The sequence below is a fragment of the Ornithorhynchus anatinus genome, chromosome 12 (genome assembly GCF_004115215.2).
Source record: "Ornithorhynchus anatinus isolate Pmale09 chromosome 12, mOrnAna1.pri.v4, whole genome shotgun sequence".
Lineage (NCBI taxonomy): Eukaryota > Metazoa > Chordata > Mammalia > Monotremata > Ornithorhynchidae > Ornithorhynchus > Ornithorhynchus anatinus.
The window spans coordinates 6,107,621-6,395,978 of NC_041739.1; the positions used below are offsets into that span (position 1 = coordinate 6,107,621).

Sequence of the window (288,358 nt, forward strand, 5' to 3'; positions counted from 1 at the left end):
ATTTGAGCAAGGCGGACACTTCGAGGCGGCTCCTGTTGCCATGTTGGTTTAGAGACTTCTCTCCCGTAGGCTTCTTGAGGGCAGGGACTTTGTCTCCTTCCACTCAGGGGTCGTGGGAAGCTGGGGGGGAAGGAGGGAGGCAGGCGTGGGTGCCTGGGGAAAGCGCCCAGATCATTCCCAAAGATTGTAAGGTCCTCCTCTAGACTGGAAGCTCTTTGTGGACAAACATTGTGCCTCCCCCTCATTTTATTGCACTCTCCCAACCCCTTTTGTGCAGTGCCCGGCACACAGTAGGGCACTCGGGAAGCACTACTGATGGATCGATTGATTTAACCCCTTATTTCTTCTCATTGTGGACAGGAAACACGTCTATCAACTCTGTTATATTGTTATATTGGGAGACCAAGCACTTGTTACGGTCCTCTGCAAACAGTAAGCACTGGGGCACTTCCACTTATTCATTCCTGTCACGATCAGAGAACGGGTCTATCAGCTCCATTTTATTGTACTCTTCCAAGCACTTTGGACTGCTTGATTTAAGCACTTCTTTATTCTCCTTGTGGCGAGGAAACATGTCTATCAACTCTGTTATATTGTGCTCTCCCAGAGTTTAATACAGTGTTCTGCACACAGTAAGCACTGCCTAAATACGATGGATTCATCTATTCTCCTTGCCACTTTTCTCCTCTTTCGCCTCTCTGTAAACAATTCCCCTGTCTCGTCTCCCTCTATCAATCAATCCGTGGCACTGTTTGATCGTTCCCCGTGTGTAGAGCAGTGTACTAAGCATTTGGGGGTGTTCTCTGCAACTGAGGTGGTAGACAAAATCTCTGCCCGTAAGGAGTATGTTATCAGAGTGATGGTTTCACACAGTGCAGGCACCCTTCTGATCTTAGGCATCTAGTGGAAAATTTGGGTGTTCAAAGAATTTGGCAATCGTGGTGGTTGATGCTGCCCTGCCTGGAGTGTGCTGAACAGTTTAATGATGAACCGAGATCAGAAACAATAATAATTATGGTACTTGTTAAGCATTTACTATGTCCCAGGCACTGGGGTGGATACAAGCAAATCAGGCTGGATACAGTCCCTGTCCCACATGGGGCTCACAGTCTCAATATCCAGTGCCATTTCACTTAAACCACTGTCCATCAAGACCAGCGTGATGTCTCTGATACCTGAGGGAGTGTGTGCTCAGTCAATCAATAATGGTATTTATTGAGCATTTACTGTGTGCAGAGCACTGTACTATGCACTTGGGAGAGCACAATGCGTAAAGTAGGTAACTGTGATCCAAAATGAGTTTGCAGTCTACAATACTGTCTGCTGTCTGCCCTTCCTGAGCAGATATCTTCATATCAGTTGATCCATCAATGGTATTTATTGAGCGCTTGCTGTGTGCAGAACACCGTACTGAGCACTTGGGAAAGGACAATTTAATGAAGTTCTTAGACATGTCCCCTGCTCACATAGCAACAGAATGGCTATCCAAAATGATAATAAGAGCGGTATTTGTTAAGCACTTACTGTCAGCTAAGCACTGGGGTAGATACAAGGTAATCAGTTTGGACACAGTCCCACCTGGAGCTCACAGTCTTCATCCCCATTTTCCAGATGAGGTATCTGAGGCACAAAGAAGTCACTTGCCCGTGATCACACAGCAGACAGTTGGCAGAGCCGGGATTAGAACCCATTTCCTCTGACTCCCGGGCCTGTGCTCTTTCCACTAGGCCTTGCTGCTTCTACAACATCTGCTCCCTCAAAATCCCACCTTTATCCTCTCTTCTGGATGTCATTACAGACTGTCCTTCAGGAATTACTAGTCTTCTGAGATTAATTTTCCTCTCCGGAGTATCCTTCCGGTGAAACGAATGCCTAATAAGCTACAATAACGTTCACCGAGGGGCCGCTCAGCAGCCCGCAAGAGAAATCGATAGAACATGTTAGCCAATTGATCAAAAATTCTGATAGGTTGTTTACCAAGGTTCCTGAAAAATGATTCTCTTAATGAATCGAAACATTTTTTTTTTTTGAAATTTCAGCTGGTGCCAAATAAGTGCTATAGTTGAATTTGATGGATTGATTGCCGGCTAATGGCAGAGCACTGGGAAAATGGTAGTCCAGAAAGGCAATTTCAGTGGGGTAAACAGACACCAATCCCCTCCTTTTTCTCTTTCCTCCCATCTACAGCTTACTTGTGTGGACTGTAAGCTTCTTGTGACCAGGGATCGTGGCTATCAATGTTGTTGTGTTATACTTTCCTAGGCGCTTAGTACAGTGCTCAATACATTTGTCTTGTCTTATGCCGTTGAGTCGTCTTTGACCCAAAGCGACGCCATGGACACATCTCTCCCAGAACGCCCCATTTCCATCTGCGATCGTTCTGGTAGTATTCCATGGAGTTTTCATGGGTAAAATACGGGACTGATTTACCGTCGCCTCCTTCCGTGCAGTAAACTTGAGTCTTTGCCCTTGATTCTCTCCCGTGCCGCTGCTGCCCAGCACGGGGGAGTTTTGATTTGTAGCGGTTGCTTTCCGCTCGCCAGCCACTGCCTAAGCTAAGAATGGAATGGACAGGCCCTCCCATAGTCTCCCTCCCATAGTCGAGACGGGTAGAGGACTGGAAACTCTCCAGGTGTGACCCTGAGGGGGGACTCAATAAATACCATTGATTAATTCAGTGTCTGTCTCCTCTGCAGAGCGAGTGCTTTGAAGCCAAAGATGAGTTGTCGCTTGATGAGGAAAAGGAAACTACGGATATGGACATAAGTGGTGTGGGGCTCGGGGGGGGGTGGATAAAAGGAGCAAATCAAGGCGACAAAGAAGGGAGTGGGAGAAGAGGAAAAAGGTTTAGTCAGGGAAGGCCTCTTGGAGGAGATGGGCCTTCAATCAGGCTTTGAACAGGGGCAGAGCCATTGTGAAGAAAAAATTGTGCTCTCTCGAGTGCTTAGTAAAGTACTCTGGGCATAAAAAAGCACTCAATAAATATGACTGTTCGATTGAAAGGAGGGTCTTTTTGAGCAGAAGGAGGAGCAGCTTGGCCTAGTGGGTAGAGCCTGGGCCCTGGGAGTTGAAAGGACGTGAGTTCCCATCCCAGCTCTGTCACTCCTCTGCCGAGTGACTTCGGGCAAGTCACTACACTTCTCGGTGCCTCAGTTAGCTCATCTGTAAATTGGGGATTAAGACTGCGGATCCACATGGGAGACGGACTGTAGAGCCAAGTGCCAAGCACTAGTCCAAGCGCTGGGGTAGATGCAAGTTAATCAGGTTGTCCCACGTGAGGCTCACAGTCTTCATCCCCATTTTACAGATGAGATAACTGAGGCACCGAGAGGTGAAGCGGCTTGCCCCGGTCACATAGCAGACAAGTGGTGGAGCCGGGAATAGAATGCTTGTAATCTCCCAAGTGCTTAATACAGCGCGGTCCACATAGTAAACGCTCAATAAGTATTATCAAAGGAATGAATGCTAAGAACTGGACTAAGCGTTGGGAAAAGCACAATATAACAAAGTCGATAGACACGACCCTGCCCACGAGGAGCTTATGGTCTAGGTGGGGAGACCGACGTTAAAATAAATTATAGATTGGGGAAGCGGCAGAGAAACCACTTCATTACCTTGGGTTGGCAATGCTCTTACTATTTGATGTTCTCTCAACTCTCTCTGCTTTATCAACCTACCCTTCATCCACAGCAGATTCACTCAAAATCAGCCCCTCCTTCCGTTCTGACATCCCCAAACGTTCCTCGGATGATTTTCTTTCTCTTTGTGTTTGGAAACCGGGAGGGTGAGGGAAAACCGGCCTCTGCGGACGCCCGCTTTCCTCTCGCTTCCCTACGGCCCAGGATTCTGGGGCCCAGACAGGAATCCCGCCTCGCATCTCTGTACGACCTCATTAAACGCAGCTCCCGCCTCATTTGTGTTTGAAGTCTCCGGCTCCAAGGATGAGGGGGCGAGATGTGATCTCCCTCAGAAAGCGTCTTTGTGGAGGCTGTGTCCACCGGTTTCTGAGAACCTTCCGATAGCCGCCTGCTAACTAACTGCCCAAATGCCCGGTGGTCAGAGCTCACTGAGCAGAGGGGCTGAAACAGGTAGCCGACCCATCCCGGATCTTTCCGAAGCGTGGGCCCCGCTAATCATTAAAACATAACGATTATAGGTACTTGTTGGGCACTTACTCTGTGCCAAGCACTGTTCTAAGCACTGGAGTAGATACAAGTTAATCAGGTTAGACACAGTCCCTGTCCCGCGTGAGGCTCACAAGTCTTCATCCCCATTTTGCAGCTGAGGGAAATTATTATCATGTTGGTATTTGTTAAGCCCTTACTATGTGCAGAGCACTGTTCTAAGCGCTGGGGTAGATACAGGGTCATCAGTTTGTCCCACGTGAGGCTCACAGTCTTCATCCCCATTTTGCAGATGTGGGAAATGAGGCCCAGAGAATAATAATGATAATAATGTTGGTATTTGTTAAACGCTTACTATGTGCAGAGCACTGTTCTAAGCGCTGGGGGAGATACAGGGTCATCAGGTTGTCCCACGTGAGGCTCCCAGTTAATCCCCATTTTACAGATGAGGTGACTGAGGCCCAGAGAAGTGAAGTGACTTGCCCACAGTCACACAGTTGACAAGTGGCAGGGCTGGGATTTGCCCCCGTGACCTCTGACTCCGAGGCCCGTGCTCTTTCCACTGAGCTGACTTGCCCAGGGTCATTCGGGGGACAAGCGGCGGAGCTGGGATTAGAACCCACGTCCCCGGACTCCCAGGCCCGGGCTCTAGCCACTAGGCCACGCTGCTTCCCTGCCTCCCTCCCGGCAGTTATGACAGGTGGTCTCACCTCCCATGCCCTGTGCTTGAAATGCCTCGTTATTTTGCTGCCTCCCCTCGGGGGTTTCTTTTGGAAAATGGAGTCACCTTGATCTGGCATTTCTCTGGCAATTATTATTACTACCCTCCAACACTTCTCTCCCTTCTGTTGGCCGTGGGGGGCTATCTAGCCATGCAGCAAAGGGCTGGCGATCACCCACCGACCTTGTCTCTCGCTCTCTCGCTCTCTCACACACACAAACACATAATGACACCTCTTGGATATCGGTGACGTCCTTGAAGTCACCGGGATAGCGGTCCGTCTAATTTAGCGGTGACTGCTCTGTGATGCTCTTTGTCTGGAGAGGAGGCAAGGAAAATGGCTGCCGCTAAAGTGATCTCTGTCCCTGTCGTTCTGTCATTCACATTTATCGAGTGCTTACTGTGTGCAGAGCGCTGTGACAAGCGCTTGAGACAGTAGACTACAACGATAAACGGATACATTCCCTGCCGACGACGAGGAGGAGCTTACAGTCTAGAAGAAGAGCTTCCCGCCCTTCCCCCCCCAGATCTTGAGGAGAGGGATTCCCTGAAGGAAGGGGTTAACTAGCTGACTTACTTTCCAGAATTCCAGATGGTGGAGAAGGGTCCACGGTTCTTTTTTATGGCATTTACTAAACACTTACTATGTGTTAAGCACTGTTCTAAATGCTGGGGTAGTTACAAGTTTGATCAGGTTGGACACAGTCCCTATCCTACATGAGTTTCACAGTCCAAGTAGGAGGGAGTAGGATTTAATCTCCATTTTACAGCTGAGGAAACGGAGGCACAGAGAAGTGAAATAACTTGTCCAAGGTCACACAGCAAGCAGTTGGCAAAGCTGGATTTGAACCCCGGTCCTCTGACTCCCAGGCCTGTACCCTTTCCACTAGGCCATGCTGCGGGCTCCCATTGGTCTCGGTCAACTGGATTCCTTAGGAGGGCAATATCAGCTAATAATAATAACTGTGGTATCTGTTAATCATTTACTATATGCTAAACGCCGAGGAAGACGCGATATAATCGTCATTATCAATGGTATCTGTTGAGCACTTACTGTGTACAGCGTCCAGTTCAACAGTCAGTCAATTGGAGTGAGAGTGCTTACTGTGTGCAGAGCACTATACTAAGCACTTGGGAGAGTGCAAAACGTACCAATATGCCAGATACATTCCCTGACCACAACAAACCTATGATCCCCAATCGTATCGGGCCCCATTTCTGTTCGACATAGGGCGCACATTCTAAGGCGGGGGGAGCAGCCATTTAATCCCCATTTTATAGATGAGGAAACTGAGGCACAGAGCAGTTCAGGGATTGCCGAAGGTCACACAGCAGGCAAGTGGCAGGGCCGGGATTAGAACCCAGGTCCTCTGACTCCCAGGTCCGGGCTCTAGCCTTTAGGCCCGGAGGCTTCTCCAGCGTTTGATTGGGGCTGCTCGAATCGAGGTGGAGGAGACCCGGAACACTCACGGAATCGCCCCCGACAAGTCTTCTAAGGCAGTCGGTCCATGGTATTTACTGAGCGCTTACTGTGTGCAGAGCACTGTACTAAGTGCGGCGGAGCGTCCGATACAACAGTCACATGTCCCAGCCTCCAGAAGACCGGTATAGCTCTCCCCGGGATCTCTGAACTTGGGCGGGTCCGATTTTTGGCTCTTCGGCTCCGACCACCCCCACCCCTCTCAGCCAGGATCGAGTCGTCTGCATCGGAGCATTCTTTACATCCAGCTGCAGCCATTGACGGTTTAATTAAATGGGATGCCGCTCGGTACGAGGAGAAAGATGACTTCATGAGTCTTGAAAACGTTTCTTTTACTGGAGCCATCCCGCATTCTTCATTACCGAGAGCAGTGCCAGAGCGTTCTTCTTGCTGCTTGCCAAATGCTCCTGAGTTGTTGGCTTTTGGATGATTTTTGGAGGGAAAGCGGCATAGAGAGACACATCTGTGCCAGCTGGTTCTCTAATTGGGAAAGGAATTAAGGCGAGATATTCTCTATGGAAATCCTCTTCCTTCTCCAGTGATACGGGAACACAAAGCACCCGTTTTTCCCCAGTCGCGGACACCTCGGGTAAGATCTCAGGGCAGGGACCTTGCCCTTTTACCCTCTCACTCCCCCTTCTTGCTTCCCCCATCCCAGCCCTGGACTCTCCAAGCGCTCAGTACAGTGCTCTGCAAGCTAGAGGTGCTCAAGACATACCGTTGAAAGACTGACCGAATGAAATGGTCGTCGATTTCTTTCCCTCAGCCCCTCCATCCAAACTGAAGATTCCGGTGCCAGTGAGAGCTGTAGGGTTCGGGGATTATAGCGATGGTATGTAATAAATGTCTGTTGATGGGCTTGCACTGTACTGAACGCCTCAAAGGTACAAAACAAGGGAAACAAAGCCACATTGCTTGTGAGAAGCAGCACGGCCTAGTGGATGGAGCACGGGTTCTAGACCTGGGTTCTAATCCTGACCCCGCTACTCGTCTGCTCTGTGACCTTGGGAAAGTCGCTTCACTTCTCCGGGCCTCAGTTACCTCATCTGTAAAATGGGGATTAAGCCTGAGAGCCCCATGTGGGACAGGGACCGTGTCCAACCCGATGAAGTTCTGTCTCTCCCAGCCCTTAAAACAGGGCCTGGCACATTTAGTAAGCTCTTAAATCTAGGCTCATCTTATGCTGTTGAGTCGTCTCCGACCCATAGCGACTCCATGGACACATCTCTCCCAGAACGCCCCGCTCTCCGTCTGCAATCATTGCGGAAGTGGATCCGGAGAGTTTTCTTGGTCAAAATAGGGAAGTGGTTTCCCATTGCCTTCTTCCACGCTGTCAGCTTGATTCTCCGCCCTCGACTCTCTCCCCTGCTGTCGCTGCCCAGCGCAGGTGAGTTTTGACTTATAGCCGATGACCTTCCACTGGCCAGCCACTGGCCAAGCTGGGAATGGAATGGACGGGCCTCTGCTTGACTCTCCCTCCCATAGTCGAGACTGGTAGAGGACTGCAAGCTCTCCAGGTACGACCCTGAGAGGGGGTACCTCAGTTACCGCATCTGTAAAATGGGGACTGTGAATACCATTTTTTTAAAAAAGAAGGAAATTCAAACATTATCTTTTGGAGCCAAAGCCAGCATTTTGTAAATGCTTCCTTGCAGAAGCCATTTCAGCAAATATTTGACCAATTCCAGCCTGGCTGCTTGAAGTTGAAAACCTCTTATTAGGAAAGAGGAGGCGTACGAACATTATATTTTTCAAATCTTTCTCCCTCACGCTTGTCGAGCATTTGTCAAAATGATGAACGCTGATTTTCCAAAGCCCAGTGTCAGAGGGAGACATTCACTCCCTCGCTGTAGAGGATCGAACTAGACTTTAATAGGCCCCAGGGCCTGATTGTAAACAGGGATCATTTATACCCTCTCTTTAGGTCTGATATCCCCCAAGTACTGTGAGCACCGAGTGCTCACCATAAGCACTCAGGATTATCTCTATTTGTTGCTGAATTGTACTTTCCAAGCGCTTAATACAGTGCTCTGCACACAATCAGCGCTCAATAAATACGATTGAATGAATGAATGAATGCCGTTGTTGGATTACCTCTAGACTGTAAGCTCGATATGGGCAGGGAACGTATCTGCTTATTCTATTGTATTGTGCTTAGAACAGTGCTCTGCAAGTAGTAAGTGCTCAGTAAGGGAAGTGCTCAACAGACAAGCAGCATGGTCCAGTGGGTAGAGCACAGGCCTGGGAGTCCGAAAGACCAGGGTTTAATCCCGGCTGCATCGCTTGTCTGCTGTGTGTGACTTGTCGGGAAAGTCACTTCACTTCTCTGAGCCTCAGTTACCTCATCCGGAAAGTGGGGGTTAAGACTGTGAGCCCTATGTGGGACAGGGACTGTGTCCAACCCATTAAATGCCAGTAATACCATTTTAAAAAAAGCACCGTTGATTGATTGAAGTCTAGGGGTCGATTTACCGCGATCAGATCAGACACAGTCACGGCCCCAGCGGAAGCTCACTGCCTAAGGGAAGGCACAGTGGAATCATGTCATTTTTGCCAGACACCTGCAGATGGCTAAATGGGAAAGGGGGAGATCTCGAAATTCCGACCGGACTGCCTGCCCCTTCTGCTTATGATGTCTGTAGTGGAATGAGCAAGGGCTTGGGAGTCAGGGGTCATGAGTTCGAATCCCGACTCTGCACCTTGTCAGCCGTGTGACTGTGGGCAAGTCATTTCACTTCTCTGGGCCTCAGTTCCCTCCTCTGGGAAATGGGGATGAAGACTGTGAGCTTCACGTGGGACAACCTGTTTACCCTGTAGCTACCCCAGCGCTTAGAACAGTGCTCTGCACATAGTGAGCGCTAAACAAATACCAACATTATTATAAATCCTCAGAAGAAGAATAATAAAAACTGTGGTATTCGTTAAGCGCTTGCTATGTGCAAAGCACCGTTCTAAACTCTGGGCTGAAAACATACAAATCGACTTGGACACAGTCTCTAGCGCACACAGGTTCGCAGTCTTAATCCCTTTTTACGGGTGAGGTAACTGAGGCCCGGAGAAGTGAAGTGAGTTGCCCAAGGTCACACAGCAGACAAGTGGCAGAGCCAGAATTAGAATCCAGGTCCCGGGCCTGTGATATCATCCACTAGGCCATGCTGCTGCTCAGCACGTAGAACAGGGGAAGGAAGAGACTGCATGTTGTCTTACCTCTGGTTTCAAATGAGACAATAATCCACGTTAAAGAGATGAATCCTGAGAGTAAAGGAAGAGGCACCGGCGGCGAGAGACATCCCACCCCTTTTCCAAAGGCCGAGCCGATGGCGGCTCCGCGTCCACTGGGACAGAGCTAAAGGAATCCATCAGACTTTGGGTTTCTCACAGTCGATTGATTTATAATTCAAGCAAATCTACTACTAAAAGACTTGTTTCCCCGCGTGTTTCTCCAGGCAATCAGGGAGATGTAATCCTGACTGATAAGGGAGCGGGCTAGTAAGTCCTTTTAAATCCACCTGGCTGCTGGTCACCCCCCACCCCTTTCCGCCCCACCATCTCATACGAGAGGGCAGTGATTAATCAATCACGGGCATTTTTTGAGCGCTTCCTGTATGCGGAACACTGTACTGTGCGCTCAGAAGAGTACAACAGAATGGGTAGACACGGTCCCTGCCCGCGATGAAATTACAGTCTAGAAGATAACGATAATTATAATGATGATGATGGTATTTGTTAAACAGTTACTATGTGCCAAGCACTGTTCTAAGTGCTGGGGTAGATACAAGGTAATCGGGTTGTCCCCCATATGGAGCTCACAATCTTCATCCCCATTTTACAGATGAGGTAACTGAGGCACAGAGAAGTGAAGTGACCTCCCCAAAGTCACATAGCTGCCAAGTGGCGGAGCCGGGATTAGAACTCATGACCTCTGACTCCCAAGTCCGTACTCTCTCCACTAAGCTGTGCTCCTTTGGTCTTCGGTGGGCACTTATCGAGTACTAAACACTGTACTAAGTGCTCGTTAGTACCGCTAGAACACGGGCCCGGGAGTCAGAAGGTCATGGCTTCTAATCCGGGCTCTGCCACTCGTCTACTGGGTGACCTTGGGCGAGTCGCTTCACTTCTCTGGGCCTCAGTTACCTCATCTGTAAAATGAGCATCGAGACCGTGAGGCCCATGTGGGACAGGGACTGTGCCCAACCCGATTTGTCTGTTTCCACCCCAGCGCTTAGTACAGTGCCTGGCACACAGTAAGCGCTTAACAAGCGGTATCTCGTCATCTGGGACTTCTCATCTCTTGTCTCAGCAGGCCGCCGCCTTTTCGGTTAGCTGGCTCTGTGGAGCAGACTCCCGATTACCAAAGGGATCGGGAATCTTCTGGAAAGTGATGTCACCCCGGAGTCTGCCACCCGCCACCCCCGCAACGAGCCCCGGAGAGCGGTTTTTTCTCCAAGGCGGGAGGGGAGGGCTGACGGAGAGTTTACCCGGGGTCTTCAGGATCCCAAAACGGAGCTTTTCCCAGCCTGACTGGCCGGCTCTCTGCTCGCAACAGAGACAGCCTCCCGCTTCCCTTTCCCTCTTCAAAGGCTCCCTTCTCGAGCCCCAGAGCGTGAGGTGTAGCGAACCCTCCCGGGACGGAGGACCGGATTTTCCCTCTCCGTCTCCTTCCCCCAACCCCCCACCACGTGTGGGAAGGTCGATTCAGATCGTGTTCCACGGCCACAAAGGAAAGGAAGGGAAAAATGGATTCGGCCCTAATGAGACAGGCTCGTTAGCGAGCAGGGCGCTGACCGCCTTTTGGTTTCAGAGGAGTGTAAATTTTAGAATTTTGATTTTCACGGGAAGGTTCCACCATCTGTCTACATGTTAATTTACTGCATCATTTGCATCCACTTTCTTTGCGCCTCTTATTTGACACACAAATCATCGCCTTCTTTCTCCGTTAACCCCTTCACTTTCCGGGAATCGTCGCCGGGATCGCGGACGGAAAACACCACCCGGAGTGATCGTGGATAATAACTAGTTTCTCCGTAAGGACACCTCAGAGCAGACACTTGGAAGGGGTTTCCGTCCACGGGGGAAAGCCCCCCGGGCCGGGACGCGGGCCCTCCGTCTCTCACTTGACCGATTGGCTGTGTGACCTTCGGCGAGTTACCTCACCTCTCTGGGCACATTTTCCCCGGCGTCCGATGGGGCTCGTCCCCGCTCCTTCCTCCGTTCTCGCCAGAAGGTTGTAGGGACTCGTGGGGGAAAGCCAAGATGGCTGTCACCTGCGAGAGAGAACGAGAGAGAGAGAGAGAAAGAGAGAGGGGGGGTGGGGGGAAGCGATCTCCTGCAGCAACTGCATGAAGTAACTGAGGGGGAGGAGAGGGAGGATATGGAGTGGAGCAAAGTGATGGAGGAGTTGGCGACCAGCATGGAGAAGGAACAGGAAGAGCAGCAGAGTGGTGGTGCCGTGCCAGAAGCAGAGCCCGTCAAGAGCCCGGACTCGCCCCCCTCGAGAGCCGGCCGGGAAAGGGGTGAGTGCCAGCCCGGACTTAGAGCCACTAGGGCCTGGCGAGACGGAGGAAGGCTCCGCTGCAGGCAGAGCCGGGGATGCCCGGAAAAGGGGGAGGTGGGCCTTTCCCGTCGTGAAGAGATCTCCTGGCCCACGGGGTGTGCCCTGAATCTGCCGAGAGGCCCAGAGCAGAGATCTCAGCACAGAGTCTGGGGCGGGCGAGGGGCAGATTCCCAGAATCCTTTGGAAGGATGGGGATGACGGGGGTGGGGGGTGGAGGGATGGGGGAAGCGGGGAGTGAAGGCACCGGGAATGACTCAGAGAGCCGGCTGGCAGCGCTTCGGGAGAATCCTGGTCGCTTTAATAACGACACCATTGGTGGCATTTGTTAAGCAGCTAATATGTGCCAAGCATCATACCGAGCGCCGGGGAAGATAGGAGTTAAGCGGGCCGGACGCGGTCCCCGCCCCACGTGGGGCTCACGGTCCACGTGAGAGGGAGAACAGGGATTGAACCCCCAGATACAGATGAGGCACCCAGAAGTTACGCGACTTGGCCGAGGTCCCGCAGCCGGCAAGTGGCAGAGCCGGGTTTTTCTGGGTTCCCCAACCCTTGCTGTTGTCGGTAGGCCAAGCTGCTTCGAGTAGAGCCGTGTCGACGGCGATTAAGGAAGAGAGTTGCGGTCGCTCTGAGGCGTCCCCGCTCGCGGCTCCTCTCGGTTTCCCGATCCTTCCCGGGCTCCTCGTCTGTAAAATGGGGGGGGGGGGGGGATTGCCGGTTCTCCCTCCTCCTCGAGCTGTGAACTCTGAGTGGCACAGGGGCCGGGTCCAAACTGAAGACCTTGAGCCTATCCCAATGCTTGTCACATAATCAGCACTTAATAAATGCCATTATTAGTTTTATTGTTACTATTCACCACCCAAAACGGGGTCTAAGGGCTCTGAGGGATTTCGAGGCGCAAGATCTTCAAGGCGGAGGAGCTCGGGGATTAGTCTGGGCTAGATTAACTGGGGTTGGGATTTGGCAGATGGAAGGGAGTCCTTTCCAGCGGCCTGAGATTCCAGACCATTCCCGGGCCTGCCGGGGCTGGGATGGGGGGACTGTGGAAATACCAGCAGGATGGGAAGAAGCCTTCCTCCCCGTCACAGTGCCTCGGGAAGGCTGGCATCGGCCATTATCCAGAATCTCTTGCCCAAGAGCAGGTTGAACTGCAAGGTACTTGCTGTGACGTGGCTCCGTGGGGTCGTCGAGGGTCTCGGGCCCCGAGGGGATCGAGAAAGGCCGCGTGGGCTGGTGGAGAAAGACCCCGCCGGGAAGCCGGGCGGCAAGAGGGGGACTTCCGTCCATACCAGAAGGCCGGGCGGATGGGAAGCGGCTGCAGCAGGGAGAAGCCGAACGGCCTCGTCTGGAGGTTCTGCGGAGAAGGGTTGATGTGTCGAGGGTGGGGAGATGAAAGGGGCGTGAGGAGAGAGAGAGGAGGAATGGCGAAGGGAAGGTTTGGAAGCAAAAGACAAAGAAAGGGAGTGGTCTCCCGAGGGCCGCCAGCTCGTTGGGTGGCAGGGAACGTGTCTGCTGTTCTTTCGTACTCTCCCGAGCGCTTAGGACAGTGAGTGCTCAACAAATACCATCGACTGACAGAAAAAAAAGCACCGTTGGAGCTGAATAATGAAAGGTGCCAAAGCCTTTGATTTCTCCATCGCCTGTGAAACGGAGGGAAACTCAGACTGGGGACAGGAGGAAAAAAATCTGACCGTCTCCTCTGCCCCGGCTCCGAGGCATGGACACTCCTCACCGGCCACATCCGACCCCCTGACCCTTTCCCTCTGGGACCCCCGCAGACGACGGCCCGGATCCGTCGGGAGGAAAGTAGCCAAACAACCGGACGCTCACTCATTCAACCGTTGCAGCTTTAACTTCTGTTGTTTGTGGTTCACCTGCACTGTCTCGGGGTTTAAGTGGCGATGCCAAAGGCGGATTGCCAGGATCGATGCTTATAGGGAAATCGTACCCGCCGGGCACTTGGGAGACTGACCACTTAGTGAGACAAGGATGCCCTGAGGTCTGGTCTTTGAGCACGTTCGATCGAAGCAACCCTCCGAGGTAGCAAATGCCGTGGACCGGAATCTCTGGCTGGTCTGCGCCGTCATCCTCAATGCCATTTATTGATCGTCTGTGGAGTGGAGAGCATTCATTCACTTGTTTTGATTGAGCTCTTACTGTGTGCAAAGCACTGTATACACTATAGCAAGCAGACACGTTCTTAACACGCTACACACAATGAGTTTAACTAGCCTTTTGTTAAAGGTGGTGGGTTCTAATCCCAGCTCTAATCTAATCTCGTCTAATCCCCGATTGGACTGTAAACCCGTCAAACGGCAGGGACCGTCTCTGTCTGTTGCCGACGTGTTCATTCCAAGCGCTTAGTACAGTGCTCTGCACATAGTAAGCGCTCAATAAATACTATTGAATGAATGAGCTCTGGCATTTGTCAGCTGTGTGACCTTGGGTGAGTTTAACAAATACCGAAATTATTATTACGAGAAGCAGCGTGGCTCAGTGGAAAGTGGAGTCAGAGGTCTATGGGTTCAAATCACCGCTCTGCCACTTGTCAGCTGTATGACTGTGGGCAAGTCACTTAGCTTCTCTCTGCCTCAATTCCCTCATCTGTAAAATGGGGATTAATACTGTGAGTCCCACGGGAGACAACCTGATTCCCCTGTATCTACCCCAGCGCTTAGTGCTCTGCACATAGTAAGCGCTTAACAAATGCCAACATTATTATTATTATTATTACTATTGTTTTGGGGCACAGTAGAAGTAATCTTCGTGTTCGTCTCCCCTGCTAGATTGTAAGCTGTTTGAGCACAGCGATTGTGTTTGCTTCCTCTTTTGTACTGCCAAACACCTAGCTCAGTGCTCTGCGCAGAGCAAGAGCTCAGTAATGGATTGGAGGTGGAAGACGTGATAAGGAACAGTTTAGAGCCTTCCTTAGAAGGGAAAGAAGATACCAGGTAGGGTGCACTAGGAGGAGAGCACGGGTGGGTTAGAGGCCGAGTCAAAGAGCAGGGTAGCCTAGTGGATAGAGCATGGGAGTCAGAAGGACTGGGGTTCTAGTCCTGGCTCTGCCACCTGTCTGCTGTGTGACCACGGGCAAGTCGCTTCACTTCTCTAAGCCTCAGTTCCCTCATCTGTAAATTGGGGATTAAGACTGTGAGCCCTATGTGGGACAGGGACCGTGTCCAACCTGATGAGCTTCTATCTATCCCTGCGCTTAGAACAGTGCCTGGTACATAGAAAGCGCTGAACAAGAATCATTAAAAAAGAAAAAAGAGCATCGAAGCCCAAGAGTTAGGAGTAAGCACTGGCATAGATAAAAAGTCATCAGGTCAGACACAGTTCCTGTCATTCAGTCATTCATTCATTCATTCAGTTGTATTTATTGAGCGCTTTCTGTGTGCAGAGCACTGTACTAAGCGCTTGGGAGAGGACAAGGCAACAGACACATTCCCTCCCCACACTGAGCTTATGGAGCATCGTGTAATGGGGAGGGAGAACAGGTATTTCATCCCCATTTTACAGATTAGGAAACGGAGGACGCATGATTTGTCCCAGGTCACACAGCGGGCTTGTTGGCAGAACCAGGATTAGAACCCAGGCCTTCTGATTGTCTGTCCACTGCAGCACACTGTCCCTAGGCATCTGGCTTGAGAAGAGGGACACTGAGGAAGTTTTGGTAGCGTCGGGTGTCTAATCACAAAGACAAGCCGGAACGTAGGCCTCTGGATGCCGGAAAGGAGCCGCGTAACATTTTGGGGTCTGTCGGATTTGTCGGTCACGTCCCCTCCTTTACTGTATCAGCGGAGCCTGAATCCGGCGGACAACCCGGGGCCGGTGGAGTCCCCCGACCCCTCGGACGGCCACGAGGGGTTGTGGGTCTCGAAGCGTTTGAGAACCAGGTCTGACTCCATTTCCGCCAACAAGCCTCTGACCAGAGTTGAACCCTGGCACCTCTTCCGGTCCAGAAAGGTCCCAGCGTTTCCAAATCGTCCAGCTCCGTTTCCTGTCCCTATGGTACTGTCCCTGTGCGTATTTTTCCAGTCAGGATGTTCCCTGTAATTAAGTGCACGGAAGTTTGTTTTCCCTCTAACCGTACCAGCCCTCTGTCGCGCAATAAGGATTTCCCTGGGGGTTGGCTCTTTCTGTTATGCCTCTGTTTTGTTTGGATGAGAACTTTATTTACTTTCTCTTCTGCGGTCGGAGTTTGTTCTGATCATTTTAGGATTCTGCTTGGTCACCGCTTCTGCCCGTCCGCAAGCCTGACCATCAGAGCGGGGCGTGTTTCGTGCTGTTCTTCCTCCTTTGTTCTTGACGGGTTGTGGATCCAGATCCCTCTTGGGTGGGAGGGAGCAGGCTCCTTACCCTGCGGTCGGTTGGTGGCTGCCACAGCGGACCTTTCCCCTCCGTGGGCAGCACTGCGGGCAGAAGTTAGGAAACAGCGATCTTTAATGTGCTGGGAAGGAGGTGCCCGACCTCCTCCCGCTGGGGCTGTAAAAAAATGCGGTCCGCCAGAAGTTTCCATGATGCAATCCCCGGGGAACAGACCCTGACAGTGGTGAGGTATCTGTAATAATAATAATAATGATAATTCTGGTATATGTTAAGCACTTACTATGTGGCGGGCACTGTACTAAGCGCTGGGGTGGATCCGAGCAAATCGCGTTGGACACGGTCTCTTATCCCATGTGGGACTCACGGTCTCAATCCCCATTTTCCAGATGAGGGAACTGAGGCCCAGAGAAGTGACTTACCCAAGGTCACGCAGCAAATGGCCGAGATGGGATTAGAACCCATGACCTTCCGACTCCCGGGCCCGGGGTCTAACCACTGTGCCTAGTGGGTAGAGCCCGGGCCTGGGAGTCGGAAGGACCTGCGTTCTAATACTGCTGTGGGACCTTAGGCAAGTCACTTAGCTTCTCTGTGCCTCAGATACTTCGTCTGTAAAATGGGGATGATTAAGATTGTGAGCCCCATGGGGGATAAGGGACTGCGTGGTGGTATCCGGTGGTATCTGATAGAGTGCTTGGCACATAGTAAGTGCTTCACAAATACCATAAAATTAACACCCGCAAAAAAATACAAAAATTCAGGAGGTCTGACTTCCCTGGGTTGGGGACTGTAGCCCATCTACTAACCTTATTTGAACCCCAGTGCTTAGTACAGTGCTTGACCCAAAGTAGCACCACAGTTATCATTATTATGCTTCTACATCATTCAATCGTATTTCTTGAGCACTTACTATGTGAAATGTACCTTTTTTATGGTATGTATTGAGCATTTCTCTGTGCCAAGCACTGTTCTAAGCACTGGGGTACGTACAAGTTAATCAGGTCAGAAACAGTCCCTGTGCCTTATGGGGCTCACGGACTATGTAGGAGGGAGAAGAGGTATTTCTTTCTAGATCTTTCCAGATCTTTCTAGATGAAGTGCCTCTAATCATCGATTAGACTGTAAGCCCGTCATTGGGCAGGGATTGTCTCTATCTGTTGCCGAATTGCATATTCCAAGCACTTAGTACAGTGCTCTGCACACAGTAAGCACTCAATCAATACTATCGAATAAATCCTCATTTTGAAGTTGAGGAAACAGACGCAGTTACGTGACTTGCGCAAGGTCATCAGCAGGCAGGTGGCGGAACAGGGATTAGAACTCAGGTCCTCTGACTCCCTGGCCCGTGCTTCATCCATTAGGTTACTGAGCTTCAGTTTCTTCCTCCTGTAAAATGGGCTAATGGCCTCTTGCTCTTAAAGGTATTTGTTCAGGGCTTACTCTGTGATAGACACTGTATAAAGCACCTGGGTGGATACAAGATAATCAGGTTAGACACAGTCCCTGTCCCACATAGGGCTCACAGTCTTTATCCCCATTTTCCATGAGGTAAAAGAGGGCCAGAGAAAGTAGGTGACTTGCCCAAGGTAATATAGCAGAAAAGTGGCAGAGAAGGGATTAGAACCCATGCCCTCTGACTCCCAGGCCCGTGCTCTCTCCATGAGGCCACACTGATACTCTGAAAGCACTGAGCTCTCTGTTTCTTTTTTTCTGTCTCCTTTTTATTGCTGTGTTAAACTTTCCCAAGTGCTTAGTACAGTGCTCTGCACACAGTAGGTGCTCAATAAATATGACTGACTGACTGAATGACTGAATGAATTAATAATAATAATAATTATGGTATTTGTTAAGCACTTACTAGAACAGTGCTCTGCACATAGTAAAGGGCTTAACAAATACCAACATTATTACTTACTATGTGCCAAGCACTGTTCTAAGCACTGGGGTAGACACCAGGTATTCAGGTTATCCCACATGGGGCTCACAGCCTTCATCCCCATTTTACAGATGAGGTAACGAGGCACTGAGAAGTGAAGTGACCTGCCCAAAGTCACCCAGCTGACAAGTGGCAGAGCCTGGATTAGAATCCACGACCCCTGACTCCCAAGCCCGGGCTCTTTCCGCTAAGCCGCGCTGCTTCTCCATACTGAATGTTTCCCTCTAGACCGTGAACTCGTCGTGGGCGGGGAACGTGTCTTCCGGTTCTGGCGTATTGCACGTCTCCCAAGCGCTTAGCACAGCGCTCGGCACGCAGTAAGCACTCTATAAAAACGATCGCTCGATTGAGTGATGGATGGACTGACGTGGCGGAGCGGGAGAAGCAGGAGCTGTCGAAAGCCTTGGGCCGGTCTTAGAGCTTGCTTGAAATTGAATGCCCAGATTAGGGGGTGGTCATGAAATAATCAATCCATCCTTCACATGGTGAGACTCCAGAAGGCACCCAACTATTTCACCCGGGAATCCCCGAAGGGCAGCGCCCTATTAGCCCGCTCGTCGTTGGACTGGCTATTTTGTGCAGCCAAGGCTGGGTGTGCGTGGCGGGAGGGAAGCGGACGCCCTCTATTTCAGCGACCGTTCCACCGAGCCCTGCCGGAGCGCTAGGCTGTGCAGACTCCCCAAATTATAGCCTTGGTGTTTTGACAAGCAGTCGGGAAAGAGCTGGAGGCGCCGTGCCAGCTAACAATGGCAAGGAACGGGGGGATGGGAATGGAGGGGGAGAAATCTGTGCGCTTGAGGAAGGCAAGAAGGGAGCCTGACGTGTTCATCGAACGTGTTCGGACGCTGATTAGATTCACCCGCGTCCGGGATCGTGACCCGCGGGAGACTGACGTGTTTTGGGGAGAGACTTCTTTTTTTTTTTTTATCTTTCCATCCCAAACATCCTGTTGGCTGTGTATCGTTCTCGAGGCACACCTGTTAGCTCTATGATGACACTGACATTTCTGGGGAAGACCAAGCCAACACTAGAAGCAGCATAGCCTAGTGAGGGGCAGGGGATCTGGGTTCTACTCCGGGCTCCGCCGCTTGCCTCTTGGGTTCGCTATTTTGGACCTCAGTTTCCTCATCTGTAAAATAATGACTGTGGTGTTTGTTAAGTGCTTACTGTATGCCAGGCACTGTTCTAAGCACTGGGTGGATACAAGCCAATCAGGTTGGACGCGGTCCCTGTCCCACATGGGGCTCACAGTCTTCATCCCCATTTTCCAGATGAGGTAACCGAGGCCCAGAGAAGTGAAGTCCCATTGTTGGGCAGAGATAATAATAATGATGTTGGTATTTATTAAGCGCTTACTATGTGCAGAACACTGTTCTAAGTGCTGGGCTAGATACAGGGTCATCAGGTTGTCCCATGTGAGGCTCACGGTTAATCCCCATTTTACAGATGAGGTAACTGAGGCACCGAGAAGGGAAGTGACTCGCCCACAGTCACACAGCTGACAAGTGGCAGAGCCGAGAGTCGAACCCGTGACCTCTGACTCCGAAGCCCCGGCTCTTTCCACTGAGCCACGCTGCTGGCCTCTGTTGCCGCATTGTACTTTCCAAGCGCTTAGTACAGTGTTCTGCACACAGTAAGTGCTCAATAAATGCGATCCAATTAATAAAGTGACTTGCCCGTGGTCATGCAGCAGGCATGTGGCGGGATTCAATACCTGTTACCTTTTTCCCCCTTAGACTGTGAGCCCCATGTGGGACAGATACTGTGTCAGACCCGACTAGCTTGCATCTACCCCAGTGCTTAGTACAAAGCTTGGCACACAAGAAGCACTTATCACATACCTCAATTATTATCATTATTATTATTATTGTTCTAAGGGGGCTGCAGCATACTAGCCACCTCAAACCCTGAACCATCCAGTAACCCTCCACTTTCATTCATCCGAAATTACTGAACACTTACTCTATGCCGAGCACTGTAATAAGCGCTTGGGAGAGTACAATGTAATAATAGACACATTCCCTGTCCCGATGGAGCTTAAAATTTAGGGGACTACTCCATCTCCATGCATGCTTCCCCGGGCCGGCCCCGCCAAGAACCCGACTTCGGATTGAAGGCGAGGCTCTCGCATTCATTCATTCATTCAATCAATCGTATTTATTGAGCGCTTACTAGGTGCAGAGCACTGTACTAAGCGCTTGGAATGTACAATGCGGCAACACATAGAGACAATCCCTGCCCAACAACGGCCTCTCAGTCTAAACGAAGGAGACAACAAAATAAAACAAGTAGCCTGGCACCTGTCTCACCCCTAAACGGGCAGACCCGATGATGATACCTTGATCCGGAACCACGACAACCAAGTCGAGGAGTCCACTTCACTAGATTAGCTAGGGTTAATCCCTGCTCCTATCTGGCCACGGGCCTGGAAATCAGAAGGTCCTGGGTTCTAATTTCGACTCTACCACCTGTCTTCTGTGTGACTTAGGAAAGCCACTTAACTTCTCTGGTCCTCAGTTACCTCCCCTGGAAAATGGGGATTAAGAATGTGAGCCCCGTGTGGGACAGGGACTGTGTCCAACCTGATTAACTCATCTCTACCCCAGTGCTTAGAACAGTGTTTGATGTATTATTATCATCTCCGGATAAAACATTTAGGAGGGCGGGGTTGGCGGAAGATGAGCTGGTGGGGATAATCCAGCCCCTGCCAAGGAACTGGGGTGACAGGCCCGCTCCGTCTCTGACTGATTGGCCACCGAGCGTGTCCTGATGGCAGATTGGACTCTGAACTGCTTGCCCGGTCGCTGGGAGGTAGGGAACAAAGACAATCCATTACTAAGCAGGCTAATAATAATAATAATAACAATAATGTTGGTATTTGTTAAGTGCTTACTATGTGTCAAGCACTGTTCTAAGATCTGGGGGAGATACAAGGTAATCAGGTTGTCCCACGTGGGGCTCCCAGTCTTCATCCCCCACTGTACAGATGAGGGAACTGTAAGGCTAAGCATTTAAGACAGGCCAAGAGAAGTAAAGGTAGAGAAGCAGCGTGGCTCAGTGGAAAGAGCACGGGCTTTGGAGTCAGAGGTCATGGGTTCAAATCCCGGCTCTGCTACTCGTCAGCTGTGTGACTCTGGGCAAGTCACTTCACTTCTCTGGGCCTCAGTAACCTCATCTATAAAATGGGGATTAAGATTGTGAGCCCCACGTGGGACAACCTGATTCCCCTGTGTCTACCCCCAGTGCTTAGAACAGTGCTCTGCACATAGTAAGCGCTTAACAAATGCCAACATTATTGCCCACTAGGAAGTTGCGGTCTATCTGGTGACAGAAAAAGCGCTTCAAAAACCCCAAAAGGCCTCACCTTCGGTGTTATAATAAAGCTGTGGTGGGACACTGCTGGAGTAGCCTACCGATTGGAGGTGCACATCTCCACTAGAGTGTGCGTGAACTGGTTATAATAGTAATAATAATAATAATGATTGTGGTATGTAAGGACATTTTTAGATGGTTTTTAATGGTATTTGTTAAGTGCTATGGGCCAGGCATTTTACTAAACACTGAGGGAGATACAAACTAATCAGGTTGGACCCAGTCCACATCCCCCGAGGTCACAGTTTTGATTCCGATTTTACAGGTGAGGTATCTGAGGTATAGAAGAGTCCTCTGGCTCTCAGGCCTGTGCTCTTTCCAGTTGCTTCTCCTGCATGAACTCTCTGGGTTATGACTGAATGGATTAGGAAGGCTGCATTCATTTTTTTTTAAATGATTGAGGGCTTATTGTGTGTCAAGTATTGTTCTAAACACTGGGGTAGATATAAGATAATCAGCTCAGACATAATCCCTTTCCTGCCTGAGCCGGGAAGGGTTGAGACTCAAAGCTTGGGTAATAATAATAATAATAAACAATGGTATTTGTTAAGTGCTAATTACGTTCCAGGTGCCGTACTAAGCACTGGCTTGGACAACTAAATCGGGTTGGACATAGTTCCTGTCCCACATGGGGATCACAGTCTTAAGCCCCATTTCTCAGAAGACGGAACTGAGGTACAGAGAAGCGAAGCGACTTGTCCAAGAACACACAACAGGCCGGTGGTGGATCTGGATTAGAACCCGGGTCCTCTGACTCCCAGGCCTGTGTTCTTTTTACCAGGCCATGCTGATCCTCAGATTCAGAGTCTATCTTCTCCTAAGGAAATCTTTCCCCCAAACTCTCGAATGCTGGCCCATATCGCTCTAGCAGTGCATTCATCCCTCTTTCGATCTATCGCGTCCAACCTGATAAACTTGTATCTAGCCCAGTTCTTAATACGGTGCTTGGCACAGAGTAAGTGCTTAATAATAATAATAATAATAATAATAATAATGTTGGTATTTGTTAAGCGCTTACCATGTGCAGAGCACTGTTCTAAGCGCTGGGGTAGATACAGGGTAATCAAGTTGTCCCACATGAGGCTCACAGTCCATTTTCCAGATGAGGTAACTGAGGCACAGAGAAGTTAAGTGACTTGCCCACAGTCACACAGCTGACAAGTGGCAGAACAAATGCCACAGTTATTTTGAGGTAACAGAGGTAAGAAACTAGGAGAGGAAAATATACTCCTTGGAATCGTTTTCTGGGGTCCCAGTTTTGTACTTTAGTGAAGAAGCGTTGCGGAGGTGAGGTAGCCCTTTAAGGCTAACCCTTGGTTGTCATGGAGATCAGATTTTCAGGAAGTTTTATCTATTCTGTCCGTGTCTCTCGTTGTCAGCTCTCGTCATTTTAAAGTTCCTCCTGGACCTGCATTCTGGGTCTTCAAATAGAGGCGGTCTTTATCTTTCCTTTATTTTGTTTCATCCTCCTGTCCCTTAGGGTTTGGTATCGACTCTCTTAAGTGCCAAGAAGAGGAGAGCGCCTTTGAAGTTTGAGAATCGCCAGTTCATTTTGCCTCTAAATGAGGTGAGGCCTCCAGCTAGAGGCAAGAAGAGAGGAGCTTGGAAGAAGCAATCAGGCAACCAATCCATTGGTGGTATTTAATTGAGCACTTAATTGAGCACTTTAATTGTGCAGAGCACTGTACTAAACATTAGGAAGAGTAAGACGTAACAGAGTAGGCAGGCACATTCCCTGCCCACAACAGGCTCACTGTCTAAAGGGGGAGGCAGACATCGAAATAAACAAATAATTTACCGATTTGTTCACAGGTGCTGTGTGGCTGAGGGTGGGGTTAATACTCCATTTATTCATTCCTTCAATCGTATTTATTGAGTGCTTAATAATAAAAATAATAATGATGGTATTGGAAAAGTGCTTACTATAGGCCAAGCACCGTTCTAAGCGCCGGGCGAGATACAAGGTAATCGGGTTGTCCCGGGTCGGGATCACAGTCTTAATCCCCATTTTCCAGATGAGGTAACTGAGACACAGAGAAGTAAAGTGACTTGCCCAAAGTCTCACAGCAGATAAGTGGCGGAGGCGGGATGAGAACCCACGACCTCTGACTCCCAAGCCCGTTCTCTTGCCACTAAGTCACGCTTACTGCGTGCCCCAAGGGTACAGATCCAAGTGCGTAGATGATATAGAAAGGGGAGGCAGTTGGGGGAACGAGGGTTTATGAGAATAAAGAATTGAAAGGATAATATTAATGTTGGGATTCGTTAAGCGCTTACTATGTGCAGAGCACTGTTCTAAGCGCTGGGGGAGATACAGGGTCATCAGGTTGTCCCACGTGAGGCTCCCAGTTAATCCCCATTTTACAGATGAGTTAACTGAGGCACAGAGAAGTTAAGTGACTTGCCCACGGTCACACAGCTGACAAGTGGCAGAGCCGGGATTCGAACCCATGACCTCTGACTCCCAAGCCCGGGCTCTTTCCACTGAGTCACGCTAGGGCTTTGAAGAAGGGCAGAGTAATTGTGCGTTGGCTGTGAGGAAGGAGCCAGAGCGAGGACGTAGACGTGGACGAGGACGTGGGCGAGGGTCAGCGGCGAGAGAGACGAGATGGAGGTCCAGCGAGGAGGTCAGCATTAGGGAAGCAAAGTGTGCGGGCTGAGTTTTGTAGCAAGGTCCGGTTCTGCCGTGGGGTGTCTGCCGACGGCTTGGGCAGAAAAATCGCCTCCAATGCACCGAGAGGGTCCGGTCCCATCCGGTCCGGCCTGGTCCGGTCCGGCCCGGCCGCGGACACGTGGCCCGGCCCGGGCTTGGGGCGGTCTCCCACGGTGTCCTTCTGGCGGGCCGTATGTCCACACAGCAGAAGGCGATGATGTCATGGACAGCTCTCTTGGACCTCCTTCCCCGCCCCTGGGAACCCAGAGCATTCCTCAGGCCCCGGCCCCCCTAATCCCCGAGATTCAAGCCCCTAACTCTTCCCCTTCCAGGAAGCCACGTGACCGACTGTAAGCCCGTCATTAGACCGTGAGCCCGTCAAAGGGCAGGGACCGTCTCTATCTGTTACCGATTTGTCCATTCCAAGCGCTTAGTACAGTGCTCTGCACATAGTAAGCGCTCAAGAAATACTATTGAATGAATGAATGAATAGGGCCTGGGAGTCAGAAGGACTTGGGTTCTAATCCAAGCTCCTCATCTTGTCTGCTGTGCGACCTCAGGCCAGTCACTTCATTTCTCTGGGCCTCCCCGTTCCCTCAGCAGTAAAATTGGGATTAAAAGTGTGAGCCCCATCTGAGACAGGGACTGTGCCCTACCCGATGAGCTTGTATCTAGCCCAGGGCTTAGAACAGTGCTTGGCACATACTGAGTGCTTAACAAGTACGATGATTATTATTATTATTGTTCAGATGGTATCTGTTAAGCGCTTGCTATGTGCCAGGCACTGAACTAAGCGCTGTGGTCGCTACAAGCTAATCGAGAGAAGCAGAGTGACTCAGTGGAAAGAGCACGGGTGGGGAGTCAGAGATCATGGGTTCGAATCCCAGCTCCGCCGCTTGTCAGCTGTGTGACTTTGGGCAAGTCACTTGACTTCTCTGGGCCTCAGTTACCTCATCTGTAAAATGGGGATTAAGACTGTGAGTCCCACGTGGGGCAACCTGATCACCTTGTATCCTCCCCAGCGCTTTAAACAATGCTTTTCACATAGTAAATGCTTAACAAATATCAACATTAATTATTATTATTATTATTATCATTAAGTTGGACACAGTCCCTGTCCCTCATGGAGCTCACAGGCCTAATCGCCATTTTAAAGATGAGGTAAATGAGGCACCGAGAAGTGAAGTGACTTGTCCCAGGTCACACAGCGGACAAGTGGCAGAGGCGGGATTAGAACCCAAGCCCTAGCAGAGAAGTAGGCATTGTTCCCTGGATTACGTGTGTCTTCCCGTGTGGTATCTGAATCATTCGATCAATCGCTGGACGGCATACTGGATGACATTAAGCCACGAGAAGCAGTGTGGCCTAGTGGAAAGAGCACGGGTTTGGGAGTCAGAGGTCGTGGGTTCTAATCCCAGTTCCGCCACTTAGCTGTGTGACTTTGGGCGAGTCACTTCACTTCTCTGGGCCTCAGCGACCTCATCTGTAAAATGGGGATTAAGACTGCGAGCCCCACGTGGGACAACCTGATGACCTCGTATCTACCCCAGCATTTAGAACAGTGCTTGGCACTTAGTAAGCGCCTAACAAATGCCATCATTATTATTATTATTATTTGAGCGCTTACGGTGTGTACTAAGCGCTTGGGAGAGTACAGTGCACCAGAATCGCTAGGCACGTTCCCTGCCCACAATGAGCTTTCAGTCTCGTGGCTTCTACAGACTGGGTTCTGAGGGGCTGAAGAAGTGGTTTTATCCATGCCGAAGGTGGGGTTCATCGTGCGCGCGAAATATAACCCTGGCATCTCCAGGGACGCAAACCACCCGCCCCTCTTTCCAGGAGCAGCGTCATAATTAAGGTTCTCTTTACGGGCAGTCGGAGTGAACTTCGTGGCGGCTAGCAGCCTTTTAAACAACTGAAACACTGCAGGATGAAGTTTCACACAGAAATTATTCACTGCCCATGGCGAGAGACTTATTCATTATGAGGGCTTATAAGGATGGGCAACCTCATCAAAAGAAGCCACGGCAAGATGAATTAGATGATCCTGATCTGAGAAGCCGGCTCGCTGTTGGTTTGATTTATAGTCTGCCTATTCTTTAAGCTCTAGGGCGGAGGCTTGTGAATTTTTTCAGCGAGCAAGTCACGTGGCCAGAAATCCACCTGTGTGAGGTTCACGAGAAACATCGAACTATTCTCAGATGTGGATTTTAGCAGTAAATACAATTTTTAAAAGTTTTATCAACTTGATTAGGGCAAAGAGAACAGGTCCAAGTCCCGGCGTGGGCAGGGATTGTCTCTCTTTATTGCTGAATTGTACTTTCCACCTGCTTAGTACAGTGCTGTGCACACGGTAAGCGCTCAATCAATACGATCGAATGAATGAAGTCTAGCGTTAGCCATTGGCCAGTTATGATCAACTCAATGAGAATATGTGGTTTTTCAATGGAGGGGGGGTTAGAACTCACAACCTCAGAATGCCAGGCCTGTGCCCTTTCCACCAGGCCACGCTGTTTCTAAATTCCCATATCTAATATCCATATATGCATCTTTTCCCACCACTTGGTACAAACCCCTGCACATAATAGGTACTAATAATTCCTATTCCTAATGACTGATTGAAATACTGATACTCTGCACACAGTTGGCACTCAATAAATACAACTGAACGATTGACTGACAGTCCATGGCTCTGCCACGTTCTGGGTGACTTTGCCCCCTCCAAAGTTGCTCCCGTCCACCATGGTAACCATTTCCGCTCACCCTTGATCTCCTGGTTGGGTTCTACTACTCCTGCTGCTAATAATAATAGTACTTGTTAAGTGTTTACTGTGTGCAAAGCTCTGGGGCAGATACAAGCTCATCAGATTGGACACAGCCCCCGTCCCACATGGGGCTCACACTTTTAATCCCCATTTTTACAGATGAGGGAACTGAGGTCTAGAAAAGTGAAGCAACTTGCCCAACCACAGCAGGAATGTGGCAGAGCCAGGATTAGAACCCAGGTCCCTCTGACTCCCAGGCCTGTACTCTATCCATTAAGCCACGCCGATTCTCTGCTGCTTCCGCTGCCGTCGTCCACTGTCCTCGCGTGCCCTGCCCGGGGAAAGTATAATCTGACGAGCCAGTTTATAGATTAACCTCTCAGTTGGGTCATCCATACTTCATCTTTCCAGCTTGTTCCTGAGGAGAGTGTATTTTGGCCTGTGGGCTTTCTTCAAACCCAGGAACTCCACCTTCTCAAATTCCCAGAGGGAGGCGTGCGGTTTACACGGGGAGGAGATATTCAATTAGGACTACGGCCCAAAAGCGTCTTAAATAAGCAAAGAAGCTCGTTGTGGGTTGGGGATGTGTCTGTTTATTGTTGTATTCTACGCTCCTGTGTGCTTAGTCCAGTGCTCTGCACACAGTAAGCGCTCAGTAACTACAACTGAATGAATGAATTGAACAAAATACTCAGAGGAAGAGGCAAGTTCTCTTAAAACCACAGTCCTGGGTTCTCCTGATCTTTCCCCCTGCTTAGACTGCAAGCCCCACGTGGGAGAGGGACTGTGTCTGGCCTAATGAACTTTTATCTATCCCAGCCCGTAGAACACTGCTTGTACAAAGACAGCGCTTAACAAATTCCAAATTAATAATAGCCATGTGTGAGACTGTAGACTAACAGATGGCTCTAACTACCATTTCCCCTCTACTCTGTAAGCTCCTTTCGGGCGGGGAACTCACTCTTGTGTTGTGCTCTCCCAAGCGCTTAGTACGGTGCTCTGCAGAAGGTAAGTGCTCAGTGGATACCTTTGACTGCTTGTTCTTGGGCAGGACAAAGTTTTCAGTGCTTTGAGGACTCCTCTGTAAAATGAGAATCAACCATGAACAGGGCAATTTTAGACATGAAAGCGATAGGCTTTATTGAAGACTAAGTAGACAGCCAGCTGCCCTACTTTTAAAGACCCCCAGAGAGACAGATTCTTCATCCCCTATATTCTAGTTCTGGGAAAAATTATCGCCTCAAACTAATATAAATGCCTCTTGTTGTAGCTATCTCCTCTCGTTCTCTTTCTCTGAGCTCATTCTGGAAGAAAATGTATGAAAGCAGATGAATATTTTACTAGGATTCGTAATATATTCTATCGGTAAAACCATCTGCTGAAAAGGAACTTTTTCTCTAGAAAATCGTTCTTGAAAGAACGTAGAAAAAAGTGGACTTCCAAAGTGAAGAGTTCTGAGATAATTTCTGAAATGCAGGGTTTGACTCTCTCAGTGGCAGTAAATGGCCTTTCGATTTAATCTTAGCTGCTGGTTTTAAAAAGGTGAAACTTATTTTTATAGTGTCACTCCAATCGATTTCCTACCTTTCATTCAGAGCTGCTTTAAAACCAACAAGCACTGAACATGCAAACACTTGGCTTGAATAGCCCATGTATTCTACTAATATGTTCCTTTGTCAGATAGTCACCATTTTTACGGGAGTCTCTTATTGAATTTATTCCTCTCATTGTCAGCTGTGTGACTTTGGGCAAGTCACTTAACTTCTCTGTGCCTCAGTTCCCTCATCATAAAATGGGGATTAACTGTGAGCCTCACGTGGAACAACCTGATTACCCTGTATCTCCCCCAGCGCTTAGAACAGTGCTCTGCACATAGTAAGCGCTTAACAAATACCAACATTATTATTATTATTATTATTAGTTAACCGAAATTGGGTCTTCATTGCAATTTAAGGTAATTTCATCAGGGTATTTCGCCTTAAGTACATCCGCCAGTTCACATTTGGGTTGACGATATGTTTGATTTAGGAGTTTATGGCTTCCAGATGATATACGGCAATCTGGTTGGGAGCTGGAATGGCTGAAGTCTTCCCTATGAGACCTTAATGTCTCCCTTGTCATAATACTTTGGCACCGCTTAATATTTTTCTAAAAGAAATCCAGGTGATCAGTGGTTTGATCTAGGAAGTTGTTTCAGGAGCAACTCAAAAACGTGTCTCCTGCTGTAATCTCCCTGAGAGCAGGGATCGTGTCAATTTACCAACTGGTCCGTGGTATTTATTGGGTGCCTACTTATGCAGAGCGGTGTACTAAGTGCCTGGGAAAGTACAATACGATATCATTGGTTGCCACAATCTTTGCCCACAAGGGGTTGCTTTACAGTCTACTCTTTTTTTAATAAGAATAATAATAATGATGATAAGCGCTTACTATCCGCCAAGCACTGTTTTTAGTGCTGGGAAAGATACAATGTCATCAGTTTGTCCCACGTGGGGCTCACGGTCTTAATCCCCATTTTACAGATGAGGTCACTGAGGCCCAGAGAAGTTAAGTGACTTGCCCAAAGTCACACAGCTGAAAAGTGACAGAGCTGGGATTAGAACCCACTTCCTTTGACTCCTAAACCCGGGCTCTTTCCACTAAGCCACGCTGCTTCCAATACTAAGTCATGCTGCTCTCCCACATGGACCTTACGGTCTAAATCGGAGTGGGGATAGGCATGGAATCCCCTTTTACAGTGGAGAAAACTGAGGCTCAGAGAAATTTAGTAACTTGCCCAAGGTTTTCCAGCAAGCAGTTAACAGAGACAGAATTAGAACCCAGGTCCTCTGACTCCCCGGCCCATGCTCATTTTACTGGACTAGCCACTTCTCATTAAATACTTTATTTCCTTAGAGCCCCATATGGAGCAGGGAACAAATCCAAGCTGGTTATTAGCAGCGTGGCTTAGTGGAACGAGCCCGGCCCTGGGAGTCAGGGGCTGTGGGTTCTAATCCCAGCTCCGCCACTGATCAGCTGTGGGACTTTGGGCAAGTCACTTGACTTTTCTGTACTTCAGTCACCTCATCTGTAAAATGGGGATTAAGACTGTGAGCCCCACGTGGGGCAACCCGATCACCTTGCATCTACCCCAGCGCTTAGAACAGTGCTAGGCACATAGTAAGTGCTTAACAAATGCTATCATTATTATTATTATTATTATCTACCCCAGTGCTTAGTAAAGTGCTTAAAAGATACCACCATTCTTATGGTGATAATGATGGTGGTGGTAATTAATGACTGTATGTGAGAATTGAAATAGAGCCAAACATGAAAGTGACCTCGAATTGCCCTCCCAGCACCCCACAGCCACCCAGGCACCCCAGTTGCATTTGAAGAAGATTCATCTTTTGTGGGATTCTACCCCAGAAGAGAAGAGACCGATTCTAACCCTGAAAGAAGCGGTATTGCCTAATGGATAGAGCACGGGCCTGGAAGTCAGAAGGACCTGGGTTCTCACTTGTGTGCTGTGTGACTTTGGGCAATTCTTTAAATTCTCTGTGCCTCAGTTATCTCATCTTTAAAATGGGGATTAAGACTGAGCGCCACAGTGGACGGGGACTATGTCCAACCTGATTCTCTTGTGTCTACCCCGGTGGTTAGTAGAGTGCCTGGCACACAGTAAGTGCTGGAAAAAAATCATGAAAAAAAGACAATGCTATTTTGATGTTCCTCCTCCACCTGTGCCTGAAGATTTGCATTTTCCTTTAGAAACTGAAGTTCTGGAGGCTTGAAAAGGGAGCCCTTTCGTTTCCAAAGAACTGTGCCCCCGTCGCTATTTCTTTTTCAATCTCGAAAAGGTGTAACTTTCCCTAAAAGCCCTCTTAACCAGCAAGGCTGATGAAATGATTCGAATTCAGCCCAAGACTGGCGTGACACCACCTCTTCCTCCGCGCTCTGAGACCGAATTAAGCCGAGAGTTGGAGAAGAGGACAATCGAGACTTTGCCTCGGATGGAGGGGGACACGGGCATGCCCCTCTTCCCCCCACCTAGCTTCCCCACAGTGAAGCATCACTGGCATCTGGGCTTTTCCACTCAAGTGACAGAGAGGGGGAATTGAGGGTCCGCGGTCCATCTCGTGTTAAGGCACACCCCCTCCTCTTTACCTCCCTCCCCCAAACGTCTACCCTGCCAGCAGTCTGCTTCCAATTGGAAGGCCAGATTTCAGGATCAGCCCGAGCCTCGCTCTCTCCCTATTTCCCATGCACGGCACAAGGCGGCTGAAGCCCAAAGCTCCTGGGCCTCCAGCCAAATCTCTCCCCTCCCACCCCGGTTCACAGGCCGGGTGTCTGAATACCTGCTTCCAGTGATGCACAATGGGCAGCTTTGAGGCGGAGAATTGATAATCTTCACGGAAGAGTAATTTGAATGAAATTACACTTGACAGCCTGTCTCTAGGCAAACGGGACCGGGGAGGGTGGAAGCTCAGCTGGGCTCCGAGGGCTGGCTTTTTTTCCGCTGCGGTCGCCGGAGATTCCCGGGGATAAAAAAAAAAAAGGAAAGCCTAAACAACAACAGTCTTCCCTCCGTCTCGACGAGGTTTTGACCGATTCTGTGCAGCGGTTGGTAGCGAAGGACGGTAGCCATGGAAGAGAATATGGAAGAGGGACAGACACAAAAAGGTACTGTCCTTGGGATGATCAGTTCTTGTGCTGTTTTTCCGTTTGCTGAAGGTGTGTGCCAAGAACTAGTTGGGGGGTCTCCCTGGAGCCCTTTAGAAAGACGTTTTCTCCCCCTTCCCCCCACCCCCCCCACCTTGGTTGCCCGCATTGATGTGTGGTGGGAAGGATGGGGTCGTATGGGTGTTTTTTGGTGGGGGGGGACAGGAGCTTGCAGATCTCTGTCCTAGCATGAGGGGTCTGGACCCTGCCTTGGGGAGCAGGGATCCTAGCTCAGAGCCCCCCTCCCTTTTTAATCTGCATTTATTTTGAGTGTTCACGCCTGGCTGGCTGGGTTTGGGGCGCACCGGCCTGAGCGGAGAAAACGCCCGCTTCCTTCCGCGACATTCCGCACGATACGTGCGGTGAGGAATCCCACGGTGTGACTTCTTTCCACCTTTGAATGGTGGTGCTGAGGGAACAAAGACCGGGATTGCAGGATGGGTATTTTAGGTGGGGTCTATCCCTGCTCCCCCGTGTTCTCCCCGTCTTCCCATTTCTCCCCTATCTCTCCCTGAATCCCTTTCAGTCTCCCCATTTCTCCCTCTACCCCCTCACCTCCCCCTTGATCCCCTCCATCTCCCCCGCTCCTCCATCTCCCCCCTCAAATTCCACCTCTAGGAAATATCATTATGGCATTTGCTAAGCGCTTACTACGTGCCAAACCCCGTTCTAAGCGTGGGGGTAGATTCAAGGTAATCAGATCCCACGTGGGGCTCACGGTCTTCATCCCCATTTTACAGATGAGGTCACTGAGGCACAGAGCAGTGAAGTGGCTTGCCCAAGGTCACACAGCAGACGGGTGGCGGAGCAGGGATTAGATCCCAGGTCCTCTGACTCCCAAGCACGGGCTCTTTCCGCTAAGCCACGCTGCTCCTCGGCCGTGAAGGTTGTACGTTCCGCCCTATGCCGAGAGGTGCAGGTGTGCGGTTTGGGGGATCTGAAGCACCGTTCTCCCATTGTGCAGTCAAGCTAATGATCTGACAGACTTTCGAACTCTAGCCCCGCTCCGGTCTGGTCTGGTTGGGTCCACGGACTTATTTTCGTCGCGAGGGGGGACTGGCTACGGGGTCTCATCCGTCCGGGGGAGGATCTGGGGGCACTGGGAAGGGGGGACCCCTCGGTCTGCTGGGTTCTATGAGTTTTCTGGGGTGACGGAGGGAGCACGTAGGCCGTCTCACGAGGGAAGCGGGAGCCAGGAGGTGTTGGGTAGTAGCTGGAGGAACCTGCCGGGGTTGAGGCAGGAGAAGAAGGAGTTAAGGTACACAAGTGGCGTGGCCGGAGAGCCCGTCGTTGGGGAGGGATTGTCCCTATCTGTTGCCGAATTGTACTTTCCCAGCACTGAGTACAGTGCACTGCAGATGGTCAGCGCTCAATAAGTATGATTAAATGATCTTTCCTATGCCGTCGCCCTCTCTTAGCGGTTTAGGCGGCACAGGCTCCATCCGTATAGTCCTTCCTCTCAGAAAGCCACCTTGCTCGCCACGATTCACCCTCTTCGCCTCCAAGTTGATCGCCTCTTGAAGCGGTGTGGGAAGTCGGAGGATTTAGGGTCTGATGCCCGCGCCTCCGCTTGCTGCTGCGTGACCTTGGGCAAGTCACCAGGCTTCTCTGTGCCTCCGTTTCCTCATCTGTAAAATGGGGATAATAATAATAATAATCATGATGGTATTTGGTAAGCACCAGGCACTGGACTAAGCTCTGGGGAGATACAAGCTTATTGTGTGCCGCTCCCTCTCCCGTATAGGGCTCACAGTCTTCATCCCCATTTTATAGATGAGAGAACTGAGGCCCTGAGAAGTGAAGTGACTTAGCCAGGGTCACACTGCAGATGAGCGGCGGAGTCGGGATTAGAACTGAGGTCCTTCCGCTAGGTCATTCCCAATCCAGGTGGACTGTTGAAGCAACTGGTGATTAAAATTCATTTATGCCTGCAAATCCCCCAAACTAGACGAGATGCTTTATCAACAGTGAGAACTGTCAAAGGCTTCTATGTTTTACTGTGTTCTGTTGGAAAATGGATGGTTTCTGTGGACATACTGATTTATTTTTTTCGGCTACCAGCGCTGTTATACTCTCCCAAGTGCTTAATACAGTGTTGTGCGCACAGTAAGTGCTTAATAAATACGATCGATGGATTGAAACGAAGGGTCTCGCTGTTTGGGATCTGGGAGAGTTTGCAGCTGGAGGCAGGGGTGCTGTTGTATATTCATACCATTATTTTGTTTATTTTTATTCCCGTCCGTCTCTCCCTCTAGAGGGGAAGCTCATCTTGGACAGGAAATGTATCAACCAACTCTGTTATATTGTAAAATAAATTGTATTTTATTCTAAGAGCCAGCATAGCATAGTGGATTGAGCACGGACTGGAGTCAGCAGGTCATGAGTTCTAATCCCTGCTCTGTCACTTGTCTACTGTGTGACTGTGGGCAAGTGACTTCACTGCTCTCTGCCTCAGTTTCCTCATCTGTTAAAGGGGGATTGAGAGTGCGAGCCTCACTTAGGACAGGGACTGTGTCCAACCCAATTAGCTCGTCTGTACCCCAGTGCTTAGTACGGTGCCTGGCACATAAAAATAATAGTAATATTTGTTAAGCACTTATTTTTATGTCCCAGGCACTGTGCTAAATACTGGGGAAGCAAATTGGGTTAGACACAGTTCCTATCCCATGTGGGGCTCAGTCTCAATCCCCATTTTGCAGATGAGGTAACTGAGGCCCAGAGAAGTGAAGTGACTTGCCCAAAGTCACACAGCAGACAAGTGGCAGAGTCAGAATTAGAACCCATAACTTTCCGTGTCCCAGGCCCGTGCTCTATCCACTACACCATCCTGCTTCCTGTTAAGCACATAGAAGTGCTTAACAGATATCACAGTTAATGAAATTATTACTCTCCCAAGTTCTTTGTACATTGCTCTGTGCACAGTAAGCGCTCAATAATTTGGTTGATTGCTCGATTGATTGATTAATCGCATCAGTGATGCGGTCAGGGCACAGAAACCTGGCGGCAAAATCATCAAACAATCAAACAACGCATAAGCTTGGTCCACAGCAGGTATATGAACCGCTTCGGGGGATTCAGATCTAAGCGTGTAGGCACCCATCGGCTCGCCCCGGCGATCGCGGACTCCGATGGGTTGACTCAAGCCTCAGAGCTGGTGCCGTAGAAATATCTTTTCCCCTTCCCACTTGGCTCTCCTTCACATACACCCGGAGGCCGTCCTCAGAGAGAGTGGCAGGGATCAGTGATGAACCTGGGAAAAAGAAATTGCATTTGCTTTAATTGGTCTCTTAATTGGAAAAATGGAGCTTAATTAAAATGGCCACAGTTAAGGGTTTTTTTCGTTGTTTTTTTTATAATTGGAGGAAGAGAAGGCTTGATTTATGCCTCGAGGCCCTGTGAGAATGTCTCTGTCTATCTCAGTCTCGCTGTCTCTCTCTTGCTCTCTATTTCTCTCCTCTTCTTCTACCCCTATCCCCCCCCCCTTCCCCAAGGAGGATTTCTTTGCCTTTTGAAGGGGAACTGTAGGTTTGGGAGTGCAGGAGGGGAAGGATTTGAGAGGCTTTGGCCAGACGGCTTGCCGTGGGTGTCCAGTTTCCTCCGGACGCCAGGGAGCCCCGACTGAGACCCTCCGACATCCGTGTGACATCATAGGCTCCTTCTGGCCAGAGCGGCGGTCCCTGTTCTCCCCGCTCTCCGTCCTCACCCCCTGCCCACCCCCAAGATGACCCCCCGCACCTGAAGGGGGAACTGGGTTCTCTCAACCGGGTTCCCTCAGAAAGAGTCCTGGTTTGGGCGGGTCCTCTATCGATATAGCTTTCCTCTTCTCCCATTCCCTTCTGCGTCACCCTGATTTGTTCCCTCTATTCATCCCCTCCTCCCAGCCCCACAACACTTAGGTCCATAGCTGTCATTTATTTAATTGTATTAATATTAATATCTGCCCCCCACCCCCCCAACACCAGCCTATAAGGTCATTGCGGGAAGGGAATGTGTCTGTTTATTCTTGTATTTCACTCTCCCAATCACTTACTACAGTTCGCTGCACCCAGTAAGTGCTCAGTAAATATGATTGACGGACTGATTGACTATCCCTTTGCTCTTCCCCACTCCCAGCCCCACAGCACTTATGTACATATCTCATTTTATTTATTGTATTGATGTTTGTCTTCCCGCCTCTAGACCTTGAGCTCATCCTGGGCAGGGAATGTGACTTTTACTGTTGTATTGTACTCTGCCAAGTGTTTAGTACAGCTCTGCCCGCAGTAAGCGCTCAATAAATACCACTGAATGAATACCTGTCATCCGAGAGCCTGTCTCAAAATTCACCTCCTTCTTGTGCACTTCTCGATAGATGTGCTGGCTGTCTCTCTCCCCTCCCACTCTCTACCTTCACCCTGCTGGAGGGAGGAACAGTGGCTGAGATGGAAGCCAGTGGTTTCATTTATAATGAACGATTATGATGATGGTATTTGTTAAGTGCTCACTATATGTCAGGCACTGTTCTAGGCACTGGAGTAGATCAGATTGGATACAGTTCCTGTCCTACATGGGGCTCATAGTTTGAGTAGGGGGGAGGGCAGGTATTGAACCCCTTCCCTGCACCCCCCACCGTCCCATTTTACAAATGGGGAAACAGAGGCACAGAGAAGTGATTTGTCCAAAGTCATACAGCAAGCCTGTGGCAAAATGGGAACTAGAATCTGGGATTCCTGACACGCAGAGACCCTTGCCCTCTCCTCTAGGCCACTCTGGGGTAGATACAAGTTAATCAGGTTTAAGATTGAAACCTCTCCTTTAGGAGAAGTGGATTTATTGTAATTGATCCACCCAAACATATCCTAATGAGAAGCAGCAGGCCCCGCTGGCTAGACCGTGGTCCTGGGAGTCAGAAGGACATGGATTCTAATCCTGGCTCTGTCACTTGTCTGTTTTGTGGCCTCGGGCAAGTCACTTCACTTCTCTGTGCCTCAGTTACCTCCTCTGAAAAATGGGGATTAAGACTGTGTGCCCGATTTGGGACAGGGACTGTGTCTGACCCAACTGAGGTTTGATCCCCTCTGGGCTTAGTACAGTGCCTGGCACATAGTAAATGCGTAACAAATACCATAATTATTATTATTAATAATAATAATGGAAAGAGACAATTGGTGAGGAGTTGGAGAGGTGAAAAACATTGTCTGTGAGGCCAGGTCAGGTATGGAGGTTATGGTAGCAGACGGTCAGAGAGGCAATCAACATCGACAGGTCTGTGGAGCTGAAAGGATCAACGTTTGGCAAAAGTCCCACCCTTGGGGCTGTGGGATAGATGGTGAAAGGGTGAGAGACACCCTTCACCCTTTACTCCTCCAATCATTCGGTTGTACTTATTAAGTCGACTATGTGCAGAGCTCTTTACTAAGAACTCGGGAAAATGCAACACAATAGAGTTGGTAGACATGATCCCTGCCCACGAGGAGTTTCCAATCTGGCACAATGAATTCCTTAAATACAACTCTCTCCCCAGTCCTTCTGAAGTTTCATCACCACGCTTTGCTTTCCTGAGTCTCTCCGTAGCCCTCAGGCTGCATGGATGTGGATCGGTTCTTTATCCCGAGCGTTTCTGGGAAGCGGCGGCTTCCACGCTGCACGGCAGGAGAGCGGAGTTCACGGTCGATGGCTCTTCCTCGGCTCCTCCTCTGTGTGACTTTTTCATTCTTGTCGCCCCTTCTCCTGCTGCATTTGGGTCTTGGGGCAGGGGTAAACCCCGGCAAAGCTGGCAAGAGGCTCGCTTTACCCAGAATTCCTTTTGTCCCGCTTGGTTTCTATGGCTTCTCAGGTTTAAATATAACTGTGCAGAATCTTGCCACCTCATGTTTTTGTAGGGTCTGTTGTTAAAAATACAAGACACATAGGCAAGGTTGTTTAAATAAAGCTTCATAGATGTTTAACAAAACACAATTAAGCCCCGGAATATCCTGGTGAGCTCCGGGACATATGTGGGGATTACTCTACCACAGACATGAGCCTGCTTCAGAGAGGGCAATCAGTGGAGTGGAACTGCTCATTTTCCCACAGAATCAGGGCTTTCTGTTTCCTAGCTTTCACGAAGGACAGAGGGGACTGGTTTCTAACTCTAAAGAAGTCTAACTCTAACTCGATGGGATTAGATTGATTCTTCCCCCAGGTGCCACCTTCAGTTTATGCTGGGAGAGAGGTTTTTGGCTCCATGCTTCTCTTCCTGGGAGTTAGTAACCACCCTTCCAGTTTCACAAGCCCGTAACCTTTGTGTTGTCTTCAGATTATCTCTCATTCAACCCACATATTCAGTGTCACTAAATTCTATCCTTCCGACCTTCACGAGATTGGCAAAGTCCGCCCTTTCCTCTCCAGAGTACTACTGTGCCTGATCCAAGCACTCAACACATCCTGCCTCCTCAGCTTTCTCTCTGACCTTCCTGCCTCCTGTCTCTCCTCACGCCAATCCTTACTTCATTCTGCTGCCCAGATCAGTTTTCTAAAAAGAAAAGAAAAGTTCAATCTACATCTTCCCCACTCCTCAAGGACCTACAGTAGTTGCCCATCCACCTCCACACGAACTCCTTACCGTCGCTCGGTTTTAAAACATTCAGTCTCCTTGCCCCTTCCTATCTTACCTCGTTGATTTTCCAATAATAGTAATAATGATAATAATAGTAATGACGATGATAACAATAATAGTATTGGTTCAGCATTTACTAGGTGTCAAGCACCATTTTAAGCTTCAGGGAAGATACAAGTTAATCTGGTTGGACACAGTTCCTGTCCCACATAGGGCTCACATTCTAAAAAGTAGAGAGAAAGGGTATTGAATTTCCATTTTACAGATGAGGATACTGAGGCACAGAGAAATTCAATGACTCGACTGGGTTCACCCAGCAGACAAGTGGCAGAGTCGGAATTAGAACCCAGGTCCACTGGCTCCCAGGCCTTTGCACTTTCCACTAGGCCACATTGTATCTCCTCCTACGGCCCAGCCCACATGCTTTGCTCTTCTGACACCAACTTAGTCAATAGGATCTTGTCTGTCTCGCTACCGACCCCTTGGCCATATTCTCCCTCGGGCCTGGCATTTCCTTCCCCTTCATATTTGCCAGATCACCACTATCTCCACTTCAAAGTCTTATTAAGTTCACATCTCCTCCAAGAGGCCTTCCCTGACTAAATCCCTATGCCCTCTCCCGTCTGCATCGCCCGTGCATTTGGATCTGTCCCCTTTAAGCACTTGCCATTCACGCCACCCACAGCGCTCTTGTCTATATCTGTAATTTATTTTAAGACTGCCTCCCCATCTAGTCTGTAACTACCCGGTGGGCAGGGAACGTCTCTACTAACTCCGTTGTATCGTGCTCTCCAAATTGCTTAGTGCAGTGTTCTGCATGCAGTAAGTGCTCAATAAATATCCTCGATCGGTGGATTGATTGTTGAATCACCTCCACCCGTATTCATAGAATCCTCCCTTCTTTCCAAGACATTAGATAGTTGTTTGTATTTTATCATTTCATCATTCTCGATGACATTTTCCCTTGCTTATATTCTTAGATTGCCAACCTCCTGAGGGACAGAGACCATATTAATTCCCACATGGACATTCTCTTCTAGCACATAGTATATTCCTTTGCACACAGTGTGTGCCTACAGTCAATAATAAGAGTAAATCCTATTATTATCTACTACTACATGGGGGCAAGATAATGTCTACTGACTATGGTATTTTACTCTCCCAAGTGTTTACTGCAATACAATGCACACAATAAGTGCTTAATATCAATAATAATAAATACAATTATTGCTACTGCAAGGGGGCAAGATAATATCTAATGACTACTGTATTATACTGTCCCAAGTGCTTAGTAGCGTACTCTATACACACTAAGTGCTCAATAGCAATGATAATGATAAATTCTATTACCACTTCTACATAGAGGAAAGATAATATCTACTGACTTTTGCATTGTAGTCTCCCAAGTGCTTAGTCCAGAACAGGATAAGTAAGTGCTCAATAAATACCATTGCTGGATCGAGTTTCCTGGACGCTTCCATCTTTCCATTGCTCACTCGATACCACAGCATGTTTCAAATTCAGATTTGGGCCGACCCCGCTTCCTAGCTGTGAATCATTCTGAGGGCTTCTCTTCCCGAGGGAAGCAGCATGGCTTAGTGGAAAGAGCATAGCGTGGCTCAGTGGAAAGAGCATGGGCTTGGAAGTCAGAGGTCATGGGTTCTGATGTTGGCTCTGCCACTTATCAGCTGTGTGACTTTGGGCAAGTCATTTAACTTCTCTGTGCCTCAGTTACCTCTTCTGGAAAATGGGGATTAAGACTGTGAGCCCCATGTGGGACAACTTAATTACCTTGTATCTACCCAGTGCTTAGAACAGTGCTTGGCACATAGTAAGTGCTTAGCAAATACCAAAATTATTATTATTATGTTCTAGTGGATAAACATGGGCCTGGGAGTCGGAAGGTCGGGGGTTCTAATCCCGGATCCTCCACTTGTCTTCTGTGTGACCTTAGGCTAGTCACTTCACTTCTCTGAGCCTCAGTTTCCTCATCCGTATAATGGGGCATAAGATGTGAGTCCTATGCGGGACAGGCACTGTGTCCAACCTGTTTTGCTTGTATCCAGTACAGTGCCTGGCACATAGTAAGTGCTTAACAAATACCATTATTATTATTATTATTTCTCTATCCCGAAAGCAAAAGCTAGCTGACTCACTTTCTCAAATTATCATTTGGGAAGTAACGTCTGTCCTCGGCAAAGGTAAGTTTGACATCCACCTCCGTTCCTTTGAGGAATTTGATGCATATTTGAGAGAACTGTTGCCTGTGGCGTTGCTTGTCATTGCAAAACCGTATAACTCTCTGTCTCCCCAACCACTACCTCCGTGTCAACGCTGCTAGGCTCCAAGCTCATCCTCTAGGCCAGAAGCTTATCTCCCGGGCTGTAATCTCATCATCGTTTAAACTGTGAGGTCATCCTCTCGACTGTAAAATGGTCATCTAGACAGCCAGCATGTCCTCTAAACTGTAAGCTCGTTATGGGCAGGGGTGGGTCTGCTGAAAGAGCACGGGCTTTGGAGTCAGAGGTCATGGGTTCGAATGCCAGCTCGGCCACTGGTCAGCTGTGTAACTTTGGGCAAGTCACTTAACTTCTCGGTGCCTCAGTTACCTCATCTGTAAAATGGGGATTAAGACTGTGAGCCCCACGTGGAACAACCTGATTCCCCTGTGTCTACCCCAGCGCTTAGAACAGTGCTCGGCACATAGTAAGCGCTTTAACAAATACCAACATGATTATTATTATTATTGTACTCTCCCAACCACTTAATACAGTTTCGCACATAGTGAGTGCTCAATAAATACCACTGATCGATTGATTCCAAGTCACCTATGCACTTGAGACCTGACCCACACTGCCCCTAGGTACTCACCCTCCTATACCCTACTTCAACAGGAAATCTAAACATACCTTTAAACTTAATTGCTTCTCCTTCTCTGCAATTTAGTATCTGTCTCCCCTACTTGAATGGAAGCTCCTTGAGGGCAGAGACCGTATCTCCCAACTCTAGTATACCCTTCCAACTGTTTAGTACAGTGCCGTCCCCAGAAGAAGAACACAAAGAATACTACTGGTTAATTGATTCAGAGAAATGAGTCTTAAATCCAAAGGGAGAGACTGTTAGCCTGGCTGGACCTTTAGCTTCCTGGGTGACTTTTTTTTTTTTCCAATAGTACTTGTTAAATGCTGATTGTGCACCAGGCATTGTACTAAGCACTGGGGTAGCTGCAAGCTAATCAGCTTGGACATACTCCCTCTCCCACATGGGGCTCACAGTCTTAATCCCCATTATACAGATAAGGTAACTGAGGCCCAGGGAAGTTAAGTGACTAGCCCAACGTCACATAACAGACATGTGGCAGACCCAGGATTAGAACTCAGATCCTCTGATTCCCAGGCCCGTGCTTTTTCCACTAGATCACACGGCTTCTCGTGGTGACTAAGGGAGAGTCATTCAGCTTGGACTTGGTTTGATTACTTCCACACACACACCCTATGCCCATACGTTCCTCTCTATGGCACAGGAGGTAGAACTTGAACGAGACTGATAGTGGATTGTGCTCTTTGAAGAAAGAGACACGATTCTGTAAAATGTTTCTGATCAACTCAGTTAACTGTGGTATCTAGCAAGCACTTACTCTGAGTCAAACACTTGGGAAGATAAAAGATCATCAGAATCAAATTCCGTCCCTGGTTCACCTGTAGTTTCCCAAAGAGAGAGGGAGAGCAGGATTCTTTTCTCCAGTTACCAAATGAGGGGGAACACAAACTCAGAGAGGTTAAGTGACTTCTCTCAGGTCACACAGGAATCCAGGGGAAGACCTGGGAACAGACTTCAGGTCTCTTGACTCTCAACCCCAAATTCTTCCTACCAGATCAGAAAAGCAGCCTAGTATGTAGAACCCCGTCCTGGGAATCATAAGGACCTGGGTTCTAATCCTGACTCTGCCACTGTCTGCCGGGTGACCTTCTCCGTGCCTCAGTTAACTCATCTGTAAAATGGGGATTAAGAGCATGAGCCCCATGTGGGACAGACACTGTGTTCATCTTGATTAGCTTTTATCTACCCTAGTGCTTAGGACAGTGCCTGACACGTAGTAAGTGCTTAACAAATACCACCCAAAAAAAGTCTTACTGTTGATAAAGGACTATTTTTTTTCTTCCCAACATGTATGACTACATGTTCTATTCGGTTCCCTAGGTAAAATTAAATTAGAAAAAAAAATCGACTAATCCGTTCTCCCTCTTTCCTCTTCAGTGCTGAACTACAGTGGAATTAATTTCTCTCTTTACCGGTGGCCTTTTTTTATTTTTATTTTTTGCCGTTTCCCCCTCCTAGTATGGTGCTGGTTGAGGAAGAAGCAGAGCATGAAAACACTTCCATCTTCTCGTTGTGGAGATTTATTCCTCCGTGAGCGCGGTTCACAGCCAGCTCAATTACCTCTTCTTTTTTTTTTTTAACATAACGTTGAATAAAGCAGCGAGATTCAGCAGCTGGCTTGGCACCTTGACTGATGCCCCTTTTTCTACCCCGTTAGGAGTTACAGTTAATGAAGGATCAGCGTTTCCCACTGCCTTCTCTGGCACTGCCCTCTGAGAAACTCGGCTTCTACGCTGATGCACTCCCGGGTTTCTCATTTTCCTTTGAGCCCTAGAGCAAAGTTTTCCGCTCTGTCTCTGCCACAGCCCCCTTGCTGGTCGCACATGTGATCGTGATTAAGCTCCCAGACTGCTTGTCTCGGGCAAGGGCCTGGAAATCGTACGTTCTCCCGAAAAATGAGTGTGTTGGGGGGAGAAACAGCTTTAGGGCTTAGGTTGGGGGAGGGAGGGAGTGTGGTACAGTGGAGAGAGGAAGGCCCTGCGAGTCAGAAGCCCTGGGTTCTAATCCTGCCTTGGCCGATGGCTTGCTGTGAGGCCTTCCCTGCCCGAATCCTCCTTTCTCCCTTCTGCGTCTCCCTGACTTGCTCCCTTTATTCATCCCCCGCTTCCAGCCCCGAAGCACCTACGTCCATATCTGTAATTCACTTATTTCTGTTAATGTCTGTCTCCCCCTCTAGACTCTAAGCTCTTTGTGGACAGGGAATGTGTCTGTTTAGTGTTGTACTGTACTCTCCCAAGTGCTTAGAACAGTGATCTGCACACAGTAAGCACTCAGTAAGTGCAACTGACTGACTTGTCTGACTGACGATCTTGGGCAAGTCACCTCACTTTGCTGTGCCTCAGTTACCGTATCTGCAAAATGGGGTGAAGCAAATTGATTGACTTCACCAAATCTAGACATGAGAGACTTCACTGCCTCTTTTTCCTCCCTTTTCTTCCAGATGAGCAAGGAGGATAAAATAACAAGATCCGATGTTTGAATATGGGTAGGGCGGGGAAATAACAGGTGGTCGAATGGTCAGTTTTTTGTGACTTTCCTGGCTGGCTGTTTAAACCCTCTCTTTTGCTCTGGTTGGTTCCACATTGATGAAACCTTATTTTCACAATCCTGTTCTCAGGGAAGGCACAGCAGAGCTTGGAGAGGGCATCTGTTGAGAAGCAGCATGACCTCAGTGATAGAGCACAACTCTGAGAGTGAGAAGGTTCTAATCCTGGGTTCTAATCCTGTTTCCACCACTTGTCCGCTGTGTGACCTTAGGCAAGCCACTTCACTTCTCTGTGCCTCAGTTTCCTCATCTGTAAAATGGGGATTAAGACCATGACCCCCAAGTGGGACATGAGCCGTCTCCAAGCTGATTAGGTCGTATCTACCCCAGCGCTCAGTACAGTGCCTGATGCATAGTAAGTGTTTAACATATACCATAAATAAATAATGATAGCATATTGGCTAAGCAACTGTTGGCATCGCGTTGCACATCTGAAGAGAAGCAGCATGGCTCAATGGAAAGAGCCCGGGCTCGGGAGTCAGAGGTCATGGGTTCGAATCCCGGCTCCGCCGCTTGTCAGCTGTGTGACTGTGGGCAAGTCACTTAACTTCTCTGTGCCTCAGTTCCCTCATCTGTAAAATGGGGATTAGCTGTGAGCCTCACGTGGGACAACCTGATTACCCTGTATCTCCCCCAGCGCTTAGAACAGTACTCTGCACATAGTAAGCGCTTAACAAATACCAACATTATTATTATTATTATTATCTGTCTCAGTGGTATTCATTCATTCAATCGTTTTTATTGAGTGCTTACTGTGTGCAGAGCACTGTACTAAAAGCTTAGGAGAGTACATTACAACAATAAACAGACACATTCACAATCGCATTTATTTAGGGCTTGCTTTGGCCATCAATTAATCAGTCGCTCGATGGTATTTATCAAGCGCTTCCTGTGTGTGGAGAACTGTACTAAGCCCTTAGGACAGCTCAGTACAGTTGGTAGAGAATGATCCCTGCCCTTCAGAAGGCGATCTCTGGAGCCTGGCATTTTGGGGTCCATTCTCATCCCAGCTCAGGTGCCCAGGTCGTTTCATCTGTTGTGCAGTATGGAAAAATCCTGACCAGTGGGATAACCTTCTGGTGAGCTACAGACTCACCCCGTGGTCAGTGGTAATCTCTACATCTTGTAACATTTCTCTGCCTTAAACAGCACCGGGCATTCATTCGCTAGACGTTTTCAGTTGTAAGTTGCGGCAAACGCAAATCGGAGATCTTTCAGTCTCTGCCTTAGCTCCCCCAGGCCCCCCGCCACTGCCAAAAAGATTTGAATAGATTTGGGCGCGTTTGGCCGTTAGGATTCTTATTCGAATTGGCAAACATGGAAAATGATACAGTCAAAGCCAAACCGGCATTCTTCGACTCTTGGACTCCTATTTATTTACGTGTGGGTATAAATCCTCAGAGGAATTCAGTCCTTCCGTGGGCCATTCGAGACGGAGACAAAATGGGGAGGCAGGAGGCAGTCCACCAGGAGGGTGATTTTGTGCCCCAATTTGATGCCTGTTAAGTGGTTTCACCTCTCTTGCCCCATTTCTCTCCCCTTCCTTGAAATACGGGTCATGTCATGCTCTCATAGCTTCACTGCTGAAGCTGAGGAGTTTTTTCTCACAACTGAAGAACATATGGGTTTTTACCATTCTGATTCAGGTCAATAAAAGGAAGTGGCTTTGAATAAGAGAGTGCAACGTCTGAAAGAATTAGAAAGCTACTTTTTATGACCCTTTTTGGGATACTGACACATTGATCCAAGTTATTTATTAATAGTAATAATAACGATAGTAATGATTGTGTTATTTGTTAAGTGCTTAATATGTAGGACTGTAGTAGGCGCTGGGGTAGAAACACAATAACCAGGTCCCACATAAGGCTCCCAGTCTAAGTAGGAGGGAGAAAGGGTATTGAATCCCCATTTTTCAGATGAGGGAACTGAGGCATAGAGAAGTTAAGTGGTTTTCCCAAGGTCACACAACAGGTACGTGGAGGGACTGGGATTAGAACCCAGGTCCTTTTACTCCCAGGCCCACGTTCTTTCCAGTAGGCTACTCCAGCACACTATTTCCCATATTTGAGTTTTGGTCCGATCTTGCTGGTTGTAGATGGCTATGGACTCAGGAGGGTGTAAGACTAGGAAAACCATTTAGAGGTAGCCAAGAATGTGACCAGGGATTGTTTAGAGGTTTTGGCTCAATAGAAGAAGTATTCAGAGAGAGACAACATCCCAAAGTTAGAATCTCGGTAGTAGTGTCCTTAGAAAGTTTGGACTTGTGACTGAAATTGCTCTGATCTCCTTGGCTGAAGTTCTTTTTTTCTTTTTTTATAAAAAGGCATTTGTTAGGCCCTTATTATGTGCCAGACACTGTACTAAGCACTAGAGAGGATTCAAGATATTTGGACACAGTTGGACACAGTCGTAAAATGGGGATTAAGCCTGTGAGCCCTCTGTGGAACATCAACTGTATCCAACATGACTCTCTTGTATCTTCTCAAATGCTTAGTACAGTTCCTGGCACAATAGAGATTAACAAATCCCATTAAAAAACACACAAATGAGGTAACAGAAGTACATAAAAGTAAGTGATTTTCCCAATGTCACAGAGCAGATAAGTGACAGAGTGGGAATTAGAACCCTGGTCCTCTGACTCCCAGGCTTATACTTTTATTTGTATTAATATCTGTCTCCCCTCTGGACTGTAAACTAGTTCTAGGAAGGGAATATGTCTGTTTAGTTATACTGTGCTCTCCCAAGCGCTTAGGACACTGCTCTGCATACGGTAAGTGCTTAGTAAATACGATGGACTGCTGTCTGACCGACTGATTTCCACAAGGCCACACTTCTTCACTAGGAATCTGCTTTGCAAGACAGTGAGAATAATTGTAATATTTGTTCCAAACACTATACAAAGCCATAGGTTAACTACAAGAAAAATAAGTCAGACCCAATCCCTCTTCCACTTGGGGCTCACAGTTTATGGGTGGATGTGTGTGCTAACCATCTTTATCAATTGTTCTTTATAATTATCTGGTGAGGAGGGTTTGCATTTCTCTTGTTCTATGTTTGTGTTTGGCCTGTGCAAAAACAAAAGCGACTTTCTCCCAGAGCCTGTTCTGAGAAGGAGAAGGCGGTTTCTTTGGGGAAGGGGCAGAGGAATAGATTCCTTGATGCTAATGAGGCCTCTTAGCAACCGAGATTTTTGTACATTGGCAAACTACAGCCAAGAACTGTAGTAAAAGCCAGCGTAGATACAAATTAATCAGGTTGGACACGGCCTCTGTCCCACAGCAGGTAAACACTCTAGAAAAGTGGGATGCCGGATATTTAATCCCCATTTTGCAGATGAGGAAACCGAACCCCAGAGAAGTAAAGTGACTTACCCAAGGTCACACAGCGTGGCTTAGTGGATAGAGCACAGGTCTGGGAGTCAGAAGGCCATGGATTCTAATCCCGGCTCCGCCACCTGTCTGCTGTGTGACCTTAGCAAGTCACTTCACTTTTCTGGGCCTCAGTTACCTCATCTGTAAATGGGGATTAGGAGTGTGAGCCCTATGTGGACCAGGGACTGTGTCTAACCTGACTAACTTGTATCTACCCCAGGTCTTAGAAAAGTGTTTGGCACATAGTAAGCACTTAACAAGTACCATTATTATTATTATTATCATTGTTATTATGATTTTGGGGCAGAGCTGGCATTAGAACCCAGGTCCCCAGACTCCTAGTTCTCTGCTCTTTCCACTAGACTACCCTACTTCTCAATCAATCGTATTTGTTGAGTGCTTACTGTGTACAGAACACTATACTAAGTGCTTGGGAGAGTACGACGCAACAATGAAACAGACACATTTCCTACCCAAAATGAGCTTAGAGTCCAGAGTGGGAGACAGACAGTAATATAAATAAATTACGGAGATATCTGTATATAAATACTTGCTCCCTTTACACGCCACCGCACACAGCCCCAAAGCACTTATAAATAAATATATAAGTAAATATAAGTAAATATATATTTATTTGTAAGTGCTCTGGGGCTGTGTGCGGTGGCGTGTAAAGGGAGCAAGTCAGGGTGACGCAGAAGGGAGTGGGAGAAGAGGAATGGAGGGCTTAGTCAGGGAAGGCCTCTTGGAGGAGATGGACCGTTAATAAAGCTTTAAAGGTGGAGAGAGTCATTGTCTGTCAGGAATAATAATAATAATAATAATGATGATGGCTTTTGTTAAGCGCTTACTATGTACCGAGCACCGAAGGGAGGGCGTTCCAAGCAGGAGGCAAGATGTGGGTGAAAAGTTGGTAGCGAGGTAGATGAGATGGAGGCACAGCGAGTAGGTTGGCATTAGAGGAACAAAGTGTGTGGGCCGGGTAGGAGGTGTGGGCCGGGTAGGAGTAGGAGAGTGGGCAGGTGCTGTAGTAGGGGACAGAGTTATTGAGGGTCTTAAAGCCGACGGTAAAGAGTTTCTGTTTGATGCAGAGGTGGATGGGCAACCACTGGAGGTCTTGAGGAGCGGGGAGACATGTCCTGAATGTTTTTGTAGAAAAATGATCCAGGCGGCCGAGTGAAGTATAGACTGGAGTGGGGAGAGACAGGAGGTAGGGAGGTCAGCAAGGAGACAGTAATCAAGGCGGGATTGGACAAGTGCTTCTCAACTAGGTCACACAGCGCATGGTTCCTCCACACTCATTTTGGTACTTCTGTTCCATCAGTCGTATTTATTGAGCACCTACTGTGTTCAGAGCACCCTCTAAGTGCTTGGGAGACTACTCCAGAGTTAGACCCAATCCCCGCCCTCAAAAAGACCTTACAATCCTGGGCCGAATGGACTCATGATCCAATACAATGTGGTATTGTTTATGCCCATACGGTGTTCGGCGTCTGGGTCAATACAGTGATTTGCACCGGTTCCTTTTGAGCTAAATTATTTCAATAATAGCCTTTCGGAGTGATTGCTAATAATAGACACGAACTGAGAAGCTGCAAAAGAAAAAAATCGTAAAGGAAGGGACATAATATTCCATGACAGGCCTCCAGTGTTTTGCGAGAACAGTCTAGAAACAGGTTCTGCAATTAAATCATCCCCCATTCTCATGGAGATCTGTTTTTGAGTTGAAAAAAAAGGTGTTTTCTCTCACTGCATAACCAATTGCTTGTTTCTTCTTAGCCTGGTCCGTAAACTGCATTATTTGTTATTCAGACAGGTAGCCGTCTGCCTTCGTACCCCGCTTGCCATATTGCACAATTCAGGGCTTTCCTGAATTCCTTTCCCTTTCATCCAGGAACAGGGGTGATATTGTTCAGATTTGCAGATTCCCAGGGCAGAGGAGCATAGGGCATAATCCACCATTTGTAAAACCGAGGTGGGGCGTGTTTTCACCTCCACTGAGGAAAAGCTAAGAAAACAGAGAGTGAAGGTGTACGGTTCCAGGTAAGGAATGTAACTCTTGAGAATGGCAACTGGCGGCGGCGCTGATTAAGTCAGGGACGTTTCATTTAACTGTTTCTCGCGTGCTCGTCTTCGGAACGGATGGAGATTCCATTTCGGCCCGCTCCGGGGTCGAGCCTCCGGTCTGAGTCTCGGAACAACGTAACAGTCCATTGTCCCTGCAAATTTGTTGACAGACAGTAATTGGGTCACCACATTGAAATGCCCAGTGGAAGCTCAGAATTTTCTTTGCTGGTTGGCATGGCAACCATAATGGTCGATTAAACATGCGCGGAGAAGGATGGGAAGCCCAGCGCCCGGGGAGGCTTCCAAAGAAAGGAGAGAAGAGAAAGGACTGTACCGTTAATGGCCGAAATGGGCAGGGGTCTTCCAGGTTGGGCCTCAGTGTGCCTGTTCCATCCCTGTTTAAGGGGTTCCTAATCACACCTGGGGGAGGCTGGAAGGGAGGTTGGCGGGGGGTCGGGGGCAGGATAGGCAGACGTCGGGATCTGGTTTTTTGCTTCTTTAACCCAGATTGGGGAAGGGCTGGAATTGGCACTCCCGGTTGCCAGCTGGATTTTGTCTCCTGAAGAAAATGAAAGGGGAAATTTTCGCAGGAAGCAAAAAGCCTGCTGAAGAGTGAGAAACGGGTCTTGTGACTGCTAAAAAGCCTTCAGTCCTGTTTCGCTCACTCCTCTTCCGAATGCCTTGGTGCAGCAGGTGGCCTAGGGAGTTGCTTCTCGGTGGGACGTAGACGGGTGCACGCTCACACGCATGTACTGGAACTTCCCGGGTTCTAAACCCGGCCCTGCCCTGTGTCTGCTGTGTGAGCTTGGGCAGGTCTCGTAACTTTTCTGTCAAATGGGGATTAAGAGTGTGAGCCCCTTGTGGGGCAGGGACTATGTCCAACCTGATTACCTTGTATCTACCACAGGGCTTAAAACAGTGCTTGGCACATAATAAGCGCTTAACAGATGCCAGATTGTCCCTTGCCAAGTTGGAAGAAACAGAGAATAGTGATAATGATAGGATTTGTAAGGCTCCTTATGTCAAGCCTTGTACTGAGTCCTGGGATAGATTCAAGATAATCAAGCGGGACAAAGTCCTTGTTCCATGCGGGGTTTACAGTCTAGGGGGAAGGACAGGCATTGAATCCCCATTGTACACATGAGGAAACTGAGGCACAGGGAAATGAAGTGACTCGCCCGAGGTCACCCGGCAGGCTAGTGGCAAAACCTGGTAAAGAACCCAGGTCCTCTGACCCCCAGGCCCACTCTCTATCCACTAGACCATGCTGCTTTTAGGATGGTGGTGATTTTATTGTTCAACGACAGCTACCTTCACAATAACGAGCAGGAATTGTCTCTATCTGTTGCCGCATTGTACTTTCCAAGCGCTTAGTACAGTGCTCTGCACACAGTAAGCGCTCAATAAATACGACGGAGTGAATGAATGAATCGGATCAGGCAGTATTTCCGGAGACCTTACTTGGAATGATTATAATGAGCACTTGGTAGTGTATAATAGACTAAGTAGAACCGATGCCTGCCCTCAAGGAGCTTCCTGAATCCGACCTGATTTTTCTCCTAACTACCCCAGTGCTTAATCCAGTGCAAGGCACATAGTAAGAGCTTAACAAATACCACAATTTTTATTATTACAATTTAGCCGACGCCCCCCCGCCTCGGGAACAACTGTTTTAATCTCTTAATTTCTCCTCCCTCTCCTGACTGGAAAGACGTTTTTCATTTCTCGCTTGTTCCACCCCTAGTGGAGCTGGAATGAGGATGAAAAACCCAGTCATCCAGAATGGAGACTTGTTAGTCTCTCTAAGAGAAATGTTGAGGAAAGCAGAGGTCGAAGCCATTGGATAAGGTGAGGTGTTTAGCTGTTTCCTGCTCTGTGACCTTGGGCAAGTCCCATAACTTCTCTGGGCCTCAGTTCCCTCATCTGTAAAATTGGGATTCAATACCTGTTCTCCCTCCTACATGTTCTCCCTCCTATTAAGACTGTCCACCTCCTGTCAGCTGTGTGACTGTGGGCAAGTCACTTAACTTCTCTGTGCCTCAGTTCCCTCATCTGTAAAATGGGGATTAAGACTGTGAGCCTCACGTGGGACAACCTGATTACCCCGTATCTCCCCCAGCGCTTAGAACAGTGCTCTGCACATAGTAAGCACTTAACAAATACCAACATTATTATTATTATTAGACTGTGAGTCCCATATTGATTAGACTGTAAACCTGTCGATGGGCAGGTATTGTCTCTATCTGTTGCCGAATTGTACATTCCAAGCGCTCAGTACAGTGCCCTGCACACAGTAAGCGCTCAATGAATACTATTGAATGAATGAATATGGGAAAGGAACTGTGTTTGCCCTGATTAACTTGTATCGACTCCAGAGCTTGGTACAGTGTTGACACATAGTAAGAGCTTGACAAACAATAATAATAATAACGATAATAGTAATAAAAATAATAATTTTGTATGCTTCTGTTCCATTCCCCTGATCTAGTCAGGGGATGGTGACTATAAAAATCACATAAAAGAAAGGGGAATTATTAGTCCTGAGGTGAATGTGCTATTTCCTCCTCCCTCCTCCACTGCTCTCTGCCCTCTCATCTGCTTAGATTTTTTTATCCCAGTCTTATCTGTTCCTTTTAAATATACATACATGCATACACACGTAGTCCCACTCTCCCTCCCTCCCTCTCTCTATCTCTTCTCTCTTTCTCAACTTCACTTCTCTCTCTATCTCCTCTCTCTCCCGTTCTGATTTTGGCTTACAATGCTTAATACACATTAATGACCATATTCAAAAAGAACAAAAGGAGCCAGCGGGCCGAGAGTGGGAGAAGGAACGAAGATGGACGAACTGAAGATAAAGCAGGAGGAGGGAGAGAAGAGTAGGGAGACTATAACACTATTATTATTATTATTATTATTAGTTTTCATCTCTTTCCTTAGGTCTGATCTATTCACTGTCAATCTTTAATTCAAGAACCTCGGTGTCATCAGCGGGCCTGAGGGATTATCGGGTGAATCGACAGGTTTTGTCGCCAGCTGTGTGCGGGGCATTGTGCTTGGTCCTTGGGGAACAGAGAGAAGTAAAAGACATGATCCCTGCTCTCAGGCTTGTTCTCACGTTTGCTTTCTTGGAGAGGGAAGGACTCCTTCAACATGGAGTCAAAGCTTGGATCGAATGGGCACCGAGGTCGGAATGACCCCATTCCTACACTTTCAGGCTCTTTCCCGCTCATTCCCACTCATTCACTCATTTCCCACCCAAGAAGCAGCGTGGTGTAGTGGATAGAGCATGGTACTGGGGGTCAGAAGATCATGGATTCTAATCCCGGCTCTGTCACTTGTCCGCTGAATTGCCGAATTGTCCATTCCAAGCGCTTAATACAGTGCTCTGCACATAGTAAGTGCTCAATAAATACTATTGAATGAATGAATGCTGAATGACATTGGGCAAGACACTTTACCTCTCTAAGGCCTCAGTTACCTCATCGGGAAAATGGGGATGGAGATTGTGAGCCCCACCTGGGACCAGGGACTGTGTCCGACCCAATTTGCTTGTATCCATCCCAGTGCTTAGTACAGTGCCGGCACACAGTAAGCGCTTAACAAATGCTATGATTCTCATAATTGATTATTAACAACGATTAACATAATTATTGTTTTTAGTATTATCATTATTATTATTCCAGCCTCGCATGCTAACTGCCGAGGGTGTTCCTCGAGGAAAATGGGCTTCCCGAGGGAGACCCGGGAGATAAATAGAATTGATTGATTGATTTGGGGCTCGGACCACTGGGACCTCTCGAAGGACTGGGACCTGCCTCTGGTTTCTCTTTTCTGGGTCAGGAACCACCAGCTCCAGAACGGAACTTCTCCACTTTCAGTCCATGTAGACCCCTGAGTGGAGTTCTTGGATCCACTGGGGAATTTCTACAGGGCCTTTTCTGATCGCCTTTGGTTTCCTCGCCCCCTCTCCCTTGACTGCTCTTATTAATGATAATGATAAAAATCATAATGATGATGATATCTGTTATGCGCTTACTATGTGGCAGGCACTGTTCTAAGCCCCTGTGTAGATACAAGCTAATCAGGTGGATACAGTCACTGTCTTAGAAGCAGAATGGCCTAGTAGAATGAGGATGGACCTGGGAGGCAGAGAGGATCTGGGTTCTAAATCCAGCTCCACCACTGTCCAGCTATGTGACACTGGGCAAGTCACTTCATTTCTCCGCACCAAAAGGTCATGGGTTCTAATCCTGATGCCACCACCTGTCAGCTGTGTGACTTTGGGCAAGTCATTTAACTTCTCAGTGCCTCAGTTGCCTCATCCGTAAAATGGGGGTTAAGACTGTGAGCCTCACGTGGGACAACCTGATTATCCTGTATCTACCCCAGCGCTTAGAACAGTGCTCGGCATATAGTAAGCACTTAAATACCAACGTTATTATTACCTCAGTTTCCTCATCTGTAAAATGGCACCTGCTCCCCTCCTACTTAGACCGTGAGGTCTACACCAGCGCTTAGCACATGGTAAGCACTTACCAAATACTATAATCATCATCAACGGCGAAACAAACCTGTTCGTACAGCTAATTGAATTGCTCCTCTCCCCACCCTGTCTCCCTCATACTGTTGCTTCAACATTTCCTCATCTCCCAGCACGTGGGTATTCACCACTCAGGAACACTTATGTACATTTAACCACTGTGATATTTGTGAAACCTATGTTCCAAACACTGTACCCAAACCTAGGTACCTACAATAAATACAATCACATCCAGATGCAGTCCCTGTCCCACAGAGGAGGAAATGGCACAGAGCAGTGATTCGTCCAAGGTCGCATCACAGACAAGAGGTGGATCCCGGAGTAGAACCCGGGCTTCCTGATTTATAGCCTTTTCCACTAGGCCCCACTGATTCTCTTTCAACTCTGTTGCTTCCCACTCACTGTAATGTATTTTGGTGTCTTGTCTTCCCTGTAAGATCGTCCCTTGTCATTTTTTTAATGGTATCTGTTAAGTACTTACTATGTGCCAGGCACTATGCTAAGTTCTAGAGTAGATACAAGCTAATCGGGTTGATCACAGTCCCTATCCCACAAGGGGCTCAGGGTCTTTAATCCCCATTTTACAGATGAGGGAACTGAGGCCCAGAGAAGTTAAGTGACTTGCCCAAGGTGACACAGCAGATAGGCGGTGGAGCCGGGATTAGAACCGAGGTCCTGACCGTGGTCTAAACACTGGGCCACGCTGTTTCTTGTGGTTAGGAATTTTATAAGTCTTCAGGGCTTCCATAATGTGGTGGGACAGTTGACTTTAGGTTGACCGGCAGGCGGAGGTCTCCAAGATGGCACACTGAGCTGATTTGCTCTCTCAGCCATCAATCATCACGACTGGCAGTCCTTTCAAATCAGGACTACAGTGGCAGCTGGGAGCCTCGTGAGCAACGTTATCGAAGTTGGTCAGGTGCATCAATTAATTGCCAGAAACTATTGACCGATTCCATCACCTGTCCAGTCATTCTTGTGAACCTAAACCACAAGTACCAGGGTGGTGAGGATTATGTTGAATCAGGGAATTGGGTTCTAATTGAGGCTCCTCCGCTTCTCTAGCTGTATGACCTTGGGTGAGTCATCTAGCCCTCTCGGGAGCCTCAATTACCTTGTCTGTAAAATGGGGATAAAATAGCTCTTCTCCCTCCTCGAATCGTGAGCCCCATGTTGGGTGGGGACCGCATCTGATCTGCCCTATACTGCACTGGCATTTATACCCTCTATTCACCCACCGTCAGCCCCACTGCACTTAGGTACTCATCTGTAATTTTTATTTTCAGTTTTTTACATTAATATCTGACTCCCCCACTAGACTGTAAATTCCTTGTGGCAGGAAAATTCCCAAATGCCTGGTACTGTGCTCTGCAAACAGTAAGCACTTAAATACAGGTGATTGATTGATACTTTATAATAGTAATAATAATAATAATAATGATGGTATTTGTTAAGCGCTTATTATGTGCCAAGCACTGTTCTAAGTGCTGGAGTAGGTACAAGGTAATCAGATTGTTCCACGTGGAGCTCACAGTCTTAATCCCCATTTTACAGATGAGGTGACTGAGGCACAGAGAAGTTAAGCGACTCGCCCACAGTCACACAGCTGACAAGTGGCAGAGCCGGGAGTCGAACCCACGACCTCTGACTCCCAAACCTGTGGTCTTTCCACTAAGCCAGGCTGCTTCTCTATCTACTCCAGTGCTTTTTACTGCAAGGGCTTTGCACGTAGTAAGCGCCTAACAAATACCATATTTTTTACCAATTGTTAGGAGTGCAAAAGAGGCAAAGACTGCTTCGCCAGGGATCCAGGAGGTGGAGGACCTGGAATGGAGTCTCTGACCCAAAGCATCACCGTATCTCCCGCAGATCGTGAAGCTGGCTCTGTTTTTGTGGGTGGCCTTTTTCCTTCTTCCCTTCTAGCGCGTTCTTTGTTGCTGCCGAAAAACAGATTGCTCAGGGCACGTGTTGCTGTGTGGGCTACGGGAGAGAGCTCACCCGCTTGGATGATCTGTTTTTCCCGGGTTGGTTGCCAAATGAGCAGTGTTGTGCTGTGCTAGTGACAAGCGTCAGGGGAATATAACAGTTCTGCTCCTCGTTTTATGAGCCATTTAGTTGTGGGGGTCTTCTGGGTTTGGGGCACAAGGCTTCATTCACGCATTTCTCCCTGTGCCTCGTAAATTTCCCGATGGAGTGTACGTTTCGCTTTCTGCCCGTATTACTTTGCCCAGATTCTGCCCCACCGTTCGATTTCACGTTCACTTCTCGAGAGCCCTGTTGGCCCTTCCGGTGGTCTGACACCCAGCATGGGACCTTGAAAAAGGAGAAGGAGATCTGGGAAGAGTGTAGGGAGAGACCAAGAAGTCCCATATTTGAATCCCAGCAAGGAACATGTCTGTTAGGTTGTTCTATCCTACCCTCCCAAGCGCTCAGTCCAGTGCTCTGCACCCAGAAAGCGCTCAAACAATCCGATGGGCTGGCTCTCTTTAACCCGATCCTGTTTCTCTTAGAGCCTGTTGGCAGGCTGACCTTTGGCCTTGAGAACTCTAATTGCCGCCAGTCCATTCCTGGAGTCCGTCTCCCCACTGATCTCTAACCAAATTTCGCTGGAGGTTTCAGATCTCACGATACCAAACCTGCATAGGATTTCCTTGAAGGGTAATTTGGCTCCGAAATTACTAACGTGACAATTAAGGCTTAAATTGGTGGGAAGGACATAATACCCTTCTTAAAGAATTTTTATCTTCAGTTTGGAAACTCTAGTCGCCAAAGCACTGTTATCACTGTTTCTTTTTCAGTGGCCCAAATGTATTCTTTTCTGGATTCTTTGAAGGGAAAGCCTCTTTATTTTTTCACCTTTGTAAATTGGTCTTATTCCTTATTTTCTGTCCACGCATCATTCCCAATTGGGCTTCCCTATGAATGATTCATATCTCCGAAAACAAACCAGTGTGCTGGAAAGGAAGAACATGTAGCAGACAGCCTTCAAAAAGGGTGTCGGGAAATACGGCGGAATTATAGTCAGCCAGTCCATTGCATTTATTGAGTGCTGACTGTGTGCAGAGCACCGTATTAAGCTCTCGGGAGAGCACAGTACAATAACAAAAGGACATATTCCTTTCTCACGACGAGCTTCCTGTTGCAGCTTTTATGAATCAAAACTCTTTACTCACCAGGAAGGAATTAGGCAGTAAATCCCTCGATGGCAGGGAGTGTTGTATTTTCCTCTCCCAAGCACTCAGTACAGGCCTCTGCACACAGTGAGCGCTCAATACCTACCACTGACTGGCTGATTATTGTTTGAATTGGGACTCGCCCCAAACTTAAGTTGCCGGATCCCGGTTTGAAGCATCGCGTCGTCCTCGGACCAAAAGCAACTCTACGACTCGAAGACATTTCCCTTGCTCCACTTGGGAACCTTGGCGAGAGACCGCATTAGTCAAACCTAGCTTTCCGGGGGAAGATCTCACCGTGGATGTGACCGTGGGGCTGAACGAAATGTCGTGGAGGTTTTCCCGACCGGAGAATGGGATAAGGGCAGCGTCTGTCAGAAAGCACTGCAGGGAGTTTGAGTGCTGGGTCCCTAACGTTAGCAAATTTATGTGCTTATTTCTATCCCAAAGGCTGAAAGGAAGACAAGCAGCAGGGTCTAGTGGTTAGAGCAGGCCTGGGAGTCAGAAGATCCTGGGTTCTAATCCCGGCTTCTCCACTTGTCTGCTGTGGGCGATTCACCACTTCTCTGGGTCTCAGTTACCTCATCTGTAAAATGGGGATAAGGACCGTGAGCCCCATATGGGACATGGACCGTGTCCAGCCTGATTAGCTTGTATCTACCCCAGGGCTTAGAACACAGTCTGGTAAGTGCTAAAAAAATACCATAAATATATTTATATATAAAATAGAAAAGGGCATGAACTTGAGAACTAAAGGCCCTAGGTTTTAATCTTTGCTCCCCTCTCACCTGTTATGTGAACTTGGGCAAGTCACTTAACTTCTTTGGACCTCAGTTTCCTCTTTAGTAAAATGGAGATGAAATACCGATTTTTGCTCCTTCTTAGATTGTGAGCTCCACGTGGGACAGGGACTCTTTCCAACCTATCTTGCACTTAATACAGTATTCATTCATTCAACTGTATTCACTGAGTGCTGTCCGTGTACAGAGCACTGTACTAAGCACTTGGGAGAGTACTATATAGCAATAAACAGACCCATTCCCTGCCCACGGGGAGCTTATAGTCTAGAGGAGGAGTCAGACATTAGCCTAAATGCATAAGCGGCACAGAGTATATGTTTTACAAATACTTTTTTTAATATCGATGTAATATAGCATATGTTATATAGTGTAGCATATATTACAATAATATTTTTATAACCTGCTGATGATGTGAACAGAGTAATCATAATGATATAACAATAATAATAATAATGACTGTGGCATTTGAGTGCTTACTATGTGCCAGGCACTGTACTAAGCGCTGGAGGGGATGCAAGCCAATCAGGTTGGACGTCGTCCTCTTCCCACTTGGGGTTTGATCTCAATCCCCATTTTACAGATAAGGTCACTGAGGCCCAGAGAAGTGAAGTGACCTGCCAAGGCTCCCACGGCAGACAGCGGTACAGTCAGGATTAGAACCCAGATCCTCACACTCCCCACAGTCCAGAAGAGAAATCGTTTCAGCACAAATCCTTCTCACTTGAGTACTCACCCCATCCCCCATCCAGCACCCACGTCGTTGTTCTCCATCCAAAGCCAGGGCCTGAACAGGTCGGAGGTTGAACGTGTGCAGATGCTCACACCTGACTTTCTTGGCAAGGGCTGAACTTCGGACCCTGAATCGGCACAATTTACCCTTTCAGAGTCTAGGACGGCCTTGCCCTGCCCTGCTCGGTTTCCCTCCCACCTGCCTCTCCGTTTGCCTAAGTCACTGTTAGCCAGCCAAGGAACGTGATTGATTCGCCTTTATCGTGTGTTCCAGGAGAAGGGCACATTAACCCAGTTTTCCGTGGCATTTACATATAAATGGAAGTAACACAGGGGCGAAGTCATTACGGATTAAAGCTTGCTGATGTGCTCCTGGCAGCCCTTCAATCTCCACTTCACTTAAGACCGTTATATAGGCTGATGACGCATATCTCTTCGGAAGAGAGTCTCTTTGACTGGGCATCATTTCAAGCCCTCTTTGAGAGTCGCTGTCATCTTCCCCTCCTTTCTGGGCTTCCAGGGTGCTTCTCGGTCAGGGAACAAGAGGAATCTGTCATGCCGAGCAATTATACCGTATGCTGCACTTCCCACCTTTCTGCCATTTGCTCCCCTTTGAACTCAGCATCATAGGGCTATTTCTTGGGTCCACCTAGTCTTCGTCTCCAGGTTGGTTCGGATTTTTTAAAAGATCTCAGAAAATCAGGGGGTACGTATTGAGCCGAATTCACGTGCATATCCTGCTCTTTCTTCCTCCTGTCTCTAATTCCTTTGAGTGTCTCTCTCCCTTTGCTGGACTGTAGGCTCCTTGAGGGCAGAAGTATTGTCTCCTCAAGCAATCAGGAGCATTTACTGAGTGCTGTACTGTGTGCAGGGCACTGTCCTCGGCGCTTGGCAGAGAATGACATAACAAGCTCTGAGTGGAGTGTTTTGCGCACAGTGCTCAGTGAATACGATTGGACGAGTGAATGAGTGAACAGAGTTGGTGGACGGGATCCCCGCACACAGGGAATGTACAGACTAAGGGGGGAGGCAGATGTTGACATAGCAGTAGGAGATCAGCAAGTTAGAGTAGGTGGGGGGTGGCTATTTGATTGTTTCAAAGCCAGTGGTAAGGAACCTCTGTCTGACGTGGAAGTGGATGGGCAACCACTGGAGGTTCTTGAGGACTGGAGAAATGTGTGCCGAACATTTTCTTTTAGAAAAATGATCCCAACAGCCGAGCGAAGTAAGGACTGGATCGGGGAGAGACAGGAGGCAGGGAGATCAACGAGGAAGCCAAGACAGTTGTTAAAGTGGGATATTGAGGTGCTTAGATCTCGGATGGAGAGGAAGAGGCGGATTCTAGAGATTTATGAAGGTAGATCCCAAGGTATTTGGAGACAGGATTGAGATTGTATGAGAGAGAAGAGTCGAAGATAATGCTGAGGTTGTGGGCATAGAGAGGAAGGTGGTGGTGTCTAGAGTGATGGGTTATTCAGAGGGGAGGACGGAGTTTGGGTGGGAAGATAAGGCTTTCTGTTTTGGAGATGTTAAAATTGAGGCGAAGGAGGGACGTTCAAGCAGGGATGATTTGAAGGCAGGAGGAAAGGCGAGACTGCAGAGAAGGAGAGAGGTAGGGGGTGGAGAGATAGATTTGGAAATCATTTGGGTTGGTAGTCGAAGCTGTGAGAGCACATTAGTTCTCCGAAGGAATGGGTGTCTACTCACTCTGTTCTCTTCCAAATGCTTAGCGCTGCGTTCTGCATGCTGTACGTGCTCAATGAATCCTATCGATTGATTGATCGACTGATTTAAAAGGATCCGGCCTCCGTCTCTTCATGTCGGGCACGGCACTTGGCCATCTGTACCTCCCAATTTCAATGCTGAGCATTCTGATGTTGAGTCTCCTCTCAGTCAGTGGTATTTATTAAGCGCTTAATGTATGTAGAGCACTGTACTAAGCGTTCGGGAGAGTACAGCATAACCATATAACAGGCACATTGAGAAGCTGCGTGGCCTAGTGGATAGAGCATGGACCCGGGAGACAGAAGTACTTGGATTTTCATCCTGGCTCCACCTCTTGCCTGCTGTGTGACCTCAGACAAGTCGCTTCACTTCTCTGTGCCTCAGTTTCCTCATCTGATAAATGGGAACTAAGAGTATAAGCCTCATGTGGGACAGGGACTGTGTCCAACCTGATTAGCTTGTATCTAACTCAGTGCTTAGAACAGTGCCTGACACATAGTAAGCACTCAATAAATACCATCATCGTTATCATTACATTCCGTAGTACAGTGTGATGCACATGGAAAACACTCGGTAAATGCAATTGTTTGATAAATTGATTGATTTTGGGGGCTGGTGCATCTCATTATTGAGGAAACAGCTTGCCTGCAGCCCTGGTGTCCAGCACTTGACGTTCTCCTTAAGCAAAAATTTTTCTCAAGAAAAGCTCTCAGTTCTAGGAGAGCTGGTTTTTAGTTGCTTCCTTCAATATATACAAAAGAAATGGAATCTACACAGTAAGCGCTCAATAAATGTGATCGAATAAATGAATGGAAGCGAGTCCCGGGTCTACAAAGGGTTCAGTCATGGCTTAATGGTTTAGTGGAAAGAGCACGGGCTTGGGAGTAAGAGGTTCTAATCCCAGCCCCATCACTTATCAACTGTGTGACCTTGGGCAAGTCACTTAACTTCTCGGTGCCTCAGTTACCTCATCTGTAAAATGGGGATTAAGACTGTGAGCCCCACGTGGGACAACCTGATTCCCCTGTGTCTACCCCAGCGCTTAGAACAGTGCTCGGCACATAGTAAGCGCTTAACAAATACCAACATTATTATTATTATTCTCTGGGCCTCAGTTCCCTCATCTGTGAAAGGGGGATTAAGACTGTGAGCCCCACGTGGGACAACCTGTTTACCTTGTATCTCCCCCAGCACTTAGAACAGTGCTTGGCACTGATTAATTAATTATTAATTATTATTAATCTTCTCCCCATTAAAACCTTCCTCAGCCCTCTAACCTTTCCTCAGCGCTTTCTGGATCCAGGCCCGTGTCCCATGTGCCTGTTAAATTGAACAAATTGACAGTTTATTTGCTCCTTCTACCAAGAGAAATATTTCAAAAGATAAAGCAAATGAAAAGCTTCGAGTCTGGATCTGGTTGAGACCAGCTGTGTCCGTTCGATGTGGAAAAATGAGCCGTCCTTCAGCAAGGCGAAGTCGGCGGAAACTGCAGCTGAGGCAAGATTAGGATTGAAGGAGGAGATCTTGTTACCAAATCTGTGGTATCATTTTCTCCCAAGCATTTAGTACACTGCCCTGCACACGGTAAGCCCTCGATAAATAATAATAATAATGATGTTGGTATCTGTTAAGCGCTTACTATGTGCCGAGCACTGTTCTAAGTGCTGGGGTAGATACAGGGTCATCAGGTTGTCCCACGTGAGGCTCACAGTCTTCATCCTCATTTTACAGATGAGGGAACTGAGGCATAGAGAAGTGAAGTGACTTGCCCACAGTCACATAGCCGGCAAGTGGCGGAGCCGGGATTCGAACCCATGACCTCTGACTCCCAAGACCGGGCTCTTTCCACTGAGCTACGCTGCTTCTCTAGATATCATTGATTGATTCGGGGAACGGGTCTTCCAACTCTGTTATATTGGACTCTCCAGGCACCTAGTACAGTGCTCTGCACACAGCAAGAGCTCAATAAGTACCACTGATTGATGCGGAGAATGTGTCTGCCAACTCGGTTGTATTCTCCCAAGAGCTTAGTCCAATGCTCTGCACCCATTAGGAACTCCAATAAATACCATTAATTGACTCAGGAAACATGTCTACTGACTGTTTTATTGTACTCTCCCAAGCGCTTAGTACAGTGCTCTACACACCGTAACTGCCCGATAATTGATAATGATCGACTCCCTATGTGAACGTCTATTTTCCAAAGCACATCCAGTGTCTGGTTCAAAGGATTTGATGATGAGTTTGAGCCCACTGTTGGGTAGGGGCTGTCTCTATTTGGACTGTCTCTATTCGTTGCCGGGTTGTGCTTTCCAAGGGCTTAGTACAGAGCTCTGCACCGAGTAAGCGCTCAATAAATACGATCGAGCGCATGAGTGAATGAATTTGTGAAGGGTCAGTCTGGCTTTCCTCTGCGGAGGAGGACGGTCAGGGGTTAATAATTTTGGCAACTGTCATCTGGCTGGGGAGGAGAATTTTTCTCGTCCGTGTGTGTGGGGCCCAGCTATGAGCGGCGATCCCGGGGAGAGAGAGATGGCCCTTCCTGTGCCCCCCTTCGGAGAACCATTATTTCCACGCAACATGTGCAGACTTCGTCTTGGCCAAACCACAGAGGCAGCTTTAAAATCTGAGCTTTCCGGGTGAAGGCTCTGCCTTCCGTAACTCCTGAGCCCTGATTCTCCTTAAATTCTCCTAATGCCGATCCACTGTCGGCAGGGAAGTTGCCGATTATTTAAAACCGATCAGGTCTATCGTCGTTACTCTTAATATCGTCAATATGATTCATTGACCTGATTGTTTTGAAACGGTCAACAAAGGCACCGCTTTTCCTGGAGAAAGTGGGGTTTTTGACCAACATCAATACTATTACCACTACTAACAGTTATGATAGTAATAATATTTGTTAAACGCTTACTGTGAGCCAAGCACTGTTCTGAACCCTGGGGTAAATGGAAGGTTAGTGCGTTGGGTACAGTCCCTGTCCCACATGGGGCTCACAGTCTAAGAAAAAGGGAGAACAGGTATTGAATCCCCATCTCACAGACGAGAAGCAGCGTGGCTTAGGGGAAAGAATACGGGCCTGAGAGTCAGAGGACCTGGGTTCAAATCCTAGCTCTGCCACTTACCTGTCGTGAGATCTTCGGCAAGTCATTTAACTTCTCTGTGCTTTCGGTCCCTTATCTGCAAAATAGGGATTCATTGTCTGTGCTCCCATCTACTTCGACTGTGAGCCTCATGTAGGACCCGATTCTCTTGTGCAATAATAATAATAATAATAATGGTACTTGTTAAGCGCTTTCTATGTGTCGAGCATTGTTCTAAGCGCTGGAGTAGATACAAGATAATCAGGTGGCCCCACGTGGGGCCCAGAATGTTGGTATTTGTTAAGCGCTTACTATGTGCAGAGCACTGTTCTAAGCGCTGGGGTAGACACAGGGGAATCAGGTTGTCCCACGTGGGGCTCACAGTCTTAATCCCCATTTTACAGATGAGGGAACTGAGGCCCAGAGAAGTGAAGTGACTCGCCCACAGTCCCACAGCTGACAAGTGGCCGAGCCGGGATTCGAACCCATGACCTCTGGCTCCCAAGCCCGTGCTCTTTCCACTGAGCCATGCTGCTTCTCTAATCTTAATCCCCATTTTACAGATGAGCTAACCGAGGCCCAGAGAAGTTAAGTGGCTTGCCCAAGGCCACACAACAGACAAATGGTGGAGCCGGGATTAGAACCCACGTTCTCTGACTCCCAAGCCGTGTTGATTTGTACATTCCAAGCTCTTAGTACAGTGTTCTGCACATAGTAAGCACTCAATAAATATTTTTGAATGAATGAATGAATGAATGTTCTTGCCACTGAGCTACGCCGCTTTTTGTATCTACCTCAGTGCTTAGCATAGTGTTTGGCACATGGTGAGCACTTAACAAAATACCACGGTTAGTATTATAATTTGTATCTGACGAGGAAAATGAGGCCCAGAGAAGTTAAGCGACTTGTCCAAGGTCACACAGCAAGCAGAGCTTGCCAACTGGCGGAGCGGGAATTAGAACGCAGGTCCTCTGATTCCCGGGTTTTTACTCTTTTCTACTTATTAAGGGTTTACTACGTGCCCAGCGCTGATGAAGATACAATGGGATCGGGTCAGGCACCGTCCCTGTGGCCTCTAAGGCAGAAGGAGGGATTATAACAGCCAGATAATCCCCGTAATAGAGATGAGGAAGGTGAGTCCCAGAGAAATGACATGATATGCCCAAGGTCACACAGCAGGCAAGTGGCAGAGCTAGAATTAGAACCCTAAGAGAAGAAGTGTGGTCTAGTAGGTAGAGCACGGGCTGGGAGTCAGAAGGACCTGGACTCTAATCCCGGTTCCACCACGTCTGCTGTGTGATCCTGGGGAAGTCACTTCACTTCTCTGGGCCTCGGTTACCTCATCTGTAAAACGGGGATTAAGAGTTTGAGTCCCACGTGGGACAATGACTGTCCCACATTTTTAACTTGTATCCGCCCCGGAGCTTAGAACAGTACTTGCCATATAGTAAGTGCTTAGCAAGTACCATTACTATTATCATTATTATTATTATTATTATGTCTTCTGACACTCAGGTCTGTTCTCTTTCTACTAGATCACTCTTCAAGGAATTTTCAGGGAACCTGAAAGCTAGGAAAGGAAATGTGTGTTGCCTTCCAGTGCATTTGCCCCATTCCTATCCTGGAGCTTTGGGAGTTGGAGGGTGGGGGGAAGAAAGCATAAGAGATAGACCACTGTCTTGGGAGTCAGAAGTCATGGGTTCTAATCCCATCTACACCACATGTCTGCTGTGTGACCTCGGGTAGGTCATTTCACTTCTCTGGACCTCAGTTACCTCATCTGTAAAATGGGGATTGAGACCGTGAGCCCTGTGTGGGACGGGGACTGTGTCCAACTCTATTTACTTATAGCCACCCCAGTGCTTAGTGCAGTGCCTGGCACATAATAAGGCTTAACAAATACCATTATTATTATTATTATTAATAAACAGCTCCATGCTAGCCGGAGGGGGAGAGAGGGAGGAGGAGGGTTCGATGGACGATGAAATCCATCTAATCCATCAGTTTGCTTCTAAGAATAGTCGCTATTCACGTGTGAGGAATGACTCTGCTTCAGACTTCCGGTCTCCCTGAACTGGGGAAAAATTTTTCTCTAGTTTCCATAGCTACCAGTCAATGGGAAGTAGATATTGAGTATCCACTCTGGGCAGAGCACTGTGCTAAGTGTTCCGAAGGTGGAAAATAGAATTTGTGGATACAGTCCCTGCCCTCGAAGAATTTCAAGTCTAGCAGGGGGGAACGGATGGTCAAATGAATTACAGGTAAGGGGCAACAACCGGGTTTCAAAGTATGGATGCGCGTGCTTGTGGGGTCAGGGCTTGGGGTGACAATCTTAAGTGCTTGAGGGGTACAGACTCAAGTGTGTAGGTGGGGTAGTAGGAAGGGGAATAAGATGGAGAGATGCATGATGGAAGTCCACAGCCTTGGATCCCTCCAGAAGAACCCCCAAACCCCACTCCTAGGGGGTCAGATCTCAAATCAATCGATAGAATCGGATATGTCACCCTCAAATTCCCCCTCTAAACTTTAATAATAGTGATTATGGTCTCTGTGAAGCGCTTACTATGTGCCAGGCAGTGTTCTAAGTGCTGGAGTAGATTCAAGGCAATCACGTTGTCCCATGTGGGACTCACAGTCTTAATCCCCATTTTACAGATGAGGGAACTGAGGCACAGAGAAGTGAAATGACTTGTCCGAGGTCACACAGTAGACAAGTGGCAGAAGCGGGCTTAGAACCTATGTCCTCTGACTCCCAAGCCCGTGTTCTTGCCACTAAGCCATGCTGTTCTCTTCTCTTAAACTAGTTGTGGGCAGGGAATGTGTTTATTGTTGTATTGTCCTCTCCCAAGCACTCAGTACAATGCTTTGCATCCCGTAAGCCCTCAATAAACGCCATCGATTGACTGATCGATACGCCAGCCTCACAGCACATGTACTTATCCTTCTACTTTGCCTTTTTCCTTTAAAGTCCTCCTCTCCCCCAAGACTCTCCCCCAAACCAATACCATTGATTGATTGATTATTGAGTGCTTATTGTGTGCTTACTAGGGAGATGAATAAAGAGAGCGAGTCAGGTGACGCTGGCAAGCGGCAGAGGTGAGATTAGAACCTGGTTCTCTTGTCTCCTAGCCCCATGTTCTTCCCCAAACTTTCCGCAGAAACCGACAGACCGTTAGGTCACTGAGCTTATAAACGAGCAAAACCCAGGATTGGACAGGTTTTGTTCACAGAGAAAGATCCATTTCTTCGGTCTGCCTAAGAACAAATACGATCTCTGCCCGAAAATTAGAAATGTGCATTTACAGATTTCTGGAATGGTTAATTTGACATGAAATAGAACTAGTTTCTGACCGATTAAGAAACGACGGTTGCATTAATAACGTTCTCTGCCTATTCTTCCTATAAATATAAGCAAAAAAGAAAATGAAAGGGTTGCCAAGGCAACACTTTCTGAAAATCAGTTGGTCAGAATTTGGTAGGGAAAGAGTTCTTGAAAAAATAAGCCGCCGAGTAAATTTATCTAGTACGTTCTCGGCCTCTGCGTTCCCCGATCGAGGTTGGATCTATGAATGGTAGCTATTACCTTTGAAGCTGAAGGGTCCTAGTCATCATCCAGAGCTATCTGCCCCCCAGTACGTTCATTCGGTCACATTTCAATCGCATTTAATGAGCGCTTACTGTGTGCAGAGCACAGTGTTAAGCGCTTGGGAGAGTACAATATAACAATAAATGGACATATTCCCTGCTCGCGACGAGCTCACGGTCTGGGGCGGGAGACAGACATGAACAGAAACGAATAAATGGCGGATCTGGATATAAGTGGCGTGAGGCTGGAACGGGGGGAAGAGCAAAGGGAGCGAGTCAGGGTGAGGCAGAAGGAAGTGGGAGATGAGGAAAGGAGGATACTATTGGCTGATTGATTTATTCGTTCAGTTGTATTTATTGAGCGTTTACTGCGCGCAGAGCACTGTACTAAGCACTTGGAAAGGACGAACTCTTTGAGGCTAGGGATCTTGTGGGCTTACCGCGTTGTACTTTCTCAAGTCTTACTAGTTTGTTCTTTCCCAAACACTTCCCCCGATCAGACCGTAAGCCCGTCAAAGGGCAGGGACCGTCTCTATCTGTTGTCGATTTGTACATTCCAAGCGCTTAGTACAGTGCTCTGCACATAGTGAGCGCTCAATAAATACTATTGAATGAATGAATGAATAGTACCGTGCCCTGCACAAAGCTGCCACTCAATAAATACTTCTGAATGATTGATAGGTCATTATAAAATCCTTGAGGGCGGAAATCCCGTCCGCTTCCTTAAGTGTACTCTCCCAAACACTTAGGACAGTGCTTGGCACACAGTAGAGTCTCAGTAAATACGGAGGCGGGGCTTTGTGGAAAGAGCCCGGGCTTGGGAGTCGGAGGACATGGGTTCTAATCCCGGCTCCACCAGTTGTCTGCTGTGTGACCTTGAGCAAGCCACTTAACTGCTCTGTGCCTCAGCTACCTCATCTGTAAAATGGGGATTAAAGCTGTGAGCCCCGTGGGCCGACCTGATTACCTAGCATCCGCTCCAGCGCTAAGAACAGTGCTTGACACATGGTAAATGCTTAACAAATGCCATGATTATTATAATTATCTCTAATGATGAATTGATAATTAATTGCCCTCTTTGAGGGCAAGAGTTGTGTCTCTTGGCAATGTGCTACTCTCCCAAGAGCTTAATAGAGTGCTCTGCACACAATTAGCACTCAATAAATACCAATAATCCATCTGTTTTGATCCTGAAATTGTGTCAACTACAAGCAGCCAGTGATATTTAGTAGAAAGTGGTATTAAGAGAAGCAGCATGGCTCAGTGGAAAGAGGCCGGGCTTGGAAGCCAGAGGTCATGGGTTCGAATCCCGCCTCTGCCACTTGTCAGCTGTGTGACTGTGGGCAAGTCACTTAACTTCTCTGGGCCTCAGTTCCCTCATCTGTAAAATGGGGATTAACCGTGAGCCTCACGTGGGACAACGTGATTACCCTGTATCTACCCCGGCGCTTAGAACAGTGCTCGGCACATAGTAAGCGCTTAACAAACACCGACATTATTATGTAGTATGTGCTTACCGTGTGCAGAGCAGTGTACTAGGCGCTTGGGAGAACATAGTCTAGGTGGTCTCCAGGAGCTTACAGTCTGGGGGGGGAGACAAACATTAAAATGAGTATGTAACAAAATATATAATTTAAAGATAGGTACATCATGTAAAGAAAATGACTAGATCTCTTGTCTTTCCTTGGCTGATTCTTCTAATCCCCACGCTTGTGGATCTAAGAAGACTGCCTTGGAAATCTTTGCAGTGACATCACCCCTGCAAAACCCACACATGAGAATTCTGTGAAGTGTTCTCCCATATGGATGCTAAATAGCCCTGGATGTGTTGATTTGTTTTATTGTTATCATTATTATTATGGTATTCATTAAACGGTCACTCTGTGTCAAGCACTCTCCTAAGCGCTGGGGTGGATACGAGCTAATCACTCTAGGCTTCGAGGCTCTCCATCCCCTCGCCCCTTCCCACCTCTCCTCCCTTCTCTCTTTCCACCGGCCACCCCGCACGCTCCGCTCCTCCGCCGCCCGCCTCCTCGCCGTCCCCCGTTCTCGCCCGTCCCGCCGTCGACCCCCGGGCCGCGTCCTCCCGCGGTCCCGGAACGCCCTCGCTCCTCACCTCCGCCAAACTCATTCTCTTCCCCTCTTCAAAACCCTACTTAAAGCTCACCTCCTCCGAGAGGCCTTCCCACACTGAGCTCCCCTTCTCCCTCTGCTCCCTCTACCCCCCCCTTCACCTCTCCGCAGCTAAACCCTCTTCTCCCCCCTTTCCCTCTGCTCCTCCCTCTCTCCCGTCCCATCCCCTCGTCACTCTACTCGTCCGCTCGACTCTATGTATCTTCGTTACCCTATTTATTTTGTTAATGAGATGTACATCACCTTGATTCTATTTATCTGCTATTGTTTTAATGAGACCTTCTTCCCCTCGATTCTATTTGTCGCCATCGTTCTCGTCTGTCCGTCTCCCCCGGTTAGACCGTGAGCCCGTCGAAGGGCAGGGACTGTCTCTGTTAGCCATTTGTCCATTCCAAGCGCTTAGTACAGTGCTCTGCACAAAGTAAGTGCTCAATAAATGCTATTGAATGAATGAATGAATAATCAGATTGGACACAGTCCCTGTCCCACATGAGGCTCACAGTCTAAGTAGGAGGGAGAACAGACATTGAATCCCCATTTTACAGATGGGGAAGACGAGGCACAAACAAGTCGAGTGACTTGTCCAAGCAGTTGGCAGAGCTGAGATTAGAACCCAAGTTCGCGGATTCCCAGGTCCGTATTCTTTCCAGCAGGCCAAGCGGCTTCTCGTCTGTAACAGTCGATGGTGTTCAGTGAGTACCTACTGTGTGCGGAACGGTGTGTGAGACGCTCGGGAGAGTACGATACAACCCTTACTTCGTGGTGGTAGGGAAAGGCTTTTCCTTCTCTTGCTCTGAAAAGATCTCAGGACACTGTTATTAGTGAGGATTAGGAATGTTTTGTTGTTTTGTTTTATAGGCATGTCTGCAAAGACAGCTGAAATGAGAATTGGCCTCTTCTGACAAGACAGTGGCTTGTTTATTGCGTCTTTCACGCAATGAAGTAATATTCTTGGCAGAAAAAGAAATCATATGCAGTGTTCTTTCTATTCATCCCTAGACCTTTCAAGCATTAAAATATCACGACTGCTGAATGCTTTGTTCCAAGAAGAGAGACCTTGAAATAGGAAGAGACAGCGCTCTTTGCCTTTGTAGGGAAAAAAGTGATTCTGGCCAGCCCTTCGGTAAAATAACAATATCTCCTTGTTTAGGGTGTTTTTTTTTTTTTTGGATAGCCATTTTATTTTTCCAAACCGCTTTCTTATCAATGATCTCATTTATTCCTCAACAGATGTGTGAGGTAGGGAGGAAGCTGAGATCAATGTTCCCATTTTACAGATGAAAACCCAGAGGAACAGAGAAGGTTAAGTAACTTGACTAAGGTCACCCGGTGACCGACTGGGACGTGTTGTGGGCTGGGAACGTATAATAATAATAATAATAATAATGTTGGTATTTGTTAAGCGCTTACTATATGCAGAACACTGTTCTAAGCACTGGGGTAGACACAGCGGAATCAGGTTGTCCCACGTGGGGCTCACAGTCTTCATCCCCATTTTACAGATGAGGGAACTGAGGCCCAGAGAAGTGAAGTGACTTGCCCACAGTCACACAGCTGACAAGTGGCAGAGCTGGGATTTGAACTCATGACCTCTGACTCCAAAGCCCGTGCTCTTTCCACTGAGTCACGCTGCTTCTCTGCGCTCCCCAGCGCACCACGCACAGTAAGCGCTCAGTAAATACCACTGATTGATTGACCAGAACCTGCTTGTGCTGATTCTGAGCTCTGTGGTTTTTTTTGCCAGATCAGATGGAGTTTTTTAGATTAGTCGTAGTGTTTATGGATAGCCTCCTTTCATTCATTCATTCAGCCATATTTATTGAGTGCTTACTGTGTGCAAAGCACTGTACTGAGCACTTGGGAGAGTACCGTAGAGCAACAGTCGGACACATTCCTGCCCACAGAGAGCTCACAGTCTAGAGGAGCATGAGAAGCAGCATGGCGTGGTGGATAGAGCACGGGCCTGGGAGTCAGAAGGTTATGGGTTCTAATCCCGGCTCCACCACCTGTCTGCTGTGTGACCTTGGGCAAGTCACTTCACTTTCCTGGGCCTCAGTTCCCTCATATGTGCCATGGGGACTGAGACTGTGAGCTCCATGTGGGACAGGGACTGTGTCCATCCTGATTTGCTTGTATCCATCCCTGCGCTTAGTACAGTGCCTGGCACATATTAAGTGCTTAACAAATGCTGCAGTTATTATTATTATTATTAGAGGGGGAAACAGACATTGATACAATTAGATAAATAAATAACAGATATATACAGATCTATACATGTGTGCTGCGGGGATGGGAGGGAAGATGAATGAAGGAGCGACTAAGAGCGGTGCAGAAGGGAGTAGGACAAGAGGAGAGGAGAGCTTAGTCAGGGAAGGTTTCTTGGAGTTGTACACTGTACTAGGCGCTTAGGAAGTCTAGAACAATTAGACACCACATTCCCTGGCCACCAGGAGCTTACGATCAAACAGCAGAGACACACATCAAAATATTTGCAACGAGCAACGTCAGAAATCAAGCAAATAGGAATGATTTCAGACTTAAATCAGCACCGAGTTGTTAGCTTGTTGAATCTTTGAAAAAATATCACCCAAGGAAGTGACTTTTTCGTGTGTGTGCCTTGTTAAAATTGCTGGCTGTTGTGGGGGGTGGGGTTGGGATGGTTGCATGTGTGGACATGGGCTTGGCAGTCAGAAGGACATGGGTTTTAATCCTGGCTCTGCCACTTGTCTGCTGTGTGGGCAAGTCATTTCACTTCTCTGGGCCTCAGTCACCTCATCAGTAAAATGGGGATTGAGACTGTGAATCCCAGGTGGGACAGGGACAGTGTCCAACCTGATTACCTTGTATCTACCCCAGCACTTAGAACAGTGCTTGGTACATAGTAAGTGTTTGAGAAAAAACATAATTATCATGATTATTCATTCATTAATTGTATTTATTGAATGCTTACTGTGTGCAGAGGACTGTATAGAATGCTTGGGAAAGTACAAAACGACAAAAACCGGTGACAATATTATCATTATTAGGACCGTGGCAGAGTTCTGGGGGGAGCAGACGTTTTATGTCTTTGAGCACTGCTAGAAGGCTCTTTCAGTCACTCCAAGTCTAGAATTGCTCTGCCAAAGATCATATTCAGGGCTGTCCTTTTCAAGGCCTAATGGAAAGAGCACGGGCCTGAGAGTCAGATCTTCTGGGTCCTAATCCCAGCTCTGCGACTTGCCTGATGTGTGACCTTGGTCAAATCCACTTCACTTCCCTGCCTCGGTTTTCTATTCTATAAAATGAGCATTAAATATCTCTTCCCTCGCCTGCTTAGACTGATCCCCATATGGGACAAAGATTGTGTCTGACCTGATCACTTTTTACTATTTAGTTCAGTACTTGGTGCAGAGTAAAGGTTTAACAAATGCCACAGTTATTAAAGCTGATGATGAGGATGAGGATTATGATTATCGCCAAGCTGGGGAAAATGTCATGGAATCAATCAATGGTATTCACTGAGCACCTTTTTATGGTATTTGTCAAGTGCTTACTGTGTCCCAGGCCTTGTGGAAAGTACAACTTAATAAGCTGGGCACAGACCCTGTCCCACATGGCCCTCACAGTCCTAATCCCCATTTTACAGATGCAGAAACTGAGACACAGCAAATAGCAGATGCGCACAGAGCTACCGTGGGCAGAACACTGTGCTAAGCCCTTGGGAGAGTATGAAACCTCAGAGTTAGTAGACACGTTCCCTGCCTAAAACAAGCTCTCAGTTTGGAGGGATTCACTCGTTCATTCATCTGTATTTATTGAGCACTTACTGTGTAGAGAGCACTGTACTAAGTGTCTGGAAAGTACAATTCAGCAGTAAAGAGAGACAAATCCCTGCCCACAGTAGGCTCACAGTCTAGAAGGGAGGAGACAGACATCCAAATAAGTTAACAGGCATCAGTAGCATTAATATAAATAAATAGAATTATAGATATGTACACATCAAAACAAGTAAACAGGTATTAATCTAAATAAATAGAATTATAGATATGTACATATATACACAAGTGCTGTGGGGCAGGAAGCGGGAGTTAGAGTAAAGGGAGAGAGTCGGGGAGTTGGGGAGGGGAGGGGGAGCTGAGGAAAAGGGGGCCTTTCAAGCTTCAGTCTTGAGATTTCAGGATTGAGAACCGGCTTAGAATAATAATGATGGTATTGGTTAAGTGCTTACTAGGTGCCAAGCACTGTTCTAAGCGCTGGAGAATTGAGGTAGGGGCTAGTGGCTCGTGCAGTCCTTCTCTCCCACTTTTGTCATTCCCGCTTGGGGCCAGGAGGTAACGGTAACGGGAGAATCGTTGAGTTCATGCATGGTCTTCCCAGCTCCCCAGATTTCCTGAGCAGAGCTCTGTCCACCGGACTAATAGCAGGACGCTGGGAGTTCCTCCTCTGGTCTGCTGAATGACCTTGGACAAGTCACTCGACTTCTCTGGACCTTAGTTACCTCATCTGCAAAATGGGGATTAATAGTCAAACGTATTTATCGAATGCTTACTGTCTGCATCAAGCCCTTGGGAGAGTACTGTATAAAAATGTAACGGACACATTCCCTGCCCACAACGAGCTTAAAGTCTCTGTGAGCCCCATGTGGGACACGGACTGTGCCCAACCTGATTAGGCTTGTGTCTACCCTAGCATTTAGTACAGTGCCCGGCACATAATAAGCACTTAAAAGATGCTATAATTCTCCCCCATCAAAAAAAAAACCACCAACAAAAGCAAACGAGAAAGTTCTCACATCTCTGCTTTTTATGCTCTGATGATGTACATTTCTTTTCCTTGTGTTTTTATCCACTGACCCTTCTTTTCTGGACTCTTATCGAGCGCCTCAGGGGAGTTTGGCAGAATTTCCTCACAGGTCACAAAATCAATCTATCAATGCTATTCATTGAGCGTTTACAGTCTTGAGAGAAAGAAAAGCTTGAGAGGAAAATGGCAGAGTGTAAGGATAGCTACATAGGTGCTGTGGAGTTGGGTATAGCTCTTTGTGGACAGGGAACGTGTCTGTTTATTGATGCACTGTCTTTTCCTTAGCAATTAATTAATTAATGTTGGTATTTGTTAAGCGCTTACTATGTGCCGAGCACTGTTCTAAGCGCTGGGGTAGACACAGGGGAATCAGGTTGTCCCACGTGGGGCTCACAGTCTTCATCCCCATTTTACAGATGAGGTAACTGAGGCACCGAGAAGTTAAGTGACTTGCCCAAAGTCACACAGCTGACGAGTGGCCGAGCCGGGATTCGAACCCATGACCTCTAACTCCAAAGCCCGCGCTCTTTCCACTGAGCCACGCTGCTTCTCACTTAGTACAGTGCTCTGCACAGAGGAAGCGCTCAATAAATACGATTGATTGATTCAAAATAAATCGATTCATTCAAAATAAATCAAAATTGATACTTAGTCAATCAGTCAATAGAAGTATCAATCAGTGGTATTTACTGAGCACCTGCCGAATGCAGAGCACTATCGTAGGCTCTCGGGAAAGTACAATACAATAGAGTTGGTCCTCGCTATCCCTGCCCACAAGGAGCTTATAGTCTACAGGGAAATCTTCCTGTTCAATAAGTCATCGGCATCATTCTCGTCAAGGTCCAGATCGCTTCGGGATACAACGTGGAGCCCCCCTTCCCACCCCTTCCTCCCTGCCTGTTGTTCAGAAAATAGCAGACTCAACCGACCAGTCTTTGTGTATCCAGTCGGGGTCTGATCTCTCATTTATAACCTTCACGATTCCATTCAGATGAAGCTTTTTTTTTAATCTTTTAACAAGCTTCCACCTTCCAAGGGGAACAACCAATCTCAGGAGGAGAAGCAAATAATAATAACAATAATAATGGTATTTTTTAAGTGGTTCCTATGTGCCAGGCGCTGTTCTAAGCAGTGGGGCAGTTACAAGCAAATGGGGATGGACACAGCCCTTGTCCTACGGGGGGCTCATAGTCTCAATCCCCATTTTACAGGTGAGGTCACCGAGGCCTAGAGAATAATAATAATCACGATGGTATTTGTTAAGTGCTTACAATGTGCCAAGCATTGTTCTAAGTGCTGGGGTAGATACAAGGTGATCAGGTTGTCCCACGTGGGGCTCGCAGTCTTCACCCCCATTTTATAGATGAGGTAACTGAGGCACAGAGAAGTTAAGTGACTTGCACAAAGGCACACTGCTGATGGAGCACTGCTGATGGAGCCAGGATTAGAATCCACGACCTCTGACTCCCAAGCCCTGGCTCCTTCCACTGAGCCACGGTGCTTCTAAGTGAAGTGACTTGCCCAAGGCCACACAGCCGACAACTGGCAGAGCTGGGATTAGATCTCATGATCTTCTGACTCCCGGGCCTGGGCTCTAACCACTCGGGATCTTCCTCACCGGATAAGAGACCGAGAGGCAGAACCTTGAAACCTCCACTGTCCTTCCCATCCCAAGATGTCACGACTGCCGGAATTTTGCGTGGAAACCTCCAGACGGAAAGATGTGCTACCTTGAAAAAGATGACCTACCTTTAAGCTAATTACCTTTAATCTAGTTCCTTCGTCTTCCCTATTGTGAGCCAACCCCTTCTTTGTTCCTCTGACGCTTCTCTGATGCTGGTGATCAATGAGCGACAAGATGAATAACATGAAGCAAACTGCAGCAGAACAGGGAGAAGAGAGAGTGTGGATGGCTCAGGGTAAACCCTCACCGCTGCGGGAAATAAAGCACCAGCATCCGAAACTTGTACTCTTACTATCAGTTGAGCCAGAGATGGTATTTGCTGAGCGCTCGTGATGGGCAGTGAGTGTACTGAGTGCTTGGGAGACTATAATTCAACAGAGTTAGTAGACACATTCCTGCATTCCATATTTATTGAGCGCTTACTATGTGCAGAGCACTGTACTAAGCGCTTGGAATGTACAAGTCGGCAACAGATAGAGAGTCCCTGCCCACTGACGGGCTTACAGTCCGATCGGGGGAGACAGACAAAAACAATAGCAATAAATAGAATCAAGGGGATGTACCTCCTTTTGGGTCAGGCACTCTGGAATTGAATTGATAATGAAGTCTTTTGATTTTCCTGAGTAAAAAGATCTAACTGTGGTATTTGTTAACCACGTACTGTGTGCCAAGCACCGTTCTCAGCGCTGGAGTAGATACAAAATAATCGGGTTGGAAATAGTCCCTGTCCCCCACGGGGCTCATGCTCTCAATCCCCATTTTACAGGTGAGGTAACTGAGGCCCAGAGAAGTTAAGTGATTTGCCCAAGGTCACACAGCAGGCAAGTGGTGGAGCCGGGATTACTTGTTATGGCAGTGTACTTTCCAACCCCTTGATCCTATTCATTACTATTGTTCTTGTCTGTCTCCCCCGATTAGACTGTAAGCCTGTCAAAGGGCAAGGACCTTCTCCATCTGTTACCGAACTGTACATTCCAAGCGCTTAGTCCAGTGCTTTGCACATAGTAAGCGCTCAATAAATACTATTGAATGAATGAATACTTTCCCAAGGGCTTTGCACAGTGCTCTGAACACAGTAAGCACTCAATAAATACAATTGGAAGAATTGAATGAATGGATGAATGAACTCACCCGGCGTCCACTGCCGGCTCCTGAGAGACAATCTCCTTAAGAGCCGACCGTATCTCCAGGCCCGATGGTTGTTTCCTTGAGGTAGCCCAGGGCGGCGATTTCAGGCCATCGGTTCATCTAGGAAGCTCTTACTGGGAATGGTGAGTGGACCCCTCCTCCCTCCTCTACTGAATGATCGATCGCTATTAATAGAAGCTTTAATAAGTTAGGTGCTCTTTCCCATGTTGCTTACCTTCTGGACGTTGCTATTCCCCGGAAATGTCTGCCAGGTAGATAGAAAAAGGAGTAATAATAATGAAAATTGTGCTATTTGCTACTGTGTGTGTCCTAAGCGCCGGGCTTGATACAAGCCAGTCACGTCGGACACCACATGGGGCTTCCAGTCTTAACCCCCATTTATCAGGTGAGGGAACTGAGGCCCAGAGACGTGAAGTGACTTGTCCAGGGTCCCACAGCAGACAAGTGGCCCCTAGACTGTGAGCCCGTTGGTAGGAAGGGATTTTCTCTATCTGTTGCTGAATTGTACTTTCCAAGCGCTTAGTACAGTGCTCCGCACACACTAAGCCCTCGGTAAATATGATTGAATAAAAGTGGCGGAGCCGGGATCAGAAGGCAGATCTTTTTGACTCCTAGGCCCGTGATCTATCCACTGAGCCGCGCTGCTTTAGGGGGTTACCCTAAGTGCTAGGGTAGATGCAAGATAATCAGATTGGGCATAGCTCCAGTCCCACATGGGGCTTACAGTCTAGGGGAGAGGGAGAATGGGGATTTTGATTCCCATTTCACAGGTGAGGAAACAGATACAGAGAGGTTAAATGACTTGCCCAAGGTCGCACCACAGGCTAGTGGCAGTGCCGGGATTAGAACCCCGGTCCTCGGATTCCCAAGCCCATACTCGTTCCAACGGACCACACTGCTTCTCCACCATATCAACCTACTCTGCTCCTTCAGCACTAATTCCACTACTTCTCTATTTTTTCATTTTCATTTTCCTCCTGTTTATAAATATGTTTCATATCTGTCTCCCCTGCTCTATTGAGAAGCAGCATGGCTACGTGGCGAGAGTATGGACTTGGGAGTGCGAGAGTATGGACTTGGGAGTCAGAGGACGTGGGTTCTAATCCCGTCCCCACCACTTGTTGGCAGTGTGACCTTGGGCCAGCCACTAACCTTCTCTGTGCCTCAGTAACCTCATCTGCAAAATGGGGATTAAGACTGTGAACCCCAAGTGGGACGACCTGATCACCTTGTATCTACTCCAGTGCTTGGCGCATAGTAAGCACTTAACAAATACCATCATCGTTATTATTACCGTCATTTTTACTAACTTTTATTTTTCTTGCTCCTTGAACACCAACCTACCCATCGTACCTTAGTCTCATCCTTCTCCTGGCCTGGAACTCCCTCCCCTTTCATATCTCTCAGACCATCACTCGCCCCACTTTCAAAACCTTATTAAAATCACACCTCCTCCAAGAGGCCTTCCCTGACTAAGTCCTCATTTCCCCTGCTTCTTCGCTCTTCTGCACCACCCTGGCACTTGGGTCTGCTCCCTTTATACACCCCACCATCTACCCCAAAGCACTTTTGTAGAGATCCAGAATTGATTTTAGTGCTGTGTCCCCCTCTAGACTATAGATTTGCTGTGGGCAGGGAATGGGTCTATCCACTCTGTTGTGGTCTACTCTCCCAAGCACTTAGTACGGTGCTCTGCACACAATAAGTGCTCAGGAAATACCATTAGTCGATTCATTGCGCGTGAGAACAAATTATTTTTAAAGCTCTGGGAGATAATGCAGCAATGGGTAAACAAAACTCTCTCTCTGTTCCCCAGGGAGCTTCCAGTCTAACAGAGGGGAGGGTTCCAGATGATTGGCACCAAGAAAGCAGTGTGCCTAGTGGATAGAGCCCGGGCCTGGGAGTCAGAAGGACCTGAGTTCTAATTCCGGCCCTGCCGCTTGTCTGCTGGGTGACCTTGGGAGAGTCGCTTAACTTCTCTGTGCCTCAGTTCCCTCATCTGAAAAATGAGACTCAAAGACTGTGAGCTCCATGTAGGACAGGGACTGTGTCCAACCTGATTAGCTTCGATCTACCCCAGTGCTTAAAACACTGCTTAACAAATTGTAAGCACTCAACAAATACTATCATTATTATTAATATCGGGCATGAGGAAAGATTCTTCTGACACTTCATATGACACTTTGCAAATGAGATTCAGATGCCTCTGCAGAAAATTTTGGATACCTCCGTGTCTGGTTCGACATTTTGTGAGCGTGGAAAAGCGATGTGAGGTCTGATGGATTTGAAAACTGGCATACCTAGCCGCCTGTCAAATTTCTCATTTATCTTCGAGTTCCTCCTCTTTCCCCCATCCATTTCCCTACAGAGTGTCTCTGCATCCCCACGGTGATAACTGCACCATATTTACTCCTGCAGGTCTAGGAGTTTTATTTGGAATAACTCTTCAGGTCCATTATCGGTGGAGCTGCTGCTGTTGCTATGCTGCTGCTCTCGCTGTTGCTATGGACGGCCTTTCAGACTAAAAGGCCCAGCTCCTTCCAGAAGCCGTGGGCACTCGGACTCACTCGCAGTTTCTGGCTCGTTCTCAAAATTGGCCTTGGAATGCTCACTGGGGAAAGGACACCTGGGAAATTGCAGGGAGGATTCCAGCTTCAATCCGTCACTGGCATTGTCGAGAAGCGGCGTGGTGTAGCGAGTAGGGCACGGGCCTGGCAATCAGAAGGTCATGGGTTCTAATCCCATCTCTGCCACGTGGCTGCTGTGTGACCTGGGGCAAGTCACTTCATTTCTCTGGGCCTCAGTGGCACTTTTTCCTGAGTCCTCTGTCCCTTATTCTCCCATGGGAGGGGGGGAAGGCGTGATGAGGGGAGGGAGAAATACATGCCCTCGGTTGGCTTGAAAGACTCCCAGCACATGAGAATGTCTGAAGGTTCAAAGAGTGAGCAGGAGGGAGAGCGGCTATTGAATGCCCCTTTGACAGTGAAGTGCCGTGCCTAAGATCACACGGCAGGCAAGTGGCAGAGCCGGGATTAGAACCCAGGTCCTCTGACTCTCAGGCCCGTGCTCTTTTCACTAGGCCACGTGGCTCTGTTTTGCGACATTATCCAACACTCATCTATCATTGTCGAGTAAGGAAGCATTTGTGCCCGGCCTCCTGCCTAATCAGGACTGTACCGATGAGCCATTTGGCCATAAATCCAAAGTCCTCCCGTCAGCAAAGTAAATCCTCGAGCTCATCCACTGCGGTCCTTGGGCTTGGATTAGCAATAGAAAGTGTTCTGGCCTCCCCACTTTCTGTTAGCCCTCTCTCCCTCTCTCTTTCCTCCCTTTCCCTCTCTCTTTCCACCTTCCCCTTTCCCACTCTCCGTAACCCTTCTTCTCACTGTTCAGTCATTTAATCATATTTACTGAGCGCTTACTGTGTGTAGAGCCCTGAATTAAGCTCTTGAGAGAGTATAATACAACAATAAACGGATATATTCCCTGCCCACAATGAGTTTACAGTCTAGAGCGGGGGAGACGGGCATTAATATGAATAAATAAATGACAGATCTGGACATAAATGGTGTGGGGCTGGGAGGGAAGAGGAAAGGGAGCAAGTCACGGAGATGCTGAAGGGAGAGGGAGAAGAGGAAAAGTGGGGCTTAGGGAAGGCTTTCTTGAGGCTTTGAAGGGGGGGAAGAGTCATTGTCTGTCGGATTTGAGGAGGAAGGCATTCCAGGCCAGAGGCAGGATGTGGGTGAGGGGTCAGCAGACAAAACTGAGGCACAGTGAGAAAGATGACATTAGAGGAGCAAAGTGTGCGGGCTGAGTTGTAGTAGGAGAAAAACAAGGTAAGATAGGAGGGGGCAAGGTAAGGGAGTGGTGAGAAGTTGTTTTTTTTTTTTTTTTTGCAATCTTCCCAGGAGCCAGGGGGTGAGGAGTTCATCCCATAATTCCCTGAGGATCATGGTGGAAATCGGCTCTGTCCCCGCAAGACGGGCTAAGACCACTTCTCTCTCACTCCCGCCCCCCTTTGCCTTTTTTTTAATAATGGTATGTGTTAAGCACTTACTGTGTGCCAGGCACTGTACTAAGCGCTGGGGTAGAAACAAGATTTGAGGTTGGATGCAGTCCCTGTCCCATATGGGGCTCACAGTCTTAATCCCCATTTTACAGACGAGGTGACTGAGGCACGGAGAAGCGAAGTGCCTTGCCCCAGGTCACACGGCAGACAAGTGTTGGAGGCAGGCTTTTGCAGCCAATGTGATTTTAGTAAGGCTTTGAAGGTGGGGAGAGTGATGGTCTGTTGTGTATGATTGATTGACGAATTGATTGATTGATGAAGGGGGAGGGCATTCCAGGCCAGAGGGCAAGGTGAAAGGGATCGGTGGAGAGATAGATGAGATCCAGGTATGGCGAGTCGGTTGGTATTAGAGGAGTGGGGTGTGCAGGCTGGGTTGTAGTGGGAGTTTGTTGTTGTCTTGTCCTCTCCCAAGAGCTAAGTACAGTGCTTTGCACACAGTAGGTGCTCAATAAATACAACTGAATGAATAAGAGATCAGGGAGGTAAGAAAGGAGTGGGCTGATAGAGTGTATTTAAGTCAAAGATAAAATGCCAATATTTCTGGAATGGTGGCTGAATGTGCTGACAGGATAAGAGAACTGAGGGGGATGGAGAATCAAATATACTCCCCCTCCCCCAACCCCCACCCAGCCCCCGCCCATGAAGCCCCTATAGCCCCAGGGCTCCTGAGAGGGAGGCATGGTTTTGCTTTGCTTTCCCTTTAATCAGTTCTCTCACCCCTGCTAACTCAGCAAACTGTTACTGACTCTTGACAGAAGGGGCTCAGATAATGAATGGAAGCGAAGTATTTATAAGAACAGCCAGGAGGACAGGCCTGGCTTTCTAAAAACCCTTTGAAATTCCCCACTTCCTCATGAAGGAGATTTCCCAGAGCCCCCGCCCCCCAGCCATCAGACCTTTGAAATTGCTGGGATGAGAAAGCCTCAAGTGGATACAAATGCAAAGCAGCTTCAGACTAGCCTTGGGCAAACTGGAAGGAATTAATTCTAGTGGCATCAAATGAATCCAGCCAGCTTCATACTGCCTCATGTATTCCTTTTTACACAATCTTGAATTTTTCCCTCCCTTTCACCCCAGAGAAAAAAAAAAACATTTTTATGTTTGAAATGGCCATAGTTCATGTCTTCCCTCTGCTTTCTACTCTATGGCCTGGCAATAATATATTCCGGTCCTTTTTTCAGAGATGCAAAATCTACACTTTGTTGGGTTTTTTTTAATTTTAAAGTGATCCTGTCTTCCTCCAGTATACAGCGAAAGCTGTTTTTTGTTTGTCTTTTTAGGTGCATGGTCCGTTAGACTTTAATGGCCAAATGCAAAGTCTCATTTCTCTCATTTCCTGGGCAAGACTGGTGCGATTCTACACTGCATATCCCCCGCATTGATCAATCAATCCATGGTATTTACTGAGTAGCTACTGTATGCAGAGCCCCACTGTACTAAGCGCTTGGGAGAGTACAATATACCAGTGTTAACTCTTGGGTAGGATAGATGATGGTGTTAATAAGGCTGGATCTAAATTGTTTTTCTCCCCGTACTGCTCTAAGGAGAAAAAAAAAGGTCGACGTTTAGGCCTTCGCTTCTTGAAAAGCTCATCAAAGAAGGTCAGCTTGGCTTTTCATTTGTGATGGGAAAGATAACAAATTCCATCTAACTGTTGTTTATCCTGGCAAATGGTTACAATAGAAAGAGATTTTCCAGATCACCCCAGAGGCTCTCCGTTCATCTCTCAAACCCAACCCAATGGCACTGCTCAAAAATGACACTGTTTCCCCATTGGACCAATAATATTTGTTAAGAGCTTACAAAGTGCCAGGCCCTGTACTAAGCACTGGGATAGATACAAGATAGGCAGGCTGGACACAAACCAGTCCTCCACGGGGCTCCCAGTCTTTATCCCCATTTCCAGGTGAGGGAACTGAGGCACAGACAAGTGAAGTGATTTGCCCAAGGTCACATAGCAGACAAATGGCAGGGCCGGGATTAGAACCCAGGTCCTCTGACACCCAGACCCGGGCTCTTTCCACCAAGCCACTCTGCTTCTCGAGAAAGCTCACCAGGCTGGGTTTGATTTCTATTGAATAAAGCGGCTAGCTGTATTCACAACCAGATGCTCCTCGCCTTTACAGGGACCCCTTGCCAACCTTCAAGCCCGAGGAACATACCCTAGCACATTCAGGGACTCTGAAAACCGAGCTGGTGGTAATGTTAGCCCTGAGAAAAGCCAGCAGTCACTTTGATACCTCCCGGGGTGTAATTAGAAGTGATGCCTCATATGTTTAACATTTTCCTGGCCCTTTACATGTTTAAAGGGCTTTGTCCCTTCTTTGCCTTCCCGAAGCCCCGCTGAGGTGGTTGGATGAGGGAATCTTAGGGTTGGCGTGATAGAGAGAAACCAGGAATGGCGTGTGTGTGAGTCTGTGTGTGAGTGTCAGGTCACTCGGGTCACTGTGGACCTGAGATTTGACTCCATCTCATTCCTGCTTTTGGTTTATGTGTGTATGTGATGAACTGTGAAGCTGAGATTTGACTCCCTGGTCTCATTCCTACCCTTGTGTGTATGGGTTGGGGTGGGGGGGCGGGGAGTGAGAGGGAGAGAGATGGATGCATGCACAGTGGAGCTGAGATTTGACTCCCTGGTCTCATTCCTGTTCTTCGTTTGGCCTGCCAAGTCTTGGGGCATAGTCTCAAGAGGAAAATAGAACTGGCTGCGATTCTCCTTCAATCTTTCATTGGGAGACCCCCTCTTGGGCACTTCCCTTCAGCAAAAGAAGCAGCGAGGCCCAGTGAATAGAGCACGGGCCCGGGAGACAGAAGAGCATGGGTTCTAATCCCGGCTCCGCCACTTGTCTGCTGTGTGAGACCTTAGGCAAGTCACTTCACATCTCTGTACCTCAAATATCTCATCTGTAAAATGGAGATTGAGACTGTGAGCTCCATGTGGGATGTGGACTGTGTCTAGCCCGATTGGATCGTATCATTTCCCAGCTCTTAGTGCCTGGCACAGAGTAAGTGCTTAATGAATACCATTAAAAAAAAAAAGGCAAAAAATTTCTGGCTCCTCCAGTTCCCGTCTTGAGTGCTCTGTCAGCCTCCACTGGCTCCTCCTGCTTCACTCCCTCAGTTGAGACCAACCAGACTGACCAAGCTCCAACTAGGACAGCGATACAGGTATGGCACTTTAGCGGTGCTTGACATATAATCAGCACTTAACAAATACCACAGTAATGCCTGGATAATAATGATGATGGTATTTGTTAAGCACTTACTATGTGCAAAGCACTGTTCTAAGCCCTGGGGGATACAAGGTGATCAGGTTGTCCCACGTGGGGCTCACAGTCTTCATCCCCATTTTACAGATGAGGTACCTGAGGCACAGAGAAGTGAAGTGACTTGCCCAAAGGCACACAGCTGGCAAGTGATGGAGCTGGGATTAGAATCTATGACCTCTGACTCCCAAGCCCGGGCTCTTTCCACTGAGCCACGCTGCTTCTCTGGTGGATAGCTTGGTGAATGCAGTTTTCCCTGTTTGGGGTTGGAACTCCAACCATTATGCATCCAAGAGTATGATAAAATGGCCTTTATTTTCTTACATGACCCACTGTTTATGCAATGGGAAGGAGTTTTCAGATCTTTCACACATATAATGACAATAATTATTAATAAGAATAATAGCACTGTAGTAATATGGGTAAGTTATGGCCTCCATTATTTAGGGATATACATTCACATGGGCATATTTATTATCACTGGCAGATTCCCGCGTATGCCAGTGATTAAGATTTTATGTGGGAATTGACACAGAAAATAGGGCAGTAAATTTCTCTCCTGAGAAATTTCTCGTAGCTGATTCCGTTTACTAAACAGTGCATCTTTCCCTTTCCTTGTGTCTGATTTTGTAGTGTCAGGACTTCGCTCGGACTGTACTTGACCTTGGGAAGAGTGATGTATTTTAAATCCAAAATCAGTGTTCCATAGTGTCATGAAAAGTAAGAACCTTGATTCTTTAACTTGGAGGAGCTGTTGTCCTTCACTTCCTTCAGTGGAATGTGATTTTTAATCTTTAGTCAATCAAGTACTCACTGGTATTTATTGAGTGCTTGCTATGTGCATGTTTCTTGCCCACAACAAGCTCACCATCTAGAGGGTAATTTTACCAGTAGAACACATCAAGAGTATGCTTATCTCCAATGAGCAGAGTTCCCCTAGATTCCCAGTTGTTTCTGAAGCCTTTCTGACTCCTGTGGCTCTTCTTTTGGCCTGGAGAGTCACATCATGATTAAACTGTAAGCCCATCAATGGGCAGGGATTGTCTCTATCTGTTGCTACGTTGTACATTCCAAGCGCTTAATACAGTGCTCTGCACATAGTAAGCGCTCAATAAATACTATTAAATGAATGAATGGAGACCTTCTCCAAGATGGAGGCTTCACCACCAGGATCGCGACCTTTGGCTGCCATGTTGGAATTTGGCAGTTTGCTCTGCCAAATGCACTGTGGCTAACGCCCCCAGGAGCCTCGTGGGTAGAGGAATGGGATGTTGCACTCTGGGTGACTTCCCAAACTACAGTCCCCATCCCAGCCCCACAGCACTCAGTCCATATCTGTAATTTATTTAAATTAATAATGTTGGTATTTGTTGGTATTTGTTAAGCGCTTACTATGTGCAGAGCACTGTTCTAAGCGCTGGGGTAAACACAGGGGAATCAGGCTGTCCCACATGGGGCTCACAGTCTTAATCCCCATTTTACAGATGAGGGAACTGAGGCACAGAGAAGTTAAGTGACTTGCCCACAGTCACACAGCTGACAAGTGGCAGAGCTGGGATTCGAACTCATGAGCCCTGACTCCAAAGCCCGTGCTCTTTCCACTGCACCACGCTGCTTCTCTCCCCGCACCCTAGACTATAAACTCATTGTGGGCAGGGAATATGTCTGTTATACTGTGGTGTTGGACTCTCCCAAGCGCTTAGTACAGTGCTCTGCACACAGTAAGCGCTCAGTAAATACAGTTAACTGACTAGAGGAAGAGGTTGAGGGCAGGTTTGTGGCATGAGGGCAGGGAGCTCACGACTCACTAAATTATGCTTCATTCATTCATTCAGTAGTATTTATTGAGCGCTTACTATGTTCAGAGCACTGTTCTAAACGCTTGAAATGTACAAATCGGTAACAGATAGAGACTGTCCCTGCCCTTTGACGGGCTTACAGTCCAAGTGGGGGAGACAGACAGACAAGAACAATGGCAATAAATAGAATCAAGGGGAAGAACATCTCATTAAAACAATAGCAAATAAATAGAATCAGGGTGATGTATATCTCATTAACAAAATGAATAGGGCATTTATTCATTCAGTTGTATTTATTGAGTGCTTTTTGGGTGCAGAGCACTATACTAAGCACTTGGGAGAGAGCATTATAACAAAAAACAGACACATTCCCTGTCTACAAGGAGCTTATTCCCTCCCCTGCTGTCTCCTGTTTCATCTGGCCATCTGCACCAATTCCCCAGTGATTTAGCTAATCCCCTTTCTCTTGCCCCTGCCTGATTTTCCCTGGGTCAGTCCAGGGAAGCTCTGCACACATCTTAGTTCAGCTGTCTCTGCCGTGGACAAAACATTTCCCAAGCTGTGAAGAGAACAGTCTTGGAATTACTTCACAATACTTCATGGAAACCACAATAATAAATCATTAAAAATGAGAAAAATATAGACCCTGTTGGCAATCTGGAGAATGTTATTCAACAAAGGTAAATTTCCCCCAGTCATTTTCCAAGGTAATATTGAATTGATTTTGGACCGTCACGTGGGCTTTTGCATAAACACGTTGGCACTGGGTGTAATTGAATTTTACAACATAAAATGCTTTCACACGAAGAAAACTGAAGTTACAACCAATGCAAATCCCTTGAGAGTTGCAACTTTTCTTCAGAAAATAAATAAGCATCTTTGTTAAGTGAGTGGTGACATATTTTATCAATTTAAGGTATAATTACACTGTTTGTATGGGTAAAATATCTAGCGCTGAAAATCGAGTATTGTCCAGTTACAAATGTACTCTGAAAAAGATGAGAATGAATACCTTCCTCGTGCTTATTTGTGAGTAGTAAACTCCAGAACTGAGGAGCAGTGTGGCCTAGTGGAAAGAGCACAATTCTCTAATTCCGGTTCTGCTAAGTGTCTGCTGTATGACCTTGGGCCAGTTTCTTATCTTCTCTGGGTCAGAATTTCCTCATCTGTAAAATGGGAGTTCGATACCTGTTCTCCTTCCTACTTAGATTGGGAGTCCAATAAGGGTCAGGGTTCACGTCCAATCTCCTTTACTTGGATCTACCCAGTGCTTAGTACAGGTGCCCCCCAGAGAGCCTGTGGTTTACAGGAGGAGCTGATAGCCTGAATGGAAAGCAGCATGGCATAGTGGACAGGGCACAGGCTTGGCAATCAGAAGGTTATGGGTTCTAATCCCGTGTCAGCTGTGTGACCTTGGGCAAGTCGCTTCACTTCTCTGGGCCTCAGTTACCTCATCTGGAAATAGGGATGAAGAGTGTGAGCCCCATGTGGGACAGGAACTGTTTCCAACCCGATTTGCTTGTATCCACCCCAGCGCTTAGTATAGTGCCTGGCACATAGTAAGCACTTAAATGCCAGAATTATTATTATTATTATTATGAGGAATTTACATTCTGGGGAAGGAGCTTACAGTTTAAAGAAGGAGATCGCAGTCCAGAGCGGGAGTTTACAGTCTAGAGCTCACAGTCTTTCCCATCCTTTAAGAAAACTAGGAAAACCATTTGTTTTTGTTGAAGCTGACTAGGGGGTAGAACTGACGCATACAGAGAAGGTGAAGGTGACAAAAATAATAGACTTTTGAATCCCAATGATTCAAAGAATCTGGAGACAGGCTGTGAAGAAGAGCAGTTGGAGTTGGGGGAGGGAGACAAAATGTATTAGGGAAAGACTGTTTCAAGCTTTTGATGATGATGATGATGATAATTATAAAAACAAAGTGCAGATGGATAACCTCTTGGGAATTCTTCTTGGGATGACTCCACGGAAAGTCATCCCAGAAGAATTCCCAAGAAGTTAGCCATCTGCACTTTGCTTTCATTCTAAAAAGGCCAAAGAAACCAAGCCGATAGTGTTGATTTTCATTTTGTGTTGTTGTTGTTTTTGTGTCTTGGTATGGGTTAAGAACCTCCTCTGTGCCGAGTACTGTACTAAGTGATAGGGTAGATATAAGATAACTAGGTTGGTTACAGTCCTTGTCCCACATGGGACTCACAGTCTAAGTAGGAGGGAGTAGGATTTATTCCTGATTTTATAGATGAGGAAACTGAGATATAGAGAAGCAAAATGACTCGCCCAAGGTCTCACAGATAGTGAGTAGCAGAGCAGGGATTAGAACCTAGGTCCGCTGACTCTCAGATCCATGTTCTTTGCACTGAGCTGCTTCACAGAAGCTTCCAGAATATGTCGTAACACCACACTTTTTGTTTAGTGCTGTTTTACCATGTTTCTCATATTCCTTATCACAGTTTTGCCCGTCAAACAATCCTATGAGGTCGGTCGAAAGGCAGTTACTATTATTCCCAATTTGCAGATGAGGAAACTGAGGAGCAGAGAGGTTGAGTGACTTGCCCGTGGTCAACCGGCGGGCTGGTGACAGAGTTCTGACTCGAACCCGGGGCCACCAGCTCCTCCACCTGTCCGCTGTGTGACCTTGGGTGAGTCACTTAACTCCTCTGTGCCTCAGTTCCCTCATCTGTAAAATAGGGATTTAATTCCCATTTTCCCTCCTGTTTAGGCTGTGAGCCCTATGTGGAATATGGAGTGAGCCTGACCTGATTATCTTGAATCTACCTAGTGTTTCAAGCAGTGCTGACATGTAAGAAACCCTTAACGAGCACAGTAATAATAATGATAATGATAATGACAGTGGATGTGTCTATTTGTTGTTGCTCTCCCAGAGCTTTGCACCCAGTAAGCGCTCAATAAATACAGTCCAATGAATGAATGAATGAATAATAATGATCAAGTGCCTCGACTCTCTCGTCCTTTTATTTTTTAACATCTGTTGCCCATATCAACAGATTTCATTTTGAGGAGGGGCTTCCCCCAAAACACGTGCAAAGCTCCCAGGTCTGCAGAACTCCTTCCTCATCTCCAAGGGACTCCAGGTTTCAGGCGATCTAAGAGAAAAAGTGAAGGAAGTGTTTGCTGCTTTCCTCGGGACAGAGTCATAAAACCACGAGAGGCTAATGCCATTTACTAATACAGGGAAGATGATTACATAAAGGAAACTTAGTCGCCTATAAAGGGCACTGTCGCTCCGGGGAGCCTGATGATAAGTCTAGGTAAAAATCACTGTGGTGTAAAGACAGATGGCTAGGCAGAAGAGGAGATGATTAAAGCCGAGTGTTCTGTCAGCAGCTGTTGTTTTCTGTGACTCCGGCTTACAAGTGGAAGCTAATGTTACTGAGACATTCATCGATAGCTTATGCTAAACGGGCGCACTTCCCCTCAGAGAACTGAAGGATTCTGTTGTGTCATTTTTTTATTCCTATTGATGTCCGTCTCCCCCCTCTAGCCCGCAAATTCTTTGTGGTCAGGGAGTGTGTCTGCTCATCTTTGCACTTTCCCAAGTGCTACTACAGTGCTCTGCACACAGTAAGCGCTCAGTAAATACGATCGAATGAACGGGCCGGGAGAACGCTGATGGTTCGATCGAAGCTATGGCCGCTCTTGGGAGAACCGGACCGGTCTTCATCACATGCGGTGCTAACTCTGGGCCTCAATTACCTCATCTGTAAAATGGGGATTGAGACGGTGAGCCCTACGTGGGACAGGGAGCGTGTCCAATGCAATTAACCCTTACCTACCCCAGAGTTTAGTACAGTGCTTGGCATGTACTAAGCGCTTAAGATATGCCAGTTATTACGATTCTCTGTCGTGTCCACACTTCAGTGATGTGTTAGACGTAGTGTTTAGGCTGCTGATGAAATGGAGTTTTAAAATCTCATCAGTAGGTGGTCTTGAGTCCGCCAATTCCCCTAACTCTAATTTATTTTAATGTCAGTGCTCCGCTCTAGACTGTAAGCTCCGTGTGACTAGGGATCTCGTCTACCATCTCTATTGTAGTGTACTGTCTTAAGGGCTTACAGTGCTCTGCCCACAGTAAGGGCTCAGCCCACGCCTTCGGTGATTGATCTAGGACACTCTCAATTCCCAGACGGTCGCATCCTTTTTCAAACTTGCCGTGAATGGCCTACAAAAGTCCAGGTTCTGTCAGCCTCCAGGAAGGATAGTGTTTTTCTGTGTTCCCGTCTTCAGCAAGAAGGATGTGAAGTAGGCCCAAGATCCCCTTTTTACCTCAGAGAAAAATCATTCTCTATTCAATTCCCCAGTTGAACGTGGTTCCCCTTCAGGGTTTTTTAAACAGCTTATGACAGGGTGCCTCACTGATTTCCGACACTGCTCTTCACCCAGTCCGGTTTCCCCGCCCGTTATGTAACTTACTGAGTTACCCAGTGAATGCATCTGTGGCTCTCTGTGATTTTATGCCAGGTCAACTTTGGGAAAGACCTGAGCCTTAATTTTGCTTCAGAGTGTTTGCCTGTTCTTGTTCAGAATTTCTCTCCCTCCCTATAGAAAGAATGCATCTGAGATGATACATTCATTCATTCAATTCAATCGTATTTATTGAGTGTTTGGGAAGTACAATTCAGCAACAAATAAAGACAATCCCTGATCAACAACAGGCTCGTAGACGTCAACACAAGTAAACAGGCATCAATAGTATCAATATAAATAAATAGAACGATAGATATGTACATATATACACAAGTGCTGTCGGGAGAGGTGGGTAGAGCAGAGGGAGCGAGTTGGGGCTATGAGGAGGGGAGGGGGAACTGAGGAAAAGGGGGGACTTAATCTGGGAAGGCTTCTGGGTGGAAGTGCACCTCCAGTAGAGCTTAGAAGGGGGGCAGAGTGATTGTTTGGAGGATTTGAGGAAGGAGGACATTCCAGGCCAGGGGTAGGACATGGGCCAGGGTCAAAGACGGGACAGGCGAGAACGAGGCACCTGACAGGCTGGTCAAATTCTCTTCAAAATATAAATTTATATTTTCATTAATCAATATATTCATTAACAATAGTTGAGAAGCAGTGCAGCCTAGTGGAAAAAGCAGGGGCCTGGGAGCCACAGGTCCTGGATTCTAATCCCAGTTCCTCCACTCGTCTGCTGTATGACTTCAGGTGTCATTTAACTCCACTGTGCCTCATTTTTCTATTTTAACTGTAAAATAGGGACTTTTACAGTCCATAATACCTGTTCTCCCACCTACTTAGATTGTGAGCATCATGTGAGACGGGACAGTTTCTGACCTAACTGGTATGGATATCTGTGCTTAGAACCGTACTTGACACATAATAAGCACTTAATAAAGACCATAATTACTGTTGACCTGCGAAAATAAAACTACTACAGCTTCACCTTTGGGCTAAAGAAGGGTTGATATTGTCAGAAACCCACTCCTCAAGGATGGTAATAATGAATAATAATTGTGGTGCTTGTTAAGTGCTTACTGTGTGCCAGGTACTGTACTAAGCACTGGGGTGGATACAAGTAGATCAGGTTAGACACAGTCCCTGTCCCACATGGGGCTCACAGTCTTAATCCTTATTTTACAAATGAGGTAACTGAGAGCCAGCAAGTGAAATGACTTGCCCCAGGTCGCCCAGCAGACATGAGGCGGAGCTGGGATTAAAACCCACAACCTTCTGGCACCCAGGCTTGTGCGCTATCCATTACATCAAGAGCACAGGCTTGGGAGTCAGAGGTCATGGGTTCTAATCCCAGCTCCACCACGCAGCTGTGTGTTTTGGGGCAAGTCACTTAACTTCTCTGTACCTCAATTACCTTATCTGTAAAAAGGAAATTAAGAATGTGAGCCCCACGTGGAACACCCTGATTGTATCTATCCCAGTGCTTAGAACAGTGCTTGTCACATAATAAACGCTTAATACATATAGTCATTATCGTTATTATTATTGTTCTAGTCCCTTTCTGCTCCTTGGCTTCCAATTTTATCTTCCACCTCCTCTTTCTCCTCTTATTCCAGTTTTAAACCTGTAATCAGTTCATAGATTTTCACTGGCCGTTTTTCTTCAATATGAATAATTGAAGTAGTGGTCACTGTGGTATTTGTTAAGCGTTATGTTCCAAGCACTGTACTAAGCACTGGGTAGATTCAACATGAGCAGGTCAGGAACAGTCCCTGTCTCACGTGGGACTCACAGTCGAAGTGGGAGGGAGAACAGGTATTTAACCCCTATTTTACAAGATGAGGTAACTGAAGCACAAAGAAGTGACTTGCCCAAGGTCACACAGCATGCTAGTGACAGAGTTGAGATTAGAACTCGGGTCCTCAAACTCCCAGATCTAGGCTCTTTCCATGAGGCCATCCTTCTTTTTCATATATGTCTTTATATCACAGTTTCAGTCATTCAGGGATGGATCACTTCTCACCCTTTGGAAGTGGTACACACAGATGCCCTAGAAAATACAAAGTGCAGAAATTTTATTTAGATTTTTTACAACTTCCCTAAACAGCCTCAGGATATATGACAGGGTAAAAATTGACTGATTTCAAAGGTTTTTTGTTTCTTTTTTATGGTATTTTTTAAGCGCTTACTATGTGCCAGACACTGTACTAAATGCTGGGGTAGATATAGATCTTCAGGTTGGACACAGTCCATGTCACACGTGGAGCTCATAGTCTCAATCCCCGTTTTACAGATGAGGTAACCCAGGCAGAGAGAAGTGAAGTGACTTGCCCAAGGTCACACAGCAGGCAAGTGCCGGAAAAGCGATTAGAACCCAGGCCCTTCTGACTCCCAGGCCACTTCTCTATCCACCAGGCCACGCCGCTTCTACTAGAATCCTTTGCAAATAAGAAATCTCTTTTTACAAATTGAAAAAGATCATCTTCTGCCCTAAATGCACTGGAATCAAATCATTCTAGTTGTAATGGAATTATCAGAGTTGATTAATGGAGGGAGGAATTTGACCTCAACAATAGAAAACATTTGAGGCCTGTGATCTATTTAACCTCGTAAATGAATTGAGGTTTTTTTGATTTTTTTTTAATTAAGCTGCTCTCTTTGATATAATGAAGTATGCGGCCTGAGTTAAATTTTTATGTTGATAAAAGGGAAGGCCTTCTATTGCGGGAACTCCGAAGCTGACAAATGGCACATAACACACCGATTCATTTATGAGCCTGATTTAAATGAGATACACTTCTAGCTGGGTGCAGTTGGGTTCACCTCGTAGACAAGCCAACATTTTCGGCAAGAGGTTTTATTATCTTTGGGCTGAGGATCTCTCTCTCATTTAGTCTCCAATAAAGCTAATGTTCCAAAGGAACCCATAAAATATAATCAACACAATCTTCTCTGAGGTTTCATAAGCGCAAATGAAAATGACTATATAAAGGGCATTAGATGGAAATGTGTTGTGTGTATGCTGAGCCACTGATTTTGGAAAAACAAGCAACTCTCTTTGCCTTGGGAGCCACTGAAGTCTTTGCCAACCACATTAGCCAGCTTTTTGTTTTAATGGTATTTGTTAAGCGCTTACTATAATAATAATCTTGGTATTTGTTAAGCACTTACTATGTGCAGAACACTGTTCTAAGCGCTGGGGTAGATACAGGGTAATCAGATTGTCCCACGTGGGGCTCACAGTCATAATCCCCATTTTACAGATGAGGTAACTGAGGCCCAGAGAAGTGAAGTGACTTGCCCACAGTCACCCAGCTGACAAGTGGCAGAGCCGGGATTCGAAGGCATGACCTCTGACTCCCAAGCCCGGCCTCTTTCCACTGAGCCACACCGCTTCTCTAGTAGCTTCTTTGCGACTGTGTACCAGAACCTGTAATAAGCACTGGAGAGGATACAAGCTAATGAGGTTGGACACATTCCCTGTCCCACGTGGGGCTCACAGGCTTAATTCCCATTTTACAGAGGAGGTAACTGAGGCCCAGAGAAATGAAGTGACTTGCTCGGGCAGAGAAGGGGTGGGAGCTGGGATTAGAATCCAGGTCCTCTGACTCCCAAGCCCAGACTTTATCCACTAGTCCACACTGCTCCTAGTTTTTCAGGATTCCTGCAGCTCCTGCAAATCATAGAAAATGCCCTTGGTGATAGCCCCAATACCCTTTCCCCCACCCTTCAGAGCCAGAACTAATAATAATAATAATGATGATGGTATTTGTTAAGCGCTTACTATGTGCAGAACACTATTCTAAGCGCTGCGGTAGTCACAGGGGAATCAGGTTGTCCCACGTGGGGCTCACAGTCTTAATCCCCATTTTACAGGTGAGGGAACTGAGGCCCAGAGAAGTTAAGTGACCTGCCCAAAGTCACACAGCTGACAAGTGGTGGAGGCGGCATTAGAACCCATGACCTCTGACTCCCTAGCCCGGGCTCTTTCCACTGAGCCACGCTGCTTCTCAACTACCATCCAGGTATCCCAAATCCCAGACTTCTGTTCTCTCCTGTGGGCTGTTGAAGTGGAAAGATGTGCTCTTAGAGAAGCAGCGTGGTAGGGATTGTCTCTATCTGTTGCCGAATCGTACTTTCCAAGCGCTTAATACAGTGCTCTGCACATAGTAAGCGCTCAATGAATCTGGAAGATCTTGGCTCTAATCCCGGCTCCGGCCCTTGCCTGCTGTGTGTGAGACCTTGGGCCATCACTTCACTTCCTTGGGCCTCAGTTCCTTCAGCTGGAAAATGGAGATTAAGCCTGTGAGCCCCATGTGGGACACGGACTGTGTCCAACTCGATTAGCTCCTATCTAGCCCAGTGCTCAATACGGTGTCTGGCACATAGTAAGAAGCGTGGCTCAGTGGAAAGAGCCCGGGTTTGGGAGTCAGAGGTCAAGGGTTCGAATCCCGGCCCTGCCACTTGTCAGCTGTGTGACTGTGGGCAAGTCACTTCACTTCTCTGTGCCTCACTTACCTCACCTGTAAAATGAGGATTAAGATTGTGAGCCTCACGTGGGACGACCCAATTACCCTGTATCTCCCCCAGCGCTTAGAACAGTGCCCTGCACATAGTAAGCACTTAACAAATACCAACATTATTAAGTACCATGAAAAAAGCAATCCTCTTCACCCCCCAGATCCCACCTTTGGATATATTTGAGGATTTGCTTTGAGGCAGGCTCAAGCCAAGACTTCTTAGCTTATGCTGTTGACATCATCGGAGGTGTTGTGATCGGAGCGTTTCATATGAGCAGCCTTTGTTTTGAGGAGAAACTTTTCACATCCACGTTCAATTATCCTAAAGAGAATTAGGGTGATTCTGGTAACTGGGCAAAATCCAAATGGACCATTGGCTTGAAATTTGAGGAACATTTCACTGAGGTGGAGGATGAGTCTAGGGAGTTGAAATGCACACCTCTAAACGCTCATTCTACCTCCCTTCCCACCCTCATCAGCTGGAAGCTCTTTCTTGGGTTTTCACCCAAGATCATTTCAGAAGGACTTTTGTTAACGTGGGAAGACATCTTGTGTTTACAAGAGAAGCAGCGGGGTCTAGTGGAAAGATCGCCGGCTTTATTTATTAATGTCTGTCTCCCTCTCCTAGACTGTGAGCTCGTTGTGGACAGGAAAGTGTCTGCTGTTATATTGTACTCTCCCAAGCACTTAGTACGGTGCTTCGCACATAGTAAGTGCTCAATAAATACGATTGAATGAATGAATGGAAGTCAGAAGGACCTGGGTTCTATTTGTGGCTTCCCTACTCATCTACTGTGTGACCTTGGTCAAGTCACTTAATTCCCCCTGCCTCAGTTACTTCATCTATAAAATGAGGATTAAAATGCTGAGTTCTATGTGGAATAGGGATTGTGGCCAACCCGATTACCTAGTCAGCGTGGCTCAGTGGAAAGAGTCCGGGCTTGGGAGTCAGAGTTCATGGGTTCGAATCCCAGCTCTGCCACTTGTCAGCTGTGTGACTGTGGGCGAGTCACTTCACTTCTCTGTGCCTCAGTTCCCTCGTCTGTAAAATGGGGATTAACTGTGAGCCTCACGTGGGACAACCTGATTATCCTGTATCTACCCCTGCGCTTAGAACAGTGCTCTGCACATAGTAAGCGCTTAACAAATACCAACATTATTGTTATTAGTATCTTCCCTAGCACTTAATAGAGTGCCTTGTAGCAAGCACTTAAAACAAATAACAGTGAAAAACATCTGCTCCCGGTTCATTCGTTCATTCACTCGTATTTATTGAGCGCTTACTGTGTGCAGAGCATTGTACTGAGTGCTTGGAAAGTACAGTTCAGCGACAGATACAGAAAATCCCTACCGAACAACGGGCTCACAGTCTAGAAGGGGGAGACAGACCACAAAACAAAGCAAGTAGACAGGCATCAATAGCATCAAAATAGATAAATAGAATTACAGATATATATACATCGATAATAAAATAGACTAATAAATATATACAAATAGACACCAGTGCTGTGGGGCAGGGAGGGGGTAGAGCAGAGGGAGGGGTCGGGGTGATGGGGAGGGGAGGGGGAGCAGAGGAAAAGGGGGCTCAGTCTGGGAAGGCCTCCTGGAGGAGGTGGGCTCTCAATAGGGCTTTGAAAGGGGGAAGAGAGCTAATTTGGCAGATGAGAGGAGGGAGGGCATTCCAGGCCAGAAGTCCCTTCCTCCTAGTCAGCACCGAAGAGTCCCTTAAGAAGAAATCACAACCAAGTCCTCTCCCAAATGCCGCTTCGCAGGTCTCCGAGCCCTATTTCGGGAGTGAGGGGACCCGGGTGGAATTGCCAGGTATTTTCTGAGTCCCTGGGTTCAAGGTATCCCACGATCGTAAGATATTAGAACCATCCCGCGGTTAGTTGCTGATATCGCTTCCATCCTTGAGTATGTCGTCAAAGCCCTATTAAAATGATATTTCCTCCCCAAAGCATCCAATGCTGATCTTTCCGCCCTCCACCCTATTTTCCCTCCCTTCTGTGTTGTCTGTGAACTTCGTTCTACACCCCTAAGCATCTTAATAGGCACTGCACACCTAGCCCAAGCACCTGAGTACATCCGCCCCCCAGCCCTTCTGTATATATGTCCATATCTATAATTCCATTTATTTATATTGATACTATTAATGTCTGTTTACTTGTTTTGATTTCTGTCTCCCCCCCTTCTAGACTGCGAGCCCGCTGTGGGCAGGGCTTGGCTCTCTTTGTTGTTGAACTGTACTTCCCAAGCGCTTAGTACAGTAAGCGCACAGTAAGCGCTCAGTAAATACGATCGAATGAATGAACCTCTAGACTGTCAGCTCACTGTGGGCTGGGAATGTGTCTTTTTACTGTTGTATTCTACTCTCCCAGTCGCTTAGCACAGTGCTCTGCACGCACTAAGTGCTCGATAAACACGACCGACTGAACGGATACAGTTCATACTTCACCGCCTCCCCTATCTGTGATTCATTTTCACGTCTGTCTCCCCAGTGGACTGTAAGTTCAATGTGGGCAGGGAACGTGTCCATCAGCTCTGTTAGACTGTACTCTCCCAAGTGCCTAGTACAGTGCTCTGCCCTCAGTAAGGGCTAAATTCATTCACCTATTCAATCGTATTTATTAAGCGCTTACTATGTGCGGAGCACTGGGAAAGTACAATACAACAACAAACGGTGACATTCTCTGCCCACGACGAGCTCATAGTCTAGAGTGGGGGAGGCGGACATCAGTACAAAGAAAGAAATGTCAGATCTGGACATAAACGCTGCGGGGCTGGGAGCGGGGAAGAGCAAAGGGTGACGGAGAAGGGAGTAGGAAATGAGGAAAAGCGGGGCTTGACTGATTAGATCATTAGTCCCTTAAAGGCAGGGATCGTGTCTGTTAACTCAATTGTGTTGAACTCTCCCCAGAGCTTACTTCAGTGCTCTGCACGAAGTGCTCAATGAATATCACTGATTGGTTCACAGAGCACTCTAATAGTAACGATATTACGAATTGCCTTTTTCATGCTATCTGTCAGCGTGGTCTAGCGGAAAGAGCCCGGACCTGGGAGTCAGAGGACCTGTGTTCTAATTTCCTGCTCTGCCCCTTGCCTGCTGTGTCACCTTGGGCAAGTCACTTCACTTTGCCTCTGTTTCCTCTGTAAAATGGGGATTAAATACCTGTTGTCCCTCCTTCTCAGACTTCGAGCCCCGTGTGGGACAGGGAAACCGTACACTGGATCTCCCCTAGCTCTAAATATATAGTGCTTTGACATATAAGTAAGCAATGAACAAATGTCACTCTAATTACTGTTATTATTTTAGTAATTGCAATAATAATAATTATGCTATTTGTTAAACACCTATTACATGCCAAATGTTGGGGCAGATACAGGATAATCAGGTCACATTTGGGACTCACAGTTTAAGTGGAAGGAAGAACAGATACTGAACTCCCATTTTGCCGATGAGAGAACTGAGGCACGGAGAAGTTAGGTGGCTTGTCCAAGGTCACGCAGCAGCACACAGGGTCATTATCATTAGTATTTTTGGAGATTATTATTATTATTATTATTATGACCCAACACAACAGTGGAACAGCATGGTGGCAATCACTGTGTGCAAAGCTGGGTAACGGAAGTAGTCAGTGCCATCTTAGCTGAAGGCATGAATGTTTCCCTCTGACTTTGCAGGAAAGCTTAGATTCTGAGCTGGACTGCAGTGCTCTCCTTAGGGAGACTGAAGGAGCCGGGGCTTGGGAGTCAGAGGTCATGGGTTCTAATCCAGGCTCCGCCGCTTGTCAGCCGCTTGTATACTGCTTGTATCAAATGATCTGAACTCTAAGAAGCCTCTCTCACATTTTTCTATTCAAGATGGAAAAAGTATTTGGACTTTTTGGGCAAGTCACTTAACTTCTCTGTGCCTCAGTTACCTCATCTGTAAAATGGGCATTAAGACTGTGAGCCCCCACCTGGGACAACCTGATCACCTTGTATTCCCCCCCCCCCCCAGTGCTTAGAACAGTGCTTCGCACATAGTAAGCACTTAATAAATGCCTTTATTATTATTATTATTATCTTCACCCACTCTGAGAAGCAGTGTGGCCTAGTTGAAAGAGTGCAAGCCTGGGCCTGAAGAGGCCCCTCTCTGCCACTTGTCTGCTTCGTGACCTTGGGCAAGTTGCTTAATTTCTCTGTGCCTCAGTTCCCTCATCTGCAAAAGGGGATTCAATACTGCTCTCTCACCTATTTAGATGGCGAGCCCCATGTGGGATCTGATTATCTGGTATCTCCCCTGCCAATTAGTATGCAGTAGGTACACAAATATTTTTATCATTCCAAGCCTCCAGTACGAGAACAGCTTTTTGCTGGCTGCTTGGCTTGTATGGTATCTGGACAAAAGATAGACCGTTATCTCCTAGGTATTTTAATTCTGTTATTTTTCCAATTTCTAGAACCAGATGTTAGAGTTTCAAGGGTCATGATGGCCTACAGATGTGATTTTTCGACTCCCTTTGAAAGGAAGCCAGTTGTCCTTCTGCTTTCCAAGTGTATTTTTGCCTTTGAAAAAACACAGAGACCCCCCTAACAGCCTTTTAGGCCCAATGAAGCCATGTCTTTTCCTCCCCCTAATTGTGACACCAATGAAGTAATAGTCATTCGATCGCATTTATTGAGCGCTTACTGTGTACAGCACTTACTAAGCACTTTCTTTATCTTTTATGCCACCAAGGAAGCAGTTGAGAGGCAGAAGAACGGAAATATCGATTTCCACCTCGCCTGTTCACCCAGAACCAAAGTTGCACCCCAGATCTGGGGACCAATCATCAACATCATGATAAAAAGCAGCGTGGCCTAGCAGTAGAGCACAGGCCTGGGAGTTAGGGGATCTGGGTTCCAATCCTGGTTTCGACATTTTGTCTGCTGTGTGACTTTGGACAAGTCACTTTACTTCTCTGTGCCTCAGTTACCTCATCTGTAAAGTGATTGACTGTGAGCCCCACATGGGGCACTTATTATCTTGTATTTACCTCAGCGCTTACTAGAGAGCCTGGCACATCATAAGTGCTTAACCAATACCGTGGGAATAAAGTTCCTATTTATTCTCATTAGTCAACTGAACGAGGTTCCCTATACAGTCCAATCCAACAATAACATTTACTGAATGCCTCCTATGCATAGAGCACTGTACTAAGACCTTCAGAGAAGAGGACAGTAGAAGGACTAGATATGATCCTGCCTTCAAGGAATGCGCTTTTCTCTCCGTCTCTCTTTCCCCCTTTCCCTCCTTCCTTCTTTCTCTTTCTCTCTTTCCTTCTGTACCTCTTCCCCCTTCTCTCTCTCCCTCTTTCCTCCCCACTCCCCTGCCTCCTCTATTCTTCTATATCTTTCTCCTTCTTCTCTCCGTCTTTCTCTCCCCCACCCCACACTCCCTTTTCCCTATCCTATTCTTCTTTCCCTCTCTTCCTCCATCCTTCTTTTCCTCCTTCCCTCCTTTCTTCTCTTCCTCCCTCTCTTCCTGTTTCTTTCTCTCACCCTCTGCCTTCCTCTCTCTCTCACTTTTGCCCTACAGTTAGTTAGCTTCCTGGCTTTGTGTGTGTCCCTTTCTTTCTCCTTGTTTGTCTTTTTCTCTTCCTAGTTCTCTTTTACCACCCACCCATGTGACGTGAAGAATTAATTATCCCTTCAGAGCAGTGAAATAACATACTTTTGATGGTCCTTTCTGTGTAATTGAGGCCCCAAACCTCTCATTGAGACCAAATCACCCAGATAACTACTCTGGTTCATATTTCACTTTGGCAGTGGCCGCTCATTCTGACGTGCACATTTATATCACCAAGGGCCTGAATTTCAATTAAAAGACCGAATAGCCACCGTAAGGCTGTTGTCAGAGTTCTGGGACCTATTATGCTTTTTTTTTTTTTAAGAATTTATTTTCTAACCTAGAGATTCTGATCTTGCGAGCGAAGTTTGATCTCGCCATGCATTTTACTGTATAATGCTCTCCCTCCTGCAGTATGGTCTATATTATGCCTTAATTTATATGATGTTTACCAGATGATACTGCCAGATGCTTCTGAATTATAATAATAAAGATAATTAGGGGATTTAGTAAGCTGTTACTATGTGCCAAGCACTGCAAATCTTGGTCCCACAAAGAGCTCACAATCTAAGGGAGTTACTTTGTCAGTATTATCTTGTATGTCTTCTGGACTGTGAGTCCGTTGTGGGCAGGGGTTGTCTCTATTTGTTACTGAATGGTAATGATAACAATAATAATGATGATATTTGTTAAGTGCTTACTATGTGCCAAGCACTGTTCTGTGCACTGGGGAGATGCAAGATAATCAGGCTGTCCCACGTGGGGCTCACAGTCTTAATCCCCACTTTACAGATGAGGTAACTGAGGCACAGAGAAGTTAAGTGACTTGCCCAAACTCACACAGCTGACAAGCGGCAGAGTCAAGATTAGCATCCATGTCCTCTGACTCTCTGTCAAGCTCTTTCTATGTACTAGGCAATTTTCTTAGGGCTGAGGTGGATACAAGTAAATCAGTTTTGACACAATCCCTGTCCCACTTAATAATAATAATGACCGTGGTATTTGCTAAGCACTTACAGTGTGCCAGGCACTGTACTAAGCACTAGGGTGGATATGAGAAAATCGGGTCAGACATAGTCCCTGTCCCACGTGGGGTTCAAAGTTCTCAATTCCATTCCTCAATCCTCACTTCTCATCTCAGCCCCCAGATGAGGGACTTGAGGCCTGGAGAAGTAAAGTGACTTGCCCAAGGTCACGCAGCAGACAAGTGGCAGACCCAGGATTAGAATGGCCTCTTTCCACTATGCCATGCTGCTTCTAACTTGGGGCCAACAGTCTTAATTCCTTTTTACAGCTGAGGTAACTGAGGCACAGAGAAGCTAAATTACTTGCCCAAGTTCACCTAGCAGACAAGTGGCAGAGCCGGGATTAGAACCCAGGTCTTCTTAATTCTCAGGGCCTTGGTCTATCCGGTAGGCCACGCTGCTTCTCAGTATAAAACTGACACATTCCCTGCCCACAGTGAGGTTACTATGGAGGGTCAATGAGGGCAGAATGTGGTGAGCTGGCTCTCTTAGGCAATCTGGTTCCCCCTCTCAACCTTCTCTCCCACCCCTTCCTCTTCCTCCCCAAACCCACAGAAACTTTACATCTTGGAGATGTGAATTTGGTCTTATGCTTCTATTCTGTTAGACTCTATTTTGTTGGTTGCATTTCTCTGAATCTCTCCGTCGTCCGTAATTGAGCTTCTCAGTCCCTTTGAGGGATCCACATTTTAATTAGAAGCCTTGCTTTTTTAACACTTCCTATCAGTTACTTCATTCATTCATTCATTCATTAGTCTTTATTGAGCACTGACTATGTGCAGAGCACTGTATTAAGCTCTTGGGAGAGTACAATACAACAGTAAACAGACACATTCCCTGCCCACAACGAGCTTACAGTCTAGAGTAGGGGGAGACAAACATCAATACCAATAAATGAATAAATAAATGAAATCTACCAAGTTCTGGAGTAGATATATCAATTAATCAGGTTGGACACGGTCCGCTTCCCACCTGGGACTCCAAGTCGTAATCCCCATTTTACAGAGGAGGTGGCTGAGGCACAGAGAAGTGAAGTGACTTGCCCATCGTCACGCAGCAGATGAACGGTGGAACGGGGATTAGAACCCAGGTCCCTCTGACTGCCAGGAACGTTCAATATCCACTAGGCCACGCTGCTTCTGCTTCAGCCTTCTTACTTAAACCGGGAGCCCCCAGTGGGAGAGGGACCCCCCACAGAATGGTAGCACCTCCTCTCTCTCTCACTGTTTTTTTAGAGAAGCAGAGTGGCTCAGTGGAAAGAGCATGATCTTGGGAGTCAGAGGTCATGGGTTCTAATCCCAGGTCCGCCCCTTGCCAGCTGGGTGACTTTGGACAAATCGCTTCACTTCTCTGTGCCTCAGTTGCCTCATCTGTCAAATGGGGATTAAATCGGTGAGCCCCAGGTGGGACGACCTGATCACCTTGTATTCCCCCCAGCGCTTAGAACAGTGCACGGCACATAGTAAGTGCTTAACAAATGCCATCATTATTATTTTTTGTGATGGAAAAGTTTCCCAAAGAGCCAGAGCTGTAACCACAACCAGTGTGCTTTGTGGGCCAGAGATGAAGCTCCCTCCAAAGTAGAAATGTTCTAGGATTGTAATCTGGACTCCCCAGACCTGACTCAATCAGTGGCATTAATTGAATCGATCGTATTGAGCACTTACCGGGTGTGGAGCACTGTAGGAAGCACTCGGGGGAGTTCAATAGGCAGACACATTCCCTGCCCGCAGCGAGTTTACAGTCTAGAGGGAGCTTGAGTACTTACTCTGTGCAGAGCCCTTCAGGGTTTAGAACAGTGCTTGGCACATAGTAAGCGCTTAACAAATACCATCATTATTAGTACTAAGCGCTTGGGAGAGTACAATACAACAGAGTTGGCAGACATGGTCCCTGCCCACAACGAGCTTGTAGTCTAGACAGGGCCTGGCCTCTAGAGTTGGATCTCCAGAGCTTGTGACTCTGGAACTTAAAATTAGAGTTTCCAGAGTTTCCACCCCCTCTCAGGGTGGCACCTGGTGAGTTTCCAGTCTTCTACCAGTCTCAACTATGGGAGGGAGAGTCAAGCAGAGACCTACCCATTCCATTCCTAGCTTGGGCAGCGGCTCGCGAGCGGTAGGCCATCGGCTACAGATCGAAACTCACCCATGCTAGGCAGCAGTGGCACGGGAGAGAGTCGAGGGCAGAGACTCAAGTTCACTGCACGGAAGGAGGTGATGGGAAACCCCTTCCGGATTTTTACCAAGAAAACTCTCAGGATCCACTACCAGAACGATTGCAGATGGAGGTGGAGCGTTCTGGAAGAGATGCGTCCATGGAGTCTCTATGGGTCGGAGTCCACTCAACAGCATGAGACAAGAGTTTCCGCCTATGGCGTGTTGTGGCCTTTCCTCACTTTGGCTTAAATGTGGCTAACGCCCTTATCGTCTTGTGCGTCCTTGGCAGGGTGCTTCGAGTGCTGTATCAAATGCCTGGGAGGCATCCCGTACGCTTCTCTGATCGCCACCATCCTGCTCTATGCCGGGGTCGCCCTGTTCTGCGGCTGTGGACACGAGGCCCTGTCGGGGACGGTCAACATCCTGCAGACCTACTTCGAGATGGGTCGGACAGCCGGGGACACGTTGGACGTCTTCACCATGTAAGTCCCCTGCTTGGTCTTCGCTGTTTTCTGAATGGATTTCTGCCAAAAAGAAGCCCCTCACGAGAGGAGAGGCAGCGTGGCTTAGCGGATGGAGCACGGGCCTGGAAGTCAGAAGGACCTGGGTTCTGATTCCGGCTCCTTCTCTTGTCTCCTGTGTGACCTTGCACAAGTCACTTCACTTCCCTGTGCCTCAGTTCCCTCGTCTGTAGAGTGGGGATTATGACTGTGAGCCCGATGTAGGACAGGGATGATGTCCTACCCAATTGGCTTGGATTCTCCCCAGCGTTTAGTACAGTGCCTGGCACATAGTAAATAATGTCTGTCACCCCTCTAGACTGTAAGCTTCTTGTGAACAGGGAAAGTGACTACCACTCTGTTATTTTGTACCCTCCCACGTAGTTAGTAAGTGCTTTAAGTGCATTAAGTGACTGATTATTGGCACTTCATTACTCTCTGTATTATAAGAAGAGACTATCTTTTATGACTTCTATAGTGTTAAAATTAGTTCCCCTCTCATCTATTCCATCGGTCATATTTATTAAGGGCTTACTGTGTGCAGATCACCGTGCTACGTGCTTGGGAGAGTACAATGTAACAATAAACGGACACATTCCCTGCCTACAACTCACAGTCTCTACTTATCTAGCTGTGGCCTTTTCCCTTCCACTCCCTTCCCCACACCCCTTCCTCCCCAGGCACCTGCAGGTCTAGGTGCCATTTTAGATCCCGATAATTCGACTAATGCCTCAGAATTGACTTGACCGCCGAGGTTCACTGTTCTCCCGGATAGACTATCCGTCATTTCATTAAGCTCTAACTTATTGACTTCGTCTCTGAAACCCATTAGTGAGGAACGGCCTCAGATGGATGTTCTCAATCCTTGGTCTTCCCTCAGTCCAATTCACTCGAAAGGGGACTGTCTAGGAAAAGAGACGGCCCAGGATCCAAGCTGGTCATTTCTAGTAAAACTGTTTAGTGGCCCTGAAAGTACTTTCCCCTCTGACGGAGTGGGGGCCGAGTTTGTCTCGGGGCTTTTGGGAAGGTGGGTGGGAAGAGCCGATGACCGGCACCCTCCACGTCTGAGTCCAGTGGGGATTTGGGCTCAGTGCTTCCGGAGAAAGTTTGGGTAAGGAACCCAACCTTTGATGGAAAACAGACCCTACCTCCGTCTCGAAGCAGACACGCTGGGCTGTTCTCATTCCTGTCCAGCTTTCGCATTTGAGAAGCAGCAAGGCTTAGTGGGTAGAGCACGGATCTGGGAGTCGGAAGGAACTGAGTTCTAGTCCTGGCTCCACCACTTGTCTGCTGAGTGACCTTGGAAAAGTCAGTTCATTTCTATGCGCCCCAGGTATCTCATCTCTTAAATGGGAATTAAGACTGTGAGCCCCATGTGGGACGTGGACAGTGTCCAAGTTGATTATCTTGCATCTATCCGTGCTTAGTACAGTCCCTGGCACATAATAAGCGCTTAATAGACACCACTAAAAAACAGAGAAACAAAAAATCCAGGGTTTGGTACCACAGGACCCGTTTTAATCGATTGACTCCATATGATCTCAATTGAAATTGAGAAGCAATACAGCCTCGTGGATAGAGCACAGGCCTGGGAGACAGAAGGACCTGGGTTCTAATGCCAGTTCCTCCACCTATCTTCTGGGTGACCTTGGGCAAGTCACTTCACTTCTCTGGGCCTCAGTTACCTCATCCATAAAATGGGGATTGAGATTGTGAGCCCCATGTGAGTCATCCAACCTGACTATCCTGTGTCTACCCCAGGGCTTAGTACAGTGCCCGGTATGTAATAAATGCTTAACAAATTGCATTGAAAAATTGAAAATAGTTTAATCCATTTTCTGGAGTGAAACCTGCTGGCATTTTGCTTTTTCTTTCTTATCCCAGATTATGAGTTTGGGTATGCTCCCAGCAATGAGAAGATCACCTTTCCCTTTTTAGGTGTGGCAGTTACTCTTCATTTCCCGCTAGGAGTGTATCTCCTTTGCTTGTGCTCCTGGGCTGTCTGGAATCTCTCGGACTTTTGTTTCTGCCCAGAAGTTGAATTTATTGCACGTGGGGCTTTCCATGTATTTACGTTAGAGTTTCTAGAGCCCTTCAGGGTCGTGAGCCCGTAAATTAGAAAGGATCACCGGGCCTCTGTGTTTTATTGTTTTCAATTCTTGGTTCCAAGTTCATTGTCCTTTTTATAGCCACTCCGTCTCTCAGCTTGACAGTCATCCCTGCCGTGGGGAGGGAACTGAGCCCTGGCTATGATTTTTTTCCCCTCTCGACTGGGAAGGCGCTTGGGCTTTAGTGGGGAAATCGAGGAAAATATTTGGATCTTCCTTCCGATCATATGGGTTGAACCTCGGAGGAAAGAAGCATTTCAGTGTTTCCTTTTGTTGTCAACTCTTTCTTATGTCATTCACGATTTCAGTTCTTGCCTTTTCCTCAGTCCCCAAGTCATTTCCTCCAATCCCAGTGCATTCACCTACTCCCACATTGATTTTTTTTCCTCATCTGCCATCAGGCATTCCTGTCTACTCTGATCCCTTCCACACAATGATCAATGAACCAATGGTAAAAATTATGGCATTTGTTAAGCCCTTACTATGTGCCAGACATCATACTAAGCACTGTGATGGATACAAGCAAATGGGGTTGGACATACTTTCTGTTTCACATGGGGCTCATTTTTTGAGCACTCATTATATGAAAAGCACTCTACTAAGCCCTGAGGAGAATTTGACGACTGAGTAAATATGTCTCTGTCCTCTAAAGGGCTTACAGTCTAGAGGATATTTTCTTCCTAGTTTCTCTGTGTTTTATCTCCCCTCTGTTTTCTGTCTCTCTTCCCCCTTCTATCATGAGAAGCAGCATGCCCTCGTGGAAAGAGGGAGAGTCAGAGGACGTGGGTTCTAATCATGCTCTGTTAACTTGCTTGCGGTGTGATCTTGGCAAAGTCAATTAATCTATGATATTTGATTGAGCCCTTGACTGTGTGCAGAACACTTTACTAAGCACTTGGAAAGGTACAATACAAAAGAGTTGGTAGTCACATTCCATGCCCTCAGTGAGTTTACAGTCAAAAGGGGAAGCTGAGTCACTTAGCTTCTTTGTTCCTCAGTTTCTTCCTATGTAAAATGGGGATTCGGTACCCGTTCACCCTCCTTTTTGGACTCTGACCCCCATGTGGGACAGAGACTGTCCCCGACCTGATTGTCTTGTCCAGTGCTTGGCTGATAATAAAGGCTCAACAGAATCCACCACTATTATTTTCATTAGAGTGAATTATCTGGATTGACCGCAGGTCCTGGGTTTGACCGAGGCTGGAAAGATGGGGGGCTGCAAATCAGGATCGGGACCCATGCATTGCGTCTTAATCACTGGCAGAACATCTGGGCAAATGTCTGCACGTCCTCATCCTCCTCACTGGAGAAACAGTCAAATTCAGGGCTTGGATACTTCCCCCCCAAATCTCTGGATTTTTCTCTCTCCAAACCAGCGGAGAGCAGAGATCATAATATCCTTCTTCCTATGCCTGCCACGGAGGCATCACGACATCACTGAGCTCCGGGCCGACTTGTATTTGTGCTATTTGAAGTCTATTTGCTCTTATCACAAAGGTGATGGAAGAACAGTGAAGAGAAGCCACTTGGCCTAGCGGATAGGGCATGGCTCCTATGGGAATCATAAGAACCTGGGTTCTAATCCCGGCTCCACCACTTGACTGCTCTGTGATGTTGGGCAAGTCACTTCCCTTCTCTGGGCCTCAGTTACCTCATCTGTAAAATGGAGATTAAGATTCATTCAATAGTATTTATTCATTCAATAGTATTTATTGAGCGCTTACTATGTGCAGAGCACTGTACTAAGCGCTTGGGATGAACAAGTCGGCAACAGATAGAGACAGTCCCTGCCGTTTGACGGGCTTACAGTCTAATCGGTGACAGTGAGCTCTGTGTGGAACTGGGACTTTGTCCAATCTGATGAACTTGTATCTACCCCTACCTAAAGTGCCTAGCACATTCATTCATTCAATCATATTTATTGAGCGCTTACTGTGTGCAGAGCACTGTACTAAGCACTTGGAAAGTACAATTCAGCAATAAAGAGAAAATCCCTGCCCACAACAAGCTTACAGCCTAGAAGTAGGAAGGCACATAGTAAGCACTTAGTAAATATTTACTATTGTTCTCTGCTCATAGTAAGCACTCAATAAATATGATTGAATGAAATGCCCTAAAAAAACCTTTTACCATCTCTGGGTTTCAGCTAAAAAAAATACTTCAAAATCTCTGTGTCTCAGCTTCCTCCTCTGTAGAATGAGGATTAACAAGTATCTCCCTCTCCCTTAAGCAGTGAGTCCCACCTGGGACAAGGATTGGGCCTGATCGAATTACCTTGCATCTATTCCATTACTTAGCCTAGTGCTTGGCGCATAATAACTGATTAACAAATATCACCGTTATTAATTATTAACATCGACTCAGTCTTTCTGGCCCTTCAGGTGGTGAAACCTAACAAGCTGAGACCATACCGGGGGACAGAGACGCAACCCTCCCCAGTCCCCAGACAAAGTGGGGCACCTCCCTCTTGTCAGACATTTTCAAATCAGTTTGTTCACTGCAGCCCTGAGAGCGGAGACTCGAGGTGTAGGTAACCCAGAAAACTCCCGGCACTCTCGGGGGAGTAGATGAATGTCAACAATTGTTATAACAGCTATCCTGGAGGGAGGAAAAGGATGGTGACATGCTGTTGCTTAAACATTTGAATGGCAGAAAATAGGAATGAGCCATTCATCAAAGGGAATTCTTAAAGGTGAGTATCAGGGACACTAGGCAGCTGGCCTTTTTTGTTATATTTATTTATATATATATATATATATATATATATATATATATATATATATATACACGTATATAATATACGTATCTCTCCACCAACCCCCCCTCCACACATTCTGCCTCTGGCCTGGAAAGCCCTCCCTCCTCAAATCCTACAGTTACTCACCCCTGCTTCAAAGCCTTATGGAAGGTACATCTCCTCCAGGAGGGCTTCCTTGACTAAGCCCCCCACTCTTCCCTCTTCTCCCACTCCCTTCTGCGTCACCCTGACTTGCTCCTTCTGTTCTTCCCCACTCCCAGCCTCACGGCACTTATGTGTATAATTGTATTTTTTTTAAATTAACCGTGGGCAAGGAATGTGTCTGTTTATTATTGTATTGTACCCTCTCAAGTGCTTAGTACAGTGCTCTGCACACAGGAAGGCCTTCATAAATACATTGAATGAATTCATGAATGAATTAATGTGTTGTCTCCGCAATTCGGCAACAGATAGAGACAATCCCTGCCCAATAACGGACTCACGGTCTAAATGGGGGAGACAGACAGCAAAACAGAACAAAACAAAACAAGTAGTCTGGCGTAGATATCATCAAGATAAATAGAATCGTAGATATATACGCATCATTAACAAAATGAATAGAGTAATAAATAATATATACAAATATGCACAGTGCTGTGGGGAGGGGAAGGGAGAAGAGCGGAGGGCGGGAGAAGGGGGAATGGGGAGGGGAGGAGGAGCAGAGGGAAAGGGGGGGCTCAGTCTGGGAAGGCCTCCTGGAGGTGGTGAGCGCTCAGTAGGGCTTGGAAGAGGGGAAGAGAGTTAGTTTGGTGGCTGTGAGGAGGGAGGGCACTCCAGGACAGCAGTAGGACGTGGGCCGGGGAGAGGGGACCAGTGCAGAGCTTCCATGCTGATGAGCGGTTTTGTTTTTGAGGCAGCCCTAGGGTTGTCAATCATTTTCTTGTGGCCTAGGCAGATTTGTGACCATGGGAAGTACCCTGACTGTGTTCTGCAGTCAGGCCTACCAGGCTTTTTCCACAGGGAAAGCCTGCGATTCTTCTTTCTGGAAGCTTAATGGTTACTCCATTGGGTGCAATTAGGAGGGTCATTTTCAGGTAGCCAAGTGAAGATTGGCATGGCAGAGAGACACCCGTCTTCCTCTGCCAACAAGTCGAACCTCTTTGGTGCTACCTCTCTCCCCATCTCTACCCCTTTCCTCCATTCCTCTCTCCATCCTTATTTCCCTCCCTCTCTCTTCCTCTCCCTCTCTTCATCCTTCTATCTCCCCTCTCTCTTTCTTCCTCCCTCTCTCCCTCCCTTTCCCCTACCCTCTCCCACTCTTTCCTCTCTCTCTCCTGTCTCATCTCTCATCCCTCCCCATAACCCTCCGATTCCTTCTTCTTGCCTGACATCTCTACCTCACCGTCCATTGTAAAGGGTTTTTTTTTTTTTTCCAAAATCATCTCCCGGAGAAACAATTTCACCTCCACTGCCTTCATTCTCCAAATGAACCAGAGGCTTTCCCCTTTAGTATGGATGCACCTTGTGGGACAGGGAATGGGTCACTTGCTTGTTCTCTACTTCCCAAACTTGATAGATTGCTTGATACTTGATAGTAGCTTGATAATACGCTTATAACTACTTCCATTCTTCCATTTCTACCCTCAGACCCACGGCATAGGGTTCAAACTCCTTGTCTTCCCTTCTTCAGTTAATCAATCAAGCAGTCATATTTACTGTGCTCAGAGCACTGTTCTAAACTCTTGGGAGAGTAATAATAATGTTGGTATTTGTTAAACGCTTACTGTGTGCAGAGCACTGTTCTAAGTGCCGGGGTAGATACAGGGTAATCAGGTTGTCCCACATGAGGCTCACAGTCTTTATCCCCATTTTACAGATGAGGTAACTGAGGACCAGAGAAGTGAAGTGACTTGCCCACAGTCACACAGCTGACAAGCGGAGGAGCCGGGTTTCGAGCCCATGACCTCTGACTCCCAAGCCCGGGCTCTTTCCACTGCGCCACGCTGCTTCTCCTGAGAGTACACTCTGACAGAGTTGGTAGACACGTTCCTTGACCAAACAGGAGAAGCAGCGTGACCTAATGGTAAGAGCTTGGGCCTGGGAGTCAAAGGACCTGGATTCTAATCCCGGCTCTGCCAACAGCCTGCTGTGAGACCTTGGACCAGTCACTTAACTTGTAGTTGCCTCAGGTTTCATGTTCACCCTCTAATTTATAGTGTGAGCCCCATGAGGGACAAAAACTGTATCCAAACTATTTCACACGCATCTAACCAGTCCTTAGTACAGTGCCTGGCACATAGTAATATATTACATAATATAGTATATTATATAATATACAGTAAAGACTGGAAATACTCACACTGCTTTCCAGGAAACCCGGTCTGTCTAAGCAGAGTCTGGCCCAATCCTACCCTTAACAGACATCCGAGTCACACACCGCCCTCCACCCTAAGGATGAATAGATAATCCTGTTTAGGGGTTTATTTGATATTTATTCATTATCTGTTAAAGACCGCATCTTCTCCTTCCAGTAAACCATACCGTTTCTGAAACAGTTTAATAAATTCTACAAGCCCTCAGAAGGGTTTTTGAGGATGATAGAGTGTAGTTTAAATCCCAATTTGTTAAAGTGTTTTGGAAAGCAGCAGTATATTGCAAGCGAACACTGGTTGGAATACAAAAAAATATATAATCCTGAAATGTAAGCTTCTTGGCAGCTATATAGGTGGGTATATATAGGTAGTATTGATCTCTCTTTGGCTACAGTGTACCGTACTAGCTCTTGGCCAATAAGTCAGTCTATTAATATTATTCGTCGAGCACTTACGTACTGTATGTATCAAGTGCTTGGAAGAGTACAGTGCAACAGAATTGAGAGACATGATAATCTCCCCCAGTGAGGTTACAGCCTACAAGGGAAGACCGATGTCATAAGGTCCTCAGTGCTGGGCTCCTATTATTATTAGGATTCATTATAGTATTTATTGAGCGCTTACTGAGTGCAAAGCGCTGTACTAAGCTCTTGGGAGAGTGCAATATAACACCAAACAAATTCCCTTCCCACAGCGAGCTCACAGTCTAGAGGGGGAGACAGACATTAATATGAATAAGTAGATAAAAAAATGATTAAATAACAGATATATACATACTTGCTGTGGGGATGGGAGGGCGGATAAACGAAGGAGCAAGTATGAGCTCCCAGAAGGGAGTCGGCGAAGAGGACGGGAGGGGTCAGGAAAGGCTTCCTGGAGGAGATGGGCCTTCAGTAAGGCTTTGAAGGTGGGGGGAGAGCAATGATCTTTCTGATATGAGGAGGGAGGGCATTCCAGGCCAGAGGTAGGATGTGGGCGAGAGGTCGGTGGTGAGATAGACGAGATTGAGGCACAGTGAGAAGGTCGGCATTAGAGGAGCCAAGTGTGCGGCCCGGGTTGGAGTAGGAGAGCATTGAGGTGAGGTAGGAGGGGGCAAGCTGGTTTAGTGCTTTAAAGCCAACGGTGAGGAGTTTTTGCTCGATGCGGAGGTGGATGGGCAACACTGGAGCTTCTTTCTTTTTTTTTTTGGTATTTGTTAAGTGCTTACTATGTGCAGAGCACTGTTCTAAGCGCTGGGGTAGATACAGGGTAATCAGGTTGTCCCACGTGAGGCTCAATCCCCATTCCCAATCCCCATTTTACAGATGAGGGAACTGAGGCACAGAGAAGTGAAGTGACTCGCCCACAGTCACACAGCTGACAAGTGGCAGAGCAGGGAGTCGAACCCGTGACCTCTGACTCCCAAGTCCGGGCTCTTTCCACTGAGCCACGCTGCTTTCTTACAGAGTAGGGAAACCGTCTGAAAAGTTTTGAAGGAAAATGATTCCTCTTCTCCCTCTCCCTTCTGCATCACCCTGACTTGCTCCTTTTATTCATTCCCCCCTCCCAACCCCATACCACTTGTGTACATATCTGTCATTTATTTATATTAATGTCCGTCTCTCCCTCTAGACTGTAAGTTCACTGTGGGCAGAGAATGTGTGATATTCTTATATTGTCCTCTCCCAAGCACTTAGTTCAGTGCTTTGCATACAGTCAGTGCTGAATAAATATGATTGAATGAATGAATAATAATAACAATAATAATATAATGGTATTTGTTAAGCACTTACTATGTGCCGGGCACTGTACTAAACGCTTGGGTGGATCCACTAAGCAAATCGGGTTGGACACAGTCCCTGTCCCATTGGGGGCTCACAATCTCAGTCCCCATTTTCCAGATGAGGGAACTGAGGCACAGAGAAGTGAAGTGACTTGTCCTAGGTCACACAGCAGACAAGTGGCAGAGCCAGGATTAGCACCCACGATCTTCTGACTCCCATTCCTGCACACCATGCTTAGTACAGTGTCCTGCACAGAGTAAATATATGATTGATTACTCTTTACTCTTAGTAAATATATGATTGATTAATTTGGAGAGGTTAAACCATAGCCCAGCCCCCCTACTCCTCTGCCCGATTCACACCCCGGGAATTTCAATTCTATATTTAATTTTGCTAATGGTATCCACCCCTGGACCATGCAGTAAATGTTGACAGTGGTTAAACCCTAATAACAATAATAATGCTAACTGTGGTATTAAGTGCTTACTATGTGCCAGGCACTATACTAAGCACCAGGGTAGATATAAGGTAATCAGGTTGGACACAGTCTCTGACCCACACAGTTCACAGTCTTGACTTCCTCTCTTCATCTTATGCTCCTTCAATTCTGACTGCTGAGGGGTTATCCACGTTATCTTTGGATCAAAACGGGCATTACAAAGGATTTGCAATCAGGATAATTATTTTCAAAATATAGTCTGGTCAATAACCCATATTAGCCCTCTTGATGACACTGAAAAGTATAACTGGGAATTCCCTGAAATTCAAATGGCTTATGAAGGCCATTTATGCAATATTGTTGGTTATTGCAAATTTAATCCAATGGTAATATCATAGAGTAGTTCACTCTCCAGGTTGGTTCGTTCCAGAATTCAAACAGTATCCCTTATTTGAGCAGAAATCGCTTCAAAAAATCCGTCATTAGCAGGAGCGGCTGGGAAGTACGAGTCAAGTGTTAGATGGTAAATCCAAAGGGATTATTGTTCCTGTTCATCATAATTAAGAATTTGTAGCCTCCATGCATTTTAATTAAATAAAAATCTCTTTCCTTGGCCAGAGCGCTGAGCTTTCTAAAGAACTACAAAGCTGCTTTAATGGAAAAATCTCGTGTCTGGGGCCAACTGGTCCTCAGATTTCCACCCACGGCCTGGAATATCCCCTTATCCTCCTAACTATCTGTGTCGGACCTTTGTTTATCCCAAATGTCTCAGGTCCAGAGACACGCATGGATGTATGAGAGATTTTTGATCTCCCACGGATGCCGTCTCACCATCAGAACCATCAAAGCTCAACTCTCCTGTACCTGGATCACTTAACTGCCCAAAATTTGAGCCCACTGGCACCAGCTGTTCCTTGATACAGTTCCATCTCAAAGTCCTCATCATCCTCGTGGTAACTGGGAACTAGAACGTGACTTAGTAGAAAGATCCTGGGCTTGTGAGTCAGAGGTTGGGGTTTCAGATCCCGCTTCTGTCACTTGTCAGCTGTGTGACTTTGGGCAAGTCCCTTAACTTCTCTGGGCCTCAGTTCCCTCATCTGTAAAATGGGAATGATGTCTGCGAGCCCTACGTGGGACACCCTGATAACCTTGTATCTACCCCAGTGCTTAGAACAATGCTTTGCACATAATAAACCCTTAACAGATGCCATCATTATTATTATTATTATTAGAAACCTGGCCATCCCCAATTGGAAATCTCCCAATTTTCACCCAATTTAGAGAAGGGGAAGGGCATGGAATGGGGAGTCAGTAGACCCAAGTTATAATAGACTGTAAGCTCTTTCTTTAATGATACTCGTTAAATGTTTACTATGTGCCAGCCCTGTACTAAACATTGGGTTAGGTAGGAGACAGTTAAATTGGACAGTCCCTGCCCCGTCCGAGCTCACGGTCTAAATAAAGGAGAGGAGGATTTAATCCCCATTTTACAAATGAAGTAACTGAGACACAGAGAAGTTAAGTGTCTTGCCGGAGGTCACACAGCAGATGAGGTGGAGTCAGGATTAGAACCCAGATCCTCGGACTCCCAAGCCCATCCTCTTTTCATTGCTTCTCTCTGGGCAGCACTTTGTTGACAGAGAATGTGTCTACCAACTCTGTTGTATTGTACTCTCCCAAGCAGTAGAAGCAGCGTGGCTTAGCGGAAAGAGCCCGGGCTTGGGAGTCAGAGGTCATGGTTTCTAATCCCGTCTCCGCCACTTGTCTGTTGTGTGACCTTGGGCAAGTCACTAAACTTCTCTGTGTCTCAGTTGCCTATTCTGTAAAATGGGGATTAAGACTGTGAGCCCCATGTGGGACAACCTGATTACCTTGAATCTACACCAATGCTTAGAACAGTGCTTGGCATACAGTAAGTGCTTAACAAATACCACTATTATTATTATTATTATTGTTATTATCAAGACCTTAGTACAGTGCTCTGCACACAGTAAGCACTCAATAATTACCCTCCATTAATGGATTATAATAGGGGTGGCATTTGCAAAGTACAACTCTGTCCCTCAGTATCATCTGTAAAATGGGAATTAAATACTTGTTATGATGTTGGTATTTGTTAAGCGCTTACTATGTGCAGGGCACTGTTCTAAATGCTAGGGTAGATACAGGGTAATCAGGTTGTCCCATGTGAGGCTCACAGTTAATCTCCATTTTACAGATGAGGTCACTGAGGCCCAGAGAAGTGAAGTGACTCGCCCACAGTCACACAGCTGACAAGTGGCAGAGCCGGGAGTCGAACCCGTGACCTCTGACTCCGAAGCCCAGGCTCTTTCCACTGAGCCATGCTGCTTCCCCAATCTGTTATCTGTCCCCCTTAGCCGGTGAACCCCACGTAGAATAGAAAATCTATCCGACCTGACTATATGTTTCTACCCCAGTGCCTAGTACGGTACTTGTCATCCACTAACTGCTTAACAAATTCCACAGTTACTGTAGTTATTACCACCCCTGGCCCCCTAGACTGTAAACCAATTATAGGCAGGGAATGTGTCTGTTTACTGTGGTATTGTGCTCTCCCGAGTGCTTAGTAAAATGCTCTGCACACAGTAATCACTCACTAAATATGATTTAATGCATAAAATTTCTAGAGATGATTCATACCTTCAAGGAGCTTACCCATGAAGGGAAAATCTTTGTCCAAATGAACCTTTATTATAGCAAATCACAGATCTGTGGGTTTTTTTTTTTTTTAACTCCTCTTCTTCCTCCCCCACACTCAAGCATTTGTGGGGCTGGACGAGGTGGAGAATTGGACACAGGAAAGCTATGATTAGATCCAGCGGAGGGAAGGGGGAGGCAGATGAATCTCAAATCGCTTTTCAGGCCAATTAGTTATTGTTGAAAAAGGAACAGACATTTGTGTCAGGAGAAAAAAGGCGTAGGGAAAGAGCCTGGTTGTGTCTAATGTACTGGAGAAATTGTTCTATTGAGTGAAAGCTAAATCCGAGGCTGTTATGTTTGCCCAGGGACCTCTGGCCTAGTGTGGGCTGGGTAAGGCGGGCGAGCCAACTCGAGTCCAAGGAATTGGGAATGGAAAAATCCAGTTTAACATTTCCCATGTTGGGGGAGAATGTGGGGATCTGTTTACTTGTTTTGAAGTCTGTCTCCCCGCTTCTAGGCTGTGAGCCCGTTGTGGGCAGGGATTGTCCCTCTTGGTTGCTGAATTATGCTTTCCAAACACTTAGAACAGTGTTCTGCATACAGTAAGCGCTCAATAAATACGATGGAATGAATGACTAATATCACTTTTCAGATTCCTTTCCCAAAGCTTGGGGCTGTAAGCATTGAGTCCACCAGGGAAACCCCATTTTTATTGTCTTGCCTTTGGCGACATTTAGAAAGACCTGCATGTGTCTGAAATCGGGTGCTTCTGGCTAACCCCGTCACCGGCTTCCATTTATTCCCAGTTGCTCCTACTGTCCTTAGAGGCTTAGATTTCACCCCCTGGTTGGAGCATATTCCGTGCAGTTTAGATTCCCGAAACACTGTGAGGCTTGTAGTGTGGATGTTCCGAAAACCCGTTGGCCTTCCTTCTTCTTGTTCGTCTTCTCCCAGAATTCAACAGTACCTCTCGTCGGCAGCAAGAACTACCTCATAAAAGTCGAGAAATTACAACATCCCCCCTTAGCCTCCACCCGTCCTGACTCTCCCATTCAGAGTGGACATTTGTCTGCTTTCCTACTGGTCTGTCGTCTGTCCCCTGTCGCCTGTCCAGGATTGATATGGCAGTCCAGCTCCACCACTTGTCTGTTGTGTAACCTTGGGCAAGTCACTTCACTTCTCCATACCTCAGGTACCTCATCTGGAAAATGGGGATTGAGACTCTGAGCCCTACGTGGGACAGGGACTGTGTCCAATCCGATCTGCTTGTTGTATCCATCCCGGCATTTAGTACAGTGCCTTGCTCATAGAAAGTGTTTAACAAATACCACAGTCATTATCATTGTTATTATCATCGAGAGTCTTTGTCGGATTTTTAACGCTCTTGCCCGGTCTCCCTCTTCCGGGGCTCCTGTCGAGTTCTGCGGCTCGGAAGCGGTGCCTGTGTCGAGAGGGACCTGGGAGGGAACTTTAGTATCCCTGGAATAAGTAGGGAGCTCGGTGACCCCCTGGAGAAATACTCTGCATCCAGGGCGTTCTGGATGAACTTCAGCAAAATGGATCAAGTGATGTTAAGCGATTATTCATTCAATAGTACTTATTGTGTTCTTACATATTGCTTACTGTATGCAGAACGCTGAATTCAGTGCTTGGGAGAGTGGGATATAACGATAGACACATTCCCTGTCCACAGTGCTCTATACTCGGTAAGCACTCAGTTTGTGATGATGAAGGTATTCTTACAGTGATTACTGTGTTTCAAGCACTGTTCTAAGCGTGGGCGTAGATGCAAGCTAAACATGTTGGACGCAGTCCCTGTCCCACCTGGGGATGTAATCTTAGTCTTAATCCCATTTTACAGATAACTGAGGAACAGAAAAGTGAAGTGATTCGCCCAAGGTGACCAACTGACAAGTGGTAGAGCCGGGATTGAAAGATTTCCAGACCCATGCTTTATCCCCTAAGCCATGACACTTCCCTTGGCTTCCCAATCTATACCATTGATTGTTTGATTGATTTGACATCATTATGATACTAATAATACCAAAGTCTCTACTATTAATTCTAGTGGTATTTGGTAAAGCACTTCCTATATGCCAAGCACTGTACTGGGGCTGGTGTAGATATAGGATATTCAAAGTCCCACTTGGGGCTCATAAGGAGGAAGGAAACAGGGATTGAATCCCCGTTTTGCAGATGGGGGAACTGAGGCACAGAGAAGCGAAATGATTTGCCCCAGGTCCCACAGCAGAGTAGTGCCCGAGCCACTGTCTCTCAGAAACCAGAATCTCTGACTGTCAGGCCTGTCCTCTTTCCACTAGCCCACAGTATGTGCCCGTCGCAGGACTTGTGTTATCACACGGGTTCCTTTGACCAACGTCCCCAAGGGCCAGCGGGGGCCACTCCACTCCTGGTGGAGGTGGCGGCCATGACTCTTGGTCAGAGTTCTGAAACCACCCTTAATAATGGCAGTATTCACTGAGCACTTCCTGGTTTCCGATAACTGTGCTCAGAACTGGCGTAGGTAGAGGATAATACTACTGATGATGATGATGGTATTCGTTAGGCGCTTACTATGTGCCGAGCACGGCTCTAAGCGCTGGGGTAGGTATGATAAGCTGATTGGACACTGTCCCTCATGGGGCTCACTTTGGCCCCACCCATATCTCCTGGGCCAGTCTGATCCCAAGGAAACTTGTGAGGGAAATGAAGAGAAAGATGTTGACCCATTCTTCACCCGCTTTCTCCCTCCCCCCTAACCTCCCACCCCTGTTCAGAACAAGGGCACAGGAGGTAGATTGGAACTGGCGTTTTTCTGTGGGCCAATGGAGAATGGCTGTTTTTGAAATGGAGCTGAAAGTTCATTCCCTTCAGCCTCGGGGGGGAAAAGATTATGGATTAAGATATTGAAGGTAGGCCACCTCCTGAAGTTTTACTAGACCATATTTCCAAGTTCACGTTTGCCAAACGATAAAGCCAATGTGCCAATAGAAACGGGAATATTTTGCAGTCATATGTTTTATTCAGTAAAGTGCTTGATGTATAATATGTATACATATACATACAATCCGCTATATACATATATAGTATACAAAAAGCACAGAACAAATGCCACTATTATTATTAGCAATACCAATAAAAGGAAATGGAGCTCCTGAAAAGCAAGACTTGATAGAATCAGTCAGCATTTTCAGTTTGAACCATACTAGGAAAAGCCATAGCACTCTCTCCTTCTGAGCAGCACTGGCCTAATAATCACTGACATTTACTGAGCGCTTACTGTGTGCAGAACACTGTACTAAGCGCTTGGAAGAGTAGTTGACAGGTATGATTCCCGCCCACAAATAGCTTGCAGTCTAGACGGTATCGAATGTATGCAATGATAACTCCAATCTGAGCACTGTAGAGCAGAGGACTGTAGTAAGCTCTTGGGAGAGTACGAGTTCAATTCATTCAGTCATATTTACTGAGCGCTTGCTGTGTGCAGAACACTTTGAAAGTGCAATACAGCAATGAAGAGAGAGAATCCCTGCACACCACAGGTTTACAAAGAACCTACTGTCTAGAGGGTATCGTTTATAGGTACAGTCTGGGATGCAAGTAATGTAAAGATAAAAAAGAAGCCAACTCTACCACAATAAATGTCCAAGTGTGAAGATAACACTCCTATCGCTGAGGCGTAAGAACATTTGTTGGGTATGAAAACACTGTTACAAGACTGACAGGGAATTTTAACAAATGATTCGGCCATTTTTCATCTTGCATCCCCGATTCAGATGTCAGGTGAAACCTGTGTTGTAGAGTACGGATTTATTTGAGAAAAATTGGGACAGGAAATGGGATATTAGTCAGTCAGTGCTATTCACTGAGGACTTACTATGTGCAGAGCACTGTACCAAGCACTTGGGAGAGTTCAGTAGAATAGGTAGATATTATTCCTTTATATATTTTGTGGCCATTGCTGCTGATATTTCTGTGAGATGGAAGCACGTTGTTTTCTACAATTTCTTCCAAATTCCATTATGGAATCCTCTTGAAAAATGAAACTTTGTTCAGCAAATAGTCTGGGGGGCAATTTCAATTGCTCTCCATTTTAGATTCTGACAGAAAAAGCTAGAAAAACAATCACAAGAGTGAGGAGGTGATGAGATTGCCTTTGGCATTATAGCTGATTAGACCTGCTTAGGAAATATAGACACTTGTACAGTGCATCATTATTTGAAGTTTTGACAAATTATTTTGATTACAATTTCAAGGAAAGTGATGATGTCTAGCCACTTCCTAAAATGTATTTTTTCCTTTAGAAATTACAGGTATTTCAAAATTCTGTGTAGATAGATAGATATGGGGAAAGAGAGGGATGCACATACATTTATATAAAGACATATATGTGTGTTCATAGATAATCATGAAAATAATTAATAACCGTGGTATTTGTTAAACGCTTACTATGTGCCAAGCACTGTTCTAAGCTCTGATATAGATACAAGGTAATCAGATTGTTCCACGTGGGGCTCACAGTCTTAATCCCCATTTTCCAGATGAGGTAACTGAGTCACAGAGAAGTGAAGTGGCTGGCCCAGGTGACACAGCAGACAAGTACCGGAGTCGGGATTAGAATCCATGTCCTCTGACTCCCAAGCCCGTGCTCTTGCCACCAGACTACGCTGATACATATGTTCGTGTTCTGCATAAGTGGATGTATATGTATACATTGTATAATATATAAGCATAAATGTGCATACATTTTAAGTGTGTTTTTTGTTATTCAGCGTCAAAGGAATTTTACTAGACACTATATGAAGAGACTTAGTTCCAAAACCCTTTGGAACTAGTGCGGCTTAGTAGATAGAGCATGGGCCTGGCAGTCAGAAGGACATGGGTTCTAATCTTGGCTCCGCCACATGTCTGCTGTGTGACGGTGGGCAAGTCCCTTCACTTCTCTGTGCCTCACTTACCTCATCTGTAAAATCGGGATGAAGAGCGTGAGCCCCATGTGGGACAGGGACTGATTAACTTGTATCTACCCAAGTGCTTAGAATAGTGCTTGGCACATACTAAGCACTTAACAAATACCATCGTTATAAAGATGAGTCGAGATTGATTAGCGCATATTCTAAGCCTATATTTTCTAGTCATCAAATCCCGAAAGAATCACCTCAAGATTTACGTGCCAACATCAGCTGAAACGTTTGAAATTCGGCCCCGATGACGAAGCGTCGATCGATGTCCAGTTTTCACTCCAGCCAAACTTCGGAATGCCAAAGTTTTGATCTTTCGGAAGCGGCATTACATCGTTCTCGAGATGACTCGACTTTGGCTTTTCCCTTGCAGGATCGACATCTTCAAATACGTGATCTACGGTGTAGCGGCGGCGTTCTTTGTGTACGGCATCTTGCTGATGGTGGAAGGATTCTTCACAACCGGTGCCATCAAAGATCTCTATGGGGATTTCAAGATCACCACCTGTGGCCGATGCGTGAGCGCCTGGGTAGGTTATTGCATCTGTCTTTGAGGTCTCCCGAGCATTTGTGGGTCTTGGGAACTCCTTACCAAAGACTGATTTGTTTCTCTAACTCCCCCGCCCCCAACCCCAATATCCCCCGGGGCCAAATGCTCAAAGAAAATCCAGTCGCGATCTGGTAGTCCCTGATAAACTATGAAATACCTGATTAGCTCCTGCTGACAGGGGTGGGTCCAGGTGCAAATGAGCCTAGGTTCTCGCGGGACACCAAAAAAAACGTTGAAGGTGATTAAAAACCGACGTATTTCCAGGATTGGAAGACCTTCTTTCAAAATAGGCCTTGCATCTCCTTAGGGAGTGTTTTGGGCCATTGAGATAGGAACCCACTGCTTCTGTCTGAACAAATATCACCAGAACCCGTGAGGTTCATGTTTCCGCTTGGTTGTGTTGGGGATGAAATGATCCTTTTGTGTGATTCTCGGGTCTCGGGTCTCGGGTCATTTGGTGAGGCCAAATTAAAACCTGACCCTGGTGACCGAGGAATCTTTTCATGGGCCTTGGGGTGAATCCAAACCTCAAACTAAAATTCTCCAGGGACTCAGCCAAACTGACTTGAGGCAGTGGAATATTTTGGTAGAAATGAAAATCCCTTCTCCTGCTGTCTGGTTACAGTTCTTGAGATCTGAGGGCAGAACAGCAAGGGAATGGCGCCTAATGTGCTTTCTTCTCTCTTCCTTTCCCATTCCTAGTCGTAGTACTTACTGAGTGCCTGTTTGGTGAAAGTGCACTGTACTAGTGCTTGGGAAGGGCAGATTGAAATGCCACATTTCCCTCCCACAAAGTGTTCACACTCTGAAGTGGGGAGTCAAACGTGAAAATATTCACAACTTCAGGGGGCAAAACTAATATACAGAGCAAAACATATATATGTAAGTGGTAAGGAGGGTGTAGATAAGTTTGTAAATGGCTGGGTTGGTTGGGGAATTATGTACAGAAAGAAAACTAGGCAGAAGAATGTCTCTGTACCTGTCCAATTTGTTAAGCTTTTATTAATAATAATAATGATAGTATTTGTTAAGTGCTCACTATGTGCCAAGCACTGTATTAAGCTCTGGGCTAGATAGAAGATACTCAGGTTGGACACAGACCCTGTCCCACAGGGACTCACGGTCTAAGTAGGAAGGAGTCAGAGTTAATCTTTTTATTAAAGAGGAAACTGAGGCACGGAGATGTTTTGTGACTTGTTCAAGGTCCTGTAGCAGACAAGTGGCGGAGCCAGGATTAGAACCCAGATCCTCTAACTCCCGGGCCTGTGCTCTTATCATTGGGCCACGGTGCTCCACCCTTTCTGCGGATTAACTTCTTGAATCTGCTCTGACCCATAATTCCCCAGAGAGTGGCCCTTTTGAGTTTCAACTACTAAGACTGGGTCTCTCTTCCTCCAAAGATATTTGCTCATTTTAAACATAGTCTGGGAAATGCTAACCTCTCTAGAAACCTGGACTCCACTCTCTCCTCTGCTTGGAAACAACAGAGATGGTCGATTAGCAATCTGGGACCTTCCCGCAGTGTAAGACAAATCACTATCACGGTTGGAGACTAAGGGGTGGAATTAGAAATACTGAGTCACTAAACCAACTGTTCTTTCTGCCTCAAACACCTTGAAGCAGAGTGAAAAAGCCAGCATAAAATAGATCCATAAAATAATGTCCTAAGATGCAAAGGAAGGGATTTTTTCAGCTTAGTAGTGGGATGTAGCCTGGCTACTGTCTATCTTGGTCTAAGAGGGAGCCAGGCCAAGTTCTGTGGTATTTTTTGAGCGCTTATCGCGTGCAGGGAACTGGACTAAGCGCTTGGGAAAGTGAGGTACAGTAGAGATGGAAGACATAACTCCATCCTCAAGGAGCTTAGAGTCTAGCGGAAGAGCTCACTATCTAGATGCCCCGAAGTGAGGAAATGAGGATGAGATCCAGCTTTCCCTGGATAATACCCCTTGAAGATCACCCAAGGGGTTCATTAGAAAAGTTCTTCCTTTTCATTTTCATACCTCACTTATGGTGAGGATACTGAGGCCCAGAGAAGTGAAGTGACTTGCCCAAGGTCACACTCAGGGAAGTCTCAGAAAGAAGCAGCATGGCTCGGTGGAAAGAGCCGGGGCTTGGGAGTCAGAGGTCAAGGGTTCTAATCCCAGCTCCGCCACTTGTCTGCTGTGTGACGATGGGCAAGTCACTTGACTTCTCTATGCCTCAGTTACTTCATCTGTAAAATGGGGATGAAGACTGTGAGCCCCACGTGGGACAACCTGCTTACATTGTATCTACCACAGCGTTTAGAACAGTGCTTGGCTTAAAAAATACTAGATTTATTATTATTATTATTATTATTATCATTATTATTAAGTGGCAAAGCTGAAATTAGAATCCAGGGCCTCTGCCTTCCCGGTTTGGGCTCTTTCCACTAGGTCATACTACTTCCCTAAAGTTTCTTTTGAATGTATAAATGTATCTGGTCCTTCTTTACCTATATAACTATTGATTATTACCAAGAATTCCAGCAGATTATTGATCTCCATGTGAAAGAGGGGCTAAATGCTATCTGATCATCTTTTCACTGACTCCAATGCATTAGCCTGTATTTGGCTCTCAGTAACTACCACAATTAAGAATGAACTATGATTTCCCCTAACAGAAATCCCACAGAGATAATTCCCCACAGGTTGTGTTTTTAAAATTCATTAATTTATGGAGCGCTTACTGTATGCAGAGCACTGTGCTGAGTGCTTGGAAAGTACAGTTCAGCAATAAAGAGAGACAATCCCTGCCCACACCGGACTTACAGTCTAGAAGAGGGGAGACAGAAATCAAAACAAGTAAACAGGCATCTATATAAATAAATAGAATCATAGATAGGTACATATTTACGGAAGTACTGTAGGGGGAGGAAGGAGGTAAAGCAAAGGGAGCGACGTGGGCTGATGGGGAGGAGAGGGGAAGCTGAGGAAAAGGGGAGCTTAGTCTGGGAAGGTCTCTGGCAGGAGGTGAGCCTTCAGTAGGGCTTTGAAGGGGGCAAGTGTGATTATTTGGCAGATCTGAGGAAGGAGGGCGTTCCAGCCCAGAGGTAGGACGCGGGCCACGGGTCGACGGTGGTACAGGCGAGAACGAGGCCCGTTGAGGAGGTTAGCGGCAGAGGAGCGGAGTGAAGACAGGGAGTGATATGAATGAATAACTTATGATTAAATGCATAGTGTTGTGGGACTGAGGAAGAGTCATCTGACAGGTGCAAATTCAAATGCAAGGGTGACGCAGAAAGGAGTGGGAGAAGAGGAAATGGAAGCTTATTCGGGGAAGGCCTTTGAGCCGGGGAAGGAAAAGTTAGTAGATGCTTTCCCTGCCCCTCACGGACCTTACATTCCGATGGGGGAGCTAGCGCCTACTGTGTGCAGAGCACCGTACTAAGTGGTTGGGAAAGTACAGTAGCTTTGGTAGACGCGCACAGTGGAAAGAGCCCGGGCTTGGGTGTCAGAGGTCATGGGTTCGACTCCCGGCTCTGCCTCTTTCAGCTGTGTGACTGTGGGCAAGTCACTTTGCTTCTCTGTGCCTCAGTTACCTCATCTGTAAAATGGGGATTAACTGTGAGCCTCACGAGGGACAACCTGATCACCCTCTATCTACTCTAGCGCTTAGAACAGTGCTCTGCACATAGTAAGCGCTTAACAAATGCCACCATTATCATTATTATTATTATTACCTTGCCTTCAGAGGGCTTACAACCTAGTGGAGGAGTCAGTCATTAAAATAAATAATAAATTAGATAGGAGGAAGCAAGGCATAAGTTCCACAAGACCATGTCCTCGGAGGGAAATGGAAATTCTCATTTTGGACCTGCAATCCGTGGTATTTATTGAGCATCCAAAGAATGCCGTGCACTGTACTAAGCGACTGGGAAAGTACATCGGAAGCAAGACACACGTTCACCACTCATGTGGATCTAATACCCTGGTGGAAATGCAAGTCTTTCAGCGAGGTGAAACATACTATGAAATGTGTGCTTCTCATTACAGGTGATGCAATCAATCAATCAGCAGCATGGCACAGTGGATAGAGCACGGGCCTGGGAGTCAGAATGTCATGGGTTTTAATCCCGGCTCCGCCTCTTGTCTGCTTTAAAGCCCTGGGCAAGTCACTCCATTTCTCGGTGCCTCAGTGACCTCTTCTGAACAAATGGAGATTGTGAGTGTGAGCCCCAGGTGGATCAGGGAACTGTGTCTAAACAGATTTGCTGGTATCCACCCCAGCGCTTAGTACAGTGCCTGGCACATAGTGAGTGCTTAATAATGATAATAACGTTGGTATTTGTTAAGCCCTTACTATGTGCAGAGCACTGTTCTAAGCGCTGGGGTAGACACAGGGGAATCAGGTTGTCCCACGTGGGGCTCACGGTCTTAATCCCCATTTTACAGATGAGGTGACTGAGGCGCAGAGCAGTGAAGTGACTTGCCCACAGTCACACAGCTGACAAGTGGCCGAGCCGGGATTCGAACCCATGACCTCTGACTCCAAAGCCCGTGCTCTTTCCACTGAGCCACGCTGCTTAACAAATGCCATTATTATTAGTAGTAGTAGCATTATTTAGTGAGCATCTGTGTGCAGAGAACTGTACTGAGCGCTTGGCACTCTACCGAACGTTTGGTATCATTCTTGATAGCAGATAGATTTTTGAAATATAGCAGGTAGGTTTTGAAAACCAATTCTCCCACAGATTCATCATACCAACTGGCAAGTATATAGTAGATGACGCTACATATTTCTGTCACCATAGCAATGCTGCAACTTGTGGTGTTGACGAGAGCAGAAGGCCAGAAACTACTCATTTTTCATTTGATTAGAAAATCTTATTTACCCAAAGCCTGATTTCTTACTGGTCCAATTTCTTCAACCCCCGTGCCCCAGGCTAATATCAGGGAATGGGATAAGAGTGGCCTCTGGCCTGTGAGCGAATCACTCCGGTCCTGGCTTCCACATAATTTCTCTAGATCATCTTTTCCTCCTTTGCCCAACCATAATAATAATAGTAATAATAATTATGGTATCTGTAAAGCACTTACTATGTACCAGACACTATACTAAGCCTTGGGGTGAATACCAGCAAATCGGGTCGGACACAGTCCCTGTCCCACATGGGGCTCACAGACTCAATCCCCATTTTACGGATGAGTTAAGAGAGAAATGAAATGATGATGATGATGGAATTTGTTAGGCGCCTATTATGTGCCAAGCTCTGTTCTAAGAGCTGAGGTAGAAACGAGGTAATCAGTTGGCCACAATCCCTGTCTCACATGGGGTTCACGGTCTTAATCCCATTTTACAGCTGAGGTAACTGAGGACCAGAGAAGTGAAGTGACTTGCCCAAGGTCACACAGCAGACAGGTGGAAGAGCCAAAATTAGAACCCAGGTCCTTCAGACTCGCAGATCGATGGTCCGTGCACTAGGCCACACTGCTTCTCACTGGGATGGAAACTGCTTCTCTCAGGTGGGGAGGGTCACTGAGGGTTTGCAAGATGTGTCAAAGGCCTCGGAAAGACTGAATCCCAAAGAGGCCACATTCTGCCTAGTGTTTAGGGAAGGGAGGACCAGCATTGGTCTCAGCTTGTTTGGAAACCATTTGAACAATAATAATAATAATGATAATTATGGTATTTGTTAAGCACTTTCTTTGTGCCAGGTACAGTACTAAGCACTGGGGTGGATACAAGCAAATCGATTTGGACACAGTCCCTGTCCCACGTGGGGCTCACAGTCTCAATCCCCATTTTCCAGAACAGGTTAACTGAGGACAGATAAGTGAAGTGACTTGTCCAAGGTCACAGAGCAGACAGGTGGCAGAGTGGGGGGCTAGGGCCGAGGCCTGATCCCTGAGGCGACGTCACAGGGTGATCTCGAACTCCCCACCTCCCCCGCCGATGCTGATGCTCTTCTTCCTCTCCCCAACCCGCCCTGTCTTGTCCATCGTTCTTCGAATGCGGGGTGAAGAATCTACGGCAGCCTGACCTTGTGAGGGACTGAGAGGGGGCCAAAGGGCGGAGGGTCCCACAGAGGCAAAAGTAGGTTTCCTTTATTCTGGAATTCAAGAATGGCCTCAAGGACTCTAGTTTTCTAGTTTCTCTAGTTTTGCTAGAAGAATCCAACACGACCAGTGAGGGAGTCGAGATGGGAAATGATAGAGCCCGGTATTTTTGTGTATGTGTGTGTGTGTGTGTGTGTGTGTGTGTGTGTGGTATTTGTTAAGCATTTGTTATTATGTGATATGCCTTGTGCTAAGCACTGAGGTAGACATAATACAGTCAGACCAGACACAGTCCCTGTCCCATCCAGGGCTAAGGGGGAAGCGAAATCAGGTATTGACGAGGAAACTGAGGAGGCCCTGAGAAATTACGTGAGTTGCCCAAGGAAATGATAATGATAATGATTATCATGGTACTTGTTAAGCGCTTATTACGTGCCAAGCACTCTAATAAGCGCTGGGGTAGAGACGAGTTAAGCAGGTTGGACACGGTCCCTGTCCCACATGGGGCTCACATTCTTATCCCCATTTTTCGGTTGAGGGAACTGAGGGATAAGAGAAGAGAAGCGATTTGCCCAGGGTCACACGGCGGACATGTGGCGGAGCGGAGATTAGAACCCGGGTCCACCTGACTCCCAGGCCCGTGCTCTATCTACTAGGCCACACCGAATCCCACAAGCGACAGAACCGTACTCTGCCCGTCAGGCCACGCTGCCTCTCTCTCGATCAGTTCCCCGGATCGGGATTGGATTGGGGGTCCCGAAAGCAGGGCCCCGGAGGGCAATCCATCCACTGGCACCGATGATCTGCTCCTTATCTCCCGGCATCCAGACCCGTCGCCCGCCCGGTCGAGGAAGAGCCGGGGCCCGGCGCCTCAGGAGAGGTGTCCAGTCAGCTCGGGGAGCGGCGGTTGTGCTGGTAATAGTCAAAGTGATGTGACGTGTCGCACCTGTGTGAGCAGAGCGGCGGCTGTGTGGACTCCCCCGGAGGCGGGACCACGGGGGACCAGGCCTCCGCCCCGGGCCCCGGCCACCCCACCGGAACCAGCGCCGCCACCAGGGGCCGGAGGAGGACGGAGGCGGCGGCGGCGGCGGCCATAGCCTGGACTCCCGCGGAGGCGGCACGGCAGTGGGTGAGGCCTAGGAGCCCGGCCCGCCCTCTCCTTCACACTGGGCCTGGCCCCGCTCCCGGGGAAAGGACGAGGGCCGGGGTCTGGGTGCGGGGAGGGAGGCCGCGCAGCCTTGGAGACACCCGCCAACGCCGGTCTTCATCCCACAGGGCCTCAGGCCTCAGGGGATTGAGACCCATCTACCTCATCTTCCCCACTCTCCCTGCTCCCCCGAATCCCTCCTTTCACCGCCACTCCTTCACTCCGGCCCTGTCGTTGCCTCTCTTCGCCTCCGTGGAGTTTGTCTTTCTGTCTTGTTTCGCTCTTGAGTGGGTGGTCTCTGAGGGCAGGACTCGTAACGGACGGCAAACGAGATGGGGAATGGCCCCTTTTAGAAACAGACGGCGGAACGTGAGCATCCCGCTACCCTCCCTAAGGAGAGTTGGGGTACGGGGGATTCGTTCATCCTTTCAATCGTATTTATCGAGCTCTGACTGTGTGCGGAGCACTGTACTAAGTTCGTGGGAGAGTACAATTGTAAAAATAAGCAGACACATTCCCTACCCACAGTGAGCTTACTCTTTTCTTGCACTATCAACTGGGTCTGATGGTCATATCCACAACCCACTGCATCAAGACCCCAATTTGCCTTGACCAAAAAAGTTTCGAAATTCAGAGTTAAATAATCTCACTGTTTGGACCGAAGGACTGTCAGTGGAAAATAAGTGCATTTTAATGCCACCCCTGATGATGACGGTGGTTCACCTCAGAAAAACCCCTGAACTATTTTTCTGAGCATTATTTTTTCCTGCTTTGCCATCCTCAGGCTGAGATTTTGAAGGGTTCTCTTCAACATCCCGCAGGGTAAACAACACTCTGATTAAGTTCAAGTTGACTATGAATTGTTGGGAAAGGATCATTTTTCGGTCAGGCAGAGGGGCGTCGCTCGATGCCGGTGGGGTTAATTCCAGATTCGGAGTTATAAACTGCAGATACAAACAATCCTGGCTGCTTCCTCATCTTTACCTCAGTGTTCAGTCTCTCCTCCCGCTAAGACTCCCTACCAAGGTCCCCATGTGGTTCCCAGGCCCTACCCCAGTGCTAAGTACAGAGTCTGGTGCCTAGTAAACACTTAACAACTGCCATAATTATTGTTAATTGCAGGGAATGGGGTCCACTTATTCCCCTGGCTCAATGACATATGGCATCCCTGCACCTTTTTTAATTTTTTAAATGATATTTATTAAGCACTTACTCTGTGCCAAGCACTGTACTAAGGACTGAGGTAGATACAAGCTAATTAGATTGGCTGTTCCACATGGGGCTCAGAGTCTTAATGCCCATTTTGCTGGTGAGGGAACCGAGGCACGGAGAAGTGAAGTGTCTTGCCCCAAGGCCACACACGAATAGACAAGTGGCAGAGCCGGGATAAGAATCCAGGTCCTTCTGACTCCTAGGCCTGGGCTCCATCCACTAGCCCACACTGTTTCTCAACGTTGCCTGTCCAACCAGATGCCTCCTCTAAAGGGGAGGCGGGGGGGGAGTGCAGTAGCTACTTAGGGAGCCCAGCAGAATCTGACCAACTCTGTGTTTGTGAAATTCACTTGTGGTTTGTCATTCATCGCCGTTCTCGTTATGTTGTGCACCATAAGAAAGTCCCTCGTCACTTAGATGGCGTCTCTCTCCCCCATCCCACCCCATCCCCTCCCTCATCCCACCCCGTTCCAGAGACAGGGTTGTAGCTGAACTGGATTTCTGGACCAGCCTCTGCTTCTTCCTCTAAACTTGACTCTATATTTTAAGCTCATCCTCTGGACTGTAAGCTCACTGTGGGCAGGGAATGTGTCTCTTTCATTGTTATATTGAACTCTTCCAAGACTTAGTACAGTGCTCTGCACACAGTAAGTGCTCAAAAAATACCATCGATTGATTGAATAGGCTTTGAACCCCGGCAACTCTGGCCAACTACCTTTTCGCTCACAAACCTGGCCCCAGCCAATTGGAATTTGCCAACTTTTTGTGATTATTGCAGAGTCGTCATATTTCATTTTCAGCACATAGGTGAATGGGGACAGGGGTTCTGGTGGACTGAAGTTTGGGTGGGGACAAGCTTCAAGGAGCTAAAAAGCTAAAAAAAAGACCACCTCAGGTCTTCCCAACCTTGAATAAAGAGGTTATTAATAAACATCCAATAGAAAGATTAAATGATATGAAATAAATGGGGTACTTCTTTGATAAATACCAATAATAAAAATAGTAATAATAATGCTAATAATGATAACTATAAAGATGATTTCAGCCCGGATTGAAAACTCCTGCGTCTTTTCAGAGCTCCGGGATGAGCTAGAGTCAACTCAGAAAGCCAAGGGAGCCTTCATTCCCATTGTCAATCAGTCAATCAATCGGTCAATCAATGGCTTTTATTGAGCCTCACTGTGGGCAGAGCACTGTACTAAGTTCTTGGGAGAGGATGATATAACAGAGTTAGTAGACACATTCGGTCATTCAATCGTATTTATTGAGTTCTTACTGTGTAAAGAGCACTGAACTAAGCTCATTCCCTGCCCACAGGGAGCTTACGGTTTAGGGAAGTTTATAAACCCCTGATTGGGTTTTAGTGGGATCGGGGATGATTGTGTAAATGACTCGAGTAGCCTGGAAATGCACTTGTTTATAACTAAGGGAAAAGGATGGTACAACAGCCAAGATTCAAGAGCTAATCCAGACAGCTGGAAATCTGCACATGTGGGGCCTCAGATGATTGTCAGGTCCTCACCTCAAGTATCAATCGATCAATCCGTGGTAGTAATTAAGTAGTTCCTGTGAGCAGAACACTGTACTAACTGCTTGGGAGAATAATCGTAATAGTAATGATGGTAATAGTAATTACGGTATTTGTTAAGCACTTACTAAGTGCCAGGAACTGTACTAAGCACTGGGGTGGATAGAACCCAGATCCTCTGACTCCCAGCCCCAGCTCTATCCACTAAGCTTTGCTGCTTCTAGTCATGGAATGATGCTGGCATCCGGTGGTTTGGGGAAAGAAGAGGAAGTGGTGTGGATGGAAGATGAAACTTAAAAGTTGCCACCAAAGTGGATGAATGAATAGTCTGGATGTTCATCCCCCTCTAGCCCCGTAAACAAAATGCACAGCTTTATTCTCAAAATCTGCCCGCATCACGGGTTGCTTTTGAGAGTGCTATTTTTAAGAAGGTGTGATGGAGGAGGTGTGAGCTCTTTCTACAAACAAGTAGCACGGCCTAGTGGAAAGAGCACGGGTCTGGGAGTAAGAGAAGCTGGGTTCTAATACTTGGCCAAGTCACTTCACTTCTCCGGGCCTCAGTTCCCTCATCTATAAAATGGGGATTAAGACTGTGAGTCCCATTTGGAACGTGGACTGTGTCCAACCTGATCATCTTCTATCTTCCCCAGTGCTTAGTACGGTGCCTGGCACGTAGTAAGTGCTTAACGAACACCATTTTAAAAAAAACCAAACAAACTTCTATTTGTAGGAACTGGCAGACATCCTGATATTAGCTTTGAAAGATTTTGCTGAGAAAATCCCTTGCAAAATGGACTCCAGGTTTCTAAGCCCTAAGACACACATTACTGCCGAAGAAAGAAAATAGATGGGAAATCAGAAAAAGGATTGAGATCTCTTTTTGATCACTCGGCAGGTGATTCTCTGTAGATAGCATCTCAGAGGCTTTTGTGGCTTTTGTGGAATGACAGCCGATGGGCCAGGTTCAATTTACTCAGCCTCCCCATTCCAACCCTCTCACGCCCTTCTGACCTGCAAGAACGCTGTGGTCCGGTTGTGTCGATAAGAGACCATTTCGACTTCATGTACCCTGAGGCACTTAAAGATCCCAAAACCGCATGTCAACAGCATCCCAGCCTGTGAACGTGCACTGAGAGGCAGAGAATCAGTGCGTTTTCATTGCACACTCCCTCGGGTCCTTTCCCAAAGCCAAAGTTCTCTTCTTGAGAAAAAGCATGGGAATGCAGACATTTCCGGGTTTAAAAAGAAATCCCAGTTCAAGAGAATCTATTCCAAAGCCACCAGAGCTTTCTTCTACCTTCTCATAAACACTTCTTTTCAGGTTGCTGTGAAATGTGTTTTAAATAGCAAGAGATTAACTTCAGGTATTATAAAATCTCACTCTAATCTTTCTTTTGCAGTTCTGATGTAAAGGAGGGTGACGGATTCAATTTTAGGCTTTGTTCCCTAAGAACCCCAACCTGCCCAGCTCCTGTGACGGATTCAGTTTTAGGCTTTGTTCCCTCAGAACCCCCACTTTCCCAGCACCCGTGTCATAGCCATTTCTCCCATTCACCGAGTCATCATAATCAGAAGTCGATTTGAATCTATCGGGTCATCTGTCCGTTTGAAATGAAGATAAAAATTGCTTCTGTGTGGGCCAGTATTTCTAAGAAATTTCAGCTGGCAAGTCAGGTGTTAGAAATCCCTGCAAAAAAAGGTTTTAATATGAATATTGAAAAGCAGAGAGAGAGAGAGAGTCCCTTCAGTCGGCAAAGCATTGTTTTTGAAGGGGTTCCTACCTCGTGTGCAGACTGTGAACCCCATGTGGGATAGAGAATGTGTCGAACCTGATTATGTAGTATAGTGCTAGACAAATAGGAAGTAACAAGTACTATAGAAACAAACAAAAATAATTATTAAACCGTATTCTCCTTGAGAGCAGGGATTGTTTCTGTCGACAGTATTGTACTCTCCCTTAGTATAGTGTTCTGTACAATGTAAAGGCTCGAATATATACCACTGATTGAGTCATTCATTCAGTTGGATTTATTGAGCGCTCACTATGTGCACAGCACCCAACTAAGTGCTTGGGAGAGTACAATATAACAATAAACGGACACGTTCCCTGCCCACAGCGAGATTACAGTCTAGAGATTAAAACTAATGGAGGACTCTGTCTGAAGTGCTGTATCCATCATTTCTGATCAAGTTGAAACAGGAGTTGGGGTGCAAGAAATACCACCAGGCCGTTTGCCGGGCTCTTAAATGTGTGTTTTTTAGGCAGGAAAGGGGGAGATCATTCCAATCCAATTACACTTTTTCTGGACTACCATCGAATCGGCCCCCTCTTCAGTCTGAACCCTTATGGCTTCAGCATAGGGAAGCAGCGTGGCTCAGTGGAAAGAGCCTGGGCTTCGGAGTCAGAGGTCATGGGTTCGACTCCCGGCTCTGCCACTTGTCAGCTGTGGGACTGTGGGCAAGTCATTTAACTTCTCTGTGCCTCAGTTATCTCATCTTTAAAATGGGGATTAATTGTGAGCCTCACATGGGACGACCTGATTAACCTGTATCTACCCCAGTGCTTAGAACAGTGCTCTGCACATAGTAAGCGCTTAACAAATACCAACATTATCATTATTATTATTCAGCAGTGGCGTTCTCTACGTTTATCTCTCAGATTTAGAAGAAAGGATTGCTCTGTTTTGGGGAAGGGATCTCTTTGTTTTTCCAGCTTCCAAATGAAACACTGATTTCACTATCATCATACAACCGGTGGGGTTAGAAAGGTGAACAATCATTCAGTCGTATTTACTGAGCATTCGTGTTGAGCACTGTACTAAGTGCTTGGAGCAGGGTTGATAGACACATTCCCCGTCCACAACGAACAAAGAGTCTAAGGGGGGAGACACATTAATTTAAATAAATAAATTGTGGATAGGTACATAAGTGCTGTGGGGCTGGGGATGTGCAGAGCACTGTACTAAATGCTTCGGAAAGTACGATAAAATATAGCTTGTGGACACAATCCCTGCCCAGAGTGGCTTAGACCCTAAAGGGAAAGGCAAACATTAAAATAAGTGATAGATATGGGAAATAATAGATTATAAGGTTACATAATAATTATGGCATTTGTTAAGCTCTGTACTAAGCACTGGGGTGGGTATTCATTCAATTCATTCAATAGTATTTATTGAGCGCTTACTATGTGCAGAGCACTGTACTAAGCGCTTGGGATGAACAAGTCGGCAACAGATAGAGACGGTCCCTGCCGTTTGACGGGCTTACAGTCTAATCGGGGGAGACGGATAGACGAGAACGATGGCAATAAACAGCGTCAAGGGGAAGAACATCTCGTAAAAACCGATGGCGACTAAATAGAATCGAGGCGATGTACAATTCATTAACAAAATAAATAGGGTAACGAAAATATATACAGTCGAGCGGACGAGTACGGTGCCGTGGGGATGGGAAGGGAGAGGTGGAGGAGCAGAGGGAAAAGGGGAAGATGAGGCTTTAGCTGCGGAGAGGTAAAGGGGGGATGGCAGAGGGAGTAGAGGGGGAAGAGGAGCTCGGTCTGGGAAGGCCTCTTGGAGGAGGTGATTTTTAAGTAGGGTTTTGAAGAGGGAAAGAGAATCGGTTTGGTGGAGGTGAGGAGGGAGGGCGTTCCGGGACCGCGGGAGGACACGACCCGGGGGTCGACGGCGGGATGGGCGAGACCGAGGGGCAGCGAGGAGGTGGGCGGCGGAGGAGCGGAGCGTGCGGGGTGGGCGGTAGAAAGAGAGAAGGGAGGAGAGGTAGGAAGGAGCGAGGTGACGGAGAGCCTCGAAGCCTAGAGTGAGGAGTTTCTGTTTGGAGCGGAGGTCGATAGGCAACCCCTGGAGTTGTTTAAGAAGGGGAGTGACACGCCCAGATCGTTTCTGCGGGAAGATGAGCCGGGCGGCGGAGTGAAGAATAGACCGGAGCGGGGCGAGAGAGGAGGAAGGGAGGTCAGAGAGAAGGCCGACACAGTAGTCTAGCCGGGATATAACGAGAGCCCGTAATAGTAAGGTAGCCGTCTGGGTGGAGAGGAAAGGGCGGATCTTGGCGATATTGTAGAGGTGAAACCGGCAGGTCTCGGTAACGGATAGGATGCGTGGGGTGAACGAGAGGGACGAGTCAAGGATGACACCGAGATCGCGGGCCTGCGGGACGGGAAGGATGGTCGTGCCATCCACGGTGATAGAGAAGTCTGGGAGCGGACCGGGTTTGGGAGGGAAGATGAAGAGCTCAGTCTCGCTCATGTTGAGTTTCAGGTGGTGGGCCGACATCCAGGTGGAGACGTCCCGGAGGCGGGAGGAGATGCGAGCCCGAAGGGAGGGGGAGAGGACAGGGGCGGAGATGTAGATCTGCGTGTCATCTGCGTAGAGATGGTAGTCGAAGCCGTGAGAGCGGATGAGTTCACCGAGGGAGTGAGTGTAAATGGAGAACAGAAGAGGGCCGAGAACTGACCCTTGAGGAACTCCAACAGTTAAAGGATGGGAGGGGGAGGAGGCTCCAGCGTAGGAGACCGAGAATGATCGGCCAGAGAGGTAAGAGGAGAACCGGGAGAGGACGGAGTCCGTGAAGCCGAGGTGAGATAAGGAATGGAGGAGGAGGGGATGGTCGACAGTGTCAAAGGCAGCAGAGAGGTCAAGGAGGATCAGAATGGAGTAGGAGCCATTGGATTTGGCAAGAAGGAGGTCACGGGTGACCTTAGAGAGAGCAGTCTCGGTAGAGTGGAGGGGACGGAAGCCAGATCGGAGGGGGTCTAGGAGAGAATGGGAGTTAAGGAATTCTAGGCATCGATTGTAGATGACTCGTTCTAGGATTTTGGAAAGGAAGGGTAGTAGGGAGATAGGACGATAACTGGAGGGGGAAGTGGGGTCGAGAGCGGGTTTTTTTAGGATGGGGGAGACGTGGGCATGTTTGAAGGCAGAGGGGAAGGAGCCCTTGGAGATTGAGTGGTTAAAAATAGAAGTTAAGGAAGGGAGGAGGGCAGGGGCGACGGTTTTAAGAAGGTGAGAGGGAAGGGGGTCCGAGGCGCAGGTGGAGGGGGTGGCACTTGCGAGGAGGGAGGAGATCTCCTCTGAGGATACTGCAGGGAAGGATGGAAAAGTAGGGGAGGGGGTCGGTGGGGGGGAGGGGAGAGGCGGAGGGGTGACTTTGGGGAGCTCAGACCTGATCGTGTTGATTTTCGTGAGGAAATAGGTGGCCAGATCATTGGGGGTGAGAGATGGGGGAGGGGGAGGAACGGGGGCCTAAGGAGAGAGTTAAAGGTCCGGAACAATCGGCGGGGGTGACGGGCGTGGGTGTCGATGAGGGAGGAGAAGAAGCTTTGCCTGGCGGAGGAGAGGGCAGAGTTAAGGCAGGAAAGGATAAATTTGAAGTGTGGTACAAGCAAACCGGGTTGGACACTGTCCCTGTCCCACATGGGGCTCTCAGTCTCAATCCCCATTTTACAGATGAGGAAACTGAGGCCCGGAGAAGTGAAGTGACTTGCCCAAGGTCACAAAGCAGACGAGTGGCTGAATCAGGATTAGAACCCACGACCTTCTGACTCCCAGACCCCTGCTTTATCCATTATGCCACCCGAGTGTTTGAGGACCAAGGAGGATTAGTGGAAGCGGGTGAGGGACAGACCCCAGAGAAGATTTTTAACTACCAATAACCTACTGCTCATTGCGTTTATGAAGAAAGTGTGTGTTTGTGTGTGTGTGAGTAGAGAGAGAGGGAGAGAGGAAAAGAGAGAGAAAGGGAAGAGGGTGAGAGAGAGAGAAAATGTGCTGGTAGGAAAAAAAGGTAAAATTATCTAAAAGTGTCCGGTTGGACAGTGCATAATAAGAATTTCTCTGCCGACCCCCATTCTTATTTCGACTCAGATGTCGGCTTTCAGACGTTCACATCTAAAGAGGTAATAAAAGCGAAGGACACGACCAAACACTGAAGAGAGGCAAATTTCCAGTGTCGCCTAATTGTCCAAACTGCAGCTATTTTCTTGCCGTCTGCTGTGAACTGTCGCGTGTCATTATGATTCACAATGTGTGAAGATTGTCGAACATTCTGTTTATGCCAGATCTTTTCTCTAAATATAGCCTCCTGTTTTCTCTCTCTCCGAGGAAAAAGCTCTTTGGTCATGATGGAAGCCAGACTGTCTGAGCCTGTTGGATAACTCACAGAAGCTTGAGAAATGGAATTTTAAGTTCATTTTTCATATATATTTTATGAGACTCCATGAGATTCATCGACAGCTCTTATTCTTCATTTCTTGGATATTTTTTGTGGCTGCCTTATGGCTTCAAGTATCTTGATTTCATGAGACAAGAAACACTCACTTCCTATTATGGTTTATCATTTTTTTGGGAGGTGGCGTTATTAAATACTTATTGGGTCATAAGTGCGAGGGTGGATTCCAGGGTGTGTGCACAGACTCGGTCCCTGTCCCATGCGGGGCACGCAATCTATCTTATTCCCATTTTACAAGATGAAGAAAATGAGGACCAGAGAGGCTAAGTGACTTGCCACAGGTAACACAGCAGGCAGGGGCAGACCTGGGACTCAACTATGGATCTCCCAACTCCCATCCTGGATTCTTTCCCATATGTCATGCTCACCGATATTTCTGAATTCTGTCGCCTTATTAATTTCATTTTCACTGGGTATGGTGAAAGGACTGGGAAGCAGCGTGGCTTAATGGAAAGAGCAGAGATCCTCGAGTCAGAGGATCTGGGATCTAATCCTGCCTCTGCCACTTACCTGCTGTGTTTGACCTAGGGCAAGAAACTTAGCTTCTCCGTGCCTCAGTTTCCTCATCCATAAAATGGGGATTACACCTTACTCCTTCCTACTTAGACTGTGAGCCCCAGGGGGGTTCGGGGACTGACCGCACCCAAAGTGCTGATCACGGACCTACCCCAATGCTTAGTGCAGTGTTTGGCACAAGGTAAGTGCGTAACTAAGTACCATAGTTCATAGTGAATATATGTCATTCAGAGACACTTATTATTAATAATAATAATCACGGTACTTACAACGTGCCAGACACTGTACTAGGCACTGGGGTGGATACAATCAAATCAGCTTGGACACAGCCCCTGTCCCACGTGAGGCTCACACTCTCAATCACCATTTTACAGATGAGGTCCCTGAAGCACAGAGACGTAAAGTGACTTGCCCAAGGTCACTCAGCAGACAAGTGGCAGAGCTTGTTCTCGTCTGCAGCCCCTGACTCTGTTTTCAGAACTTCATCTCAGATCCTACCCCTGCCCTGATTACAGAGTCCCCCCAGTGTGGATTTTTGGGACCCCAAGTTCCCCAAGAGTCCACAGGTATATGAAATCTTTGGTCATGAGAGCACTTTTAGCCCCAGCACAGCCTAGGCAACAGAGTTCAGCGGCAGGGCTAAGGGGGAGACTCTGAGGAAAGGATTTGACTGGATGGAGCTTTTACTCACCAGACAGACGCAGGGCCTCCGCTGTCTCAACTTCACAACTCGGTCTCCCTGAAGAAGAGAAATCAGTAAACGCATACATCTGTGCACAATCATTGTAACTCATATCCCTACTCAACCCAACAAAGTGTTATGTGTTTTTTTTTTTCCAAGTGAAAGCTGGAGGGTTTTTTTCATATTTGACCCCACCTTTGCCTCCGTGTCCTGCTGAGAGGGTTGGAGTCTGTGCCTTTTTCATTCAATCGTATTTATTGAGCGTTTACTGTTCATTCAATCATATTTATTGAGTGCTTACTGTGTGCAGAGTACCATATTAAGCGCTTGAAAAGTACAATTCGGCACCAGATAGAGACAGTGCCTACACAGCAATGGGCTCACAGTCTAGAAATGGGCTCACATGGAATCCAATCATGTCATGTGTTGCTGGGAGCTTCAGAGGCGTCTCGGGAAACCGTAGTTCCAGAACAATTTCAGTGAGCATCCTTACCTTGCCGCTGCAGTGCTCCTCCTTGACCTTTTTGAAGCTGTGAGCACTGCCGGCTTTCTGAACTCTGACATGAGAAAGAGATCCAAAGACCAAACAAGCTGCAGCCTATTGTAAACTGATTTAGCTCCTTGGAGACCCAGAGTCAAGATCCAGTGGAAACCAACTGATACTGTGGGTCGGAGATTTACCTTTAGTTGCTTATATATGAGGAAAATAAATCCTCGCATATGGCGTTAGAGAACCGGTAAGGCCCTTAGCCTCTGATGTATTCCTTTCTTCCCTTCCCTCACAGTCTAAGTCGGAAGGAGTAGGATTTAATCTCCATTTTACAGTTGAGGAAACTGAGGGATAGAGAAGTGAAGTGACACACAAGGTCACGCACCAAGCAATTGGCAGAGCTGGGATTAGAACCCAGGTCTTCTGACTCCCAGGCCTGTGCTTTTTCCACTAGGCCATCCTGCTTCTCTCTAAACCATGCTCTTCCTGGGTATACTTATACTGGCTTCAGGAGACTGCAGTGGGATCTGGGGAGCTTCCACTAGGAATGAAAGACATAAATAAGACACAATTTCTCAGATCAGATTTGGCTAAGCCTGGTATTGGTGTATCCTGGAAAGGCAGCCGATTGAAGGCTACCTTCCCACCTTCTCTCTCCCCGCAAACCCAGTCAGAGACAGAATAGCACTTTGTCATTTTCCCCATCTATCGTTCAAGAAGAAATGCGGGGTAACCATGAAGATGGATTGCAAGGAGAGCAACCATCTCCCCGTTCCTCCAGGCTGTCCATCGCCCTTGTCAGAGACCTAATCCAGGGCCAGAAGGAAGACAGGGCGCAGATGTTTCTTATAAGGCATCATGAGAGTCACGTACTCTGGTGGGGGTAGGTCTTTTAATTCAGTTCCCCCTGAGGTGAACTTCAACCTTGACAGGATTCTTGGATGTTGTTGTGATGATGATGATGATCATGGTATTCATTAAGTACTTTGTCTGTGTCAAACACTGTTCTAAGTGCCGGAGTAGATACAGGTTAATCAGTTGAACACAGGCCCTCTCCCACATGGGGCTCACAGTCTAAGTAAGAGCAGAAACGGGCATTTTACAGATTTTACCCATTTTATAGGTTACGCAGGTTAGTTAAGTGACGTGCCCAAGGTCACACAGCAGAACAATGGCAGGCGCAGGATTAGAACCCATATTCTCTAACTCCCAGGTCCAGGCTCTTTTCCACTAGGCGTGCTGCTCCTCTAATGTTTGCTATGCAATATCCTAAAGGGTCTAACTGTGTCAGCATCAGAGATCTTGGTAGACGAATGTGAGTCCTCGGGAGCAGAGGCTTTCCTCCATCAGTCCAAAGCGTAATAACCGTTTATCTGCATTCAAGTCGGTGTCTTTCATAGGCTCTCCGGCCCGCGGGAGGAAAAAGCCACGGTACGTGTTGTCCTGCTCACGCCAAACGTGACTCTACTGTCTCTGGTTCCCTGGGGTTTCCTCTCACAACTGGGATCCAAGCTAATCATGTCTCTACTAAAGAGTTTTCCTTCCCCTCAGATTCTTTATAGGTCTATATCGGACTCCCTCCCTCAGGCAGACCTCCCAGATAGTGTTAAGATGTGACTTTAATTTCATGTAATTCGATTTAATTGAATGTGAAGCAGCATGACCTAGCAGATAGAGCCCGGGCCTGGGAATCAGAAGGACCTGAGTTCTAAAGCAGGCTCCGCATTTGTCTGCTGTGTTACGTGGGGCAAGTCACTTCACTTCTCTGGGCCTCTGTTCCCTCATCTGTACAGTGAGGATTAAGCCCGTGAGCTCCGGGTGGAACAGGGACTGTGTCCAACATGATTAGCTTGATTACCCCAGCAGTTAATATAATGCCTGGTACATGGTAAGTGTTTAACAAATACCATAAAAAAAAAAAATCCCTCTGGGCTACATCAAACATTTCCCCATGGTTTATCTGGATCTGTTTCCCTAGGCCAGACAGACACCATAATTCTAATTATGGTATTTGTTAAGTACTTACTCTGATGAGCACTGTTCTAAGTCCTAAGTTAGATACAAGATAATTAGGTCGGACACATCCCGGTCCCACCAAAGGATCACAGTCTATGGGGGAGGGAGAGCGGGTACTGAATCCACATTGAGGAAACTGGGGCACAGAGAAGTGAAGTGACTTGTCCAAGGGCAAACAGCAGGGGAGCTGGGATTAGAACTCAGGCCCTCTGACTCCAGGCCTCTGCCTCTTTCCACTACGCCATGCTGCTTCTCATGCCATTTATCCTGATGATTAAAGCAAAATGATCATCTTGTGATCTGCTGTTTCATGCGCCAGGCCCTGGCATCCAGTCCTAGGCCTCTTTGGCTCTTTTCTGGGAGAGAACCAAAGTTCACTGAAACAGCAAAAGTCCCTCTAATCCTCTGGAGGGGAATTTCCTCTGATCCGCAAAGCAGGAGGGAGGTGTCTCGCCCGTAGAAGGAGAGGGTGGCCCTCGACGAGAAACTGAGGTCACTGAGACAAACCTCAAAGGGCGAAACGCTAAGAGGAGCCATCAGGAAGCCCACACTGGGTGAGATCAGAGGCCCATGTCAGACTATTAGTGCCTGCTGCCCTCACAAAACAATTCTTCTAAAACTCAAGCTGCAAAGTAGCCCAGGTTTGTGTATCCAGACATCATCATCATCATCATCATAACAATAATTTTTAAAAAGTGATATTAAAGTGTTTACTTTGTGTCATGCACTGTTCAAAGTGCTGAGGTAGATAGAAGCTAATCATGTTGGACACCGTCCTTGTCCCTTATGGGACTCCCCGATCTTAATCTCCATTTTACAGTTGAAGGAACTGAGGCCCAGAGAAGTGAAGTAAATTGCCCAAGGTCACAAAGCAGAAAAGTGATGGAGTCGGGATTAGAACCCAGGTCCTTCTGACTCCCAGACCCATCCTCTAACCACCGGCCATGCTGCCTCCCTGATGATTATGATGATGATCATGGACATGGTATTTATTAATCACTTCCTCTGTCCAGGGCACTGTACTCAGTGCTTGGAAGAATGCAAGAGAGTTAGCGGAAATGTTCCCATCCCACAACGAGCTGACACTCTAAAAGGGCTAGCCTGCCATTATCTGAAGAAATAGTCCCATTCCCTACCAACGTACTAGCCGGATGTAGCGAAACTATGTGTTATGGTAGAACAGAATGGTCAGTACCACTGTTTTTGTGGGTGCTCACTTGTTGAGGAAGGTGATGCTTCGAAAGTCATCTCGAATTTGCCCCCTAAATAATAATAATAATAATAATGTTGGTATTTGTTAAGCACTTACTATGTGCAGAGCACTGTTCTGAGCTCTGGGGGAGATACAGGGTCATCAGGTTGTCCCACGTGAGGCTCACAGTTAATCCAATCCCCATTTTACAGATGAGGTAACTGAGGCACAGAGAAGTGAAGAGACTTGCCCACAGTCACACAGCTGACAAGCGGCAGATCCGGGAATCGAACCCATGACCTCTGACTCTGAAGCCCAGGCTCTTTCCACTGAGCCACGCTGCTTCCCCATATATATACGAATAATAATATTGTAATATATAATAATAATATAATAATAATTTTGGTATTTGTTAAGTGCTTACTCTGTGCCTGGAACTGAACTGGGTACTCGGGTGGCTACAAGCATATCTGGTTGGACAGAGTCCCTGTCCCACATGGATCTCACAGTCTTAATCCCCATTTTACAGATAACTGAGGCCCTGAGAAGTGAAGTGATTTGCCCAGAGTCACACTGCAGACAAGTGACAGAGCTAGGATTAGAACCCAGGTCCTTCTGACTCCCCTGCTTCTGCTCTCTCCATTAGGTCATGCTGCTTTCTAAAGCGTTCCCAATGATACTAGCGGGTAGCGCCCCGAGTCAGATCAGGAATTCGGAATTGAACAAGAGTAGTACTTTTTTTTTTTTTCCGCCCAGTCCGGAAACCAGATTTCCAGGATCTCTCTCCAAATCATCGACTGTACATCTGGGGAGGTCTAAGACCAGGTCAGTGTTGGGTAGGGTATGTGGGCTTCCCCAGAAATGGCTCTGGAGTGGCGGGTCACCACACGGCAGCGGGAGGAGAGGGCCTCACATACCGACTGCTGTTCTCTGCTGCCCTCCTAGAGAAGCTGCTGCTGTGTGGCCTTGGACAAGTCACTTAACGTCTCTGTGCCTCAGTTGCCTCATCTACAAAATAGGGATCAAGACTGTGAGCTCCATGTGGGACAGGGACTCGGTCCAATCCGATTAACTTGCATCTACCCCAGCGCTTAGAACAGTGCTTAGCCCACAGTCAGCACTTAACGAGTACCATTATTATCATTATTAGGGCTGAACCGTTGCCATATCTTTATTGATCAAGTGGTCTGCGCTGGACACAAACAAGATACCGGGGATTCAATCAATGGGGAATGCTCCTCTTCCACAAGGCAGCTCTTCCCCGCCCGTCAGTGACTCTCCAACTCCAATCAGCTTCCCAAATCCTGAGGTCCTGGAGAATCCAGGTCTCCAGGCTCTTGGGGGCTTTGGGCCTTTAAAGCAGCATAGAAGCAAGAGAAGCAGCGTGGCCTAATGGGTAGAGCACAATTCTGGAAGCCAGAAGGTCATGGGTTCTAATCCCAGCTCCGCAACTTGTCTGCTGTATCCCAGCTCGGCCACTTGTCAGCTGTGTGACTGTGGGCAAGTCACTTAACTTCTCTGCGCCTCAGTTCCCTCATCTGGAAAATGGGGATTAAGACTGTGAGCCCCACGTGGGACAACCTGATTCCCCTGTGTCTACCCCAGCGCTTAGAACAGTGCTCTGCACATAGTAAGCGCTTAACAAATACCAACATTATTATTATTATTACCTAGGGCCTGGTACCTCACCTGGAAAATGGGGATTAAAACAGCGAGCTTCCATGTGGGACAGGAACTATATCCAACTTGATTCGCTTGTCTCCACCCCGAAGCTTAGTACAATGCCTGGCATAGAGTACATGCTTAATAAATTCCACAGTTATTATTCTTATGCCGCCCTCCCCCCCTATAGAATGGCGATAAATAAAGGCATCATTTCAAGACAGCCCAGCACGGTGTATCTTGCATTTTCCTGTTGCTAGGATACACGGATGCTGGTGGGTGGCGTGTGGGAGCGATTTTGTCAGGGCCACTTTTCTGAAATCGCGTCGGAAGCCAAGTGACAGTGGGAAATCCAGCATGGAAAACATCGCTCTTTCCCGTGTCGATATTAAATGAAAAAGGTCCCGTAAGAGAGGTTTCGGCTAACCTGCGGGGGGGCGCTTGGGTTCAGCGGGGAGACGAAAATTTTCAGAAAGTTTCATGCCACAGCTGTCGACCGTTCTGTGGAAGAAATGAAGCACCTTTCTCTCACCTGCAAAAAACTATTTTTCCTCTCCGGTTCCCCTTGACGACTCCAATGACGATGCTGCCCTTTAAGAGGAATATCTTTTTTAAAAAAAAAAAAAAATAACTATGCTTGAAATAGAAATGCAGGGCATGAACATTAAGACAAAGCTTCTGGTATATTTCTTGGCTGTTTCCAGCCATTTATGTTAGAGGAGAACAAATCAATGAATGCCTGAGCATGGTTCCTCCTGCTGTGTGACTTTGGGCAAGTCACCTAACTTCTCTGGGCCTCAGGTTCCTTGTCTGTAAAATGGGGATTCGACACCTGTTCTCCTCCTACTTTGACTGTGAGTTCCGTGTGGAACCTGATGATCTTATATCTACCCCAGTGCTTAATATGGTCCTGCTGCTGGTGACGGCATTTGTTAAGTGCTTACTATGTGCAAAGCACTGTTTTAAGCACTGGGGAGGATACAAGGTCATCAGGTTATCCCACGTGGGGCTCACAGTCTTCATCCTCATTTTACAGATGAGGTAACCGAGGCCCAGAGAAGTTAAGTGACTTGCCCAAAGTCACACAGCTGACAAGGGGCAGAGCCGGGATTTGAACCCATGATCTCTGACTCCCCAGCCCGTGCTCTTCCCACTGAGCCACGCTGCTTCTCTATGGCGCTTGACACATAGTAACCACTTAACAAATCTAATAATAATAATACTACTGATAATACATTTTGTTAAAGCGGTTTGTGTGTAGTTGCCCGGGATAAGATGATTGATATTTCAAGCGCTTCTAACGTTGCTCTGCACACAGTAAGCACTCAATAAATACCACTGATTGATTGACACATTTTCCAGGACCGAGCACTCGTGATCATTCAATAGAGTTAGCCAACAGGGTACTTGCCCTCAAGAGCAATAATGTTTTCGATCCTACTTGCCTAGGATTTTGAATAGGGCAGGGGGAGGATTAACGCTCCCCGCACCATCAGCAGGAGGGAGTTCTCGAGTCCTCCCCTTCCTCCCACCCCACCTTGTAGAAGTGACGTTTTACTCTAAACCATCCTCACTCCTTTTCAACAACCTTTGCAGGGCAGCCGATCAAGGTTGGGGTTCCCCGTGGAGGAATCCATCAATTCACACCCTTGAACCGTCGGTTTAGCCGCAACATTACCCCGAGTGGAGGAAACAATCAGTTAACACCCTTGAACCCTTAGTTCAGCCGGAACGTTATCCCGATTCCTCGATGGAGTGCGGTAGAGTGAAGAGAATGATCCCTGTTCTCGAGGAGTTTGCTTTCTATTGGGGGAGACAGGCCCTAATGTAAAATGCAGGTAAGGGGAGCAACAGAGTTTAAAGATACGCTCAAACAATCGATCAGTGGTGTTTATTAGGGTCTTCCAGTGTGTGCTGCACTAAGCATCTGGGAGAGTACGATATAATTAAGTCGGTAGACGTGATCCATATCCGTAAGGCGCTTGCAGTCGATGGGCGCGAGGCAGATGTTAAATTAGACAGGGGAAATAGTAGCATATAAGGATAGGGACATAACTGCTGTGGGGCTGGAATGAATTTCAGAGAGCTTCAGTGGTAGACGACAAAATGCATAGTCACCACAGATGGGTGGGCGGGAAAGAATTGAGAGTAAAATCGGGGACGGTCTCTTTGAGGAGATGTGATTTTAGAAGTGTTTTGAATAATAATGATGGTATCTGTTAAGTGCTTACCATGTGCCAAGCACTATTCTAAGCACCGGGGTAGATACAAGGTTATCAGGTTGTCCCATGTGGGGCTCACAGTCTTAATCCCCGTTTTACGGATGTGGTAGGTGAGGCACAGAGAAGTTAAGTGATCTGCCCAAAGTCACCCAGCCGACAAGCGGCAGAGCTGGGAGCGGAACCCACGCCCTCTGACGCCCAAGCCCGGGCTCTTTCCACTGAGCCACGGTGGGTGCTTTGGAAGGTGGGGAGAGTGGTAGGTTGTCATACACGAAGGCGGCGAGAGTTGCCGGCCTAAGGGAGAAAGCGGGCAAGGGGTCGGCGGCGGGATGGGAGAGATAGAGGTCCAGAGAGTAGGTTGACATTAGGGGACTGGGGTGTGAAGGCTGGGTTGTGATTAGACCGTGCGCCCGTCAAACGGCAGGGACCGTCTCTATCTGTTGCCGACTCGTTCATTCCAAGCGCTTAGTACGGTGCTCTGCACATAGTAAGCGCTCGATAAATACTATTGAATAGTGAGAGAGCAGAGCGGCGAGGTAGGAAGGGAGAGCGCTGATTTAGCGGTTTGAAGTCTCAGTTCGATGTGGATCGGCAGCCCCTGGAGGGTCTTGAGGAGTGGGGTGGGTTTGGGGATTGAATAGTAATTATGATAATGATAATTATGGAATTTGTTAAGCATTTACTGTGTGCCGGGCACTGCACTAAGCACTGAAGTGGATACGAGCCAATCGAGTTGGACACAGTCCCTTGTCCTCTGTGGGGCTCGCGGTCTCAATCCCCATTTTCCAGATGAGGTAACGGAGGCCCAGAGAAGTGAAGTGACTTGCCCAAGGTCACACAGCAGACAGGTGGCGGAGCTGGGATCAGAACCCATGCCCTTCTGACTCGCTGGCCCGTGCCCTCTCCGCTAGGCTGGATCTCCAGGTGCTTTGGTGATCTGGAGGGGCTGAAGGGGCAGCGATGGGGAATACAGAGGGGAAGAGAGGAGAAATGAATCTGAAAAGTCACCTGCAGGAGGTGGGGACTCATTCAACTCTTTGTTCAGTAGCAGCGTTGTGGCTCGGTGGAAAGAGCACGGGCTTTGGAGTCAGAGGTCATGGGTTCGAATCCCTGCTCCGCCACTTAGCTGTGTGACTGTGGGCAAGTCACTTATGTTGGTATTTGTTAAGCGCTTACTATGTGCCGAGCACTGTTCTAAGCGCTGGGGTAGACACAGGGGAATCAGGTTGTCCCACGTGGGGCTCACGGTCTTCATCCCCATTTTACAGACGAGGGAACTGAGGCACAGAGAAGTTAAGTGACTTGCCCACAGTCACACAGCCGACAAGTGGCAGAGCTGGGATTCGAACTCACGAGCCCTGACTCCAAAGCCCGTGCTCTTTCCACTGAGCCACGCTGCTTCTGGACTTATCTTCCCTGTGCCTCAGTTACCTCATCTGTAAAATGGGGATTAAGACTGTGACCCCCACGTGGGACAACCTGATTCCCTTGTGTCTACTCCAGCACTTAGAACAGTGCTCTGCACATAGTAAGCGCTTAACAAATACCAACATTATCATTATTGTTATTATTAGTGGATAGATTGAGACCGTGAGCCCCACATAGGACAAGGGACTGTGTCCAACTCGATTGGCTTGCATCCACTCCAGCGCTTAGTGCCGTTCCCGGCACATAGTAAATCTTCTAATCCTGGATCTACCACCTCTGCCATATTCATTCAATAGTATTTTAGTATTTACTGAGCGCTTCCTGTGTGCCGAGCACTATACTAAGCACTTGGAATGTACAGTTCGGCAACAGGTAGAGACATTCCCTACCCACTGACGGGCTTACGGCCATATGACCTTGGGCAAGTCAATTCACTTCTCTGAACAGGTTTAGTTCACCTGTTAAATGGGGAGTACGAGCGGACGTCCCATGTGGGACAGGGACTGTGTCCAACCCGATTAACTTGTACCTACCCCAGGACTTAGAACGGTGCCTAGTAAGCGCTTAACAAATACCACAGTTATTATCATTATTACAATACTCTGCACCTGGTAAGTGCTCAAAAAATATCATAGATGATGAGGATCCATTTGGTACGCTGTTGCCACGGGAACTGTGCCTCCCAAAAATAAGGAGTTTCCTCTTGTTAGAACTGGATTTGTATTTAACCAAGTCATCCTACCCAGGAAGAAGAAGCTTGCAATTTCACAGCCCTTTAATTTATTCAATAGTATTTATTGAGCAATTACTTTAATGTGATAGTGATTTTTTGATTCAGTTCCACAGTGAAGGCAATCTATCATGGATCTTAAATTTTTGGAAAGAATTCCTTTGTGACAATAGAAAATGATTAATTTTTCATAATAACAATAATGACGATCGTGGTTAAGTGCTTACTGTGTATCAAGCACTGTACTAAGCTCTGGGCTTTTGAAGTCTAAGTAGGAGGGATCCATTTTACGGATGAGGAAACTTGAGGCGCCCAAGTTAAATGACTTGCCTAAGGTCCCAAAGCAATCGAGTGAAGAAGAGGTGAAAAAGCAGTGTTCCTTAGTGGATAGAGCACTGGACTGGGAGTCAGAAGGACCTGGGTTCTAATCCCTACTCCACTTGTCTGCTATGGGACCTTGGGCAAGTCACTTCACTTCCCCGTGCCTCAGGGAAAATGGGGATTATAACTATGAGCCCTCATAAATAAATAAAATAATAATAACGTTGGTATTTGTTAAGCGCTTACTCTATGCCGAGCACTGTTCTAAGCGCTGGGATAGATACTGGGTAATCAGGTTGTCCCGCGTGAGGCTCACAGTCTTAATCCCCATTTTACAGATGAGGTAACTGAGGCACAGAGAAGTGAAGTGACTTGCCCACAGTCACCCAGCTGACAAGCGGCAGAGCAGGGATTCGAACTCATGACCTCTGACTCCCAAGCCCGTGCTCTTTCCACTGAGCCACGCTGCTTCTCTTCTCATGCTTCTCTTCTCCTCTCATGCTTCTCGTGTGGGACATGGGCTGCCTCCAACCTGATTACTTTCCCCCAGCGCTTAGAACAGTGCTTGGCATATAGTAAGTGCTTAACAGATGCCATTAAAGTGATGAAGCAGGGATTAGAACCCAGGTCCTCTGACTCCCGGGCCCATTGGGGTTGGAAAGAGGTGACAAGAGGCATCTTGCTTGGTCGCCAGTGTTCTAGAGAGAGGCCGTCTCCATTTTGGTTTTCGTTTAGACCGCGAGGCCGTGGTTGGGCAGGGATCGTCTCTATCCGTTGCCGAATCGTACGTTCCAAGGGCTTAGTACGGTGCTCTGCACATAGTAAGCGCTCAGTAAGTACGATTGAAGGAATGAATTATAGTCCAGACTCTGGACAGGGCAGTGCCACAACCTCATGCCAGGCTCACTCCTCTGACCAGGCATCACTCCTTACCCACTGCCAGTCCTACAGCTCCACAGGTGGGGCCCGAAGGCCGACCCGACTGGGGAACTCGAGAGGACCTCAGACGTTTCTACCCACTCCATTCTTGTACTCACCACGGCCGTTTCCCCAGAGTGCATGCGGAGCGACGCCGAGACGCGAGAAGGAGGAAGGATCCCCACCTCCTTGCATCTGGCGCACTTGGATTCGCTGCCTTTTTTCACCCCTCTCTCATCCCCCCAGCACTTACGTCCATATCCAAAATTTATTCATATTAACGTGTGTTTCCCCCTCTAGACTGTAAGCTCCTGGTGTGCAGGGAACAAATCTACCAACCCTGTCACATTGTGTTCTACTCTTAGTAGTGTACTGCGCACAGAGTGAGCGTTCAGTCAATGCTGTTGTGTGATTGATTGATTGAGCGGATGTAGACCCACAAACACTACAGTTTGTCAGTCTGTGTTTTCAGGGTGTAAAGTACTGCTTTCATTGTGTTTCCAAAGAAACTGGGACTACCATGACCTTTACGCCACGGGGGCGATTGACTCAGCTTCTCTTGATTATTTTCTTTTTTCCCCAACTGATCCCAGAGTGATTTTGAGGAGGCTCCAAATAGGTTTAGTGAGGGGAAGCCTGCACTTCTGACCCATCTCTAAAACCTACACCAGCAACAAAATGTGTTACTGCTCTCGGAATAATTGCTTCGGTTCAGACACTCGGATCAATCGAGACCATGATCTCTAAAATCCAGTCACTTAAGGCATCACTTAAGGCAGCTAGCAAGCTTTTTCCAAGTCAGAAATCAAGACTAGAAATGCCTATGTCTAGTACTTTGGAAACCCTTAACAAACCCCAGCAATATTGTTATATAGAAAAGAATCAAAGCTCAAAAATAGAGGCAGCGTGATCTGGTGGGTCGATCACGGGCTTGGGACTCAGAAGGACCTGGGTTCTGATCCTGGCTCTACTACTTGCCTGCTGTGTGACCTTGGGCAAATCACTTCACTTCTCTGTGCCTCAATTTCCTCATCTGTAAAATGGGGATTAAGACTGTGAGCCCCATGTGGGACATCAACTATGTCCAACCCAATTAGCTTGCATCTTCCTCAGCACTTAGTACAGTGCTTGGTACTTGGTAAGTGCTTAAGAAATGCCATTTTTTAAAAAGGAAGCATCTAACCTGTCTCCAAATCATCGGAACTCCAGATATAGCCCACATTTGGGAGTCATCACTTCTGAAAGAGGAGTGGGATTGATTGATTATTTAGCATTGGTGGTCAGTGATAAGAGTTCTTGCAAGAACAGCTCCCCGTAAGCCACATAGCAATTTTAGTGCATATCTATCGATTTGGTGATTTGGGGGGGGGGCATCATAAAGTCGCCAAGTGCTGGCAGGAGACAATTTTAGGCGGAATTACAACCCAACCATTATTACTAGAATTACAATTGGAGTTTGCTCTCATAAATAGCGTTAGTAAAAATTGTGCATTTGTAAGAGTCTGAAAAGAATCTGCTTTCTTAAGATTACTGCCCGTCCTTGAAGATCCTTGTTTAGCGTTTTAAGGGTCTGGGGGTTTGACTGCAGGTAGGTGCGGATGCCAGCTGGTGTGGATGCCAGCTGTTTTTGATGCCAATCCTATAGCTCTCCTTGGGCAAGTTTTATCAGCACTTTCCCAAGAACCTCCGGGTGAGTTTATGATGGAGTGGTCAAAGTGCCTAACACCATTCAAAAGTGATAACTGATTTGGCTTCTCCTTAGGAGATAAAATGAAATCATTACCCATAAGGGGTGGCTAAATCTGCTTATGTCGCTTATGTGTCTAGACCTTATGAATATTGCTGTTATTGCTGTAAAAATCTGGAATCTCCCTTCACGTCTGGAAGAGCAGTGGTTAAGAAACCATTAATACATGCTCGTCCTCCAAAAAACATGGCTTTCTTGTTAAAATAGCTGGGGTATGGTGGTAGTGTGTCCTCTTTCATCGTTATGAGGAAAGACTAGCCCTTCATTTGTGAAGTCCAATGATCACTCACTCACTCAACCTAGGGTTTGAGAAAAGGCCAGTTTAAGAACGTTCTGTGGACTGAGAGGGACCATCTTCTTCTGTGAATCAGATGGCCATCAGTCACGTCGAGGCCTGGTGTCTCCATATGTTGCCCTGAGGGGTTCACCCAGGCGTCATTAGACCCTCCAGGACCACCGCCTCCCTTTCGAAATGACCTATTTCCATTGCATTTTGACCGGTTAAAGATAACGTCTTGCCCGAGGGCCCATTTCCGGTGAGAAACATCGATCCTTTCCTAGACGGCTTTGCCTCTTCGTGCATGACGCTGGCCTTCTCTTCCGCCTCCGGTGCGGCCGCGCCCCCGTCTCCTCTGAAGCCATTTTTCGCTCGGCTGGAAGGCTGCCGCATGCTCGCTGGATGGCCCTGCCTGCTGTCGCTGCCCTTTCCTTTGGCCCGGCCTCTCCCCGCCCAGGCCTCGCGGGCCTTCGCCTCGCCAACTTCCTTTTCTTTTGGCTTGGGAGGGTCGGGTATGGAGCGCTCTTCGTGGCCTCACCGACATCGGGAGTGGGGCCGGGCAGAAGTGGTCAGGGGCAGACAGGAACCGGCAGCTACCCATTTGGCTACTGGACATCCCAGTGAACACCACTTGGGCTCACCCGTCCTCCTCAAAAACGGCTCAGAAGCCACCCGGGGATGCCACGTCCTTCGAAATGCTTCCATTCTGAGAGGGATCCTCGGTCTCACAGAGTTAGATGTCTGCGCCGGTAGAGAGACACTGAATTTCTCTGCCATTTAGTATGGTCTCGAGTCTGTTACCTAATCGGTGACGGATGTGTTGGGGATTTTCTTATTGATAATTTTCCCCCCTCTGATTTCTGGGGAAAATCAGAAATATTTTCTGGAGGGAAGAAAATCACCAGAGCCCGAAACATGAGCGACGAATGATTAAAAATGGTATGGACGCACCAGTGAATGATTATTTATTTATTCCCCAACTGACACAATCTCCTGTGGGCAAATATCTCCCACTGGCTTAAGTTATAATAACCCGTTATTCTCATCCTACTCGCAATCCCTTCTGCTTGGATTCAATTAGCGGTTGCCTGTGGAAATACATGCATCTGTACGGGGAGAGAGAGAGTGAGGGAGAGAGAGACAGACAGAGATTGACTGACTTAAAAAAAAATCACAACATGGGGCCATTTGGAGAATGTTTATTTGCCAAATGCAAGCTTTTTCCTCTTCTCTGTTCATTTTCTGTGTTTCAGTTCATCATGCTGACATACATCTTCATGCTGGCCTGGCTTGGTGTGACCGCCTTCACCTCTCTACCCGTCTATATGTACTTCAACCTCTGGACCATTTGCCGAAATACCACCTTAGTGGAAGGCGCCAATCTCTGCTTGGACCTTCGCCAGTTTGGTAGGTGAACGATGGGCTCTCGGTTGGGAAATGACGCTCGTCTAACTTCTTCTCCTCTCTCTCGCCACCGACCTCTCACCCGTGTCCTGCTTCTGGCTTGGAACACCCTCTTTCCTCTTATCTGACAGACATCTACTCCCCCCCACTTCAAGGCCTTATTCAAGGCCCATCTCCTCCAAGAGGCCTTCCCCAACTAAGCGCCCCTTTCCTCTTCTCCCACTCCCTTCTGCATCACCTGGGAGTCAAAAGGCCTGGGTTCTAATGCCGACTCCATCCCTTGACTGCTGCGGGACCTTGGGCAAGTGCCTTCACTTCTCTGGGCCTCAGTTACCTCATGTGTAAAGTGGGGATTAAGACTGTGAGCCCCATGTGGCATAGTAAGAGCTTAGCAAATACCATAAAAAAAAGATTAATTCGTAGCTTGCCTCCTCTAAAGGGGAGAATGAAGCTGATTTGAAAATGTTTCTAGGCTGTAAATTTGTTATGTGTAGGGAAAGTGTCCACTAATTTTGTTTTATTGTACTCTCCCAAGTGCTTAGTGCAGTGTTCTGCTCAGAGTAAGGGCTCAATAAATACCTTTGATTGATTCTTATCACCCAGGAGCCGTTTTTCCTCCATCCATCCGCTCAACTCACTCACTCATACTTTTTATTTTGTTTCAAGTGGTACTTAAGTACTTACCCTGTGTCAAGCCCTGTTCTAAACATCGGCATAGAAACAAGTTAATCAGGTTGGATACAGTCCCTATCTTACAAGGGACTCAGGGTGTAAGTATTAAATCCCCATTTTACAGTTGAGGAAACTGAGGAACAGAGAAGTAACTCACCCAAGGTCATGCTGCAGCAGAGCTGGAATTAGAACCCAGGTCCTCTGACTCTTAAGACCTGTGCTGTATCCATTAGGCCACGTCGCTACCTTGGGGCAGCATTCATTCTGTGTCAAGGTTTGATGGTCCCGGCCAGAGGAAATTCCACGGTAGCTTCCCCTCCTTCTGCCAATCTCAGACTGCCTCCCAAATCTTTTCACTTCATCTGAGATAATCCTGGGACCATTTCCCTGGCAAAAAAAGATAAATGGCCCACCGTTCTTCTGAAAAGAATAGGAGAGGCCTCATCCCATTAGCCCACCTCAGTGGCCAGGTCCTGACTCGGACAAATATATCTAGCTCTCTGGCAGCTTCCGTAGCAGTTTTCTAACCACAAATATGCAGACAGCCCTTGTTTAGAGAATTAAGTAATCAGTCTCTTTGAACCCAAGCACGGTTATCATCTGCTACCTAATTATCAGCAGTTCTCATTTCCTCATTCCCACTTCACACAAATGCACTTTTCATTATGGGGTTTGTGGATGGAAGAAATGCTTTGCAATCATCTGTTAGGGCTAGAGAAACGGAAAACAGCCTTCCCTCCAACCTCCTTGATACAAAATAGCTGGGGATTCAACGTCTCCACCTCCTGTAGGCCCAAATCAGAGGGTTTCCAGTCTGTTCTGAAAAAAGAGTCTTTGAGAGATCAATCGATCAGTCAATCAATGGTATTTATTGAGTGCTTCACCGTACTAAGAGAGTCACTTCACTTCTCTGTGCCTCAGTTTCCTCAGCTGCAAAATGGAGATTCGAGACCTGTTCTCTCTCCTGATTAGATTGTGAGCCTCTTGTGAGACAGGACTGAATCTGGCTTAATGAACTTGTATATACCCCAGCGCTTAGAACAGTGTTTGACACAGAGTGGAATGTTTAGCACATACCTTGTGCATCCAAAAAGGAGGATGCAGTGAAGAACAAGGATGAGGTTGCTGTCTAACCACCTGAACAAAGAAACCCCATTTCAGTAACACGCAGATCACGTCCGCACCACCGTACTCTAAAGGTCCGACACACTGTATTAGAAAGGAAGTACCAGCAGTGTAAAGAATTGTATTCCCATTATTTTGATTGGTACTCTTGATCCAAGGAGTCGAAATGGGTTTCGTGATTCTCACAGAAATTCCAACAGTGCCTCAGCTTTGCTGCCCCAACTCAGGTTTTACAATCCCTAAGTCATTTTCAATTTACACTGTGAGAGGTCTTTATATTCCCGTTTTGGCTACGGGCCTGAAAGAAATGGGACACATTTCATAGGGAGTATGACAGGGAATGAAATCAAGCTCCAAGGTGGCCATCAGCAAGGCAGGCATGACCTTTGTAGGTGGTGGTTAATAGAAGTAGGAGTAATAACAGGAGGAGGAGGGTTAGGAGTAATAGCAGCAATATTTATTGAGTACCCTCTTGGTCAGGTAGTCGATTTTATTTATTGAGCACTTAACTGCGTGCAGAGCACTGTACTAAGCACTTGGGAGAGGACACTATAATCATATAACGGACACATTCCCTGCCCACAGCGAGCTTACAGTCTTGATGTAGTACCCTGTACTCGTATCATGGCAAATATAGAATAATGAAATGACATGTTCCCTACCCACAAAGAGCTCACACTCTAATGGGGGAGACACACATAAAAATATAAACCAAGAGGGATCATAAAATGAATAATTATTATTATTATGATACTTATGAAGTGCCTACTATGTAGTAAGCACTGTTCAAAGCAAGTTATGCAGCTTGGACACAGTCTCTGTCCCATATGGGGCTCGCACTCTTAATCCCCATTTTACAGATGAGATAACCGAGGCCCAGATAGGTTTAGTGACTCACCCAAGGTCACGCAGCAGACATGCGGCGAAGCTGGGTTAGACCCCGTGTCCTGCTGACTCCCAGGCCCGGCCTCTTTCCACTAAGACAGTTCAGGGATGTTACCTAGAGTAGTCATTTTTCAAATGATCTTTATCGCCATCACTAAATACATTTTAGAGAGTGGCCACTGTGACATTGCGATGGGGATTATGGAAGCTGGATGAGATCTGATCTCTGTTCTTTAATCAATCATTCCGTAGCATTTATTGATCTCCAACACTGTGTAAAGTACTGTGTATTTCATCTTTATGTTGTCATGGTGTCTTGTTTTCTCTCTCCTTAAGGGTCTGTCACCAGCCCCCCTCCCTATTTTTTGGGACGTGAACCCACAGATGGTCAGGGATGGTGACTAATTCTCATCGATGTATTCCCTCCCAATGCTGAGTACCATGCTCTGCACGTAGAAGCAGCGTGGCTCAGTGGAAGGAGCACGGGCTTAGGAGTCAGGGGTCATGGGTTCTAACCCTGGCTCCGCCACCTATCAGCTATGTTACTTTGGGCAAGTCACTTCACTTCTCTGTGCCTCAGTTACCTCATCTGTAAAATGAGGATTAAGACTGTGAGCCTCATGTGGGACAACCTGATTACTCTGTATCTACCCCAGTGCTTAGGCCCGTGTTCGGCACATAGAAAGCACTTAACAAATACCACAATTATTATTATTACATAGCAAGCGCTTAATAAACTCTATTACTACTGCTACTGTTCTAAGCCCTTGGGAGAAGACACTGTAACAGAATGAGCAGACCTGTTCCCTGCCCATAACGAGTTTACAGTCTAGAGGGGAAGGAGAACTGGAATTTCCCGTTTTATAAATGAGAAAATAGGCACGGAGAAGTAAAATGTCTTGCCCGAGGATGTGTATAGATCTATAATTCTATTTATTTATATTGATGCCTGTTTACTTGTTTTGTTGTCTGTCTCCCCCCTTCTAGACTGTAAACCCGGTGTGGGCAGGGATTGTCTCTATTTATTGCTAAATTGTACTTTCCAAGTGCTTGGTACAGAGCTGTGCACACAGTAAGCTCTCAAGAAATACGATCGAATGAATGATGAAAGTGAGGGATCTGAGATCAGGACCGAGGTCTTCTGATTATCTGCAGTCTGTGTGGTCAGAGCGAATCTCTCCAACTCCCACTCTGATAGCCTGGCCCCCTTCCACAGACCCTTAATTTCCCATTGTGCCTTGAACACATCCTGAGTTCCCCCTTCCTCCTGCTTCCCCCTCCCCCTCTCTCCCCCGATTAGACTGTTACCCCGTCAATGGGCAGGGATTGTCTCTATCTGTTGCCGAATTGTACATTCCAAACGCTTAATACAGTGCTCTGCACATAGTAAGCGCTCAATAAATACTATTGAATGAAGTACTATTGAATGAATGCTTGCCACTTCAATTCCCTCTTTTCTGTTGGAATTTGGCCCCAAATCTCCTCCTTCTGATTCATCCACTTGGACTCTTCTTCACATTGTCTGCACACTCACCCTTTCCAATTAATTCATTTACTCCCTAGATTATATCCTCTACCTCCTCCTTCGGCACCAAGCAGTATGGCCTAGTGGAAAAAGCACTGGACTGGCAGCCAGGAGACCTGGGTTCTGATCCAGTCGGCACCACTTGCCAGCTCGGTGTCCTAGGGAAATTCACTTAACGTCTCTGTGCCTCGGTTTCCTCAGCCATAAAATGGGGATTAAATATCTCTTTTCCCTCCACCTTAGGCAGCGAACCCCATGTGGGACAGGGACTGTGTCCTGAATCTACCTCAGTGCTTAGTACGGTGGTTGACGTATAATAAGTGCTTAACAAATATCACAATCATCATTGTTATTGCCGGCGATTATGTCAGTAGGTACTTGAGGTGATAATTATAGAACTTATTCTACCAACAGAGACATCTAAGGGAAAGATCTTACTCGACAACGAGCGAGAGCTCATTTTCAGGAAACTGATAACTAATTTCCTCACAGGCATGGGTCATTAACAAGCCCTTTCAACCGTATGCAATCCAATCATGAACTACATTGAAGAGAAGCAATCTCTCCCTGTCTTCCCTTATTGATATCAGCCACTATCATTAACAACAGAGGATCTTGCCCTCCTTTGGGTACGATTCTCTTCAGGGTCTCCAGAATTTGCTTTTCGCTCTGTGAGCGACTTTGGATTCTGCCTGCAGCCTGTTTGTCACAAGAAGAGAGAGATCGGGGTCCATTTGCTTCCAGATCTTCCAATACTGGAGGGTCCAGTTGGCAGATTCAATTACATGAGTCAGTCAGTCGATCGTATTTATCGAGCGCTTACTGTGTGCAGAGCACTCTACTAGGTGCTGGGGAGAGTCCAGAGAACAGTTGGATTTGTGTGAATATGACTTGATGATTTTCAGCCACCCTTCCACATGTATTCCAAACTGACCCAGAAGGGGCTTAAAAAAGATGGCAGAGATGGGTTTTTTTTTTTAATTTAAAGTATTTCTTAAGCACTCACTATGTGCCAGTCACTGTACTAAGGGCTGGATTAGATGCAAGCTAATGAGATTGGACACAGTCCCTGTCCCACATGGGGCTCACAGTCTCGATCTCCATTTTACAGATGATGTAACAGAGAAATCATGAATTCCCACTGTTCTGTAGTAACCTCTTAACAAATATAACAATTATAATAATCCAAAAATGGGACACGCTCGGTTCAGTTCATTCTCCCTCGGAGCCATTTAACATGGTGAAATCTAAATCCATTGAATGCTCCCTTCTTGTAGGAATCGTGACAATTGGAGAGGAGAAGAAGATTTGCACCATGTCAGAAAATTTCCTGAGGATGTGTGAATCCACCGAGGTGAGCAAATGTGCTAAAGGCTTTGTCAAATGCATAAACATTTTCCTGACACATTTCTCTCTGTGATGCACATCACACTGCCATCTGCAATGGAAAGATGGGATGAAAGGCAGAGTGGGGAGGTGAGATTTCCTCAAAGATGGGATCAGATGTGCAAGTTTCCACTCCTTCCCTTTCCGCCTACAGGTGGGTTTTCTTGTGTGGTTGTCCTGGAGGGGATACGAAAGCGAGAGCATAGTCTTGGGAGCCAGAGGTCGTGGGTTCTAATCCCGACTCCCCCACTGGTCTGCTGTTAGACCTTGGGCAAGTCACTTCACTTCTCTGGGCCTCAGTTCCCTCATCTGTAAAATGGGGATTGATACTGTGAGCCCCATGTGAGACAGGAACTGTATTCAACCTGATTACCTTGTATCTACCCCAGCGCTTAGAGTAGTGCTGGGTACATAGTAAGCACTTAGAAAATACCATAGATATTATTATTATTATTATACAAGACTATCGAAACAATTCAAGCAAGTGTCTGCTGTGTGACCTTAGACAAGGCACTTCATTTCTCTGTGCCTGAGTTCCTTCATCTATAAAATGGAGATTAAGACTGAATCCCATGTGGGACATGGACTGTGTCCCAATCTGATAATCTTGTATCTACTTCTGCACCTAGTACAGTGCTTGGCACATGGTAAAGTGCTTAATAAATGCCATTTTTTTTAAAAAAGGCTTTGATTGGTTTTTTCCCAAAATCCAGTGTTTGAATGAGGGTGAGAGAGAACTGTAGAAAATCACCATGGAAAAACCATAATAATCATTAAGCCTTTATGACTATAATGATTATTACCCGAGCACCCCTCTCGGCTTGATGATGTAATTATGCTAACTTGCGCTAACTCCGAGGCTTAGAGAACTCCCTGACTCAGTGGGGCTGTAGCCAATCAAGCTTGCCAGTATTCCTTTCCCATTGCCAATCCTCCTCTGTGTTTCTTTGGTCCCTTCTGCAGCTGAACATGACATTCCACTTGTTCATCGTGGCGCTATCTGGAGCTGGAGCCGCGGTCATCGCTATGGTAAGGCCAGACGTGACACCCCCAGACGTGATCCCCTCCCTGAACGGTCAGGATCGAAGCCAACGCAGAGGCTGATCTCCTTCCCCGGGGCGTGGGAGACAGTTCCCCCCTACCCCTTTCCAAAACCAAAGAGTCGTTTCTCCGCTTCGCCACCACCTTCCCCGATGGTATAGAAGAAGGCGCTTAGCCCCGTTGGCTAATTGCTCCCATGAAACGAGGAAGTATTTTCAGAGCAGCTAGAGAGATGTGTTTAGACTCTATGGAAAAATCCATTAGAGTAGGCCCCCCGCGATGTCTATGTTGGGAGCGGATGTCATGCTCACATAATCGGGTTTTGTGACAATTCAGTCCCCTATGCTTTTAATGCTAAGGAGGATTGCTTAGGCCTGGGGCTGTGTTGGCATCTGGAGCGATTCAAAATCCAATATTCCTCTGCTCTGGGCGGCAGGACCGGGGAATGTGGATTCTTCCTCCAGGGCGGCCCTAAGGAGGCTGGAAATCCTCTCGGGGGTGCAGGGAGGAGAAATGGCATGGAGTTGGGCCAAACTCCAGAGCCCCAAGAGGTGAATGCAAACACACATTCCCTCACCTCTAGAATCCACAGCTCCTTCCCACGCTAGTAGAATCAACCTTCTTGTCCTTCACTTCCAAATCACCCCAACCCACCGTCCAGGGAACAGAACATATCAGTGGACCTGAGTTCTAATTTAGGCTCTGCCACCTGTCTTCTGTGTGACCTAGGCCAAGTCACTTAGCAACCTCAGTTTCCTCATTTGTAAAATGAGGACTCAGTGCCTGTTCTCTCTCCCTCTTAGACTGTAAGGCCGACATGCAACCCAGACTGTGGTTGACCAGATTATCTTGCACCTACCCCAGTGCTTAGTATAATGCTTGGAATGTAATAGGTGCTTTTTTATTATTAGTAGTAGCAGTAATAGTAATATTATTACCAGGAACAACAATAATTACCATTAAGTGCTTACAATTAATCAGTAGTATTTTTGAATGTGTCTGTTCATTGTTATATTTAGCTCTTCCAAGCATTTAGTACAGTGCTCTATATAAAGTAAATGCTCAGTAAATCTGATAGACTGACTGAATTCAACACTTGGGAAAGTGTAAAATGAGGATGAAATATCTTTTCTCCCACCCCCTTAAAAATGTGAGCCCTGTTTGGACAATCAATCAAATATATTTTCTGAGTGCTTACTGTGTGTCGAGCCCTTCACTAAGCGCATAGGAGAGTGCAGTGTACAGAATTGGTAGACACGTTCCCTGTCCACAAGGAGTTTGCAGTCTATAAAGGGGAAGACAGACATTACTCTAAATAAATCAATTATGGGTAAGTACAGAAGTGCTCTGGGGCTGAGGGTGGTTTGAAAAAAGCGTTCAAATCCACGTGCAAGAACAACACAGAAAAGAGAGGGAGCCGGGGAAATGAGGTTTAGTTGGGGAAGGCCTCTTGGAGGAGATAAGATTTTAATAAGGTCTTGAGGGTGGGGAGAGTGATCATCCGCTGGATCTGAAGGGTAAGGGTGTTCTAGGCCAGAGGTGGGACTTGGATGAGAGGTTGCCTGCGAGACAGATGAGAACGAAGTACAGTGAGAAGGTTGATATTAGAGAAGCCGAGTGAGCGTGCTGGATTGCAGTAGAAAATCAGAGAGGTAAAGTAAGGGGAAGGCCTGGTGATGGAAGGCTTTAAAGCTAATGGTAAGGAGTTTCTCTTTGATATGGCAACCCCTGCTGGTTCTTGTTGAGTGGGGAAACAGAATAATGTAGAAAGATGGCTAAAGATTAGTCTGATCTGAGTAGATTTGTATGAACTTCAGAGTGAAGAACAGTGCTTGGCTCATAGTAGGTGCTCAAAAGTGCACAGTTATTATAATTAGTACTAAAGTAGATTGAGGGACATTCGCTGCCCTCAAGAACAGCGTGTAGAGCCCTGGACAAAGTTCTGAGGGAGAAGGCTATGTGAACTAGGATCCAGATTCACGTCATGCTCACTCTGGGCTCCCAAACTAGAGAGTGGTGGCCAGATACCCAAGGAGAGAAGAACGGGAGAAAAGGAGCCATCCGGACACCACAGCAGGAACATCGGAATGGTTCATTCCAAATGTGGAACTGGGCCAGCTCCCCTTTGATTAATCAGCCCTCCCCCTCAAAAGTACGTTTGGAGAGGGAAAAGATCCCAATCGGCTTTCTCGGTACTCCCTCGGAGGACGGATGAGCGGGTCTTTCCAAGAGGAGGTAGTGCGGACAGAATGTAAAGAAAGCAGCTGAGATCATGGATTCTTCCCCTCCCATTCCCCCTACCAAGCCCAAAGGTTTTCCTCAAAAAGTAAAAGCACATGGACAGGTGGGTAGAGAGGTCAGCTTTATCCATCTGGATAAATATCTGCCTATTTGTCTGTCTATTCCTACCTAAAATATATTCATTTTTACCTATTACCCTGTCTTATCTTAGCATCTTCATGCTATTCGATTTTTGACCATTTTCATTCATTAATTCATTCAATAGTATTTATTGAGTGTTTACTGTACTAACTCTGCACATAGTAAGCTCTCAATAAATACTATTGAATGAATAAGTGCTTGGGAGAATGCAATACAACAATAAACGGACACATTCCCTGCCCATAATGAGTTTACAGTCTAGAGTGCAGTAGACAGAGATTAATATAAATAAAGAAATTACAGACGTGTACTTAAGTGCTGTGGGGCTGGGAGCGGGGAAGAATAAAGAGAGCAAATCAAGGTGATGCAGAAGGAAGTGGGAGAAGAGGAAAAGGGGGTCTTAGTCAGGGAAAGTCTGCTCAAAGAGGTGTACCTTCAATAGGCTTTGAAGTAGGGGGAGTAATTGTCTGCTCCTAATGTTTGGAAACATTTTTTTCTTCTCTCCCCCCTTAGGGTGAATCTGACATTTATTTGTGGGCAGAGAACAGGTCTCTTGCTTATTTTAAACTTTCCCAAGTGCCTAGCATAGTACTATCCCCTCAGAAAGCCTTCTCCATAAAAAAGACCCTAATAATGATTCCTATGATATTTATCACAACTTATCTTCTACCTTTTATTGTTATCATTTATTGTCATCTAGAAGCCACTGGACTCTCTGTCTACTTCATTCAGCCTCCTTCTGCTGGATGCAGTCCTTTTTGAACACAATCTCTATCCAACCAAGTTAAACATGCTGTGGGCAATGATATGCCTTAAGAAATCTTCTGTACCACGAGCTTCGGTGTCACAACATCTCTCCTGTACAACAGTGCCTTTCAGAATCGGTGCAAAGAAGCTTTGCTCTCTGGATCTCCTTAGCAGGGGGTTAAAGGGAAAAATCTCCTAACACCTGGGAGTTAATCCTCTGATTCTATTTGTAGATTCCCCCACCCAAGAAGGACAGCTGAGCCACGGCCCTGAGAGGTCAGGCCTGGAGACTCGGTCGGAGGAAGAGATAGCTGCCAGTGTAGGTTGTCGGCCCCAAACCATTTACACCGCCTTGTCCCTGGCAACCGTGTTTCTGCCGGGGCTCGGAGCACAACGAGCGAGTGGGTGATCGGGGGTGCTCCACACTGCGAAGTGTCCACTACAGTATTCTTCCAGGTGGGACCTATTGAAGGTCAAATCATTCAATCGCTCGATGCTACTGATGGAGCGATGACTGTGAGCCGAGCGCTGTATTGAGTGCTTGGGACCATACGATACAACTGATGCAGTTGTCGAGGGGGTAGTGTTTGGATTAACTAGGATGGCAGCTTGGATGGAGAGGAAGGAGAAGAGATGTTGGGAAGGAAAAACTGATAGGATGTGGTGACCCACTGAATGCACGGGTTGAATGAGAGAGATGCGTCGAAGACGACGCCAAGGTTGTTGCTTTGGTGAAACAGGGAGGATGTGGTGGATGAATGCATCGGCCTCCTCGCTGACCTCGCAGCCTCCTGTCTCGACCCACTCCAGTCCATACTTCACTCTGCCGCCCGGATCATTTTTTCTACAGAAACGTTCAGGAGGGGTCACCCCGCTCCACCAGAAATTCCAGTGGTGGAAAGCCTCCTCACCCTTGGCTTTAAATCACTCCACGCCCTCGCCCCCTCCTTCCTCATCTCACTTCTCTCCTTCTTCAACCTAGCCCATACACTTTGCTCCTCTGGTGCAAACCTTCTCACCGTACCTCGGTCTCGCCTTTCTCACCGCCGACCCCTACCCCGCTTCCCGCCCCTGGCCTGGAACGCCCTCCCTCCTCAAATCCGACAATGACTCTCTTCCCCTTCAAAGCCTTATCGAAGGCCCATCTCCTCCAAGAGGCCTTCCCTGACTAAGCCCCGACTTTCCTTTCCTCCCACTCCCTTCTATATCACCCTGACTTGCTCCCTCTGTTCTTCCCCACACCCACCCCCGCAGCACTTATGTAAATATATGAAAATTTATTTCTAATGATGTCTGTCTCCCCCCTTAAGACTGTGGGTTCACTGTGGGCAGGGAATGTGTCTCTTATTATTGCGAGCACTTAGCACAATACTCTACACAAAGTAAGTGCTCAATAAATGTGACTGGATGAATTGTGCTGATCAGAGAAGGGAAAGTCAGGGGCAGAACAGGGTTTGGGTGGGAATATAAGAAGTTTGGTTTGGATGTGTAAGTTAGAGAGTTCACCGGGACATCCAAGAAGAGATGTTCCGAAGGCAGAGAGGAAATGCAGTAGAGCAGAGAAGGAGAGAGGTTGGGGCTGGAGAGGTAGATTTGGGAGAAGTTCAGTTTGGGATGTTGTTAAGTTGGAGGCTTCAGCGGAACATCCAACAAGAGATGTCATGGAGGCAGAGAGAAAAAGGAAGATTGCAGAGGAGGAGAGAGGTCAGGGCTGGAGAGGTAGGTTTGAGAGTCATCTGTGTAGAGATGGTCGTTGAAGCAGCCTGGCTAAGCTGTGGATGCCCATCTGTTTTGTCCTGGGAGTTTAGTTTGGGCCAAGCCAACCCACCAATTGTCTGTCATATCCGACAGACAACGACTCTCCCCCGCTTCAAAGCCTTATCGAAGGCCCGTCTCCTCCAAGAGGCCTTCCCTAAGCCCTCCTTTCCTCCTCTCCCACTCCCTTCTGCTTCTCCCTGACTTGCTCCCTTTATTCATCCCCCCTCCCAGCCCCACAGCACTAATGTCCCTATCTGTCATTTTATTTAGTCATATTCATGTCTGTCTCCCCCATTGAACTGTAAGTTCGCTGAGGGCAGGGAATGTATCTGTTATACTGTTGTGTCGTACTCTCCCAAGTGCTTAGTACAGTGCTGTTCACACAGTAAGCACTCAATAAATACGATTGACTGACTGATTGACTGGCTAATAAGGCAGCTCCTTCTTTGTCTCCCTCTCACCCGCCTCTGGGACAATTCAATTCACTGCAGTCGTATTTATTTTTATTTTATTTTATATTAATTTTATTTTTTATTTATTTTATCTTAGAGAAGAAGCGTGCCTTAGTGGAAAGAGCCCGGGCTTAGGAGTCAGAGGTCATGGGTTCGAATCCCGGCTCTGCCGCTTGTCAGCCGGGTGACTGTGGGCAAGTCACTTCACTTCTCTGTGCCTCAGTTACCTCATCTGTAAAATGGAAATTAAGACTGTGAGCCTCACGTGGGACGATCTGATTCCCCTGTATCTACCCCAGCGCTTAGAACAGTGCTCTGCACATAGTAAGCGCTTAAAAAATACCAACATTATCATTTATTGAGAACTCACTGTGTGCAGAGCACTGCACTAAGCACTTGGGAGGGTGCAATAGAACAGACGCATTCCCTGCCCACAACGAGATTACAGTTTCGAGGAGAGCAACTGTGACTCGGCCTTGTCGGCCTTGATGACGAACCACCTATCTCTTGATCCCCGACAGGTTCACTACCTTATGGTCCTGTCCGCCAACTGGGCCTACGTGAAGGATGCCTGCCGGATGCAGAAATACGAGGACATCAAGTCGAAGGAGGAGCAGGAGCTGCACGACATTCATTCCACCCGCTCCAAAGAGCGGCTTAATGCCTACACATAAGGAAGACCCTTCCCTTCCCTTTCCCGTCCCCCTTCCCCTTCCTCCCGGTCATCCGAATGCTTTCTCGTTCCCCCTCTTCCCCTCCCCTCGCCCACGCCCGAGCGAAAGGAGAGTGCTTCTCCCGACAGGTAGCCAAGGCGCCCTATCGGTTGCCCGACTTCAACCCTTGGCGGTTTTAGCCCTCGGTCTCTTGAGTCCGCTAATCGTTTTTGTGATTGTATTCCCCTCTGCAGACCGACCTGAATCCTCTCCGGTTAACCCCTTCTCTTAGATCCAGGATACTAACTCCCATCCACAGGAGAGAGTCATTTTTTTTTTTAAACACTCCATATGGGTCACGCATAATACCTTTCGCATCGTTTCCTATATGTTTTTGAAAAGAAAAAAAATAGCCTTTTTATACTTTTCCGTTGTGATTTCGGTAACGACTTCAACTACAGGTATACTTCAAAGGGATCACTGTACACAGGGTGTACAATATACAGACAGGACGTATCGATGACTTTCCTGGAAATTTGGAAATCTTGCCAGGGGACCTTAGGCCATCTTCGCCGGCGGTCCCGTGCGATGTTTCGAACAATCCAAGGTGCAATTTCTAAATTTGTAACAGTAGGTAAAAAAAGAAAAAAAAAAGAAAAAAGTGCTTCTTATCTCTGTTAAAGTTGTCTTCTCGATGTTCTTAATAGGATATTTCTCTCTTTCAAGGTTTTATCGGTGATGATTCCTGTTTCTTTTGTGAGCATGTAGACGGGTGCTAATGCATGGTCACTTTTTCAGGTTGTAACACTCTTCAAGACGTATAGCGCGTAGAACGACGTAACCGATTTAGCTACTCCTAGATGGCCGCGCAATGACCGCTTTGTGATTTGACCGGTGGCTAAGCTGAAGAGGGGCTGTTCGTATGGGGAAATAACGACATTTAGAAAAGTGATCGATCAAAAATACAGTCTCCCCCATCCCCTTAGAAGTCTTTTTACCTGCTTTAAACATTTCAACAGATTGCACCTCCGTAACCTTATACATAAACTGTATATGATATATGAAAAACGGCTTCCATAAATGTAATCATAGCTTAGCTTGCAGCTTTCCACCATCTCTCAGTTTCCCTGTGGTATGTTTAAAGTGAGGTGAAAAGCCACTGTGGGCTGTACTGTTTGGATGTGTAGTAATATATTTTAATCTTTATTTTGAAACGGTGGAAAAAGAATGGGAATTTTATAAAAAGCCTGTATCAGAAGAAAAAAACCAAGATTAAAAAAAAAAAACAACAAAAAACAATCAGTATTACTGGACCAAATTTGGTGTTTGTTTTAACATTGTCATTTTTTTTTCTCCGTTTGCCTATTTCTAATGCTACAAGAATGCTGTATAGTGTCTTTTGAATCAATGCAGCCTGACAAGACATTTTTGTCAGGGTTCAGAATCCTAGATAGGTTTGTGCACTTATTGGGCCGTGGTGAAAATCTTTCTCAGTGTAAGTGCATTTCTAATAAAGGCTCTTGGGTAAACATCTTTGTATAAAAACTCATCCTGCAGCAGCCGCCATTTTTAAAACTTCTTGCAATAGCTAGGGGGTATTACTAGAGTTCTCTGTGGCATGGTTATGCATTCAGTAGTTCTAGTTTGATTTGTTTCGTTTTGGATTTTTTACACTTAGACTGTCTTTCCGGGTCAACGGTTTTCTGTTACGTGCAGTATTACAGGTCTGCAAAGAGTATTACGAACCTTTTTTTTGGGGGGGGGGATTCTATAGCGTAGTGTTTCAGTTCTGTGTCCAACGGTGGGTGATGATTTTTAAAACTGTCTTTTAAACTCACGTAATGTTGATGCTTTGGGCTTTTCTCCGGTATTAGAGTTTGTATTTTCACAAAGAATGCTTTGTAGCAGGCATTACCATGAATCTGTTTTGTACATAAATGTGCCAACAGCTTGAAGGTGGCGTTTTTGAAATGTAGAACCAAGTGCTTGCGACATGTAATAAACACACTTGTGGACTTTGTGGACTTATTATGAGTCCCAGCTGCGTTATTGGCTCCCTTCTCTGAGTGACCCGGGTGGGCTGGAGCAAACCAGCCTTGGTATTTGTCAGTTGGCCCGCGGCGACCCGAGCCTTGCGATTTCGGCGAGCGGTTTGGACCGAGGACAGCTAAGAAACGGGTCGATCTGACCCATCGGTTTGGGGGAGGCTATAGATTTATTTGTCTCAATGATAACGATTATGGTATTTGTCAAGCGCTTACTGTGTGTCAAGCACTGTAGAAGCGCACAGGATTAGGGGACGGAGCACAGAACCTGGAGACAGAAAGACCTGGGTTCTAATTCTAGCCCCGCCACATCTGCTGTGTGATCTTGGGCAAGTCGCTTCGCTTCTCTGGGCCTCGGTTACCTCGTCTGGAAAATGGGAATTAAGAGTGTGAGGCCCAGATGGGACAGGGACTGTGTTCAACCTGCTTAACTTGTATCTGCCCCAGTGCTCAGAACAGTGCTTGGCACACAGTAAGCACTTAACAAGTACCATTATCATTATTATTATTATCAATTATTATTCTAGGTAATGGGGTAAATACAAGTTGATCAGGTTGGACAGAGTCCCTCTACCACATGGGTCTCACTCTCTTAATCCCCATTTGGCCGATGAGGTAACTGAGGCCCAGAGAAGTGAAGTGATTTACCAAGGTCACGCAGCAGGCAGGTGGCAGGGCTGGAATTAGAACCCAGATCCTCCTGATTCTCAGGCCCGTGCTCTATCCACTAGACTACACTGCTTCCCCAAGAAAAGGGGGGCCAACTCCCAATTTCCCATAAATTCCCCTCAACCAGCATTCTCTTCCTTGGTTTTCTGCCATTCAGTCGATCAATCTTATTTATTGAGCATTTACTTAGTGCAGATCACTGTACTAAGCGCTTGGGAGAACAGAGTTTAACAGAGTTGGTAGATCAGGATCCCTAGCCTTCGGGCTAGAAGGAAAGATGTAGGTTGGGGAGAAACATCTGTTGACCGGGCCGGAGTTTGTGATAACAAATGAAAATCCTTTCTGCGTTAATAGAGGAGGTACTTCCATCTCTCTTTGCCTAATTTCTTTGTCTGGACTAATTGTGTTTGTGCCTTCCATCCAGTGTCAAATATGGGAGACAATTTTATTTTCAGTGTAGCAGGATAGATGATTTCCTTCACTATCCTTGACTTACCACACAGTTGGTTCCTGAAAACAGCCTCTTGAGTTGAGAAACAATTTCAGAAGTCATTGACTCCACCCCGTGATGCGTCTCGTCTTCTCAAACTCATCCGCCCCACCCACTAGCAACCGGAGCGGAAGGAAATTGTGTTGATTTTCCCACGATGGTGGCATCCCATGATCACAAATCTTGGGGTGTTTACAGGTAAAATGGGGAAACAAACATGAGGAAGAATTTCATCAACGGGGACCAACACTCTAAGTGGCCACTGCTGCACAATCTGTGTCAGACCGCACCGTTTAATCTCGTTGGTGTCTGTGGCGTGGCCAGTGGGGATCTTAGGCGTCCTGAAATAATGATAATAAGAATGATGATGTCGGTATTTGTTAAGCACTTACTATGTGCGGAGCACTGTTCTAAGCGATGGGGTAGACAAACAGGGTAATCAGTTTGTCCCACGTGAGGCTCACAGTCTTCATCCCCATTTTACAGAGGAGGTAACTGAGGCACAGAGAAGTGAAGTGACTCGCCCACAGTCACACAGCTGACAAGTGGCAGAGCCGGTATTCGAACCCATGACCTGTGACTCCCAACCCGGGCTCTTTCCCCTGAGCCACGCTGCTTCTCTAAATAAGCCTTCCACGGTTGCAGAATCTAACTGTCGGGACGAGGGACCATTCCGGGTAACTGACAGAGGTAACGTCACTGAAGGTTGTGACCCTCAGCCAACTCCTGCCAGGTCAAAGCTTACCCTACCGCTGGTAATTTAAGGCGGACCTGCTTGCTAGGTTTTTCCTCCTGAGCCTTGAAAATACCGATGACCTCGAGTTTGCCGCCTCGTTTCCGTGAAAATCCACGATCTCTGGGAACGTGTTGGCTAATTATGTTGCACCACACTCTCCCAGGTGCTTAGAACAGCGCTCTGCACATAATAAGCACTCAATAAATACCATCGATTGATTGAGCTGAACCCAAAGAGCTTTATAATGTGGAATAACACACCCACCCTTGCCCAACTGATGCGGGATTTCACTGTGGGTCTGGGGCATGGCAAAATCAGGGAGCGCCCTTCGCGAGAAACGGATGAAAGCATGCACGTGAAATTGGACCGGATGAGGATTCCAACACGTGGTTTCAGATCCTGCATTCATTCATTCATTCGATAGTATTTATTGAGCGTTTACTATCTGCAGAGCACTGTACTAAGCACTTGGAATGTACAGTTCGGCAACAGATGGAGACGGTCCCTGCCCACTGACAGGCTTACAGTCTAATCGGGGGAGACAGACAAAAACAATAGCAATAAATAGAATCAAGGGGATGTACGTCCCATCAACCAAATAAAAGAGAGCTGGTTGTCCTCTTTCTCTCTGCTCTGCGCACAGAACTTGAAAGAAGACCCATTATTGATCGACTGATCCTGAGGGAAACGTTCCAGCTTGTACAGAGGACGGGGCCACTCAGCATTTCATGTACTCAGCAAACAGCATTTCATTCCCCGGAGGGAGACGCAGCGCCCGTGTTCATTTATTCGTTCATTCAATCCTATTTATTGAGCACTTACTGTGTGCAGAGCATTGTACTAAGCCCTTGGGAGGGTACAATATAACGATAAACGGACACATTTCCCGCCCACGGTGAGCTTTCAGTCTAGAGGGGGTGTTAAGAGATTGGAGAAGAAGGGATTCACCCAGAGCTTCCACCTGGAAGGGAGTTGCCATTTCTTGGTCCCGCTCCTTCCTGTGACAGGAATTTTTTTTTTAATGACATTTGTTAAGCACTTACTGTGTGCCAGGCACTGTTCTAAGCGCTAGGATAGATACAAGCTAATCAAGTCGGACACAGTCCATGTCTGACGTGATCGGGGAATGTCACTGTTTATTGTTATACTTTCCCAACTGCTTAGTACAGTGCTCTGCACACAGTACGTGCTCAATAAACATCATGGAATGAATGAATGAATCACAGCTTTAATCTCCATTTTACAGATAAGGAAACTGAGGCTCAGAGAAGTGAAGTGACTTCCCAAGGTCTCACAGCTGACAAGTGGCAGAGGTGGGATCAGAACCCAGGTCCTCTGACCCCCAGGCTCTTGTTCTTGCCACTAGCCACGCTCCTTCATGCTATTACATGCCTGCTTGAAAGAGTTTTGTTGGATGGGTAGACGGATGATCTCTTCCTCTCTCTGACAGAAATATAACAGAGGGTTGCAACTGGGGGATTCCAAAGCCCAGGCAGATTAATGCCATTCAGACTGAACACATCACTCATACGGGACTCTGTGTTACATTAGCCAGAGTTTCTACTGGGATCGGCTCAAATGCTATTTTTAGCCATCTGCCATTACCCCAGCTTGTTCGTGTAAGAAGTGGAAGCTGCAGAACCCTAGTCTTAATTCAAAAAGAATTAAAAAAACCAACCAGCTAGAGAAAAAATTTCTTTCGTTTGTTATTGAAGCACCTTAGTCAGGAAAGAGCAGACTGTAACATACTAGGGAAGGATGGCTTCTCTTCCGTCTAATTTCTTTCAATCTCCATCTCCTCTGGTAGCCCGTGAACTTGTTGAGATTTATTTATTGTATAGTGTTCTGCACAGAGTACTCAATCGGTGACACTGATTGATGGAACAAATCAGAACTCTCCCCCTAAATTATTCACTTTGTCATTTTGTGCTAATATATCGATCAACAGGTTGTAGTGAGGCGATCCGGTGTTCAGAACGCTGCATTAAACGCTTGGCAGAGTAGAATGGAATGAATAGACATCACCCTTGATCTTAAGATGCATTTAATGGAGATGAATAATAAGAAGGGAAGCAGCGTGGCTCCGTGGAAAGAGCCCGAGCTTGGGAGTCCGAGGTCATGGGTTCGAATCCTGGCTCCGCCACTTGTCAGCTGTGTGACTGTGGGCAAGTCACTTTACTTCTCTGGGCCTGAGTTCCCTCATCTGCAAAATGGGAATTAACTGGGAGCCTCACGTGGGACAACCTGATTACCCTGTATCTACCTCAGCGCTTAGAACAGTGCCCTGCACATAGTAAGCGTTTAACAAATACCAGGGTTATTATGTATTACCAGAGTGGTCTTTGGAAGGCCAAATGACTCGGCTTAGATGAACATATTTTGGACACATCATCAGAAGGACTGATTCTCTGGAGAAGACAGTAATGCTAGGAAAAGTCCAGGGAAAACATGGAAGTGGCAGACTGGCAGCTAGGTGGATAGAGGCCATAACAACAGAAGAACCGTTGAAAAGGTTGTGGATTATGGCAGAGGACAGGACGTTCTGGAGAAAGTTTAGCCATGGAGTCACTATGAATCAGAAACGACTCGATGGCACTTGATGATAATAACAATAATAATAATAATAATGGGGAAGAGGAAGAAGATCACTAGTGCCTCTCAAAGATATTATTTCCTCCACAGAGAAATGCAAGTTTTCAGTCTTGACTACCATGAATTCGGGAGCTTTCAGAATGAATAATTTTCCAGATGCATTTTTTTACCTATTAGTCGGTAAGGACTGGCCACAGGCCTATCGTAACTGTGTGCACATCTTTCATATGCTATTATCCGATCACTTAACTCAAGGCCTCACCTTTGTTCCTTTTTCTCCCATCTGTAAATTATTTCTTATCTGTCTCCCTGACTAGGTTGCAAACTCTTTGAGGACGGGGACCGTGTTTACCATTTTTGTTGTACTCTCCCAAGGGCTGGGAAGGAGCCTGGGAGTCAGAGGACTTGGGTTCTAATTCCGGCTCCACCACCTGTCTGTTGTGTGACCTTGGGCAAGTCGCTTCACTTCTCTGGGCCTCAGTTACTTCATCCGTAAAATGGGGATCAAGAGTGTGAGCCCCATGTGGAACAGGGACTTTGTCCAACCTGAATAACTTGTATCTACCCCTGGGCTTATCCCTCTCAGGGTGGCACCTGGAGAGTTTCCAGTCCCCTGCCAGTCTCGGCTACGGGAGGGAGAGTCAGGCAGAGGCCCGTCCGTTCCGTTCCTTGCTCGGGCAGTGGCTGGCGAGCGGCGGGCCGTCGGCTACGAGTCAAAACACACCCGTGCCGGGCAGCGGCGGCGTGGGAGAGAGTCGAGGGCTGAGACTCGAGTTGACTGCGCGGAAGGCGGTGATGGGCCACTGCTTCCGGATTTTTACCGGGAAAACTCTATGGATCGTAGACGGAGAGCAGGTCGTTCTGGGAGAGATGTGTCCGTGGTGTCGCTAAGGGTGGGGAATAACTCCACGACGCAAGACGAGACCCCTGGACTTAGAACAGTGCCTGATATGTAGTAAGCACTAAACAGATACCATAAAAAGAATGTGGTACATGGAATGTGTCCATTGTGATCATCTTGGATCTACCCCGTGTCTGGCACATAATAAGCACTTGACAAATACCGTTTAAACAAGTGCTTAAATACTTTTGAAAATGTGCTTAGTACAGTGCTCTGCACACAGCAAGCGGTCCACAAACGCTACCTGATTGATCGATCAGAATAGAAAGTCGTCTCCTGAGAGCAGAATGAAAAGGGGAACAGCTTGCTATGCCAGTGAAGATTCCCTTTAAATAGAAGGGGTTCTCGACCACAAACACGCGACTTTTTGCAGGATGCCACCGACTCCTCTTTGGCGGCGCTCTTCAGAAGCAGATACGCTTCCTCTATCTGGTAAGGGGGGAACACACGCTGCGTGTGTTTGTGCGAGACTGCCTTTTGGCTTTGAAGATGTCGCCGCTTCTGGTGTTGCAACGTGCGGGTGGAAAGGGGAGGCTGGGACCGATGCTCGCCTGTCGGGTCCCCACTGTGTCTCCATGGCAACTCTCCCTGGCCACCCCGGGACCGGAGCATCAGCTGCAGCCGTCAAGAGCGACACGCTCCGTCCCGGGTCCGCGCCGCTCATCGCCCTCCCGGACCCCTCGGTCCCGAGGGACCACCCCCCGTCTCGGATCGCGGCTCCTCCCGCTGCTACGGCCCGGGATTCAGCAGCGGCGGAGTCCGGCTGGGCAGAGCACTGGACTCGGGGCTTCCCGCGGGCACAGCTCTGGACTGGGAATCAGTCGATCGACCCATCAGTCGTATTGATTGAATCCTCACTGTATGCAGAGCGCTGGACTATGTGTTTGGGAGAGTACAGAGTTTGTCAGGCGATCCTAACTTACTGATTGCTCGGTGTGCGCAGAGCACTGGAATAATAATAATGATAAATAACGGTATTTGTTTAGTGCTTACTATGTGCCAAGCGCTGTTCTAAGTGCTGGGGTAGATACAGGTAATCAGGTTGTCCCTCATGGGGTCCACAGTCTTCATCCCTGTTTTACAGATGAGGTCACTGAGGCCCAGAGAAGTGAAGTGACTTGCCCAAGATCGCACAGCAGACGGTGGCAGAGCTGGGATTAGAATCCACGCCATCTGACTCCCAAGCCTGTGCTCTTTCCACTAATCCAAGCCGTTCCTCCTTAAGCCACTCACTGTACTAAGCGCAGCGTGGCTCAGTGGAAAGAGCCCGGGCTTTGGAGTCAGAGGTCATGGGTTCGAATCCCGGCTCGGCCGCTTGTCAGCCGGGTGACTGTGGGCTAGTCACTTCACTTCTCTGCGCCTCAGTGACCTCATCTGGAAAATGGGGATTAAGACCGTGAGCCCCACGTGGGACAACCTGATTCCCCTGTGTCTACCCCAGCGCTTAGAACGGTGCTCGGCACATAGTAAGCGCTTAACAAATACCAACATTATTATTATTAGGTCAGTAAGTAGGTAGGTCTTGAGTTGGTCGGTACGTCCCCTGCCCACAGTGAGCTTACAGTCTAGAGGGGAGACAGAGTAATGTAAGCGCTTAGTACAGTGCTCTGCACACAGAAAGCACTCAATAACCACGATAGAATGAATAATAATGGTATTTGTTAAGCTCTTACTCTGTGCAGAGCACTGTTCTAAGCGCTGGGGGAGATACAGGGTCATCAGGTCGTCCCACGTGGGGCTCACAGTCTTCATCCCCATTTTCCAGATGAGGGAACTGAAGCCCAGAGAAGTGAAGTGACTCGCCCACAGTCCCACAGCTGACAAGTGGCAGAGCCGGCATTTGAACCCATGACCTCTGACTCCCAAGTCGTGCTCTTTCCACTGAGCCACGCTAATGAATTTTGGACATGCATATCAGTGCTGTGGGGCTGAGGGAGGGGTGTGTGTAGAGCACTATCTCAGAGCACTGCACAGTTGATTACAATTGAGGTGTTTCTTAAGAGCTCATTGTGTGTCGAGCACCGTAGAAAATGCTGGCATAGACACATTTTAACCAGGTCCCACATGGGGCTCACCGTCTTAATCCCCACTTTACAGATGAGGTCACCGAGGCCCAGAGAAGTGAAGCGCCTCTCCCAAGGTCACACAGCAGACAAGTGGGGGAAGCGGGATTAGAAGCCACATCCCTCTGACTCCCAGTTTAGCCGTACTAAACTTAAAAGGGAAGCAGCGTGACTCAGTGGAAAGAGCCTGGGCTTCGGAGCCGGAGGCCACGGGTTCGACTCCCGGCTCTGCCACCCGTCAGCTGTGTGACCGTGGGCGAGTGGCTTAACTTCTCTGTGCCTCAGTTACCTCATCTGTCAAATGGGGATTAACTGTGAGCCTCACGTGGGACGACCCGATGACCCTGTATCTACCCCAGCGCTTAGAACAGTGCTCTGCACATAGTAAGCGCTTAACAAATACCAACATTGTCGTTTATTATTATTATTCTAGTGAATAATCTCCAACAAAGAGTCCACAGACTATCCCAAATTGACAGATATGTGGGAAGGCAGGTCGGGAACAAAACAGTGTCTGATTCTGTCTTTTGCAGAGTTCCTCAGCTCGGGCTGAACATAGAAAATTCCTCAGTCCATTATTATTATTATTATTATTATTATTATTATTAAAAGAAGCGGGCAGCCTAGGATCGTGATCTGTTTCATGATGACTGAGCAGGGATTAGACATCGAACACTCTTTTTCTTGATTCGCATCCTGTCTCAACAGATGGTTCCACCAGAGCAGCACATAAAGTATACGGTCGGTGGGATTCTGGAGGAACGGAATAAAATGAGAGAGGCTCGGAGGACTGGAGGTGGAATGGGGAGGGAAATCTCAAGAGTCTCTAGACTGCTAGCTCGGTGTGGGCAGAGAAGGTGTCGGCTAATTCTGTCAGTCAGGCATGTTCAGGGAGCCCTTACTGGGCGCAGAGCACTGTACTAAGCGCTTGGGAGAGTACAATGAGAATTGTATTTAAGTGCTTACTACGTGCCGGGCACCGTATTAAGCACTAAGGTCGATGAGGTCGTTGTCGTCGGCTTATGCTGCTGAGTCGTGTCCGACCCTCGACGACATCACGGACACGGCTCTCCCCGGACGCCCCACCTCCATCCGCGATGGTTCCGGCAGTGGACCCAGAGCGTTTTCTTGGTAAAAAATCCAAGCCTTCCTCCCAGTAAATCTGAGTCCCCGCCCTCGACTCTCTCCCACGCCGCTGCTTCCCGGCAGGGGTGAGTTTTGACTCGCAGCGGATGGCCTGCCGCTCGCTAGCCACTGCCCGAGCAAGGAATGGAACGGACGGGCCCCTGCTTGATTCTCCCTCCCTCCCTCCCACGGTCGGGACCGGTAGAGGACTGCAAACTCTCCAGGTGCGACCCCGAGAGGGGGCCCGGCACAGAGTGAGCATCGAACAAATGCCATGATTACGATTATACCAGGAAATCGGGTTGGAAACGGTCCTTGCCGCACAGGGGGCTCACAGTCTCAAGGCTCGTTTTACAGATGAGGTAACTGAGGTGCAGAGAAGTAAAGTGACTTGTCCGAGGTCACAGAGCAGACGCGAGGCAGATGCAGGATTAGAACCCATGACCTTCTGACTTCCAGGCCTGTGCTCTACCCGCTCCGCCATGCTGCTTCTCCAACAACGTACGGTGCTCCGCACACAGTAAGTGCTCAGTGAATAACAGTCATCCATCGACTGAGGTGACCTCTAAGGCAGGGAAAATCGAGGAAGAAATCTCAGGCACAAAGTAATCAGGCGGCATTGAGCGGTGCGAACACCCATAAAATGGTTGTTTTGTATGTTCAAAGTTAACAGAGAAGCAGCGTGGCTCAGTGGAACGAGCCCGGGCTTGGGAGTCAGAGGTCATGGGTTCGAATCCCAGCTCTGCCACTTGTCAGCTGTGTGACTTTGGGCAAGTCACTTCACTTCTCTGGGCCTCAGTGACCTCATCTGTAAAATGGGGATGAAGACTGTGAGCCCCATGTGGGACAACCTGATCACCTTGTATCCGCCCAGCGCTTAGAACAGTGCTCTGCACATAGTCAGCGCTTAACAAACACCACCATTATCGTTTATTATCATTATTCTAGTGAATAATCTCCAACAAAGAGTCCACAGACTATCCCAAATTGATAGATATGTGGGAAGGCAGATTGGGAACAAAACAGTGTCTGATTCTGTCTTTTGCCGAGTTCCTCAGCTCGGGCTGAACCTGGAAAATTCCTCAGTCCATCTGTTCTCTCTTCCTGAGTGACAGGCCTATGACCGGACCCCGTTCAACCCATCACAGTGAGAGGAGAAATTCCAGGTGTGGAGTCCCAGACGCACATCCCATCATGTCCCCCTCCTCTTTTTTACGATATTAGTTGTGTTTCCTACGTGCCAGGCGCTGTACTAAGCACTGGGGTAGATACAGGGTTGGACACAGTCCAGGCCCCCTGTGGGATTCACAGTCTTAATCTCAGTTTTACAGATGAGGAAAATGAGGCACAGACAAGTGCAGTGACGTGCCCGAGGTCATACAGCCGCCAAGTGGGGGAGGCGAGATTAGAACCAGGGTCCTTCCTACTCTCAGGTCCCTGCTCTATCCATTATTCATTCATTCATTCATTCATTCATTCATTCAAAAGTATTTATTGAGCGCTTACTAGGTGCAGAGCACTGTACTAAGCGCTTGGAATGGACAAATCGGCAACAGATAGAGACGGTCCCTGCCCACTGACGGGCTCACGGTCTAATCGGGGGAGACGGACGGACGAGAACGATGGCGATAAATAGAATCGAGGGGATGAACATCTCATTAAAACAATAGCAATAAATAGAATCAAGGTGATGTACATCTCATTAACAAAATAAATAGGGCGATGAAAATATATACAATTGAGCGGACGAGCACGGTGCTGAGGGAAGGGGAAGGGAGGGGGGAGGAGCAGAGGGAAAGGGGGGAAGAAAGGGCTTAGCTGAGGGGAGGTGAAGCGGGGGGTGGAGAGGAGCAGAGGGAGCAGAGGGAAAAGGAGGGGAAGCTCAGTGTGGGAAGGCCTCTTGGAGGAGGAGGTGAGCTCTCAGTAGGGCTTTGAAGAGGGGAAGAGAGTCAGTTTGGCGGGGGTGAGGAGGGAGGGCGATCCGGGACCGCGGGAGGACGCGGCCCGGGGGTCGACGGCGGGAGAGGCGAGAAGGGGGGACGGCGAGGAGGTGGGCGGCGGAGGAGCGGAGCGTGCGGGGTGGGCGCTGGAAAGAGAGCAGGGAGGAGAGGTAGGAGGGGGTGAGGTGATGGACAGCCTTGAAGCCTAGGAACATGCTGCTTCCCTCCTCTAAAAGGAAGTCTGGATAGTGACCTCCATTTCATTTGATCTTATTTGTATTCATATTCATTTGATTTTATTCGAATTAAAGATCATTACGGGCAGGGGCATGTCTGCTAATTCTTTTGCACTGTAATCTGTCGCACCGAAGCAGTGTGGCCATGTGGATAGAGCCCGGGCCTGGGAGTCAGAAGGACTTGCCTTCTAAACCCGGCTCTGACACTTACCTGCTGTGACCTTGGGCAAGTCTTTTCACTTCTCTGTGTCTCAGGGGCTTCATCTGTAAATGAGGATTAAGACCGTGAGCCTGTATGAGACAGGGACTGTTCCCAACCTGGTTAGCTTGAATTTATTCCAGCGCTTTAGAACAGTGCCTGGAACATAGTAAGTGCTTAACAAATACCATCATCATCATCATTACTACTCTCCCAAGTGTTTAGTACAGTGTTTCTAGACTGTGAGCCCGTTGTTGGGTAGGGGTTGTCTCCATCTGATGCCGAATTATACTTTCCAAACGGTTAGTAAAGTGCTCTGCACACAGTAAGCGCTCGATACATACGATTGAATGAGTAGTAAGTGCTCAATAAATACAATCGATTTATTGACTGATTGGAGGAATCGGTCATCAACAGCTCCTCCTGGGTGTGGAGCGGTGATTTAACTGGTGGGAGTTAAAAGACCGCAAGAGTCATGAGAAAATGAAAACATCCAAGGATGCATATTTAAAGCCACGAATATGACGGTGATCATAGACGTCCCATCTGTTAGGCACTCACTACGTGCCGAACACCGTACTAAGCGCTGGGGTGGCTACGACCCGATCGAGTGGGATACAGTCATCGTGGGTACTCATCCCGGCTCTGCCACGTGTCTGCTGGGTAACCTTGGGCAAGTCACTTAACTACTCTGAACCCTAGTTACCTCATTTGTAAATTGGGAACTGAGACGGAGAACCCCACGTAGGACGGGGACTGCGTCCAACCCGATTTGCGTGTATCCACCCCAGTGCTTAGTACAGTGCCTGGCACATAGTAAGTGCTTAGTAAATGTCGTAATTATAATCGATACATACCACAATTATTACGAAGAAGTAGGGAGTGCAGGTACTGAATCCCCATTTTACAGATGAAGAAATTGAATTGAAGTGAATTGAAGTGAAGAGAAGCAGCGTGGCCTAGTGGAAAGAGCCTGGGCTTGGGAGTCAGAGGTCATGAGTTCGAATCCCGGCTCTGCCACTTGTCAGCTGTGGGACTGTGGGCGAGTCGCTTAACTTCTCCGTGCCTCAGTTACCTCGTCTGTAAAACGGGGATTAACTGTGAGCCTCTCGTGGGACGACCTGATGACCCTGTATCTCCCCCAGCGCTTAGAACAGTGCTCGGCACATAGTAAGCGCTTAACAAATACCAACATTATTAACATTATTATTAAGTGAGTTGCCCAAGGTCACACAGCGAGCAAGTGGTAGAGCCGAGACTTGTTCCGACTCCAAGGATCCTGCTCTTTCCACTAGGCTGTGTGGCTTCTGATTTCTGATGTGAAGCTGGTCATGTGAAGCTGAGAAGACCTGTCTTGGACAGGGGACTTGTCTATCACTCCTGTGAGATTGTCCCCTCCCAAGTGCGTAGTACAGTGCTCTGCACATAGTAGGTACTCAATAAATACGATTGATTGATTGAATGAATGTATGAAGCGAAAGCCCCAGCTCGTCCCCGAAAGATGTCAGGGGGCAGAGCCGGGAGAATTTTGGTGCCCTCCCTGGTCACGTTAGAATCTCACCGTCACGTCAGAGCTCCAAGCCTCGTGGCCTCGATGTCTTCAAAGCGCTTAGTGATCCTGTAAGCCCGTCAAACGGCAGGGACCGTCTCTCTCTGTTGCCGACTTGTTCATTCCAAGCGCTTAGTACGGTGCTCTGCACATAGGAAGCGCTCAATAAATACTATTGAATGAATGAATGAACGATCCTCCGTCTATAAGCCATCCGGAAGCCCGGAAAGTCGCTGACGACTCAGTGACTTTTGGGACGACCGGCCACTGGATCAGCAAACCGAGGCCTAATAATGTTTTGAAGAGGAGGGAGAGGACTAAGGTAAGCTCCTTGTCGGCGGGCAATGTGTCTACCAACTCTTTGAAACTGTAGTCTCCCTAGTGCTGGGTACGGTGCTCTGCACACAGTAAGTGCTCAATAAATACAACTGATTGTTTGAGAAGCAGCTGAGGTCGAAGAGGGTTTGGATGAAACCTACAGCCTCTAATAAGGAGGTCAGTGATGACCTGAGAATTTTGGTCTTTAAACACTTAGTACAGTGCTCTGGACCCAGTGAGGAGTCAGTAAATACCACCGACTGAGTGGTGGACCGAATGGGTCGAAGGAGACTGCAGTGTTTGAAGAAGAGATCAGTCGATCAATCGATCAATCATATTTACTGACTGCTTACTGTGTGCAGGGCACTGTACTGAGCACTGGGAACAGTGCAACAGAGCAGAGTTGGTAGACGTGTTCCCGGCCCACCATGAGCTTTCAGACCGGAGAGGGAGATAGACATTAATATAAATAAATAAATGATAGCTATGAACCTAAGTGTTTTGGGGTCTAGGAAGGGGTGAATAACATGGCCTAGTGCGTGATAAGAATAATAATGATAATGCTGGTATTTATTAAGCGCTCACTATGTGCCGAGCACCGTTCTAAGCGCCGGGGTAGACACAGGGGAATCAGGTTGTCCCACGTGGGGCTCACGGTCTTCATCCCCATTTTACAGTTGAGGTCACTGAGGCACCGAGAAGTGAAGTGACTAGCCCAAAGTCACACAGCTGACAGGTGGCAGAGCCGGGATTAGAACCCGTGACCTCTGACTCCAAAGCCCATGCTCTTTCCACTGAGCCACGCTGCTTCTCACTGGCTGGGAGTCAGATGGACCTGGGTTCTAATCCTGGCTCTGCCACTTGTCTGCCGTGTCACCTCGGTCAAGTCACTTCATTTCTCTGCACCTCAGTAACCTCATCTGTAATGTGGGGATTAAAACTGTGTGCTCCGTGTCAGACACGGACTGTGTCCAACCTGATTAGCTCGTATCTACCGTAGTGCTTAGCGTATAATGAGGGCTTAACAAATCTCATAAAAAGGCGTTCAAATTGCAGTAGAAGGGTGATGCAGAAGGGAGTGGGAGAAAGGGAAGTGACGCCTTAGTCGTGGTAAGCCTCTTGGAGGAGATGTGCTTTTTAATAAAGTGCTCGGTGGTTGGAGAGGTTGTGTAACTTGTTAGCAAGCCAGAGGAAGAGATGGAAGCAAGGAGAGATTTGTCCAGCCAGGTAGGTGAAATCACCAAACTGGCTAATCGTTAGTTCCTGTTATGCTGCCGTACTCCTTCTCTCATATCTACCCCAAATGCCCTGGAGGAAGAAAAAACCAAACACTAGAAAAGGAAACTGCTTTCATGACTCCCACCTCTCTTACTGGCTGCTCCATTCATCCTCCCATATGTATACAGCGCATATTTATACATCTGTAACTTATTCATTTACTTATTGATGCTAATGTCTCTCTCCCTCTAGGCCGTGAGCTCTTTGTGGGCAGGTATATGTCTGTACTCTCCCGAGGGCTTAGTACAGCGCTTCGCACCCGGTAAGCGCTCAATAAATACGAATGAGTGAATGGATGAATAGGAAGGTGATCTCAGATATTTCCACAAGATGGAAGCAGGGAGATCCTCGCTAGTCCTGAAAAACGGTTTGGGGCTGTTAGGGAAGAATGTGGATCGGATTTCTAGTAGTTGTCACTGATGGGGAAAGAAAACACTTAGGCACACGGAGCCAATAGTTCTTTCCAAGGGAATTGGGCTCTCTGATGTTTCCACTATGGTTTCTCATAGGTATTTCCCATCCTCAATCAGTCAATAAATCCTATGTATTAATCGCGGACTGCGTTGCAGATCCCTTGTACTCAGTGCTTGGAAGGAAACAGTAGAAACAAATCCTCACCTTCAAGGAGCTTACAATGACTCGCCTTGAATTTCTGCTCTCTTTGACATCCCTGTCTCAACACCAGGTACTGTACCGTGACGACAAACGGCGTAGCAGATTTCACACCGATAGTGATGATTTCTACCGCTGGACTTTAGCTGATTCAGGTGCATTTTTACTGTAGTATATATGGAGGAAAGATAGCTGAGGTACATAGATGGCTGAGACCTTCACAGCTGCCATGATTTCTTAAATATTTCTTAAAACTCTCCATCAGACGCTGCCGTGATGTGAGAAAATGGCTGAGCAGCAAGAAGAATCTGTCGCAGAAGGAAGTTGTAGCTTTTCCAGAAACTTGTAAGAGGTTGACATCTAGCGGTCCTACCTTCAAAGCAGCCCAGCCTGGAGGGAAAATAACTTGCCACTTTGCTTTCCGAATTTCCATTCTTCTGCAATTTGGGCGAGCCACAGTCCGCATTAAGGGAAATGACATGGACGTCCTCTCCCTCCCTACCCTCGAAGACTAATGTCAACCTAAAACCAGTTTGAAAGGACCAGAGTATACTGCGGAGCTGAATATTATACTTGAGTATTTAAAAAAATAATAATTACGGTATCTGTTAAGCACTACGTACCCTAGGCACTGTACAAAGCACTGGCAAAGCCACTGGGGCTGGACATAGTTCCTGTCCCACATGGGGCTCACAGTCTTGTTCCCCATTTTTCAGTCGAGATAACTAAGACCCAGAGAAGTGAAGTGATTTGCCCAAGGTCACAAAGCAGACAAGTGGAGGAACCGAGATTAGAACTCATGACCTTCTGACTCCCAGGTCCGTGCCCTATCCACTAGGCCATGTAGCTTCTCAATGCTTTAATTTCTTGCTGTGGGCCGAGCTCTGTATTACTACGTCTGAATTTTCTGTGGGACTTTGGGTTTTGCCATCCTTGTGAGTAAGTAAATAAGCAAGTGATGGTATTTGTTAAGCTCTTACTGTGAGCCAATCACTGTTCTAAGCACCGGGGAAGATCAAATCACTGAAGAAAATCACGCTTGCCTCCTTCAAAGCCTTACTGAGGGTCCATCTTCTCCAAGAGGCCTTCCTAGATTAAGCCCCGCTTGTCCTCAGCTCCTCTTCCCTTCCATGTCACCAGGACTTTCTCCTTTTGCTCTTCGCCATCTCCCCGCACCACAGTACTTACGTATATATAATAATGTTGGGATTTGTTGGGATTTGTTAAGCGCTTACTATGTGCAGATCACTGTTCTAAGCGCTGGGAGAGATACAGGGTCATCAGGTTGTCCCACGTGAGGCTCACAGTCTTTATCTCCATTTGACAGATGAGGTAACTGAGGCACAGAGGAAGTGAAGTGACTCGACCACAGTCACACAGCTGACAAGTGGCAGAGCTGAGATTCAAACCCATGACCACTGACTCCCAAGCCCGGGCTCTTTCCCCTGAGCCACGCTGCTTCTCTATATATGTTTATATCTACGATTCTATATATTTATGTTGTTGCCTGTTTGCTTGTAGTGATATCTGTCTCCCCACCCCTACACTGTGAGCCCATTGTACACAGGGATTGTCTCTCTTTATTGCTGTAATGCATTCTCCAAGTGCTTGGTACAGTGCTCTGCACACAGTAAGCGCTCAATAAATATGATTGAATGAATGAATGAAAGGAGACCAGCAAGGTAAGGTAGGAGAGGGCAAGGTGGTTGAATGCTTTAAAGCTGATTAATGATATTTATTGAGCGATTATCACGTGCAGAGCACGATACTAAGCTTTCAAGAAAGTACAATACAATAAAGTTGGGAGTCACATTCCCTGCCCACAAGGTTCTCACAATCTAGAGGGTGAAGCATGTTTTTTGGGGCAGTGGAAGAAATTAGTATTTAGCCAACGGTGTTATATTGTACTCACTCAATAAGGACTTAGTACAAAAAAAGCCCTTGTGTAAGGACTTAGTACAAAAAAATGGTGTTCATTCATTCAGTAGTATTTATTGAGCACTTACTATGTGCAGAGCACTGTACTAAGCGTTTGGAATGTCCAATTCTGCAACAGATAGAGACAAACCCTGCCCAATGACAAGCTCACAGTTAAGCGCTTACTATATGTCAAGAACTGTTCTAAGCGGTGGGGTAGATAAAAGGTAATCAGGTTGTCCCACTTGGGGCTCACGGTCTTAATCTCCATTTTACAGATGAGGTAACTGAGGCACAGAGAAGTTAAGTGGCTTGACCAAGGTCACACAAAAGACTAGTGGTGGAGTTGGGATTAAAACCCACGTCCTCTGACTCCCAGGTTCGTGCTCTTTCCACTAAACCACGCTGTTTAATGCTCAGTAAATACCAACGATAGACTGATTGAGTGACCACTGGGTGCAGAACACTGCACTAAGTGACTGTGAGCATAGCCAAGTGATTAGAACACAGGCCTGGGAGTCTGAAGGTCATGGGTTGTCATCCCAACTTCTCCACTTATCTGCTGTGTGACCTTGGGGAAGTCACTTCACTTCTCTGGGCCTCAGTTCCCTCATTTTAAAATGGGGACTAAGACTGTGAGACCTAAAGGGGACAGGGATTGTGTCCAACCCGATTATCTTGTGCCTACCCCGGGGACTGAGAAGTGTGACTGGCACACAATAAGCACTTAACAAGTCCCATAATTATTATCATAGTCCTATCTCTTCTCCGCTGCTATGCCATTGGATGGGATGAGCCTTCTGGGATCTCATTCCAACCCACCGGAAAACTTCCAACACAACGGGATGACTTCCTGGAGCTCAGTTTGGATGATGCCCAGGAGCCCGGGGAGAATCAAGCACTGGCAGTCAAGGACATCCCACAGCAGTTTCGGTGTGACTCATTTTTCGAGAGGTGAGTACTTCGGGTTAGGTAACGGTCAAAAATTCCACCTTAAGGCCATTATAGGCATCAAAGAATCAGATTGCAATCAAGAGATTGAGCCATTAACCCACCAACGGGTGAGTATTTCCTCTTAATATTAACAATAAGCAAATCGGGTTGAATACAGTCACTGCCCCACATGGAGCTCACAGTCTTCAACCCCATTTTACAGATTCATTCTTCCATTCAATAGTATTCATTGAGCGCTTACTGTGTGCAGAGCACTGCACTAAGTGCTTGGAAAGTACACTGTTTCTGTTTAGAGACTTTGGTGAGTTAGAAAGTACTTGGCCTCTGCTAAGCTCCCCAAGATCGGATAATCAATCATATTTATGAGAGAACTGAGGAACAGAGAAGTGAAGTGACTCGCCCAAGGTCACAGAGCAGACTTGTGGGGCAGCCGGGATCAGGACCTTCTGACTCTGGGGCCCGTGTTCTATACACTCCACCCTGCCTTTTCTCCCACTTTGCCTTGCGTGCCCCTTCTAGTCTTTTATAATATCCTTCTCGAACCACTACGCCAGAGGCCAACTTGCAGCGTATGAAATTGTTGAGTCTTCGATTGTATTTCACACTTCACTTAATCAGGGACGAGAAGGGGGGGACACGTTATCTTGCCTATATTCTGACTCGACTGCAAGACCGAACAGATGGGAAAATTGTTTTAAGAAGGAAAAACTATACATAGAAACTTACAGCCTCATCCATAAAGAAGAAGAGAAATGAGCAACAGCTGACACAAACGCTGAAGCGGTTCAGTAATTACCCCGGGACGTTTCTTAAGAGGGTTGATCCCCTCCCCCCTTCGACTTCGCTGATTTTTAATCTTATTTTTAACCTCGCCCGTGTCTAGCACGCGGCAGTTTTGCTGGGAGAAACCAGGCAGCCAATGTAATGAGTTTCTCACGTTGGCCTTGGCTTTTCTTATTCAGTTTTTCTTGAAAAGAAGCAGGGCTCGACGGCCAGAGGTTCAAGGAAATGCCCTCCTGGCATAGATGGGCTGCCTCCATGGGGCAGGGGGAGATATCAGACGCGCTTAGTGCTTTGCACACAGTAAGCCCTCAGTAATACGATTGAATGGATTGCTGGCTGAGCTTCCTGATGGCAGAATCTCTGTGGGAGCCTAATACACACTTGGCTGCATGACCACTTAGCTGTGTGACTCTGGGTGAGTCACTTAACTTCTCTGTGCCTCAGTTACCTCATCTGTAAAAGGGGATTAAGACTGTGAGCGCCATGTGGGATGACCTGATTACCTCCTATCTACCCCAGGGCTTAGAACAGTGCTTGGCACACAGTAGCACTTAAATACCATCATTCTTATTATCTCTGGCATCAAACCTAGTCGTGCCGCCTTATCCCAACACGCCCTGGTCACACACATCCACCCGCCTCCCACCCCCCAGCCCAGTGGCTTTCTCTATACAGTCTTTGAGACTGTAAGCTTTCTGTGGGCAGGGAATGTGTCTGTTATATTGTCGCATTGTACTCTTCCAAAAGCTTAGTACAGTATTCTGCGCATAGTAAGTGCTCAACAAATACGACTGACCAACTGCCTAAGTTGGGGAAGCTATTCTCTCTCACTTCTTTCCACCCCCTGCTTTGGGGGAGAACCAGAAAATTCCAGTTTTCATGACTATTCCCCCACTGGTATGATATATTCATTCACACATATTTAATGAGCACTTACGGCATACAGACTACTATACTAAACGCTTTGGAGAGTACATTACAACAATAAACAGACATATTCCCTGCCCATAACGAGCTTAGAGTCTAGTCGGGGACACAGGCATCAGTACAAATAAACATATTACGGATATGTACATCAGTGCTGTGCGGCAGGGAGGGAGGAAGAACAGAGAGAGAAAGTCAGGGCGATGCGGATGGGAGTGGGAGAAGAGGAAAGCGGGGAGCTTAGTCTGGGAACGTCTTTTGGAGGAGGTGTGCTTTCGATTAGACTTTGAAATGGGGAGAGTAATTGTCAGATCTGAGGCGGGAGGGCGATCCAGGCGGAGGCAGGACGCAGGCTAGGGGTCGGTGGCGGGATAGGCGAGACGGAGGTACAGCGAGAAGGTTAGCGTTAGAGGACTGAAGTGTGTGGGCTGGGCTGTAGAAGGAGAGTAGCAAGGTGAGGTAGGATAGGGCAAGGTGGTGGACTGCTTTAAAGCCAATGGTGAGGGATTTTTCTTCGATGTGGCGGTGGATGGGAAAGTCACCGGACTTTTTTGAGGAGCGGGGTGGCGTGGGCTGAACGTTTTTGTAGAAAAATGATCCAGGCAGAAGAGTGAAGTACGGACTGCAGTGGAGAACGACAGGTGGCTGGGTGCTCAGCAAAGAGGCTGATGCAGTATTCCAGGCGGGATAGTATGAATGATTGTATTAGCACGGCAGCAGTTTGGATGGAGAGGAAAGGGCAGCTTTTAGCGACGTGGTGAAGGTGGGACCGACAAGATTTAGCGGTGGCTTGAGCGTGGGTGTGGAATGAGAGGGAGGAGTCGAGGATAACGCCGAGGATACGGGCTGGCGAGACGGAAAGGATGGCGGTGCCGTCAACGGTGATAGGAAAGTCAGGAGGAGGACAGAGTGGGAAGATGAAGAGCTCTGTTTTGGACACTTTAAGCTTGAGGTGATGGGAGGACATCTGAGGAGAGATGTCTGGAAGGCAAGAGGAAATGCGAGAGGCTGCGGAGAGGGAGAGAGAGCAGGGGTGGTGATGGAGATTTGGGTGTCATTTGCATAGCGGTGGCCCTTGAAGCCATGGGAGCAGATGAGCTCTCCAAGGGAGCGGGAGTGGAGATGGAGAATAGAAGGGGATCCAGAACTGCTCTTACCTTTGAGAGGCTTACCTTGGCGCATTTCGGCGTGAGAAGCAGCGTGGCTCAGTGGAAAGAGCCCGGGCTTGGGAGTCAGAGATCATGGGTTCGAATCCCGGCTCCGCCACTTGTCAGCTGTGTGACTGTGGGCGAGTCACTTCACTTCTCTGGGCCTCAGTGACCTCATCTGCGAAATGGGGATTAACTGTGAGCCTCACGTGGGACAACCTGATGACCCTGTATCTCCCCCAGCGCTTAGAACAGTGGTCTGCACATAGTAAGCGCTTAACAAATACCAACATTATTATTTTGGCACTCAAATGAATGACAGGTGGGGGAAGTAATGAAGTATAAAGGCTATGGGGTCGGGGCGGTGGGTGGAGAGTGTTGCTTGGGTGATTATCCTGAGGTGGTGTGGGATGGAAGTAGGGCCGGATGTAGAGAGGGGAGATGAGAGAAGAATGATGATGATGATGGCACGGGTTAAGCGCTTACTATGTGCAGGGCACTGTTCCAAGCGCTGGGGAGGCTACCAGGTGATCCGGTTGTCCCATGTGGGGCTCACAGTCTTAATGCCCATTTTACAGATGAGGGAACTGAGGCACAGAGAAGTGAAGTCACTTGCCCACGGTCACACAGCTGACAAGGGGCGGAGCCGGGATTTGAACCCACGAGCTCTGACTCCCCATCCCGTGCCCTTTCCACTGAGCCACGCTGTCTCTCTGTGAAGCATCAGGGAGGGCCTCTAGGAGGAGATCTTATTTCAGGACTTTTAGGTTGGGGAGAGTAGCTGTTGCTTTGGTGGAGGGAATTCTAAGAAAGAGGGAGGGTGCGAGCAACAAGGCGATGGTGGGAGGGATGAATATGAGGCACAGGGAGTAGGTTGGCTTGCTAAGAATCAAGTTCTTCATTCTTCACCTCTTCATTCTTCAAGTTTCACATCTGACAGAGAATCACTCTCCCCGCCTTCAAAGCCTCGTTGAAGGAATGTGTCCTCAGAGAAGCCTTCCCTGACCAGGTCCTCACCCTTCTCCCACTCCCTTCCGCACTGTCCCTGCACATGGATTTGGCAAGACATTTAACTTCGCTGTGCCTCAGTTCCCTCATCCGTAAAATGGGGAATAAGGCTGTGAGCCCCTTGTGGGACAGGGACTGCATCCAGCCTGATTTGCTTGTAACCACCCCAGCGCTTAGTACAGTGCCTGACACATGGTAAGCGCTTAACAAATAACATCATCATTATTATTATACTCTAGACTGTAAGATCATTATGGGCAGGGAACACGTCTGCTAATTCTGTTGTACTCTCCCAAGTGCTTAGAGTAGTGTTCTGCACATAGCAAGCGCCCAATAAATACAATTGCACTTGGTTGATTCACGGTTGATTCACCCCTCCTTCCAGCCCAAGGCCCTTATGTAAATATGCATAATTTATTTATCCTTATTAACATCCGTCTCCCGCTGTAGACAGCGAGCTCACTGTGGGCAGGGAATGTGCCTGTTTATTGTTGCATTCTACTCTCCCAAGCGCTCACTGCAGTGCTCTGCGCACAGTAAGCGCTCAATAAATGCTATTGAGTGAATGAATGAATTCTTCCAAACGCTTAGTACGGGGCCCTGCACACAGCAAGTGTGAAGAGAGAGGATAAATAGGGGGGAGATGATCATCGTCTTAAAGAAGCAGCGTGGCTCGGTGGAAAAAGCATGGGCTTGGGAGTCAGAGGCCATGGATTCCAATCCCGCTTCTGCCACTTGTCAACTGTATGACTTTGGGTATGTCACTTAACTTCTCTGTGCCTCAGTTACCTCATCTGTAAAAATGGGGAGTCAAAAATGTGAGCCCCACTTGGGACGATCTGATTACCCAGTATCTACCCCAGGGCTTAGAGCAGCGCTCAGCACATAGTAAGTGCTTAACAAATACCATAATTATTATTATTAAAGAGGTGGCCATAAATTTCTCCTTGATGTGGAGAGCAGTGGGCAATCATCGGAGGTTTTCGGAAGAGGGGGAGAGAAGTGTACAAAGCGGCGTTTGAGAAAAATCAACATAAGCAAAGTTCACAGTGTTGTCCATTTGCCACAAGATGGAGACACTTTAGTAGCCAGTAAAACTAAGGCCCGGATATCCAGTGTTTTCTTTCAATCCCCCCTTTCCTCTTCTACCTCAACAAAGGGGGATGTTCCCTCTCCCCACCACGATACACAAACACACACACATATTCACAGAGATTTCACAATTTTGCCCCTGTCGCACCTGGGGTAGATTTCGTCTGGGTCTCGAGATGTCAGGAGTCAGGATAAGGGAGACCTGTAACAGCAAATTTAGCGTAAAGGTCACAACATAGAAAAGCAGTAACCATTTCATCAAGGATTTACGGCTGGCCACCGGGACTTCCTAGCTGGCAAGGACCCGGGGCAGTTCCTTAAGGGGGATATATCCCAAGAGGCACATCTATCCGTAGGAATTCACAAAACCTTAAGCCAAACCGAACTGCAGTTCGGGGAAGGGGAATACTCACAAAACCACCCAAAACCGACGAGGCGGAGTCCCTGCAGCTCCCGGGTTTCATCACGGCGTGTCCCCCAGGCTTCCTTTCATCCCGGAGTGTCCCTCAGGCGTCCCCGAGAGTCGAGCCTGGGCTTGACCACTCACCCACCTATGGTGACTCCGTAGCTCGACTCCAACCTGAATCTGGAGGAGCCTGAAAAACCCCTGAGGGGAGAAGGGGAGGAGGAGGATCGCTGAGAGCCAAGAGTCCTAATGGTTCCTGACTGCTGAGCTACCAAAGAGGGCCTCGTTTCTGAGAAAACCAAAAGCTAGCCCTCCTATTTTGAGAAGCTCAGAGCCTGGGCCATCCCATTTCTGAGGAACTCAGAGACCGGGTTGCCCTATCTCCAAGGATTTTAGAAGCCGGGCCTCTATCTCTTTGGGCAGGAGGTTCGGCAAGCCCCGGGGAGATGAGGGGAGGAGGGGGGGCCGTGTGGTTCCTTGCGGGATTCTGAGACGGCAGCCTCACTTTCTAAAATGGAGTTAGTCATGGCAGCCTAAAACCCCCTGAATCTAAAATGGAGTTAGTCGTGTCAGGCTAAAACCCCCTGAACCCCAAGGCCTGTGGGAGATTCCAAAAGCCGTACTTTGAACATTTACCCCCCGCCCCAGATGCTTCGGGGCTCTGCCTGCCCCTGTGAACCCCAGTGGCCACCCCAGCCTCATCGAAAGCCTCACCCTTAGAATCCGTTCCCGGGGTCCAGCTGGTATTTACTGAGTGCTTACTACGTTCAGAGCAGTGGATTAAGCACTCGGGAGAGAACAATACAACAGAATTAGCGGATATGTTCCCTGCCCACAACGAGCTTGCACGTCTAGAAGGTGAGACAGACGTTAATGTCGATCGATCAATCGGTGGTACTGAGCGCTTACTACGTGCTGAGCACCGTACCATCCCTTAGGAAAGTATGATAAACAGAATTAGCGGACACGTCGGAGCGCTTACTATGTGCTGAGCACTGTACTCTCCCTTAGGAGAGTATGATAAACAGAATCAGCAGACACGTCGCGTGCCCACAAGAAGCTTACAGTTTAGAGATAGACAGTGATATAATAATTATAGTAACGATTTTGACATTTATTAACCACTCTCTATGTGCCAAACACCGTTCTAAGCGCTGGGGTACATACAAGGTAATCAGGTTGGACACAGCTCCTGTCCCACATGGAGCTCTTAGACTTTATCCCCATTTTACAGGTGGGGTAGCTGAGGCCCAGAGAAGTGAAGTGACTTGCCAGGGTCACACAGCAGACAAGCGGCCGAGCCGGGATTAGAACTCACATCCTCCGACTTCCTTGCCCACGCAGCAAGCGTACACATCATAAATCATATAAATCCATTCAGTCTTTACAGACTCCCTTCCTCCTTCTCAAACCGACGACTTCCAACCTAAATCCTGCAGCAGGGAAACCCCGCCCGTCCCGGGAAGAGCTTGGCGAGACGGTCTCACAATCCCCCATCTGTCGTCCTTCATAAGGGAATTTCGCCAGCCGCTCACTATTTCAACCCCAATTGGTCGTCCCCGGAGTTTGGACTTTAGCAGTCACCCTGGAACTTCCAGGAAATGTAAGAGAAAACACATCTTAGACCACAAGATGTCATTATTTCCATGTTACAAGGGGTCCGTGCGATGGTCGTTTCAACAGCGCTGCCTGGGTTTTCTCAACTGCAGAACAGAACTGTGTTCCCACTGTGCTGATCACTTTGGCCATAATAAGACAGTGTCGCTACGACTCTGTACTGCCGCCTTCTCCCATCTCTCTCTCTCCCTCTGAATCCCCCCTCTGATTTTCCAATATTTTAGAGATTGGGATAAAGCCAAGACTGATCTTCTTCCACCAGTCGCATGGGTTTTGAACACTGGAGGTTTTAGAACCGAGAGAGCAAGGTTTTATAGTAGAAAGAGCTGGGAACTGGAAACTGGAGGACCTGGGTTCTTGTTCTGGCTTCGCTCCTGCCGTGCTGGGTGACCCTGGAAAAGTCCCTAACCCTCTCTGTGCCTCAGTTTCCTCATTTGCCACAGGTGGTTAGGACACCGGCTCTCCCTCCGTTTTAGGTTGTGGCCTCAAGTGGGACAGTGTCCAATCTGATCTTCTTGAATCTATCCCAGCACGTAGAAGTTTGGCATATAATAAAGCCTTTATAAAATACCATAATGAATAACAAGGGGTGGGATTGTGTTTTTTACAGCATTTGTTATTTTGATGGTGTTTGCCAGGCACTCTAATAATAATAATAATAATAACGTTGGTATTTGTTAAGCGCTTACTAGGTGCCGAGCGCTGTTCTAAACGCTGGGGGAGATGCGGGGGAATCAGGTTGTCCCACGTGGGGCTCACACACTTTTAATCCCCATTTTACAGATGAGGGAACTGAGGCACAGAGAAGTGAAGTACTCGCCCACAATCACACAGCTGACAGGTGGCAGAGCCGGGAGTCGAACCCACGACCTCTGACTCCGAAGCCCGGGCTCTTTCCACTGAGCCACGCTGCTTCTAAGCTCTGAGCTCTGAGAAGTTTACCTAATAATCAAGTTAGCATGTCCCACATGGGGCTCACAGTCTTAATCCCTATTTTACAGATGGGGTAACTGAAGCATAGGGAAGGTAAGAGACTTGCCCAGGGTCGCACAGCAAGACAGGTAAAGAATGACTGGCAAGTGATTAGTCTAGCAGCGTGGCTCAGTGGGAAGAGCCCGGGCTTGGGAGTCGGAGGTCATGGGTTCGAATCCCGGATCTACCGCTTGTCGGCTGTGTGACTGTGGGCGAGTCACTTCACTTCTCTGTGCCTCAGTTCTCTCATCTGTAAAATGGGGATGAAGACTGTGAGATCCACATGGGACAACCCGATTACCCTGTGTCCACCGCAGCGCTTAGAACAGTGCTCTGCACCTAGTAAGCGCTTAACAAATACCAACATTATTAAATCCATCTGGTGCCACCTTCCTGCCATAAGACTCTAGCTATCCTGTAAGATCGCCGTGGGGAGGGAAAGTGTCTGTTCTATTGTACTCTCCCAAGGGCTTAGTACAATGCTCTGCACACAGTAAGTGCTCTATAAATACCACGGACTGACTCACTTTCCCTTCAGTGTTGATTGGTCATCTCCTCCAGGAGGCCTTCCCAGACTAAACCCCCCTTTTCCTCAGTTTCCCTCCCCATCGCCCTGATTTTCCCCCTTTGCTCTACCCACCTCCCTGCCCTACAGCACTTGTGTATATATGTATACATCTATAATTCTATTTATATTAATACCTGTTTACTTGTTCCGATGTGTCTATTATTCTATTTATATTGATGTCACTGATGCCGATTTACTTGTTCTGACATCTGTCTCCCCCCTTCTAGACTGTGAGCCCGTTGTGGGCAGGGATTGGCTCTCTTTGTTGCTGAATTGTACTTTCCAAGTGTCTAGTACAGTGCTCTGCACGCAGTAAGCGCTCTATAAACACGACCGAATGAACGAACGGTCACCTCAGGAGATGCCGATCCCAGGAGGATCCGTCACTCTGATTTACTGTGCAGTTTGGTACATTGGAAGGTCTCCCCAGTTCCCAGCTTTGCCTGTTTAATGATCACCTGGGAGGCGAAACTTCCAGCAGAGGAAAGAGAGCCGTTCCCAAAGGAAAAGAAAGGGCAGTGCCCATCGTTATCGAAGAATAACTAGAAGGTAATTGGAAGGATAATTAGACAAGCAGTAGTCTAGTGGCAAGAGCACGATCCTGGGAGTCAAAGATTGTGGGTCTTAACCCCAGCTCTGCCTCCTGTCTGCTGTGTGACCTGAGGCAGGTCCCTTCACTTCTCTGCGCCTCAGTTCTGTCATCTGTAAAATGGGGATGAAGACTGTGAGCCTTATATGAGACAGGGACCGTGTCCCCCTTGATTATCTTGTATCTACCCCAGCGTTTAGAATAGTGCTTGGCACATAGAAAGGGCTTAGCAAATAACACAATTATTATTATTATTATGAGATTGAAAGATGGCTGATAGCTTTCACACTTGAAACTTTTAACTCTTCTGCATTTGCTCGGATTGTTCTGGGAGAATTAGAACCTTTTCTTAGTTTAACCTACTGGTCCTTGGGCTTGTTGCTATTATAAGGATTTCCCAAAGCTCTCTCATGTACGCACATTTTTCCACCCGTCCCGTCTCACACCCACACACTCTCCCAAACTACATGCATAAACACACTACACTCAGACCCTCAGTCAGTGTGGTGTTAGACTGAGCTTCCCCTTTTCCCTCTGCTGCCCCTCTACCCACCCCCTTCACCTCCCCTCAGCTAAGCCCCCTTGTCCCCCCATTTCCCTCTGCTCCTCCTCCGCTCCCTTCCCCTCCCCTCAGCACTGTGCTCGTCCGCTCATTTGTATATTGCTTTATTGCCTTATTTATTTTGTTAATGAGATGCACATCCCCTTGATTCTATTTATTGCTATTGTTTCCGTGTGTCCGTCTCCCCCGATTAGACCGTGAGCCCGTCAATGGGCGGGGACTGTCTCTATCTGTTACCGAATTGTACATTCCAAGTGCTTAATGCAGTGCTCTGCACATAGTAAGCGCTCAATAAATACTATTGAATGAATGGTACTTACTGAGCGCTTACTCGTTGCAGAGCACTGTACTGAGTACTTGGGAAAGTACGATATAACCGAGTTGGCGGACACGTTCCTCGCCCACACTCTTCATACATTCTGGAGGGGAGACGGACATCAATATGAATAAATAATGTGGAATATGTGAATGACATATCATACAATTTAAAGATATACACATATGCTGCTAGCTATATGCTCTTGGGCAAGTCATTTACCTTCTCTGGGCCTCTGGTTCCTCATTGTTAAAATGGGGATCAAATGTTGAATCCCTCCCTCATACTCTCCCTCCTCACACTGTGAGCCCTCTGTGGGACAGACTGTATGAAATAATAACAATTATTATGGTATTTGTTAAGCACTTACTATATGCCAGGCACTGGACTAGAGAAGCAGAGAACAGAGAAGCAGCGTGGCTCAGTGGAAAGAGTCCGGGCTTGGGAGTCAGAGGTCACGGGTTTGAATTCCGGCTCTGCCACTCGGCAGCTGTGTGACTGTGGGCGAGTCACTTCACTTCTCTGTGCCTCGGTTCCCTCATCTGTAAAACGGGGATTAATTGTGAGCCTCACGGGGGACAACCCGATTATCCTGTATCTACCCCCGCGCTTAGAACAGTGCTCTGCACATAGTAAGCGCTTAACAAATACCAACATTATTATTAATAAGCACTGGGGTGAATACAAGCAAATCGAGTTGGACACAGTCCCTGTCCCACATGGGGTTCATAGTTTTAATCCCCATTTTACAGATGAGGTAACTGAGGCCCGGAGAAGTGAACCGATTTGCCCAAAGTCACACAGCAGACAAGTGGCAGAGCCGGGATCACAACCCCTGATCTTCCGACTTCCGGGCCCGTCCTTCTATCCACTGCACCGTTCTTCTGGTACCCATTTGTTTGGCACATAAAAAAATATGTATTCACTGAACACCTATTGTGTGCAGAATATAATATAATTAGGAGACAAGATCCCTTCACTTCATGAGCTTACAGTCGAGTTGGGGTAGCTTCCTCTCTCAGGGTGGCAACTGGAGAGTTTCCAGTCCTCTACCGGTCTCATCGACGGCCTGTCCATTCCACTCCTAGCTTGGGCAGTGGCTAGAGAGCGGCAGGCCACCTGCTACGCGTCAAAACTCACCCTTTCTGGGCAGCGGCGGCACGGGAGAGAGTCGGGAGTGGAGACTCAGGTCTACTGCTCGGGAGGAGGCGATGGTAAACCGCTTCTGGATTTTGACCGAGGAAACTCTCCGGATCCACCCCCGGAACGATTGCAGAGGGAGAAGGGGGCGTTCTGGGAGAGATGTGTCCATGAGGTCGCTATGGGTCGGCGACGACTCGACGGCAAAAGGGAAGGGGTAGCTAGGAGAAGTAGGGAACGTATGGAAAGCACGAAGTTTAACCCGGCGTTATTCCCCTTTTCACGTTTCGATGATCGTCTCTGAAAAAACAGTAGAGAAACGTCTTCGAATGAAGTCGTGAGGGTTGACATCGCATTTTGGTTTCGCCCTTTCAAAGAACGCAACCGTCGAAGCTTTTCATCCGGTCTAAGAAAAGTCGCACAGTGCCATACAATAGGATAAATAACCAACATTCGAATCTAGAAGCCGAGGACACGGGTAATTACCCAATTAACATCTAATTGAGAAACAAAGCATTGAGTAAATATTCAAAAAGAAAGCTAATCCTTCTTGCCACCATGAAATTACAAACAAGCTCAGGGGATTGTTATTGGATTCCTGGATGAGTACACATTTGAAATTCAGGGTTTTCTTGGAGCGAAGGAGTTGAAGTAATCTTCAATTTCCTCACGGAACAGATGGAGGTGAGTGGAAAACCACAAGGAATTTCACGGCGACAGTACCAGGAATCGTAGCTTGGCGGTTTGTCCTTTGAGAGTAGAGGAGACCCGAGCCGTCCATCCAGCCCTGGCTGTCCATCCAGCCACTGCAACTGCCCCTCACTCATCAGCGTGGCCTAGTGGAAAGGAAATGGTCAAGGGAGTCCGAGGACCCGGGTTCTAATCTCGGCTCCGCCACGTACGTGGATCGTTACCCTTTGAGCACTTGAACTGTACATTCCAAGCGCTTAGTCCGGTGCTCTGCACATAGTACGCGCTCAGTAAATACTATTGAATGAATGAATGCAATAGAGTCGCTACCCACTTTGCACAAGGCTCTCAGAGTCTAGAGGGGGAGACAGACATCAATATAAATAAATTCATTACAGGTAGGTACGCAAGTGCCGGGCGGTTGCGGATGGGGTGATTAGCAAATGCTTCAGGGGTCAGATCTAAGTGTACCATCCATCCGAGGGTGTCGTCGGAGGAGCAGAAGAACTGTCTCGTCTGGAAGCAGCACATTCATTCCTGATGGACGGATTTATCGTGAGCAGCTCAAGAAGTGCCAGGTATTTCAAATGCTGTCAGCACTAAAATCTGCACAAGTCCGCGCCGAATACAGCTGCGACCCTCTGACCGATCAGTCTGATTCTGGCCAGGAAGAGCATCCCAAATCAATTCCTATTCTCAGTCCCTTCCCTTGTTTGGGACGAAGCACTCGTCATCACCCGGAATTCAGCGAGAGCTACGGTTTAGGCAGGCTCGGCGTTCATCTCTTTACATTCCGGGAAAGAACCGGAGAGAAGCGACTCCGGGCCGACGTCTCGGCCTGCAGAGGAGTGAACGTGATGTCTCTCGATGGCTAAAGTCAACACGGACATCTCCCTGTGGCTTTGAAAAAAAAAGTCAACCTGCGGGAAATGAAACGTCGTGGAATTTGATCATTACTAAGCCAGGGAATTATCCTCCAATAGCACCTCAATCATTCCGGGGGAGATCTGGGGATAATCGGGGAGATTATCCGAAGAGTTCTTCGGGGACTACCTGGGCAGGTGGGAGCTCAGATAAACTCCGAGGATGATGTTAGTACCTGGGCTTATGCTGAACTGTCTGCCGGGGACGGTGGGGAGAGAGTGGAGAGCCGCTTCATTAAATAGCCTTAAAAACTTCTAATCCTCTCTTTGCTACCGCACTTAGCCTTCCCACTCCATCTCCTGAAAGATGATTCAAAGAAACAGCATGGCCTATTCGACAGAGCCCAGCCCTGGAAGTCAGAAAGACCTGGGTTCTAATTCTAGGACTGCTACCTGTCTGCTCTGGGACCTTGGGCAAATTATTTCACCTCTCTGACCCTCAGTTATCTCTCCTGTAAAATGGGGGAATAAGACTGTGAACACCATTTGGGACATGATAATAATAATAATGATGATCTTGGTATTTGTTAAGCGCTTACTATGTGCTGAGCACCGTTCTGAGCGCTGGGGGAGATACAGGGTCATCAGGTTGTCCCCCGTGAGGCTCACAATTAGTCCCCCTTTTACAGATGAGGGAACTGAGGCCCAGAGAAGTTCAGTGACCGGCTCAAAGTCACCCAACAGGCAAGTGCCAGAGCGGGATTAAAACCCGTGACCTTTGACTCTGAAGTCCAGCCTCTTTCCGTGGAGCCACGCTGCTTCTCTGTGGACTGTGTCCAAACTGATCAATCAATCAATCCTATTTATTGAGCACTTACCGTGTGCAGAGACCACTGTATTGAGCACTCGGGAAAGAAAGAAGCAACGGAATTAGCAGACGTGTTGCCTGCCCAGAGCTATCTTGCAGTCTGGAGGGGGAGACAGACATTAATATGAATGAATCAGTTATTTACAATATATCATTTTAAGATGTGTATATACATAAGTGCTGTGGCTTGGGGGTGGAGTGAATATCAAGTGTCCAAAGGTCACAGATCAAAGTGTATAGAAGACACAGAAGGGAGAGCAGGCTGGGGAAAAGAGGGTTTAATCCAGGAAGGGGTCTTGGAGGAGATGTGACTTTAGTAACGATTTGAAGGTGGAGAGAGTGGTGGTCTGGCATACAATAATGATAATAATAATAATAATGTTGGCATTTGTTAAGTGCTTACTAGGTGCAGACTACTGTTTTAAGCGCTGGGGTAGATACAGGGTAATCATGTTGTCCCACGTGAGGCTCACAGTTAATCCCCATTTTACAGATAAGGTAACTGAGGCACAGAGAAGCTAAGTGACTTGCCCACTGTCACACAGAGGTTAAGTGGCGGAGCCGAGATTCGAACCCATGACCTCTGACTCCCAAGCCCGGGCTCTTTCCACTGAGCCACACAGTTTCAGACTATGGGGAGGATGTGGAAAAGGGCTGGGCGGCGAGATAGATGAGATCGGGACACGGTTAGTAAGCGGGCGCGAGAGGAGAGGCGTGTACGGGCTGGGCTGGAACGGGAGGATAGCAAGATGACGTAGGATGGGGTGAGTTGAGCCTCATCTGGAAGCAAAATCCCCACAACAGAGAGTGACAGAGAAGAGACACGGATATTAGGTCCAAGAGTATGGGCCAGGGTTCGGAAGCCACGGGTTCTAATTGCAGCTGTGCCACATGTCTGCTGTGTGACCTGGGGCCTGTCACTTCGCTTCGCTGGGCCTCTGTTACCTCATCTATAAAATGGAGATGAAGATTATGAGCTCCAACAGGGACAGAGACTCTGATTACCTCTCATCTACCCCGGTGCACAGCACGTAGCACTGAAAAAAACCCACAATTATTCTTATTATCGCTGACAAAACCACTTGCCTTTCTTTGGAACCTGCAGAAGACAGGGACGATGAAGATCGGTGCGGCCTAATGGATAGAGCATGGGCCTGGGAGTCAGAGGACCTGGGTTCTAATCCCAACTCTTCCAGTTGTCTTCTGTGTGACAACTGTGTATGACAACTGTGTGACAACTATTCTGTGTATGTCGCCGAATATCTCTGGGACTTGTTTTCCTCATCTGCAGAATGCCCCGTCTCCCTCCTACTTACCGTGAGCTCCACGTGGGACAGGGACGGTGTCCGATCTAGTTAGCTGTTATCTACCCAGCGTGGCACGGTGGAAAGAGCCCGGGCTTTGGAGTCAGAGGTCATGAGTTCGAATCCCAGCTCTGCCACTTGTCAGCTGTGTGACTGTGGGCAAGTGACTTCACTTCTCTGGGCCTCAGTTCCCTCATCTGTAAAATGGGGGTGAAGACTGTGAGCCCCACGTGGGACGACCTGATTCCCCTGTGTCTACCCCAGCGCTTAGAACGGTGCTCTAGTAAGCGCTTAACAGATACCAACATTATCATTATTATTAAAATGGGGATTAAGACTCTGAGCCCCGCGTGGGACAACCTGATCCCCTTGTATCCCCCAGCGCTTACAACAGTGCTTGGCACATAGTAAGCGCTTAACAAATACCACCATTTTATTTATTTACCCCAGTGAGGGGAAAAATGCTTGACACACAGTAAACGCATAACAGATGTTTAACATTAACGACGATGATGATAATATTGACGATGATGGTAATAGGAACGGAAGCCTAAAACCGTCAGAAAAAACTTACTCAGAGGGAGATTGAAATCCAAGCATAAGAAACGTAGAACTCCAAGCCGGCGTGGGATTCACCCCACCAAATGAGGTCTCCCAGATGACTGACAATGATAACACACCCCACTCAGCTCAGGAAACTCACCGGGGATTAGTCGAACCCGCCACCACCGTCTCCTCTCCTTGCAGGCGACGCTTCTTAATTAAGGTGAACAGAAATAAAAGAATCAAGCTTCTCCTCTGTTGTTGGGATGAACGAGCAAATGCAGATATAAAGGACAAGCAGAAGCTTCCGCCGCCTTCTCCTCCCGGAGTCCCCAAAGGGCTTAATTTGAGGAATTTTTGCTTCTCCCGCTCGTTTTGCCTCTGGGCCTCCTGCTATCTGAGACAAAGACGCCCCAAGAAAAATCATTCTCCAATTCAAGAGTGACTCAAGAGAAATCACGGGGGAGCCAGACGGGGTAACCGTCAATCATTCACGTTGATATGCCCAGCGGTAATAACAGCGGCGCCGGCGGCAGCGTGGCTAGAGAAGCAGCGTGGCTCAGTGGAAAGAGCCCGGGCTTGGGAGTCAGAGGTCACGGGTTTGAATCCCGGCCCTGCCACTCGTCAGCTGGGTGACTGTGGTCGAGTCTCTTCACTTCTCTGTGCCTCAGTGACCTCATCTGTACAACGGGGATTAACTGTGAGCCTCCCGTGGGACAACCCGATGACCCTGTATCTCCCCCAGCGCTTAGAACGGTGCTCTGCACATAGTAAGCGCTTAACAAATACCCGCATTATCATTATTAGCACAAACACCTAGGAGGAAGTATCGGAATAATAGTATTGGTATTTCCCCTCTCGGGGGGGGGCACCTGGAGAGTTTCCAGTCCTCTTCCGGCCTCGACTACAGGAGGGAGAGTCAAGCAGAGGCCCGTCCATTCCATTCCTAGCGTGGGCAGCGGCTAGCGAGTGGCAGGCCGTCGGCTACAAGTCAAAACTCACCCCCGCTGGGCAGCAGCGGCACGGGAGAGAGTAAAGTGTGGAGACTCAGGTCGACGGCGCGGAAGGAGTTGGCGGTAACCACGTACAGATTTTTACCGAGAGAATTCTGTGGATCCACTCCCGGAACGATTGCAGAAGGGGGCGGCGAGTTCTGGGAGAGAAGCGTCCATGGTGTCGCTACGGTTCGGAGACGACTCGACGGCATAAGACAAGTATTGGTATTTAATGATCACCAACTGGGCGCAGTGCACTGTACTAGAGACTTGGGAAGCGTTTAAGAAGCGTAGGATACGTTCCCTGCCCGGGAGGAGCTTTTATTCCAATATACTCATTCAATCGTATCTGTCGAGCGCTTGCTGTATGCAGAGCACTGTACTAGGTGCTTGGGAGAGTACGATTAAACCATAAATAAGCTAGCGATCCCCGATCTTGTCTCCCACCCAAATGGGGATTCATTCAATAGTATTTAATTGAGCGCTTACTATGTGCAGAGCGCTGTACTAAGCGCTTGGAACGAACAAGTCGGCAACAGATAGAGACGGTCCCCGCCCTTTGACGGGCTTACGGTCTAATCGGGATCCCAGCCCCCATTTATCTACACCCCTCTGAGATTGCATGCGCATGTGTCTGCCTCATTTATTCATTTCTCACCTCTCTATCAATCAGTCAATCAGTCAGTGGTATTAGAGAAGCAGCGTGGCTCAGTGGAAAGAGCCCGGGCTTTGGAGTCAGAGGTCATGGGTTCGAATCCCGGCTCGGCCACTTGTCCGCTGGGTGACTGTGGGCGAGTCACTTCACTTCTCTGGGCCTCTGTTCCCTCATCTGTAAAATGGGGATGAAGACGGTGAGCCCCACGTGGGACAACCTGATTCCCCTGTGTCTCCCCCAGCGCTTAGAACGGTGCTCTGCACATAGTAAGCGCTTAACACATACCAACATCGTTATCATTATTCTTATTATCTCTAGACTGTAACCTCACTGTGGGCACGGAATGCGTCTGTTAATCGCTACGTCGTACTCTCCCAAGCACTCAGTACGGTGCTTTGCACACGGTAAGCATTCAATAAATACCACTGAATGAAGGAATGAATATTGAACACTCACTGTGTGCAGAGCACTGGACCAAGAGCTCTGGAGAGTAAAATACAACAGGGCTCATTCATTCATTCAATAGTATTTATTGAGCGCTTACTATGTGCAGAGCACTGTACTAAGCGCTTGGAATGGACAAATCGGCAACAGATAGAGACGGTCCCTGCCCTCTGACGGGCTCACGGTCTAATCTAACGGGGTTAGTTGGCAGGTTCCCCGCCCACGATGACCTTACGATCTAAGCAGGGGAGACAGACATGCATTGTACACTCCAAGCGCTTAGGACAGTGCTCTGCACATAGTAAGTGCTTAAGAAATACGATTGAATGAATGAATAAACAAATAATTTATAGATATGCAGCTGTAGATCTTTTTACATTTCTCTCCCCGTTCACAGTGTAAGCTCCTGTGGGCAGAGAACAGATAATAAGAATAATAATAATAATGTTGGTATTGGTTAAGCGCTTACTGCGTGCAGAGCACTGTTCTAAGCGCTGAGGTAGATACACGGTAATCAGATTGTTCCACGTGAGGCTCGCAGGCTTCATCCCCATTTTCCAGATGAGGTAACTGAGGCACAGAGAAGTGAAGTGACTCGCCTACAGTCACACAGCTGCAGGGAAGCAGCGTGGCTCACTGGAAAGAGCACGGGCTTCGGAGTCAGAGTTCACGGGTTCGAAGCCCGGCTCTGCCACTCGTCAGCTGTGTGACTTTGGGCGAGTCACTTCACTTCTCGGTGCCTCAGTTACCTCATCTGTAAAACGGGGATGAAGACCGTGAGCCCCACGTGGGACAACCTGATTCCCCTGTGTCTCCCCCGGCGCTTAGAACGGTGCTCGGCACATAGTGAGCGCTTAACAAATACCAACATTATTAAGTGGCAGAGTCGAGATTAGAACCCATGACCTCTGACTCCCAAGCCCGGGCTCTTTCCACTGAGCCACGCTGCATCACTATCACTTCATTCTTCTGTAGATCACAAGAGCTACTACAGCGCTCCAGCCTTAATGGGGTTCACTAAATGTCACTACTGTTATTATAAAAATGTTGGAATTTGCTAAGCGCTTACTCTGTGCCAAGCACTGTGGTAGATACAAGTTAATTTTGCCCCAAGACCGTTACCCATGTGGGGCTCACAGTCTTCAACCCTATTATACAGTTGAGGTAACTGAGGCCCAGGGAAGTTAAGTGATTTGCCCAAGGTCATGCAGCAGATACGGGGCAGAGCCGGGATTAGAACCCAGGGCCTTCTGACTCCCTGGCCTGTGCTCTGTCCACTAAGCCATGCTGCTCCTTGAATATACAATATAAGCATGTCAGACGAAAAGTCTCTACTACCATGGCTATCGTTACTACTATTTATAAGAATAATAATAGTAATAATGTGGGTATTTGTTAAGCGCTTACTATGCGCAGAGCACCGTTCTAAGCGCTGGGGTAGACATGGGGAATCAGGTTGTCCCACGTGGGGCTCACGGTCTTCATCCCCATTTTACAGATGAGGGAACTGAGACCCAGAGGAGTAATAATGTTGGTATTTGTTAAGCGCTTACTATGTGCAGAGCCCTGTTCTAAGCGCTGGGGTAGACACAGGGGAATCAGGTTGTCCCACGTGGGGCTCACGGTCTTCATCCCCATTTTACAGATGAAGGAACTGAGGCCCAGAGAAGTGAAGTGACTTGCCCACAGTCACACGGCTGACAAGTGGCCGAGCCGGGATTCAAACCCATGACCTCTGACTCCGAAGCCCGGGCTCTTTCCAATGAGCCACGCTGCTCCTTAACGATGTTGGTATTTGGTAAGCGCTTACTATGTGACGAGCACCGCTCTAAACGCTTGGGGCTGGGGGGCGATACAAGGTCATCGGGTCGGCCCAGGTGGGGCTCACAGTCTTCATCCCCTTTTCACAGAGGAGGGAACTGAGGCCCAGAGAAGTGAAGCGACTTGCCCAAGGTCACACAACTGACAGGTGGTGGAGGCGGGATTAGAACCCCCGACCTCTGACTCCCAAGCCGGGGCTCTCGCCACTGAGCCACGCTGCTTCTCACTACTAGTTCTACTGCCTTATGCTGCCGTGTCGTCTCCAACCCGCAGCGCCGCCACGGACGCATCTCTCCCAGAGGCACCCCCATCCCCGTCTGCCATCGTTCTGGTAGCGGATCCACAGAGTTTCCTTGGTCAAAATCCGGAAGCGGTTTACCATCGCCTCCTCCCGAGCAGTAGACCTGAACCTCCACCCTCGACTCTCTCCCGTGCCGCCGCTGCCCGGCACGGGTGAGTTTTGACTCGTAGCCGACGGCCCGCCGCTCGCTAGCCACTGGTCGAGCCAGGAAGGGAACGGACGGGCCTCTGCCTGACTCTCCCTCCCGTAGCCGAGACTGGTAATGATAATGTTGGGATTTGCTAAGCGCTTACTACGTGCAGAGCACTGTTCTAAACGCCGGGGTAGATACAGGGTCATCAGGTCGTCCCACGTGAGGCTCCCAGTTAATCCCCATTTTACAGATGAGGGAACTGAGGCACCGAGAAGTTAAGTGACTACCCCACAGTCACACAGCTGACAAGCGGCAGAGCCGGGAATCGAACCCATGACCGCTGACTCCGAAGCCCAGGCTCTTTCCTCTGAGCCACGTTGAGGACTGGAAACTCTCCGGGTGCCACGCTGAGAGGGGGTACTCCTAGGTACTATTCCACTAAGTGCTCGGGAGAGTAAAAGAGGGGGGAAAAGGCATAATCTTTTCCTCAGAGGGTTTACAATCTCACGGAGGGCAAAAGGAGGTCTTCTCCGTTTGGGAGGGCATCCTCAGATGGGGGTAATCGCGAAAAACCCAAACCTAAAATAAACCCGAAAAGCAGTGTCGCCTACTGGATAGAAAACAGGCCTGGATTCTAATCCTGGCTTCTCCACTTGTCTGCTGTGTGACCACGGGCAAGTCACTCAACTCCTCCGTGCCTCAGTGACCTCCTCAGTGACCTCATCTGTAAAATGGGGACTGTGTCCCACTCGATTTGCTTGTTTCCACCCTCGTGCTTAACGCAGTGCTCGGCACGTGCCGAACGCTTAACAAATACTATTAAAAATAAAGCACGCGGGTTATACCGAATCCACAAGGAAGAGCACACGCAAACAGAGAAGATTGATAGTCACATGAAATCTGGGCCCCGGGAGTCCCGAGGAGTTAAAACAATTCCTCCAATTTTCTACTCTTCCAAGCGCTTAACACAGTGTGTGGCACCCAGCGAACGCTCAAAACACACCGTCGCTTGATCGATTACACAATCCAGAAACGTGCTTCCTTGAAATGTTTAGGTTTCCAACGATATCATGGGAGAATTCCATCCTCTAGAGCAGAATTGGTTGCCATGGTGATTTATCTGCTATGAAAGAGTCCCAAGAGGGATTTTAAGAAATTCTAGCCTCACTGTAAAGATCAAGCCAATTAATGACAGATCGCTAAGTAAACTTCAGAAAGGAACAATCTCCACCAATTAAATAGTGGGATTTTTTTTCATTCTTCCTATTATCATTCTTGTCCGTTTGGTAATCATGTACATGAACAGGCAATCATGCTAATTAGAGAAATAAGCAAGAGCATATAAAAAAGTCGGGGGGGGGGGGGGCGGGGAGTGAAAATGTCATTTCATCAAAGACCGTGAGTTTGAGACCTGGTGAGAAAACTCTAGGTTTGAGCTCAGTCACTTCTTGAAAAGGAATACTTGTACAGCGCTTTGCACATAGTAAGTGTTCACTATGTATGATTGAATGAATGAAAAGGAATGTATCGTAAAAAGAGCCTTTAGATTGGACTATTGCAAAACCGATGGTCATATTTCCAGTTTTCTACAGGATCTGTTCCATGATGGTGACCCCACTGTTGGGTAGGGCTTGTCTCTATCTGTTCCCGAATTGTACTTTCCAAGCGCTCGGTACGGCGCTCTGCACACAGTAAGCGCTCAATAAGCACGATTGAATGAATGAATGATGATCGTTATAACGGTGATGGTATTTGTCAGAAACCTCCTAAGCGCCAGGCGCCGTACTAGGCGATGGGGTGGATACAAGCAAATCTAGTTGGACAAAATCCCTGTCCCACGTGGGACTCTCGGTCTCAATCCCCATTCTACAGTTGAGGTAACTGAGGTACAGAGAAGTGAAACGACGCACCCAAGGTCATACAACAGACAAGTAGCAGAGTCGGGATTAGAACCCGTGACCTTCTGCCTCCCAGGGCCATGCTGTATCCACCATGCCATACCGCTTGTCTGTTCCCTAGCAAGGACGTGACTCCAACTGCCCTTTTCTGGTATTTTCACTCGATGCCTCCAACCTCTCTCTAACCTCGAGTTCCGTGTCTCGAAAGCGGTCCCCGCCCTGGAATCTAGAGGTGGAAATCAGAAAGTCCCTCTCAAGAACACTCTGGGTTTCCTCTGGACTCAGATGGCTGACAACATGACGTCAGCGTGGCCTTGCTTATAAAGCACCGGCCTGGGGGTCAGAAAGACCCGCTTTCTGGTTTCTGATCCCAAACCTGCCCCTCGTCTCCTGTGTGACCTCGGACAATCACTTAACTTCTCTGGGACTCGGTTACCACATCTATAGAATGGGACCAAGAGCGTGAGCCCCAAGTGGAATTCAACAAGTCCAAAAGAGAATTCCTTATTTTCCCACCCAAACCCCGTCCTCCTCCTGACTTTCCCGTCACTGTAGACGGCATCACCTTCCTTCCTGTCTCCCGAGCCCGTAACCTTGGCGTTATCCGTGACGCCTCTCTCTCTCATATAACCCGTATATTCAGTCGGTCACTGAATCCCTTCAGTCCCACCTTCACAAAAGAGCTAAAATCTGCCCTGTCCTCTCCATCCAAATTGCTACTACATTAATACGATCACTCAGCCTCTCCCGCCGAGATTACCGTGTCGGCCTCCTTTCCGACCTCCCAACTACCTGTGTCTCCCCACTGCAGTCCATACTTCACTCTGCTGCTCGGATCATTTTTCTACGTCACCGCTGACTTTAAACAGTCCACCCGCTTGCCCCCTCCCGCCTCACCTCGCTTCTCTCCTTCTACAACCCAGCCCGCGTACGCTGCTCCTCTAGTGCTAACCTTCTCGCTGTGCCTCCGTCTCGCCTACCTCACCGCCGACTCCAGAGGCACGTCCCGCCTCTGGCCCGGAAGGCCCTCCCTCCTCCAATCCGACAGTGACTCTCCCCACCTTCCAGACCTAATCGAAGGCCCCTCTCCTCCAAGAGGCCTTCCCAGACTAAGCCTCCACCCCTTTCCTCACCTCCCACTCCCTTCTGCGTCACCCGGACCGACTCCCTTGGATCTTCCCCCCTCCCGGTCCCACAGCACTTACGTCCATATCTGACATTTATCTATTCGAATCAATAATAACGTTGGTATCTGTTAAGCGCTTACTATGTGCCGAGCACCGCTCTAAGCGCTGGGGTAGGTACAGGGTCATCAGCTGGTCCCACGTGAGGCTCACGGCTAACCCCCATTCTCCAGATGAGGTCACTGAGGCACAGAGAAGTGACTCGCCCACAGTCGCACAGCTGTCAAGTGGCAGAGCCGGGATTCGAACCCGTGACTTCTGACTCCCAAGCCTGGGCTCTTTCCACTGAGCCACGCTGCTTCTCGAACGGATTTCCTTCCCCTGCCTCTAGACCGCAAGCTCAATGGGGGCAGGGAATGTGTCCGTTTATTGTTGTATCAGACTCTTCCAAGCGCTTAGTACATTGGCCTGTGTACAGTAATCACTCATTAAACGCAATCGATTGGATGAATGAATGACAGGGATCGTGTCCGACTTGCTTAACTTATATCTGTCCCAGCGCTTAGAACAGTGCTTGGCATATAATAAGTGCTTAACAAACGCCATGATTACTATCATATTACTATTACGATTTTGATTGTTACCGTATCTGCGGAGCGCCGACTATGCATCGTACGCAGTTCTAAGGACTGGGGCAGATCCCAGTTAATCAGGTTGGACACAGTCTCTGTCCCCTGAGGGCCCCACAACCCAAGTAGGAAGGAGGATACTGAATCTCCGCTGTACGGACGAGGATACCGACGTGCGTTCATTCGTTCGAGCATATTTACTGAGCGCTTACTGTGTGCAGAGCACTGTGCTTGGAAAGTACAATTCAGCCGCAGATAGAGACGATCCCTGCCCAACCACGGGCTCTTTCTTGACCAAGGTCACACAGCAGACAACTGGAAGAGCCGACCAACCTCGCCCTCCCTCTCCTAGGCTGTGAGCTTGTTCATTCGTTCATTCAATCCTGTTTATGGAGCGCCTACTGTGTGCAGAACACTGTACTGAGTGCTTGGAAAATACAATTCTGCAACAGAGACAGAGACAACAACGGGCTCACAGTCTAGAAGGGGGGAGACAGACGACAAAACCAAACAAACAGTGTTGTGGGCAGGGAATGTGACTTGATCTTTGTACTGTATTCCCCCAAGCGCTTAGTACGGTGTTTTGCATCCAGTAAGCGCTCAATAAATACGATTGAGTGAATGAATCAAATGAAGTCTTTTGTAACTCGCCCGATGACACGGGTGTATAAGTCCAGTAGCCCAAAGGCTGTCCGTAGCCAACTTGGCTACTAGCCATAGCAGATAGTTAATGATGAATTAGAGAAGCGGCGTGGCTTAGTGGAAAGAGCCCGGGCTTTGGAGTCAGAGGTCATGAGTTCAAATCTCGGCTCTGCCGCTTGTCAGCTCTGTGACTGTGGCCAAGTCACTTAACTTCTCGGTGCCTCCGTTACCTCATCTGTAAAATGGGGATTAACTGGGAGCCTCCCGTGGGACGACCTGATGACCCTGTATCGATCCCAGTGCTTAGAACAGTGCTCTGCACATAGCAAGCGCCTAACAAATACCAACATTATTATTATTATCACTGGAAAGATCTTCACAGTCTTTTTTGGGAGAAGAGACCTAAGCCCTTGGGCTTAATCCTACCGTGTTTAGCAAGCTCTCTGAGGAAAACCTGGAAACTCCTTGGGAACTCCAGTCGGAAGGATTCGAATCCCTGCTCCGCCGCTCGTCTGCCGTGGGTCATTTCACTCCTCTGTGCCTCAGTTCCCTCATCTGTAAAATGGGGATTAAGACTGTAAGCCCCGTGAGGGACGGGGACTGTGTCCGACCTGACTAGCTTGTACCCGCCCCAGCGCTTAGTACAGTGCCTGGAGCATAGAGAGAGAGTTTTTGATATCTATTTTTTATTCTCACTTAGTAGGTGTGCCATAAATTCTGATGATGGAGTCTCTCTCTCCCAAAAGCTTGTCCCACCTTGGAATCCAGACAGAGCTCTTTGAGGGGAGGGATCGCGTCTACTAGCTTGAATGGACTCGCCCAAGCCCTTAGTACAGTGTTGTGCACGCAGTCGGTGCTCAGTGAGAACCTTCGGTTGACTGAGGAGTGGATTTGCTCGACTTCAGGATGTTTCAGGGCAGGGGCTACAGACCGGGCTTGGGGCTGGGAACCCGAGGGAGTCGGCCTTCGACGTGAAGCCGGCTTCACGGGGCGAGCGATTCATTCGTTCGGTCGTATTTATTGAGCGCTTACTGTGCGCGGAGCACTGCGCTAAGAGCTTAGCTCCGTCCTCCGTGGAGAATGGAATCAGGGAGAGCTGTGAGAGCCGGATCTTTCAGTGGCTTCCTTTCCATTTTTACTGCAATGCAGGGTCATTGAAATTCCACGGGAAGTCAGAAAACAGGCATCGCCTCCCCCCAACCCAGCCTGTGTTTTGAAGAGGGTGCAGGGTGACAGCGCGGCTTAGTGGAAAGAGCCCGGGATTGGGAGTCAGAAGACCCGGGTTCTAATCCCGGCTCTGCCGCTAGTCCGCTGTGCGACCTCGGGCGAGCCGCTTTACTTCTCTGACTCTCAGTTACCTCATCTGTAAAATGGGGATGAAGTCTGTGAGCCCCACATGGGACAACCTGATTACCGTGTATCTACTGCAGCGATTAGAACAGTGCTTGGCACATAGTAAATGCTTAACGAATACCATCATCGTTATTATTAATATTACCGTGAGGAGCAGGGGCCCGAGAGTCAGGAACCCTGGGTTCTAAGCCCAGCTCTGCCAAAGATCTGCTCTGTGACCGTGGACAATTTTCATCGTATTTCATGATGATATTGATTTACTACGCTTGGCACGTTGTAAGCACTCAACAGATGCCATAATTTATCAGTTAATTAATAGTATTTATTAGGCACCCATTACGGGTCACGCTAAGCACAGGGGTAGATACAAGATAATCAGATCTTCTAAGTGTATCTACCCTAGTTGTATTGTAGGGTAGATACCTAATTGTATTTACCCTATCTACCCTAGGAAAGAGTGAATATGTCCATTTATTGTAGTATTATACTCTCCCCAGCGCTTAGTACAGTGTTCTGCACACAGTAAGTGCCCAATAAATATGATTGAATGAATGAAAAATGTGTATTCTACCTCCAGTCTCCTAATAGTTATGCCCGTAAGTGAAGAATTCCTTTTCTCCCACTCCCTTCTGCATCACCCTGATTTTCTCCCTTTATGCACCACCCCCCTCAGTCCCACACCACTTCCATACATATCCATAATATATTCATTGACATTAATGGTTGTCTCCTCCTTTAGACTGTAAATTTGAAATTTATTTACTTCTATTAATGTCTGTCTCCCCCTCTAGACTGTCAGTTCATTGTGGGCAGGGGATGTGTCTGTTCTATTGCTATATCCCACTCTCCCATGTGCTATCGCAATGTTCTTCACGCAGTAAGTGCTCAGTAAATGAGAAACAGCGTGGCTCAGTGGAAAGAGCCAGGGCTTGGGAGTCAGAGGTCATGGGTTCGAATCCCGGTTCTGCCCCTTGTCAGCTGTGTGACTGTGGGCATGTCACTTTACTTCTCTGTGCCTCCGTTCCCTCATCTGCAAAATGGGGATGAAGACTGTGAGCCTCACGTGGGACAATCTGATGACCCTGTATCTCCCCCAGCGCTTAGAACAGTGCTCGGCACATAGTAAGCGCTTAACGAATACCAACATTATCATTATTATTATAAATACGACTGATCGATCTACTGATTGATCGAATGTTCCCTATCTGCTCTGACCTACCTGCTTGAAACTCTAGTGTTTTGAGCAGAAGGAACGGGCCGTTAGGACTGAAATTTCACTACCGTGACTTCAAAAACGTGTGTCCGTATAGTCCGTGATGAAAGGAAAGGTGTTATGAGAGGGGGTAGGCGAAGAGCTAAAGATCTCTATTGGCTGGGATGATTCGGTGTGACCTCTTGCAAGTCACTTCACTTCTCTGGGCCTCAGTTACCTCATCTTTCAATGGGAATTAAGACTGTGAGCCCCACCTGGGACAACCTGGCTTCCTTGTATCTACCCCAGTGCTTAGAACAGTGCCTGGCACATAGTAAGTTCTTAACAAGTGCCCTTATCATTATTATTATTGTTGTTATTTTGGTATTTATTATGCACTTACTTTGTGCCAGGTACTGTTCTAAACTCTGGGGTTGATGTTAGGTTGGACACGGTCCCTGTCCCACACAGGGCTCACACTCTTAATCCCCATTTTGCCGATGAGGCGACTGAGGCTCGGAGAAGTGAAGTGACTTGCCCAAGGTCACACAACAGACCTCGGCAGAGCCGGAATTAGAACCCTTGACTTTTTGACTCTCAGACCCGTGCTCTACCCGCTAAGCCACGCTGCCTCACGGTGACCATTCCTCTGAATTCGGTCTCAAAAGCCCAAACTGTGTTCTTCTGGCCTTCTTAGTATTCAAACCCATTCTCTACCCCTCATCTTCAAGGAGTTGAATTTGGACATTTTCTTAATAACAATAGTAATGACAATAGCGATGGCATTTGTTAATTGCTAACCAAGTGCCAGGCACTGTAGAGAATACAAGCAAATCGGCTAGGACACAGTCCCTGTCCCACATGGGGCTCCCTGTCTTAATCCCCATTCTCTAGATGGGGTAACTGAGGCACAGAGAAGTGAAGTGACTTGCCCGAGGTCAGCCTCGGAAAAGTAGCAGACCTGGGATTAGAACCCAGGTCCTTCCGACGCGCAGGCCTGTGCTCTATCCATGTTGATGCTGCTTCTCATTCAATCAAATGTATTTCTTGAGTGCTCATTATGTGCAGAGCACTGTACTAAGCATTTGGGAGAGAACAATGTAACAAAATTAGCAGACACATTCCCTGCCCATTACATGCTTACGGTCTACAGTTTAAGAAGCAGCGTGGCCCACTGGAGTGCGCCTGGGCCTGGGAGTCGGAGGATCTGGGCTCTAACCTGAGCTCTGCCGCTTGTCTGCTGCTATACTGGACTCTCCCGAGAGCTCAGTACAGTGCTTCGCACACAATAAGCGTTCAATAAATGTGATTGAGTGAATGAATGAATGCCAGGTGACCATGTGCAAGTCATTTCACTTGTCTGGGCCTCAGTTCCCTCATCTGCAAAATGGCGATCGAGACTGTGAGCCCCATGTGGGTAAAAGACTGTGTCCAACGTGATAAGCTTGTATCTACCTCAGAACAGTGCTCAGAACAGTGCCTACCACCTAATAAGCCCTTGAAAAAAACCCATAAAATTTATACTTGTCCTCCCTCCTACTTAGACCGGGAGCCTCTTATGGGAAAGGGACCACGTCCAATCTGATGACCTTGTATTTACCCCAGCACTTAGTACAGGGTTCAACACATACAAATCACTTAACAAATACCCTAATAATCATCATGATAATACTATCATGATCATTATTATTATTATTATCGTTATTATTAACTGTCATATTGCCATTTATCCTCCCTCAAACACTGGTGACCACTGCAACCCTGGTTTCTGTCTTAAAATAGGAATTTTACCTTCTCTTCTCAGTCCTCCTTCCCCTCTGTTTCCCTCTCCCTTCCCTTTCCTCTCCCTCATCTCTAGCCACAGCCCTTGGAAAGAACTCTTAAAAAAACTACGCTTTCTGCAAATCCCCTCCTCCTCTACATATTGCAATTCTTCTTTATGTCATTTATTGAAAATAGTTTCATTTTTATGCCCTGGATGCAGTTAAATTTCCTTTGTAATAGAAATGTTTTGTTTTAGTTAATGACTCTGTTTACTTAACCTGCTCTAAGTGGAAAAGCTTTTTGTGTTTTTGATGAACTTCCCTTCTGTTAATGAAGCAAGGAGAAAGAAACAGGAGGCCTTCCCAGACTAAGCCCCCCTCTCCTCAGCTCCCCATTCCTTCCGCATCGCCTCGACTCGCTCCCTTTGCTCTTCCTCCCGTCTCCCCACCCCACAGCACTTATGTATATATGTATAGATCTATAATTCTATTTCTTTATATTGATGCCTGTTTACTTGTTTTGATGTCTGTCTCCCCTCCTTTAGACCGTGAGTCCGTTGTGGGCGGGGATTATCTCTCTTTATTGTTGTACTGCACTTTTCAAGTTCTTTGTACAGTGCTCTGCATACGGTAAGCGCTCAGTAAATACGATTGAATGAATGAATGAATCCAAATTGTAATAATAATAATAATGTTGGTATTTGTTAAGTGCTTACTATGTGTCAAGCACTGTTCTAAGCGCTGGGGTAGATACAGGGTAATCAGGTTGTCCCACGTGAGGCTCACAGTTAATCCCCATTTTACAGATGAGGTCACTGAGGCCCAGAGAAGTGAAGGGACTCGCCCACAGTCACACAGCTGACGAGTGGCAGAGCCGAGATTCGAACTCATGATCTCTGACTCCCAAGCCCGGGCTCTTTCCACTGAGCCACGCTGCTTCGTACCGGGATTATTTTCTTGTTTACCATTCTGATTTAATAGGAATTTCTCAATACTCCCAACAATTAGATAAGCAGCGTGGCTCAGTGGAAAGAGCACGGGCTTCGGAGTCAGAGGGCATGGGTTCGAATCCCGGCTCTGCCACTCGTCAGCTGTGTGACTGTGGGCAAGTCACTTCGCTTCTCTGGGCCTCAGTTACCTCATCTGTAAAATGGGGATGAAGACTGTGAGCCCCACGTGGGACAACCTGATTCCCCTGTGTCTCCCCCAGCGCTTAGAACAGTGCTCTGCACATAGTAAGCGCTTAACAAATACAAACATTACCTCTCTATTTATTTCATCAGAAACAGTCTCAGCAATAATCTGCACAAGAAACACTTGAATATGTTGCTGACTAATAATCAAATACAGTTCATCCACACCTTTTCTGAATAATTCAAAACCCAATGCTTCTTATTATTGCATGTTTATCCTGGGTGCTTCAGACATGTTCATTAATTGAGTGAGATGATGGTTCTAATTAAAAGTTATTAGCACTAAATTGTTATCATAGTAACGGAGTTATTTTCTAAACATCGCCGTGGTTTGGAATGCCTTCTCGTGAATGCCGATATCACCTGTGACAACAATGATTCTTCCTGGACCTGAGATTTGCGGAGAAATAGGTCAAAATATCAACTGTCCAGTTACCTCTGAAATATGTACAGGTTTGTGTGTTTGTGCGTATACGTGTATGTACATAGTTTCCACTGTAGTTATTTTTTTGTGTTTTCAGTAGTTGTCAATACTTTTATATCTACTCCCAACATTAGAGTGTATGATAATAATAATAATAATGGTATCTGTTAAGCGCTTAATATGTGCAAAGCACTTTTCTAAGCGCTGGACCAAGCGATTCAAGGTGATCAGGTTGTCCCAAGTGGCGCTCTCAGTCTTAATCCCCATTTAACAAATGAGGGAACTGAGGCACAGAGAAGTTAAGTGACTGGCCCAAAGTCACAGAGCTGAGAAGCGGCGATCCAGGATTAGAACCCACGGCCTCTGACTCTCAAAGCCTGGGCTCTTTCCACCGAGCCACACTGTACCTCCTGGGGCTTCTTTTGTACATTTGTACTTCCCCAAATCCTTAGTACAGTGCTTTACATCCAGTGGGTGCTTAATAAATGCCACCTCTGCTCCTGGAAAGGTCAGATAAGCAGGAGAGGCGGAGACAGAAAACTAGAGCCACTGAGTCCAGGGCAGTGAATATATGAAATGGTTTAAGGACTTTGGGGTGAAAAATGTAGAATCAATCAACCAAAAAGAAAATCCTCAGAGCTTAGTGGAAAGAACACGGGCCTGGGAGTCAGAGGACCTGGGTTCTAATTCCTACTCTGTAATTTGTCTGCTAAGCGACCTCGGACAAGTCACTTAACCTCACTGTGCCTCCGTTTCCTCATCTGTCAAATGATGATACCCGTTCTCACTTTTCCTTAGAAAGCGTGCTTCATCTGGGACAAGCACTGTTTCCAAACTGATCACCTTGATTCTATCCCAGTACAGTGCTTGACTTGGTACTGACTGAGCGCTTACTGTGTGCTGAGCTCTGTACTAAGCACTGGGGGAGTGTATAATATGATAAAGTAAAGACATGATCCATGCTGACAAGGAGCTTACAGGCCAGAAGGGAATGCCCACCTGAATATACACCTTCATGCTTTGGAGCTAGGGGAGGAGGGGTCCAGATGTCTTCCAAAATATCATCCAAGGAGAACTGCCCTGAGGGAGGAGGAAATGCAAAATTTCAGAGGAAAGAGGGAGGGGCTGGAGAGTTGGATTTATCAATCATTCATACAGAGATGGTAGTTGAAGCTGTTGAGACATCTAAGTTCTCTAATGGGGTGGTTTAAGTGGAGAATAGAACTGAGCCTTGAGGAACCCTTAGGGGTTGGGAGGTATCCGTGAAATCTCAATGAGTGCTTAACAAATACCATCATTATCATTATTGTTATTATTATTAAATCTGTGAAAGAGACTTTGAAGGACCTACTTCTGACACCAGCTCCACATCTTGCCTGCTGTGTGACCTTCCGCAAAGCACTTCACCTCTCTCTGCCTCAGTTACCTCAACTGTAAAATGGGGATTAGGATTATGGGCCCCATGGGGGACGTAGACTGTGTCCAACCTGATTAGCTTGTATCTACTACAGCGCTTAGTACAGTGCCTGGTTCTTAGTAAGCACTTAACACATGCCATTCAAAAAAAAATAAAAGAAATAAAAGAAGTAGCTGTCAGAGAGGATAGGAGAACCAGGAGAGGACGGTGTCAGTGAAGCCAAGTGTTTTCACAGAAGCAGGTGGTCCGTGATTTCAGGAGGTGAAAGGAGGTTAGGATGGAGTAGAAGCCTTCATATTTGTCAAGACGCAGGTCACTGGAGACCTTAGAGAAGGGAATTTTCATGGAGCTCAGGGGATTGAGGTGAGAGTTGGAGGAAAGGAAGTGCAAGCCAAGGAGTGTAAACAACTTGGATCAAGGAACTTGGAACGGAATGGTAGGAGAGAGATGGGATGGTAACTGGAAGGTGCCCTGAGGGTCAATGGAGGGATTTTTTTAGGCTACTGGATACATGGGCATGTTTGAAAGCAGAGGGGAAAGAGCACTGGAGACTGAGTTGTTGAGTTGTTGCTGATTTGTGCTTTCCAAGCATTTAATGCAGTGCTCTGCACACGGTAAAGCACTCAATAAATACAATCGAATGAATGAGTGGTTGAAGATGGAGGTCAGAAGGGGAAGAAGGGAGGGAGGGAGTGTTTTAATATGGGTTAGAAGTGCAGGTGTATTTGTGAGGTGGGGTATATTTTATGAGGAGATAGAAGATGTCCTCTTGAGATACCGCTGGGAATTATGGAAGGGGCAGGAGAAGGGTAGGACAAGAAAAGAGCAGGGGAGATTTTTGGGAGATTAAAAGTTATAATATTGTTCTTACCAATGTCGCCTTTGAAAGTGATTTCCACCAACGTCATTGAAGAGTAGTCCATTGGCTGATTTTTACAAAATTTTCAAGTTGGAAATCTGGAAGTAAAAGAGAAAGAGGAAAAGAAAGATCAAGAAAGGGTGTGTTTTGGGAGGGGAGGGGGGAGAGAGACAGCGAGAGAGAGAGAGAGAGAATGAGAGAGTTAGACAGGGAGACAGAAGCAAAGACAGAGAAGCATCCTTATAAGAAAATAAAACTGTAGATGGAGAGAGAGTCATCGAGTTGACGAGCAGAATTTTGCCCTAACGATAGCTCCGCCAGGCCCATCACAACTTTTACAGCTGGAAAAATTTGGAAACAAGTTTGTCTTTTCTGTCTGCAATCATTTCCACCTTCCTTGGCTTCCATTTATGATCCAGCATATGGTTCAGGTAGGTACGGTATCCTTTTCTGAACGTGTAAATGTATCGCCAAGAAATCAAAGAATTCCTCTCTTTCAGTAAGAATTCAGATGGATTACTGACATGTAAGTTCTTCCATAATTCAAATATTAGATTGGAAGATGTTAAAATATTTTTCTCACTCTATTCTTAAAGAGGAACCCATGATGGAGGCGTCATGGGCTAATCCAGGGTGGGCTCCTCAATCACCTCATTTATAAATCCTTGTTAAAATCACGTCTCGTCCAAGAGGCATTCCCCCAATTAAGTCTTTTTTTTCCCCTACTCTCTTCTCCCACTTGGATGTGGACCTTTTAAGAACTTAATATTCACCCCACTCTCAATCTCACAGCAGCAGTGTAAATAGCCATCATTTATTATTTATATTAAAGTCTTTCTCCCCCTCTAGACGGTAAGGTCCTTGTGAGCAGCAAACGAATCTACCAACCCTGTGGTAGTGTATTCTCCCAAGAACTTAGCACGGTGCTCTGCGCACCGTAAGCCCTCTAGAAAAAAATGGGATAAAAATGCCTCATAGGGTTGCCGTGCAAGCCAAATTAGGTAACGGAGGTAAACATGCTTGAACAAAATGAAAGCCCTCTGCAAATTACAGGAGGACCCCAATGAGCTAAGTGTGGTTTCCTAGCAACTAGGACTGCTTAGAAAGTTTCCTCAATCTGTCAAACTGCCTCCTGCCTGCCAGGATTTGAGCTCATTAATGTGCTTGGCTAACTTCTCCTAAATGGGTCTTCCCTGTAGAAATCCAAATGGGATTGGGTGTTAGAAAGCCAAACTAGCCGTAGTCTTCACGGGCAGTCCCGATTTAATGGTTCTTTGCATTGAACAATCATTAGGGTATTTGTTAAGCACTTACTATGTGCCAAGCACTGTTCTAAGCCCTGGGCATGAGGCTCACAGTGTCAATCCCCATTTTACAGTTGAGGAAACCGAGGCATAGAGAATAATAATAATAATGTTGGCATTTGTTAAGCGCTTACTATGTGCCGAACAGTGGTCTAAGCACTAGGGTAGACACAGGGGAATCAGGTTGTCCCACGTGGGGCTCACAGTCTCAATCCCCATTTTACAAATGAGGTAACTGAGGCACCGAGAAGTGAAGTGACTTGCCCAAAGTCACACAGCAGAGAGGTGGCAGGGCTGGGATTAGAAGCCATGACTCTCTGACTCCCAGGCCCGTGCTCTATCCAAGCTGCTCTCTAAGAAAGAGGGAGAATGGTTATTGAATCCCTATTTCAGAGACGAGGGAACTGAGGCCTGGAGAAGTCATTGACTCCCCCAAGGTCACATAGCAGGTACATGGAGGAAGGAGGATTAGAACCCAGGTCCTCTGACTCCCCAAGCCTTTCCACTAGGCCATGCTGCTCCTCTTCTTAGGCCTGATGGTAAAGAAATGGAGTCTTCATACTTTGAGATGGGAAGACGTAAACTCTGTTAGACTGTAAGTTCCTTGGAGGCAGGGACTGTGCTTTGCTACTGTCGTACTCTCTCGGGTGGTTAGTACAGTGCCTAGGATGTACTCAGTAAAGCCCGCTGATTAATAGATGCTTGATTGATTGAGAGTAAGGCCGATTAGACTGTCAGTTCCTTGTGGGCAGGGAATGTATCTACCAACTCTGTTATACTCTCCCAAGGGCTTAGAACAGTGCTCTGCACACTGTGAGCCACCAATAAATACCACTGTTTAATTAATTGAATAGACTGTAAACTCTTTTGGGCTAAGAAACAAGCCCTCTACTTCTGTTATTTGCTCTCAGGGGCAAGCACAGTGCTTTGCACATCGTTGATGTCCACTAAATGCTTCTGTCCCCCTCTAGACTGTAAGCTCCTTGAGGGCAGGGAATGTGCCCGTTATATTGTTGCGTTGTACCCTCCCAAGCTAGTACAGTGCTTTGTACGTGGTAAGTGCTCAATAATGTAATATTAAAATAATGTAATATTGTAATGTTGTAATATTGTAATTTATGTAATCCTAATAAGCGTTTACAATTAATAATAATGTTGGTATTTGTTAAGCGCTTACTATGTGCAGGGCACTGTTCGAAGCGCTGGGGGAGATACAGGGTCATCAGGTTGTCCCACGTGAGGCTCACAGTTAATCCCCATTTTACAGATGAGGTCACTGAGGCCCAGAGCAGTGAAGTGACTCGCCCACAGTCACACAGCTGACGAGTGGCAGACCCGCGATTCGAACCCATGACCTCTGACTCCGAAGCCCGGGCTCTTTCCACTGAGCCACGCTGCTGCTCTAAAGGTGATCAGGTTGTCCCACGTGGGGCTCACAGTCTTAATCCCCATTTTACAGATGGGGTCACTGAGGCCCAGAGAAGTGAAGTGACTTGCCCAAAGTCACACGGGTGACAGGTGGCGGAACCGGGATTTAAACCCATCACCTCTGACTCCCAAGCCCGGGCTCTTTCCACTGAGCCACGCTGTTGCCTGTTGCGATCGGTGGTCACCGGCGAGAGATCTGCGGGAATCTGCAGGAAGTCGGATTTTGTGGTAGAGTCCTCCACACTGGAAGCTCCTCTACACCGTAAACTCACCACGGGCAGGGACCGCGGCTACCAAATGTGTGGTAATGTATCCCCCGAAGCGCTGAGTACAGAGTGCTCCCCACACAACAATGCCTCGATAAATCGGATGGATCAGTTGGGGGTTGATTAGGACCCGCCTTTCCCTCTAGACCGAGCTGGCCACCACCCAGCTTCCCCGTTGCCAAACAGAAGCAAGATGGTCCCGGCACTGGGCTACCCGGGGAGTCTGAGGCCTTCCTTCCAGTAGATAATCTTCCGCTATTTATTTGGGCCTTTCCCAGTAGGGTAGCACTAAAGTCTCTATTCATTAATAATGTTTGCTTAAGCGACGAGCGCTGTGGTTCCATAATGCTTAATTATGATAATTAATGAGCCGCTTTTCCCGTGCCTGCATTCTAGGGCAATACGGTAAAGGGCACCGAGTACTACAGATTGATCAGACAAAGCCACCCCTTGCGACCGTGAACCTCCATAGCCAGTCAGTCAGCCAATCGTATTTATTGATAACTTACTCCGTGCGGAGTTCACAGGAGAAGACGATATAACAATATAATAGAAGCAAACCCTGCCCACAGTGAGCTTCCGGTCTAAAGGGGGAGACAGACATTAATAGAAATAAATAAGAGATGGATACGGACATAACTGTTGTGGGGCTGGAAGGGGGGGTCTTAAATACGGATAGGAGTCGGGGAATACGATATGACGATATAATAGAAGCAATCCCTGCCCACAGCGAGCTTCTGGTCTAAAGGGGGGGACAGACATTAATAGAAATAAATAAGAGTTGCATATGGAAATAAGAGATGGATAAGGACATAACTGTTGTGGGACTTGGTAGGGGGGGTCTTAAAAACGGATAGGAGTGGGAGAAGAAGAAAGAAAGGCTTAGTCAGGGAAGGCCTCTTGGAGGAGGTGTTCCTTCAATAAGCCTTTGAAGATGGGGGGAATCATTGCCTGCATAGGGCAAACTGGGAGGGAACGTTGAACAGGATTTCCAGCCGGTTTCAATTTTCCCACCTGACAGGAGGAGGACACAGAACGGAGGCCTAGGAACAGTGTGGCTTAATGGACGGAGCGCCGGCCTGGGAACGAGAAGGATCTGGGTCTAATCCCAGCTCTGCCACCTGTCTGCTGTATGACCTTGGGTAGGTCAATTCACTTCTCTGGGCCTCAGTGACCTCATCTGGAAAACGGGGATTAAGAGCGTGAGCCCCATGTGGGATAGGGACTGTGTCCAACCCAATTTGCTTGTATCCACCCCAGTGCTTGGTCCATCGTCTGGCGTATAGTAAGTGCTCAACAAATGCTAGCATTATTATTATTACTCCTCTCCCTCGAATCTCAGAAATCCCCTCGGGCAGGATCGAGGGGAGCCAACAGTGTGAGGAAAAGTCCTCTTTGGGTATCTCAGACTTGGGGGACTTGGTAGCCGCAGAAACCAGCTTTAAAACACGGGGAGCTGCCAACCAGCCCTACTGGTGTTCCATCCATTTATCAATCCATCCATCAATCACTGACGGGTACGAACTGAGTGCCGCCGAGTGCGAGGTGGTGTGCTAAACACTCGGGAGAGGACGACGGCAGCAAGAAGCAGCGTGGCTCGGTGGAAAGAGCACGGGCTTGGGAGTCGGAAGTCATGAGTTCGAATCCCACCTCTGCCACTTGTCAGCTGTGTGACTGTGGGCAAGGCACTTCCCTTCTCTGGGCCTCAGTTACCTCATCTGTAAAATGGGGATTAGGACTGTGAGCCCCACGTGGGACAACCTGATTACCCTGTATCTACCCCAGCGCTTAGAACAGTGCTCTGCACATAGTAAGCGCTTAACAAATACCAACATTATTATTATCTCACTCTCGGTGAACGGATAATCTCATTGGAGAGGAGGGCAGAAATGTATTTATAAGTTGTGCAAGCAGGATAAAGTCTGCAGGACCTAAAAGATGATCAGTGTTTGTTTTTGATTTGTTTTTATGGTATTTGTTAAGCATTTACTAAGGGCCAGCCACTCTACTAAACACTGGGGTAGATTGAAGCTGATCAGCTTGGACACAGTCCTTGTCCCGCATGGGGCTCACTGTCTTCATCCCAATTTTACAGATGAGGGAACTAAAGCAAGGAGAAGGGAAGTAAAGTCATGCAGCCCACCAGCGGAAGAGCCAGAATTAGAACCCAGTTCCTCTGACTCCCAGGCCCGTGCTTTTTCCACTAGATCACGCTGCTTCTCATTTTTGTTGAGAGTGTACTGTGTGTGTGCAGAGCAGCTTGGAGAGTAAAATAGAATAAGGTCGGTGGATTCGATCCCTGTCCTCAAGGAGCTTAAAATCCAGTCTCAAGATCTTTCCATCATACCACACTGCCTCACATCTACACCTCATCCTCTCCCTCTCCTCCATCACTGAGAGGGAAGGGGAAGACAAGCAAGCTCGGGATAGCGAAGCAGCGTGGCTCAGTGGAAAGAGCCCGGGCTTTGGAGTCGGAGGTCATGGGTTCGGATCCCGGCTCGGCCACTTGTCCGCTGTGTGACTGTGGGCGAGTCACTTCACTTCTCTGTGCCTCAGTTACCTCTTCTGTAAAACGGGGATTAAGACTGTGAGCCCCACGTGGGACGACCTGATTCCCGCGTATCTACTCCAGCGCTTAGAACAGTGCTCGGCACATAGTAAGCGCTTAACCAATACCAACATTAACGTTATTATTATTAGTGTCTTGGTGTCAGGTTGTGACAGGAGTAACACGAGCGGTTTAATGAATTAAACATTCGTCGTCTCTCTTTTCCATCTTGCAAAGCGTAAGGAGTCGTCAATATTCCATTACTAGAAACTAGAAAGAGTTGGCCCTCCTGGCTTTCCACGATGAAATATAAAGGCCATGAGTTCCTGGAGAATCATTTACTAATCAGGGTTTTTTTATTTTTTAATTCATTGTTTACAGGATTAGGTGACATCTTCTTTCTCATTTCACATACGGCTTGGCACTTCAGAACTCCTGCAAGGAAAAACAAACCTAGAAAAGAATAAGAACAAAATTGGTATTTTTAAGTACTTATAATGCACTTTACTAAGCTCTGAGGTGGGTACAAGCAAATCGGGTTGGACACAGTCTGTATATCACAGGAGGATTGAGACTGTGAGTCCTATATGGGACAGAGACTGTGTCCAACCTGATTAGCTTGTATCAACTCCAGCACTTAGTAAAGTGCTTGGCACATAGGAAGTGCGTAACAAATACCCTATTTATTTTGTTAATGAAATGTACATCGCCTCGATTCTATTTAGTCGCCATCGGTTTTTACGAGGTGTTCTTCCCCTCGACTCTATTTGTTGCCATCGTTCTCGTCTGTCCGTCTCCCCCGATTAGACCGTAAGCCCGTCACACGGCAGGGACTGTCTCTATCTGTTGCCGACTTGTTCACTCCAAATACTTAGTACAGTGCTCTGCACGTAGTAAGTGCTCAATAAATACTATCGAATGAAATACCATAAAAAGGGGTTTCCCCATTTTAATCCCTATTTTACAGAGAACTTAAGCGATCCCACGGCAGACAAATGGAGGGGCAGCGATTAAAACCCAGATCCTTCCAACTCCCAGGCCCATGCTGTATCCACTAGGCCATGCAGCTTCTCGGTATTTGGGTGGCTCTATTTCTCACAGAAAAAGCTTATATGAAATCAAATCGTGTGCCTCTGGCATCTGAGTGTGAAGAGGTAGAGTTTCATCATAATTGTCTTTTACAGATCTACAGGAAACTTGCCTTGCAGTCTGTTGGACAGATCGCTTCTTTTATAGCAGAGAGAGAGTTACAAGATGGCCAATTTTATCATTTCCCGTTCTGTGGTTTATCAAGTGACTCCGCCCAAGTAAACCCAAGGGTAGAAATGCAGAGCTGTACCTCAACCTATCAATCTTTAAATTCACCAACCAAGGTCGGGTTATGAATACAGTGCCTCTCCTGATCGTAACTGTGGTATTAGGTGAGCGCTTATTACGTGTCAAGCGCTGTTGTAAGCGCTGGGGAAATACAAGAAAGCCAGGTCCCGCAGAGGGCTCACAGTCTTAAGTAGGAGGGAGAACAGGTATTGAATCCACACTTTTCAGATAATCACCAATATCCGCTTCTCTGGACATCCCTCGATGTATTCTTTAAGCACCTTACTGTGTGCAAAGCACTCTACTAAGCCTAGGGATTAGGCCAGAGGTGAAGAAGTTAGACACGTTCCCTGTCGGGTCGAGATTCACAATTGAAATGGGTGGTAAACAGAACAGTAAGAGAGGGAAAGAAAATAATAAATTACAGAATAAACAATGAGGGGTTACAGTGTCAAACGAAGAAGCTAGATAGAGTTCTTGAGGGAAACTGTGAACTCACTGCGGGCAAGAAATGTGTCTGATGTTGTATTGTACTCTCCCAAGCGCTTATTATTGGGAAGCAGCGTGGCTCAGGGGAAAGGAGCCTGGGCTTCAGAGTCAGAGGTCATGAGTTCGACTCCCGGCTCTGCCACTTGTCAGCTGTGTGACTGTGGGCAAGTCACTTAACTTCTCTGTGTCTCAGTTACTTCATCTGTAAAATGGGGATCAACGGTGAGCCTCACGTGGGACAACCTGATTACCCTGTATCTACCCCAGCGCTTAGAACGGTGCTCTGCACCTAGTAAGCACTTAACAAATACCAACATTATTATTATTACAGTGCTTTGCACACAGTAACTGCTCAGTAAATACGATTTAATGAGTGAAAGGAGTCTTCATATCCTCGTGGAGTCTAGAGTGAATACTTGAAGGCAAATTTGACAGCTACCAGCCCTTATCAGCGAACTGTAAAGTAAAGATTATCTAGTGCCGTCTACGTTTGCAGTTTTCCAGGAGTTAATGCCTCTTTCACAAGCAATCGATGTCTTCTGTTCCACTACCCAGGACAGGAACCTAGGCCTTCTGATTCCTGGATCCATATGCCATTACCAGTGGCTCATTGGGAAGTTCTTGCTTCAGAGATACCGCAAAAAACCCATGTATATTTCACAGCGATTACAGTTTTTAGTTGCTGTTTTTTTATGGGGGAAGGTGGGTTGGGTATCTAGTGCTTAAAATTATGCATAAATTATTATTCCCAGCCAGAATGTAAACCGCTCAATGTCCCACCCCTCTTCCATAAGCAGCAAGGGTTAGTGGATAGAGCACAGGTCTGGGAGTCAGATTTCGGGGAAACCTAGATTCTTATCGTGACTCCACCCTTTTATCTGCCGTGTGACCTTGGGCAAGCCATTTCACTTCTCTGGGCCTCATCTGAAATATGGGGATGTGATTGTGAGCCTCTCATGGGACAGAGGCGGTGTCTAACCCGATTGGCTTATATCTACCCCCCTGCTTAGTACAGTGCCTGGCACATTGTAAGCACTTAAAAAAAATACCATCAACATCATCTCTGTGCCTCAGTTACCTCGTCTGTAAAATGGGGATTAAGACAGCGAGCCACACATCGAACAGGGACTGATTACCTTGTATCTACCCCATTGCTTAGTTCAGTGCCTGGCACAAAGCAAGCACTTAACAAATACTATTAAAAAAAAGTATTGAGTCATCAACTCAATTATAACCTCCCAAGCTCATATTACAGTGCTCTGCACTGTATCAGGGATACTTATAGAGCGTTTACTGTGTGTAGAACTTTGCACTGAGGTGTTGTTGATTGTTTGATTGCTTACTGGTACACTGTAATTCATATCTTGTGCAAAAAATCTTTCACTGAGACATAGTTGCTGGTAATAATAATAATAATAATAATAATAATAATAATGGTGGTGGTATTTGTTAAGCATTCCCCTGATTAGACCGTAAGCCCATCAATGGGCAGGGACTGTCTCTATCTGTTGCCGATTTGTACATTCAAAGCGCTTAGTACAGTGCTCTGCACATAGTAAGCGCTCAATAAATACTATTGAATGAATGAATGAACTTACTATGTGCCAAGCACTGTTCTAAGTGCTGGGGGGATTCAAGTAATCAGGTTGTCCGGCGGGGGGCTCACAGTCTGCATCTCCATTTTAGAGATGAGAAAACTGAGGCCCGGAGAAGTTAAGTGACTGGACAAAGTCACACAGCTGACAAGTGATGGGATTAGAACCCACGACCTCTGACTCCAAGCCCGGGTTCTTTCCATTGTGGTCACCACTGGCCATTGTAAACAGGGAAGATTTACCAAGACATTCGCTTGGCAACTGCTTTCTTTGGAATGGCGATGGCCGGCTGCCGTATGAGTACCGATCATCCTACTGTTGAACCAACCTATATGCAAATAGATTCTGGTAATAATTCTCTTTTAATGCTTGATTCATTTGCATGTCATTTTCTGAGGCTGCATTTCTCTCCAGAGAAGACTCACAGAGAAAATGCTCCAAAATGATTCATCTTCCTAGGGGGTTGGTGTCCTGTCAGTAAGATATGATTGACTGACTGAATAACGACCGGGAGAAATGAAGCTGGAACAGGTTCTCACACACATGAAGCACTTCGAGCTCCTGCACGATCATCCAAAACGTGTCTATGTGATGCCAAAGGTGGGCAATAAATAAATAGACAACCTTGAGAGTGACTGTGACATCCTCAGTCAAAAAGGGAGTCCTCGAGCGTCAAACGAGTCGGTCCTAGAAAGTTTTTTTTTTTTATTTTAATGGCATTTGTTAAGCGCTTATGCTATGCCAGGCACCGCACTAAGCGCTGGGTAGAAACAAGTGAATCGGGTCAGACACTGTCCCTGTCCCACCAGGGGCTTGCAGTCTTAGTCCCCATTTTAGAGACGGGATAACTGAGCCCCAGAGATGTGAACCGAGGTTACGCGGCAGACAAGTGGCGGAGCCACTTCTGACGCCCTTCTGACTCCCGGGCCCGGTCTCTATCCACTAGCTTACACTTCCTTCACCCCCTCCTTGGTATACTTCAGAAATAAAAAAAGCAGAAGCAAAATATATGTCGGTGGTTGGATTATAGAACTCAACAAAACAAGCACAGAGATTGACACTTGAAGGAATTAAAATGCCTCTTGTTTATGGTTCAAGGGTGTTGCACAGCGGGTCGTGAATCGTAAAACATCTGCGGCCAAATCAGACCAGAGTCAGTTTGAAAGGCCTTTTATGATGTCTGTGGGGGGACAGAAATTACTTTCTGAGAAAGTGCTTCTCATTTGGGAAGAATATTGATTTTCTTTTCTTCCTAAAAACCAGCAATGTCCTGCAGTGGCATTTTAGGCTGCTTTTTCTCTGAAGGAGGGAGTAGAGTGGCCTGTTTCACAACCACTAGAGAGTGATTTGGTAGGTTTTCAGCTGGCCTCTGACGGGTCTGATACAACTGCAGCAGCAGACTCTTCTATATCTGGTATTTTTGTATGAAATATCCTGCCTCCCTCTCCTTCAGATCATGCAGCTAAGTCCAGTAATAATAATAATAATAGTATTTGCTAAGCTCTTCCTTTGTGCCAGGAACTGTACTTAGTGCTGGGGTGGATACAAGCAAATCATTTTGGACAGAATCCCTTTCCCATGGGGGGGGCCTCACAGTCTCATTCCTCATTTTACAGATGAGGTGAACGAGGCTCAGAGAAGTGAAGTGACTTGCCCAAGATCACAAAGCAGACGAGTGGCAGAGCCGGGATTAGAACCCAAGTCCTTCTGACTCCCAGGCCTGGGCTCCATCGACTAGGCCACGCTGCTTCTTTGGGTCTTGGATTCTAATCCTGACTCCGCCACTTGTCCGCTGTGTGACCTTGGGTAAGTCACATCACTTCTCTACGCCTCAGTTTACCCCATCTGGAAAATGGTGATCGAGACTGTGAGCGCCATGTGGGACAGGGACTGTGTCCAGCTCGATTTGCTTGCATCCACCCCAGCGCTTCGTTCAGTGCCTGGCACAGTGTAAGGGCTTCACAGATACGGTAAGTATAATTATTATTATTATTATTGTAACATGCTGGTTCAGTGTGGAACGCGTGACATCATGTGAGTCTGTGGGTTTAGTATCTGCAGGGGAGGTTAGCGGCCAACATGATGACCACAAAATTCGTGGGAAGAAAATCTCCAGTGCTGTTTCAGAAGATTCAGGATGGTAGGGCAGCTTATTATTTTATGACGCCTCTCTTCGGCACGGTTAAATTTAGCTTGGGCCTAATCTCCATGTAAAATGCGATATTGCGGGCTAATTTAGTTATTGTGTTTTGGAAATGAATATAGGGTTTGTTTTACAGGAGAAGAATGGGAAAGCAGATCCCATTTTTGAAGAATTTGTTATAATTTGCTCCTTGTGGGCAGGGTATGTGTCCTTTTATTGTTGTACTGTACTATCTCCAGCACTTAGTACAGTGGTCTGCACAGCATAAGCGCTCAATAAATATGATAGAATGAATGACTGTGGTTTCAAAGCTTCCCACTAATTCTGTTCCATTGAGATGCCCCTTCTGTGGTCAGAGGGAGAGATTTACTGTGAAAGTTCACGGGGAGACCCGGGTTCTAGTTCCACCTCTGCCACTAGCCTGCTGTGTGTGACCTTGGGCAAGTTATTTAACTTTGTGCCTCAATTTTCTCATTCCTAAAATGAGAATTAAATTTCTATTCACCCCTTAAACTTGAAGTTCCATGTGGGATGAGGGCTGGGTCTAATCTGATTGTCATATATCTCTCCCATGGTCCACACAGGTTAAGTGCCTGAGAAATATCACAATGATAATATTAACAACTATTAGTAGTGTTATTAATAATGTCGGTATTGGTTAAGTGCTTACTATCTGCCAAGCACTGTTCTAAGCACTGGGGGAGATACAAGGTAATCAGGTTGTCCCACATGGGGCTGACAGTCTTCTTCCCCATTTGACAGATGAAGTCACTGAGGCCCAGAGAAATTAAGTGACTTGCCGAAAGTCACACAGCTGACAAGTGGGAGAGCCGGGATTAGAACCCACAACCTCTGACTCCCAAGCCCGGGCTCTTTCCACTAAGCCACGCTGCTTCTCATTAAAAACTGTGGTATTTGATAAGCAAATGCCGGGCACTGTACTAAGCGCTGGCGTAGATAGATATCAGATGATTGGGTTGGATGCAAACCCTGTCCACATGGGGCTCACAGTCTCCATCCCCATTTTAATAATGTGGTTATTTGTTAAGCGCTTACTATGTGCAGAGCACTGTTCTAAGCGCTGGGGTAGATACAAGGTAATCAGGTGGTCCCACGTGAGACTCACGGTTAATCCCCATTTTCCAGATGAGGGAACTGAGGCACAGAGAAGTTAAGTGACTTGCCCACAGTCACACAGCTGACAAGTGGCAGAGGTGGGATTTTACAGCTGAGGAAACTGAGGCCCAGAGAAGTGAAGTGGTTTGCCCAAAGTCATATAGCAGACAGGTGGAGGAGCAGGGAATAGAATCCATCTCCTCTGACTTCCAGGCCCAGGCTCTATCCATTAGACGACATCGCTCCTCTGTTGCATTCCCTATTTCTTCCTGGTGATTCACACTGAATTTTCTTTAATGATTTGTGGGTAATTCATTCACTGGCAGGAATTGGACAGATATTTCATCGGTGTTTTTTGTGAAAAGTGTAATAAGAACTGCTCCACAACATAGGAGAACAGAATTGCAACTTCAAAGGCCAAGGAAGCTTTTGTAGAGACCAAATGGCTTCCATTTTTAATCATAAAGACCTGAGAAATGATACTCAAGTTCTATGAGAAATGACGAACCCCCCAAACCATCTATATTTGAACTCGGTTCTATATGGAGCTTTCTCCCTCAAGGATTGGGAGAAAGTCCATACATCAAATGATTTTCTGTCACCATTTTTACATTTCAGTCCTTTCCCTACCCCGGTCCAGACCCCCAGGGTGAGATGACAAATTAGTTTGGAAAGTCTCTAGCTCAAAGCTCAAGGAGAAGCCTGAAGGGTTCAGATAACAAAAGAAATAATTAGAAGGGGAATTAGTTCTGCTACTTTGACCACATAATCAGTCAGTCGGTGGTATTTATTGAGCTTTTACTTTGGGCAGAGCACTGTACTGAGTACTCGGGGGAATACAATGCAACAAGGTTGGTAATAATAATAATAATTCATTCATTCAATAATATTTATTGAGCGCTTACTATGTGCAGAGCACTGTACTAAGCGCTTGGAATGGACAGATCGGTAACAGATAGAGACGGTCCCTGCCCTTTGACGGGCTTACGGTCTAATCACGGGCTTACAGTCTAATCACGGGTTTACAGTCTAATCAATAATAATGGTATTTGTCAGTGTCTACTATGTACCAGGCATTGTTCTAAGCGCCGCGGTGGATAGAAGCAAATCGAGTTGGGCGCAATTGCTGTCCCACACAGGGCTCACAGTCTTAATCCCCACTTTGCGGATGAGGGAACTGAGGCCTAGATAAGCCAAGTGATTTGCCCAAGGTCACACAGCAGTCTCTGTGTGGGAACAGTGTAACTAATTCCACGGGCCTGTCATTGGCCTTTAAAGCGATAGGTGAATTTCACAAACGGTGGACAAGGAATGTTTCTGCGAATTTCTCTTGAATTGTACTCTCCCAAGTGCTTAGAACAGAGAAGCAGCATGGCCTAGTGGATAGAACCCGGGACTGAGAGTCAGAAACATCCGGGCTCTAATCTCGACTCCACCTCTGGTCTGCCGTGTGACCGTGAGCAAGTCACCTCACTTTCTGATGGCTCGGTTACCTCATCTGTTAAATGGGGGTGAAGACTCTGAATCCCACGTGGGCCGGGGACTGAGGCTAAGGCGATTAGCTTTTATCTACCCCAGCACTTAGAACAGTGCTTGACACAGTAAGCGCTTAACAAATACCATCATCATCATCATCTGCACTTAGTAAGGACTCAAAAGATCTCACTGATTGCCAGTTTCCTCAATTTACTGTTTCCTCATCTGTAAAATGGAGATTGAAAACCTGTTCTCCCTCCTACTTAGACTGTGAGCCCCATGCGTGACGGGGACGGTGTAGGCCTGATTACCTTTCATTCACCCCAGTGCTTAGAACAATACTTGACACAGAGTAAACACTTAGAACTACCATAATTATTATTAAAGAATTAGAACAAAACCTGAACTGTTAAATAACTGTAAGCAACAAGGAGTCAAGATACCTCTCTTGTAGTCCTAGTTCTGCCCTTGTCTGCTATTTAACATTGGACAACCATTTAACCTATCTACCTCTCATTTTTCTCATCTGTGAAATGGGGGAAAAATACCCTATTTTCCTTTCCTCGTAGACTATGAACTCCATTCTTAGCACACTTCTGGATACATAGAAGCCAGAAGCAGCATGGCTCAGTGGAAAGAGCCAGGGCTTGGGAGTCAGAGGTCGTGGGTTCTAATCCCGGCTCCGCCACTTGTCTGTTGTGCGACCTTGGGCAAATCACATCACTTCTCTGTGCTTCAGTTACCTCATCTAGAAAATGGGGATTAAGACTATGAGCCCCACAAGGGACAAGTTGATTACATTGTATCAACCCCAGCACTTAGAACAGTGCTTGGCACAGAGTAAGCACTTAATAAATATCCAAATTATTTTCTGTGCCTCAGTGAGCTTATCTGTAAAATGGGGATTAAGACTGTGACCCCCACGTGGGACAGCCTGATTACCTTGTATCTACCCCACCGCTTAGAACGATGCTTGGCGCATAGTAAGAGCTTAACAAATACCGTTATTATTACAGTAAGCACTTAATAAATACCATCATCATTATTATTAATGATAAGTGGCCAGAGTAATGAAGCTCTTTCTTCCCTGGTATGTCATAGTGCAGAGATTCCTTACAGTGCAAATATAATTAGGTCAAGGAAGGTGATGAGTTTCCTTGGCACATGTTAAAGAACAATCTCTAATGCTTTAGCAGCATTTAGAGAATTAAGGATCTAGACCCTAAAATCTTTTAGACAATATTAGACTTTCTTGCTTGTTGTTCTGCTTCTCTGTTCTCAGCGTTCAGAATATTTTTCTAACCTTCTTGACCACTACCCCATTTCCACATATGATATTTTCTTCTCTGCAGGATCGAAATGACAAAATTGTCCTGAAGGGAGAATTGCTGATATATTAAAAGCTCCTTACCTTCTTTTAGCACATCTGAAGCTCTTTTGATCTATTTCCCTGTAGTACAGCATTTTAAATATAGGCTCAAAAATATCTCATCTTCTGGACAGTTCGGCTTTATTATGAAAACTTCCCAAGGGCCCGTGTTAACTAGTGGAAAGATCAAGAGCCTGAGATTGAAAGGACCTGGATTCTAATCCTGCGCTCCACCACGTCTGCTGTGTGTCCTTGGGCGAATCACTTAACTTCTCTGGGCCTCGGTTTCCTCGTCTGCAAAATGGGATTCAAGAACTGTGCCTCCTTCCCCTCAGACTCTGCGCTCCAAGTGGATCAGGAGCTTTGTTTGATTGGCTTATATCGTGTCCACCCCAGTGCTTAGTACAGTGTTTGGCACATAAGAAGTGTTTTAAAAGTACCACAACTACCCATACACCTCAGCATCCAACAGGAACTCCTTACTATCAGCTTTAAAGCACTTAATCGGCTTGACCTCTCCTACATTACTATAGTTATATTTGTTAAGTGCTTCCTAAGTATCAAGCACTGTTCTCAACATCAGGGTAGTTACAAATTAATCAGGTTGGACACGATCTGTGTCCCACTCGGGGCCCACATAGTCTAAGTGGAAGGAAGAACAGGTATTTGATCCCCATTTTATGGTTGAGGAAACTGAGGCACCAACAGGTGAAGTGACTCACCCAAGTTCACACAGGAAGGGAGTGATCTAGCTGGGATCAGAATCCACATCCTCTCCCTCCCAGACCTGAGCTTTTTCCGCAAGGCCAAGGCGCTTCTCTACTTGTTGATTTCCTACTACGACCCACTTGCCTTCTTCACTACTCTAATTTTAACCTATTGGCAGGATCTCAATCTTATCTGGTTCACCTCCGACCCAGGCAATCAGTGATATTTATTAAGCGCTTATTAGGGATGGAGCACAGACTGTAAATCCGGTGTGGGCAGGGATTGTCTGTCTTTATTGCTGAATCGTTCTCTCCAAGTGCTTAGGACAGTGATCTGCACACAGTAAATGCTCATTTAATATGATTGGATGAATGAATGAATACTAAGTGCTTGGGTGAGTTGCAAAACAACAGAATTAGCAGACACGTTCCCTGCCGGTGACAGGTTTAGAGTCTAGCGGGGGAGACAGAGAGTAATAAATAATACTATTTATAATAATAAATTATATTATTTATTTATCTATAAATACATAATATGATTCAATATATCAAGATGATTCAACATTAATTTAGTATATTAGATGTTAACAACATCAATATATTAAATATTAATTTAATGCATCAACATGATTAATGCTAATGTATAATGAATAATGTTATCCTATATTGTTTATTTATTTCTTACAAATACATTATAAATAAACAAATTAGAATAAATAATTTACAATATATAATTTAAAGATATATACATAAGTGCTGCGGGGCTGGGTTTGGGGCTAAGGTCAACTGTCCCCAGGTCACAGATCAAAGTGCATAGACGACAAAGAAGGGAGAGAAAACTGGGAGAGGACTTCCTCGGGGAAGGCCTCTTGGAGAAGATGTGACCTTAATAATATTCCCTTCCCGTGGTCTCCCCCTCACCTGGAATTCCTTCCTGTCAGACCACCACCCTCTTCACCTTCAGAGCCTTTTAAAAATCACATCTTTTCCAAGAGGCCTGTCCTGACTCATTGCCCCGTTCTCTCTCCCTTCCATATCACCTAGCCACTTGGACCTATATCCTTTAAGTCCTTGATGTTCTCCCAACCCCCAGCCCCTCAGCACTTAGGTACATATCCATAATTCCTTTTAGTGTCTGTCTCCCCATCTAGATTCTGAGCGAGGAATGTGTCTATCTACTCTGTTGTACCATACACTCCGAAAGCGCTTAACACAGTGTTCTACATACAGAAGGCATTCAATAAATACCAGCGATAGATGGATGATTAATTCAAAAGACCTATTAGTTTGTTCATAAAGAAGAAAAAGCCCTACATTTATGACCGAAGGGATTTTTGAGACGATCTAGGGAGAAGCATCTTGGAGTCAGAGTAATTGGACCTGTATTTTAGTCCTACTGGTCTCCTGCAGGCTGTCAAACAAGTCACTTAAGTTTTCTGGGCCTCGCTTTTTTGATCTGGACGATGGAGATAATCGTACCAGTCTCTCCGAACACCCCGCGACTTTTGTAAAGATGCAATGAGATAACAGATATGAAAGTACTTTAAATCAATTAGACCTCGAGATATTTTTATTATGCAGTCTTATGGTGTATTAAATTACGCACAGTAGAATCAACAATAGAAATTGCATTTATTCATTTGGGCTCAACACGCTTGTAATGTCTGATTTTTCCAGGTACAATCTATGTTTAATTTTGTAGCAAATCCATCAACTCTTCTCACTTCAATCTTCTTCTTTCTTTAACGACGGGAAGCAATCTGGCTAGGGTTCGTTTTTCTCGAAAACTAATTCAGAATAGAATAAAAGAGTTTGCTGAGTTTTTTTCAGAAATGTTTGATTGTTGACACTTCACCCAAACCCTTTGCTTCAGGAACATATCAGTAGGAGAACATGAATGAATACCTAGTTTGGTGTGCTATGGCTACTGGTTGTCCAAGGAGGCTTTAAAACTAAGCAGTTTGGCTTTACTGATTCAATTAATAAAACTGCCATTTTTATATCATGATTTTCACTTCTCTACCTTTTTTTTTTTTTTTTTTTTAATGGTATTTGCTAAGCACTTACTCTGTACCAGGCATCGTATTCAGCATCAGGGTAGACACAGATAGTCGGGTTGGACACAGTTCAAATCCCCCCGAGGCTCACGGTCTCCATCCCCATTTTACAGATGAGGTAATTGAGGCACAGAGAAGTTAAGTGACTTGTCCAAGGTCAAAAGGCAGACAAGTGGCAGAGCCGGGATTAAAACTCTCGCCCGTGGCCGTGGGGCGTGGCCTAGTGGATAGTGTACTGGCCTTGGAGGCAGATAGACCTGGGTTCAAATCCCAGCTCCATCACTTGTCTGCTGGAAAGTCACTTACACAATTTGGGCAAATCCCTTCACTTCTCCGTCCCTCATCTGTCAAATGGGGATTAAGTCTGTGAGCCCCACGTGGGACAGGCACCGTGTGCCCCCGATTTGCCTGTATCTACCCCAGATCTTAGTCCGGGCCCTGACAAATAATAAGTGCTTAACAAATACCACCATTAGTAGTATCATTTCCACTGGGTCGTGCAGCTTCCTCTATTCATTCTGTCCTTCTGTCTCGTTTTCAAGTCCGGGCAAATGGAAACCGGGAGTCTTTGTCAGAACAGCGGCTCTGGATCCGGCTTTCAATCAAAGACAGTGCAGGCACAATCCGGGCCATCGGTTTTCCCCTCAGATCCAAACGAAACTCTTAACCCTGGCTCCGTGGTGGCCACCATCCATTTCCCATTTCCCTTATCGCTCCCGGTTCTCCGCGCCTGCTCTCCGTTCCTGCTCTCCGTTCCTGTCGTTTATCTCTCCCTCCGTGAGACTCTGCACCTGAAAACTCAGCCTGCCTAGATAGCTCTGTGGAGGCACAGATAAGGTACCCTAGAGAAGAATACAAAGCAGATGGCTGGCTGCTTTGAGGAAGTCCAGGGTTAAGGACTTGGCGATCGGAAGGTGAGAAAGAACGTGGCCCGTTGGATAGAGTAAGAGCCAGATAGTTGGAAGGATTCTGCTTATCGTCGCACTGTGCTGCCTGGAGTGCTTAGTACAGTGCTCTGCACACAGTAAGCGCTCAATAAATACAATTGACTCACTGACTCCTTTCCTGCCACAGCACTTATGTCCATATCGGCAATTTATTTACATAAATGTCTCTCTCCTCCCCCCCACGCCCCAGATTTAAGCCCATCGTGGGAAGGGAATGTGTCTGTTTGTTGTTAGGCTGTACTGTCCCAAGTGCTTAGCCCAGTGCTCTGCACACAGTAAGCGCTCATGAAATACGATTGACTCGAATGAATGAATGAATGAATGAATGAATGAATAAATGAATATATTCTAATCCCAGCTCCGCCACTTGTCTGCTGTGTGACCTTAGGAAAGTCATTAAAACTCCTTCATGTCTCACTTACCTCATCTGTAAAATGGGCATTAAGACTGTGAGCCCCACGTGGGACAGGGACTGTGTCCATCCTGCTCGTGTTGTATTTCCCTCAGTGCTCAGTAAGGTGCCAGGCACGTAGTAAGCACTTAATAGATACCTTTAAAAGAATGAAATGAAAAACAAAAGGCATTATAGTTTTCGGAGTAGACATTCCAACAGACAGAGAGATCCTGAAACAGATGATAACTGTGAAAATGCTGAATCCAGAACAGCTCCTCTAATGTCAACCTACTCGCTGTACCCATTTCTCTTCCATCTCACCGCCGACCTCTCACCCAACTCCTGCTTCTGGCCCGGAACGCCCTCCTTCCTCTTATCCTCATATAGAGAAGCAGCATGGCTCAGTGGAAAGAGCACGGGCTCGGGAGTCAGAGGTCAGGGTTCATGAGTTCTTATCCCAGCTCTGCCGCTTGTCAGCTGTGTGACTGTGGGCAAGTCACTTAACCTCTCTGGGCCTCAGTTCCTTCATCTGTAAAATGGGGATTAAGACTGTGAGCCCCACGTGGGACAACCTGATTCCCCTGTGTCTACCCCAGCGCTTAGAACAGTGCTCTGCACATAGTAAGTGCTTAACAAATACCAACATTATTATTATTATTATGGGTTCGAATCCCCGCTCTGCGACTTGGTGGCTGTGGGCAAGTCACTTCACTTCTCTGGGCCTCAGTTACCTCATCTGTAAAATGGGGATGAAGACTGTGAGCCTCAGGTGGGACAACCTGATTACCCTGTATCTACCCCAGCACTTAGAACAGTGCTCTGCACATAGTAAGCGCTTAACCAATATCAACGTTATAATCCGACAGTGTCTGTCCCCACCCTCAAATCCTTATCGAAGGCACATCTCCTCCGAGAGACCTTCTCTGACCTAGCCTTACTAGACTTTCTTCCCACTAGTCTTTTGTTCTAATTTACTCTCCCAGGAGCTTAGTACGGTGCTCTGCACCCGCTAAGTGCTCAAAACATATGACGGATTGATAGAACAATCCCAAATTCTTGTTGGTTTTGAAGATCTCTCTGAGCTGTTGAGCCCGACACCTATGTCCATACCTGTAATTTATTTATTCATATTAATGTCTGCTCCCCCTCTAGACTTGAAGGCTCCTTGTGGGCAGTGAACGTGGCTACCCACTGTGTTATACTGTACTCTCCCAAGCTCTGAGGACAGTGCTCTGTACCCAGGAAACTCTCCAAAAATATATCATAGAGAAGCAGCGTGGCTCAGTGGAAAGAACACGGGCTTGGGAGTCAGAGGTCATGGGTTCGAATCCCAGCTCTGCCACTTGGCAGCTGTGTGACTGTGGGAAAGTCACTTCACTTCTCTGGGCCTCAGTTACCTTATTTATTTATTCATATTAATGTCTATCTCCCCCTCTAGACCTGAAGGCTCCTTGTGGGCAGCGAACGTGGCTACCTACCGTGTTATATTGTACTCTCCCAAGCGCTAAGGACAGTGCTCTGTACCCAGGAAACTCTCCAAAAATATAACCGAGTGACTGGTAAATATCAGTAGCATATATTGAGTGCCTATTTCAGACGGAGGATTCTATTATCTATAGAGAAGCAGCGTGGCTCAGTGGAAAGAGCCCAGGCTTGGGAGTCAGAGGGCATGGATTCAAATCCTGGCTCAGCCACTTGTCAGCTGTGTGACTTTGGGCAAGTCACTTAATAATAATCATAATAATGATAATGTTGGTATTTGTTAAGAGCTTATTAAGTGCAGAGCACTGTTTTAAGCGCTGGGGGAGATACAGGGGAATGAGGTTGTTCCACCTGAGGCTCATAGTCTTCATCCCCATTTTATAGATGAGGGAACTGAGGCACAGAGCAGTGAAGTGACTTGCCCACAGTCACACAGCTGACAGGTGGCAGAGCCGGGACTTCTGACCTCTGACCTCTGACCATGACCTCTGACTCCCAAGCCCGGTCTCTTTCCACTGAGCCAAGCTAACTTCTCTGGGCCTCAGTTCCCTCATCTGTAAAATGGTGATTCAGACTGTCAGCCCCATGGGAGACAGGGACTTTGTCCAACCCGCTTTCTTTTATCCACCTCAATGCTTAATACAGTGCCTGGCACATAGTAAGTTCTTTAACAAATACCATCATTATTATTATAGCTATCATTAAACTCTTCCCAAGACTGTAAACTCCTCAAGGGCAGATATCTTGTCTACCAACTCTATTTTATTTTACACTCCCAAATGCTTAGTATAATAAGTGTGCAATAAGTACCAATGATTAATTGGTTGTTTTACTGTTCAGCTAAGACTAGAGTCTGTAATTTATGAGATATCTGAGTGGCACCGATCAATCCATCAATTATTCGGTGATATTGATCAAGCACTTAATGGATGCAGAGCACTGTACTAAGCATTTGGGAGAGGACAATGGAACAGAATGTTCCCTGCCCACAATGAACTTACAGTTCAGAGGGCACCAAGAAAATCCAAACAATGATTATTTAAAGAAAAACATCAACTCCTTCTATTCCTGAGCCTTAAGAGTCACGGCGTAATCGGTTTGCGTTGGTTTAGAACGTTAAGGTTTTGTAATGTTCTCACCACTACTATTATGCTTTATGACTCACCTGCAAAATGTTTTCCCCCTTAGACTTTCCACCCCCTCCTGCAACTGTGCAGAAGCAGCGCTGAAGATGCTCAGAATGAGAAGGAGAAAATGGTATAAACGTTTCCTCATTCATTCTGGGGAATGGAGCGGTTTTAAGGTGCTTTCGTCTAAGACTTGTTTGCCCAACTAAATAGTGTTTTCTCCCCGAGAAAGAGATAGAGCTGTTTGGGAGGGCTGGAAAATAATATGAAGTGGGAGGAAATGGTAATTTTTCAGCCCAGGAATGCCAGGGAAAGCACACCAGCTGTGCAAAATTCATTGTTTTTTCATGACCCTACGGAACAAGCTAGGAGCATAGTTTTCTAATTTCTGGAGCCTGATGACAGGTGTAAAAAATACAAGGGCCTAGTAAAAACCAAGAGACTCCATCTTGAAAGGGATTCATCATCCGAGCAATCAATCAATCACTCGATCAGTGGTATTGCAGTAATTCAGAAAACATCAATTATTAAGAGATGGTGGATGTTAAAAACCACCTTGGGAAACGAGGATTCAACTGCCTTCGGGATACGAAATGATGCACAGCCCAGTGATGCACAGGTTAGAGTGACAAAGATGTTGAAGATCAGGTAATAAGCACTTTTCTCCGTGAGTTTTTTTATTCTATAGAGGAAGGACACAAACAGTGTTAGCCTATCAGTCAGACGACGATAGTGGGGAAGGAAGAGATTCCTCAGTGAATTGACCTGAAATGATGATGTGGTTAAGGAGGAACCAGGAAACAGGGAGGATCAGAACTCTTTATTTATGCCACCCTCAGCCCCATAGCACTTCCGTAAATATCTGTAATGTGTCTATGTCTGATTGTGTTTTCTCTCTCAACGCGTAGTACGGTGCTCTGCACACAGTAAGCGCTTAGTAAATACCATTACTCCTTCCACTTCTAATAAGCAGTCCAATAGTCAAGAATAATTAAAAATTATGGTATTTGTTCAGCGCTGACTATGCGTCAAGCACTGTTCTAAGCGTTGATCAATGATATTCAATGAGTGCTTACTGAGTGTAGAGCAAAATGGGGATAGATTGTGAGTCCTGGCAGAAACCAGGACTATTCCCATTACCATAAACCTGTATCTACTTTAGTGTTTAGCATAAAGTGAGGTCTTGAGACCTGTTATTATAATTAATAATATTAGTCCTATTATTTTATGATATACTGTGTGATATAAATCAAGACATCACTGACATTTAGCTCTTCGGTTCTATTATTAGTCCTATTACTATTACTATATACTTTGTGATATAAATCATGATATCGCTGACATTTAGCTCTACAGTTCTGTGTTTTTTTTTAAAAGAGAATTGACTTTGGAAAAGATATTGGAAGTGGCTTATCAGTCAACATAGAGATAAGCCAGAGAGGAGCTCCCTGCATCTGTGGAAAGGTTAGTTTAACCAGCTATTTCCCTCAATTTAACTTGACATCTCAAGCTCTTCTCTCTCCTTGATCAGGACTTCTCTTTTCCAAAGATTTTGCAGGCTTATAGGGATGTGTTATCCTTTTCATTCCTGGTTTCATTTTTTACAAGTTCAATTTTCCCATGTCAAATATTCAACTCCAGTTTGTTTTAAGGCTTAGTTTAATTTAATGATAATGTCAATCCCCATTTTACAGATGAGGTAACTGAGGCCCAGAGAAGTGAAGTGACTTGCCCACAGTCACACAGCTGACAAGTGGCAGAGCGGGAATTCAAACCCATGACTTCTGACTCCAAAGCCCGGGCTTTTTCCAATGAGCCACACTGCTTTCTTCTTTTGCAGCTTCTTTGTTATATTGTACTCTTCCGAGCTCTTAGTATATGCATTCACTCAATGGTATTTATTGAGCACTTACTATGTGCAGAGCACTGTACTAAGCGCTTGGAATATACAATTCGGCAACAGATAGAGACATTCCCTGCCCAACAACAGGCTCACAGTCTAAACAGAGGAGACAGACAACAAAACAAAACCAAACAAGTACAGTGTTTGGCATACAGTAAGTGTTCAGTAAATGAGATCGGTTGATTTACTGATTGATCTCTTTCCATAGAATTATTTTAGTGTCTGTCTTTCTCACTAGATTTTTAAAAACTCAAAATAAATTGTTTCAAGGCCATTCTACAGCTAGAAGATCAAATCAGATTAAAAATCCACAAACCAAATTTTCTGGAGACAATGATGCACTCACCCTGATGGCGGGGCAGTTTGAAGAAGGGAAAATGATTGAACTGAATAGAAACAATTATCCACAAGACTTTTATGAAGAAGGAAAAGAACTTTCCCTCTGTTTCATTGCAAGTAAGGGCTTGTTACCTTATAAACATTTTAATTAATGCTGACACAGGATACTTGAGTGCTTTTCAAAAATAATTAAAAACAGTCCATTTACTATAAATTATAGAAGCTGGGATTGGGTTTTATAACTCGAGAAGCAGCGTGGTCTAGTGGAAATAACCCGTGCCTTGAAGTAAGAGTAAGGTTCTATTCTCGACTCTGCCAGTTTACTTGCTCCGTGACCTTGTTCAAGTCACTTGATGTCTCTGGGTCTCAGTTTCCTCAATACCCGTTCGCCATGGAGGACAGGGACTGTGTCCGACCAATTAACCTTTATTTACCCAGGACTCAGAACAGTGATCTAGAGTAGACACTTAACAAATATCATTTTAAAAATAAGATTCTCCCGAGAAGCAGCATGGCTCAGCGGAAAGAGCCCAGGCTTGGGAGTCAGAGGGCATGGGTTCAAATCCCGGCTCTGCCACTTGGCAGCTGTGTGACTGTGGGCAAGTCACTTCACTTCTCTGGGCCTCAGTTCCCTCAACTGTAAAATGGGGGTGAAGACTGTGAGCCCCACGTGGGACAACCTGATGACCCTGTATCTCCCCCAGCGCTTAGAACAGTGCTCTGCACGTAGTAAGCGCTTAACAAATACCAACATTATTATTATTATACTGGCACAGAGTATGTGCCCAGTAAGTACTGTTGATTGTCTTATTGAGAAGCAGCGTGCTTAATGGAAAGATGACGGGCTTGGGAGTCAGAGGTTGGGGGTTCTAGTCCCGGTTCTGCCACTCATCAGTTGTGTGACTTTGAGCAAGTCACTTAACTTCTCTGGGCCTCGGTTACCTCATCTGGAAAATGGGGTTTAAGACTGAGCCCCACGTAGGACTACCCGATTACCTAATCACCCCAGCGGTTGGAACAGTGCTCGGCACATAGTAAGTGCTTAACAAATACTGTATTACTATTATTATGGTTATTATTGCCAACTCTGATCTTAAACTTGTCCAAAGGGTGCAAACTTTTGTTTAAAAGTTCAAGCCACTGTGCTAAACCTGATTTCTCTGCAATCTCACCAGGAGATGTTGAAGAAGGCTATCCGTTTTCCTTCATCTGGAAAATGAAAGCAATAATTCTGATCACATCCTCTTCTAAGGGCTCTGATTACCTGACTGCCTTCTAATTGGCTCCTAAAAGCCTATTCCCTTGAATTATTCCCTTCAATAATTCCCTTGAATTATTTTCAATAGGGAACCTGCTTAAAGGGATAGCTTAAGGGAAAGTGCTTGGCACACAGTAAGGACTCAAAAAATATGATTGAATGAATAAATGAATGAGAGAGCATGGGACTGGAAGTTAGGAGATCTACATTATTATCAGTATTATTATCATCGTGAATCATTATTAATGATCATCATTATATCTGTTAAGCACTTACTATGGCTGTGGTATCTATCTATCACTGGGATAGATAAATTCAGGTTGGACAGAGACACTGTCCCCCATCGCACTCGCTGACTAAGTAGGAGGGAGGACTTATATTGAATCCCCATTTCAAAGATGAGGAAACTGAGGCCCAGAGAACTGAAGTAACTCACCCAAGGTCACCCAAAATGTAAGTGGCAGAACCGGGATTAGGGCCCAGGTCCTCTGAATCCTGTATTTTTCCCATTAGGCCATGTTGTCTCTCTATTTTGCTGCTTCATTATTTTTATGAACCCCAGCACTTAGCAAAAAATAAGCACTTACTGAGTTCCATCGTTTTGATTACAATCACCGAGGTGCCGTCCAAACATTTCGTGAGACTGTTGGAGTCCTACTGAATGGGGCAAACACACTGTCTGGGGCTTGACATTTTTCCCGACTGAATCTGTTTCATTCTATTTGAAACCTCATCTATCTTTCATCAGCAGTGAATACACTGGGAAGCTGATAAAAGAGCCATCACAAAAGTACCGACTACTTCCTAGGAACCGTATAAATCAATCAAGACCTTAAAAGCCTAACTCATTTTAGAACATAACCTACCACAGGTGGAATCCACTTATCGTTTTCAGGATCAACCGGCAGTCAGACACTCAATTTTCTTCTCTTTGTAGACCTTAATTTCCCACTTTGTGGTCAATAATCAAATGCGAGGTCACGTCGCCTGCGAGAGGCCTTCGCTGATTTTGTCCTCTTTCCCCGACTTTCTCTCCCTTCTGTGTCATCTATATGCCCTTGAATCTGCACCCACTGGTCCATCTGGTATTTACCCCACCCTCAGTCCCACAGTAGTAACGTGCGTATCCATAATTTATTTCAAAGTCCCTCTAGACTGTAAGATCATGTTGGGGAGGGACGTGACTACTGATTATGTTGTTATGTACTCTCCCAACCACTTTGTACAGTCCTCTGAACACAGTAAACTGCATGGCATGGTGAGAATAATAATGTTGGTATTTGTTAAGCGCTTACTATGTGTAGAGCACTGTTCTAAGCGCTGGGGGAGATACAGGGTCATCAGGTTGTCCCACGTGAGGCTCACAGTCTCAATTCCCATTTTACAGACGAGAGAACTGAGGCACAGAGAAGCAGCATGGCCTAGTGGATAGAGCATGGGCCCGGGAATTAAAAGGTCATATTATGCTCTCCCAAGTACTTAGTACAGCTCATTGCACATGGTAAGGGCTCAGTAAATATGATTGACTGCTTGATGGCCGCGTGGCCTTAGTCAAGCCACTTAACTTCTCTGTGCCTCATCTTTAAAATGGGGATTAAGACTGTGAACCCCATATGGGCTGACTTAACTAAGACTCGGGGTTGATACGAGATAATCAAGACTGCATTATCCCCTCCAAACTGTGGGACTCAATAGCAAATGTTTTCCACTTGTGTTTGTGTGTGTTTGCACGCCTGCCTATAAAGTAATTGTTCCAGGGACATTTGCTTGTAGACCTGGGTTTTAATCCTCACTCTGCCACATGTCAGCTTGGTGACCTTGGGCAATTCACTTTCCTTCTCTGGACCTCAGGTACCTCATCTCTAAAATGGGGATTTAGAGTGTGAGCCACACCATGGGACAGGGACTGTGTCCAACCTGATTGAAGTGTAAATGCTTAGAACGGTGCTTGGAGCATAGTAAGTGCTTAAAAAGTACCTTTATTATTATTATTGTCATTATTATTCATTTAGATCCCGGGTACCTTTTGTCCCCTCCTGTCATCGCCATCTTTGACTCCTCTTTAGTGAGACTCCACAAATTGTGTCTGTACATCGGAGTGAGGCACCAGTCAAAGGCCGTCTCGGCGGGGTGTCTGGGTCCCTCCCGCTGAAAGCACTTCCGGAGATAATGTGATTTCTCAGGGTTCGGGCAGCTCGGTGAAGAGCTCTGTGGGGAAATCCTCATCAGGCAGACTCTTGTTTCCATGATTACAGACTTCAGAAACCATCGTCTGCCCTGGAGGGGTTTGTCCGAATGATTGGAAGTCATGGTCCCTTCATCCCTGGCCTGAAGATGCTGAGGTCCCAGCATAACTTTCACCAACCTGAGGACAAAGGTAGCACCCAGGAGACATTCAGAAACGCTGCGAGGTATAAATATTGTTTCCCTCTGCCCTCGGTCCTAACAGAGCTTGAGTTTTCACTGGGTGATTTGGCCAAGATAATAATCATAATAATAATATTTGAGGATTCTCTGGGTGATTTGGCCAATATAATGTAATAAGAATAATATTAGTAAGAGTTAAGTGCTTGGTGTCTGCCAAAAAGTGGGGAAGATGCTATTCATTCGTCCATTCGGTCGTATCGTTTTTGCCTGTCTGTCTCCCCGATTAGACTGTAAGCCTGTCAATGGGCAGGGACTGTATCTGTTGCCGATTTGTACATTCCAAGCGCTTAGTACAGTGCTCTGCACATAGTAAGCGCTCGATAAATACTGTTGAATAAATGAATGAATGAATGTATTGAGCCCTTACTGTGTGCAAAGCACTATACTAAGTGCTTGGGAGAGTTCAATATAACAACAAGCAGACACATTCCCGGCCACGACTAGATAATTGGGTCTCACACGGGGCTCACAGTCAGAAGGAAAAAGAACAGGTTTTAAATCCCCATTTTGCAGATGAAGGAACTGAGGCATAAAGACTCGCCCGAGGTCACGCAGAAGGTAAGTGGCAGAGCAGGGATTAGAATCCAGGTACTCTGACTCGCAGGCCCGGGCTCCGTTCACTCGGCCATGCTGCTAGGCGGGAAGGTTGTCAGGGAATTAGGGAGTATTCGTGCTTCACAAGATCGGTGCGGTTCCAGCGTACTGTGGGGTCAGAGAAAGTGACAGGTTAGTTGTGTGACCTCAGCACAGGGGAGAATGTCAGGGTGAGTTTGACTTCAGGCGGGACTTGGGGGGAATGCAGCACTCGTGTTATAGCAGAACTGGGTGTGTTCAGAAGTATTCCTTTATTGTGTGTGTGTGTGTGTGTGCGTTGTGGGTGTGTTCTGGGAAAAAAAAACCCGACCTGTGTCTAAACATCCATCTTAATAATAATAATAACAATTATTATTTCAAAATTATTATTTAAGCACTTAGTGTGTACTCTACTAAGTACTGGGGTAGGTACAAGGAAATCGAGTTGGACACAGCGCCTGTCCCATATGGGGCTCACAGTCTTAATCTTCATTTCAATATTATTACCATGGTCATTAATTCAGACTCTCCTTGTATTTTTATCTGATGGAAGATATTATTCTGGATAGGGCCATTTAAACCTCCCCTGAATCCTCACTCAAAAATAAAATACACGTACACACACACACTTACCAAACTTGACTAACACCTGAATCCCAGTGAAACTGTTCTTGACGTGCTCTGTCTCGGACCAGCATGGGGAAAATGGAACTTTCTGTAGTCATTCAGTCATTTTGTCATATTTATTGAGCGCTTACTGTGTGCAAAGCCCTGCAGTAAATGCTTGGGAGAGTACAACGTAACGGACACATTCCTGCCCACAGCGAGCTCACATTCTAGAGACAACGAGCTCACAGTCTAGAGACGAGCTCGCAGGTATCTAGCAGAGAATCCTTCCTTCTTTTCTAACCAAGGGAGAAATTTATCCGAAGGGCTTGCCTCAGACCCTTACCTCTTGCATTACTTAAACTGAAGTTTCCTTTCTTCTTCGTGGCTCAGCGGGGTTTCCTTCCTACCTGCCCCCCTCACATCGTATCCTGGGAACCGTTTCATATACTCAGTTAACTCCTGCAGTCACTACTTTGGAGAGCAATCTGTAAAAGCGCTGGCAGGACTGTGACGGGTTATTTTAATGTTGCGTTACCAGTGATTCAGAGATCCCCTGGCCCCAGGAACTCACAGTTTTATGTGGCTTTATTTGACTTGGTTCCGCACATTTTCTTGTGGTCGGTCTTCTGGGGAGGCATGAGGAGAGGAGAGGCTTCTGTCGGTATTTCAAAAAGTTGACTGAATCTCCTCTCCTCGTGGAGAGATCTTACTGTTTTGGGCAGAGAACGCAGCTACCGACTCTGTGACATCGGACTCTCCCAAGCGCTTAGTACAGTGCTCTGCAGAGAAGCAGCACAAATAGTAAACAACAGTGTCTCGAAGAAGAAAGATAACTCTTATGGAATATGGAAGAAAATTCACATGAAGAGTACAGGCAGTTTCCTGAATAGAAAACAATTCACAGAGGCAGCATCGCCTACTGGTTAGAGCACGGGCCTGGAGGTTGGGGGAACTGGGTTCTAATTCTGACAGTGCCCCTTGCCCGCTGCATAACCTAGGGCAATTCCCTTAACTTCTCTGTGCCTCAGTTTCCTCACCTATAAAATGGGGATTCAGGAGCCGTTCTCCCTCCAACTTAGACTTGGAAACCTTATGGTACAGGAACTGTGTTTGATCTGATTATTTGGTTTTCACCTCAGGGCTTAGTTCCAGGTTGGCACATAGTAAGGGCTTAACACATGCCATTGTTATCATGTATTACTGCTATTATTACTATCAACAATGGTAATCATTATTAATTCAGTTGCCACAATAACAATGAAGGGTGAAACTATTAGCAGGTGCAGGAAAGGGTGGAATCCTCTTGGTTTGGATGAAAGAGTTGATAGATGGGAAACCCCTAAACATTAGGATGGGACTCAGTAAGCCTGTCCAGAATATTCATTCATTCATTCAATAGTATTTATTGAGCACTTACTACGTGCAGAGCACTGTACTAAGCGCTTGGAATGTACAAATCGGTAACGGATAGAGACAGTCCCTGCCCTCTGACGGGCTTACAGTCTAATCGGGGGAGACAGACAAGAACAATAGCAATAAATAGAATCAAGGGGAAAAACATCTCATTAAAAATAATATTGCCCCAAATATATAGTCATGCTCAGAAAGACACTGGACTTTGAGATTGAAAATTATCCACTGGAGACGTCTATTAGAGGGGGATTAAATCATTTCTCTAATCAATCATATGTAGCACTGTTTAATATTATCTACTGACCAGGTTACTGGAATGGGATCCAGGATGAAGAAAATCGACAAACTAAACGAGAAATAATAGTGATAATTGTAGTATTTGTTAAGCATTTACTAGATGCAGTGGATTGTACTAAGCGTTGGGGTAGATTAAGGAAAACAGGTCAGATAGAGTCCCTGTCCCACGTAGGGCTTAGTGTCAGATGGGGAGGGAGAACAGGTATTTAATCTCCACTTTACAGATGAAGAAACTGAGGCCAAGAGAATGATGATGATGGTGGTATTTGTTAAGCACTTGCTATGTGCCAAGCACTGTTCTAAGCACTGGGGTAAAGGGGAATCAGGTTGTCCCACATGGGGCTCACAGTCTTCATCCCCATTTTACAGATGGGGCGCAGAGAAGTGAAGTGACTTGCCCAGGGTCACACAGATGGTATGTGGCGGAACCAGGATTAGAACCCAGGTCTTCTGCCCCCCAAGCCCATGCTCTTTCCACTGGGCCAGGTCACGACAGTAACGCTTTTGGAGAAAGCTGATGTACCAGTCTATTTCCTGATATTCGCCTTCGGGACCAGCTCAGTAATGCAGTTGAATTGTCACCTAGATTGAAAACCGTCATTAAATGAGTTTCCTTTAGACAGGTATCAGTAGCTAACAGGGCATGTCTGTTGTCTGCTCTGATTGCTTTATCCTGACACTTGTTATTCAGATAAGTCCAAAATCCCAATATTCTGAAATGCGAGTTCTCCCTAATGGTCTAGCTAAACACACTAAAGTTTGTGGATTGAGGGAAACTAGGCTGGGTAGAGAGTCAGAATTGAATTTATTTAACAAAATCAATTTTGAATTTGGGGAGAAGCGATTTTGTTTTTCTTTTCCTGGTTGCTTCGGGGGGAGGGTTACTTTCCCAGATAGTGAGTAAAAATGTCTGGAAGGGGAAAGAAAATTCTTACAGAATGTGAAAGAAAAGTCACGTGGAGAGTAAGGGCAGTTTTCGGGAATAGAAAATACTTCAGAGTACTTGGACATTCGTTTCATTCATTCAATCGTATTTATAGATTGCTTAATGTGTGCAGAGCACTCTACTTAGCGCTGGACCCCGAACCCTCCCTGGGTTTGCCCAAGGAAATATGATGATATTGATGATGTTGAAGGCAGAAAAACTTACTAAGGGTGCCTGGTTCATAGGCAGGATCCATGTGAGCCGTTAAAAAATAGTCTCTCTGCATGCCTTTGGCCGGAATTGGTTGGAATTGTGTGGTTTTTTTTGTTTTTGTTTTGAAAGACCAATGTGATGCTACCCACGAAGGTATTTTCACAGAAGCATTACTGATCTACAGGGTGACCTCGGCTAAGTCACTTAAACTTCTTTGGGCCTCAGTTTTCTCATTTGGGAAATGGGGATTATATTGTCAATCCCATGCCAGGCAGAGATTGTTTCTGATCTCATAACTTTGTGTCTGCCTGAGGGCCTAACAAACCAAAAGCGTTTAATGTCTGTCATAAATGTTATTCCTCACTCTATGCAGCACGGCTTAGTGGAAAGAGAATGGGCTTGGGAGTCAGAGGACGTGGGTTCTAATTCCACCTCCGCCACTTGTCTTCTGTGTGACCTTGGGCAAGTCATTTCATTTCCTCTGTGCTTCAATTACATCTGTAAAATGGGGATTAAGACTGTGGGCCGCAAGTGGGACAACCTGATTACCCAGTGCTTAGAACAGTGCTTGGCACATAGTAAGTGCTTAACAAATGCCATCATTACTATTAATGGTAGTATTCCTCTTTACCTGTCAGATTCCTTAGTGACAGACCTGTTGGCCTTATGGCCTCTGCTTCTTCATCCTTGCCGTATCTGATTAACTGGTATCTACACTTGTGCTAAAAATAGTGCTTGGCACATAGTAAGGACTAAAACAAGTACTATTATTATCCTTGTGGGGAGCAGAAGAAAGGCATGGGAAGGACTCGGGAAGCAGAGAGCGATTCTCTTTCTCAAATCGATTTTTTGTTTTAGAGAACAACCTCCCTTGCTTTGCTCTGTGGACCGTCTTACTAACTGTGAAGGTTTGGATTCCTTTCGAATCTTCAGAGTGGGTTCCTGTTTCTGAGAGTTTTTTTTTTTCCTCTTGCAGGAAGCACTTAATTAGTTCCCATCAGCCTATCAAGACAGGCCTAAAAATAGTATTAAAAAAAAAAATCAGAACACCTGGAAGAAATGGATGTTAAGCATTCCTAATCAGTCTATTTTGGTTTAGGCAGATCCCACAGGGCTGACTTCAGTCCCATGGCAAGGAATTAATAATAATAATCATGGTATTTGTAAAGTGCTTACTATGTGCCAGGTACTGTACTAAGTGCTGGGGAAGATACAAGCAAATCAATTTACACCTAAAAAGTGCTCAATACATACATACACGATTGGCCATTTGACCATTAACACTGTCAGTAGCTTCAAATTATTCATGAAGATTTTGATTGGGTCTATATTAGCAATGAGTCTTAGCCTAAAAATGAAGATTTGTGGTTCTCAGACTTCTTTACTATGATGGCAGGACATCCCCCCACCCCTTAAATATTTCCAGAAGTGAGGATCTTTCAGATTAACTAATCATTCATTCAGTCGTCGAATCGCATTTCTTGAATGCTTACAAAGCACTGTACTAAGCACTTGAGAGAATACAATAGAACAATATACAGACACATTCCCTTCCCACAACGAGCTTACAGTCCTTAGAACAATCTTACAGTCTCGAGGATCGACTGTAGTAACATCTGAAGCATTTTAAACCTTCAGTCCTGGTCCCAGCTCTTCAATCCTCCATCCCTGATTTTGTGGTTGGCAAATTTCTTCCCACCCCAGTGCCCTTGCGATGATATTGGCGGCAGCTGGGTGACGTACATGAAGACAATCACAAAGCACCATCTGTCTCTACGGTCGGGTAGCTAACCAATACAACTTTCATGCAGGAAAAGTACATTCATGGAATGAATGTCACGGACGACCAGATTTGAAGTTTGACAAACTTATCGAAGGTACAGTGTTTTTCCTCTAAGCCACTCATTACTTCAGCAAGATTGCAAAACATTATCGTCAGTAGACAACAGAGATTATAACTCCCTATCACTCAATCCATGATTAATAATGACGGTATTTAAGCGCTTACTATGTGCCAAGCACCAATTCCTTGTACTTGTTGAACACTTACTGTGGGCAGAGGACTGTACTAAGCACTTGGGAGAGTACAAAATAACAGCTGGTAGACACATTCCCTGCCCACAGTGACAGAAATGTTATTAATATAATAATAATAATATCATTATTATTAATAGAAATAAATAAAATTACAGCTGTGTATGCACGTCCTTTGAGGCTGAGGAAGGGGTGAATCAAGGGAGCAAATCATTGAGATGCAAAAAGAAGTGGGAGAAAAGGAAATGAGGGCTAAGTCAGGGAATTTTCCTCAGGGGTCAGTGATTCTTCAGCTTGTCCCTTTCCCAAATCGGAAGATGAGTTTTACACCAACTTTCCTTCAGAGAAAGATGACTTTTTGGAGGATGCAAAGAAGGAGGCTGTCTGTTAATTCTTTCAATTAGGGGCACATTGTGTCTGCCATGGACTGATGGATAAAGTTGGGGAAATCACCTCTCTTCAGAAAGGTTCATGAAGTCCCAGAGCATGGTGGTGATTGACCACATGACCCAGGTGCTTTGTGGAACACCCTGCTTCGCTCGAGTCATTCCATAAAATGCCCAGGTGAAACTGAGAGTCCTCCAATTAGCTCAGCGCTAAAATTTCTTCACATTGCCCTGTACAGATCACCACATGGTCTGCCAATGCTTCTTTCCCAGATATTCCACTGTTTTGCAGAATCACACACTCTTCCCAATAGGCCTGGGCACAATCATCAGTGTCTGCTGTGTGACCTTGGACAAGTCACTTTACTTCTCTGGGCTTCAGTTCCCTCAACTGTAAAATGGAGGCTAAGACTGTGAGCTCCATGGAGGACATAGAGTGGGTCCAACCTGCTTGGCTGGTATCTACCCCGGGTTAGTACAATACCTGGCACATAGGAAGTGCTTAACAAGCACCATTTTCTTTTAAAAAAGGAGCTTATAGCCTTATGGGTGGAGATGAACCACCACTGAAAATAGGGGCTTGCTAGGGTGAGATGCCAGCCAGGGGTGGGAGAAAGGAAAGACGAGAGTGAATAGCATTATAGCAATGTCCCATACCTCTGGGACAGTGGAGCACCACTGGGTAAGTCCTATGTCTAATAATAATCATTATAATTATGGTATTTGTTAAGGGCTTACTATGTGCCAGGCACTCTACTAAGCTCTGGGGTGGTTACAAGCTAATCAGGGTGGATGCAGACCCTGTCCCCTATGAGGCTCACAGTCTCAATCCCCATTTTACAGGTGAGGCAGCTGAGACACAGAGAAGTGAAGTGACTTGTCCAAGTCCACACAGCAGACAAGTGGCAGAGCCATGATGAGAACCCATGACCTTCTTTCTCCCAGGGCCAGGCTTCATCCACCACGCCACGCTGCTTGCTTCATGTCTAATGGGTCACAGCCCTCCAAGGGAAGAGCCAGTCAGTCAATCTTATTTAGAGGGGGCTTACTGTGTGCAGGGCACTGTTCTAAGTGCTTGGGCAAGGGCAATAGATCAATAAACAGTCACAGGCCCGGCCCACCTGGAGCCAGCCACAGAATGCCACGGACACGATCCCATTATCCGGTCCAATCCTTTCTCCTCAGGGAAAGATGGTCTTCGTCCTGATGGGCGTGTCCATTTTCCCACATTGAGGCACCTTCAACAGGGAACGTGAAGGCCATGGCCGTCCACAAATTCCCGCCCTCCCTACACACGCAGTCCAGATCAGAGCAGAACATGCAGGTTAAAATGAGGAAGACCATCTGAGAGCGTGTGATGAGACACCAAAGCCAACCTACCTATTCTATCTATCTAGTCTAAGCTTTCTATTCTCTATTCTCTTAGATAGAGAAGATCTAGGTGCAGTGAGTAGGTCGGCATTAGAGGTGTGACGTTTGCAGGCTGGGTTGTAGTAATGGAGCAGAAAAGTAAGGTAGGAAGGGGTAAAACCATTGGGTGTTTTAAAGCCAGTTCATTCATTCATTCATTTGTATTTATTGAGCACCTACTGGGTACGGATCAGTTTCTGGTTGATGCAGAGGTGGTTGGGATGGATGGATGAACTAGAGGTTCTTGAGGAGTGGGGAAAGATGGACTGAACATTTTGATAGAAAAACGATGACCAGAGAGCAATTTTTTTCAAAACAAGTCTATTTCCTCAAAATGTAGGAAGAGGACAGGAGAAGCGGGACAACGCAGAAGGATATACTCTCCTTGCTTTCCTGGATTCCCATTTGTGATAGAGAATCATTTACAGTTTTGTAATGAAATGTACTCCCACAACTCTTATGTATTAAATTTAAATATTTAATAAACCTCTTTTACCTCTAAAAGTTTGCTTGCTATGTTTCATTCTGAACGAAGATGAATTAAGCCACAGCACAGACCACCCAACAGGTAACGAAAATTTCAGTTTCAGGATGATGTGACTGTCCGGTTTTCTGTAATATTAATCAGAAATATTAAAATTTAGTTTTTAATCCTAGTCATTTGGCTGAAGGCTTCAGATATGTGAAAGCTTGTCTGCTTTCATATTTTAAATCATTCAGAAGAGTGGAGATCTCAGCTCCAGTGAATAAGCATTTCGTTTAAAAAATGCACGCACAGTATTGCTCGGCATATCAAGAATGAATTGCCATTTATTTTAAGACATACTTTACAGGTTATATTTTCCCTTTTCTCCAGAATATTAATGAGTTTAAACTGTCAAATGGTAGCACAAATTCACCAGTGATCTAGCGATTGAAATGAACATGAAAGCAAAAATACGTTTCTTTGAAAAACAAGATGTAGAAGATCATCAACTTTGATATTACTGACTGAAAGTTTATATTTTATTTGCTACTCACTCAACCTGTAGTGACCTTGCCTAGATCTCGCCAGACATATGCGGTTTAATTTTGCGACTTCAGTGAATATGACTCAACTATTATTATTAACTCTTATTTCATCTTCAAATTCAGGACCATTATCATCACTGAGATTTACTGAGTTCAGAGTACGGCATCTGGTAGTTGAGAATTAATTACAGTAGAGGTGACAGTGAAAACTAAAGATACAGTCCCTGCCCTCAATCAGCTTACAGTGTCACGGGAAAGGGAAGTAGGTATCAATTGCCAAATAAATGGTAGGTGAAAAAGTAAAAGCACAGTAACAATAGAAGTTATAGTATATATTAAGTATTTTCTGTGAACAGAGCGTTGTCTTAAATGCGGGGAGAGAATACACGGTGGGGAAATAGACAGGATCTCTGTGCCTTGACAGACTCGCAATCTGAGAGGAAAAGAGGGGAGAAGAGATACAATCTAAAATATGTGGGTAGTTAGATCAATGAGAGACATATCATGATTATTATTACATAGGTGTGAATGTTAAAAGTGTTTATGAAGAAAAGTGAAGATTAATCAAGGAACGCTTCCTGGAGGAGGTGATTTCGTAAGAGGGCTTGGAGATAAGGAGGAACTTGGTTTGATGGATTTGAAGAGGGAGGGAGTCCGGGAAGAGGGTGATGTGAGAACACTGGGAAGGAGATGGGAGAGTTGAGAGAGAGGTACTGTTCGGAAAGAATGAAGACAGTGAACTAAAGCGTAGCTGGAGAAGAGAATTGATGGGCGAGAGACAACTAGTGTGTTTGCTGAAAGACCAAGTTTGGTACTAAGTGTGTCCCTCAAAGCCTGTGGTGATTTTAACCCACAGCTGAGAGGGGATTCTGAAGCTTTTTCACAGCACGTCTTTTGGCAAACCGATGCCAAGAGAAAGAATATCAATTCTCCCACATTTTTCTACAATCTCTTGATATTTGTACATAATACGGCTCTATCTTCTCTCTTAGACCGCTAGCTCCTTGAGAGCAGGGATCGTGCGTATTAAATCTACTGTATGCTCACAAGCACTTAATTCAGTGCTTTGCACACAGTAGATGGTCCACAAATATCATTGACTGAATTGTCAATGCTGACCTCCCCACCGGCGTGAAAACATTTTTGAAGTGTGCCTATGGACATGACATTGGGCTGGATCCTGATTAAACCAAGAAAAAGTGCCCTATCCCCTTACCTCTAAATGGGATTTAGTAAACACCTATGGGTGTCCTTGGCTTTATTAAGTACTTGGGAACACAAGACGGAGTCCTTACCTATAAGTTCTAAGGTGCTTAAGCTCTATTGGGAGAGACATAAATCTATTCACATCTAGGATAATGAGGATAAGTAACCTACGGTACAGTTGATAATTCATATATAAATGGATGTATATCTGTTCGCATTTAAGGTTTCTAACTAAACCTGTGAAATTGAAGAATTCATTTCCTAAGCCTCTCTGCTTTTAGAGACATTGACACTTGCCAACGTGACAAGAAAATCTTTCTCTTCCCAGATGGTCATGTCTCACCTTGCCACAGGAATCCTCTTAAATTTAAAAGATCACTAAATAGTGAAGTGTGATTTGAAGGACTGCTCATGCAGCTCCTGTTATCATTACAATCTAATGCCTCTCCGAGGAGTCTTACATTTTCCTGAAAGATCACTTTTAATAAGCCACAGTAGGAGATGATTGACATTCTGTTTCTATTGTAAGAAGAACAATGCTTAACGTTTTGTTCTGAGTGGTTCTTCATGGCAAGGGTGATGATCCTCAGTTTACATTTCTGAGGAGCTCATCAAGAGGAAGAAGAAACCATCTTGTTCCTTCTTTTCAGATGAGTGATGTTGATGCTAAATATTCCGATTTAAGGGAAAGAAGAGGAATGCTAATACGCACTCTGATAGATTTATACACAAGGTGGAGTGGGGAATTTCAAGTGTCAAGTTGGTCACTATAAAATTCATTGAGCTTCCCCGTGGACGTGTTTAGAAGCCGAAAGTGTTTGGGATTGTCAGATTTGAGGTGATGCGCATTTAAAGTGACTCTCTGGTACTCTTAGTATATGGAAACAGGGAATATGGATCAGTCTGAGAGGAATTGAGAGAACCAGCATGGCCTAAGGGGAAGAGGATGAGCCTGAGAGTCAGAGGACCTAGGTTCTAATGCCGGCTCGGCCATGCGTCTGCGACTTTTGTCCACCTCTCTGTGCCTCCGTAACCTCATCAGTAATATAGGGATTAAATCATATTCACTCCTGCTTGGACCATGAACCTCATGTGAGACAGAGACTGTGTCTGACCTGATTAATTCACACCTACCCCAGGGCTTAGATCACTGTTTGGCACATGATAGGAGAAGCAGCGTGGCCTAGTGGATGGAGAAAGGGCTTGGGAGTCAGAGGATCTGGGTTCTAGTCCCAACTCTGCTACTCATCTGCTGGGTGACTCTGGAAAAGTCACTTAACTTCTGTGTGCCTCATTTACCTCATCACTAAAATGGGGATACTGACTGTGAGCCCCACGTGAGTCATGGATTGTGTCCAACCTGATGAGATTGTATCTTCCTCGGTGCTTTTTGTAGCTCCTGGCACCTATCAAGCACTTAACAAATGCCATTATAAAAAAAGGCTTCCGATGTAGCCGGTGTATCATAACTTTAGAATATCAAGGACTGGAGAAGGTGTGGGACTATAAATATTCTGTTGTCCTAAAACCATTCCATCTAGGGAAGTGGAGGAGAGTTTCTTTGTGATAATTTCAACCTGTAATTGGCCTGCATCTATGCTATTTGCAGATGCAAGACTAGTTCTCCCCCTAACATGCACGATTCTTTAGCATATGCCAAGGAGAGGGGTGAGGAGCATCTTCAATGGGCTCTGCTCCCCTCAGCCTGGCTGCCTGCTTACCTCTTCTCCCTGCAACGATTTATAGTGATGCTGTGTCACCGCAATCAATGGGAAGCAATGGGGCCTAGTGGAAGGAACATGGGCCTGAATGTCAGAGGACCTGGGTTCTAATACCGGCTCCATCGCTTGCCTGCTGCCTGGCCTTGGGCAAGTCACTTAACTGCTCTGTGTCTCCATTTTCTCATCTGTAAAATAGAGATTAAATCCTCCTCCCTCCGACTTAGATTGTGAGCCCTGTGTGGGAAAGGAACTACCATTGAAAAAAAAGTGGTATTTCATTCATTCATTCAATCATATTTATTGAGCTCTTACTATGTGCAGACCACTGTGCTAAGTGCTCGGAATGTACAATTTCACCATCAGCTAGTGACAATCCCTGCCCGACAACGGATTCACTTCTATGAAGCCCTTACTGTGATACCTATGTGGGAAAGGAATTAGCGTTAAAAAAAATACAAATATATTCAGTGGCATTTATTAAGCCCATATGGAAGGCAGAGCACTGTGCCAAGGACTTGGGAAGGTTTAATAGACTAAATAAATATGATCCCTGCCCTTATGAAATTTAGAGTCTATTTGACAATCCTGAGAACGCTGCCAACCTAAGAAAGAAGAAAACAAAATGCAAGCTTGCTATCAAGGGAAGAAACCCACATCATGAGTCTGTCCTTCGAGGCATCTCTCCTGAAGTCAGCCGGGAGATCCAGCAGATCTTCTCCTGTGGAAATAAACGGACAAAGTGGGTTCCCACCTGGCTCTTTCAGAAGAGCAGAGTTGCTAGTTTCTCCTTCAATGTGCTCCCTTCAAATGCCACTGAACTCCACTCATGGCTCAGCTTCTAAGTGCTTGGAAACTTGGGATGAGGTTGTCGGGGCCCAGATCTAGGATAACTCTCTGAATTGAGAATGGAGTTGTTGATAGGAAGCTGTGGTAGACTCTGAAATTTCTGCCAAGAACAGGCTGCTGCAGGGAAAGGAGAAGTAAGGAGAGAGGAGAAGGAGAGGAGAGAAGAGAGGAGACAGGAGAGAAGAAAGAGGAGAGAGGAGAGATGAGAGGAAGAAGAGAAAGAATGGCTTGTTCCCCACCTCGAGTCTGATTTCCCCTTCCTAAATACTTCTGATCTTACACATTTATTCATTCATCCAATCTTATTTACTGAGCGCTTACAGTGTGCAGAGAACTGCACTAGGTGCTTGGAAAGTACAATTCACGCTTATGCCATTACAAACACACATAAATGTATTTTGAAGACTCCAATCTATTTCAGTATTTGCCACACCTGAACTTTCTAAATGAGACTTTGTAGCATCTTATAAAGCCTAAGCATTCCTGTTGGGCACACATTAAAATAATATTCCACGTAAATGACGGGTAAGAGAATGTTTGGTTAGAGGGATATGTAGGTTTGCCTTGGGCCGTAATGAAATCCATTCAATATTCTTGGTTCAGTCACTATTCACTGCCAAACAATCACACTTCCCACCTTCAAAGCCCTACTGAAGGCTGACCTCCTCCAAGAGGCCTTCCAAGACTAACCCCCCCCTTTTCTTCATCTCCCCGTCCCCCCCCGTGTCACCTCGATTCACTCCCTTTGCTCTACTCCCCTCGTCCCGCCCCACAGCACTTGGGTATATATGTACATATCTACAATTCTATTTATTTATACTGATGCCTGTTTACTTGTTTTGATGTCTGTCTCCCCCCTTCTAGACTGAAAGGCCGGTGTGGGCAGGGATTGTCTTTCTTTATTGCTGAATTGTACTTTCCAACCGCTTGGAACAGCGCTCTGCACACAGTAAGATTCAGTAAATACGATTGAATGAATGAGTGAATGAGACACCAGACAACATCCCATTGCCGCCAGGGGAGGGAGACCCAAGTTGGAATCACCGTTGAAGCAGGTCAAAAAGTGGGAATGGGGAGAAATCCTGTTTATTTGTTGTTGTCATTCAGTTTTAGATCACACCAGTTTGTTCCATGAGCTCCATTCCCTCCATGATTACCCCTAAACTGGTATTTGCTCCCCTCAAAAATGTGGCAGATGATTTATTTCTACTTTTTCTTCCATTCTCCAAAGGGAGAGGCAAATGGGATGTCCCAGTTCCTCTCCAATCTACCAGATTTCCACAGCTCCTAACTTCCAATACAGTTTCTCAGGATTGGAGGAAAGGTGACGTTCACAACTGCACGTAGTTAAAAGCATCTCTCTGAACACAGATCTCTCCTCTCCAATAAATTCATACTTAAGATGCATCAAGAGAAGAAATTTTATTTTAAAAGTGTGAATCATATTCCACTGAACCTCATCTTGTCTCATATGGAATATAAATAATAATGTTGGTATTTGTTAAGCGCTTACTATGTGCAGAGCACTGATCTAAGCACTGGGTAGATACAGGTTAATCAGGTTGTCCCACGTGAGGCTCACAGTCTTAATTCCCATTTTACAGATGAGGGAACTGAGGCCCAGAGAAGTGAAGTGACTTGCCCAGAGTCACACAGCTGACAAATGGCGGAGTCGGGATTAGAACCCATGACCTCTGACTCCTAAGCCCAGGCTCTTTCCACTGAACCACGCTGCTTGGTTTTATGCGTGTGTATTTCTTTGAATTCCATTAGTATTAGAGGAAATTAATTAGAATTTTTAAGAACCGAATATACCGGGAATTGATTTTAGTTCTTGAAGAAAAGCATTGAAAAAGCATTATAAGATGGAAGACGAACTATAATGAATTCATTTTGGTCTCATTATTATCATTATATTTAAGTGCTTACTATGAGTCAAGCACTGTTTTAAAGCACTGGGGTAGATAGAAGTTAATCAGAGAAGTCAAATATAGTCTCTTGTTCCACATGGAACTCACAGTCTAAGTAGGAGGGAGACGAGTTATTGAACCCGCATTTTACAGATGAGGAAACAGAGGCAGAGAGAAGTGAAATGACTTGCCCAGGGTCACACAGCAGGTGCCTGGAAGAGCTGGGATTAGAACCTAGGTCCTCTGACTCCCAAGCCCATCCTCTTTCCACTAGGCCAAGCAACTTAACAATTTCAACCCAAACCAGGCACGAGAATCAATTACAGTTCATCACCTGCTTTCTATCTACCCTCCTTTTATTTCTGAAGCTCATTAGCTCGCTCTTCAGTTAGTTCAGTCCAGACCTCCCTCCACCGGGATCAACTGGAGCCTTCTCAGCGGGACTGAATTTTGACCCATAGGATGAAAAGTCCCCTAAGGTTGAGGCTGAGATAATAAATAATAATAATAATGTTGGTATTTCTTAAGCACTTACTATGTGCAGAGCACTGTTCTAAGCACTGGGGTAGATACAGGGTAATCAGGTTGCCCCACAGTTAATCCCCATTTTACAGATGAGGTAACTGAGGCACAGAGAAGTTAAGTGACTTGCCCACTGTCACGCAGTTGACAAGTGGCAGAGCCGGGAGTCGAACCCATGACCTCTGACTCCGAATCCCAGGCTCTTTCCACTGAGCCAAGCTGCTTCTTGAGATCTGAGGGGTGCTCAGTCTGGAGAAACTGAGATCCTTTGGAGGTGGTAGAGAATGAAGTCCTGGACCTGATTCCTCTCTGCAAAGATCCGGCCTGAATAACTGCTCGTCGTGAGTTTTATCTCGCTCTCTCCAAGATACACACGGGATTAAAAGTAACATTTGTGGGGGCTGATGTGGATAGTTACGGCCTGAACCTCGATTCCTCAAATAGCCAAGTCAGGCCCTCTCACGGTGTGGTGATCCCGCTGACTTCTAGATAGGTGGTTGAGTATTTAATCTTTAAAACCTTAGGAGCTATGTTTTGCTATTGATGTCTCTTTATTTTGAAATCTGTCTCCTCCTTCTGGACTATGAGACTGTTGTTGGGCAGGGATTGTCTCTATCTGTCGCTGAATTATACTTTCCAAGTGCTTAGTGTAGTGCTCTGCAGGCAGTAAGCGCTCAATAAATATGATTGCATGAATGAATAATTAAATCCTGATTGAATATCTTCCTGTTTGGAAATTTAGTTCCAATATGGCCTCTTGGCCCTACCAAACCTTTATCCGTTTGGTTTCTGATGTTTCTGATTCCATGTCTGCCTCGGTGCATGTACTTATTTTCTTTTGACGAGCTGGAAATATTTTTTTAGGTTTGTCTCTCCTGTAAGAGAGTGTAAGCTCCTTGTGGGCAGGGAAAACGCCACTTCGTTATTCCCAAGCGCCTAATAGGGTATAACACAGCAAGTGGACTTTCGGTCAGCGTTACCTCCCCTTCAGGAAACACTTGGATCTGTGATCTTTGGACACTTGTTATTCACCCCACCCTCATCCCCACAGCACTTCTGTACATATTTTTAAATAATATATAATTATTCCTATCAATATGTCTTCCTCTCTAGGCTGTGGATTCCTTGGGGGCAGGGAGACTTGTCTGCTGGCTCTGTTGTGTTGTACTCTCCCCAGCGCTTAGTACATTGTTCTACACAAAAGAAGTGGTGATGAAATACCATCGATGATGATTGAGGATGGTGCATACAATCACTGTGGTATTTACTGAGTGTCTATTCTAACCATAAACCCGTGCTTTCACATGAAGATGTAAAATTCATGATTCCTTGTCCTGAGTTGCTTAAAATGGGATGAAGGAGGTTGTATTAGCATCATACTGAAGCAAAGTTCTGCCTAATGAAGTTAGTGTTTGCCTATATAATAATACTGATGGTACTTGTTAAGCGCTTACTATGTGCAAAGCACTGTTCTAAGCGCTGGGGGATACAAGGTGATCAGGTTGTCCCACGTGGGCTCACAGTCTTAATCCCCATTTTACAGATGAGGTAACTGAGGCACAGAGAAGGTAAGTGACTTGCCCAAAGTCACACAGCTGACAAGTGGCGGATCCGAGATTGGAACCCCCGACTCCCAAGCCCGGGCTCTTTCCACTGAGCCATTCTGCTATACGATCTTCACTCTTGAAAGTGCTTAGCACAGTGCTCTGCACACAGTACTTGCTCAATAAATACCACTGATCCTCGGCTGAAATGACTTTATTTTAAGGTCAGCATCCACATTCGCTTGAACCACTGAGTTCCTGTTGATTTTAAGAAAGCATCGTAATTAACTGAGCATGAAAGTCAACAAATTAAATCAGAAACCAATCTAGTCATTATCAGGTTACTAAAATATCCTATAATAACCCTGGGAAATTGGCCAACATTATCATTTTAAAATTTTCAGTGATTCATTGTGATGGAGAATCTTTTCAAATTTATACATTTGCTAGCTAACCTTTCACCCATTTAAATAGCTCGGGAACATCTGTATGTGTGTTTAATAATGTGGTTACATTTTAATGGGCCCTTTTTCACTTTTTCTGAGATTTATTGAGGAAATGTAATTACTGAAATGAGCACTGCGAAATAGCTTTCAGTTATGAAAGTTTTCAATCCTTCCGGGAAAATTCAGTGTAAAATGTTTAAAATCCTAAATTGAATGTCACGTCATACCGTTTTTATTTTACATTAGCCTATTTTACTTACGTTTTGAGTTTATAAACTTGAATTTTCCAAGCTTATAAAACAATTCACCAGTAATATCTTAGTTCTCAAAGGTAAAGGCTACAGCAAAGTGGATTGATTTATTTTAGAAGCAGACTGCTGTATCTAGGCATGTAATTGGGTTACATAAGTAATATTGCTAATTTGCTAAGGTAAAAATGTGAAACCGAGGGGGCCAAATATGAGCTTAATTTCTCTTTTTGCATTTACTGATGAGCATTCCGTTGATGAAGAGAGGCGTTCAAAAAATCAATTTTAGAAGTAATTTTTATTTGGTCCTGGTACTTTGGGTAAAGCTATTTCTGGCTTGTTTTGGCATCAGTGAGTTTCGGGAAAATTCACTTTCATGTCTGTATGACAGGTTTGGAGGGAGAATGGTTAATCGGAAATGTCTCTCCTGTAGAGAAGCAGGGTGGTTCAGAGGCAAGAGCCTGGATGTGGGAGTCAAAGGATGTGGGTTCTAATCCTACTCCTCCACTAGTCTACTGTGTGACCTTGGGCAAGCCACTTCATTTCTCTGTGTCTCCATCTGTAAAATGGAGATTAAGACTCTGAGCCCCGTGTGAGACAGGGACTGTGTCCAATCAGAATATTTTGTATCCACTCTAGTGCTTAGAACAGTGCTTGGCAAATAGTAAATGCTTAACGACTACCATAAAAAAAAATAAATGGGGGCATTCTTAAGGTCACATCTCCCCCAAGAGGCCTTCTCTGATTCAACCCTCTTTTCCCAGGCTCACTCTCTCTTCTGTATCATCCGTACACTTGGATCTGTGACCTTTGAGTGTTTGATATTCTCACCACTCTCAACCCCACAGCACCTATGTACCTATCTTTAAATGACATAAGTTATATTAATGTCCCTCTCCCCCTCTAGACTGTAAGCTCACTGTGGGCAAAGAATAATGATGATAATTCTGGTATTTAAGCGGTCACTATATGCCAGGCACTGTCCTAAGCGCTGGGATGGGTACAAGCTAATTGGGTTGGACACAGTCCCTGTCCCATGTGGGGCTCACAGTCTCAACCCCCATTTTCTAAATGAGGGAACTGAGGCACGGAGAAGTGACGTGGCTTAACCAAGGTCGCACGGTAGCCAAGTGGAGGAGCCAGGATTAGAACCCACCTCCTCAGACTCCCAAGCCATGGCTCTTGCCACTAAGCCCGCTGCTTCTTCTAACTTGGTTGTAGTGTACTCTCCCAAGTGGTTAGTACAGTGCTCTGCACAGAGTAAGAACTGAATAAATACAATTGATTGCCTGATAGAAGACTCTACTGATGACGAAGTTCACATGCAGGTGTATGTGTGGGATCTGTAATCCTGGCAGATTAGACACACCAAAGGATGGCCTTTCGTTTTGTCGCCGTGCTTGTTGTTTGTGCGCGGGCCACAGGCAGGACACGGGTGAGAGGTTGTCGAAGAGGTAGATCCGTCGATCATCTTCATTGAGTTTTTACTGAGTCGCAGAGCTCTGTACGGAGCACTTGAGAAAGTACGATATAACAGAGTTGGTCGGGGGGGGGGGGGGTGGATGCAGACATTAATGTAAATTTTGGATATATACAAAAAATGTTGTGGGGCCGAGGGAGGGGTGAATAAAAGGTGCAAATCCGAGTGCGAGGGTGACGTGGAAGGGGTTGGAAGAAGAAGAAATGAGGGACTGGTCAGTGAATAAAGGGAGCAAATCAGGGCGTGCAGAAGGGAGTTGGAAAAGCGCAAAGGAGGGCTTAGTCGGGAAGGCCTCTTGGAGGAGGTGTGTTTTTAATAAGGCTTTGAAAGTGGGGAGGGTCATCGTCTGTTGGACATTCATTCATCCAATCGTGTCGATTGAGTACTTACTGTGTGCGAAGCACTGTATTGTACTGTAAACTGTACTGGGCAGGTGTTACATCTCCCAACTCTATTGCATTGTTCTCCCCTAAGTGCCTAGTACCATGCTCTGCCGATAGTAAGCTCCCCTTTGATTTCCATAAACAACACTGATTTGATTGGGAAGTGAAACTCTGTAGATAGTAGGAAGGCAAACTCCTTCAAAGATAGGGATCATGTCTTCCGGTTTCTGTGGTACTCTCCCAAGTATGTATCTCTGCACGCGGTAAGTGCTACCGATTGAATTTTTTGATGCAAAACTTTAATTACGTGAAAGTCGTCCTCCGTTATGACCAATTCAATTTCCATTCCTCATTAGAGAGAGAGCTGCAGAATTGCCTCTTGGCAGGCTCAGCAGATCGAATTGCTTTTAACCCCAAGAAAATGAGATAACATTAGAGCACTGCCTTTATGGGAACTTCTCTAAATTTTCTCACATCATAAAAACAAGGGGCGTGTACAATAATCAAGTTTTCAATCGTTAATTTGTCTGGTGCCAAAAATACATGGATGATTATGGCTGAATTTGAAAGCTTTGATGGACAAAACAAGTCCAAGTTGGTGACCAGAAAGTGGGTTATATCTTCTATTCATATTTGCAACCAGCCTCACGGCATTTATGTATGTACCTTAGCATTGTATATTATATTAAATATATATAGAGAGAGAAGCAGCGTGGCTCAGTGGAAAGAGCCCGGGCTTGGGAGTCAGAGGTCATGGGTTCGAATTCCAGCTCTGCCACTTGTCATCTGTGTGACTGTGGGCAAGTCACTTCACTTCTCTATGCCTCAGTTCCCTCATCTGGAAAATGGGGATTAACTGTGAGCCTCACGTGGGACGACCTGATTCCCCTGTATCTCCCCCAGCGCTTAGAACAGTGCTCTGCACATAGTAAGTGCTTAACAAATACCAACATTATTATTATATTATAAATTACCCATTTAATGCCTGCCTCCCCTTTTAGACTGTGGGCTCATTATGAACAGGAAACATGTCTGCTACTTCTTCTGTACTCTCCCAAACACTTAGTACAGTTCTCTGCACATCGTAAGTGCTCAATAAATAGTGATGACGATGATGATGGTATTTGCTAAGCACTTACTATGTACCAGACACTCTACTAAGCTCCGGGGTGGAGCCAAGCAAATCAAATTGGACCCAGTCCCTGTCCCACGTGAGGCGCACAGTCTCCATCCCCATTTTACAGAGGAGGTAACTGAGGCACAGAGAGGTGAAGTGAGTTGGCCGGGGGCCACACAGCAGACAAGCGGCAGAGTGGGGACTTGAACTCATGACCTTCCGACTCCCAGGCCCGTGCTCTAACCACTATACCATCCTGCTTCCCTAAATGTCATTGAATATCACTGATGGACATTGCACAGATACATTGTGGAAGCAAAATGTCTACTGAAATATATGTGTCTAAACACCCATTTTTTTAATTCCTTGTGGTTTCCTTTGAAACTTTGAGGCTTTCATTAGAAAGATTTGCTAATCAAATCCCCTCCCAGTAGACTATCCAGTAATAACAATGGCACTGATTAAAAAGTAAAAGTGTGTTTTAGCTTAATATTCCATTTTAATTAACTTGTTTCAACTAATCGGGGGTTGGGCTGCGAGGGAGTGATTTGGATTTAAAACTGGCCAAGCCTGAACAAGATTGCCTGAATTCCTTGGGAAAATGTCACTAAAAGAAGGAAAGCGTTTCACATTACACGTTGCATGTTGAATGTGACAAATTTTGCTTAGTGCGTCAAGTACTTCCTACAGGGCATTGCATCCAGTGGGCGTTCAGAGGTGCCGGGGCTATAATTAAAATAATTATAATAATGAAGGCATTTGTTAAGCGCTTACTATGTGCAAAGTACTGTTCTAAGAGCTGGAGAAGATTCGAGGTGATCAGGTTGTCCCATGTGGAGCTCACAGTCTTAATCCCCATTGAGGGATGAGATAACTGAGGCACAGAGAAGTTAAACGATTTGCCCAAAGCCGTACAGCTGACAAGCGGCTGAGTGGGGATTTGAACCCATGACCTCTGACTCCCAAGCCCCCGCTCTTTCCACTGGGCCACGCTGCTTCTCTAAGCTGTACGAAGTGGCATGGCCTAGTGGATAGAGCAGTGCCCTGAGAATCAGAAGGTCATTCATTCATTCAATAGTATTTATTGAGCGCTTACTATGTGCAGAGCACTGTACTAAGCGCTTGGAATGTACAAATCGGTAACAGTGACAGTCCCTGCCCTTTGACGGGCTTACGGTCTAATCAGGAGAGACAGACAAGAACACTAATAAATAGATTTCTAATTCATGATTTCTAATCCTGGCTCCATCACTTGTCAGTTGTGTGACCTTGGGTAAGTCACTTCGCTTCTCTGGATCTCAGTCGCTTCATCTGCTAAATGAGAATTGAGATTCAGCCCATGTTGAAACGGGGAATACAACCGACCTGATTTGTTTGTAACCATTCCAGTGTTTCGTACGGTACCTGGCATGTAGTAAGCATTTAAAAAATACCATAATCAATTAATTAACTGCTATTCCGTGATTAGAACCCAGGTCTCTCTGACTCCCAGGCCCCTGGTCTACCCACTAGACCACACTGCTTTTCAGCTGCTGGCCAGTTCTTATTTTCTTCTACTTCTAAGATCACAAGCAACGTCCCATTTTCAAATCCCAATTTTCCCAATTTTCCACGTTTGAGTGGGATCCTTTCAACTTCCACACGTGGGAATGTTTCTGTGGGGGGCTGCATCATTCTCTAAGCTTCGGTGCCAGGCTTCTTCAAGCATCCTGGAGGGAGAGAGGGAGCACATACCCTCCAATGGGTAGAGAAGCAGCGTGGCTCAGTGGAAAGAGCCCGGGCTTGGGAGTCAGAGGTCATGGGTTCGAATCCCACCTCCGTCACTTGTCAGCTGTGTGACTGTGGGAAGCCACTTAACTTCTCTGCACCTCAGTTACCTCATCTGGAAAATGGGGATTAAGAGTGTGAGCCTCAGGTGGGACAACCTGATTACCCTCTAAATCTACCCTAGCGTTTAGAAGAGTGTTCTGCACGTAGTAAGCACTTAACAAATACCAACATTATTATTAATCTGATGTCACACTCCAATCAATTCATTTACTGGAGCACTTTTTTAAAAAAGAGTGTCTGTTAAATCCCTTCTTGAGGCACTGTATGAAGCGCTGGGGTTTGGACTCAGTCCTCGTCCCACAGTTTTACAGATGAGCTTACTACGTGCAGAACACTCTGCCGAGGGCTTGGGAGAGTAGAACGGAGTTGGTAGACGTGTTCCCTGCCCACGACGAGCTCACGGTCTAGAGGGGGAGAGAGACATTAATATCAATAATTACAGATGCCGAAATAAGTGCTCTAGGGCTGAGTGACCCGATGGGGAGGATTGCACACTTTATGTTTGTCAGGAAGACAGGAAGAGGCGTCTTCAAATAAGCTCCATTTTCATCTCCGCCTCCAGATAAAGCCGTGGCCCTTTTTCCCTCTCGAGGAAAGTATCGACCAAAGGAAAACAACGAGAGAGGAAAGAATCGCTCAGCTCTTTCCTGGATTTTGGCATATAACGTCCTTCTTTATCATTCCATCGATCGCCTTCGCTCTGAAGGGAATTTCATGCCTTCAAAAGAGGCCTGACTGACAGCTGTGAAATCAGCTGTTTATTTGCAGACCAATTTCATTTTAGCCAGCAGCAGATCAAGCATCTACCTCTGATGAGCCGGTGTTGGTCTTCACCTGGAGGACCGATTCCATTTGTTTACGGGAAGCGATGAGAAAAATGGTCTGCTCACGAGACTCCGAGTGTGAATTTCCCACCCTGAGCTGGAGGCAAAGGATCCAACATTCTCTAGTTTCCCAAACCTGTTCCTTTATAGCCAGCGGGTTAAAGAGACTGGAAAAGGCGATTTAGGGGAAAGAGGCAGCTGATTTCGATCCTTCTTCTAGTTCTACAGTTTTATACTTTAATAGTTTTCTACAGGTTGGGAGAAGCAGAGTGGCTGGGTGAAGCAGTGTGGCTCAGTGGAAAGATCACGGGCTTGAGAGTCAAAAGTCATGGGTTCTAATTCCACCGCCGCCACTTATCAGCTCTGTGACTTTGGCCAAGTCACGTCACTTCTCTGTGCCTCAGTGACCTCATCTCTAAAATGGGGATTAAGACTGTAAGTCCCATCTGAAACAACCTGCTTACCTCGTATCTACTCCAGAACTTAGAACAGTGCTCTGCACATAGTAAGCACTTAACAAATACCAACATTATTATTATTATTATTATTGTTATTATTACTGTGCTCTCTCAAGTGCTTAGGGCTCTGCAGAGAGTACGTGCTCAATAAATCTTGTTTAATTGATCTGTCTGCTATCCGAGTGCCTGATTGGAGATTTAGCCCTTCCTCTCGGGTCTGACCCCTCTCAGGGTGGCACCTGGCTAGTTTGCAGTCCTCTACCAGGCTCGGCTACCGGAGGGAAAGTCAAGCAGAGGCATATTCATTCCCTTCCTAGCTTGGGTAGTGACTACCGAGTGGAAGTCAATCTGTCCTCCCACGGTCCCGGAACGCCCTCCCTCCTCACCTCCGCCAAACTCATTCTCTTCCCCTCTTCAAAACCCTACTTAAAGCTCGCCTCCTCCGAGAGGCCTTCCCAGACTGAGCTCCCCTTTGCCCTCCGCTCCCTCTAACCCCCTTTCACCTCTCCGCAGCTAAACCCTCTTCTCCCCCCTTTCCCTCTGCTCCTCCCCCTCTCCCGTGCCACCTCGTCAGCACTGTACTCATCCGCTCAACTGTATATATCTTCATCACCCTACTTATTTTGTTAATGAGATATACATCACCTTGATTCTATTTATTTGCTGTTATTTTAATGAGATGTTCATCCGCTTGATTCTATTTATTGCTATTGTTTTTGTCTGTCTGCCCCGATTAGACCGTAAGCCCATCTGTGGGCAGGGACTGTCTCTATCTGTTACCGATTTGTACATTCCAAGCACTTAGTACGGTGCTCTGCACATAGTAAGGGCTCAATAAATACTATTGAATGAATGAATGCTACAAGTCCAAACTCACCCAGGCCGGGCAGAGACTAGAGTTTACCGTGCGGAAGGCAGCGATGGCAAACCCTTTCCGGATTTTTACCAAGAAAACTCTATGGATCCACTGCCCCAACGATCGCAGATGGAGAGCGGGACATTCTGGGAGGGATGTGTCCGTGGTGTCGCTATGGGTCGGAAGCGACTCGCCGGGAAGACAAGACGCGAGTCTGAAACAGTGGGAACTGGCTCTTTTAAATGACTTAATGTAACCGGACCCTTACCTTTCTGCTTTAGTCCTCTGTACGTATGGTCCCCGTTGATGATTCCGGACCCGACGTCTGTCCGCTGAAGGGTAAAATTTGTATAACTCGCTTGAAATGTGAATGAGTTATATTCAGCTGAGCTCACCATTGCCGGTCCCCAAGGAAGGAGAGAAATGAGTTTACTAACGGAGCCTTAAAATGAGACCGATAAGCAGAAAGAGTCAAAGATAAGGGTGAAACTCTTGAAGCTACGACTCGTGAGTGTGTTTCAATGCTTCACCTAAATGGTCTTTATAGCTCTGTCTCTTTGGGGTCTCAAAATGCATTGAATATTTTTCAGGTGGAAAAAAAAGTTAGGAGATTCATCTTATGCAGAGAGAAGCAGCATGCTTAGTGCCTAGAGCACGGGCCTGGGAGTCTGAAGGATATGGATTCTAATCCGAGCTCTGCCACGTGGCTGCTGTGTGACCTTGGGCAAGTCACTTCACTTCTCTGGGCCTCAGTTTCCTCATCTGTAAGATGGAGCTAAGTGAGGTCTATATGGGACAGGGACTATATCCAACCTGATTAGCTTGGACCTACCAGCGTGGCTCAGTGGAAAGAGCCTGGGCTTCGGAGTCAGAGGTCATGATTTCGAATCCCGGCTCCGCCACTTGTCAGCTGTGTGACTGTGGGCAAATCACTTAACTTCCCCTTGCCTCAGTTCCCTCATCTGTAAAATGGGGATTAAGACTGTGAACCCCACGTGGGACAACCTGATTCCCTTGTGTCTACTCCGGCACTTAGAACAGTGCTTGGCACATAGTAAGCACTTAATAATAAATACCTGGCACTAAGAACAGTGCTTGGCACATACTAAGCACGTAACAAGTACCATAATTATTATTAGTTATTATTACGGTGATGCAATGGGAGAGTGAGTCCCACCTGGTCTCCTAAAATTGGGGGGTGAAGCAGGATCCTTGCAAACACTCACACTGCATGAAAAACCTGCACCAAAAGACTCATCCAAACCACACACATGCACCTACCGCTTCATCCGACAGTAGCCGAGTGGCGGGCTCACGTTGCTGGAAGACTTTTCCTTTACTTTCTAATAAAAAATCAATTATTATGACATTGAAAAAGGACTTACTGTGGGCTAAGGGCTGGGTTAGATGCAAGATTGTCAGCTCTCACGGAAAATGGGCATTGAAGCTGCAATTTACAGGTGAGAAAATTAAGGCACGGAGATGTTCAGTGAGTTGCGTAAGGTCACACAGCAGACCAGTGGCAAATCTATCAGTCTGATCTATTAGTAAGCGCTTAACAAGTACCATGATTATTATTATGTGCCAAGCACTTTTCTAAGCGCTGGGGTAGATACAAGGTAGTCAGATTGTCCTCCGAAGGGCTCACAGTCTTAATCCCCATTTTCCAGATGAGGTAACTGAGGCCTAGAGAAGTGACTTGCCCGTGGTCACACAGCAGACAGGTGGAGGAGCTGGATTGAGAACCCCATGACCTTCTAATTCCCAGGCCCGGGCTCTATCCACTAAGCCGTGCATCCGTAAGATGGAAAATCCGGCAGGATGATGACACCGGGAAGTTTGCAAGAAGCGTCATCCTGACGCATCAAGAAAGCAGAGTGACTCTCTAAAGCCTTCACCTGGCTTGTTTAGCCAACGTCAAGCTGAGGAGAAAAATTTGGTGGCGAGTTTTATTAGCAAATCACAAGCATAACTGACAGGGCACGATGACTAGCTTGCGTTGTGGGATGCTTCTCGATCTTATGACCCCCGGTTTTGTCGCCGGCTATTCATCTGCCGCACGTTCTCGTTTTCTTTTCCATTTCCAGTTGATCCCTGTGATTATGCCGTCATTAAGAATGTCCTTCAGTTTCCCCATTAAGGAGGAAGCTCATACGTTATTGCGTTAAAGCTTATCTTTTGTTGCTGTCATGTAATATTTATTTAGCACTGCATTGGGTAAAATCAAATGGAGAGAGGCAGTGGTTATATTTGCACGCGGAAAAACAAGCAACAGGCTGAAAAATTAATCAGAACCCGTGTTTTTCAGGCTCACCAAGAAGGTGAACCGAAACGTCCCTGGGGTAACCGTAAGTTCCCTGAGGACAGGGATTGTGTCCGTCGACTCTACTGTATTGTATCGTCGAAGTACTTAGTACAGTCCTCTGCGCACAGTAAGGGCTCAATGATGATTATTATATTTATAAAGTGTTTAAAATGTCCCAGGCAGTGAACTCTAAGAGGGATAGAGAGGAGATAATCAGAGTGGACATAGTCCCTATCCAACCTGGGGCTCGTAGTCTAAGTAGGAGGGTCTAGGATTGTTGATCCCCATTTTTACTTATGAGGAAACAGGCACGGAGAAGTGAATTAAATCTCTGTCTTCAGATCATTATAATAATAAAAATAACTGTATTTACTAAGAGCTTACTAGGTTACTGAGCCTGTGCTCTATCCTCTAGGCCATGCCGCTTACTAAAGAAGCAGCGTGGCCTAGAGGATAGACCACAGGTCTGAGTGTCAGAAGGACCTGAGTTCTAATTCTGCCTCCGTCACTTGTCCTCTGTGTGACCTTGGACTAGTTCATTCATTCAATAGTATTTGTTGAGCGCTTCCTATGTGCAGAGCACTGTACTAATTGCTTGGAACGTACAAATCGGCAACAGATAGAGGCAGTCCCTGCCCACTGACGGGCTTACAGTCTAATCGGGGGAGACGGACGGACAAAAACAATAGCGATAAATAGAATCAAGGGGATGGACATCTCATTAAAACAATAGCAATAAATAGAATCAAGGGGATGGACATCTCATTAATAAAATAAATAGGGTAATTAAAAAAATGTACAAATGAGCAGATAAGCACAGAGCTGAGGGGAGGAGAAGGGAGAGGGAGAGGAGCAGAGGGAAAAGGGGGGAAAGGGGGGCTCAGCTGAGCGGAGGTGGGGGGGGGGTGTTGAGAGGCAGCAGAGGGAGCAGAGGCAAAAGGGGAAGCTCAGTCTGGGAAGGCCTGTCACTTCATTTTCCTGGGCCTCAGTTCCCTCATCTGTAAAATGGGATTAAGACTGCGAGTTCCATGTGGGTCAGGGACTGTGTCCAACCTGATCAGCTTGTATCTACCCCAACGCTTACAACAGTGCTTGACACACAGTAAATGCTTAACAGATACCATCATTCATTCAAAACATTATACTCAGCCCTCAGGTAAATTCAGGCTTATCAGGTCACACACAGTCCCTGTCCCATATGGGATTCACTGTCTAAATAAGAGTTAGAACAAGTATTGATGATATGATGATGGTGAGAAGCAGCATGGCTTAGTGGAAAGAGCCCGGGGTTGGGAGACAGAGGTCGTGGGTTCTAATCCCGGCTCCGCCTTCTGTCAGCTGTGTGACTTTGGGCAAGTCCCTTCACTTCTCTGTGCCTCAGTTACCTCATCTGTAAAATGGGGATTCACTTGTGAGTCTCACGTGGGACAACCTGATGACCCTGTCTCTACCCCAGCGCTTAGAACAGTGCTCTGCACATAGTAAGCGCTTAACAAATACCGACATTATTGTTATTATTCTCTGTGCCTCAGTTACCTCATCTGGAAAATGGGGATTAAGACTGTGAGCCCCATGTGGGACTTCCTGATTACCTCGTATCTACCCCAGCGCTTAGAACAGTGCTCGGCACATAGTAAGTGCTTAACAAATACCATCATTACTATTATTATATTTGTTAAGCGGTTAGTATGTGCCAAGCACTGTTCTAAACGCTGGGGTAGATACTAGCTAATCAGTTGGGGCACAGTTCCTAGCCATCTGTGGCTCACAGTCTCAACCCCATTTTACAGATGAGGTAACTGAGGCACAGAGAAGTGAAGTAATTTGCCCAAGGTCATGCAGCAGACAAGTGGCAGAACCGGGATTAGAACCCATGACCTTCTGACTCCCAGGCCCGTGCTCTATCCACTACTCCATGCAACCTATTAAGGATAAAAATGGTCTATCAGTTTTACAAGTGGTAATGTCAATTGCCCAGAAATAACACTTTACAGGATAATATTTGTCAAGGTAGTTTTCAAGTATCAGAGAGGGAGTGAGCTTTGAAATCTTATTAACTTTGAAATAAGTTCATCATCCAAAATCAAACCCCACAGATGAAATCAAGATCTTTTTACGGCAAATCCCCGCATCATTCAGGCACAAGAGATATGAAATGGGATCTGGAAACATTTTAAATCAGGCATTTATTAAGAATTTTAATAAATTAAGATAGTTTGCTTTATTTTCTGGTGCACATTTAAAAAGATGCACTTTATGTTTAAATCTACATAACCTATGGCAATAGCATGACATCCTATTCAGTATGGGTCTATTTTGAAAATTAATATGGTGTTAAGTGTGCAATCTTTACAACAGTCAATTTGTTCACCAACATCAGGTGAGAAATCAAAGGAAGTGTAAAACTAGAAGAAAATACAGAACTCCTAACTAGACAGGAATAAATACCTCAAAGGGCACCATCCATTTTAATCAGGTTACTTATTGATGTATAGAAAGGTCAAAGAAGAATTTAAGAAAAAGGGGGAAAATAAAAAAAGCTTCAAGAAGCAACGTCACCTAAGGGTTAGACCACAGGCCTAGGAGTCGGAAGGACAAGGGTTCTAATTCCATATCTGCCACTTGTCTGTTTTGTGACCTTGGGTGAATCACTTCACCTCTCAGTGCCTCATGTGTAAAATTCATTCATTCAATCATATTTATTGAGCGCTTACTGTGCGCAAAGCACTGTACAAATCATTTGGCAGAGTACGATATAACAATAAACAGACATTCCCTTCCCACAACAAGTTGACAGGCTCTAGCCCGTCCAGGGGAGACGGACATTAATTTAAATAAAATGGGAATTACGACTGTGTACCCCATGTGGGACAGGGACTTTACCCAACCTGATTAGCTTGTATCTACCCCAGTATTTAGTACAGTGCCCGGAACATAGTAAACATTTACATGCCATTAAAAAAAGCGGGATAGACAATGAAAAGACCTTACACGTTTCCGTAGAAACAACCCAGCAGTTGAAAATCCAGCCCGACTATATCACTGTCGGAAGTTCCCTGTCAGCATCACCAAGATGAATTCTTGGATAATGTTGGGACTTTCTCAGTACCCTGGTTTATACTTTTTAAGGAAAATTACAAAGACTAACCTCGTTCCCAAGCTCCAAATTTTTGTCCAGCATGTAATCAGGATAGGGAAGCAGCGTGGCCTAGTGGAAAGAGTACAGGTCTGGGAGTCAGAAGGACCTGGCTTCTAATCTGTTCCGCTTGTCTGCTGTGTGATCTTGGGCAAGTCTTTTCACTTCTCTGTGCCTCAGTTTCCCTTTGTGTAAAATGGTGATGAAGACTGTCACCTTCATGTGGGACAGGGACTACCCAATTACCTTGTATCTACCTAGAGTTTAGTACTGTGCCTGGAACAGAATAAGTACTTAGCAAATATTTAAAAAATTAAAGATCTTGGCGTCTTTAAATCTGTATGTGTGTAGTATTTGTTAAGCACTTACTAATGTGTGAATAGCTAAACTAAGACAGGTACAAGATAATTAGGTTCAGGCAAAATCCCTGTCCCACATAGGGCTCACAGTCCAAGTGGGAACAGGTAACATCGCCATTTCAAAGATGAAGAAACTGACGCCCTGAAAAATTCAGGGAGTTAGCCAAGGTCGTACAACAGGTTAGTGGAATTGTCAGGATTTCAACCCAGGTCCCCAGACCCCCACACCTGTGTTCTATCCACTAGGCAAAACTTTTCCAGTGAAGGATCTCACAGTCTTTTATAGAAATTGAAGTAGTGAAATATATAGCCAATTTCCCCCAAAACAAAGTTTGTGATGTAAGGTATAATTACCTTAAAGAGTTCAAGTTAAAACCTGTCAATGTCAATCGATCCATCGTATTTATTAAGCACTTACTGAGTGCAGAGCACTGTACTAAGTGCTGGGGAGTGTACAATATAGCAGAGATGGTAAGCACGGTCCCTGCCCACAGTGAGCTTAGGGTCTAGAGGGGAGACAAATTAATATAAATGAATTACAGATAAAGTTGTGGGGCTGAGGGAGGGCTGCATAAAGAGGGCATATCTAAGTGCAAAGACATCCCAGAAGGGAATGGAAGAAGAATCAATGTCGTCCCTGATGAAGAATAATAATAATGGTATTTAAGCTCTTACTCTGTCCCAGACACTGTACTAAGCGCTTCCCTGAACAAAAACTCATATACCAACTGGGGTCCTAGGCAGCCGTGTCACCATTTCAGGCAGTCCTCGAAGTGGAGGCAATAATTTCTATCAGCAGTGTCAAGAACAGTAAATTCCATGTCTCCAGATGACATCAAAGTGGAAACGGTGCCAATTTGTGTTATGAAATTTTGCAAAATTCACCTTGAAGTTAATCTGTTATACACACACAGATTTTTTCATTGAGGTGATAGTTGGCTTTGAGTCAAGACTTTGGAAAACAAACTCTACCTTTCTACTTTATAAGAAGCTTGAAAAATGGAGCTATAAAATCTGACTTTTCCTTCCACAGCCCTTAAATACCTAGGCCCTCTCTCCACCTCATTGTTTGTTTCCCTCTCTCCATCTTTTCCACCATCGCCTTTTTTGCCTCTCCTTCACTCTCCCCACCGTCTGCCCCTTTTCCTTTGTTTCACTCTTTTCTCTTTCTCTTTCCCGTCTCTGAAGCTTCCCCATGTATCTATACATATATTTAGGCTGGTCCACATCAATTATGAAGGAAAAATTCAAGTTTTATTTTGCTAATAGAGCTCCTTTATGAGTGTGAATTTTGGAGTGGGAATTTTAATCAGCCGGGAATGTGTAATAGCAGTCAGAATCTGCCAGTCAGAACAATAGTAAACCTTTCTTAAATGTCATTCGTAGGGGATTTAATATATGCAAATGTTAAGAACAAGACATTATCATCTTTTTAGATCTAATGTATTCTCTTCTGTGCACCACAATAGTAGAATAAGTGTTCCATTATCATGAGAAATCTTACTAAATGGGGATTCAGTTATTGATCGTTTCCTAGCAGGTACTCAAATTGAGTCTAGATGAGCTTCCTGTTAACTGTGAATGAATTTAGTGTGGCCTAGTGAAAAGAGCAGAGGCCCTGAGTTCTAATCCCAGCTCTATCACTTGCTTGCTGTAACCTTGAGTAAGTCACTTAACTTCTCTGGGTCTCAGTTTCCTCAACTGTAAAATGGGAATTCAGTACCTGTTGAATTTAACCCTCCCTTATAGACTGTGATCCTTGGGGGTGGGGGCTGTATCCAGGCTGCTTATTTGTTCCCCGGTGTTTGGTACAGTGTGTGGCAGATAGGAAGAAGGTTTTAACAAAATACAACAATTAGTAGGACGCTAACCCCTACTAAAATCATATCTCCTCCAAGAGCCTTCTCTGACGAGGCCCTCGCTTCTTCTACTTGCCTTTTCTTCTGCATCACCTATGTACTTGAGCCTGTACCCATTTTGATTTTCAGCTCAAACCGACACTACCTATGCACATATCTGTCTGCAATGTGTTTCAATACCCGTCTCCCTCAGTAATAATAATAATGATGGCATTTGGTAAGCGCTTAGTATGTGCAAAGCACTGTTCTAAGCCCTGGGGGGATACAAGGTGATCAGTTTGCCCCACGTGGGGCTCACAGTCTTCATCCCCATTTTACAGATGAGGTAACTGAGGCCCAGAGAAGTGAAGTGACTTGGCCAAAGTCACACAGCTGACAAGCGGCGGAGCTGGGATTTGAACCCATGACCTTACTGCAGGCGGAGATTTTGACTACTGAGTGGTATGATTCCAACAAAATAATAATTATAATAATGGTGTTTGTTAAACACTTACTATATGCCAGCCCTGTTCTAAGCACTGGGAGGTTATCATATTGTCCTTCTTGGGGCACTCAATCTTAATCCACATTTTACAGATGAGGCACGGAGAAGTTAAGTGACTTGCCCAAAGTCACACAGCTGTCAAATGGCGGAATCAGGACTAGAACCCACAACCTTCTGACTCCCAAGCCCGTGCTCTTTCCACTAAGCTCGCTGCTAATCAATCGGTGGTATTTATTAAGTGCTTATTATATGCGGAGCACTGTACTAAGCACTTGGGAGAGTATAGTACAACAGAATTAGCAGACAGGTTCCCGGCCAACAAATGACTGTGAGTTTTCAGTAAAGTACTCGGCACATTGTAAGTGCTCAGTGCAAACCACTGATTAATTGATTGAGGTTTTGCAAATATATTTTGTCTATCATGCACCTGTAGCTTAAGGGATTTATCATGTCTTTTCTCATCATGTAGGGAAGACTAGAGGAAACAGAATAGAGACCCAGAATTACATAAATTCATTCAGTCGTAGGTAATGAGCGCTTACTGTTTGCAGAGCACTGTACCGAGCACTTGGAATGTACAATTTGGTAATGGATAGAGACAATCCCTGCCCAACGACGGGCTCACAGGTCTAAAATAATAATAATAATAATAACGTTAGTATTTGTTAAGCACTTACTATGTGCAGGGCACTGTTCTAAAAGCTGGAGGAGAGACAGGATAATCAGGTTGTCCCACGTGAGGCTCGCAGTTAATCCCCTTTTACAGATGAGGGAACTGAGGCACAGAGAACTTAAATGACTTGCCCACAGCCACACAGCTGACAAGTGGTGGATCTGGGATTCGAACCCATGATCTCTGACTGCCAAGCCCGGGCTCTTTCCACTGACTCACGCTGATACCTTCACATATCCATCAAACTCCGTATGATTGTGTTATTCAAGCATTTTACAATGCGGCAAACACTGTACTAAGCGCTGGAGTAGATACAGGATAATCAGGTCCCCCATATGGCTCACACACTAAGTAGGAGGGAGAACACGCATTAGATCCCCATTTTGCAGATGAGGGAACTGAGGCACAGAGAAGCCAAGTGTCTTGCCTAAGGTCACCTAGCAGACAAGTGTCAGAGCTGAGATTGGAACCCAGATCCTCTGACTCCCAGGTCTGTGCTGTTTCCACTAGACCTCACTGCTTCTCCTATAGTTCCTAGAGTATGGGAATCATGTCCCGTACTCTCCCAAGCGTTTAGTACAGTCCTCTGCACGCAGTAGGAGATCAGTAGGTGCTACTGATTGAGAGGACGGTGGATGAGGATGGGATTAGAAAGGAAATAGTTTCTACTTCTTTGGGAAAAAACGTGAGCATCACGGTGACCACCCTGAATTCAGCCAGGTGAAAAATAGACCGTTCCTGCTCAGATAATAATAATGTTGGTATATGTTAAGCGCTTACTATATGCAGAGCACTGTTCTAAACGCTGGGGTAGATACAGGGTAATCAGGTCGTCCCACGTGAGGCTCGCAGTTAATCCCCATTTTACAGATGAGGTCGCTGAGGCACAGAGAAGTGAAGTGACTCGCCCACGGTCACACAGCTGACGAGCGGCAGAGCCGGGAGTCGAACCCATGACCTCTGACTCCGAAGCCCAGGCTCTTTCCACTGAGCCACGCTGCTGGGATACAGAGGATAGGAGACCTGAGCGTGATTTCACGATCCATGGGAAGAGACATTTTAGGCAGATGGGAGGATTTTTTCTTCTGAGGGAAATATGCCTCACCGAGTGTTTCTATTGTAGCTGGGCTACAGATCTTCGGGAAAATTAATGCTCATGTTTAACAGCTGTAGTGCTGTTCTCGGTTCCACTTGATTATCATACCACTCTTTCTCTCCAGTGGGATGGAGAAGTGTTAACTGTTGCTTGAATATCGGCACTTTCCCTTCTGGATTTCTCTCTATTCATCTAAACCCCAAATTTGTCCATGGTGAGGGAGCTTTATTAAAATTCTTCTGCCCACATCCACTTGTTATTTATAGCATACTGCTTTGGTCTGGAGGCTTAGATACCATGGTGACAGGTGCCATAGAAATGCAAACGATATGAAGTCGGAATGGCAAAAATACCGAAGTCTAAACTAGAAACCCTACATTTAACATTTAAAGAACTTGATACTTAACTATCTAGAGTTCAGCTCAAGATTGTACACTCGTTGTGCGCAGTAAATGTGTCTATTTTTATATTGTACTTTCCCAAGAGCTTAGTACAGTATTTTGTACACAGTACGCACTCAATAAATGTGACTGAATGAAGTCTAGTGAACTATCCATCTAGTTAGCTATCTAGCAGACCGTCTATATATCATTTGGACATGCAGGGGCATGGAAAGGAACACCCTAAATTCCAAATGAAAGCTTCCCATCATTAGGGTTTGAGACTTCTAAATTCTAAGTAGAACACGACAAACTTCGTGACAACCATCACAGGTGACGAGACCTGTAAAACCACCTCTTGTTTTCTCCTAGACACGTTCCTAACTTCACCTAGGGTTTGGAGCATGGGCTTGGAAATCAAAGGGTCTGAGTTCCAATCCTGGATCCGCTACTTGCCTTTTGTGTGGTCCTGGGCAGGTCCCTTAACTTCTCTATGCCTCAGTGGCCTTATCTGTAAAATTAGGATAAAATGCCTGTTCTCCAATCTGCTTAGACTATAATCGCCAGGTGGGAGGGGGCATCCCTGCTGTATCTGTAGTTTGCGTTCATTCATTCGGGAGTCTTTATTGAGCGCTTACTGTGTGCAGAGCCCCGTATTGAGCGCTCGCCAGCCCTTAGTACAGTGCCTGGCACATATAAAAAAACAAAATGTCATTTAACTTCTCTGAGCCTCGGTGCCCTCATCTGTAAAATGGGAACTAAATACCTTGGTCTCCCTCCTCCAAGTTTCATGTAACACAGGACTGTGTCCAACCTGATTATCATTTATTCATTCATTCATTCATTCAATAGTATTTATTGAGCACTTACTATATGCAGAGCACTGTACTAAGCACTTGGAATGTACAAATCGGTAACGGATAGAGACGGTCCCTGCCCTTTGATGGGCTTACGGTCTAATCGGGGGAGATGGGCAGTCAAGAACAATGGCAATCAATAGAGTCAAGGGGAGAAACATCTCATAAAAACAATAACAACTAAATAGAATCAGGGTGATGTACATCTCATTAAACAAAATAAATAGGGTGATGAAGATATATACGGTTGAGCAGGTGAGTACAGTGCTGAGAGGGTGGGACGGGAGAGGGGGAGGAGGAGAGGGAAAGGGGGGAGAAGAGGGTTTAGCTGCGGAGAGGTGAAATGGGGGGTAGAGGGAGCAGAGGGAAAAAGGGGGGAGCTCAGTCTGGGAAGGCCTCTTGGAGGAGGTGAACTTTAAGTAGGGATCTGAAGAGGGGAAGAGAATTAGATTGTCGGAGGTGAGGAGGACCTCGGGAGGACGTGGCCCAGGGGTCGATGGCGGGATAGGCGAGACCGAGGGACGGCGAGGAGGTGGGCGGCAGAGGAGCGGAGCGTGCGGGGTGGGCGGTGGAAAGAGAGAAGGGAGGAGAGGTAGGAAGGGGCAAGGTGATGGACAGCCTCGAAGCCTTGAGTGAGGAGTTTTTGTTTTGAGTGGAGGTTGATGGGCAACCACTGGCGGTGTTTAAGAAGGGGAGTGACAGGCCCAGAACGTTTCTGCAGAAAGATGAGCCGGGCAGCGGAGTGAAGAATAGACTGGAAGAATAGATTTATCTATTCCAGCTCTCAGTACAGGGCTTGACACATAATAAGTGCTTAGCAAATATCTATTTTAGCATTATATTAGCAAACAATATTATTATTAATCCCAGTTTAATATAGTGCTTTGCACATAGCGCTTAATCAATACCACAATTTTTGAATTCCTGCATATGATGATATGTGTCTTAGTGTGCCCAACTAAACGCATGACAAAAGTGTTTCTATTGCCTGTCTCTCCCACTAGACTGTAAAGCTCCTGGAAGGCAGGAATCTTGTTTTTAATTTCATTGCAATTGTCCATTAACTTTCCAACTCCCCCCTCAGCCCCGGCCCACTGTTGGTTTATGGAGTTTTCCATGTGAATCAGCAGGTTAAATAGAAAACAGGGTAGAGAATTGATATCCAATTCTAATAAAGGTCTCATTGAAAGATTTTAGGCAAATATGTTCTTTCCCGTTCTTATGCCCGAATCCAGATCCAAAAAAATGGGAGTCGTAACACCAATCTCTCTCATGGAGTGGCTAAGAGAATCAAAAGCAGTTTCCCACATGAATGCCCCGTATACATTTCTGAGAAGAACTGAGATTGCTTCAGCTGAGGGGGAGTTGATTTTATTTGCTTTGTATCTTGGTGCTTTCTTGTAACTTGTATTCGCAGTTGCTCTGGCAACACTTTGAAAGCTAAAGCTTAGGTCCCGAAGAAAGCTTTTTTTTTCCTCTTTTCCTGAGTGCAAATATTTTTACAGGTTCTCCTGATACCCACTTACATTATTGGGTGAATAATACTGTGTGAACAGACTATAAGCCTGTTGTGGGCAGGGAATGTGTCTGCTCACTGTTGTACTCCACTCTCCAAAGTGCTTAATACAGTTCTGTGCACACGGTAAGTGCTCAATAAATGCAATTGAATGAATGAACGAACCTCCCTGCAATTTATAAATAAATCAAGATCTGAGGGAGAATTCCCATCGATTTATTAACTCCATTATGCTTTGAGTAGTGGTAAACCAGTAGTCTTGGTCTTGGCAAGAAGCAGCAGGGCGTAGTGGATAGAGCACGGGCCTGGGAGTCAGAAGGTCATAGGGTTTACTGTGTGCAGAGCACTGTACTAAGCACTTGGAAAGTACAGTCCAGCAACAAAGAGAGATAATCCCTGCCCAGAGTGGGCTCACAGTCTAAAGGAGGGGAGACAGACATCAAAGCAAGTAAACAGGCATCAATAGCATCAGTAAAAAATAAGTAGAATTAGAGATACATATATACACATCAGAACAAGTAAAAGGTATTAAAATAAATAGAATTAGAGATATGTGCATATATACTCAAGTGATGTGGGGCACAGAGGGGGGTAGAGAAAAGGGAGCGAGTTGGGGCGAGGGGAACTGAGGAAGAAGGGGGCTTAGTGTGGGAAGGCCTCCTGGAGGAGGTGAGTCTTCAGTAGGGTTTTGAAGGGGGGAAGTGTGATTGTCTAGTGGATTGGAGGAAGGATTCGAGTCCAGATGCCGTGGGCCAAGGTTTTGACGGCGGGACAGGTGAGAACGAGGCACCAGAGGAGAGGAGTGTGTGGACTGGGACGGAGAAGGAGAGAAGGGAGGTGAGGTAGGAGGGGGGCAAGGTGATGGACTGCTCTGAAGCCAACAGTGAGGAGTTTTTGCTTGATTTGGAGGTTGATAGGAAACAACTGGAGATATTTGAGGAGGGGAGTGACATGCCCAGAGCGTTTCTGCAGAAATATAACCCGGGCAGCAGAGTGAAGTACGGACTGAAATGAGGAGAGGTAGGAGGTTGGGTGATCAGAAAGGAGGCTGACTCCACATCCTGTGCCCATCCCACGAGGCCGTGCAAATTCCGGTATTGCGAATTCCGGACTACGGGAAAGGATTGTGTGAGTGTTGCAAAAGGCAGCGGATGAGGGTTAGAATTGAAAAAGTTGGTTGTAGGCAGGGATTGTCTGCTAACTCTGTGGTACTGAACTCTCCAAAGTGCTTAGGACAGTACTGTGCACCTAGTTAGGGCTAAAGGAATATCACTGACAGTAATAATAAAAATAATTGCGTTATTTAAGTGGTTGCTAGATGCAAAGCAACATCCTAGGCATCCTAGTCAGTCGGTTGACAGACTGTTAAGAATAGATGTACGATAATCCGGTTGGACACAGTCCCTATCCCATGCGGGGCTCACAGTCTGAGGAGAAAACATAAGAGAGTTTGTAGATCTGATCCTCACCCTCAAGGAGCTTACAATTTTTTGAGGAGATGATCGGAATCGGAAATCAGAAATGAATAGGAGATGATCAGTAATGAACTAACTCTCCTATTCATTTCTAATTTCTAATGAAACCTTTCAGCACGATTATTTTTATTTTTTTCTCTTGGAGGGGTCTTTATCTCGCTTTGTACTTTTCCAATAAAGATGTTTCACTTTGGGGGAAAAGGCAAGTTTCAGGATTACAGAACAGAGAGTTGGGAATAGAACCAGAAAATGACTAAATTCAAATGAAGAGGCCATTTCCTCACTTGCATGTAAAATAGGAAAAATAAAAGAAAAAAATATCAGACAGGGAAAAAAAAAATCTGTACTCAAAAGAATGGAGGTCTTTATCTGCCTTTGCCTTGTTCGGATCTGCTTTAAATTAAGTGCGGGGTGCTAGAGGAGAAGGAGACAAAGGGTTAGATTCAGCTTTCAAACTTCCAGTAAGCGGAATGAGCAATTACCCTTTCTGTGAGAAGAGAATGGCAATCTGAGCAGTAGAGGCAGAAAAATCAGCAGGTAAAAGTGTAGCACTCTAAGGAAGAAAATGTGTCCACTCAATGGCTTCATCTGGCACCACGTTTCCTTCAGTTCAGGTGCTTCATCTGGTTTGCGTGAGATTTTCACGTTTCCTCACCGGTCCAGGATCGGGATGCGGGCGGCAACGTTAACCTTCCAGCTTGATGCTCTGGCTCAGGGAAAATCCCCCAGAGGTTTGTGAGAAAGAAGCCGTGACATCATCTTTGGGCTCCGGTTTCCTCACTCTCCTTTTCATCCCGCTTTCCCCTGCGGCCCCAGAACGGAGATGATGATGATGATGATGATGATGATCGTAATCATAGTATTTAAGAGTTTTCTACGTGCCAGGCACTTTAATACAAACTATTCAGGTTGGACACAGTCCCTGTCCCACTTGGGACTCAAGGTCTTAATCCCCCTTTCACAGATGAGGAAACTGAGGCACAGAGATATGGAGATTCATTCAATTGGATTGTATTTATTGAGTGCTTACTGCGTGCAGAGCACTGTACTAAGCGATTGGGAGAGGACAGCGTAGCCATAAGCAGACACACTCCCTGACCACAAGGAGATTCCAGTCTAGAGATGCTACTGAGAAGCAGAGAAGACTTCAGAGAAGCAGCGTGGCTCAGTGGAAAGAGCCCGGGCTTGGGAGTCAGAGGTCATGGATTCGAATTCCAGCTCTGCCACTTGTCAGCTGTGTGACTGGGGGCAAGTCGCTTCGCTTCTCGGTGCCTCAGTGACCTCATCTGTAAAATGGGGATTAAGACTGTGAGTCTCACGTGGGACAACCTGGTTACCCCGTATCTCTCCCAGCGCTTAGAACAGTGCTCTGCACATAGTAAGCGCTTAACAAATACCAACATTATTATGATTATTACCGATAGCCCAGCTCTTCCTAAAGACTTATTTCTTCTCCTCTAGGGGTGCTTCCCTCAGCAGTGGACCCACTGTTGTTCAATTATAAAAATGAAGAAATTGTGATATTTATTAAGCACTTACTTTGTTCTAAGCACTGGGCGAAGCACTAGGGAAGGCTTAAGCTATTCAGATTGGACACAGTCCCTGTCCCACATGGAGCTTCCGGCCTCAGGGGAAGGGAGAGTTGGCACTGTAGGCCCATTTTACAGTTGAGGAAACCGAGGCACAGATACGTCAAATAGCTTGCCCAAGATCACAAGCTCTCAAGCCGGGACTTGAGCTCGGGCCCCCGTTCTCCCCCATCTTTCGCTCTTTCCATTAGCTAAACTGCAGCAGAAAGGCAGGAGAAGGGAGTTTTCAGTGATGATGAGTCTGGAGGAGACTTGTTGGACTCATTTCCTCCAACCCCGCCGGTGAACATTTCCGGTGGAGGATGTTCAGGGTAGGCTAAGTCAACGCTTGAAGAACTGACGCTATGTCGGCCCAGAATGTAGCGCGGGGTTTTGGAACAGATGCTCTTCTCAATATCCTTTGGGTGCACAGCTAGTTCCCCAGGGACTGGGATGAGGAGCGAAAACATTTCTTAGCAGCCCCCGATGCTGAGTGTTTCCTGAAGTTACCTGGGCTGTGGAGAAGCAAGGCCGGATCATCAGTCATTGAAGATTCCTAAAATGTGCGAAGTCTTCTAAGTCTTCTAGAGAAGCAGCGTGGCTTAGTGGAAGGAGCCCGGGCTTGGGAGTCAGAGGTCGTGGGTTCCAATCCCGGCTCCACCACTTGTCAGCTGTGTGACCTTGGGCAAGTCACTTCACTTCTCTGGGTCTCAGTTATCTCATCTGTAAAATGGGGATGAAGACTGTGAGCCCTACGTGCCTGATTACCTTGTATCTACCCCAGTGTTTAGAAGAGTGCTTGGCACATAGTAAGCGCTTAACAAATACCAACATTATTATCATTATTATTATTCTTATATAGTAAGTGCTTAATAATACCACCATTATTATTATTACTCTAATTCAATTACAGTCTCCCAAGCACTTAGTAAAGTGCCTTTTTCAGATTAAGTGCTCAATAAATACTCCTGATTGATTCCTACCTCTCAAACCCACTTAAAATTCCATTGTGCTTTTTCTTCCCAATCAATCCATCAGTGCTTTTTTAATGAGTACACACAGTGTGTAGAATATTGTCCTGAGTGTTTGGGAGTGAGCAGTCATTGAAGTAGACAAGACACCTGTGTGGTTCAGTGGAAAGAGCCCGGGCTTAGGAGTCAGAGGTCGTGGGTTCTAATCCCTGCTCTGCCACTTGTCAGTTGTGTGACCTTGGGCAAGTCACTTAACTTCTCTGGGCCTCAGTTATCTCATCTGTAAAATGGGGATGAAGACTGTGAGCGCCACGTGGGACAACTTAATTCCCCTTGTATCTGCCCCAGCGCTTAGAACAGTACTTGGCACACAGTAAGCACTTAACAAATACCAACATTATAATTATTATTTAAGGAGCTTTTAGTGGCTCTGGGCACCATTATTCCTTCTCAAATGGTCTGAAGAAGGAGAAAGAAAGGAGTAGACATTTTACCTCATCTGGAAAATGGGGATTCATTTCTACCATTTTATGGTATTAAGAATGTAGTGTGTTCCGGGTACTTTACTAAACACTGGGTTAGAAACAAGCTATTTGGATCGGACACAGTCCCTGTCCCATATAGGGCTCACAGTCTTAATTTCCATCTTACAGCTGAGGAACTGAGGCACAGAGGAGTGAAGTGACTGTTTTGTTTTGTTGTCTGTCTCCCCCATTTAGAGTGTGAGGCCATTGTTGGGCAGGGATTGTCTCTATCTGTTGCCGAATTGAATATTCCTAGTGCTCGGTATAGTGCTCTGTGCTCAATAAATATGATTGAATGAATGAATGAACTTGCCCAAGGTCACACAGAAGACAAGTGGCAGAGCTGGGATTAGAACCCAGTTGCTTTTGACTCCCAGGCCTCTACTCTATCCACTAGGCTACACTGTTTCTCGCTCCTATTTAGACTACGGGGTTCCTGACCAATGGAGGACAGGGACTGTGTCCCACCTGATTAACTTGTTTCTACCCCAGGAACCTGTGCAGTGCCGGGCACATAGGAAATGCTTAATCAATTAACAAATGCTTAACAAACATAGTAAATGCTTAGAGCCAGGATTAGAACCCATGACCTTCTGACTCCCAAGCTTTGCTCTATCCACTACACCAAGCTGGTTCTCCAATGTAGTGTAGTGGGTTAGGAAGGATCGTACTGATTGGATTATAAAATGAAAGAATTTTTTTTTCTGTTACATCTTAACCGACTTGTCACTTTTCCTGTATAATCTGATGGAAGAATTGTAGTGGGTCCTTGGTGTAAGGCCCTTTTGCTCCACTATTCTTCACAGAAGGAATTAAAGTAAGCTGAATTTTTGAAGCATTCATTTGTATTCAAGGCTGTTCTGCTCCCCTGAAGATTGTTTCTCTGCTCTAATTTATGGTTTTTGGAGGTTTTTTTGTTTTTTGCTTTTTTTTTTTTAAAGAATAATCCTACCTCACAGGGGTTTTCAAATGTTAGATCAGGTTGCCTGCACGTTCCTGATGCCCAAACCATTTCCAATGAGGTCATTCTCGTTTCTAGAATCCATTGGTCATTTTTCTCATTTCATATCAAATGTATTGTAGGCTCGTACTCCAGCATGTAAATCAACAAGAGTGCTCCAGGTTTACTGAATGCACAAGCTGAGTTTGGCATTTGGAATATTTCATTTTCTTTCAAGTTTGCACTCTCAATTTTCACTCGAGTCTGAGGTGGTGTTCTTGAACAGGATTAGAAAAAACAAAGTTTTTTTCGTGTGATATGGTATTGACTTTGTAATTGCTTTAGTAATATATAAACCCCTGGAAATCAATCAATCATATTGATTGAGTGTTTACTGTTGTGCAGAGCAGTGAACTCAGCTTTTGGGAGAGTTCAGTAGTGTCAAAATAATGATAATAATTATGGTATCTGTTAATAGTGTTGGTATTTGTTAAGCACTTACTATGTGCCGAGCACTGTGCTAAGCACTGGGGTAGATACAGGATAATCAGGTTGTCCCATATGGGGCTCACAGTTAATCCCCGTTTTACAGATGAGGTAATTGAGGCCCCGAGAAGTTAA

General features: G+C 46.7%; 1 protein-coding gene and 1 long non-coding RNA gene across 4 annotated transcripts; both read left to right on the forward strand.

Moving 5' to 3' along the window:
• The first annotated feature begins 11,679 nt into the window (after positions 1–11,679).
• Positions 11,680–167,809, forward strand: GPM6A (glycoprotein M6A). 2 transcript variants are annotated; one of them, XM_007673014.4, is made up of 7 exons: positions 11,680–11,838; positions 103,601–103,793; positions 121,226–121,382; positions 153,004–153,157; positions 158,639–158,715; positions 159,711–159,776; positions 165,649–167,809. In XM_007673014.4, exons 1-7 carry the CDS (start codon positions 11,697–11,699, stop codon positions 165,799–165,801), a joined length of 942 nt encoding a protein of 313 aa, XP_007671204.2. In that variant the 5' UTR covers positions 11,680–11,696; the 3' UTR covers positions 165,802–167,809. The 2 variants fall into 2 exon arrangements, with proteins under 2 accessions (XP_007671204.2, XP_007671205.2); XM_007673015.4 differs by lacking the exon at positions 11,680–11,838 and adding an exon at positions 31,144–31,590.
• Positions 167,810–239,470: 71,661 nt separating this feature from the next.
• LOC103171439 lies at positions 239,471–253,696 on the forward strand. Of its 2 annotated transcripts, XR_486788.3 has the most exons (5): positions 239,471–239,535; positions 240,783–240,869; positions 245,161–245,316; positions 251,174–251,239; positions 253,533–253,696. It is a non-coding gene; the product is annotated as an uncharacterized LOC103171439 (long non-coding RNA). The 2 variants fall into 2 exon arrangements; XR_003763435.2 differs by lacking the exons at positions 239,471–239,535; positions 240,783–240,869 and adding an exon at positions 241,583–241,764.
• Positions 253,697–288,358: the final 34,662 nt, after the last annotated feature.

What these genes read in the sequence shown, in the direction of transcription:
- GPM6A (XM_007673014.4), top strand. Translation starts at nt 11,697, where the DNA reads ATGGAGTGGAGCAAAGTGATGGAGGAGTTGGCGACCAGCATGGAGAAG. An exon ending in GAGAGCCGGCCGGGAAAGGG is followed by an intron (nt 11,839 to 103,600) that starts GTGAGTGCCAGC and finishes CGTCCTTGGCAG; the next exon opens with GGTGCTTCGAGTGCTGTATC. An exon ending in GAGCCGCGGTCATCGCTATG is followed by an intron (nt 159,777 to 165,648) that starts GTAAGGCCAGAC and finishes GATCCCCGACAG; the next exon opens with GTTCACTACCTTATGGTCCT.